General features: G+C 39.1%; 1 protein-coding gene across 5 annotated transcripts; it reads left to right on the top strand.

Annotated features, from left to right (window-relative positions):
• The first annotated feature begins 59,706 nt into the window (after positions 1–59,706).
• Positions 59,707–218,293, top strand: SCHIP1 (schwannomin interacting protein 1). Of its 5 annotated transcripts, XM_070945489.1 has the most exons (9): positions 59,707–59,812; positions 111,272–112,000; positions 193,180–193,298; positions 201,232–201,349; positions 202,715–202,912; positions 205,968–206,091; positions 208,039–208,132; positions 211,309–211,359; positions 217,589–218,293. In XM_070945489.1, exons 1-9 carry the CDS (start codon positions 59,807–59,809, stop codon positions 217,638–217,640), a joined length of 1,491 nt encoding a protein of 496 aa, XP_070801590.1. In that variant the 5' UTR covers positions 59,707–59,806; the 3' UTR covers positions 217,641–218,293. The 5 variants fall into 5 exon arrangements, with proteins under 5 accessions (XP_070801590.1, XP_070801591.1, XP_070801593.1 ...); XM_070945490.1 differs by lacking the exon at positions 211,309–211,359 and having other exon boundaries at positions 59,711–59,812; XM_070945492.1 differs by lacking the exons at positions 59,707–59,812; positions 111,272–112,000 and adding an exon at positions 171,608–171,854.
• Positions 218,294–288,358: the final 70,065 nt, after the last annotated feature.

The raw sequence follows: 288,358 nt of genomic DNA, 5'->3' as shown, positions 1-288,358 counted from the left end.
TTCTATCTACACTTCCACATAAAGGTAAACATTTGGATCCCAATCTATATTGTGTCCCCTAAATTTACTTTGAGGAATAGAATTTACTCTGAAGTTGAGCTTGAGTGAACAAGGTTTTTGTCCCTGAAGGTTTTCAGGATGTGATAATGCTCTTTACTCCAGACCATTCTCATCGGGGATTACAGGATGCACCACTTCTTTCTATTATCTGGTTTCAGCCATGCATATAATTGAGGCAGGTGAGCCAGCCAGCAATTTTATACAGTGGGAGTGACAGCATCACAGTTCTATTTGATTCCAATCTTTGGTTTGCTGGAAGGGAGGATCAAACCCATTTATGTGGGCAGGCATAGAAGTCTTGAAGAAACTAAATTTAACTAGCAAGAAAAATTGCCTTGATATCACTACTCCCTAGGGACTAATTAGTGTACTCTTGGCATGATGGATGATGACTGCTGCTTTTTGTAGTTTTAATGTACTACATCCCCTAAATCCTACCTTGCTCTACTGCTCAGCCCATGAATTAAAGATGTTGTGAATAGAATGAATGATATAGTTTTGAACAAGGGAAGAAGACTATATTCTTAAGTAGACGATTCTGCTCAATGTTACCACACAATATAGAGTTACAGAAGAAATTACATTCTATTACATATTTGTTCAGCTCTGCAATTCTTTGTTTTTTGTATTTTCTGAAATGCATACCTATATGCACCAGATGCATCGGCACATATTTATTCAGTTACATCTGTTTGAATCATTCATTTTCTGACTTAATTTTCTTTGTTTCAAATGACTCAATCTAAGTTTAATTTTACACATGTATTCTATAATCAAAAATCTGTCTCCAGATTTGTAAAATATAGAATGCATACAGTTGAGCTCTATCAACCCTCTCTATGGATCAAGAAAAATGGGTTCAAGACCAGATATTTAAAACAATGTTCCATATTTTAAAGCTTCCTTCCTTATTTTAGGGATTTTGAACCCTCTTCGCTCATTTATTTTTGTAACAAAATTTTGTACTTACCTAATAAAAAGATTGCCTGTCTGTTTGTGTGTGTGTGTGTGTGTGTTGTGTTGTGTATTCTCTCTGTGTGTGTATTGTGTGTGTGTGTTTGTGGTTTTGCTTATGGCCAAACTTGATTACCTTTTTATTTTTAAAGCAAGAATCCTCCTGAATTTGCTCCAAATTTTACAAATTGCAGAGGCAGCCCATCCCTTAAATTTATACATACATCTCTTGCACTTCAAAATTAAATTCACACTGTAGTATGCACATAGGTGCACTCACAATGTGCACGAGCACAATCTTTCCTCATCATGCCAGAAAAATAGGCTGCAGATTGGAGCATTAGATGATATGCTGTGTGGCTTATTTCCAGCAAAGCTGAATGACAACAATGCTAAAAATAATAGTAGAGCTAGCTGGCACTGTATTATGTTGTTTACAGAGCAAACATGAATCTTGCAGAAACAGTATCAGGTACACTAATAGGATTTTTTTTTTTTTACAAACAATTCTACAGTGTAGATACAGCTGTAGTGAACTTGCCAGAAGCCCTCAGAAATGCCTGGAAGGAATGCCAGCTGATTTGATGGATTCCCATCTTTCTTGGCACAAAAAGTAGCCTTAGCAGATTGATTCCACGTCAAAGGTGTTTTACCATACATCTTTAGGGGATTAATGTTCAATTTTTGTAGAACATATTACACAAATGTTGGTATGAGTAATAAAAGTGAAGGATGCAATTAGCTCATTTCACTGTGCATTGTCATAATCTTATAAAAATGTTTTAATAGATAATACTACATCTCTTAGAGGCCAAGCAATTTGAGAGCAAGCAGCAAAAGTTTCCTATACGATTTCCTTTCTCACTGAACTTTTTAAGTGACAATTTTGAAAAATGATCTGTTCTAAAAATACCCAGTAAAAGCAATGACAGCAGAAACTGAGAAGCATGTAGTTAGGAGAGATAGATTGCTTTTAGTAAAAATTGACTTTTTCCTGATTGCTTAAACTTGTAAATTATTATGATTTTGTTCCTATTTTTAACCTATATACACACTGATTCCAAGTTTGTTATTGTGAATAGCCAGATGTCTGTTTTTCAGGTTTCTCCTGTTTACATAGGTAAAGAAAAGTGAGGACACTGAGTGGGGAGATAAAACTAGAATTCTGGATTTTGGAATAGGGATTCAATCTACTTTACATTAGATTGCACTGCCTTAAAAATTAATTTTACAGAGGTGGATGCACCTAAACACAGCATTATGTGTTTACCAGACAACACCTGGTTAGCCAGCTAATAGCTATATCCAAGATTGCTGGCTGAAAGTGGTATATCAGTATTTAGGGGTAAATAAAATGCGGGACGCAGTGGCTCAGTGGCTAAGACACTGAGCTTGTCAATCGAAAGGTCGGCAGTTCAGCTGTTTGAATCCCTAGTGCCGCATAATGGGGTGAGCTCCCGTTACTTGTCCCAGCTTCTGCCAACCTAGCAGTTCGAAAGCATGTAAAAAATGCAAGTAGAAAAATAGGAACCACCTTTGGTGGGAACCTAACAGCGTTCTGTGCACCTTTTGCATTTAGTCATGCAACATGACCACGGAAATGTCTTCAGACAGCACTGGCTCTTCAGCTTTGTAACGGAGATGAGCAGATGAGTTTCCCTAGAGTCGGGAATAACTAGCACATATGTGTGAGGGGAACCTTTACCTAAAATCACTAATAGAATGGAAAAGTGGGGAAAAAGTTTGTACATGTACTGTCAGCATCTAGGATCAGCCACTGATTTGAATGTTGGGAGATTTAGGACTGAGAAAAGGAAATGTTTTAACACTGGTTAAAAAAGACTTACTTACCATCAGATGTAGTGGTGGCCATCAGTATTAAATGATTTTAAAAGACAACTAGGCAAATGTATGGGAAATTATCAACAAGCAATGTATCATCTGTAGAATTCAAGGCAGCATATCCTAAACACCAGTTGTTACAACACAATAGTAGAAGAGATCACTGATCAATATTTTCTTGGATGTATTTAAACTGATCATTGACCAAGGATTCATAACTACCTAGAATAACTGTGGTCTGATTAAGTTGGATCTTCTTGTGTTTCAAATGTGGAATATAATACTAACTCTATTTCATAGCAAAAAAAAAAATTTTTTTTATTTAATGGCTGGTCAGTCTGGAAGACTCTGGGTGGATTACAAACTCTAACAATAAAATTTATTGTTAATCAAACAATAGATGGGAAGGAATAATTTAGTGACATGTGAATTCACTCAATCTGTCCCACTGAGCAGGTTTGGTCACGAAACATAGGAGACACTAAGATACTTTTGCACAGTTTGCAAAGCTAATGAATTCTTTATCTTTTTCTTTTAAATCAGTCTTGGTTAGTTTTATAATTATCTGTGATCAACTGGCACTTTCATCACTGGTGTTCGGTCTTTCCAGATAGTTAGCCATCAACCACAATCTAATTTTGATTTCATTATGTGATAACATTTATAGGTATTACTTTCTTGGTCTATCCTCCATCTATAGAAGTCTGCTCTTTTCCCTTTCCTCTTCTTTTTAACTCACTGAATGAGGCTCACGGTACCACCCAATTTTGTTCAGGAAACAACTTACTTCCTCAAACAAGGATAGGGCTGATTCTAGTTCACTGATGAGGGATGTATGAATGTTTTCAGGAACAAGTATATGCTCATATATAACTACTTACAAATAAATATGCCATAACAACATGAAAATGTTCAGATTGCAGAAGAGCCTTATGGCACTATCAATGTACTGGTCTTGAGCAAGAGGGTTTAAACTGGATGAAACTATTACAAAGCTCATCTGAACTATAATGAGTGTTTAGATTCAATGTATAAATAATTCACAATTTTAACTATCCAAATCTCTGTTCCCATTGCTGAATTTCTCTAGTATTTTATCTAAAACTACTTCATGATGGCGAACCTATGGCACGTGTGCCCAAAGTGGCACACGAAGCCATGTTGCCTGGCATGCATGGCATTGCCTGTTCGTCTTCCGGGTGTCTGGCACGCATGCCCATGCGATGATCAGCTGGACTTTGTGCGTGCGGCAGTGCTGGAAACCAGAAGAGCTTGTCTTCCATTTTCCAGCATGAGCATGCGCACCAGCCAGCTGATCATGGTGTGCACATGCGCAGCAATAACCGGAAGATTTGCTGGTCGGCACATGCATATGCCTGAAACAGAAATACCTTATCCGGCGTGCACATGCCCCCTGGGTCCCGGCCCTGACAAGTCTTCCTGGTCCCGGCCCTGACGAGCACATGTGAAGTGCTCCCTTTTCGGCACTCGGTGCCAAAAAGATTAACCATCACTGGTCTAGATTCTATAAATTCCATCAGAATTTATTTTTCTGATTAGCCACTATTTTATTTTTACCATAGCTTTAAACAGATAATGATTTTAATAGTAAACCTTTATACTCCATCAAACTTTAGGAATATTCAGCTCGAAATCAAGTATATGTAACATTGCTAAATAGCTCATTATCAAGATGAATGAGTATGAAGAGAATCATTGTCTTTCATAATTCATTTTTCTATTTGCTTTTTCTAATGCTTATGTTCAGAAGGAAAATTAAAATGTATTTCTATTGCTTAAAATATGATTAGAATATTCCATTATCTTCTCTTCTGTGTTTCCATGCTAGCATTTATCTTCAAAGGCTATGCTGAGAGGTATTATCATTCATAGATTTTATTCCTGTTAGTGCAATGGGAGTATAACTATAAAATTGCTTTCAAGTGTATGCTGGGAATTTTAGAGTTAGATGAATGAGAAAGATGTCCAATTTTATTGGTTTCCAAATCATTGTGCTATTCAGAGATTGTTAATTCCTTCAATCTGGGTTAGCAGCAACTCTACAACAGGTGATTTAAGTAAGGAAAGGGATGGCAAAGAAACATTGTTAGAAATATGAGGATGTTATGTTATGAATATATGCAGAAAGAAGGTGAAGCCAGATATTTCTGGAATTATGATGAGAGGCATAACTGTCTTGACAAACACATTTTAAATATATACTTCAAGTGATGGGCGTAATATAACATGTCTATATTTCGCCTACATTTTACTATATAGTCCTGCTCAAATAGATGGTGGGCAAATAAAAAACCAAGAAATACTGAGAAGTAACATTCTCTACTATTCCCTGATACTGGTTAAAATAACTATTCAGCCTAGAGGCTGAACTGATCTTAGACAGTTAATTGATTTCCCCATTCTACTTAATATTATTCTACCACTTCATACAGCTGCCACTAGATGCATTAAAGGGCAACTATTATTAGTTAATTTGTAATATCTACAAATTTTAGATCTATACATCTATATAAAGCTGAGATTGCCAGTTGGCTTATGTTCAGGTCCTTTGAGGTTTGGGGGGTTTATAGATTTCTCTCGATTTGCAATTCAACCAGGCTCTAAGATATCTGAAATAAAAGCAGGCAAGATGGTATTTGTAAAATATGACAGAATCTCCCAAGATGTTTCAAATCTATTTTTTCAGTCTGGAAATGTCAAAGTGAGGTTTAGTAATCTATATGAGCAAGACAGATTTTTAAAAATACATATGACATGGTGTTTGCAGATCTTAAAGTGGAATAGCTCAGAAGTAATTTTTAGTATCTCATGAAATGATATGCAACAGATCCAAAATTCTGATCAAAACCAAACTGGATTATTACATATTTAAATCTGAATAAATATGTTTTATATGGCTGTATATTCTGCTTCTAATTACCATGGGCAGTATACTGTAAAACATTTAATTCCCATTGTTTGACAACTGGCACAGTCATGCCTAACTGCCTCCTCCAATTTTTCTCTGCTGTCCATGTGTTCAGGTTTATCTCTGTGCCCACAACAGCTAGAAACTTATTTAAAACCAGCCAATTTTATGCTCGGAGAATCATTTTAACTTCTGTACAGTTACACCATTATTGTACTGACAATTCCATAATAAGCATGTTCAGTGTGAAGACTAGATAATCACTGCTTCCTAGATAGTAGACTAATTGTCCTGCTTGTAGGACTATTTCTATTCCTATTTTTATTCCTTTAACGTGTAATGTAACATTATACCTATAGCAAATGCTATCATGGACGATGCATAAAATCTAAAGAAGCTTTAGTTGTGATAGAAGAGATGAGGAGTAGATACTAGTCAATCTTTCTGTTCCAATCTACAAACCAGTCTTTAGGTAATCAGCTTTTATCTGGTAAACTTGCTGCAGCATGAGAGCAGTAAATAAATAGCTTTGCAGCTGGTTTTTATCAATCAATCAGGCAGAATATAGATGGAAGGGACCTTGGAGGTCTTCTAGTCCAACCACCTGCTAAAGCAAGAGACCCTATACCATTTGAGACAAGTGACTGTCCAATTTCTTCTTAAAAAGCTCCAGTGATGAAGTACCTACAACTTCTGGAGGCAAGCTGTTCCACTAGTTCATTGTTCTCACTGTTAGGAAGTTTCTCCTTAATTCCAGGTGGTTTCTATCCTTGATTAGTTTCCATCCATTGTTTCTTGTCTTGCCTTCTGGTGCTTTGGTAATATCCACTTGTATCATCAGTTCAAACTGAAGCTTATTTTTATTTTTATTTTTTAAATAATTTCATGGACATTTCTTTAGTCATGGAATCCTAATAACCACAGAAAATAAATTAGGTGGGTTCATTGTTAATATACTACTACATAAGAAAATCTGACAGATTAATTTCTGATTTAAATTAAAGCTTGATGCTCGATGTAGAATAAATTGCAAAAAGGAAATATTTCTTTGTTTGAAAAGGAAGATATTGAGAAAGACAGTTACCCTAATAGGATCCTGTTATGTATGCCATACATCTTCCTCTAACCATCTCTTAATGATTTACTATAAGGCTTATTCAAGTTTACTCATTCTCTCTTTTAGACATTTTCAGATTTTCAGAACAACAGAATTGGAAGGGACCTTGGAGCTCTTCTAGTCCAACCCTAGACCATTTCAGACAAATGGGTGTCCAAACTATTCTTAAAACCCTTTAGTGTTGGAGCACCCACAACTTCTAGAGGCAAGTTGTTCTACTGATTAATTATTCTGTCAGAAAATTACTTCTAGGTTAGTTCTCTCCTTGATTAATTTCCATCCATTGCTTCTTGTTCTGCCTTCAAGAGCTTTGGTGAATAGACTAACCCCCTCTTCTTCGTGGCAGCCCCTTAGATATTGCATTGGCATCCTTCAGTCTCAAAAGACTGTGGTATCGTGCTCTGGAAAGAGATCCTAAAACAGCATCTAGTGTGACTAAAAAGGCCAATTTGAGAGTGGCAATCCCTTCCACACTGAGGGCAGATACATTCTGTCCCCTGCCCAGACCCCAGATTTCACTGGTTCCTGGACTGCCTCTTTGCCTCAGCCTGCCGAACAAGTGTCTCTTCGAATTGGAGAAGGCCAAACTGTGTCTTTAGCCTCCAAACTAAACGACTGGAGGTCAAGTTTTCCCAGTTGTTAATGTCCATTCCCAGGGCCTTTAGGTCCCTCTTGCAGATATCCTTATATCACAGCTGTGGATATTGGAACACTGCTATTATGTCACCCCTAATCCTTCTTTTCATTAAACTAGATCAAACTTGTGTCAAACTTGTGACGACAACAATGTATCGCAACTTTTGTTTTCTTATGTTTACAATGATGTATCGCAACGATGTATTGAAAATTTTTTCCCCTTCGCTAAACCAGAGGTGGGCGTGGCCAGCATGTGATGTATCCAGCCTGCGGGCCACGAGTTTGACACCCTTGAACTAGATAAACCAAATTCCGACAATTATTCTTTGTATGTTTTAACTTCCAGTACCTTAATCATCTTCTCTACACTCTTTCTAGAATCTTTTTTCTATCCTAATGACCAAAACTGGATGCAATAGTCCAAGTGTGGTCTTACCAAAGCATTATAAGCTGGTATTCATGTGATGTTGATTCTATCCTTCTGTTAATGCAGCCTAGGACTGTGATGGCTTTTTTGTCAGCTGCAGCACATTGTTGGCTCATAAATTCAAAAATTCAGAATATCTGAAAAGGGACAAATACTTTTTTTAATAAATAATTTTATATATATAGAATTGTATACTGTGCTTTTATTCAATATGACTAAAAGCAAAAAAAAGATATACAAAACATGTAATAAAATAAGGCAGCATGAAAGCATACAAGTACAGCATAGAAATAATGGATGAAATCAAATTAATTACTTTTGGAATAAATTGAGGGAAAAATAATTAGCACATAAATTAAGTTAGATGCTAATGAACCTCTCATTCCTCAGTTGGGATGCTTTCAGTGAAAAGTGCTTTCTCTAGGCATCTTCCACGACAGTAAATGTTACCAAGGAATGGCAACAGGCAAAAACAACAACAGTCAGAATACTTTATTAAGATTCTGGTTAATAGATGTGGTGAGAAGTGTGCTTCATGCCCTCTGAGCTCAAGTAGTAACAGGTGTGTCTCAAATCTGGCAATTTCAATTAAGCCTCAAAAATATGGAAGAATACCAAATTGCATCTAGTTTGGCCCAAAGTTTTAAGCTCTTGATGTATTAGTACAAGAAATGTTGTCGACCTAATAATAACAATGTTTTTCTTTAGCAGCTGCCTCAAGGTTTGTATATTTATGAAGAAATGTCTGTCTCCATGTGAAAATAATAGTGTATGTATTGTAATGCTTTGTACCCCTTAACTGCTAGATTATGTGATTACAACTTCTGATTTAATATTTTCTATTACATACTTTAATCCTCTATGATAAAATCTAAACACATGTACATCTAAGCATTTCATAACACCTACTTAATTAAAAAAGCAGCTATATTTTTGTGTATATTAACGTTGATATGTGAAAAAAAGCTATACTTTTGTAGTCTAAAATGTCTAAAAATTACTTAGATCATTTTACAGTGGTATCTTTTGAGGACGACAACAGCAAAATAGTATTTGGTGCTAATTCTTACAGTGAATTACAGTAAGCTCAGGAAGAAAATATATTTTTGAGTCCAAAGCAGTTCAAAAGAGATACAGATTATGGAGACATACAGTAGTGGCCAAAATTGTGGAAACCTTTTGGGAAAAGTGTATTTTTGAGGTTTGATGGCCAATAACACCACTTTTTTTTTTTTTTTTTTTTTTTTTTTTGAGTTTCAAAATAATCCTATTCCACTGCTGGAATGGCCTGGGAATAGCCCAGACCTTAATCCAGTTGAAAATCTATGGAGTTGACTAAAGAAACTTGTTAGTCAGAAGTGACCCAGCAATAAAACCCAGTTAATAGAAGCAATCATTAAATCTTGGTTTCACATTATTTAGTTCCTGCAGAACTAAAAGACTTGGTTCACTCATTGTAAGGCCATAATTCATGCTAAAGTTTACGCAACTAAGTATTAACTGATGTGATAATTTGTGTATATCTCGTTTTTTCTACATGATTCACTTTTCTTCTTTATACTATAACTGCTATTCTAATAGCAAATCCTTCATAAAAGTTATTGCATTACATTCTTGATTAAATTATCTTTCCACTGATATATAATTTTATGGTACTACTCCCCCCAAAAGTGGTGTTATTAGCTAGTTTTAGAAAATACACTTTTCCCAAAAGGTTCCCACAATTTTGGCCACTACTCTACATATACATTTTAAAAACAGTACGAAAATAAACATGATTATATAATTCAAAACTTCCAAAAATTAACTACATAGCCTTTACAGTATATGTATCCTAACATCCCCCTTCATTAGATAAATATGATCAGCATTCTGTTACAGGATTACATTAATTTTAATATGCAGTATTTCCCTTATCTTCATGTCTATAGCTAAGTTTCCTTTGTCAAAGATGTATGTCATGTTTTATATTTGCCTACTGAATATTCCAGAATAAACATGCACTTTGCAAAGTTTAATTTATAAAATAAGAAGCCTGGATCTCCTGGGACAACAGATCCTCAGGCTTTACCACAAAATGATCTCTCATTGATTCATTTTCTGCCGCATAACATTTGCAAGATTTCTTTGAGTTGGCTCTGAAACATACTGACTATTATCGCCACATTATAAGATGGTAATATTACATTGTAACAATTGCTTTAAAGTGAACACTCAATGCCTCACAGCCTAGCGGTGTTCCCCATTCCCTTTATTTCATCCTTATAAGCACAGGTAACTGCTACAAGCACTTAACTGACATGAATTATGAAATTTGGATCGGTCTTGGCTCAAATGATGTACAGCAAATAATTCATACTATTTGGGTAATGCACTTGATATTACTTGGCTCATGTGCAGAAGGAGGAGGAGAAGGATTGTTAAAATGGGGGCTGTAAAAATTGAATGAATGAATAAATAATGAATTATTGTCTCAAAGGTTGCCCATACAATATTTACACACTATAGTGGTAAGGGAGAGAAACTCCCTACAAGAAACTCCCCGTAGATGACACTAAACTGGCAGGAATAGGCAACACCCCAGAAGATAGGCTCAAAATCCAGATGGATCTTGACAGACTTGAACACTGGGCCCTAGGTAACAAAATGAAATTCAGTGTAGATAAAAGTAAGATTTTACACAAGAAAAATGAACTGTATAAATCGGTGGTGGGTTTCAAAATTTTTTACTACCGGTACTGTGGGTGTGGCTTGGTTGTGTGGCATGGCTTGGTGGGCATGGCTTGATGGGTGTAGCAGGGGAAGGATACTGCAAAATCTCCATTCCCACCCCACTCCAGGGAAAGGATACTGTAAAATCTCCATTCACTCCCCAATCCAGGGGAAGGTTACTGCAAAATCCCAATTTCCTCCCAATTAGCTGGGACTCAGGAGGCAGAGAATAGATGGGGGAAGGGCCAGTCAGAATTTTTACTCCCAGTTCTCCGAACTACTCAAAATGTCCGCTACCGGTTCTCCATTACTGGTCAGAACCTGCTGAAACCCACCTCTGGTACAGATACAGATTAGGTGAAACCTAGCTCAATAGCAGTAACTGTGAGAGAGGGATCTTGGAGACCTAGGGGACAATCTTTTAAATATGAGCCAGCAGTGTGCGGCGGCAGCCAAAAAGTAGAATGCAGTCCTAGGTTGTATTAACAGAGGGATAGAATCAAGATCACGTGAAGTTTTAGTACTGTTTTATAAAGCCTTAGTAAGACCACACTTAGAATACTGTATCCAATTTTGGTCACCATATTATAATTTCCAGACACAGAGACTCTGGAAAGAGTGCAGAAAAGAGCAACAAAAATGGTTAGAGAACTGGAGGCTAAAATATATGAAGCCAATTGAAATGGCTTGCCTTCAGAAGTTGTGGATGCCCCCATCACTGGCGGCTTTTAAGAAGAGTCTTGGACAGCCACTTGTCTGGAATGATATAGGGCAGTGATGGCGAACCTTTTCGGCACCGAGTGCCCAAACTGGAACATGTGTGCATGTGCATGCATGTGTGCACACAGGAGCACCAGAAAGCCGAACAAAAGCTGGCCGGTGCACATGCCTGTTTTTTAGCCATTTTCAGGCCATTTTTCAGGCTGTTTTCGGCCTGAAAACAGCCTGAAAAATGGCCAAAAAACAACACGGGAAAACAGCCTGTTTTTGGCCGTTTTTCAGGCCGTCTTCCGGCGCTCCAGCTCCCCTGAAGAGCAGCTGAAAAGGGCATAAGAGCAGCTGGCGATGGCGTGCGTGCCCATAGAGAAGGCTCTATGTGGCACCTCTGGCACACGTGCCATAGGTTCACCATCACAGATATAGGGTCTCATGCGTCAGTAGGCAGTTGGACTAAACGACCTGCAAGGTCTCTTCCAACTCTGTTATTCCATTAAGACACTTGAAAAAGAAAAAAAATTGTAGTCCAGTTCTAACTCTTAAGAGTTTTGCCACATAATATCTGATACAGGGAATTAGCTAGGTGAAATACTTTTTCACCAAAATAAATGTTTTTCATGGCTGCAGAGGGTGGACAATAGCCTTGCTTTACGAAACACAATCACTTTGAAAGATTGAAAGATTGTCAGAGGACAGCTTTTGACCTGAAACCTTGTCAAAAAGGCCGTCTGGTGATAGAAAGATAAGGAATCATTTAAAAGGAAACCTAAAGGGCCACATGCTGCTATACGATGATAGCAGATAGAGCTGGCCCCTAAAATGCATTGTGTTTATAATTTTGACTTTTTTTTTTTAATCTTTAGCTCAAATGAGTATATGCAAATGTTATGTAAATGAATGTCTTTTGTTATAGAAAGTTACAGAGATGACCTTGGTAAATAAATGAACATAATTCCAGGAAAGGAAAACAATATTAGGAGGGGGGGGAACTGGCTTTGCCACAACTCTCTTTGTTATAAAAGGGAAGGAAAACTTTGTCAGGCTTTTTTTTTTCCAGTATTTTTTGTGGTCTTTTTTTCCTGACCTGGCCTACCTCAAAAGATTGACATTTATCCAGGGTTGAAATATAGCAGGTTCTGGAGAACTGGTAGTGGAAATTTTGACCAGTTCGGAGAAGCAGTAGAGGTTGCATACTTCAGAAAACCAGCAAATACCACCTCTGGCTGGCCCCAGAGTGGGGTGGGAATGGAGATTTTGCAGGATCCTTCCCCTGGAGTGGGGAGGGAATGGAGATTTTGCAGTATCCTTCCCCTGCCATGCTCAAGCCACGCCATGCCCACAGAACTGGTAGTAAAAAAAATTGGATTTCATCACTGCATTTGTCTCTTCTTAGAGATAACTTTTAGTTTGACTTGTATTTTGGTAATGCATAAATTTCCTCAGGGAAAACCCCAAGCTCCCTCTAAAACCCAATAGGACCTATCAGTTGCCTGGAGAAGACAAATCTAACAGGCACTGCTTCATCAGAGATATGTTCCCTTCATTATCTAAACCAGAAAATCTGGTAAGTATATTTCAATGGAATAACAATACCAATTGGTACTCATTTATAATTGTTACGGATGGTTCATATTTAGGAGACATATTGTTAAATTTTCATTTACAACTAGGAAAGCTTTTACAGAAAGCATTGATTCATACTTTTCTTTATTAATTTTAAAATAATAAATTTCAAAGCAAATGCTAAAACACAAATGATCTTTCCAACTCTTATTTTTGTGTGAATTATATCCCAATAATTTAATAAAGTCAATAATTTTCTGTGTATTCGTTTGTGCAAAATAATTAATATCTACACCTATCCCAGAGTTGTGATAATCCTCTTGATGCACTACAGACTATGGGGAATAAGTGCCTGTCCATAATTTGCATTCATAATCACAGAAAAGCCCAAGGAAGATATGTAGAGAAACAACAAGAGGGATCTTGTGGAACAACACTGAAATTGAACAAAGTTGAAATAAGCTTTCTGCACTAATCCATTAAGTGCTATAATTAATATCTCTTTAAGCACCACAAGCTTTTTGTTATTTTAATTACAGCAGACTAACATGTCTATTCCTTTGCAAATAAATGTCAGCAGAACCTGCCTGCCTGCCTGCCTACCTACCTTCCTTCCTTCCACAAGTTGATTAGTTTAAACACAACTGAAATATATTAGAACTGTCAATAATTTGGCAGGAAATATCAATGCATATAGAAACTTACTTTCTAAGAATGAACGTTGAAATCAAATCTTCCTGTAATTTGTTATCTATATCTGCATTAAATAATTCATTAAATAAATAAATGAATTCTTCATTTATTCATTGAAATTTTGGGTTTAAATTCCAGATTAAGGAATGATTTAATTATCATAAGATCTTTATTTGGCAATTCAAATCCTAGGCATATTAGTCAGAAGTGAGGCCTGTTGTGGCTTGTGAGATACCATAAAGTTTGTTTTAATGTTGCATATTAATGTACAATTTTCGTTCCAACATTCTTCTTTCCATTCCCTCTCTCCCTTCATCAAAATGACCTTATGAACTAGGGATTTATCTCACTGGAAGCTAAAGCTTAAAGCCCTATATTTCAAAATATTGTGTCATTTGAACATAATGTTTCTCGAGACTATATGGATTCGCTGTATTTTCTTTTATAAATTTATCTAAGGGATTTTATCCCCAGTCCTTGTAGTTTTTCCCAAATTCTAGAAATTACAGTGCAATAAAAAGTGAAAGACTGCTTTGCTAATTCTTTTTTAAGGATCTTTCCCAATATAAATAGAATAAAATAACAGAGTTGGAAAGGACCTTGGAGGTCTTCTAGTCCAACCCCCTACTCAGGCAGGAAATCCTCAGACAAATGGTTGTCCAACAGTGGTGGGATTCAAAAAATTTTACTACCAGTTCTTTCGGCCTGGCTTGGTGGGCGTGGCCTGGCTTGGTGGGCGTGGCAGGGGAAGGATACTATAAAATCTCCATTCCCTCCCTACTCCAGGGCAAGGTTACTGCAAAATCCCCATTTCCTCCCAATCAGCTGGGACTCAGGAGGCAGAGAATAGATGGGAGCGGGGCCAGTCAGAGGTAGTATTTACCAGTTCTCTGAACTAATCAAGATTTCCATTACCATTCTCCAGAAGTGGTCAGAACCTGCTGAGTACCACCTCTGTTGGCCAATCTCTTCTTAAAAACTTCCAGCGTTGGAATATTCACTATTTCTGGAAGCAAGTTTTTCCACTGGTTAATTGTTCTAACTGTCAGGAAATTTCTTCTTAGTCCTAGATTGCTTCTCTCCTTGATTAGTTTCCATCCATTGCTTCTTGTCCTGCCCTCAGGTCCTTTGGAGAATAGCTTGACTCCAGTGATGGGTTTCAAAAATTTTTACTACCAGTTCTGTGGGTGTGGCTTGGTGGGCGTGGCAGGGGAAGGATACTGTAAAATCTCCATTCCCTCCCCAATCCAGGGGAAGGTTATTGCAAAATCCCCATTTCCTCCCAGTCAACTGGGACTTGAGAGGCAGAGAATAGATGGGGGTGGGGCCTGTCAGAATTTTTATTACCGGTTCTCCGAACTACTCAAAATTTCCACTACCAGTTCTCCAGAACTGGTCAGAATTTGCTGAAACCCACCTCTGCTTGACTCTCTCTCCTCTAATATCTGAGATATTGGAACACTGTTATCATGTCACCCCTAGTCCTTCTTTCATGGTGACCAAAAATATGCAATTGTAATACTTCATAACTATTAACTCAGATAAGACCTTGGTGCTCTCTGAACTTGGTTGTTTGTTTCCAGACATTCTGTTACCCAACCAGATAGGATAGAAGGAATAGGATTTGCCGCAAGAGGTAGATGGGAAGCTATTAGAATCCCTGTTTGGCCTCCAGCATGTTGAGAGTGGCAGATCCAAGTAAGAGGATTGATTGATTGATTGATTGATTGATTGATTTTGTCAAGTACGTATTAGATAATATATATAAGCACAGTATAAGCATGAATTGAATACATAAAATAGATACAAATAGAGGAAACATTTGGACAGGGATGGTAGACACGCTGGTGCTCTTATGCACGCCTCTTACAGGCAGACCTCTTAGGAATGGGGTCAACAGTAGCCAGTCTTAGGTTAAAATTTGGGGGGGTTGGGGATGAAACCATAGAGTCAGGTAGTGCATTCCAGACATTGACCACTCTGTTGCTGAAGTCATATTTTCTGCAATCGAGTTTGAAGCGGTTCACTTTAAGTTTGTATCTATTGTGTGTGCTCGTGTATTGTTGTGGTCGAAGCTGAAGTAGTCATTGACAGGTAGGACATTGTAGCAGATAATTTTATGAGCTATGCTTAGGCCATACTGAAGGCGGTGTAGTTCTAAGTTTACTAAGCCCAGAATTTCAAGTCTGGGGGCATAAGGTATTTTGTTGCGAGCAGAGGAGACTCCTTCATGGAAATCTAATCATTGGGATGCCAGCCAAAATGTAAAGGCTGTAAACTGAAAGAGAGAAATCTTCCTTGCCTTTGGGGATAAGGAGATTTATCCAATTAATTACATAATTTCTCTTTCAAAATTTTACACTAGGTTTTTTTCCTGAAGAAGTTGCTTTTGTCTTCAAGCAAAACTGGCATTTGATTGCAGATGTGCACTGCCAAACCTTAGGGCAGCTTGGAACAGGGCTATAAAAACAACAGGTATCCATCAAATTGATTTGTACGGGCAATTATTAAATACATAAATCAAAAGGTATGCAATTATTCATGGTCCAAAGAACACACTTAGTTTTTGAGTGACATGCTAGAAGCTGCTGTCATATATATGGACATGTCCAGACAAAGAAAGTCTGTTTTAATTTAATATTCATTTAAATGTCATTCTAATTCAATTCAATTCATTAAATGCAATTAATATGATTATATCCTGCATTATTATTTTGCCCTTCAGTCACATTCAACTTTAAAACCTTCAGGAGAGCAGAGGGACTTGTGCATTTTTGATAACTTCCACGACATTTGCTTTCCACTGAGTCTTTGCTAATACATTGATCTCATTCGTATGTTATTCTGTGCCATTATTTGCCAAAGCACAGTTTGCAGAATAAGACACAATTAACAGGGCCTAAAATCTTGTGTCCATAAACCACAATTGTCATCAAATCACATTGTAGTTTAGTGTGTAAACTCAGAAGATGTTTCTCTGTAAAACAAACGCCAGCATTGTGTGAACAATTTTTCCTGAAAAGCAAATCTCCATAATTAGATAGAAATATTGGGAATATGTTCCTTCTATTTTCTCCTTTAACAGTTTCTTTGATGAGAATACTTTATAAGTCTCAAGGTTTTTAATCTTTCTCTCTTGATACATGAACTGATCTACCCGCTCCCTTTAAGTAATGTCTACCTAATTACCTGCTTTATTGAAAGGCTTTTAGCACTCTTTAGCATTATCCTTCAAAGGGCATAGAATGGGAGCAAATAACTCAAATAAGATCCATGAAAAGTTGGATCATAGATTCATAACAGAAATACCTGAAAAATAGAGGTATTTATCTGTTTACAAGTGCATTTAAAGAATCTGTTTAGCTATGCTGCCCAACTCCCAAGAGTCCCTTGGGAGTTGGGCAGCATAAAAATATGATTAATTAAATTAAATTAAATTAAATTAAATTAAATTAAATTAAATTTTATGCTATAGAATACAAAACATAGAATAACAGGGTTGGAAGTGACCTTGGAGCATTTCTAGTCCAACCACCTAATTGAGCAAGAGATTTTATACCATTTCAGGCTGTAGGAAGAAATATCCTTCTGGGTTCAGCTCCAAATGGGGAAAAAGACACTGAAAACATGGAGACTGCTTGGAAAGATGGTTTAATGGTGGACAGGATCACATGGTTTGAGTTCCTGAACAGAAAAGGCAGAAATGCTGAGCGTGCCTTGGTTTTATGCACTCTCTGTGCTTTGAACTTCCTGGAGCGCAGGAAGAGTATCCTGATTGGTTGTCAGACTTTCAGGGGGTGGGGGTTTTAGCTAGCCTTGCTGGCTGATGTAATCTTCCCTGGTACCATGTGGTGAGTTTCTGTTGCTAGATGGGTCCTATTGTGTTAGTTTCTATTGCTAGATGGATCCTATTGTGTTGCAGATGATGGTCCATTGACAAAGATTGAGTTTCTGCCTCTGGCCCATTGACAAAGGGTGGGGGGCAAGAAGGTGGGAGCTGCTTCGTCTTTTAAAATATGCTTCTCCATTTCTCAGCCAGGGAAACATAATATTCTGCCTTTTTAATATTTCCTAAAATATTTCATTCTTCTAGGAAAGGGGTGAGTGCTAACTTTCTACAAGGCAAATGGCTGTCCAATCTCTTCTTGAAAACCTCCAATGATAGAGAACCCACAATTTCTGGAAGCAAGCCATTCCACTGATTGTCTACATTCTCTTTTCAGTGAGAGCCACTCTAGTAGTGGAAAATGGCTATCTGAACCTTCACTTCATTAAGCTAAACATATGTAGTTCCCTTAACTGTTCATTGTGCAGATTAGCCTCTAGACCCTTTATCAATTTTGCTGTTCTTCTCTGTAATCTTTCTAGGGTCTCAGCATCTGTTTTGTATCATAATGACCAGAACTGGACATAGTGTTCCAAGTGTGGTCTCACCACTGCAGTGTAAAGTGACACTATCACTTTATGTGATCTTGATACTATTCCTATATTGATGCACCCTGGAACTGCATTGGCTTTTTTGGCTGCTGCTGCACACTGCTGGCTCATACTTAAGTGATGGTCCATAGGACCCTCTTACAATTACTAATGTTGAGCCAGATATCACTTATTCTATACCTGTTGTGTTTGTTTTTTCTTGCCTAAGTGTTACTTTTCTCACCACTGAATTGTATTTTTTGGATAGAGTCCCGTGATCAAGTTTATCAAGATCTTTCTGTATCTTGAATTTATCTTCTGAAGTATTAACTATTTTGTCTAGCTTGGTGTCATCTCCAAATTTAATGAATTCTCCTTCTATTCTCACATCTAGATCATTTATGAAAATATTGTTGTGGGCCTTACACAGAACCTTGAGGTACGCCAATGCATGTTTCCTTCCATGTACATATAGTTCCATTAAGGACTACATGCTGAATCCCATTGTCATTCAATTGAGAATCCATCTGGTGATGATACTGTCTATCCCACATTGTCCTACCTTACCGGGCTATGGTATCTATGATCAAAGTAGCCATGATCTACTTTGTTAAATACTTCAGAACTACCACTTCATGATGCCAGCCAGTCATAACTCAAAAAGGCACACACACATTCTTTCTCTCTCACATATATGCACATCTAACCATACATCAATCCCAAATACATAGGAAACACACAGTTTACTCTTTTATTACAACAACAATGCTTAGGCTAGCCATTTTTAAAAGAAAAAGTAGCAAACTGTGAAGGTATCACCATATCAGTGCCATGATTATGTAGTTGCATCCTTATATTTAATGCAAATCTAGAAGTTGTAGTATGATTCAGCTAATATAAAATGCTTTTAACAGTATTTTTGTGCACTTCATGTATCCCACACGATTGTCCCTCAAAGCATGTATTCAGAGTATTGTAGCGAGTTTCTCTGATAGTAATTCCAACTTATTGCGAAGGCAAATTTGTTGTGGCTTCATTATTTGCCTTTTCAATTTACCAACCTTTAAAATCCCTACCTTTAAAAATGTCTGCTATTTTTACACTCTTTTTAAGCAGTTATTGTAGTTTTTATTTTATTGTAATAGAATCCTTCCTATACTTGAACCTCTATATTTGCTTAATATCTTGAACATGTATGTGCGAATATGCATTTATACACAGAAAAAGTCAGGCTAAAATCTTTCTAAATAGCTTAGATTTTCCCCCCATTTCTCACTTATAGCAAAATATCCAAGTTTTTCTAGTTCAGTCCATCATTTGGTGACCAAGTATGATGGATGATATGATTAAAAGGTTAATAAGCAGTAGTATTCATGTCTGAAGGTCAAAGACACAGAGTGGGTTGCTTTGCGACTGGGAGGTAACCTTGGCAACCACTTGTCCTATTCATATGAATATTTTTTTTCAGTTTGTAGATCTTGAGGATGCAGACAAGGTATTTGGAAAGATTAGAGTCATCACCTATTTTTTCAGTCCTTTTTCCCCCCTGGCAGATTACTTATGGCAAGACAAGACTTGTGATTCCTTGATTTGCAGATGTTTACTGTAATGCATCCAGATTTCAGGACGGAGACAATTCCAAAGGTTTGAGGCATTCATTGAAGAGGTGTGTCTTCAAAGTCCCACCAGAAAACAGCACATATCCTAACTGACCCGGTGGGAGGGGGAGATATCCCCAGGGAGAGACAGTCCTACAAATAAATTAGAGAAGAATATATAGTCTTGTTGTATTCCTTTCCCAGACAATATGTTTGCCTATGTTCTATCTGAATAATGGCTTCCTGACCTGTATATAGGTTTTACATGAGGGCAATGAGATGTTCTGGAATTCCCAGTTTTCTGAGACTCAATTCCACAAATTGATCAACAGAATCAAAGGCCTTTCTATAATTAATGAAACACATATTGACTTCTTTCTGGTATTCTTACTTTGCTGTTTACATAAAACCACTGGAGCTGTCATTCACACATTGGGCCAATTCTACTGGTTCTTGCAATCTAAATCTAAGGGAAAGTCCTCACCTTTGATTCTGATAATTAGTTGGTTAAGAAAACAAGCTGAAATTAAATTGAGCTAAGAGTCCTATTGGTAAAGAGAAAACTGGAATCAAGGATTGGGGTGAAACCTGTTTTGGACTGAGCTGTACTTTCCTCAAAAGAAGAGATTCATAAACTCTTTGATGTTCAACTGATATAGGAGTCAGATGCAGTGACTATGATGAGGAATGTAATTTATTGCTACTGTACCAGTTGTAACTATCTAAGTTAGTTTGACTTAGTAACTGTTTTCCTGTTCTGACTATTGTAGTAAGGTGACCAACTTTTTTACAATGAGAAGGACACAAATAAATTGAAGAAAAAAAATTGTAAATAAAAAAAACATTTTATTCATTGCAACAATAATACAGAATACACTATAATATGATAAATGCAGAATAAAAAACATTTGTAACAATAACATTTTATATTGTAATTATGCTTACATGCCTATTAATTATTATTTAAATGAGTATTTTTCCATTGAATGAATATTTTTTGTCAATGTATCATCTTCTAACAATATATTGGAAATATCTGAACAAGAAATATTCTTCATATTGAATTTTACGGCAAGTGCTGCAGCTAGAGTATCAACATTCAATCTCAATTTCTCACTTTTCCAAAAATCATTAGCAATTGAAAAAACCCTTTCAACTGCTGCATTAGTTCCAGGGGCAGCACAACGTAAATTGAACAAGAATAAATAAATTTTCACATGGAATATGTTCATTTTTGAAATGTTAGTGCAACAACTTTGAATTTCAAATTGTTTTCATTTATTAGTCTGTATAGATGGTTTGACAAAATTTCAGCAGTTTCGCCCTCAATGGATTCTAAATTTAAATTTTTTACTTGAATGCCCTTGGTAACATTAAAATATCTTATTAGTATTGGATACAATTTAGTTTCATTGTGCTCACCTGTGTATGATTGAATACTCACTGGGAAAGAAGTGAGTCTAATGCGTGCATATGTGCCGTATCATGTTTTGGTAAGAAGTAAACAAAGCAACTTGTGTGTGGCACATTCTTGCATGCAGCGCACTCTCTCAAAACAATTCTCCTGTGCGGAGTGCATGCGTCTCATAATCGCATCTCGCCGCACTGTACTGAGCCTTGATGGATCATCATGTCAAATACAAATACATCACATCACATGCAACAGATCGGATCGGCATCGATCAAATATGGAGATTTACAGATTAGTCTTCAAATATCGAAAAGGAGAACATGTAGGAGGACACTTTTTGAGAGAGGACAGAACTTACAAAAGAAGGACTGTCCTCCCTAAAGGAGGACGACTGGTCACCTTAATTGTAGTCTACTTTATGGTGATTGACTTATTCTTGAAAAGTATCTGTCAAGCTCTTTTTAGTCACTTGCAGCCAAAAAAGCATGAGTCCCAATGAATTTTTTTGTCAAGCAGATTCACTGAATTGAACAAATTCATTGATGGCTGAATGAATAAATAAATAAACCAGATTTATTAAAAGGAAAAGTAACTACATTACAGAAATCATGTCAGCTAAGTATGCTTAGTTTGGCCCTCATTTATCTTAAGTTCCTTATGGCAGAGGTTTCTTGATCCTCTTGCTAACAGCAGTTCATCCACTGCCGTGGTGGCTATTCATTTTCCTGGGGAAAAAAAGGAAATATTTGACACTCAGGACCAGCATGCTAGTCAGAAAAGTCAACATGATGAGCATAATTGTAAAATTTAAGATTTGTTCTTTTTTTACATGCATATTATCAATGAGGTTTTGATCACATGGTTGTGGTTGCCATATTTTTTGACATATTCCTCCCAAATGTGTGTGTGTGTGTGTGTGTGTGTGTGTGCGTGTGTGTGTGTGTGTGTTTGGGAGGGATATGTCAAAAAACCAATATGGCAACCCCAACCATATGATCAAAACCTCATTCATAACATGCATGGCCATCTTTGTTCTTGTGATATTTTGCAAACGATACTTTGCCATTGTTTTTTCCCGCAGTCCTAGGAGTATCCTGATGACGGGCAGAATTTAAGGTGTCGGTGTTATCTTTAAAGCCCTAAAAGTTTTAGGGCCTGACCAAAAGATCTCCTCCCACTGAGTATGAATCTGTTCACTAATTTAAATCAGCAGGGGATGGCCCTTTGAATATGCCCTCTTCTTCCGGAGGTGCTCTAGTTGTATGTGGAGAAAGATCTTCCCTTTGATAGGAATCAGACTATGAAATGTTCTTCCTATGTTTAGCCCCAGTGTCCCAGATACTTAGAAAGATAGCAAATGTCTATTTCACCAAGATTTCTATTGCTCATTTATATCTAATTTCACATGTTTTATTGTTACATTCTAAACTTTGTATTTTTTTTTAAAGAAATATCATGAACTGTCTTGAGGGCTTTTAAAAGTAGAAAGAGAATGTAGATTTAATAATACATTGGCTGATTTACATTGTGCATCTAAAATATATCAGACAGAAGTTGTGCTATCCATTTCTTGAAAATCTGTAGAGTCTTCCAGCTCTGTGAAATGGAATCCTTCAGGTATGACCTACTTGATATCTGAAATGTCAGTTTCAAAACATAGCTGAGCTTGAAACAATTCTGTATATTTGTAAATTGTCAACTGACCTCCTGTACCCCTTCAAGCTCTTTTTAAGCAAATAACCTTGTGTTTCACATGATTGAAAGTCTTTCTGATAAGACCTCTAAAAACAAGCAATGATTAATCTGATCCCTGACATGCTGGCTTTCTCCACTTAATCTGTAATATATTATCCCTTTGAGCTATTGATGATATAGCCCGTGTTTCCCTTATAGGACACGTTTTGTAGGAAACTTAAGGGATCACAACCAAAGTTCAAGAGATAATGTGCAATCATTTGCTGCCTGCTTATTAGAATGCATAGAATGAACTATTGTGTGAAAATCAGTCCCAACCTTGCTCTTAACATTTTTTTTCCAGATTTCCTGCATAAGCACAATATGTATTTTGATAGCATTAAAAGATTTAGAGCTAAGTTCTACAATTCAGCAATGAGACAGTAAATAGTTTGGTTCCTTTGGGTCTCTAAGCCATATTTTCTTTCTGGTTTATCATTTTGACAATTGAACAGATGACAAATGGAGGCAAATCACCTATACATTGAATAAATGATATAATCATATTTTTAGCATTTTATTGAGTGGTCTGAGCAACAAGCAGATATGAATTCAAATCTTGCTTCTGAAGAAACATTATTCAGCTCCCAAGAGTCCTACCAAATTTAATTAAAGGATGTGTTATTTTCAAATTCCACCATTTCTTTCAGAAGGATAGCTAAAATAGATGTTATGTGTATTGCATAAGTTGGTTGGCACTTGTTTATTTGTATTTCTTTATCATATTTATATATTGCCAAGTCCACACAAGCTCCCAACAATGTACCAATTTGACAAAAACAATGCTTATGTTTGTTGGCACTTATTTATTTGCATTTATTTATCATATTTATGCACTGCCAACTCCACATAGGCTGCCAACATTGTACGAAACCAACATAAAACCATGAAAAAAAAGAGTAAATGGCTTTATGTTGATCTCATAACTGAGATCATGCTCAATTCTAATATAATATAATAAATATTTAACATAATGGAAAGTTCTATAAAAAAGCTAAATTTTAACTGGCTTTCTCAATACAGTAAGAAAAGTGCATCCACTTTATACACTTAAGAAACGAGATGTGACTGAATGTATTTAAGGGAACTGAATTCTTGGGGATAGAAAAAGAGACCAGAAGCACCACTTTCTCCAATATCTAATATAATATTCAGTGACTTAATTCACCAAATATGCTAAATGGTCATGTCATTTGTTTGGTTTTGGCTTAGATTGTGATAACAGCCAAAACAGTGGTAGCTTATTCATGTTTTAGCATAATATGGATCTTATCAATGATGGGATACTTATCAATTTGCTTCTGCTGGGCTTTTCTAGATTGTACATCAACATTTTATTTGAACTTTTGCTTTTTCCCTTCTGAGTAGATCTCAACAAAAGGTAGACAGAACAGAATGACATTTTGTAATATTTAGTACTCTTCTAGGTTGTCATCCTGAACTTTCTCAGTTGTATATAGTTTTACAACAGAAAGTAAACAGTGCTGTTTCAGCAGTTTTAGAGGTGACTTGATGAAATGTGTATGCAGATTACTTCAGGGCAAGTAGTCTGAGTTATCAATTTATGACAGGTCAGGCCTGCAAAGACCTTCAGTTTTAAAACTGCTATATATCACATGCTTTATTCTGTGTTGCTTCCTGTGGCATGCATTTTTTATTTGGACTTTTTCTTTATAGATGTTAGTAGAATGAAGGCATGCTACTAAAAATGTGCATACATCGAGAGTAATATCCTCTCAGGTTTAACACAAGCAGTAGTTCTTCCGGGTATTTTGAATTCTTTCTCCTTCTCTTGAATGGTACATATTTGCCTGTCTTAACCTTTCTGCTATTGGTTGGAACTCTGCCAGTCTTTCCCCATGCTGCTTATGAGAAGGATTGACAGCATTGGAGAGATTGAAATGTTCTGGTTAGCTGACAGTCTGCTGAAACGCTTTTTCTACTAGTTTAACTATCCCTTTTAATCCTTTGCTCCAGACATCTGGAGCAAAAATATACTTTTGCATTTTAGATTTGAGTAATGTTTGACTTGTAGCAAATGAATTGTTGTTAACAGATTATCTTTCACCCTGCAAGCCTAATTTCATTATTCCATATCCTGAATTATCACCTAAATTAGTGTATATAGAAACCCTTGGTTTAACGGAACTCTGTTTAGAAGAGTTCAGGTCTGACAGCCAATGTTTGGGTTCAGACTTCACCTCCAGATATAACAGATTGTGTCTGTAAAATCAAAGATTTGTCTATTAAATTGAGATTGCAATTTCAATGGTATCAATGCAAATGGTATCAATGAATGCAAATATATCTATACCTAGATAAGGAAACAGTTTGAGATAAACTATTTACAAACTACTCAAAAGATACAATCAAATGCCTAGGAAGGAAATAAACACCTTAGAACATATTCCCCCTAGCAGGCAAAACGAAGATTAATAGGAGACAACATCATATAAACAGGAAAGAAATAAAATCAAGGAACTGTCAAGGAGGAACACCCACCCACCCATCACCAAGACTGACAGGGCAAGGTAATACACCCACCCACCCTCACACACACACACACACACACACACACACACACACACACACACACAGAGAGAGAGAGAGAGAGAGAGAGAGAGAGAGAGAGAGAGAGAGAGAGAGAGAGAGAGAGAGAGATCCAACAGCTCAACTCTGACTACATATATTATCTTCTACTAGAAGTTAAAACATTAATGACTTCCTTAAAACAAATGTTAGAAAATTGGACTAGGACTAAGGAGATAATTGTAAATCTCTCTAAAGCCTTGAAACTGCTGTGAGGATAAAGGAAAAAAAATAGGGAAACTATATGGAGGAAAGACAGAAGACAAATGCAATAAACAAAGAAACAATACAAAATGCTTCAGATATATTTTTTTAGTGCTGTCATGCACCATGGCTGCTAATGAATTCTAAAATAAAATGTCATGCATAATATTGTTTCCAGTTAAGATCAATTGCTTTTTTTTATTTTCAGCTGAAATAATTTTCTCTAAAAAGATCTTCTTTATGCAAATAATTTTCAGGTTTCTTCTGCATTATCATTTTCCCAGATCCCTGTTAATTTGATCCATTTGCTCCCAACTAGCAATTATTTGTTTTCAATATTTATGCAGATGTTTACACATTGTATTCAGTCATAATTTTGACAATCATAAATCATAAACACACTTATAAACTATTGTGGGTGGGTTTATATGCCATAATAAACCAAAATCAAATAAGTAATAATGTTATAAGGTGATGTATGAATCTAGCTATGATCATACGCGAAGGAGTTTTTGCAGTACTGTGTATAATATGATGATATCACAGAATCAACATCAATAACATTTGACTACATAATGATGTCAGTAAAAGCAATTGGCAATGAGGTGGATGACTTCATTGTATTGTATTGACCTCATTGTATTCAAGCAGAATACAATGTATTCAAGCAGATTCAAGCAGCCCAGAATTGTCTAAACATTTCAGAATTAGTGCTACCATGTCAGGATTGCAAAAATTCAGGCAACCACTAAGCAGCAAAGACACAGATAAAATTCACTGTCCATCTAATGATTGCCCAGATTTTTGCAGGCCATATACATTAACCCTGTTCCAGGTTTCCTTAAAGCATTAAGGAGACTTTTATCTGAAGGGTTCCCAAAAGCCAATAAAAGACAATGAGCAATTGGCAACATAGGAAGTTGCCTTATTTCTTAGTTCAATGCAATACTATCTAATCTCCTCAAAATCTCAGTCATAGGCTAATTTGGTTGTTTCAATTGGATGCGCCAGGGATTTAAACTAGTTGTTCTGCTCTCAAAATACTGTATATGTTCTGCCACTGAACTTTCCAGAGCTCTTGCTCTGCTGTTATTATGCTATCTTTGTTTAGCATGACAATTCAGCACCATCGAGAGATGTCTGTAACATATAAGGATTATTTGGGCACAACGCAGAGGTGAAATCCAACAGGTTCTGACAGGTTCTGGAGAACCGGTAGTGGAAATTTTTTAGTTGTTCAGAGAACCAGCAAATACCACCTCTGGCTGGCCCCAGAGTGGGGTGGGAATGGAGATTTTACAATATCCCTCCCCTGGAGTGGGAAGGGAATGGAGAGTTTGCAGTATCCTTCCCCTGCCACGCCCACCAAGCCACACCCACCAAGTCACACCACGCCCCAAGCCACGCCCACAGAACCAGTAGTAAAAAAAATTGGATTTCACCACTGGCACAATGTATCCATATGCTTTTATTTTGTTTTATCAACTTCTGTCAACCAAACTGAGGAGATTTGTTTTGAATGGTCTCCGATTCTTTGATAAGGTGAGACTTCTGGATAAGTCTAAAATGGATAACTGAATAATTGTATCCTCCACCACCATTGCATTGATAGGAAATGGAATGTATCACAAAATGTTCTCTCATAATTGAACAGCAATTGAACCACATAAATTTTACAACTGGGACCTTTTCTAACAACTTCATTTTCTTCAAATCATTAAATACAGCTTAGAGTTTTAAATAATCAGGTAATAACAAGGCAACCATTATCTTTTCATATGTAGAATTTATATAGAAATGCTTTAAACCTTACAGTCTCACAATCTCCAATTCATGGATAATTAGAATTCAAAGGGCAGCAGATGAATTCACACTGGAAAGGTTAATTTTCTATGTATATTGATCTGATTAATCCTCCTTAGATTGTTTATCCTGTTTTCATTCCTTTCCTTTCTCACCTCCTCCTTCCTCACATATTCCAATCTTTTATTTTCTTTAAATATTTTTTTGGTCCCTCATTCATTTTTTCCTCTTGCAAAGCATGATTTATTATATTAATTTCTAAATGTTAACTTTAATTTATACATATTTACAAGTAGTTTAATTGGAGTGTCTGTCCTTTTCCAGTCTTTTGCTCTTGTAAATAGAATCTGCTTTCCGTCCCATTTTGCTTCAAAGTCTATGTGTCAGACATGGGTTTCAGCAAGTTCTGACCAGTTCTGGAGAACCAGTAGTGGAAATTTTGAGTAGTTCGGAGAACCGGTAGTAAAAATGCTAACTGGCCCCGCCCCCATCTATTCTCTGCCTCCCAAGGGTCAGCTGATCGGGCAAAAATGGGGATTTTGCAGTAACCTTCCCCTGGATTGCGGAGAGAATGGAGATTTTACAATATCCTTCCTCTGCCATGCCCACCAAGCCACACCCACTAAGCCATACCACACCCACTAAGCCATGCCCACAGAACCGGTAGTAAAAAATATTTGAAACTGATGTGTGTGTGTGTTTGTATTAATATATTAGTATATTAGGAGAAACTAAACATTGGTGGGGACAGATGCCTCTGCACTGGCTAAAGGATTACAGAAAATGTTTTACAAATGGACTGAGCAAAGAATTGCTATAGGCAAAGATCATGTAATTGAAAGTCTCTGGAGTGACTTCTATGACCTCTATGAAATCGGACACAGAGCATCCTTGTAAAATATTCACATTTTCCTTCATTTCCATTGGAAAGGATAAATGCAATTGGTATTTTAATAATTAATTTATAACAAATTAATAAAGGAATGGAACTCAACTAACACTTTACACCTAAGGGAATCATCCCTTTGAACTATTTTAACTTTTCTGCTAATTTAGTTCTATTCTGAGGAAAAGAAAACCACAAACACTGTTAGCCACTGTTGGGTTTTCTCAGGAATAATAAAGGCAAAGTTCTTTTTATCAGTTAACAAACAGAATCAAATCAGGATATGATCACCCCCCCAAAATAATACAAGGCTACCTTTTGCATGTTCTGATGGTCCTTGTACAATTGTAGTAAATAGACTTTTCAGGGTTTCTGTTAATCAACAGCAACAAAACTTCATAACTTTCACACGAGGACAAACTGTGTAAGGAGAACCCCCAAATATTATTCAGAAAAATCTCCAGTTAACATTAAAAAAAGAAAACAGAAGTCTTGTGATATTTTAGCTTAGCTTTCTCCAACCTGATATTCTCTTGGCTTCTGATACTCTCTAGAGGGAATTACAGGTCCAAAATTCTGCCTTGTTTGAGTTGTCATATAAAGCTTTGAATGGTAGACCTGGTTATCATTTGTAGCATACAACACATAACATTTTAGCCTCCTCACAGCATGAATAGATGGTTAGTTTAAAACCCTTTGCCATTTCAGACAGCTGGGTGGCTGGACAGACCTTTTTTTAAAAGTCAAGTCTAAAGAGGCAGTTTTCCACATTCCTGTATTTTGAGGAATTTGAATAGATAACAAAGTCTTTCTGGACAGCTGCACATTAGAGAAACATATCTTATCATATCAGGAAAGTGCAAACTATTTGAGAATGTGGATGAAAGAAATGCGGACAGGGAATGAAAGAAAAGGATAACGGAAGGTGAAACGGATAAACCTATTTTCATTCCTGGCAGTGCCACATCTTATAACGAGGCCATGAAATTTCCCACAATATGCAATCTATACTGTATACTTATATACTGTCTTTAACTATATTATAACTAAATAATATAGAGTATTTGGTTATTTATAACTAGAGAAATAGCAGTGTCCCTTGGCTCAGGATGCGGTAGCTCAGTGGCTAAGATGCTGAGCTTGTCGATCAAAAGGTCGGCAGTTGAACGGTTTGAATCCCTAGTGCTGCGTAACGGGTGAGCTTCCGTTACTTGTCCCAGCTTCTGCCAACTAGCAGTTCAAAAGCATGTAAAAAAATGCAAGTAGAGAAATAGGGACCACCTTTGGTGAGAAGGTAACAGCGCGCCTTTGGCATTTAGTCATGCCAGCCATATGACCACAGAGACATCTTTGGACAGCGCTGGCTCTTCAGCTTTGAAATGGAGATGAGCACTACCCCCTAGAGTCGGGAAGCCTAGCATATATGTGCGAGGGGAACCTTTACTTTTACCTTGGCTGTTTGGATTCCACCTGAGGTGTGCAATGAACAGAAACCGATACAGTTGAGGTGCCATCCACCACCATCACTCCCTTCCCACAGTACAGCTTTACCATAGAGACCACAGCCTATCCCTCAGCTGTGGGATCTTGTTGCTTTAGAAAAGATATTGTAAATCCACAAAGGTTAATCTCTGAGAGGTGAGACAACAGTGATTCCTCTTTGTTAAAACCATATGTTATGGAAGATCAGCCCTCTTTGCTGTTTCATGGCAGATGTTATGGTTGTTCCTATTGCAGGAACACAAATAGAGTGTAAATAGCAGGCTTACCTTTTAATTCAAGTCTGATTAAAACCCAGGGGAACTATTAGCAGGTGAAAGTCTCTTCTGAGGAATGCTAGGAATGAAAAGCAGCCATGTTCCTGCTTTTTAGAGGAGAAGGAAAAATGAAAGGGTACCCATCAGATGCTCCCTTGCTGTTTGCATTTCTTTTCTCATAGGAACATTGGAAAAATTTTCTCTTCCATGATTTTTTTTACTTCTGTCTTAACCTTTCTTCTCTTCCTCCCCACTCCCATCTCCTGATCTTCCATAATAATAGCTAGGAAAGGAATTTGTCCTAATTGTGTTGATTTAACAATCTGTCTCTCTTCCGGGAAGTTTGCAAGTAGAAATAGGAATCAGGAATCAGGTTCAAGTAAGTAAATTGAATGCCAATTTACTTAATTTCTTATCTGAATCAACACGGAGAGTGAAACTTAACTCTTTAAAATGAGCAAGGTTATAATTTTGGCAAAAGCAATTATCACCAAACCTACTTCTAGATGGCATCATAGGGCATTATTTAAAAAATGGAAAACAAAACTAGGGGAGGTAACTGAGAGGATAATGTATTCATTCTTAATTGGGATGCCTTTTGCCTAAACATTCCATATGAACTTTTAACAGCATTCAGACAAGCATTTTTTTTTCTTTTGCATGGTTGTATTGCATGCACACTTTAAGATTTGTTTGGAAAAATGACATAATAAAGAGTTTTCTTTTTGTCTCCAAATATCACCTTGGTCCCATCCTCTTGCAGTATTCTATATTAAATTTAGCCATGTTACACATCATGCTGCTGGTGTACATTTTTAGATCTTTCTATAGCAGTTTTTATAATCTGACATTTTAGACCACTTAAATAATAAAAGATAAGCCCGAAAGAAAGGGAAATGTGTGCTTGATTCCCTCAACCCCATTCCTTCCTAAAGATAAACAGCATACATTTTTGATTGGTATATACATGTTAATTTAACTGTGAACAGTATATTTTGAAATAAGAAGCACAGCAACAAAAGAATTGCTGAAGTGTCAAATACTGTATGATTAAATATATGTGAAATCTGAATATAGTTAATAGATGGGATAATGAAAGTTTCAGTGGACAAAGAACTTTAAGGTTATCTTGAACATTACACTCTGAACTAATAGTTTACCAGTGGTATATATCACTCCAGTTTTGATTAATAAAATGAATAATTCCTTTCCCCCCGAAATTCTAGAAATGTAATGTACAGATAGGATCCTTTTTACACATATGGAAACAATGTTGTAATACTACCCATATTGAAAAGATAAATAGTCAAGACTATAGACTGAGGAATTGCCGTACTCTTATGAGTATTTATATATTTATTTCATCTACAGGCTGTGTGAGAACATCTTAGTTTGTAATCCCAGCTAGAGAGAGAAATATGTGATTAGATTTCCATTCTTTTTCATTATTGTTGAATAAGCAATAGGCATAATAACAAATAGCAAATTGCTAGCTTGTTTGAAATTAGGCACTGCCAACCAGGGTGAAATTCAGCAGGTTCTAACAGGTTCTGGAGAACCAGTAGTAGAAATTTTGAGTAGTTCGGAGAACCGACAAATACCACCTCTGGCTGGCCCTAGAGTGAGGAGGGAATGGAGATTTTGCAGTATCCTTCCCCTGCCATACCCACCAAGCTACGCCCACAGAACCGGTAGGGAAACATTTTGAATTTCACCCCTGCTGCCAACTCATTTGTAACATGCTGTACAGTATTGGCTTATAATAATTTGGATCAGAATTACCCTTGCAATTGTCATAATTGTCAAGTACAACCTCATTTATTCTGGTCTTATCTTATCTTGTTCTGTGTTCCTAGTATCCTGAGAAGAACGAAGTGCTATGATGTATATTATTTCCTTGCTTGAGCTCCATCTGCTTCCAGGTCAAGATTCACTCTAAGTTCAGCTTCAGACACATAGCTATTAAGATGATAAGAATCTGTCAGTATCATTTTTTGACCTCAATATCTGCCCTGCTCCCTTTTTCATCTAAAGATATGTTTTCCTCATATGAGACTTCTTGATAATAGAAGGTTGGCAACAGTTATTCCAGTAAGACATGTGGCCAGATCAGCACATTCATGGGAAGAAAGGAAATGTTCCCTTAGTAAAGATAAACTGGGTTGTTTAATCCTATTATGTTACTGCTCCAAAACTACAGCATAAAGAATGAACTGAAGGCCAAATAGACAATAGAATTGAACTGGATTCATTTAATTTCATTTTTGCTTACCCTTCCACAAATGCAGATAGGAATGATACGCATGATATGAATTTCATTCTGGAGTCTCACCCATAGTATTCAGTAAGAGGTAGGGAAAGAAAGCTTATATAAATAACTGGTGGCAAAAGAATATATCGCTATCCATTCAGTAAATATAAACTGTGAAATCCAAGAATCCAGAGCAAAATTCTCATGGCATTCCATAATCGCCTTAGACCTATTCCAATAGAGCTGACAATTTGCATTGGGTTGCACTGTATCACTTTTTGAAAAATGTTGTTTAATATAGAAAAGAAAAAGACACCATTGCATTGAAAGACTAATTCAGCCTAGCATTCAAACACATCTTTTTTTAACCACATGAGGTAATATTGATCAATCTTTTCATTATATCATCACCATTTTTGTTCATAAACAGAAAGAAACCACGTGTCAGTGATCCAAGACAGTAACTCTAGGGTTGCACTGTACTTCCAACATTGAAAATAGTTTTCCAATCTACTGATCTATAATTTTTCATATGATGATAAGTTCGAAGTTTTGGGTATATAATTTTAAAGAGCATATTCTTTATTTCCATGTTTTATTTCGTTATTTATTTATCAAAATTTATTAAAATACAATAGTGAGACAAGCCCATATCATATGAGCGTCACCTCACCCATTTTACTTTTCCATCATAAAGTTAACAGCCAGACTTTCTGTTATAACTTTCTCTGAGATTTTAAACATGAAAAGCAATATTTTGTGAGCTCCAGTCCTCCATTCTGGAGTTTTTGAAATAAGCTAACATTCACATTAGTTATAACATTTAATTGTTTATAAAAATATGGTACACTCATCATCTAGAGCACTTTCCAATCTGAATATTAATTTGAAAGCTTTATAGACTGTTAATGCATCTGGACTAATTTTAGTCGTTCCAAATCCCTCTTGCACTAACACAAATGACTTAAAACTTGATTAGCAATAAAATAACCTACAGTATTAATATGCCTAATTACCCATGATTGATGCAAAATTTTCAGCTTTAAGAGTGCAGTCCACATAGGGTGGTTTATTGTCAGATAAATATTTTACTTTTTATTAAATAATAGTTATTTCAAAATTGGCACCAAATTATTTGCTTTAAAATGGGGAAATGAATAAATGCGTACATTTTCAAATTAACTACTTAATTAAAACTGAATTCGTTAAAGTTTAGCTATTTAAATAGCTAATTTGAAATTTGGGCAGAGTTTTATTGGGTTACTGGGGCAAAGTGTTGTGAGGACAACCAGAACTGTTTTATGCATGTAGAATTTGAGGGAATTTTTTTTTTTTTCGGAAGCATGACTTCTTGTTGTGGGCAATATGCAAATAATGCTTTACATTGTAAACCACCAAAGAGTAAAGCTCTATGGCAGGGGTCCTCAAACTTTTTAAACAGGGGGCTGATTCACAGTCCCTCACACTGTTCGGGGGGGGCAAACTGGCTCCCTGGGCGTGGCTAGGTGGTCATGTGACTGGGTGGGTGTGGCCAATTTGACAGTCCATTTTTTTGCCTTTCTCCTTTCTAAGCTCCTGTTTAAATTGTTTTCAAAGACTTTTAATTTAAAGCAGTACTTTATAAGCCCAGAGCTGCTTTTCAAGGCTGCACCGGCAAGATCACCCCTCAGCTGGCCCTCAGCTGGCCTTCCAGTTGGCTCGGTGGAAGATAAGACCCATGGTGAGGGGCGGGGCTTAATCACACCACTCCGCGGGCCGGATATTTTGCATTGGAGGGCCATATGCGGCCCACGGCCGTAGTTTCAGGATGCCTGCTCTATGGGGTGGAATATAAATCCAAATGCTATTGTTATAATACTATGTTTCTAAACATTGGCCAATAGCTGCCTCTAGTTGCATGCATTTCTTAGGACACCTGCCATTTATATGTCTCTGTGTGTCTATAAATAATATACAGATGTGCAGGCATACAGGATTATGTATTAGGTGTTCTACCATTCATAACTCTCTCTTCTTTAGAGTATCATTTATTAGGAAATTAATGCTACTAGATTGCTTGGAATGAAATGGTTCTTCTGGTTGAAAGGTTCATCTGCAGCACCCTTGTTAACCACTGAAAAGCCACATCCTATCAACCACTTGCTGACAATGTGGTTTCAAAATGGGCCTTCTGTCTCATGGCCTTTCTCTTACTGAGGCAGGGTGAAGCTGGGTTAAAAACACTTTCCTCAGGAGGTGGAAATATGGTTATTTTACTGGAGGACTAACTAGTAAAGAGAAGCATTCACTTGCTCCTGCCTTCTCTCTCCGCATTCTCCAAATAGATCTGAAAGTGCTTTTGATTTTAAAAAAATAAAATAAAAACTCATGGGAAAGTGACACATTTAACCACATGTCATCTCTATTTAACTCAAAATAGGAAGCCGGCATGAAACAAGATAAGCCATATATGCAGGATTATGACAGTTGTGGGAATCTTTCTTCAAAAAATTAAATGTTATTTGAGGCATGATTTACAAAGAAAGCCTGCAGCAATGGTCTGAAAACATAACAAAACACACTTATGACAGAATTAAGGAGTAATTGGGAGTTTTCAGTTATTCTACAAACAGACTTATATCTGTCAAAATAAAAGTTATGTTTACTTGTACAATAAAGTATAGGTATTTCTGATATGCGCTGCCTTTCTTTTTACATCTCTGTATACATTATAAGAGATTCACATTTTTTTCCCCACACAGCTAGATTACTCAAATATTTTTAGCATTAGTTTTAAAGAAACTAATTCCTACTTTATTTGCTTTGACATAGTCTTGCCTTTTGACATTCTTTACTTTTAGCAAGCATATCTATTAGGAGCATAACTTCAGTACAAGAAAGTGTCCTCATGTCATCATGACCATCTGAGAAATAATTATAATTGTTTGACTCCCACAGGCTTGGTTGTTCTGACGTCATAGAAGTTTTGTCTAAGGGAGAATGAAAGATAATTTTTACAGTTTGTGAGGAACTGTTGGTAAGAAATTTTTTTTTAAAAAAATTGTGGTACACCATAAAATAGGTCAGGGGTCTGCAACCTTAAACTCTCAAAGAGCCATTTGGACCCATTTCCCACAGAAAAGAAGCCACAAAACACTTCCCATGCCTGACTATTTCTTGAGCGGCCACAAAACTAGCTTAAGTAGTTGAATTAAACTTTCTGTTTTCTTCTGAAACTTTTCTTTCCTTGGATTTATCCATGGTTGGCCTACCAGGGGTTGAAAAGCTCAATAAATCACGTGCTGGTGGGTGTCGCACAATGGTGGTTGTGACACATATTTTGAGTGACAGGGAGCCGCAGCAGAGGGGTGAAAGAGCCACATGTGGCTCCAGAGCCGCAGGTTGCTGACCCCTGGGATAGACAATGACTGTCCTATTTGGTTGCAAATAGGTTAGGTGAACACAAATTATGTGTTGCTTATAGTTGCTTACACAAGAAGAAATCCATTTTGTCTATGCTATTTGCTGTTGGATGGTGAATACCTGCATGTTTCTGAATCCCAGTTACTGAAAAATTTGACATTTGTGGGCTTTATAAGCATCAAGACGACCACTATGAGAAAGAAAATACTGGCTTGCATAGAATCTTGGCTTGACCTTATAGAATTCTTATGTTTTTATGTTCTTAATCTATTCGGACATTTAAAAAGTTACATGAACCTGTAAATTCCTGCATAGTGCACATTTTCATTAATGACCAAAAGTAGTAAGATATCACCTTATTCATAATTCTCTAATAAAATGCATGGGAGCATTTTAGCTCCATCACTTATTTCTTGTCTGAGCTTCTAGGAAACTCTTTACATTCACCATATATTTCTTCTTAACTTTCTCTAATAATGGCATAGGAGAAGTAATTTCCCAGAACATCGAGGTTATGTCAAGAATAAATTGTCTTGCATTTTGTCTGATCTAAAAGAGGGCAGAGGCATGGTACTCAATAAAGCTTTTTAAATAGAGTCACCCAATCATTCCTGTTGCATTCTCTGATTCAGAAGAACAAATATCAGTGACCCTTTTTTTATTAGATGTCAGGTTTTCTATACACAGGGAAATGTGACAGCTGCCATAATATTTGCCACAAGTGGGGTTGCAAAGATTAATGTATCTCTGATCCAGTGTTTTTGGTTTTGTGTTCATTTGTAATTTGGTGCTCCACTTATCTATCCTTTCTTATGCTGGAATCAGATCTGTAGGCATCTTATTTTATTTTTTTATGGTCCATAGTTTTTAGAGTAACACTTTACATGCAAAACGAACTAGTCAATTCTGGAATACTATTTCCACAAGGTGTTTTTCCCCCATCTTTTTTATTGGTATTTCTTTTGATAGAAACTGATCATTTGGGATTAAAAATTAGTAAAATGTATTTATTTCAGTAGAAGATTATATATATTTTTTATCTTTTGCAATGAATGTAGTAGGATATACAGCCTGATCCCATGCAAACCTAGGTGTGGTATTTATAAGATCGCAGCAATGATTTGCTTTGCTTTGGGATTGTAAAATATGCAATTCACTGATTCCTTTGAGACAGTGGTGAAATCCATATATTTTTTTTACTACCGGTTCTGTGGGCGTGGCTTGGTGGGCATGGTGTGGCTTGGTGGGTGTGGCAAGGGAAGGATACTGCAAAATCCCCATTCCCTCCCCACTCCTGGGGGAAGGATATTGCAAAATCTCCATTCCCATCCCACTCTGGGGCAAGTCAGAGGTGGTATTTTCCGGTTTTCCACTACCGGTTCTCCAGAACCTGCTGGATTTCACCCCTGCTTTGAGATACTTTTGATCACTTTAGGTCAGATTCTGCAATAATAGATGAACTGTTAGCCTGCCTAAAGTCTGCTTAAATAAATCTCTGGTGGAAGAAATGCCACCATCTTCCAAGCCAGTTTCTTATACTCTCAAATAGTTATATAGTTTCAAAATTATTTTCAAATTTCCTCCTGGGAAATCATATGCTGGGTTTTTTACTGAGACAAAGTAAAACCTGCTTTTAACTGTATCTAACATGAATACCTAAAACTAAGGAATAAACTATGTATATTCTGTTTCGGAACATATAATCCTCCATTTAAGAGATGTAAAATTAGACTATAGAAGGATGCTCTACTTAAACTAACACATTGGTTGTTGACAGAAATCTTTATGGAACTTCTTGTAATAGTTACTTGTAAAATGTGTTTTAAAATTTAATTCCTCAATAACAAGACACGAACCTCATATGTATATCATATTTAACTCAGTAGATTTTGGCTTTGCATATTTATTCATTTAACTGTGTTGAAAACTACTTTTATACTTTTAAAAAAATGAAGTATACCCAATATTAAAAACCATATGTGAAATACAATAAATTAAAGATAAAAATCAAATGCAGAGCCAAAAGCTAAATGCAGCCCTAAGCAATAAATAAAATAAAAGCAATAAATAAACTAAGGTTATCCCAAAGGCCAGAATAAATAAAACTAAAATCACAGTTCATCAAAAGCTTGGCAAATAAAAAGCTTTTAAGCTAGCATCTAAAGCTCAAGAGAAAAATGGCAGGCATATCTTATTGTGGTGGGTATTCCATAGTAGGACATTTGCATTAGAAAAAAAACCTCTTTCTTAAATTTTGGGTATTTCTATCATGCCAGCTGAATACCTAGATCTGTGTTTCTGAACCTTAGGAACTTTAAGATACATGAACTTCAACTCACAGAATTCCCCAAACAGCTACGCTGAAGTCCATACATCTTAAAGTTACTAAGTACTAAACACTGACCTAGTATATCTGTAGAAATAATTGTGCGATGAGCCATTCTCATTCTTGGAGTGGCACATAGAAATGCAATACAAAAATTGGATCAACCAAGACCAAACTAAATCAGGCATAATTTAAATTTAATCAAACTTACATTAATGAAATAATCTAATATGATTATTCCCCATGTATTTCATAATTTCCCCCTTCTGCCTCATTAAAAATGATAAAGCTGCAGATTTTGGAGGGCCTATGCTTTTTCTCCAAATTTTATGAATATATATCCCAAGCTATAACAGATTAGAGGGAAACTAGAATCAAGAGACTGTGAGTTCTAATCCTGTCGTAGACACAAACCTAGCTGAGTAACCTTTGGCCAGTCACTCTCCCTCAGCCCTAGGAAGGAGACAATGATAAAATGATTTGAAAATACTGCCAAGAAAACTCTGGGGACTAAAACAAGAGTCTTCGGAAATCAAAGGTGCTACACACCTGTGCGTGCATGCAACAGGTTAAGACCACCTTTGTTAATCGTGCTCAGAAATGTTCAGAAGTCAAGGAACTGTTTAATATGATTGATATATGTCCCACCATCAACCAGAGAAAATGGCATTGCAGAGTCCAGAGAACCAAAAGAAGGGGGCAGTTCCACAGCAGATGCCCGCCCAGTTGTAACCAATCAGATAAGGTACTCATGACTCAAGTTCCCTCCTCAAGATTCAAGGGACTGTCTGGATGGAAAGTCTCCTTCCATTTTCTCGGAGAGAACTTCTTTCATGGTTTTATTTGACAGAATTGGAGGCTACTTTATTTACCTTGGACCAAATTCACCCTGCCTCAGCCGTAAGCAGGCAGTATGGATAAGCCCTAATGGTCTCCAAATACAATTTCCCCACACCACATGCAATAATGGATTAAGGTGTTTATAGAGCTGCTTGGTATTGCGTGGTGACCATGGATATCTTCTTGAGAAAAGACACCTTTGTTTCCATGTTTTCTATCCTTGTTTCTATTTTCATTGACAGGAGGATCAAAAGAATATCAGCAACAGGCTTTGAATCATCCTGTGAATTACTTTCGAACTACCGTAGAGCAGATCTTATCCCAGATGTGTAATGCAGAACTGTGATTGCAAGCACAGAATTGCTCACAGTTTCTTTTATTAAATCTCCATTCATTCTTCACAATTTTGACCCAACCGGTATTCTTAACATGCATTATTCTTCAGTTATTTGACTTTTTTTAGATGTATCTTCCTTTTAATGATATTATTTCATTCTCAGCATGGTTCTGGTTAACACTCTCAGTGACAAACTGAAAGTAGAAAACTTGTTAAGTAATGTTTCAGAAAAGAAGACAATATGTAAGGAAAGTTTCAAAGACCTTTGCTGTACATGTATGCTGCCATTTTTCTTCATAAGACATGCAAAAATGTATGAAAAACTAATACTCAGTCTTCAATAATACAAAAAATGAAGTCATAGAAACCTATGACTGAGATAGAATTGATCGGAAAGCAAAGGCAGACTGATCTTTCAGTCTTTTCCATGTTGACTCTTAGCTGATCAAATACACAGAGGTCTAAATTAATTGTATTGTAGTATCTTAAACAAAATACGGATGGAGAGAGATTTATAATTGACTAATATCTGGTCACTGCTGTCACTGCATATCTTCATAAAACACTAGCTAGTTTCTCCTGCATAAGCACACAGGCATGGATTACTGTAGCAAATCTCCTATATGACAAAGCCATGACTTTGCTCAATGATTTTTCATTAGCAAGGCCCTGAAAATAATTTGTGTTTTACCCTAACTCCAGTAATAATTTAATACATATTATACAATTGTGCAGAAACCCTTCAGTATTCAAAGAAAGATTATTTCTGACATTCTCTTCTCAAAAAGGGAATTCTTATTAACAGGATCTGAGGAAATGGCTAATAGCATTTAATTTCTTCTTTTTAAAAGAGACATAAAATGCTTGAGATGTCAGTTGAGGGCATAGTACAGTTTTTTTTTTTTTTTAACATTTTCACCTGAGTAGGAAATCGCTTTTGTTTGGCATTTTTTTTAACCAAACTTGTAAAATTTAGTCTTCATTTCATTCTTCTCCTTGTATAATCACATGGATATATCTGCCTATCTTATTCAGCATGTCCATTCATTATACCATCCCTATACAATGATAATCATTCAAGTTATTATAAAAGAAGGAAAAATAAAAGTATTAAATGTGATACAAAAAGAGAAGTAAAAGAAAGAAAACAGGAAAATGTAGCATAAAGGGGGTTGGGGTTTGTTTGTTTTTTAAGCTACAGCTATTGGATTCAACATGAAAAAGATGCTTCAAAACATGAAGGGCATGTTGATACCCTGTTTCCCTGAAAATAAGACATCCCCTGATAATAAGCCCAATCAGGCTTTTGAACACATGCACTAAAATAAGCCTCCCCAAAAATATTTAAATGCAGAGCTGGAAATCAGGTAAGATGGCAAGAGGAGCTCCATCTTGCTCCACGCGCCCCAAAATAATAAGACCTCCCTGAAAATAAGCCGAAGCGCTTATTTCAGGGTTCAAAAAAATATAAGACAGGGTCTTATTTTCGGGGAAACATGGTAACATCTATATGCAACTCTTTAAAGTATAGATATCTTTTCCTGGAATCATGTGATAGCTACAGAGGGAAACTGTGTCATCCTAGGAAAAGATGCAGCTGGTTTAAAGAGTTGCAGACAGGTGCCATGTTTGTAATCCCGAGCATCATGAATCCCTTTTTCTGAATTATGTAGCCTGAATTATGTAGATCTAAAACTAAAGGGCAGCCAGCTTTTTCTTAAGAATATAGATCAGAATACTAATGTTTAATTTGGATTTTATTTGTTCAGTACAGCTTATTACAAAGAATAAAATAAAATCATAAGAAGCACAATTAACATACCGTAGAAGTTAAATATTGACTATAAAACATTTAATAAAATTAGACAAACATACTACAAGGGGATTAAAGTACAAACCATGGTTTAGCATGCTGTGCTGTGGAGTTACCATACCTACAAATGGAGTCCCATTGTGATTTACAAAGCTTGTTAGTTTTAACAAGCATAGGACTGAATCAAGAATTATGTGATCAGTAATGAAGCTCACACAGTGCAGGACTTTTTTCCCCCAGGTACCAAGATCATGCAAAAAGCCTTTGGCTATTTCTGTGATTGTGACTTAATTCGCACATCAGATTTATCTACAACAGTGCATATGGAGAGAAGATCAAAGCTGCTTATGTGAAGGGGAAAAAAAGTTAAGAGAAAGCAGCTGGGCTACAGTCAATACCATAGGTAGCCATCTTCATGGGGAGGATTACAAATACCAGCACAATTATTAGACCTTCCTTTTGAAATTCAGGAGCTTGAATGTTTTTGAAACATTCTGGTTGCAAGAGTTTATCTTGTTATTTATATTTGATTATAACCTTTGAAGCTCAGCAAACCTTTCTGATTTATGGCCTTGGGCAGATATAAAAGCAATACTTAGTACTCTGGTAACATTTTCATTCTGATTTGTTAATAGCGCGTATGAGAAATATTAAATTAACCCAATCTTTATGGCATCCCAGTATAAATATATCATTGTAAAACAATAATTTGTGGCAAAATCATAACTGAGAAAAATCATCCAATTTACAATATATAGCTAACAACCTTCTTGCATTCTTTTTCGAGCTTTAGCTTTAATTTCTAAGCTTTAATTTCATAGCTTTAGTTTCTAAGTGTCGTGTGGTTCAAAAAATCACATGGGTCTGCTGACGTGGTGACAGGGTTCTTCTCAATCCAAGAGAACAGGATCCAAACTTTACTTCCTTCTAGAAGCTATCCACCCTTCTTTGAGGCAAGATAGGAATCCAATCTCGACATGAGATTTAACCTGGAGTCAAGGCAGTGGTGAAATCCAAATTTTTTTACTACCAGCTCTGTGGGCGTGGCTTGGTGGGCATGGTGTGGCTTGATGGGCGTGGCTTGGTGACCGTGAAGGGAAGGATACTGCAAAATCTCCATTTCCTCCCCACTCCTGGGGGAAGGATATTGCACAATCTCCATTCCCACCCCACTCCCGGGAAAGGATAATGCAAAATCCCCATTACCTCCACACTCCTGGGGGAAGGATATTGCAAAATCTCCATTCCCTCCCCACTCTGGGCCAGCCATAGGTGGTATTTGTTCGGTTCTCCGAACTACTCAAAATTTCCGCTATCGGTTCTCCAGCACCTGCCACCCCTGAGTCAAGGTTAGCAGGAACAGATGAGCCAGTCACCAACCACACAAGCAAATGAGTAGACTAGATAAACTAGGTTCAGGTTTTGGTACCCGAAAGGCCAATTCCAAAGAAAGGCAATTAGTGTGAGACTTTGACTAATCATGTTGTTCAAAACTAATAAACCCTGGCATATTTAATGTAGAAATATTAAATAACCATAGTACTGCCTGTGCCTGTCTTCAACAGTGAAGGGACACAGGGCAGAAAATATCCTGCAGCCAAGAAGGCTCCACATACAGTACATTTGCACTACTCAGGTGACCCTGAGGACACAGATAAACCTCCAGGTGGTCTCAATGACTCTCATAAAGAATGGGAAAGACCAGCTGTCTGCAAGGAATATAAATCCTTCCATTCCTCACCATCAAGTCAGAGCTGAAGAAGCTTCTTAGATGAGAAGCAAAATGTCTTCAAAGAAAAACAAAAAAAGTCCAGTTGCCTTTTAAAAGAGCACCTTTGGGACAACCATGACCTGGATGACTGAGAATATCTACAGACATCTCACCATTATTTGAACATGATATCATACTAAGGCAATAGGAGTTGCAGATCTGAGTTTAAACTTCCTGCTTACAAAAAAAAAACAAAAAAAACAAACAAACCCTATTTGTTATCCTTGTGCTATCCCAGCCAACTTACCTTCCAGGAGTTTTGTAAAAATGAACATTAGAGATAGTTCTACTAAAGTAAGATAATTTCAGAGCATTTGTTGCCTATTCACACAAAATTACAGAGAGAAATCAATTCAAAAGTCATCCAAATATGCAGCACTCCTCAGATCTTTAAGTATTGGCAATTATTTCACAACTAAATGGAACCAAGGAAACTCAGTTAAATTAGTCATCCCAATCAGTGAAGGAAAGGAAAGAAATCACAAATTGTTCCTGAATATTCCACTTCCCACAGCAGAAAAGGCTTAAACACTTCTAACAAATTACTAACTCCAGATTATTCAATTTGCTCTAATTGAGATAACCAAGCATGTTCTCCGTCTTTGCAGCAAATCAATAAACAAGCAAGTACAGCTATTTGGGACCCAACTAGATGTGATGTAGAAGACCTGTGATTATATCTCTCAATGTATTTTTCTCCTTTGCTTAAAGGCAGCAATGAGAAGAGAGCTTTAGATCAATGCAAGGGAATATTACCTTTTCACCTTGTATTGTTTACCTCTGTTAAATTGTCCTCCCTGTACAACCCTACAGACACACACTTTTATTAGCAGCAGAAGGATATGAAGCAGAGGTGGGTTTCAGCAGGTTCTGACCAGTTCTGAGGAACCAGTAGCGGAAATTTTGAGTAGTTCGGAGAACCGGTAGTAAAAATTCTGACTAGCCCCCATCTATTCTCTGTCTCCCAAGTCCAGCTGATCGGGAGGAAATGGGGATTTTGCAGTAACCTTCCCCTGGAGGGGGGTGGGAATGGAGATTTTACAGTATCCTTCCCCTAGAGGTGGGTGGGAATGGAAATTTTACAGTTTCCTTCCCCTGGAGTGGGGTGGCAATGGAGATTTTACAATATCCTTCCCCTGCCATGCCCACCAAGCCATGCCCAAGAAGCCATGACATGCACACCAAGCCACACCCACAGAACCTGTAATAAAATTTTTTGAAACCCACCACTGAAACAGCTGCAGGGGAAATTAGTAAACATGTAAAAGTGAAAGGGACAATTAGGTTAGTTTTCAATAGGAGAGAAGGTAAGAAGTGAATGCAAATCTTACCAGCATTTGCTGGTACATGGCTCTGCTATGCTAATGTGTCAAAACTCTGTATTCTTCCATTTGGACTAATACATGCCGTTTTAAGCTAGAGGACATCCTTGTGAAAGCAATGGCATATCTCTTGTGCTTGATCATAACAAGGCTTGCTTATTTTTAGCCAAATGCAGTCCATAAACCAAGCCACTGGGTTATGCACACCACATTTTAGAACTTAATGCATTTGTGAATCTAGATAATGACCTTTTCTAAAACGAATCGTGTGCTTAGCACAATCTGCACTCAAAGAATTGGTTAGCTTCCCAGCCATCTCTCCCTGTTTCCCATAATGGGGAACATTTAAAACAGCTTTTTCTGTCTGGCTCCCTCTCCAAACACAGCCAAGGTAATCTACACTTAACATTTAGCTACATTCTCCCTGTTAATGTCCTCCCTTTTGGCCTTAGTTTTGCCCAGGTTTTTCTCACTTCTGTGACACATTGGAGTAGCTAAACGGATCCTTTGACGAAAGAGTCAATTGCTGCTGTTTCTACTTTTAGCAGCTGGCAATTGATTTCAGTTCTTTGAGTTTTGCTTTAAGTGCATCACATCAGACATAATGTATTCATTACCCTCTCTAAATGATGAATGATGAACCAGCATATTGGTTTCTAATGTTAAATTAGGGGATTGTTATGAAAGTATCTGTGTATGTGTATGTGTGTGTGTTTAAAATAACTAAAATAGGCTTCTTTTTATGATTGCATAGGGAGTTTATCATGTGCTGGCCAGCTGTATCAGTCTAAATAATAATGTTAATTGTGTGTCTCTAAAGTCATTAGATTTTTGCCTAGGAAGCTATTATGTTTAAAGTATGACATTTCCAAATATTTCCATCTAGCAACGTAGCTTGCTCCAGCATTCCTGAAATGCCATTTCTTGGAGAATTCCTAGAATTTCAGTTGTGTGCTGCCAACAACCCAAATCATCTATCTGGATATGAATGACTTAGATGAAGCCAGTCTTGGAGAATGCAAAAGGGCTGTCCTTCTTCCATCTATAGGATATACTAAGATAAGGCTCCTATGTTGTAAATGCTCCAACACTTGGAAGTTTTTAAGAAGAGATTGGATAAACATTTGTCTGAAATGCTATAGGGTTTCTTGCCTAAACAGGGGATTGGACTAGAAGACTTCCAAGATCCCTTCCAACTCTGTTATTCTATTCTAGTCCAAAATAAATTATGGTACCCATGATACAATCAGAAATAAAGAAAATTCAGCATCAGAATCAGGGATTATAGTAGTAGCAGGCATAAAGATTATGGGAAATCAAATGGAAACAATATTCATAGGATAAAGATATATGAAATATGATATGATTTATGATAAATGGATAGAGATAGAAAAAGAGATGATAGATACGAAAGAGAGAGAGAGGGAGGGAGGGAGGGAGGGAGATGGATGATTTACAGTAGATTGTTTCTCAAGAAAGTTGGACCATAAGAAAGGCTGAGCGCCAAAGAATTGAGGCCTTTGAACTATGATGCTGGAGAAGACTCCTGTGAGTTCCTTGGACTGCAAAGCGTTCAAACCAGTCAGTCCTAGAGGAGATCAACCCTGACTGCTCTTTAGAAGACAGATCCTGAAGATAAAACTCAAATACTTGGCCACCTAATGAGAAGGAAGGACTCACTGGAGAAGAGCCTAATGCTGGGTAAGATTGAGGATAAAAGAAGAAGGGAACGGCAGAGAATGAGATGGAGTCACTGAAGCAGTCGGCGTGAGCTTAAATAGACCCCAGAGGATGGTAGAGGACAGGAAGGCCTGGAGGAACATTGTCCATGGGGTCGCGATGGGTCAGACACAATTTCGCAATTAACTACAACAACAAGTGTTTCTCAAACTCAGCAATTTTAAGATGTGTGGACTTCAACTTCCATAATTTCCCAGAAGCAAGTTTGAGAAACACCGTAGAAGCTCAACAAGGATATCTGATATAATAATAGCAACAATGAAATTATTTCTTCTCTCAAATATACCCATACATTTGATACAAAGAAGAGCAGAAGCTATAAAGTACTATTATCACTGACTATATGGCCTTTTAACTATCTTCATTATATGCCTTCAAAAACAATGAATTTGCATAGCCATTGATGGGTATAGACTTAGAACTGCAGCTCTTTACTCTCTGAATAGAGGTTAGAGGGTGTTCTAGTTGAGAGAAGTATGTGGAGTCAACTGCAGTGAGGTCCAACAAGTGGTGAAATTCAATTTTTTTTTACTACCGGTTCTGTGGGCATGGCTTGGTGGGTGTGGTGTGGCTTGGTGGGCGTGGCGTGGCATGGCTTGGTGGGCATGGCTTGGTGGGCATGGCAGGGGAAGGATACTGCAAAATCTCCATTCCCACCCCACTCTGGGGCCAGCCAGAGGTGGTATTTGCTGATTCTCTGAACTACTGAAAATTTCCGCTACCGGTTCTCCAGAACCTGTCAGAACCTGCTGGATTTCACCCCTGCTCCAACCCATTGGCCTTTGGGCAGAATGACAACTTTAGGTTATGTAGTTGTTTCATTACTGTACCAATTCACCAAAATCTTTCTAAAATGCCTTTAAGCTGGTACTCTGTTGGTCCACCAATATTAATTGAATGTATTTCTTCGTCATAATGAGACAGTCACAAAGCAGAAACAGGCAGGCGATCTTTTATCTCCCATTGCTAAATCACCATGCAAACGTTTACCTGCTGATAACTTATTTCTATATGATTCTTAAAAGCACAGGAATCCTACTGTGCTAAGGAAAAAAATAGCAATTCTGAAAGTACAATAAAGAGTATCATTGTTTTCTGTGTGTATGAAATGTTGTCAACTTATTTTTTTTTCAATAATTTTCTGCAGAAAGTGGGTGTCCATGTTGGAGGTGACAGAAGAGGCTTTATTTTACACTTTCGTACCATATGCTATGATGCTAAAGTCCTAGCATTATGCTCCCAAAAGCTGGGAATTATTGTGAAGTAGAATTTGACAAAAGTTTAAGGGAAATGTCTTAATCATAAAGATTGTTTAATGATTTATAGGTAATCCTTACTTAAACAAATGCCCTGTTTAAAGTTACACTGGCACTGAAAAAGCAACCTTATGACCAGGTTTTTGAACTTACAACCACTGCAGCATTGTGCCCATCATATGATTTTTCACTTAATGACCATGGCTAATTTGCTTAATGACCACAGTGGAACTGATGTCATTAGTCTTTGCAGTAATGTGATATCTTCCTTAAAAACTGTGTTGCTTAGAGATTGTAAAAGATGCATAGCCGGTCTCTTCTATATGGATGCTAGTGTTAAGGTTTCAAGTAATACACCCATAATAAATAGAACTCCAAGGCAGGTAGATTCCTCAAAGAACTGTTTATTGGATATAACATATTGGCACAAGCTGGTGAAAACCAACTCTGAATATTCCCGTGGTTTTCACCAAGTTAAAACTAAATGTTTTTCCCCTTCCCCAGTCAGTCACATAGTCCATTCATTGTGTCGTCCGGTTGTCTGGCAACATCACTCCACCTCTTTCTCTCCGACCACCTGTGGGAATGTCCTTGGTCCCCAGGAGAAAGTATTTTGTTTTGACTACAACCCCTTCTATCTCCATTCCTCACTCCCTATCCCTCAGCTCCAGTGTGGCAACACTGAAGCCCAGAAAATAGCTTCGCTCAGGCCAGCTTCAGGGTTGACAGCTAGTTTGCAGGAGGAGCCAGTCCCTGGCACCTCTGATGTGAACATTTTAACTGCTGCCTAAGTTTGGTAATTTAACCTGCTCTTCTTGTCATCCTCTCAGAGCCTCCGATGGAATCAGAAGAGGCGGTGAGTTTTTGGCTATTCTAAAACTGCTGGGGACGGAATAATTGGGCATGTGTAGCTCAATAAAGACTTTAACCCACTGCAGTGTGTGCATATGTGAGCAGGACAGCGCAGTGATAGTCACTAGTCCCAATCATGGTTGTTAGGTGAGGACTACCTGTAATGGAGTATCAAGAACTGTTGGATTTGTTGGGAATGTTTAAACAGATAAGATGCAATTACAGGTCTTGATGAATAGCTAAGAGCCAACTATCCAGTCATTCATTTAGAATAGATGGTTTCTGAGAGTTTAGTCATAAAAGTTACCATTAGGTGGAACTTCTACCTGGCCTCTCAATCCCTCAGATTTCTCTCTTCTTTCCTTAGGACAAATAGCACAGGGCTGTCAAACTCATAGCCCACAGGCCGGATGAGCTGACCACACCAATACTCAGTTTAGCGAAGGGGGGAAAGTCCCAATACGTCATGTGATGATGCCGTGAAGACTCAAGTTTGATACCCCTGTCATAGTACAATACCTCCATTCCCTTATTATTTCAGTAATTCCAAATGGCAATTCCATGCACACTGGCTGCTTTCCATTTTATTTTCCTCTCCATAAAAAGCATATGTAGCTACAACAACCACAAAAAAGATGGAGTGACACCCAGGTCCCATCTTTAGCATTCTCCCATTGATCATGGAAAGGAGGGTGGTTCAATTAAAAAAAGAACAGACGCCATGGGGACATCTTAGCAGTAGCATGCAAAAGCATCTGAGAACTTGAAACAAAGAGAGCTTTGCTACACCATTTTCATTTTAAAACCCCAGAAAATATATATAACGAAGATTGAAATCAGGAACCTGCCTTCATGCAATCCTGATTTTTTATAACCACTTCTATGTTTCAAAAATGAACCCAAAACATCATGTCCTTCTCCTCCAACATTTACCTATTTATATTTAGAGGTTGCCTGACTCCAGTGCTTTATGAGCAGCTTTTACTTTAAAAAAAAGAAGAAATTTAAAAAGAAACAAAGATCTAGAGTTTATGGCAAACTCTGCATAACCATAAAATATCCTACAGGGGCTCAACCATCACTATAGGAGCTCAACTACTGCTCCACCAAAAGACCTCGGAAAACACTCAAGTTTTCTCTGATTTTATGATCTTCTGCTCATCAGGTGAGAATCCATACAGGTATCTAGAGATGCTGTTCCAGTCAAGCTCTCTACAGGACAAAAAAACCCCCATCCATTTAAACCCCTGACTACAATACTTGACTGTCCTTGCTGTTAAATTTAGAAAAACAAGACCATTTAGCCAGAATTATTGAGTGTGTGTTCTGAATTTTTTTTTTTTAATTTGATTTATATGCTACCCTTCTCCAGAGACTCAGGGCGGCTTACAGTGCGTTAAGCAATAGCCTTCATAATTTTGTATATTTTATACAAAGTCAGCTTATTGCCCCCACAAACTGGGTCCTCAATTTACCTACCTTAGAAAGGATGGAAGGCTGAGTCAACCTTGAGCCTGGCAAGATTCGAACTTACTTTAATTGCAGACAGCTGGTGTTAAATTACAGTGCCTTGTCTGCAGAGCTATCCAATGCTCTTATGAGCATTTTTGAAGAGTCACAATGACCTATACTGTTAGAAGGCAGAGAACTAACATAATGCAGGATAAATACTGGCTCTTAAAGTGGAAGGCAAAGATAGACAAGGTACTTTAGAGTAGAAAAGGCTGTGAGGAGAAAAAGCTGATAGCATGCATCCCAGAAGAAGATGAAGAATCTATGGACTTTATAGAAGCTATGGACCAAGTCTGTGGAGTATTATTACAGAAAGTAGGAAAGTTTGAGGGTAGGGAGTTTCATCATTTTGGAATTATGAATAGTATATAGTCACAGGGGCCCTATTTTTTTTCTAATTACTGACCCAGTTAATTAACATGACAGCCTAGTTATTGCATGTGTGTGTGTGTGTGTGTATACATATATACATACAAATAAGCGTCCCCAGATTTGCCTACATGGCTAGAAGAATGAACTCTTTAAATGTGCTGAAACAAGGAAGTAAAATAAGATTTATTTCCAGGCACTCAAGCATCATGGTGAGGCTGAAGCAGTGTATGTATACCTGAGAAGGAGAGGTAAAATCAGAAAATCAGGATTGTATAGAGTCAAGGGCATGGAGTGAGAGGAATAGACTGGGGCAGGTGAAGGAGTAGGATCTGTGAGCTGCTTACAGAGATGCTTTGCTTTGAAAAGCTACATGGCAGGTGTTAGCAACACCTGTTCGGCACTTAACAGTGGCTTATATAGCAAACCATACTGATATGTACATACAGCAATTCTCTATTTGTGACCCAAGATCTAGCACAAGTCATGGTATGTACCAGTTTATGTCACCATGCACACTTTGTCATGGACATTATGGCATTCACAACTGTTCTTACATCAGGATGGAGAAGAAGGGACGAAAAAAAACCTTGTCTCTGGAAAGAACATGAGCAAAGTAATAAAATTTCTAAAACTGAGAATTGGGAGTTTGGGATTTTTAAAAAAACTGAAATAAAAATGTCCATAAGAAGTCATGCTTTGCATTTATAAAGTCCCAGCATTGAGACAGCAGGGTTCAGATTGAAAGAATCACTTAATCCATGGACAATTCATTCCAAATTCATAGAATTGGTTTTTCGATTTTGTACACAAATTTGAAGACTAATGCTTCTATCTAGAATATTTGTGTGAGAGTGTGTTGGTTTCCTTCAGGTGTTGGTGTGTTTCTAATAGTTTATTGTCATTGTACGTATATAGACAGTATACCTATACTGTGGGTATACATAACACCCAGAGACCAAGCCCAACACACATAACAATTCCCAGATACACCCCCACCCCACCCACCAAAAATTCCCCACCCCTCAACCACCCACACATCCACATGCATCCACACAGCAGACCAAGTAATGCTGTCCAACAGCTCACTGATGGTGGCCCTTTAATTCATTGTTGAGTGCAATTATAACTCTGGGATAAAAACTATTCAGAAGACGTATGGTCCGAGTTTTAATTGTTCTGTATCTTCTGCCAGAAGGCAACAGTCCAAAAAGATTGTAAGCAGGATGGGAAGAGTCTCTGAGAATGTTGTGCAACTTCCTCAAACAGCAAGATGCAAAGATGTCATCTAGGGCTGGTAGCTGGAGCCCGATGATATTCTGGGCAGTTTTAATAATTCTCTGTAGAACTTTTATGTCCGCTGCAGAGCTGCTCCCATACCATGCAAGAATGCCATATGTCAGGACACTCTCAATGGTGCTGCGATAGTAGGACAGATGAGATAGATTTATCTTCCTGACCATTCTCAAGAAGTACAGCCTCTTCTGTGCCTTCTTCACAAGCATGTTAGCATTCATAGTCCATGAGAGCTCCTCTGAGATGCCCAGAAATTTAAAACTACCAACACTCTCCACCTCCTTACCATTTATGTACAATGGTAAATGTACATCTCTCTTCCTCCTGAAGTCTTTAGTTTTTTTGGTGTTAAGTATAAGATTATTTTCTTTACACCACAATGTCAGCCCTTGTACTTCCTTTCTGTAAGCAGGCTCATTGTTCTTATTAATGAGCCCCACCAGTGTCGTGTCATCCGCAAATTTAATAATTGCGTTGGTGTTACACAATGGGATGCAGTCATGGAATAGAGGAAGGGGCTTAGCACACAACCCTGGGGGGCTCCTGAGTTTAGTATCAGAGTAGAAGAATGGTGAGATCCCATCCTTACTGACTGTGGCCTATCTGCCAGAAAATCCTTTATCCACAAAAAATTCCTCTGATTTATACCCAAATTGGACATTTTAAGAAACAACCTGTTGGGTAGAAAGGTGTTAAAGGCAGAGCTATAATCCACAAATAACAACCTTACATATGTTTGCTGTTGTTCCAAATGATTCAATACAGTATGGACAATAATAGACATAGCATCATCAGTTGTTCTATTATACCTATATGCAAATTGGTATGGGTCCAAAGTAGATGGAAGACTAGCCTTAATATAGTTCAGCACCAGTCTCTCAAAACATTTCATGACAATGGATGTTAAAGCTACCGGTCTATAATCATTAAGAGATACCACTATTGTCTGCTTAGGGACTGGCACTATAATAGATGTCTTCAGGCAGGTAGGGATAGAGCACTGCGACAGGGATAGATTGAAAATATCTGTGAACACTCCAGCTAGCTCTGCAGCACAGTCCCTAATAACTAGTCCCATGATTCCATCAGGCCCAGCTGCCTTCTGGATGTTAACATTCTGGAAAGCACATCTCACATCAGAGATCTGCAGTAGAAGTGGTTGTCTATCGATGGTAGAGTAGATATTAATGGTGTACTATCAGTGGTAGATGCTGGAATGATAGTCATTCCTGTTTCCACCTCAAAGGGACTGAACAATTGATTTAGCTGCTCAGACAAAGAATCACTACTGCTAAACAAACCATTTTTATTGCTCTGCCCCATGATTTGTCGCAGACCTTGTCATACCCAACAAGAGTCCAAGTTCTCAAAAAGATGTTCAATCCTCTGTCTGTACCAGGAGTGGGTTCTAATTACCTTTACTACTGGTTTGCAATGGGTCAGAAGCAGATTGCTTCTGCGCATGCGCAGATTGCCGATGATGACATCTGGGGTGGTGGGCAGGCCTCCCGACGGTTTTACTACCGGTTCTTGCAAACCGGTCCGAACCAGGGGCAACCCACCATTGGTCTGTATGTAGTTTTAGTGTCCCTGATACCCTTTTTCAATTTAGCTCTTGCCTTACTTTACTGTAGCACATCACCAGAATGGAAAGCAGCATTTCTAGCTCTTAATAAAAGACACACTTCTCTATTTATCCAGGGCTTGTTGTTAGAAAACACCCATATTTGTCTGGTGGTAGTGACAACATCAATACAGTTGGTTTCTGAAGGGGGTCTGCAGTGATGCTTGCAATTATTCAACCAAGTTCCTCAAATAAGGACTCTGAAAGTCATGTAAAGTCCATGGTTGATTTTTCAGTATAATTTGACTTCTCTACAGTATCGGTAAGGAGATTTTCAGAACAACATAAGGAAAGGTGAACAAACAAAACTACATTTCTGAACAAGTAACATTGAGAATAAATATACCAACTCTAAGGTTTCTGCTAAGGTTTCCCTTGCCAATATTACTTTATTGAATCATTCTCCCAGATTTTTGGGCAGCAGGTCTGAATCTCAGGTTCTGTAAGGAAACTGGTCCTAACAGTCCTTGCTTGATTTCAGGACCTAAAACCAACACATCAGGGGTGAAATCCAGTAGGTTCTGACAGGTTCTGGAGAACTGGTAACGGAAATTTTGAGCAGTTCGGGGAACCGGAAAATACCACCTCTGGCTGGCCCCAGAGTGGGAATGGAGATTTTGCAATATTCTTCCCCTGCCACACCCACAAGTCACACCCACCAAGCCACACCACACCCATCAAGCCATGCCCACAGAACAGTTAGTAAAAAAATTTGGATTTCACCACTGCAACACATAAATGTTAGCTGAGATCCATCTGAATCTCACCACCAAGCCTCCCCTTTGAAAAATATACCTTAGAGTTGTAAAATAGCTACCAACCAGTCTGTAAGTTATTAAATCCTTGACAGTTAACATTTCTTAGAACCTTTTTGTTTATTCACATAAATTTTAGCTGATTGAATGATTCAATCTATAATCCCAAATCCAATTACAGTACATCTAATATATCCACTATGTAGGATTGTTCCATGCATTTACATTAATAAAATGAAACTTCAAAGGAATTTTTTTCTTTTTTAAAAAAAGATACACATCGAATTGATATATGTTTGCTACGATTATTAAAGAATCATTCTGAGCAAATAGATACTGTATGAAAATGCCTTTTTTTAAAGTAGCTTCTCTACACTTCTTGTACAAAATTAATTAGGAACACATTTTCTTAAAGTTTTAATTCAATCTAATAGATACAGTTCTTACTAACATTGAGGAAACTTGCTGTATATTTATTTTATATTAAAATATATACTATAATTAGAAATCATGTTTAAGGTTCTCTAATACTTAGTGCTCACTGTTTTCAAATTAGTTTCCCAGTAGTTATTTCTGTTTATTTCTAATTAATAATCTCCTATCAGTGAAGACCAATGTCAGAGAACTCTTGTGAAAGATTGGCTGTGAAATTAGCCTTGTGGGCCGCATTCTGCCTGTACAAAAATTTCCCCAAGTGTTACTTCCATTTGCTCTCTGTGCTTCATTTATTTTATGTCCTAAATAAACATGTTTGGTACTTCTGCTGTTTCTTAAATGTGACAGAATCTTTTTAAAAAATCCTTTCTTGTAAACTTTTTTCTAATGATATTGTTATAGCATACTGGGATTATATCAGGATTTTATTTTATTTTTTTAAAAACCCTGATGTTACAAATGTTGGGGGGGAAACCTGCAATAAATCTACATCAAGGACAGGAACATAATATACAGTAATTGATAATAAAAGAAACTGTAATTTTACACTGTTATTTTATTCAAAAGAATTCCCTGCTGATGAAATGTTTAGCAATCCCCCCACCCAAAAAAAGCATGGCCAACATCTCAGTCTAGTGATAAGCTAAGCAGCAGGAATTGGATGAGGCATTAGCCTCCTGTAGGTAAACTGTTAGATTTTGTTTTAAATTAATAAGTGCCATCCATAAATAAACAACTTATAGCCCATTAGAGACATGTTGAGCTTTCGAATGCAGATGCGGTTGCCATGGTGATTGTTCCTATTCTCTAGGAAATATAGGTTAAAAAGATTCTTATGTGGGTGGTTTCAAGGAATTCCTTAGACAAGGAAATTTTGTTTTATGATGATTGACTAGGCCAAATGTCAGGAGGAATCCAGAATCCTACTGTATATGGATACTGTTTTCACTGTATAAATCCAAACTCTAATATTTTTACCAAGTGAAGAAAACTCCCTTCCATTCCATGTCAAAACAATCTGACCCTAAAACTGACTCAGTTGTGTCATTCTCATTAATTTTATTTTATTTTTATTTTATTAGTCATATTTCTATGCCGCCCACTCTCCGAGAACTCTGGCGGTTTATACCAAAGACAGTACACTAAATAGCATATTGCCCCCAACAATCTGGGTCCTCATTTTACCCACCTCGGAAGGATGGAAGGCTGAGTCAACCTTGAGCCAGTGAGATTTGATCTGCTGATCTGCTGAACTAGCAGTCAGCTGAAGTAGCTGCAGTACTGCACTCTAACCACTGCGCCACCTCGCCACCTCTCTCAATACAGACTGCCAGTTGCTAAAAAAAAAAAAAAGTAAAATATTTCAAAAATCTTTAAAAGCAGGTTGGTATCGTTCCCATTGTGGTTCCAAATCTCAACGCAGAAGGGTTCAAGGGTTTAAGATATGGGAGAGAAAAGGGTATGGCCAAAGACAACCCAATATCTATATATGCCTGGCTATTCTGCAGGTCATCATGAGCTGAGCAGAAAGATCTAAAGCAGGGATCTCCAACCTTGGCAACCTTAAGACTTGTGGACTTACTCCCAGAATTCCTCAGACAGCAAAGCTGGCAGAGCAACTCTGGGAGTTGAAGTCCACAAGTCTTAAAGTTGCCAAGGTTGGAGAGCCCTGATCTAAAGGAAGGCTGTAAGCTCATTCAGGTGCATTGTGACAAGGCTGAGCTTTGGCCGTATTGAAATTTATAAATACTGTATACCAATAAGTTACAATCCTATGCAGAGCTTAATACTTGATATTCAAAGGTCTTCAGAAGTATCATAGAGATACTGGAAAAGGAGGTCTTTTGCTGTGTCTCAAACTGTAGTGGAAGGTTTCTATGAAGGGGCAATGAAACTACAGTAATGCATCAGGTGCCCAGAAAGGAGAAAACACATTCTAAGGAGGGGAGTGAGACAAGAGACAACACAATCTGGTACTGGATTGTGTGAAGAGGATACCCACACCCTAGTGATATATATCTCCCAGTGATATATATATGGTTAGAGTAGGACAGTTTAGTCTGGCAAGATTCTGTCTATATGGTGTGAGAACTAAAGAACTGAACTTTGGATTGTTTTATGTCATTCTTGGGATAGGCCTAAACATTCATCTGTGACTGGAGACAAGTATAATAAAAGTTAAGTAAAGAGTGTGTCTAGCTTCTATAAAACTTTAGTTAAAGCTTAATTTCTATCCTCAAGTCCTAGCACCATTAATTCTTCAGAACAATTTTCAATCTATAAAGATCAAGGCTGTTGTCAATGAAGGTTCAATCATCAAGGCCAAAGGGGTCTAAAAGGTTGTATCATGACAACTAGACCAATCTTTGTTAATCTGACATGTTTCATTGCTCATCCAAGCAACTTCATCAGTCAGAGCAAAATTAGTTAGGCAGAGAGTCATAATTTTGCTCTGACTGATGAAGCTGCTTGGATGAGCAACAAAATGTCTCAGATTAATAAAGATTGGTCCAGTTGCCATGAGTCAACCTTTAGATCAAGGCTGTTGAATCTATTTTGCCTCTTCAATTCTTAAGATGGAGTATGATCAGGCAAAGCAAACCCTGAAGCAAAGAATAAAGGATGCAGAGTGGCCAGCATATCTAGGGAAGGCTCTTGCCTTCCTGTCACCTGCACACAACAGATATATTATCACTGCTGCCAGCTACCAAACATAGCTGGCTATCAGAAAGCTTTTTCTTTTGCCTGATTCCATGCTCTCCCCTCTGCAGTATTGGATGCTAAATATAAAAGGTACTACTATTGGCTGAAAGACTTTGCCCCTGTAATTCTGAAGAGGTGGAAACTACAGAACATGTTGTTCTTCATTGCTCCTTTGGGGGAAACATCTGGACCAGATCCATACTACCTCTGATTAGTAGATAACCTGGCTGGCCAGTTTCAGCCTATTCCCAGTTACTACTCAGAGATGAATTACCTTTCATTACAGTATATGTTAGTTAGGTTTTGTGTAGCAGCATAGAAGATCTGATTGGCCAGTCTTTCATAATGCATTCTATGTAACTGTAATTTATTTAAATGTTAGATATATATTGTAGATGTTATATTTAGTATAATTTAGTCTTTACATTGTAAATTAATACAGGCTACATTCTGGACCTCACTTGTAGATGTTAGCAAGGTTGTTTTATAACTATATTTTAACTTTGTTTTAAACTTTATTTTGTTATTTTATTGTCATCTATTGTTAGAATAGAATAACAGAGTTGGAAGGTACCTTGGAGGTCTTCTAGTCCAACCCCCTGCTTAGGCAAGAAACCCTACACCACTTCAGACAAATGGTTATCCAACATCTTCTTAAAAATTTCCAGTGTTGGAGCATTCACAATTTCTGGAGGCAAGTTGTTCCACTGATTAATTGTTCTAACTGTCAGGAAATTTCTCCTTAATTCTAAGTTGCTTCTTTCCTTGATTAGTTTCCACCCATTGCTTCTTGTCCTACCCTCAGGTGCTTTGAAGAATAGTCTGACTCCCTCTTCTTTGTGGCAATTCCTGAGATATTGGAACAGTTCTATCATGTCTCCCCTAGTCCTTCTTTTCATTAAACTAGACATACCCAGTTACTGCAACCGTTCTTCATATGTTTTAGCCTCCAGTCCCCTAATCCTCTTTGTTGCTCTTCTCTGCACTCTTTCTAGAGTCTCAACATCTTTTTTACATCATGGCAACAAAAACTGAATGCAGTATTCCAAGTGTGGCCTTACCAAGGCATTATAAAGTGGTATTAACACTTCACGTGATCTTGATTCTATCCCTCTGTTTATATGCTCTTTATATTAGATTAGTTATCTATGAAGTCACAGTAAAGTTTTTATATTTGTCACCTCATTGTGAGAAATTCTGTCATATAGATAAATAATACTTTTCATGTTTCTTAGCTAAAATGGCAAGGAATTATACTTCTTTTTTTTTTCAGTCATGGTGAAAGAATTCCAAAAACCACAAAAAAGGAAACTTGAGATTGTTTGCAGCCCAACCCCTGCTTTAAACAATCTACAGGCCTGGAAACATGTCTTTCATTTATTTCCATGCTTTCACAATATTTTTACAGGTTAAATGTCTGCAGAGAAGTTATTAAGATCCTGTGAAGCATTTAACCTGTGGTATATTTCATCTCAAGTAACATAACCATAACCAAAAATATGCACTTAATTGCCACTGTTTCTTTCTTTCTTTCAAAGAACAAGTTTTCTCTTGCACTCAAAATGTTTTGTCTTAAAACTTTGGAAGGACTATACACACCGTGAAAAATAAAGTCTTTTTTACTTCACTGATGGTATTTTGAATTTCTTCTTATCTACTGTACCTGCATTCCAGGCTACCATGTAGAATATGAGGTTGTATACAGATCCATACTTAGAAGAGATTTTCCAATACCTGTTGGTTAACTGAACAAGTATACTTTTGCTAAAGATTCTGTAGATGTTCATGAATATGTGACTTTTATTGTAATACATCTCTTCTAGTAGCAATATCCTATGACAGAGTATATAAATATACTATGGAAGGTGGGAATAAGCCACATTACATCTGAAAATCATGATGAATTTCATGTACAATTGTATATGCATTTTTGCTGCCATTGTCCTTTTATTATATTAATAATGAGCCAGAAAGTAAAATCCTCTGAAACTTCATGTTATGTTTCTTTGAAATATTATGGATTTGTCCTTTTTGTTGTGGGAAACTTTGTGAGATCATGAAAAGGATGAAGGATTTCTATTTTTAGTTTGTTTTAAGATTTAGCTTTTTTTTTTTTCTTAAAATAGATTTTGTTATTCTGACATCCCAGTCTTAGGAATGTTTACTCCAAAATAAATATTTCTTTTCCTTATGACGATGATTTATTTATTGATTTATTTATTGGTTCAATTTATATGCCGCCCTTCTCCGAAGACTCAGGGTGGCTTACAATGCGTTAAGCAATAGCCTTCATACTTTTGTATATATCTGCTTAGTAGGGCTTTCGGTCCCCCCAAGCATTGGGGGCTTATTGCCCCCACAATCCGGGTCCTCATTTTACCTACCTCAGAAGGATGGAAGGCTGAGTCAACCCTGAGCCTGATGAGATTTGAACTTGCAGTAATTGCAGGCAGCTGGTGCTACTTAACAGCTCTTTAGTCTGCTGCGTCACCAAGGCTCTTTCTACATAAACATGCATATATTTCACATATACCACAATATGAAACGCACATTTACTTACGTATAAACCTATTTGCGCACATTTAAAAATACACACATATTCCACTGACTTGGAACCCATGTCACCGATTTTTTAATTTTTATAAAAGTGCTGCAGTGCAAAAGTTATGCCACATTAAATCGTTTGAAGCATAGAGTAGCAATAGTGAAAAGGAAGAATTCATGAATAATTCAAAAGAGACTCGGAGTTTGTCTTGCAAGGCTGATGAATGAAAAAGACAAGGCTTTAGGACAGATCAGCTTATATTCTTTTAACGCTGTGAAAAGATCACCATCCATCTGGAGGGTTAAGGCAAGTTCATGCAATGTAATGAACCAGCTCATCACTCCAAGAAAAGATTGCATTGAAATCTATTGGCACAAGGTTGGGTTCAGTGGGAGCCCGACAGCTGCCTAGTCTGCATGTTTGATGCCAAGTGAATTGGAGTCTATTTTTGAACTCAACTTCCATATCCTAAAGGAATGGTTATCAAAAGGAAAGAGATGATGAACAATACTCTAGGCGGCCCTACGGAGAACAGGACTCTATTTATTCTGCTGAAATGACTGGAATTCTTTACAAAATGGCTTGAAAGAAAAGGTCTCTTTATAGAAGATGAATGTGAGTATTGCTAAGAGTGTGAGAGGGAGGGAGGGAGAGGAGAGAGAATGGTGTTTTTTTTTTCACATCATTCTGGGCTATAATAATGGTTTTCTTTAAATTTCCCCTGAAACTGACAATAGCCATAGAAGTAAATTGTTTAAACTGTGTGTGCACTACTCGAGCCCTTTAGAAAGGAACTTTCGCTTGACTTTGTTGTTGTTGTTTTTTTAATGTGTCTTGTGTATATATTAGCTCTGGGTTAGAAGGAAATTTAAGAAATGGCAACAAATAATGCCCCAGTCTGATGAACTGTGGCAGTCCTTAATTGTATCAGTTAGCGGTACCTAATCTACAAGAAAGCAATTTTATTTTGAGAATTTCACATCTCTGAAGTGGCCATTAAAAGAAACATACCCTAGTTTGCTTTCTCAGCTTGCTTTAAAGATAGGGAATAAATAGCAAATCTATGATTTGGTGCAATTCATAATCACTTTTGCAGGCTTTGCAGCTTCGACTGGTTAGGAAAGCAGAATCCTCTGGGTCTGCCTGCTTAGAAGAGCAATTAATAATTACACAGCAAAATGGTGTTAAAATAGGAAAATTAAAAATCAAGCGCAGTTTAAGCAAACAGAATATCTGCAAGATGCATCTGGGGGTAAATCCTAAATGACTCTGGATTGATCTCTTCCCTTACTCATACTGCTTTTAAGTACTGGGTATGCACAATATCTTAAACTCTAAATTTTCCATTTTAGATGGACTTCCTTGTGATCCTGCAGTTTTGGCTAAAAAATAAAATTAGGTAATGCAACTCAGATAAATTTTTACTGGTGCAAAATCAAAACCTTAATGTTCACTTCCTGCTACTTCTGCATCCCACTGTAGCTAGTCAGATATATAATTGATTTATACTTAACTTGCTTTTAAAAATTAGGTGCACAGTTCATGATAGGAATGCTCTTATAGATCGTGTACGTGTTCACATAAATCATTGCCTCCTATTAGGATTATTTGTCCTTTGAAATCCATTAGAGACAGCATTAGCTTTTAGTTCATTCTGTCATTAAGTTCAATTTCCATTGAATCTAATGATTAAATGATAAATCTCGATTCCTTCCCTGCCCCACAAAAGATCTCTTCATTTTATAATCTGTAAATATAAAAATAAATGCCAGTAAAAATAACCTCTGAGTTTGTTGTCTGGCTACTATTTATAACACACTGGGCTGTGGTTGCATAAGACAAAATAAATTTGGGGTCTATAGCCCTCTAAAGTTCACAGTAACACAGTCTTACTATTCAGCATTTTTTTCAATACTACAAATAGGACAGTAGTGGGTTTCAAATCCCGTTGCTACCAGTTTGCTCGTGGGTGCTCGCACATTCACGCTCATGCGCGATGCTTCTGCACATGCACAGAAGCGTCCAGGCAGGTGGGAGGACCTCCCGCCACAGTCGCTACCAGTTCGCTGGATCCAGGGTGAACCAGTAGCAACCCACCACTGAAATAGGAGAATGAGAGTTTACTTACAATCAATTAATTTATGGCAAAGTTGAATCAAGAAGACTTTCTAAGTTCTTAATTTACACTTTTAATTATTGTTTATTTTTATTTTATTATTATTTTTTATTATATTATATTTATTATTATTATTTTATTATATTTATTTTTATTTTAATTATTATTTATTATTCAGTTTATGAGTAGTAAAAGCAGTACTTATTCAAACAAAGCAAGGTCTATGTGAATGAACAATAGTATTTTCTACTTTTCCATGAAAAATGGTAGAAAGACTCTGTGTGTGTTTGTGTGTGTGTGTGTGTGTGTGTGTATCTATATATGTCGTAGATTTTTCTCTATGTTATATATTAAGCAGAGTTACGGCTGAATTAGAATAATAAAATTGGAAAGAACCAATTACGTCAGGTCCAATACCTTATTCATTGAAGATACTCATATTAAAGCATTCCTAAGAACAGTTAACTAGATTTGAACATATTCAATGAAAGGATACATATCCAGTGAAAGGATATGAAAGGATATGAATTGTTCTTACTGGGTAGAGATTTTGTCCTAACATTTAATTGAAATCTGCTTTCCTGTAATCTAATTCTATTATTCTATGTTCCCCACTTAAAACAATAGAAATAGGTCTTGACTTCCTTGTGACGTCCCTCCTAAATATTTGAAGAATGCCATCATATCCCATTTTCGTTTCCTAAGGTTAAAAATACCCAGTTCCTTATTCTTGATAACTTCATTCTCATTGTCCTTTGAACTTGTTTCAATTTCTCTGAATCAATTTCTTAAAGTTAATACCCAGAACAATACTGAGGAGGTTAATCATAGCAGATAACAAATACTATCAATTTTCTGGAAATTCTATTTCTGTTGATGAAGATAAAATCATATTTGCCTTTGTTGCATCCTGTCATTAATGATCCAGAATAATTTTGCAAACAATTGCAATTCTAAGACCTTTTCACAAGTACCATTATGATACAGGCTATATCCCATCCAATTCCTATGGTTTTGATTTTTATCTTCCGAATATGCATATACAGTATAACTTTATATTCAACTTTTTCTTCCAATGCAATATTTATTTATTCATTGGGTGGATGGAGAGAGGTCACATATTGTTTTAGAGCTATAAATTCTTGCTGAAAGAAAATAATTGTTGTATACCTGGCAGCACAATTCTGTGGATTAGAATAATTGCAAGCATGTGATTGGTTTAATTTAACATATTACATGAAGCTATTATGTAGCACACTTGATTTTGGCTTAATATGTTTATGAAGCCAGTGTGGTTTTATAGTGCAAGATAATGTGCAGACCAAAAATAAACTGGATTCCAAAAAAAAAAAAAAAAAATTCAGATGCAAAACACATAACACACTATCTAAATTGACTTCTTCTTTAATCTGTAGTAGGGAAAGAGCACATGCATTGAATCAATGTAATTTACAGACACTTATATTGATTGGATTACACTGTTCCCAGTTTTGTCTGCACATTATAGATTTCAACAACTGAGATTTGAATACCAATCTGTTTCAAAGCCTTGACATTTAATCCCAAAACCAAACCGATAATGCTGCATTATCTTGGTGCATACCATACTTATGTGCCATCATGTCAGGGCAGCTGTGTGGACAAATGCCAAACATTTTGACCTATCTCTGGTGATAATCCACAAATTTTCCAACCATATTCCAGTCCGCTAATGGATCCTATTATCCATCCGCTGCATATGCTAAGTTTTTGCTTGCTCGTCATCTTTTCAGGTAAGCAATTGGGCTTCTTCCACCAGACCTATTGATTGTTTTTCTCTTGCAGTCTGTTGAGACTCGTAGTCCTCTATCTTTGCTCTTGCTCTTTCTCATTCTGTCAGCTTTCACAGCAACAGCACTAGAGGATATTACTTAGCTAGAAACCATTATTGGATGGGAATTGTTTCTACATAGACGATATGATGTATGGGTTGTAGTTACTTCATTGTATGTTTTATAATGTTTATGAGATGTAAACTGCCAATAATCTGTGGATAAGCTAATATACAAACAGGTATATAAATGAATGGTTTTTCCTCTATTAAATCTCTTCCTTGATTCGTCTTGTTTAGCCCTGAGAACTTCATTTCTTAAAGACATCTCTTATTTTTCTTTTCCTGTTACTTTCCCCTCTTTGTTGACATTCTTGACCAAGATACTGTATCTTGCCTTGTCTTTTCTTGTCTGATATTGAACATCTCTTCTTGTTGCTCAAGGCTTTTATTCTCTATCCTACACAGGTTGTGACAGCTTGCTCTGAAAGCCACTTGAATTTTTCCTTTTAGAAATGCTGGCTGTTGTTTTTCTACTTCAGTTTCCAGCTTTCAGTTATGTGAATTCTTTCTTCCTTTAGGATTCTTTTTTGAATAAGTTAAAACATACTGCTTTTTCCCCCCTTGTACTGATTTTATATTGTGAACATATGTCCTTCAGGTCAAATCGGGTTGGCACTCCCACTCTCTTTAATGTTCTGAGTTATGTATTTCACACCAGTAATTCATAATCTTTTCTACAATCTGCATCTGGAAATATCCAGGTTCATAGGATTATCTCTCTCCCTCTTCTGTTTTTCATTTTTAGAATAATTGAATCTAATGTCCATTCAGTAATGTACAAGTGTAAAATTATATTTAGGGTACTTGAAGCAGATGTTTTAAAAATGAACAAAGTAATTCTCTTCACGAACTCTGCAAAGCTATTTCTTGCCTTATTGCATTTGGCCAATTGAAATCTTTCTACAATTCCAGGATTCTCAGTGTTTCCAACTTTTGCAATCCAATCAACCATTAACTTTATTATTTTCTTCTTCTCTGGCATGGCATTTAGCATAGCTTGCAATTTGCCAGAAAGTTCTTCAATGCCTTCTACCACTGAATCTGTGGTATAGGTACTCATAACTCCACTGTTCACTGGATAGTCATTGATTTGAATAGACATGACCTTTTATTCATTGAATTAATGTCAAGCACTTACCTGCTTGAGTATCACTGCCAGCATATTCCCTTATATGATCTCAAGCCTTGAACTGTAAATCTTGTAATCAAGTGGTACCAATAAAGAAGAATATTTGTAGTTTAGAGTTTAAATGAGGGGTCCTTGGTGTTCTCTGAACTTGGTTGCTTTCTTGTTGTTTCATTACCCAAACTAGGTAATATCATCAGTGTTAGTTTAATGTGATTTAAATGAACCCATTCTGGTCTACTAGTGTTATTAATATCCTAAGCCTTCATAAACTTTCAATGATTTCAAGTTTTGTTTGTTCTATGCTTCTCGCATTCCACGACCCAATTGTATCAGTGGTGGGTTGCTCCTGGTTCTGTCCGTTTCTATAGAACCGGTAGTAAAACGGCGGGAGGCTCCGCCCACCCAGCACAATGTCATCATTGGTGATCTGCACATGCACAGAAGCTTCTTCGTGCGATCCCACTGCGAACCGGTAGTAAAGGTAAATGTAATCCACCCCTGAATTGTATATGTCCATATAAAATGTGAAATAATGTTTTCAGTATTCATCAGTAAGGGCTCTGAATTCCTTACAGCTTTGGTCTAAACAAAAGATCACCTCTACGTATATTAATGACATTTTGACATACTTTCTCAGTAACAAAAGTAGCATCTTCCAGTCTCAGGACTTATCATTTGATGCCCAAAATAATTTAAATGTTTGAGTTATGTCACTGTTTTTGACACGACTACAGAAATAATTTCCTAATGCTTTCTTCTAGGTTTGATGGTGGAGTTATTTCTCTTTAGTAGGTTGGTCCATGCATGCCTACAAAGCCTCACCTGCCATTACCTCTTTGCTTTACTCTTTCCTTTTGCCCTTATCAAGATAACACTACCAAGAGCTCTCAGTCCCAGGGGTATTGTTCTCAGGATCAGTGAAGCCACTAAAACTCCCCACCCATGTGAGTGGCAACCCCCTGGGAAGCTTTAGAATAGAGCATCTCCATAAGCTTGGGAACTGTCTTTTTAACTGTGATAATAAAGAGGCGGCATAATAGAATTGCCAAAGGACAACAGAAGGGAATATGAAATCACCCATTCATCTTCTTGCCCAGTTGGAGTCTCACTGGCCCATGCAAAATGTCAAAGGAACAGTTTGTGCAATGACAAAACCTAATGGGAAAGTGAGGGATGAAAATCTGATATTAAAATGGGAAGTAACTGATGCAGAATCTGTCTGTAGGCTAGAAGAACATAATCAAAAGGAGGCAAAAGACAAGCATATACTGAAATTTGCATAGCAGTTTCAGAAGAGATTCACGTTGCAATAATTGTTTAATCCTATCAACAGCAGATTATTAAGTATGATAATTTAATATGGCCATCAGAATGCCATCAACCTTAAGTAAGAGATTTTGTGGCAAGCAACAAGGGATAGTTTTTTCCTTAACACCGCACCACTGAGCTTTCTAAAAGCATCTGTTTGGTCACTGTTCGAAACAGAGCATTAAGGCTGATAAAGTCTGTGATTTGATTCACAATTTGTATTAAGCTATTGTTTGTTGACCATTGTTTATGGAATAAAGCATAATTGGCTGGATTTACACAATATACTTAGCCATAAACCATAGTTTGTAAGTCAAAACGTTAGCCCACTACATTAAGCCAACACACTCTTTATGTTTTAGCCTGTTGTGACAGCTAGAGCCATAAATCATAAATACAATCTCTTACCCTAAAAGAGGGATGTCAAACTCGTGGACCATGGGCCAGATGAGGCACGTGCTGGCCATGCACACCCCGGTTTAACGAAGGGGGGGAAAGATGCTGTACGCCATGTGATGGCGACGTGATGACATGAGTTTGACACCCCTGCCCTAAAATGATTAGAAAGTGAACAGGTCTTTCTCACTGGTTTTTCCCTAGTCTGTATTTTTTACCAGAGTCCATTTCCCTCCATGCACTGGAAGGGAAGATCTAAGCCTACTGGGATCCTGCAAGAAGTTGATGTGAGGCTATTAGAATCCCTGTTTTGCCTCCAGCATGTTGAGAGTGGCAGATCCAAGTTAAAGGAAGGAGTGTTAATTAGCTGATCTCCCTCCTTCATGCAAGTCTAATCATTGGGATGTCAGCTGAAGTCTAAAGCCGACTAATAGCCTGAAAGAGAGAAACCTCCCTTGCTTTCAGGGATAAAGAAAACTTCTCCACCCAGTTAATTACATAATTTCAATTGAATGAACTACAATTGGCTGAGTTTACAAAAGACACTCTACTGTAAACCACAGTTTACAATCAGTAATGGTTGGGGTTACACATAATGCCAAGACGAAATCAGATAAACAGTATTCCTTGGTGTGTTATATGAAGCAGGTTTCAATTTGATTAAGTATTTTTTTTGTTTTACAGCAAAAAATACTTAATCAGTATTTCAGCTGGTTTATGAGTGTTAAAAAGTGTACACAGGGCTCAGATTCAAGCTTTACTCCCAATATCAGGGATGAAATTCAGCAGGTTCTGACAGGTTCTGGAGAACCAGTAGTGGAAATTTTGAGTAGTTCAGAGAACCGGCACATACCACCTCTGGCTGGTCCCAGAGTGGGGAGGGAATGGGAATTTTGCAGTATCCTTCCCCTGCCACGCCCACCAGGCCACGCCATGCCCACCAAGCCACACCCACAGAACCCATAGTAAAAAAAATTGAATTTCACCACTGCCCAGTATCTCCGTTCATTCAGTCCTTAATTTTCTAGATTCTGATCAAGCTCATTGGAAGAGTATGGGAGGTTGAACTGAGTTTTCTGATCATATCAAGGCCTTTCCTTGAGTTCAAGGAAACTCAAAATTAGGGTTTTGTAAAGGCTCCCCATAATAATGTACAATGGGTTTTTATATTTCTGAACAATTCAACAAAGTGTCTGATTTTCTTCAAACCATTAAAGAAATCTCTAATTGCGTCTTATAAAAATCTACAAATTTTCTGCATCCTTTTGCAACCATTCCCCAGATATAAATCCTATAAATCCTAGAATTCCTAACCAGTATTGGCATTACTGATTTATGCTCTTTTTTAAAAAAATAAAAATAAAAATAAAACTAGGACTCCTGCTTTCCTTTTCACTGTGCATTCAGGGTCAGTGATACAATCAGGAGGACATTATTAAATGAGCAAGGAAGGAAAAGGAAACAGACATTTAAAGTGGCCTTTTCTAATTAGATTTATAGGCAGCTATCATTTTCAATTGGTATCTGTCCCTGACAATATAATCTAGGGAAATCAAAGTAGCCAAGCCCTGTGGTGAATATCAGATGCATTTGACTAGTTAGATGGATGTGAAATATATAACATACAGTTTGCAATTTGAGACCTCCCCTCTTTCCAACCTTGAACAAAGCTCCCCTTAGTCTGAAATGTCTGTAATCTTATCTGAAAGATAATCTATATTTCATCATTTGCACAGTTCATATTTGCCTGGATTCTTTTGTAAAGAGAGATCTGCCGATTACTGAAGGGACAATACCAGGAAGTTGATGCATCCTATGCAAGCTAATTGGTAGAACTAATTCTCGAGATTATTAGCTTGTAGCACTAGCTGATTAGATGGCTTAAATGACCCTTCCAGGACTATGATGCTCCCTTTGCAGCAAAGTGATCATGGAGCTTATTAGGATAAGGCTGGTCCTTTATATGTCACTTCAGAAATTCAAATAAGGAAAATTTGCTTTGGGCAATATATATTGATATGTAAGAAACCAAACTAAAACATGGTTTATATTCATCAGACCAGTAAAATCCTTCATGGTAACTGAGCACATATATGTTGAACCATTAGATAAAGATAAAGGTTCCCCTCACGCATATGTGCTAGTTGTTCCTGACTCTAGGGGGTGGTGCTCATCTCCGTTTCAAAGCCAAAGAGCCAGCGCTGTCCGAAGACTTCTCCGTGTTCATGTGGCTGGCATGACTAAATGCCAAAGGTGCACAGAACGCTATTACCTTCCCACCAAAGGTGGTCCCTATTTTTCTATTTATACTTTTTACGTGCTTTCGAACTGCTAGGTTGGCAGAAGCTGGGACAAGTAACTGGGAGCTCACCCCATTACACGGCACTAGGGATTCGAACTGCTGAATTGACGACCTTTCGGTCGACAAGCTCAACATCTTAGCCACTGAGCCACTGTGTCCCAATAATGTTGAACCATTAGATATAGTTTATAATTGATGCCGATTAAAGTTACAGATTATGCGAACTACATTATAGCTTAGTGTGACTGATCCATGTAGCTTAGTGTTCTTTATCAGAAATAGTTGTAGTGGGAAAAGTAAATAATTGCAATAGGAAAGAACTCAGACAGGATCTTTCCCCTTAGCTGTAGGCTAAGGGGAAAGAATAAGATGACAATTACAGCCACACAATTGAAGCCACACAACTGAAGCTCCACCTTTTGTACATGCATGCAACATCTACACACATATGAAAGGGTCAATGCTTTAATTGTGCTGTCCAACCACCATTGTGTCTTTTTTGACACCTCGTAGACATCGCCCAGTAAGTTGGTCTTTTCAAACTGTTAACTATAAGAAATTGAGCCCATGGGCTCTTTGGGGCAGTAGTGGAATTCAACCTTTTTTACTACTGGTTCTGTGGGTGTGGCTTGGTGGGCATGGCATGGCTTGGTGGGCGTGACTTGGTGGGCGTGGCAGGGGAAGGATACTGTAAAATCTCCATTCCCACCCCACTCCAGGGGAAGGTTACTGCAAAATCCCCATTTCCTCCCAATCAGCTGGGACTCAGGAGGCAGAGAATAGATGGGGGCGGGGCCAGTCAGAAGTGGTATTTACCTGTTCTCTGAAATACTCAAAATTTCTGCTACCTCTTCCACCTCTGCTTTGGGGGCTCTGCCTTGTTGAATATAAGTGCCACATTCTAAACATCTGTTTGCTGTATTCCTTTAGCTTTTACAGACAGCAGGTCCCAGAGATGTTCAAGTCATATGTGTGCTAGAGAAAAACACTATGTAATTTAATACCCTTAATATCCTCTAATACTCAGATCTAGTCAAGGCCAAAATGAATCCCATATAAGCAAGTCAGGATTCTCACTTCAGCCAAAGTCACTTTATTTTAACCATATTAACATCCGAAATACTGTTGGAAATTTAGGAAACTTATAGAAGAGCAGAAGCAGCATTAATGTCATTTGCATTCCACAATAATCTCAGATAATAATAAAGCAATATTATGAAACAACCCTTACAGAAACAACCTCTTGATGTGCTTGAATTAACATGCAAAAAATTCCTGCACTCAGATTTTACCTTTGAGGCTGCTGGCACTTGTTTTCATTCATACAGTATGCATGCTACTAATTGTTTGTGTGGAACACAGGGCTGGTACATGTTTCAGGGATAATAATAGCCCTGTATAATTGTAACTATCATTCAGTCATCTGGACTTTCAGTGTGGGTGTACATCAGGGGTAGTATTCAGTTACCTTCGCTATCAGTTCGCAAATGTGAGCACGTGCCTTCTCCACGCATGCCCAGAGGGTCAAAAACGGGACGTGATGACATCCGGGCGAGCCTCCCACCTCCGGCTCTACCAGATTGTGCGATCCGGATAGAGTCGGCTGAATTTCACCACTGGTATGCATGCATGTTTTAAAGGACTCTGACTCTTATAGAGTTCACACATCATACATAGATGCAACTTAACAATGTATGGTTAATTAACTGAATGACATGTAGCTCAGCTGACATAACACAATAGGCCTTCACTAAATGATCTAGTTGAAACAAGCATCCAAATAAGCAAAATCAGAGTAGAAGTTCCCCCAAAACCAAAAAGCTATGTTAACATGAAATCCTTACTTGCGGTACTTCCAGTACACCTAAATATGCTATGTTTATACAAATTGTTAATTTAGCACTAGGTCTTCTATGCATTGGTGCTGTCTTCTTTGTTTCTAAGCAGGAAATAAACTACACTAACATCATTACTGCATTCTGTATCACTCTATTGAAAGACACTTGGGAGGAGGAGAGGATAGGCAGACTTTTCAACCTGCTGGACACTAGCAACCTGTAAATCTACAAAATCTTATATCCCGTGTCAAGTCAATAGCCTGCTGACATGCTGATAGTTCTTCAAGTCCAGCTGTCAGTTATGTTTTAAGATACCCTGCAGAACTTAAACTTCATCCAGCTTTCAAGATATAAATACAGCCAGCTTGTCTTGACAAAGTGGTTTTATTTGCCGTCCAGCAAAACAGAAACAGAGAAAATGAAATTTTATCACTCAACTCTGCTGTTTGTACAATGTAGGTCAGTTTGTATTATAAGAAAAGGTATGAAGCTGATATAATTATGATTCTCATTCTTTTTACCACTCTTTTTATATTAACACTTTCACCCTAACCTGTGACCAGACATTTTCATTATCTAATTAAATGTTGATTTATTGTGCATTTTCATAGGAATGTCTCCAAAGTTGATCCCTGATTGCAGAGTTCTTCTAATGCAGGCAAAACAGTTGCTCTTAACAGATTGTTAGCCCATTAAGTCCAATCAGGCAGTCTAGAGGACAATGTAAACACCAGATAATAAATTAGTTGGTAATAAATGTCCCAAATGATCAATTTATGCACATGTTGCATGTGCTTGGCAGGTAAGTGTTATTTCTTCTATTGAATATTATTAGTATGGGTTTCTTGGAGCAATAGAAGCAGGTTTTTGTGTTGTCTTAACCAGTGTTTGTCAACTTCAGCAGCTTTAAAATATGGACAAGATTTGGCTGGGAATTCTAGGAGTTGACGTCCACACGTCTTAAAGTTGCTAAGGTTGAAAGAGATTGGTCTAAACTAGACTGGGCATTTTATGACCCATGGGCCAAACCTAGCCCTTTGGCTGTTCCTGTCTGGTCCACATGGATTGCTTTTATTTTGAAGGCGTTTAGTCATGCCGGCCACCTGACCACAGAGACGTCTTTGGATGGCGCTGGCTCTTCGGCTTTGAAACAGAGATGAGCACCACCCCCTAGAGTTGGGAGTGACTAGCACATATGTGCGAGGGGAACCTTTACCTTTACCTAGCATCCCTTCTACAAGGACACTACATAGGAAACAAAACTTTCCATCCCCTGAAACTTCACTTTTTCCTTTCTGTCCCTTTAATCCTTTTTATGATCCATTACCAAGAGAAAGTTTGGTTAAATGCTTAAGGTGCTGGATTAGGGATGAAATTCAAAATTTTTCCCTACCGGTTCTGTGGGCGTGGCTTGGTGGGCGTGGCAGGGGAAGGATATTGCAAAATCTCCATTCCCATCCCACTCTGGGGCTAGCCCGAGATGGTATTTGCTGGTTCTCTGAACTACTCAAAATTTCTGTTACCGGTTCTCCAGAATCTATTAGAACTGTTGGATTTCATCCCTGTGCTGGATTGGAAACCAGGAAAGTGTGAGTTCTACTCTTTCGTTATATATGAAAGCCAGCTGGGCGACTTGTGTCACTCACTCTTAGTGCACAATGTATTGAGTTACATTATCCTTAGCCAATAAAATCAATAGCCCTCCTAGTTGGAGACGAAGTGAATTATAATCAAACATTTCTAGGGGGGGACTCAATTACAGAACATTAAACAAAACTAGGTTAAAATACATGACAAAATAATACTCTTTTCATTCATCTAGTTTGTGTTCAAAAGTGAAATTGTATCCTATTTAGCATTTATTATATGATGTAATTAAAGTTATACTTATAGCAGGTCTACATTTGTATGTTTGCTTCATATACTAAATGCAGTTGCATCACACTATTTTTTGCATGAATGCAATACACAATACTGCATCTTCATCTACAAATGAACAGTCAAGAAATCAAAGTTTCTGATTATGTCATGCTTCATTTGAACATGGTTTAGTGACTAATCCATAATCAGTTGGGTTCACATTCTGGTTAAGTTAATTTAGTTAATTGTTGATTGGTATATTTTAACATTTATTTGCTCGAAGGTGAGATTTGTAAACAAGATATTTTCTTTGAAATTTCAAGACCTGTCTTAGCTTTAAATTCACACATTTTTGAGAATCTTTTATTTTTATTTCAAAAATGTAGATATCAGTTTAAAAAATTGAAACAATAATGTAATAATATTATTAATTTAATTTAATTAATTTAATTAATTCAATTTATATGCCGCCCTCTCTGAAGACTCAGGGCGGCTCACAATACATTTTAAAAAATCATTATAAAAAAACATTTAAAAATTAAAAACATTAAAAACATTAAAAACTCATTCACGCCATTCATGGCCGGATCTCGCCAGATCACAAGAGCAAGATCAACGGCCCCAGGCTTGCCAGAAAAGCCAGGTCTTCACTGCTTTTCGGAAGGCCAATAGGGTGGGGATGGTCCGGACCTCAGGAGGTAACTGGTTCCAGAGAGCTAGGGCAGCCACAGAGAAGGCCCTCCCCTGCAGGCCCGCCAGCCAACATTGTTTAGCTGATGGGACCCAGAGGAGACCAACTCTGTGGAATCTTACCGGTCGCTGGGAGCTATGCAACAGAAGGCGGTCTTGAAGATAACCTGGTCTGAGCCATGTAGGGCTTTAAAGGTAATAACCAAAACCTTGAATTGTGACCGGAGACCAATAGGGAGCCAGTGCAGCTCACGGAGAATTGGTGTAATCTAGGTGTACCTAGGTTAAGTTATCTGTCAAAGGTAACATTATTTGTTAAGGAATATTTTAGTCAGAAAAATGTATAGAGGAAAATTTAAGCAAAAGTCATTCCAGGATAACTCATCCTTCCTTGCTAGTGCAAGCAAAAGAAATATAGAAATATGTTAATCTTTTAATTAGAAGAATGTTATGCAATGCAAATCTACTTTTCAATGTTTTTATACAATTAGCCTACTTTAACCCACAATAGGTTTGTGCTTCAGTAAAAATGATTTGTATCCATAAATGATTTAAATATAAATCTTGTAAATCTAAGACAGGTTTTACATATTAGGCTTGTTAATAGTTTGAATATTTTGTTTTGTTGCTCAAGGCATTTCCTTGCAGCCTCTTGGCTGCAGAAATTCTGCATGTGGTGTCTGTGATGCAGACAAATAAACATTTGGCAAATAAGAAATATCAGGGAAAATGTCTGCTATAGAGCAACCTATAACATTTTAAAGCAAAAAATAAAGATTTCATATGGATAACATATGTCAGAAAGCTCATACTGTTAGTATCCATTTCCCTATTTGCACTTTCATTCTAGCTGATTTATAGCATAATTATTTCTGTGTAAAGCCATAACTTTTAAACCTTTTTCTTTATTTTTGTATATTTTTAAGCAATTTCTGTCCCTTGCTTTTGTGTATTACACCACTTTACAGTTGATTATGCAAAAATACTGACAGTGGTTTGCAGAAGTGTAATTACTGGAAACCACTTTGAAATGTTTCGAGTAAGAAATTATATGAGCATGTTCTTTAAATAAAATAGTGCATTGAATTATGCGCTTATTTATCTACAAAAATACGAATTCTTCAAAACAGTCCTTTAAAATGTGAAAATACCAATAACATTGATGTGTTCTTAGTAGCCACCTAGGTAACCTGCTAAAGCCCTGAAAGGGAAGATAAATTGATGATTGAATGGATCACAGCACACTAGGGGAAACGAGAAATAAAAGGCAAACATATCTCTATATAGCTCTTGGTACTCATGAGTTTCCAACCTACAGGCTTACCAGGTTTCATGGCTGGAATTCACTGAATATATTGTTAATTTTACTCTGAAGGGGAGCAGTCAAAAAAGCCAACACAATCCTAGTAGGGGTGGGTTCTACTTACCTTTACTACCGGTTCACAACGAGAGGCTTCTGCGCATGTGCAGATCACCTATGATGACATCCAGGGTGGTGAGCGGAGCCTCCCACCGGTTTTACTACCAGTGTGAACTGGTCCAACCCACAGGGGGTTGGGTTGTTCAGGGGCAACCCACCACTGAATCCTAGGCTGCATTAACAGAGGGATAGAATCAAGATCATGTGAAGTACTAGTACCACTCTACAAAGCCTTGGTAAGACCACATTTAGAATATTGCATCCAGTTTTGGTCCCCCCAATACAAAAAAGATGTTGAGACTTTGGAAAGAGTTCAGAGAAGAGCAATAAAATTGAAAAGAGGCCTAGAAGCTAAAACAATACAAAGAACGATTGAAGGAACTGGGTATACCTAGTCTAGTGAAAACTCCAAACAATACCAAAGAAAAATTAAAATGGGATATAGTTGATGAAACTATCATGGTTGCATCAAGAGCTGTCTGTTGAACTGAAAAAAAAAGGACAACTTTAAAAAATGTAAAGAGAATGTATCAGGGAATACTTTTGTCTCAATCTGTAAGGAAAGGTCAGGAAGGTTAAGTCTTAGAATAAGCCGAAACTTGCAATGAACACCAAAAATAACAAAACAAAAAAACAAAAAACCCAGTCCTTTGGATATGTGCTGCCAAGATAATCCCAGTTAGGAAACAGCCTCCACAAGTTCTTTCTCTTAAAATATTTTTTTTGTTTCAGTAACTACTATTATATACTGTAATTTCTCCAACTTCACCTCTCTGGCTCTCTACACACCACCTCTCCTGTTAGATTATGTCTCTTCTCCTGCACACACACAAAAAACAAACCAGAGTCATGAAAATGAATTATAGAGTCCATCTACCAGTCAACCCACTTCACATTTTTCCACTACACAAGTCCTGTAGCACAGATGTAGTAAAGGGAGGCAGTTCCTCTCTCCCTTTCCTTTGTTATCTGGGATGACTCCCCTTACTCTCATCTGACAGGTCTCCCAGTCTATGCAACCAGAGGTGGATGGAACTGGGGAGTCCCACCTCTTATCTGATTGCAGGTTCCTGAGAGTCGATCATGCTGAGCTTCATGGGTTCTTCTTTATCCTGGGATCCACTGTCACTTCGTAATGGCACTGTCACTTCGTAGATCACATGGATAGGCTTTCTGGGGCACTTTAGATTAAACTGGCATACAAGAGATGTTTATTGTGCTTTCCCGTAATCTCTCTGATTCCAAATAGCTCTTCCGGTATATCAAATATTCTAGCCTGATTGCATTTAGAGTTCAGAATAGCCTTTATATAACACTCGGTAATAGAATGTGTGGATGGCCTTGGGGGGAAAAAAAGAGGAAGAGACGCTGCCTAGGAAACAGACAAGAGAGGGAGGAGCTCCCATGGCTTAACAGTCAGAGAAAGAAACTTAGGAATGATCCACAATCAAGCAGTTAAAAGTGATAGCAGGAAATATGTACTTGCAAAATTCTGTTAATGTTGCTTTGCAATAAAGTGGAATTAGTTCATCTAGTCCTGTTTCCTGCCTGGTTTACTTATTCTCCCTCCCTATTCAAGACAATGGGAGGAGGTGGAACTATTTTAAAAAGTAAGCTGTGAGGGGGGAAAACCTTCTGCAAAAGTAGCAATTGATGGAAAATGTGTCATGGGGTAACACTTCTTCCTTTAAAAATAGGAGAACATATAAATGACTATTGTGAATCAGCTGAAATGAAAGGTGAAGAATCAGTCTGTGGATTCCCCCTGAGGTCATCCTTTCCCCCCTCCTTCCCTGCCTAGAGAATGCATCAGACTGTAACATCTAAGGCATCAGTTTGCACTATAAATTGGAAGCTGGGATCTGGGTGTCTGAGTAGAGTCTGTAGAGGATTAGAGGAGAAAAAGGGTTTTCCTTGAATAGGGCATATAGATTTACATCATTACTTTAGGAGTTTAGATAACAGTCTTCTACAATCTGCAAAATTAGGGATGCATTTTCTTATATAAATTAGCAAAACCTTTTTTAAAATCATGTATATCCTTCACATTTTACATGACTATATAAAAGTATGGACTGTATTTTCCCAGAATCCATCTCTATGAGATCAAGCAGACAGCACATTACTGTGGCTTTCTATATGAGAACAAGAGTAAAATCATGGAAACAGCTGTTTAGTTGGTTAGAGAAGATAGCAAGATGCTGAGGGACAATAGGGAAAGGACTGACCTGCTTAAATCCTAGTTTGAATCTGTCCTTCAAGGAAAGGAAATCTGATCCATCCTGCCAGAAACTGCACCTCAAGAGAAATTCAGGTCAAGATACAGAAGGAAGTGATGAGAAAACACCTAGGTGCCTTAAATGAATTCAAGTTGCTGGGTATTCTATGATGCTATTGGATCTGATGGCTATGATCTCAACACTGAGCCCTGTGGCACCCCACAAAGCAGAGGCCATGAGCTGGACCTCTCCCACCATCAAAAGAGACTGGAACTGATGCCAGAAGAAAGAAGAAAATCAGCAGAAAACAATGCTACCAATCCGCAAATCCCAACCTGGTCCAGGACACCATGATCAATGGTATTGAAAGCCTTTGCGAAGTAAGAAAAGAATGGATGCACCATCCTCACCTTGCTGATACCAAAGTTCATCTAGAAGTGTAGAGATTTTCCACTAAAGTTTGTCTGGGATGACCTAAGGATTCCTTCTCTCTTCTCTTAGGCCGGGAATTGGACCAAAAGACTTCCAAAGTCTCTTCCACCTCTTGATTCTATGATTCCCTGACTGATTCCATTTTATGTCATTTGCAGAACAAACAATTACAAAATTGGCAGAAATGACAGTGTTTGCAAAATGTTTTAATTGCACGAATGACATAAACTGATACACATATTCTTATGTAAATGAGATAGTCATTATTCAAATGATGCAAACTGTAGCCAAAATGTGATCCACTGCCTGCAAAATTGATTGCATGATGTTCCCATAGAATGAGACTTTCTCTTATAAACATCTTATTTTTAGAACATGTGCTTCCATGCAGCCTGTTTCCCACTGCATTAAAGTAAGTGGATAATTAGATACACTTTCACTGTTGTTTTAGTTTTCACTGACTCTAACGGTATTTTAAGATGAACTTAAGGAAGCATGCATTAATGTTTAACACTGCCTCCATGTCCAACAAGAAGCAATGTGGAGGAGGAATATTACAATGAAGTGACAATGTGTGCTTCTCTTAATGATAAGAACGCTGTGATTTCTTACTGGGTGACTCACTTCAGTTACTGAGGCATGCACATTAACAAATTCCTTCAAGCAGAAAAGGGCATGTCTCTTAAAAGTGCTTTCTGAGATGCATCTGATATTTTTCATAAAAGCAATTAAAAATAATTTAGTTTGACATCAGAAACTCTAAATGAGATTATGAAAAATCAAAGGAATTTTTTTAGTTTAATAACATAATTGCACTTGATACCTATTGCATCCTCTTTTCAATACATCAAATTGCAAAATGTTTTTCTAGACACTATCTAAACAAGCTGTGCTATGCTCCTACCATAGTTTTCTTTCCTCTTGATAGCCTAGAACATTGACACCGGATCGCGGTCAAAGACATAGTCAACAAGATAGTGTTAAATCAGGAAAGGAACATTATCATTTAATCATACTGCTTATTAAAGCACCCTGAGTCAATCACTGCATCTCAGATTAACATATCTAATTTTGACATGAGGACAAATTAAAAAAGAGGAACCACATACACTATCCTTGGCTTCTTAGAGAAAAAAATTATATAGGAATATAGCCAACATTGTTGTCATGACAATCCTTTATATCGCATCAGATAGTTCTTACAACAGAACTCCCAAAACATATCAAGCTGGGCTCTGCTAAGAGTTTAATTAAGGAAAAAGGTTATCCTGAATGGAGCAAAATCCCTTTTTCAGCTTCAGGTTTTTTTAAAAAAACCCACACATGGGATTATTTCAACATAAACGGATAGAAGTAGAAAGTTTAAGCTCCTTCAGGCATTCCAGATCAGGTCCCTGTGCTACTATATTACCGTAAAAAAATAATAATGGAATCATTTGCACCCTACAGCTGGAGGTATAATGTACCATATGATTTTATCCTTAAAGTGGCCAAAGCTTTTTATATTTTTCTTGCAAAATAATTGCAAGTCAGAAGCCTTTCCAGAACTGCTGAAAATCACACAAAAGTCTCTCGGTACATCTTAATTAACTTTATGCTTGTCTTTGGTAAAAGATACCATATATTCATGAAAATATGAAGAACTGTCTCGCATTTGGAAAAGTTATTTGATAACTTGTTTCCACATTGGCTTAATGAGCTGAAAGCAGGATATGAAAGCAGTTGACTTCTTCCACTGTTTCACTGAGATGGTACTCATGAAGAAATATCTTTTAAAAATTGTGCAAATGACCCATCAAAATAAAATTTATTACCACACAAACATCATTTCAAACACCATCTATTCTGAACTGTTTAGCTCATAAAAAATTGTGTGCATAAAAGTAAACATCTACGGGGTGGTATTCAATGAAATATAATGGGTTGATTGAAGGACAAATTGGATGGAGGTGCTATCAATAGGTAGTTTTTAGACTCAGGTAAAGAGAAAACTGATGCTCTGGACACAGTTGCATTTCCCCTCAAGACCATATGTGTAGTCTACCACAATACCTGGATGGTCTTATTAATGGAAACAAAGTGGTCATATTAGAAATATCTAAAATGACTCTTCTTTGGATCAGAATAGGTTGTCCAGAGATATATATATACTGTGTTTTCCCCAAAATAAGACCCTGTCTTATATTTTTTGAACCCCAAAATAAGCACTTGGCATTCTTTTCAGGGAGGTCTTCTTATTTTGGGGCACGTGGAGCAAGACGGGGCTCCTCTTGCCATCTTATATGATTTCCAGCTCTGTCTCCCTAATCCTAACCAGAAGAAATGGTGGGGACCGGCTGCATATGTATTTAAATATTTTTGGGGAGGGCTTATATTCAGGGGGGGTTATTTTAGTGCATGCGCTCAAAAGCCCGATTGGGCTTATTATCAGGGGATGTCTTATTTTCGGGGAAACAGGGTACATATATGTATGGAACACTGTAATGTGTTCTACATGGGGCTGGATTTTAAGAGAATTTTGACATTTCAACTGGTACAGAATGTTATCATCCAGTTATTGACATAGATGCCAAGCCAAAGTCATATTCATTTCTATCTGCATTGACTGTCTATTCAATTCTGTTATTTATGTCAACTTGCACAGTCAAAATTCTTGAGCCTTGGCTCTTGGTTTTATTTTTCCCCTTCAGTGTCATTCAGCCCATCCTTTAAGAATTTTTGAAGGGCTTACTCATGGCATTCCAACAGACAAGGGGCAAAGCATGTGGCTTTTTTCCTAATTGACTTGAAATTGTAGGGTTTAAATAGTATTGCCTTTAGTGTTTGTGTTTTGCATTTTATTTTCTTCAACAAAAGTATTTCTATTTGGTGAATAGTAAAATATACATACTTTTAATAATTGCAATAATATAAAGCAGGGAATATTTGGAAAAGTTGCATCCAACAGAAACATAACGAAGTATAGTTATAAAAGAGCTGATGGTAGGAAAAAGGGTACATGTAGATAAGTAAAATGCATATGTTAGGGAATGTTAAGTATGACAACAAATGCAGATTGTGTTGTTGATTTCAAAAAGACACTGAACTGACAGAGGAAACTAATACTGAATGCATGACATATTGAAATAATCCATTTTCAGTATGATTTGCATATTCCTTAGTAGAACACTGCCTCTCAGTATAGCAGTATATTCATAAGAGCTGCCAATAGATACCTGCTGATATGATGGGGATATATAAACTGCATGCATGTGTGTGATATATATAATTTTATATATATCACACACACACACACACACACACACACACATATATATAATTATATATTATATATAAAATAAATATTACCCTGTTTCCCCCAAAATAAGACATCCTCTGATAATAAACCCAATCGGGCTTTTGAGTGCATGGCAATAAGGGTTCAAAAAGAATATAAGACAGGGTCTTGTTTTCAGGGAAACACAGGGTGTGTGTGTGTGTGTATGTGTATGTGTGTGTGTGTGTGTGTGTGTGTGTGTGTGTGTGCGCGCGCGCGTGCGTGTGTGCACGTGTTTTTCTTTTAGCCAGGTTTTTCCTACGTAACCAAGATTTTTCTACAGCCCTAGCTCAGTGGAGTCACATCCACTCGATTCTGGCCTTTTTTCTTTCTGGCAGCCAGCAAGCCCTATGCTGCCCTATGCTGCCCTATGCTGCCCTATGCTGCCCTATGCTGGTTAGTGAGAGACTGGGCAGCATAGGCCCTGCTGGCTGCCAGAAAGAAAAAAGCCCAGAATATATATATATATATATATATATATATATATATATATATATATATATATATATATATATATATATATATATAACAATATATATATTGTTGTTGTTGTTAGTTGCAAAGTCGTGTCTGACCCATCATGACCCTATGGACAACATCTCTATCTGTCTGTGTGTCTGTATACATATATGTGCACTTGTGTATATAAATATATAAATGCAAATATTTTGTTGTACTAAAATTAGTCAACTTTTGATCATAATTGAGCCTGGAATTACGATAATAAGTCATGGTTGTCATTAATTGCATCCTATTTTATAAATTTCTTTGCAATAGTCAGTAAGCAAATGCCACGGGTGGTAAACAAATGCCATGGGCATTCAGTATATGCCACAGATGATAAGTCTATGCCATGAGTATTAAAACAAATCCATTATGCTCAGTGGGAGTTATTTTCTAGAAACAGGAAGTAAATGCCAGAATTGGCAAAAAAAAATACTGAATTCTGAATAAAAAAACAACAAAAAATACACCTGTTTATTTATGTTAGATAAGGGAAGGAAAATGCTCTAGGCTCTCATTTCCAGAGCAAAATTCAGATGAGTCAGGAGAAACTATCACTGCAAGGTAGCAAGAGGCAGATTGAACTATTTTCCAAGTTGCAAATCCAGCCTGGAGACAAGGCAGGCAGGCCAAGCACTGCCTTAGAATAAATATATATATGAGGCTTCCAACGTATTGTTTAAATGTGCACCAAACTGGGGGGGAAAAAAACCCACAAGCAAAATACCCACCAAAAATAGAATGGGAACTGATATAGCTTTCAGGCAAATATAATTTATGCATGGGACTAGCATCAAATGGGCTTTCTATACAGTATTTAAAAATACATTTTTTCCAATCAGGAATAGCATGCATTTTAATCCATCCTGTTATAAATATTTACTTTGTAATTATGTATTTCAATCCCTGACATATTGCAATTATTTTTAAATGTTATCACTTCCGTAGTTTTTGTTTTGCGTTTTTCTTAAACAGTTTGGAAGCAAACCAGAGTCATCTCTGCTTTGACACTAAATAAACATTTGGAAGAAATCTCAGTTTCCCTATTTTGGGGGTTCCTTTAGGAGCTTTCAATTGCTTGTCCACCTGCTTCTGCTCAGCAACACAAGCAAGTGTATTATGGAGACCTTTTATGGAGATTTGTTCTCAGGAAAGGGAACTTGTTACTATCTCAATATTTTTCCTTCCTTTTTCCTGTAAAAGTTGCTGTTAGATGAAGAAATGTTGTCCATGCAGAGATTCAAGAAACTTGGGTTCAAGGCTACAATATCTGAACTTCTTTTCCATCTACAACATCTCAGTATGGCAATCCAGTTTTCCACATATTTTAATTAAGCAGGTTTCTTGCAAAGAAGAAATGGGGATTAGGGTTAGAATCAGAGGTGGGTTTCAGCTGGTTCTGACCAGTTCTGGAGAACCAGTAGTGGAAATTTTGAGTAGTTCGGAGAACCGGTAGTAAAAATTCTGACTGGCCACGCCCCATCTATTCTCTGCCTCCCAAGTCCCAACTGATTGGGAGGAAATGGGGATTTTGCAGTAACCTTCCTCTGGATTAGGGAGGGAATGGAGATTTTACAGTATCCTTCCCCTGAAGTGGGTAAGAATGAAAATTTTACAGTATCCTTTCCCTGCCACGCCCACCAAGCCATGCCACACCCACCAAGCCACACCCACAGAACCGTTAGTAAAAAAAATCTGGAACCCACTACTGGTTAGAATCATGGTAAGTGTTGATCTGTGGCTGGGCCTCGTTTATCTGTAGGTGTGCTAAGAAATGAAACAGTTTTAAGCAATGGTTAAGGCACTGTAGAAAGTTAGCACCCACCCCTCTCCTAGAAGAATGAAATATTTTGGGAAGTATTTTTAAAAAGGCAGAATATTATATTTCTCTAAATGAGAAATAGAGAAACATGTTTTTTTAGAGAGAGAAAGCAGCCCCTTTTCACAGCAGATATCAACATTTAAGAGATAAAGAGCTAGATAGCTCTATTCATAGGCAAAGCAAATACTGCAGGCAGAAATCCATTCAAGACAGGATATTTTGAAATTCCCTGCAGCAAAGTCTGAACAAATGCAGAATGATAGGGTTAGCCCTCACTAAAGATCCAAACCAGGACAAAGCCATTAACCCATAATAGGAATTGCCCAACACCCTGTCAGAACACAAGCCTCTTCATTGCGTCATCTCAGCAGTCCAAACTTCAACCAAACCTGGGAGCTCAGACAACCTATAGAGCCAGCTATGACCCCTACATGGGCCCATGTCAATCTGACAACAACCAATAGAATACTTGTTCTTGCACAGGAAGCCTAAGTGCAAAGCCCAAGAGAAATATATATAAAAAAAAACCCACTCTCAACTCCATGTGGTCAGCTGCCCATTAAACCATCTTTCCAATCAGCCTCCAGCCTTCATTTTCTCTCCAGTGCCTTTCTCCAGGTTTGAAACTGAACCAGATGGATTTTTCTGCCAACAGCACCCAGCTAAAAACTAGGAGACTGGAAGTCCTAGTCCTGCCTTAGGCACAAAGCCAACTAGGCGACCTTAGGTTAGTCACTTTGTATCAGCCCTAGGAAATCACTTCTGAAAAACTTTGCCAAGAAAACATGTAAGGGACTTGTCCAAGCAGTCTCTGAGAATCTAACGCAGTTGAATGAAAGGGGGAAAAAAATTTTAATGAAGACCTCCCTTTTGCCTTTGATCTTTTTTTAAAAGGAATCTTGATAATGTGGGTGGATGCTAATTGCTTTTTTTGATGCCATAAAAGTTCCTACTTCTTCTTCTGCAATATTTTGTAAACATCCATTTTTAATTCCTGGTGTCACAGAATTACATACACCCACAGATTCTCCATTCTGATCTCTACCTACTTACCTATCTACTTATATTAAATCTCTTTACTCAGATACAAGAATAGTTTTTATGGGTTCCAAAAATTTGGGGATCTATTCACTTATCTGGATGGCAAGCTCTCTAAATTGTGATTGAAGTGGTCTGTGTCTCTATTATCATCCATTTTTATTATAATCAGCAAAAGCAGAATTGTCATTTATTAATCATATACCATCATCAAGTCAACTGATTCTTTAACCTTGGCACATCAGTAAATCTGCAAGAGGCGATAGCTACCATTCAGTGCTAAAAGGAAAGGTTAAATCTAATTGGTTCTTGTTCCATATTTCAACCTTTCCCAGCAACCTTCAGAAGTGTTTTACTTCAGCGCCTTTACTTTTCAGCCAATGCATAGTCTTTGAATAGGCTGTCCTACTGCTATGTTTTACCACAATAATAATAAGTTCACACAGACAAAAATCCAACAAGGAGACTTTTAGATTTCAGCCACGTCCTTTAAAATGTGCACACATTGATCAGAGCTGTTTGCCTTACCAATTGATTAACTTGAGGGTTAACAACAGATTCATGCTTTGGAAATAAGTCTTAAATTTAAATCAGGTTTCCTTTGTAGCTGCTAAAAAAGCAACCGTATGTTCTTGTTGGCATGATCCAGCAATGAAGCACTCCTGAATGCATTCTTCTAGTTCGAAAAGAGCACAAAGGAGAATAGAATAGAATAGAATAGAATAGAATAGAATAGAATAGAATAGAATAGAATAGAATAGAATAACAGAGTTGGAAGGGACCTTGGAGGTCTTCTAGTCCAACCCCCTGCTTAGGCAGGAAATCCTACACCACTTCAGACAAATTGGAATAGAATTCAGAATAGAAAATTCAGAATAGAAAAACCCTCTTCTGAGTCTTTCTTTTAAAAAAAATCTGATCTAAATTTCCTACCAGTTCAAAGTAGGATATTTTAGATCTTTCATCCCTTAATTCACATTTGTGACACTTCTGCAGGCTTTCCAAGAATCCTTTCCAAGGAGGACATAAGTTGGGTCTAATGTGTTCTTCTTCAGAACTCAGACCCCTGTTTCCAGCTATGGAGAAAGACGGTGAACAGCATTTATGAATTCTGAGATCTTGTCTCAAGGATTGCAGGATTGTAAACTAAAGCTTGCAATTGGATGTGCAGTATTTAGCCATAGATATATTAACCAACCAATATCATAAACATTGTCTCCGCTCGGTATTGAACCATTTGTTGAGTCATTTGTTCCACAGTAATTTCTATCATATGATTATTACTATACTGGTCTTATAGCATCAGCCATGGTGGCACAGTGGTTAGAATGCAGTACTGCAGGCTACTTCTTCTGACTGCCGGCTGCCAGCAAACAGTTCGGCAGTTCGATTCTCACTGGTTCAAGGTTGACTCAGCCTTCCATCCTTCCGAGGTTGGTAAAATGAGGACCAAGATTGTTGGGGGCAATAGGATGACTCTGTAAACCATTTAGAGAGGGCTGTAAAGCACTGTGAAGCGGTATATAAATCTAAGCGATATTGCTATCACACAACAATCAACTGCAAATTCACAGAGAACATTCCCTAATTCCTGTCTATTCAATTCATCATATGCTTTCTCCAAATCAACAAATGTACAAATAAAAGTGTGGGAAAATTTTAAAAAATATTTCACGATTGGTAAAAAAAATAAGTTTCTACTGTATTTAAATAAATTTCAAATTTATCCTCAAGAACATTCTGTTGCTTTGTCTTCTCTAATATTCAGAAAGCTCAAAAAAACTTATTTCAGTAATGTAATAGTGAATCAAGCTGCCTTAGAGGTAGTCCTCAACTTACAGCAGCAATTGGGACCAGAATTTCTGTTATTAAGTGATGTGCATTGTTCTGGAACTTTTGATGACTAGAGAATAAGATGTGTTACAGAAGCCATATATTTAAAAAAGAGTCAGGATATTTGCAAAGCATGATGAAGGAAATAAAGTATACTAAAAGTGGTTTTGTAAAGTGATTTTATTGTTTAAAAACTTAAATATGAAACTACTTGTAATACAAGTTGTAATGAAGGTAGAAATGCACAGTATGCATTAAGTACAATAATTAATTAATTAATTAAATTAAGAATTAAAGAATTTTGATAGAGCCAAGGCACAAGGCAACACTCACAAAACAGAGGAGTCTGTTACAAGTAGTGATTACATTCAGGACATTTAGAAGAGATACAAACATCTCTTCTGGTGGACAAAGAATATTTGTTTGAGACAATTTGATGAGCTAATAGGAATGACATTCATCAACATATTAGGCAGATGCAATTGTCTCTCCTACACAAAAGAGGCAAGCTTCCAGAAATAAATGTAGAAAAACTGGAGAAAGTGAACAATAGTCTTTATGCTCTTATTTGCCTATATACACATTGTGTCATTTAAAAATAGGCTACTTGCTGGCGTTCTTGGGTTGCAGCTTTAACATTACTTATACTTATGGTCTATTAATCTTCATCGACTATTAACTTTCCTAATAATATTAATCGGAGCCTCTTAGTGTTGCCCTGAACCATGAGATGGGAGGCATATAAATTTAATAAATAAGTAATCATAGCTCTTACACTCTTGTTCTTTGAACTACTTGTTCAAACTAGACTGCGAGGAAAGAGGTCTGACAAGCAAATGCATGGTACATAAGTGACGAATATTCTCTGGTGAGTATTTCAAAGAAGAAGCACTGAATTTATTCAATTATCATTGAAAAAGAGGTCAGATCTTAATTGCAGGACATATTCTATGTTTCAGGAAGTATTAATTTCCTACATAATCTTACCCAGAAGTCTCACTGGGTTCAAAACATATCAGCCCTTCAAGGTAGATTGGACTAGGAATCCAATGGCATGTATGACTTTTATTGTAAAGCTATAGTAACTGAATCTTGCAAGTCTGAGCACTTCCCACTTCTTCCTTGATCATCACAAGAACTAGAAAGGATCTTCTCTGTGATAATTTCCTCAGGCTACATTCCTTTCCCTAACTCAGTCCTCTTTTATTCAACCATGATCTTGGCATCAGCTCTTTCCTCTTCCTATCAGGAAAAATGTCTGTAGTAGTTGATGCTGAACAATCATGGGTTAATACAGGAAATATGTAATCTTCATATTTTTCATCTTCAATATTTTTAAATGCCTGCAAAATGGAAGCCATAGTAAACGATTTACATTTGTTCCCTTTATTTGATAAGCCACCATTCAGAAGCACATCAAAAGATGTTTGCAGTTATCTTTGCACCAACCTTTATTTCAATGTGAATGAAGCAACCTTGAGAGAATTAAGAGGCATACATCTTTTGTATGCGATTGCTGATGTTTTTCTGACAGTTCAACCGATATTGAGCTATGGGAAAATTCATAGCCTGCAACCAATAGTGAAGAAGAAATTACTCCTATAGTCGGAGTCCCTCTGTGATTCTGTTCAAGCTACTACTTTGAAAGACTCCTAGGCTTTCTGGGAAAGGAAAAATTATTATTTTACCTTCCAGATATCCTTCCTTTACACTTTCTTACTATAGTATACCACAAGGTATTCACTGCATGTGCAATGCAAGGAAAATGTACACTGAGCCAGAGTGACTGTCCGATGCATATGCATTCATCTAACAATCAAAAGTGGAGATGTAGAAGATATTCTGCATCAGTAGAACTCAAAACAGTTGTCAGGCTATGATCATTCAGGGTAAATAAAGCAGACACTGCAGAATAGAAAGCAAAACTAAGAAGGCCTAAATTATAGAGAGGCAACAACTGTGCGCTGTAGGAGGTCAAAGGATATAGTGGCCAATAGCTCACTGTTACAATGAGCTGAAACAAAGGTACATAGGTAGTCCTTACTTATCAATGGTAATTGGAACCAGGAACTCTGGTTGCTAAGTGACATGGTCATAAATCATGACTTACATGACTTATGTAAGCTGTTGACCTAGAATAGCAGTTCCAACTGTCCCAGTTGCTGTCATTAGTTAAATCCCATACATTGCCATCCTTCAGTCTCAAAAAAGACTATGGTATTGTGCTCTGGAAAGAGGCCCTAAAAACAGCATCTAGTGTGACTAAAAAGGCGAATTCGAGAGTGGCAATCCCTTCCACACTGAGGGCAGATACATTCTGTCCTCTGCCCATACACAAATCCCATACAGTCGCAGCATTCTGTACTTACGTGATCACAATGTGCAACCTCCCACAGGCTTCCCCACTGACTTTGTTGTCAGAAGCTGGCAGTGAAGATGGCAAGTGATGATCACATGATTGCAGGATGCTCAAACATTCTAATTGCAAGCTGGTTGCCAAGCAGCTGAATCACGATCTCACGACTTCATGGATGCCGCAATGGCTGCCAAATTGTTGTGGCCTGTCAGCCATTGGCCCCTCCAGCAGCCAAATCAGAGGAGTAGGAGGCGTGGGAGTCAGGGTCAGCATCAGGGCAACCTGAGAGCTCCGAGGGGGAAGAGGGAATGGAGCTGGCAGAGAGACAGACAGAGGCAGAGCCTGGGTCGTCCATCAACCCTCAGATGGAGAGTCAAACAGTTCCCAGGTCTGGAGGTGGCTGATGAGGAAGAGGAGGAACAGTTGGGTCCAGATCCTGACACAGATGTGCAGAAGGCAGAGAGGAGAGCAATGGAAATCTGTGGGCTGATCCTTGGGAAGGAAGAGACACTGCTGTTAGCAAAGCTCCACCCTAGCTCTGGGGATAAAAGGCAGGGGGCGGAGATGAATAGATTTGGCAGAAAACTATTCATCTCCCAGACCGACGGATTTGTTAGCCTGTGGTGAGAGAGAAACTTTTTGCTGGGGCTGCTGGCTCCTAATAAATGAATCTTTGAGTTAACTTCAGAGGGTTTGTCGTGTTTGGGGAGCTGGGTCAGAACACAACTGCAGGGATCCATCATAGGATCCTCTTGTTCAGCATTGTTGTATCTTTGAAAGATCCCTGAAGTGGACCAATGGCTAGGACTACCTGTACAGTTTGGATCTACTGGTTCATTAACAGTACGATCTGCAGCAGCATGGAACAACTTCCAAGATTTCTAAATTCCACTGACATTCTAATCCTATTAAAACACATGGGAGTGAAAGAACAGCTTCAACAATATCATCATAGAATTTGAAAAGCTCAGAAGTCCTTGCCGGGGGGGGGGGGGAGGTGTATACAATATTCTTATCCAACCTTCAAGCCCATGAAGTAGGAATAGAAAAAGAAAGAATACGGAAAGCAAACCGTATTGTTGGGACAGCTTCAGTTGCTGAGATTATGCTTAAATTATCCAGATAATAAAGTCTAGCACAAGAGGGAGGGCCAAACTTTACAAGAACCAGTAAAAATGTTTTTATTCTATTTTTAGATTTGAAATGGTTACTCATCTTCTCACATATGTATGTCTGGGTGGCTAACAATATTAAAAATAAAAAAAGCACAGAAAAATATGCTGTTTCCAGCAGCATACCAACTGGGAAAAAATTACAAATTATTTGCTTGATTCTCAAAGCTTTAAATTAAATGTGGGATCAGGTAGAAACAAAAATTAAAAAACCCTACTGAATTAAGGATATGAGATTTTTGCAGTGTAAAAAGTGGAAGCGTTGCTAAAGTGAAATTTCTTAAAACAATCTTTGGAAAACTGGAAAGTATCCTGATTCATATATCTACGTATTAATGTTCTGATTATTGGAAAGAAGCTTTGACATCTTAGTACAGAAATATAAATATGATTTAATAGGTGTAATAGAGACCTGATGGGATGACTGTTATGATTGCAATGTAAGTCAGCATGGCTTTGCCAAGAACAACTCTTGCCAGATGATTCTTATCTCATTTTTGATTGGATAGCTTCCTTAATAGAGCCTGAGAATGCTATAGACATTACATATCTTAATTAAAGCAATGTTTTTGATGAAATACGATAACATGGTGATTAGCTACTTAATTGAGGGCTGAATAGCATGACATTTAAATAAGTACATTTCTGGCTTGAAATGTGTGTTTAAAAGGTATTTATCAATGGTTCGTTATAACATTGGAGAGAGGGTTACCGCAGGAATCAATCCTGGATTCTCTGTGCTTTAATTATTTTTATTAATTACTTGGATGAAGAGATGAGGGGAATGTTTATCAGATTTGTAATTGATACAAAACAGAGTAAGGCATCTAATATTCTAGAAAAGACAGAATAAATGTCAAAAGGGCGGTATAAAAAATAAAATAAATAAATAAATAAAAGTGATGGCGAACTTTTTAGGCTCAGAGTGCCCAAACCAGAAGGCACACACACACCAGAGTGCCAGAAACCCGACGACCAGCTGGCTGGCGCGCATGCGTGCCTCAGAAACCCGACAACCAGCTGGCTGAGCTGGGGTGACAGCACGCATACCCACAGAGAGGGCTCTGTGTGCCACCTCTGGCACGCGTGCCATAGGTATGCCATCACGGGACTAGAAAATGGGCTGAAAGTAACAGAATGAAATTTAACAATGACAATAACCAGGGTCTTCACTGAGGAAACAAAAAAAACACATTGGAAAAATAGTTGACAACTGCAAAAGAAGTGAAATGCTGTTTGAGGCTGAATTAACAGAAGGATAATTTCCAAATCTCAGAAGTAATCATTTTACTTTATTATTAATTAATTAGAACCCCTTTTGAGTACCACCATACTTTAAGAAGGATTCACTGCAGATGAACAGATTTTTTTTAAAAAAATGGAAATGAGGAGGAACTGGGAGACTAGAAACTATGGAGATAACAGTTTGAGGAGCTGCATATGTTTAGCATTGATGGGGAATACGATAACAGTTTTCAAATGCTACACTATAGGACACAAAAGAATAGATTCAAAGTACAGGAAGACAGATTTTGACTGAGTGCTAGAAAAACCTCTTAATTATAAGTGCAATTCAATGGTGGGACTAATTACCCAAAAAAGTGGAACTCTCATTTTCATTGGATAAGTTCAAGCAAAGGACTAGGCAGCCATTTGTCTTTGATTTCTACATTGATCAGTGGAATCAATTTTTGGTTCCTTTGAGTCAGTGTTGATTCCCAGAACTGTCTGGACAAGATCTGCAATTTTCCTGACAAGGTTTTTTGGAAGCAGCTTGCCATTGCTTATATCCTAGGGCCAAGTGAGAATGACTGGCTCAAGGTTACCCATCTAGACTGAGAATTCACAAATCTCTTGATTTTTGCCTGATGCCTTAACCGCTAACTTCTTGGGGGAATGAATACAATGATTAAATGTTCCCTTCCAACTTAATTACTTTACAATTTTTTAATATATCATTTCACTGATATGGAATGTGAAAATCTACAAAAATTGCTATCAATTCCTTTATTTCATTCCATTCAATATTGTTCTTTTTAGATTGATCTATAATTATTTCATATTCATTTTCATTTTATAAAAGTTATTTTCCAAAGTTTGTATTTGTTTTTCATTATTGTGACATTTTATTATTCTGGGAAGGAAATGGGTAGTTTATAAATTTGATAGAAAAAATAAACAAACAGACAAATTTAAATAAATAAATAAATAAAATCTGAGCCTTTCCTCTGCAAAGTTCAAGGCTGTACAAATCAAAGTCACTTTATTCCTATGATTATTCTGTCTGGTAAAGTGATGTGAGTTAATGTGACAAGTCAGTCAAATGAGATCCTCAGCTGAGCTTGAACCTACTGTATATCACCATGATCTGAGTCTAACACATTTTAATGACTACACCATATTGACTATAAAGGCAATAGGCGAAGAAATGTAAGTTCTAACCAGGCATTGGTTTTATTCATTTATCTTCAACCAAGTTGTCTTAAGTGTTTCAGATCATGTCCTCTTCACTTACGATAGTTTCTAGCAAAATTAGCAGAGGCATATTTACCCTTCCCTTTCACCAATAATCTGGAATTCTTTTCTAGAGACTTCTTTTTTGTTGTTATTATAGCATAAATGTATGTCATATACTGAAAGAATACTGTCATCATGATATATTGCTTCATTGAGTCTAAGATCTTAACTGTTCAAAGAAAATGAAATTTCTCTGGACAAATATCAAAAGCTTGGGTTCTTCAAAATATTAATCTTGATAGAAGAAACATATGTGGTAGATGAAGAAAACGAACTAAATATGAAGAGATCTAATCATTTTCATCTTAATAGAAGTTAACAGAAGTAACTTAGAATTAATTGGCTTTTCATTAAAATTAAACTCAATTTATTTTTAAAACTTATAAGAATTTATATTTATATTTTAATGCTATAAAGACAGTGGTCTAAGGCACAAAAAAACCCCAATTCTCCACTATTTGAAGAAGTGTCCAAGAACAGTTTTATGCAGTTCTTAATGCATTGGCCGCTTATTATGGAAAATTTGGGTTTGCTGAAAACTCTTTAATTCAAAACATGTGGAAAAACCACAAGCGCTATGAGCAAGTCGAATGCTCAAAATAATAGCAGCAATATATTTATTACTTTCATTCAGTTTAATGCTAGGCATGTTACAATGCATTTCAAATTGATGTTTTACCCATCTTTAGTAACACTTAAAAATATTCAATTCAAAAAGTACATTTTTCTAGGTATTATTATTTCTTATTAGTATTATGCAATTTAGGTATCATACATTACTCAAAAATTAAGAAAATGAATAGATGTACTGTATCTATTATCAGGGAAGTGGAAATAATTTTGTATTAAAATGTCTTATATAATTCCATTCTTTTTGAAACCACTTATATCAGGGGTGTCACACTCAAGGCCCAGAGGCTAGATCCAAACCGTGGGGTGCTTAGATCTGGCCCGCGGGGCTGACCTGGAAACAGTGAAGGACCGGCCCGTAGGGACACCCTGGAAACAGCAAGGGACTGGCCCGTGGTTCCTCTGCCAGTGAAAACGGAGCTCAGGAGGGCTGCACACAGGTCCTCCCGAGCTCCATTTTTGCTGACAGAGGGTTGCAGGAGGCCGTCGCACCTGAAAACAGAGCTCAGGAACCCGTTTTCTCTGGTAGAGCACTTAGGCTGCCACAGGCAACCTCGACACAAGTGATGTTGAGCTGGCCATGTCCATCTTGGCCATGCCCACTCCGCCCCCCCCCCGAGTTCAAACACAACCCTGATGCAGCCCTCAATGAAATTGAGTTTGACATCCCTGACTTATATGTAAAAAATAACAAGAGATGTTTATTTGAAAACCCAACAATTCCCTACTTACCTGTGGCAGATAAGAATGTGATGCTTTTAAATGTATTTTCAGGTAGTTATCAACTTAGGACCATTCATTTAACAACAGTTTGAAATGATGAGTGTTGAAAAAACTGACTTACCATAGTCCTCGCACTTACAACTGTTGCAATATCCCTGCAATCATGTGATAAAAAGTTGGGCACTTGGCAACAGACATGTACTTAAAACAATTGCAGAGTCCCAGCATCATGTGATTGCTATGGTTGAATGCCCCCTGGGAAGTTTCAATGGGAAAGATGGATTTGCTTAATGACTGTGTGATTCACTTCATGACCATATGATTGACTTAACAATTGTGGTAAAAAAAGTTATAAAATTGGACATGACTCACTTAACTATCAATAGAAGTTCTGGTCCCAACTGTAAGGCAAGCAAATAACAATCTTTAAACCACAGAGTAAAAATTGCAGTCAAATTGCTTCCTACAGCACTTGCATATCTGCTGAAGACTATCAATTGGCTTTATGTTATAAACAGATTCAGAAGATCATGCAATTAATGTTATAGTGTTCCAGAAATGATTTTTAGTATAGTATTTGATTTTATAGTACCATAAAAGAACCATTACCAACTCAGAACCCCTTTATTCCTTTTTTAAAAATCATCATCCTTGGATATTAAAGCTGAGGCAAAGAGAAATAGGAATGCTTAAAAAGTGCCTCACAAGTTTCCACTTCATACAGGAACTCCTTTCCTGTCTGTCAGTAATCAAGGCCATGTTTGGCTGAGTCAGACACTGGGATCTGAGTCAGTGGTGAAATCTAAAATGTATTACTACCAGTTCTGCGGGCGTGGCTTGGTGGTGGTGGGGGTAATGTGGTGGGTGGGCATGGCCAATTTCTTTTTCAGGCAACTCAGCTTGGATCGTCAGAGGCATTTAAAAGAAAAGAAGGGTTTTTTTCTTTTAAAAGCCTTTGACGATCCCAGCTGAGCTGCGCGATCACCAGAGGCTTTTTTTTTTTTTACTTTTAAAAGCATTTTTTGGCCAAAGAGGTTGTAGAAGAAATGGTTTTAAAAGTAAAAAAAAGCCGCTGATGATTGTGTGGCTCAGCTGGGCATGGGGGGGGGCAGGGATTTTTGCTATCGGTTCTCGAAACACCCACCTCCATTGTTACCGGATCGGGCGATCTGGTCCAAACTGGGAGCATTTCACCCCTGATCTGAGTGCTATTGCATTTAAACCCTTCATCAATCAGAATAGAGCTGGAAGGGACCTTGGAGGACTTCTAGTTCAACCCCAGCTCAAGCAGGAGACCTGATACCATTTCAGACAGGTGGCTGTCCAGTGTCTTCTTAAAAACCTCCAGTGATGAAGCACCTACAACTTCTGAAGGCAAACTGTTCCACTAGTTCATTGTCCTCGCCGTTAGGAAGTTTCTTCTTAATCCCAGGTTGCTTCTCTCCTTGATTAATTTCCATCCATTGTTTCTTGTCTTGCCTTCTAGTGCTTTGGAAAATAAGTTGACTCCTTCCTCATAAGTAAGTACAGGAGATCTCTGAAACCAAGGGAAGGTGGACAACCTGAGAAAGCAGTGGATCAACTCAAGTATTACAAAGATAGGAAGCAAACTACCATCAGATGGCGGTTATGATTTATAAAGACTTTCATGGCACAGGTCTAGGTTATTTGAGAGATTGTTTACCTCTTACCACTATTTATTTATTTAATGCAGTTTATATGCCGCCCTATCTCCAAGGACTCAGGGCAGCTCACAACGGTAAAATGCACAGTTCCTCATAAAAGCCAATACAAAATTAAAATTCCAATTTAAAACAATTTAAAATTCATTAAGAAACCCCCCATCAGTCCAGGCTGCGGAACAACCAGGTCTTCAAATTGCGGTGGAACGAGCGAAGGTCAGGGGCCATCCAGAGCTCCAAAGGAAGCTGGTTCCAGAGGGTGGGTGCACCACAGAGAAAGCTCTCCCCCTGGGGGTCACCAGCCGACGCTGTCTGGCCAACAGCACCCTGAGGAGGCCCTGTCTGTGGGAATGCACCGGGCAATTGGGAATTGTCACTGGCTGCAGAGGGTCCAACAAATATCCCGGGCCTAGGCCATGAAGGGCTTTGTAGGTAATAATAATAATAATAATAATAATAATAATAATAATAATAATAATAATAATAATAATAATACACAACAGAAGGGCGGTATAGAAATATTATTATTATTATTATTATTATTATTATTATTATTATTATTATTATTATTATTATTTTATTTCTATACCGCCCTTCTCCCGAAGGACTCAGGGCCGTGTACAGCCTATTTAAAAACACAGACAAAACAACAATATAAAATTTAAAATGATTAAATAAAGTGGCTCAGATTTAAATAACCAGCACCTTGAACTATACCACAAGTTCCAACAGGTGGAATACGCTTTGATTCCTTACTATTTAACTAAGTCATCTGATGTGCCCAGGGAATATGTCTTCTCTGTTGGAGGATGTACTCTGTATAATAGCATATCCCTGAGAGTAGAATGGCATTGTTCTTAAAAACTTGATTTTTCTTTTAGTGAGCTGTCTCTAGGGGTTATTGGATTGTGACTGGCACCAGACATGCTACATTTTTATCTTTGTGGTTTTGAAAGATTTTTAAATTGTCAGTCTGAAAACAATGTTAGCTGCTCGAAGTTTCATCTGCAAGTGGGGTGACCAAATAATTGAATAAATACATACCAATGAATAAAATTTGTTTTTAACTCTAACCCATTTTTCAACCTCTAACTAAAGTTTAAAATAGCTACAGCAATATCTGTATTTCATCAGCTCATTTTTAATGTCAATGATTTTCATCAGCTCCTCTAGCCCAATTAATTAATTAAATTTAATTAATTTGCTTACTGTAATTAAAGTAACCATTCGGCTTGGCACTGAGTTCAGAAAAACAGAGTGGGCTGTCCAATGTCTTTTGACAGGCCATCTTTTTATTTATTCATAATAAACTTTATATTTCCAAGACAAATACAGACAACACATTTAAACCTGATAAATACTGTCTGTTAGAGCACATGGCTTCATTTTTGCAAATGAAGAAACACTGAAAGTGTTTCTGCTGAAACGGAAAGTTTATTAAATATACATTATGGAAAGCCTTCCTTTGTAAGAGTGTTTTTTGAAGACTGCAAATTTGTACGATAGAGCAAGCTTCAGTGAACCAGGACATAATAAAGCAGATTAGCTTTTTAACTGAGATATTTATAGGCTACTAGTAATTAGTTGCAATTTTAAAAATTGGATAAATCACAAAGTTAGTATAAACTTATAATTATGTGGAGGTACCTATATTTACACCCTCTAGTGCAACTGTATGCAAAATGCACAGTTAAAAATTCCTCCAAAGTCTACACATTAAAAGAATAAGAAGCCTAATGATATTTCACAGGAAGCCCACATAAAAACATTAAAATTAATGTGCTTTGGATTGTATTTTGAAGCAGGTGAAATCAGGGTGAGAATATCAGGATTAGCCTTCTTTTATTATCATTTTTTTTCCATGAAGGTTTTTCAGGAGTTGTTACCAGCTAATATATGCCCATTACATAGTATATTTATTTAAATCACTTGTCAGTTTGGTTCTCCAAATGAGATACCTGTTTCCACTCTACCTTTTTCATTCTCTAAAGTGGTTGTAAGAAAAATGGAAATCTTTGCTTCTTCCCTTCCCCCTCCTGTTTACTGCAGTTAATGATTAAACACGACCCAAATATCTATTGACTACCTTTTGTCAATTATGTACTTTCCCATTGGATGTGGTCTAATTGAAGATGCCTCCAATGCCATGCAGTGGTTCTTTGAGCAAGGATCTTTTCACTATGGAATGTCCTGGCTTTGAAGATCAATCAAACAATCCCACTAACTCAGTTTCATAAATTATTCAAGGTATAATGGTGGTAGAGGTGATGTTTATACCATTATAATCTTTCACTATGAGGACTAATACTGATTTCTCCTTCTGGTTATTTAAACAGCTACAACACTTCGTAAAGAGGACCTCTCTTGTTTTCTCAAAGCTGCCAAGAATCTTTGGAGAAGGTTCTTTGTCAAGAAAAGTAAATATATATATGGAGTCATTCCGATGGTGAAAGAGTTCCAAATGACTAGTGAGATAAGGCTAGAAGGAACAGATTCCCTGTACATCATGTTCCATTCTACATACTTAATAATGTCATTAATCATGCAGTCCATATTTCATAGTCAACATTAAGCATATTCTGTGTCAGTATAAGCATAATGACTGAATAAGCTGAAATGTGAGCAAAAACTTCCATTCAGGAGTATATCAGAGGCGGGAAGAAACATGTTTATGGACCTGTGGCTTCCTCACACAACACTAAACCAGTTTAGCATTCTGTCTAAATTCCTGAAGGCAAGATGAGCCAATAATATTAATTCCATATTAAACCTCCAAAAAAACTCCAAACTTGGTGTGAAGTTCAGTGAAAGGTTTCAGATCTTTCAAAGGGAAAGATAGTTGGAATGTCTGTTCATCTTCTCTTTATAGTAATAGCCGAGATCATTCACTGCATATGACTAAATGAAATTGTGAATTTCACAGAGCGAAGGGAATCTGCAAACTGTTTCTGAGAGATTTGAGAGTATAAGGAGTGATAGAGCAAATGTCTATGGAGATTCTCAGTCATGGTAGTCCCAAAGGTGCTTTTTCAAGAGGCAACTGGACTTTCTGGTTTTTCTTTGAAGACATTTTGCTTCTCATCCAAGAAGCTTCTTCAGCTGATGGAATATGGTACCAGCTTCTTATCTTGAGTAGTAAATTGTAAAGTATGTACAATTTTGAAGTTGGGGTCATGCAGCATGCTGGCTATCAGCCTATAAAAGCTGGAATGTGCACGTTGTTTGTAGGACAATCATATACATGTTTTTTTTTAATCCTACGTTTTATTCCGGAGGTGGGTGGGGGAGGCTATGCAGAACATTCCCTTCAGAGGTGGGTTTCAGCAGGTTCTGACCAGTTCTGGAGAACTGGTAGTGGAAATTTTGAGTACCGGTAGTAAAAATTCTGACTTGCCCCGCCCCCCTCTATTCTCTGTCTCCCGAGTCCCAGCTGATTGGGAGGAAATGGGGATTTTGCAGTAACCTTCCCCTGCCATACCCACCAAGTCATGCCCACAAAGCAATGCCACGCCCACCAAGCCACGCCCACAGAACCGTTAGTAAAAAAATATGAAACCCACCACTGATTCCCTAAAGTCCTCCAGTGAAGGTTCAGTGAAGTTCCATGGCCACAGGTGGACAAGCCTGGGTTGCCTTAGTTTCAATCCACAACCTAACTGCTACATAACATTGGCTTTCAAGGTATTACTCAGAGGTTACCTATCACATTTAATTATCACTGGGTGACTGGAGGCTTACTTTTTAGAGGGAAGATCTAGGTTTGTAGCCATAAACCTATCTTACCGTGATTACCTCTTTTTGTAGTCACAATTTTTTTCCTACCAGCTACGTTCAGAGTATTGTATTAGGATTCAGTTGTATAGTTTGAGACTGTTACAAGTGTTCCTGCTTGTTGGGAACAGCTTCTGAGTTATGCAGCTATTTTGCGATCAACAGAGATGTCTTTGGTGCAACTTCACTTGATTTATAAGAAGCCTGAATCTGTTGACCTTCTGGATTTCTTGCAGAGCTCATCTGTTTCCTCAGGTGTTTTTGGGGGAGGAGGGGCCAAGTAGAGTTTCCTAGTGAAAAGTTTCAGGGCTCGGCTTCGTGCTCCTAGAAGCACGAAGCCGAAAACACCAGCCTGAAGATGACGAATGAGACTTCGTCAAAACATCGCCAAGACACTTCCACTTTTACGCGGGAGAAAACCTGAATAACCAAAGACCTACATAAATACATACATACATACATACATACATACATACATACATACATATATATTCTTTTACTACTATTATTTCAGAGGAAGTTGGATTCCCCCCCCCCCAACTGTGACTTGTTTGCAGAATTTATTTTACTTCTATGAGTGTTAATTTTTTATCTGCACGGTTTTGCATATTGCATAGTTGGACATTTTTTAAAAAGCAGGCAGGATGGCTAAAGCTCTGGATGTATATACTAAAAATTGATTTATATAAATCAAAATAATCATTATTAGCTTTTTAAAATTGAAAGCTTAACAATGAAGGATGAATACCTCTGAAAGGGGGCTTGTGTAATCCTAAGATTTTTTTGAAATTAAAGCAAAGGTTACTCATTATTTGAGCCAGTGTATATTATAGTCTTGTATGGCTGATCCTCATCTTGCAATCATTTGTTTAGTGACCATTCAAAATTGTTAAGGAATTCGCAGAGCAACCCTAGAGTAGCATGGGTGTGCACATGAAAACGATTGAGAGCAGATATGAATAAGCACAGCCAACACACAGATACACTGAGTTGTGTTTACTTTTAGGAAATAGTAATAAGGCATAGTCCAATAAACAGTCCAGGTCATACACAGATAAAGCAGTAGATAGTAAAACAATAGTCCAGGGATATTCCAATAACAAAGTCTTCTTACCAGTCGTCGTAGTCATACACAATAAACAGTTGCAAACAGTAGCAAACACAACAAAGAGCAATAATGATCAGCAAAGAGAAACAAACCATGTTTCAAGCAAATGAAAAATGGCACTGAAAAAGTGACTTAAAACTGGTCCTCACACTTACAGCCCTCCAAGCATCCCCATCGTCACATGATCAAAATTCAGGCATCTGGCAACTGGCATGTACAGGCAGTCCTCAACTTACGACCACAACTGAGAACAAAATTTATGTTGCTAAGTGAAACATCTGTTAAGTGAGTTTGCCCCCATTTTATGACTTTTCTTGCCACAGTTGTTAAGTGAATCATTCCAGTTGTTAAGTTAGCAACATGGTTGTTAAGTGAATCCGGATTCCCCCTTGACTTTGCTTCTCAGAAGGTCGCAAAAGGGGATCATGTGACCCTGGGACCCTACAACTGTCATAAATATGAACCGCTTGCCAAGCAGCTGAATTTTGACGTGACTATGGGGATGGTGCAATGGTCATAAGTATGAAAAATAATCATAAATGTTTTCAGTGCCATTGTAACTTTGAACGATCACTAAACTAACTGTTATAAGCCAGTGGTGGGTTCCTCCCGGTTCAGCCCGGTTCGACAGAGCTGGTAGCGGTGACGATATGACATCACCGAACCAGTTCTCTTTGTTCGGGAGCTGGGTCCTCTCACCCCCATCCCACCCCCCGCGTTATTCTTACCTTTTATTTGGCCCCCAATCTATTCGCTGCCTTCCAAGTCCCAGCTGATCGGCTAGAAGGAAAAAAACTGTTTAAACTCTTGTTGCGGGGCTTCAAAGGGCCACCCTACAGCTGATCACTGTTAAAAGGCAATGTGGTGGTAGACCAGTGCATTCAAAAAACAAATGGGTAGACCGGTGCCTTCAAAAACAAATGGGTAGACCGGAATGCTCCAAGAACAAATGCGTAGACTGGTACAGTTCTGCAAGCAGTTAAAAGCCTGGTAGACCAGTACCTCTGCTAAATCCTAAAGAATTGTCACATGACCATCAAACCACGCCCACAAAATAAGCCACACCCACAGAACCGATAGTAAAAAAAATTAGAAACCACCCGTTATGAGCTGAAGACTATCTGTATTTACAGCAACTGCCCATCCCAGGGTCGTGTGATCTTCATCTGCAATCTTCCCAGCCAGTTTCCAACAAGCAAAGTCAATGGGGAGGGGAAGTCCAATTCGCTTAACAACCATTGTAATAAAGATCATAAAATTGGACTTAACTCACTTAACAACCATTGGAATGGAATGGGAATGGAAATTCTGGTCCCTGTTGTAAATTGAGGATTACCTGTCCTTAAAAGTATGGACTACCATACTTTAAAAGCAAGCATGGAACACACTGGCACGTACTTCTGAGTAAACAGGCACAAGATTGTGCTACGTACATTTATCTGAGAAACACATGGAAGGCAGTGGCACAGGTAGTCCTTGACTTACGACCACAACTGAGCCCAAAATTTCTGCTGCTAAGTGAGACATTTGTTTGCCCCATTTTACGACCTTTCCTGCCCCAGTTGTTAAGTGAATCACTGCAGCTGATAAGTTAGTAACCTGGTTGTTAAGTGAATCTGGTCTCCCTATTGGCTTTGCTTCTCACAAAAGAGGATCACATGACCTTGGGGACACTGCAACCATCATAAATATGAACCGGTTGGAAAGCATCTGAATTTTGATCATGTGATCATGGGGATGCTGCAAAGGATGTAACTTTGTGAAAAGTGAAAAGTGGTCATAAGTCACTTTTTTCAGTGTCGTAACTTTGAACGGTCGCTAAATGAACTGTTGTTAAGTCGAGGACTACCTGTATTAGCTGTGTGTCTTTTGAGCCCTTGCCCTCAGCATGTGGCCCTGAAGAGGAGAAAATTCTGATTACAAGGAGACGTAAACAATCTCTCCAACGTCAGTTTAAGATTGGAGAAAGCAGTAGGTAGTTTCTAACCTCGTCGTCCTATAGTCAGGTAATTAGCTAATTTATGGTTCAGTGTGGTACACAAACATAATCATAGGGCTTAAAGGGAGTCCTTGTTCAACTATGGAAAGGTTCTTCATATTTTAAAATTGATGGTAAGGTCAGCTATCCACTTTGCGTGTAGCAGTCTATCTTGCCTATCCTGATGCTCTCCAAATGGATTGAATCAGAAGCCTCAACCAGTATGGCCATACTGCTGCGGAATTCTGCAAGGTGCAGACCAACAAATAGGAAAAACTGCTGGACTGACTTCGGTATAACCGAATTCAAGATGCCAAAATATGACTCATATGTGGCCTTAGGACTCATATATGGAGTTAAGGAGAATTAGTGGAGTTAAGCAGATATAATGGTAGAAATCAGAAGGAATTCTGCAACACTATAGAACAGGGTTGTCAAACTCCCGGCCCGCGGGCTGGATCCGTCATGTGCTGGCCACGCCCAAGCCTGGTTTAACGAAGGGGAAAAAAGTCACGATACAGCATGTGACGATGCCGTGACGTGAGTTTGACACCCCTGCTATAGAATAACAAAATAACAGAGTTGGAAGGGAATAAGTTACAATGAAGTCTAATGATCTGACTTAGCCTATTTGGTATCGAGTTTCCTGCTTGTGTAAGGACTTAGAGATCTTGTAGTCCAGCAGTCAACCAACTAGTGGTCCGTGGACCACTGGTGGTCTGCGAGAAGATTTTGATGGTCCGCAGAAAAATTATTTGCCTTTTTTATATTGCACTAAGTCCTCAAACTACGGCCCCTGGGACAGATTCGTGCAATGAACGCTTGTGTTACTGCAGAGTCTCCCCCTTTGGGGTCTTTTTGTGAGGGTTGGAGCGGGGCAGAACTTCTGACTTGGGGCTCCTTCAGCCTCCTGGTGCGGGGCTTTGGGAAGAAGGCTGGGGGGGAGCACCGCTGGTGGCAAAGAGCCGGAGGGCCTTGTTCCACTGGGACTGTATCATGGCCTGGAACTGGCTGACCATCTCAGCCTGCTGAGCCTCCAGGCACACTGGCCTTGCACTCCCACAGGTCTTCCCTCTGCTCGAAAAGCCTATGCTCATAGTCATCAGTAAGGTGCTTCTGCTGAGCCTCTTTCTCCGTCAGATCCAATTTGAACTGAGCCAGCTGTTTTGCCAACTCTTTCTCATGGTGGCTGCTTAGGTCCAACAATTGCTTCCTGTTGGGGCCCTAAGGAGCCCGGACAGGCAGGCGAGGAGTAGCTGGGATGGGAGGGGCAAGTAGATGCTGGTGAGGCGCCCCTCGACGTGAGTGACATCGAGTTGGGCATGCCCACCCACTTGGTCACATGACCACCTAGCCACACCCGCCCACCCGGTCATTAAGCAAATCATATTAGTGGTCCACGAGATTTAAAATTATGATTTTAGTGGTCCATGAGGTCCAAAAGGTTGGCGACCCCTGTTCTAGTCCAACCCCCTACTCAAGCAGGAAACCCTATCTATTTCAGACACTACCACCAGCCTAAGTCATATCATTTGACATCATTGTAACATTCTTTTCATAAGTAGGGATGTTTCTGTTGTTGCTAAAATTTGTTTGCCATCCAACTCCCAAGGACTTTGGTCAGCTGGCAAGTAAATACATTAAATGCACAAATTTTGACATTAAAAGAATAAAAGATAGCAAAGACCAAAAAAAACTGGAGAGCAATGAAGAAGAAACAAATCTTTATTCACCTTTGCCAAGTCTGGGCAAGGAGCCAGGTCTCCCAATCTTATACTGAATGCCAAGAAGTTAGTTTAAATATACAATATCATAGATTTCCACCCATAGCTAGCCTCTCTTCTGTATACAGCCGAAATGCTTTGAAGGCTAATATTAACCATATTAGTGAGAATCAGGGGAGAAACTTGCTCTTCTGAGTTCAAAATAAAGACCATCTGTAAGAAGCATCTGTCACTTTATGGAAGGGACTCAAAGATTGCCACTTATTTTCTTCTGAGTATGGAGCAAGGAAAAGAGAGACAATTTAATTACAGCCCCTTTTTTGGAGTTGCTTTACAGACCCCTCACATCCTGGACATAAACTGTTTCAACTCCTACCCTCAAAATGATGCTATAGAGCACTGCACACCAGAACAACGAACGCCATCACTCTGCTAAACAAGTAATTCCCTCAACACTGTCAAACTATTTACTAAAAGTCTGCACTAGTAATTTTCTCATGGTTCCCACCACCCATCTCCTTCCACTTATGACTGTATGACTGTAACTTTGTTGCTTGTATCCTTGCGATTTATATTGCTATTGTTTCCTGATTGCTTATTTGTACCCTATGACTATCATTAAGTGTTGTAGCTTATGATTCTTGATGAACGTATCTTTTCTTTTATGTACAGAGAGCATATGCACCAAGACAAATTCCTTATGTGTCCAATCACACTTGGCCAATAAAAAAAAATTCTATTCTATTCTAAAAGCCGAAAAGTTCCCACTTGCTCTTTCAGAGTTTTCCTGTGTTTGAAAGGAAGGTGCAAATATATGCACAACAGGATTTCCTTGTTATCACACTCTTCATCTAGGTCAGAGGTCTTCAAACTTGGCAGCTTTAAGTCTTGTGGACTTCAACTCCCAGAATTCTCCAGCCAGCATAGACTTAAAGTCCACAAGTCTTAAAGCTGCCAAGTTTGAAGACCTCTGACCTAGGTCTTCTTTAACCATGTCAACCTCCAAAGTAATTAAAAGAAAACTACCCTGCTTCAGCTTGGCAGCAGCTCGATGGCCAAGAGAAGAAAGCACTTTGCATATGTTCAGAGGCCGCCTTTCTTTGACTCCAAAGTTTTCAAGGACTTAAAAAATAAAAGAAGTCATAGCTGGACATTTGGCCAGGGGAAGCACATGAAGGGAAGCGAATCAAATACTTTTTCTGTTGGAATGCTCAGGTGGATATTTAACTTTTCATTTTTCAATTTTTCTGTCAGATGTAAATGCCTTATTCTCTAATGTGTAAATAATGTATATATGGATCATCAGGGGTTAACTTATTCTTTGGACTTTAATGTATTCATAATTTACCACTCCCATTCCTGGCTCCACCCCTTGTATATATAAGGAGCCATCCTCCCCATTTTCATTGCTTCTATCTTGAATATTCAGCGAATATAGAATGCCTATTATGATTAAAGAGAAATATATTTAAATCTCTAACTTCTATTATCTTTATTGAGTCTGATCCTGAAAATATTGCAACAAGATGGTAGCAGAGGATGGTTAATTGACTCAATAAGTAATAAAAAATGTCCAAGAAAGATAGGCCCAACACCAGGGCCTACAGCAAAGAAATAGAAACTGACCAAGAGACAATCAACGAATCCACTAATGCGATTTCGAGAGAATCCGAAGAATACACCACTGAAGAAGAAGAACTGATGAGTGAAAATAACGACCAGGAAGAAATCGAGATAGAAAATAACGAACTCAGGTCAGAGATATTAAAGATACTAAAAAGCCAAAAGAATGATGAAAGCCTCATCGCGGACCTCCAGGAGATGCTGAGAAACAGCGGAGCAGCGAGAGAGAAAAACGTCATTAAAGAAAAACCCAAAGATCAAAAAACTGTGAGTGAAATGACTACTGAGAAAATAGTTGTAAAAAAGAGAAGATGCGACATCGCGCGAAATTTTGAATGGCAGCCATCTTGTTTTCAACGAACTTCAAAAGAGAGTGAAGCGGAGCCAATCAAAACGCTCAGTTCAAAATTTCTGGCGCGAAAAACGCTATCAGACGAAGAAAGTGAAAAAGAAGTCTCAAACTCTTCAGATGAACCAAAATCAGAAAGTGAAGACGATTTAACAAAGACTCAAGTAAAGTCAGCAATGAAAACGCTTTTTGCTGCTTTTGGGCCAAGATTGAAAATTTCCAAGACATCAACAAAGAAGCAAGAAATCAAACCGACAACTCAAGACCTGCACGCTTCCATCCTGACTTCGAAAACGACGACACCCGAGCCCAGAGAGCCATGCCGATTCCGTCCTACACCGCAGACAGAATCGAGTGCCAGCGCACACAAGAAAAAGAAAAGAACCGTCGCCATCACCAAAGCCCCAAAAACCGAGCCAGAGACCGACTCATCTGAAGAGGAGCGGATCGAGAGAGCTGAAATGGAGAGAACCTTCCACAACGGCGCCAAAGAAGAAATGAGCAACGCGCATGTGCAAAACTACGTAGACGGCCCCGAAAGACTTGAACTGGCCAGAGAACCGCGCAGACTCGTTACAAGCATCCCAATGCCGTTCTGTAATTTCCTGCACTTGAGAGACCACGGACTGCCTCAGGTTGTAAGTAATGGACAGAATAATGTAGGGAATTTACCCAGTGACTTCCCAAAACTTAGAGTTGATGGCATTAATTTACAAGAGTGGTACCAACAGCTTCAGGTTATTTTTATGAAAGAAAATTTACTATTCTTTATAACTAGTCCTCCAAGAAGACCTTGGACTTTAAAAATAGATTGTTTACATCATAGAGCATTTTTCATAATAATTTCTAGCGTGTCTCCTGCAATGTATCATAGCATCAAACCAAACCTAACTGTATCAGAAATAATTCAATGCATGTTTAATCTATTTCACAGCGATAGCGTAGCCACAACCACAAGAATGTCTAAGGATTTCTTTTCTTCTAGAGTGAAACCAGGGGTTTCTATAAGTGAGCATTTGATAAATCTAAACAAAATAAGAGCAGAGCTGCAATTGAGGGGGGAAGTGATTTCAGATCAAACAATGAAAAGTGTTATTATCAATTCACTTGATCCATCATGGGATAGCTTTATGTCACACTTAGATACCATTAATTTGGGATACTTATCAATAGAAAATTTATCTAACAAATTGATAGCAGAAGACAATTCAAGAAAAAATCGTTTCAGTAACCAAATAGAACACAAATCTTTTAGAAAAGTAGTCTTTCAAGATAAATATAATGAGGCCTTTAGATGCCATAACTGTGGATCCAGGGAACACAGTAGAAGAGACTGTCCCAAAGTCCCAAGGGAAAGACATAGGCCAGAATACAGGAGCAAATACAATTACAGACAATCTTCCACAGATAGACACAAATATAGAAGTCCACCAAATTACAGAGAAAGTAGAGGGGGTAGAGAAAATTCAAAAGAGAGAAAATCTGGGTCACTAAATGGGCTAAATAAACAAGACAGCACCAGAACACAACAAGATGAGAACAATAATTGGCTTATTGATTCTGGTGCAACAAATCACACCACTAACAACAAAAGTATATTATCTTCATTTACAGAAGATAAGTTTGTGATAAAGGTAGCTAATCAAGAAAAGGTTCAAGTATTAGGCAGAGGAAATGTGACCTTGCCTGGTTTAGGGAAAATAGAGGGGGTATTATTAATCCCAGAAATACCTCACAACATACTGAGTGCCATAAAACTAAGCAGAGAATCTGACATCAATATAGTTTTCTCAAAGGGGAAAGCAACTATAGAAAAGAACAAAACAAATGTAGGCACTGTGATGATAAAAGGGGGTCTACCCTATCTGATAACCAAAGAAAGATGGTTACATAACATTGATTCAAATATGGAAGATTGTATTGAAGCAGATGATGAAAATGTCAGTAACAGTGACAATGATGAATGTAAAATAACTCATGATAACAAAAGTACACACAATGAGAAGAAACCAAAAATAGGTAAACCAATTCATGATGAGTGTGCTCACATCTTACATAGGAAGTTAGGACATGCAAGCTTTCCTGTAGTACAAAAAATGACTGAACACGCAGAAGGTGTCAAAATAAAAAATTGTGAAAATTATTTGGAATGCTCAGTATGTAAATCCACCAAACTAAAAACCAGTCCCAGACCAAAAAAATCTAACAGATCAACCAACAATATTTTTGATTTGGTACATATGGACTTAGTTGGTCCATTAACTCCATCAATTACCTATAGAAAACGTTACTTCCTAACAATAGTGGATGATTACAGTCGCTATGGTTTTGTTTACACATTAAAGCACAAGGATGAAACCTTTCAGAAATTTAAGGAATTCTACAAACGCATAGAAACACAACATAATATTAGAATAAAACAAATTATGACAGATAGGGGATGTGAATTCATGTCTAAAGAATTCTCCCAATGGTTAAAGGATAGAGGGATGCTACATTTCACGTCCAATCCATTTTCTGCATTTCAAAATGGGATTGCAGAGAGAAAGAATTCCACACTACAAACCATGATTAGATGCACATTAGAGGATGCTGGTTTAGGCAAACAATTTTGGTCAGAAGCCTTACATTATTCAAATTACACTCAAAATAGGACATGGTCCAGTATTGTGAATAAGACACCATATGAGGTGATGTACAATAGAAAACCCAAATTAGCACACATGCACATATTTGGAGTTACTGCAGACGTACACATACCTAAACAATTGAGGAGAAAGGGTGAAAACGTATCCAGGAGATTAAGATTCATGGGATACGAAACTGGAACCAAAGGGTACAGATTCATTGATAATAATAACAAATTTATAGTATCCAGAACAGCAGTGTTCCATGAGCAGGCCAATTGGTCTAAATTGCACCTTAATGAAATATTTCCTAATAAAAGCAAAGATAATATATCTTGCGAGGAAGGAACAACAGAAATTCAAAGTATTAACAAAAGTAAGAACAAAACCAAAACTTGGACAAACAGTCAGCATAAAATAAAGACAGACACATTAACAAAAAAGGAAGCTAGATTTTTGCATGACAACCATAGCAAACCTGAAAGAAATATTAGAAACAATAGAAACCAAATACCAAATAAATACAAAGATTACATAATGCATATGGATAGAGAACAAATAACACCTAATACATATGAGGAAGTATTGAAACTTCCCCGTGAAGAAAGAGAAAAATGGGAACTAGCTATGGAAAAAGAGATGGAAAGTTTACAAGGATTAAATGTATTCACACCTGCGATCGCACCTAAGGATAAAACAATTATAGGTACCAGGTGGATTTATAAAATTAAGAATTTAGAAGGAGGTAATACCTTATACAAGGCCAGACTAGTTGCACAAGGTTATGCACAAAAATATCCAGAAGACTATACTGACACATATTCACCAACAGTGAGAACAGAGAGTGTCAAAACAGCTCTTGTAGTAGCATCTGCACTCAATCTGAACGTGTTTCAATATGACATACAGACTGCATACTTACATGCAAAATTAGATAAGGAAATATATGTAAGAGCACCACACAGTCAATACACTAATAAGAACGAAATTTGGTTATTAAATAAGAGTCTGTATGGATTGAAGCAATCTGGAAAAAGATGGTACGATTGTTTGGTAAAAGTACTTAAAACCATGAATTTCAACGCCACCACTGCTGATAACTGTTTCTTTGTAAAAAAGAGTAATGATCATATTGAATTTGTATTAATTTATGTGGATGATATTTTATATATTGGAAAGCATAAAGAAAGCAGGGAAATCTTTGTAAATAAGTTAAACGAACACTTCTCATTGAAATCACTAGGTAGAGTGAACAAATACCTTGGTGTACAAATTAACAAAACAAAAAGGGGATTCAAACTTACTCAGAAAGATAAAATCATTGAACTCCTAAACAAATGTAACTTAAATAATGCCAAGACATGTGACACACCCATGCAAACTGATTTTCTCAGAAACATTGATGAATCTTCCCCTGAGTTTAAAGACAACACGTTTTACAGATCAGTTATAGGTTCACTCCTTTATATATCCAATTGGACTAGGCCAGATATTGCATTACCTCTCAATTTATTGTCAAGATATGTTAGCAGACCAACCTTGTATCATTGGGAAGCTGTCAAAAGAATTTTAAGATATCTAAAAAGTACATTAGATTTTTGTTTAATATTGGAACCCAATAATGACAAAGAACCAAAAATTACTTGTTATGCTGATGCAGATTGGGCTGGTGATACATCATGCAGAAAGAGTACCTCTGGTTATGTTTTTCTATTGAACGATTGTCCAGTTTACTGGTATACTGGTAAACAAGAACTGGTAGCCACTTCTACCACAGAAGCGGAATATGTTTGCTTATCTAAAGCTGCAAATAATCTTGTATGGTTCAATGATTTGATCACAGATATTTGGAAGAAACCTACTTTACCATTTATTATGCATGAAGATAATAAAGCGGCCATTGAAATATCTAGATCCGATGCAATTGGACAAAGGTCCAGGCATATTGATATAAAATTTAAGCACGTGAGACAACTATCTCAAGACGGATTCATCAAAGCAATACATTGTGATACTTCTGAACAATTAGCTGACATATTAACAAAACCCTTACCTTCTAAACAACACAAATATTTAACTTCTAAATTATATGTATTATATTGTCCTGAATCTGAATGTAACTGGTGTTGTATAACGAACCGGCATTTAGAGGGGGATTTGTCAGATGTAAATGCCTTATTCTCTAATGTGTAAATAATGTATATATGGATCATCAGGGGTTAACTTATTCTTTGGACTTTAATGTATTCATAATTTACCACTCCCATTCCTGGCTCCACCCCTTGTATATATAAGGAGCCATCCTCCCCATTTTCATTGCTTCTATCTTGAATATTCAGCGAATATAGAATGCCTATTATGATTAAAGAGAAATATATTTAAATCTCTAACTTCTATTATCTTTATTGAGTCTGATCCTGAAAATATTGCAACATTTTCAATCCAGGTGTTCCAACAAAACCAAGTTGAAATATAACCCAAAGATTTGCTCAGGGTTTGTTTATTTCTCGCCACAGACACTTGCTCTTTCCTGGACTATTGATTTTCAGGACGGGAGAAAAACCACAGGGAAAAGGACATTGACCTAGGATACAATGAGGGGGGGGGAAAAGGGGGGGAAAAGGCTTCTTCAATCGTTATTTCATCCTGCAGACTATGAAACTGCCTGCCCTCCGTCCCTCCCGAGACACACAACCCAACACGTTGCTGTGTGTCTACACATGCCGGCACTTGAGACAAGGGTGGGGCCCAGCGGGCGACAACGCGCGGCCTTCTGGAATTTGCAGGGAGGGAGGGGGGGAGAGCAATTAAACCGACCCGCCAAACCCGACGCACCTCCCTCGCTTCCCTGCCTCTGCGTTAAGCCTGCAGTTTCTCCCGGCAGGTCTCTCTCTTTCTCTTTCTCTCTCTCTCTCTCTCAGGCGATACCGCAGGGGGCGATGTTTTCTCATTGACTTTTTTCCCCCCTCTTTTTACGCCGTTTACGTGGGGACGGGCTCTCCGGCTCTTCCACTCTCCTCCCCCCCTCTCCCTCCCTTCTCCGCCCGCTTCCTTTTTCTTTTCAGTGCTACCGGCGTAGCTTTTTTTTTTTTTCTTTTTCTCTCTTTTCCCTTCTTCTGATTCTTCTTCGCAACTGGACGCGAAGGAGCCGGGAAGTTTCCGGTGCCGGTTGCGGGAAACTGTTGGTGGCGTTTGTGTGTCTCGCCGCCTCCACCGTTTCCAACTGCCCCGATGCAACGCCGGGCGATGTTATCAGAAGCATCTGGGCGGCTGTGCCCGTTGAGTGTCTAGGTGGGGTGGGGGGCAGCAAAGCCATCCATCCCTTTCTCCCGTGGGGTGGGGGTGGGTGGGTGGGGGGAGATTTCCCATCTCCTGCCTGGAAAAGTGTCCCCGTGCCTGGGTGGGTGAGGGCTTTGCAGGAAACTTTGGGAAGTGACGGGGGCGCCCCCCCCCCTCCGCCTTTCCTGCCCTTCCCTCTCCTCTCCCCCCCCCCTTCCTTTCCATTAAGACTCCCGGCAGCATCTGGAGCGCCGGGTGCTGAACTGTGCCTGGTGGGGTTGGTTACTTCTGGAGCGGGGGAAGCAGCTGCTGCCGCCGAGCACAAAAAGAAGTCTGTCTTTGCTCTCGTGTCTCTCCATCCCGCTCCCCCCCCCGCTCCCTCCTTCCCTCCCCATCTATCTATAATGCTCTTGGTCTCGCTCTCGTTTTCCTTCTCCAGGATGGCATGGATCTAGGGAGCGACCCCTGCAGCAGCCGCTCCAGCTCCGAGTCCAGTTCCAGCAAAGTGACTCCTTGCTCGGAATGCAAATCTTCCCCGTCGCCGACCAGCCTGGATTTGGCTGCTTTGGAGGACTCAGAGGAGGAGGAGGAAGAGGAGGAAGAAAAAAGAGGAAGAGAGGGGGAGGAGGTCGACGAGGAGGAGGAGGAGGAGGAGGAGGAGGAGGAGGAGGACGACTTCCAGGAGTCCACCGAGAGGAAAGTGATTGATGTGTGGAAGGAGGATGGGGACTCTGCCCGCTGCCATGCCAAAACCACCCCTACCAGGAGGAGTTTAACCCAAGAGCTGGTGGAGGTGAGGAGTACCTGCCTCACCCTCCCCACTGCCACCATGCCCCCCCCAGCTCCCAGCACTATCCCCCCTCCTCATCCTCTCCAGCCTCATCGTCACCTGCTGGACCTTAGGCACAATGCCAACATGGTGCCGTCCAGCCACCGGACTGGACACAAAGGGGGTGGGGGCTACAGCAAAGCCCCCTGCCACCAGAGAGCTCAGCAGGGAGGTCCTTTGCTTTCCTTCCGCCCCGTGGAGAACTCCTTTGGAGGGGATGCCTTGAAAGAGCAGGAGCCTCCGCTGCCCACTATGGACTGGGAAGCACTGGAGAAACATCTGGCGGGGTTGCAGTTCCAAGAACAGGAGCTTCGGAACCAGAAGAGCAACTACACCTCTGTAAGTTGGGCTCTTCCCTTTCTTCCTTGCTTTTTTTTTCTTTTTTTTTTTACATGTTCAGAGTAACAGCGATGAGAATTAAAGTGTTAATGTTAGTGGAATTGCTGCTACTTAAGGAGACCAGAGGGTGAGTCATTTCCCATGCGAGGGAGGGCATTGGATGATTATGTTTTTTTTCCCATAGAAGGTAATTTCCAAAGGGCAGCTGTGATTACTTAGATTGGGATGGCTGGTTGCTTCCTTTTCTCCCTCCAAATATGTCCTGGTATGTGGGCTTGCAAGAAACCGGACCTCATGTGCATTGGTGTGTTCTGTAGAGTGGGAGAATGGCTCCCTTGGATTCAGATTGAGAAAGGAAAGAGTCAAGTGTTATCTCCCTTGTCCCTTTTGTTCTGCGAGAGGGAAGGAGTTGGTTGATTGGCCTGTCTTGGCCTTGAGGATTAGGGGCTTTGGTGGCTGACCTTTTCTGTGGGGAAGGGAAGATAGGGCTGGGAGGGTGGTCCTGAACTACTTCCTGTTCCTTATCAGAAGAACACCTGGCTGCATTCAGAAAAGCCAGACATGTGGGTGGCCTTAAGAGGGGGAGGAGAAGGAGGGGGAAATGTAAGCAGGAATCTTAGCCAGCTGGTGCATGTCTCATTGTGAATTTGCCCTAGTGAAAGGGTTCGTGCTATTTAATGCATGTTTCTCTGCTCTTCCTTTCTAAAGGTACAGCAGAACTTGCAGACTTGGGTAGTTTAGAATGTCTATTTTTTTAAACGTGTGCTTTGTTCTGCAAAAAAAATATGCCTTGTTTAATCTAGTTAATAGCTCTGCTAACATTGCATCACTTTTGCCTTGGGATGTGACTTGAAAATCTAGGGCCTTCAGCTCTTAGAGATTGGGTGTAACACTCTTTGACTTTAGGGCATGATAAGTAACTTCATTTTTCAGCATAATTGGCATTGCTGCTTCCAGCAAGAGAAGGGCAAAGGGAAGGGGACTTTGTATGGTGTCTTCCCTGATGGACAGAGCCAACAAAGATCTGTTCCATATCAGAGTCTGTTTTAATTGCCCTTTTTCCTTTGCATCCAGAACACATTATCTATAAATACTGAATAGAAATGGAAGACACAATCTTCACTAGATTTAAAGGGAGAAAGATTTCTTTCAAGGTTTTTTTTAATTATTATTATTATCTAAAAAAATTTCTGTAAAAACAGATCAGATGCAAAGTCCAATAATAAAGTGCTATTATCCCAGCATTTGTAACTTCAATAATATTAGATTCAACAGAGATGCTGATGACACTGCATTTTAAATAAGCTATACTTTTGGAGACAATATGTGATTTTCAGAAGGAGTATGTTGCCTGTAGATAAGAAATCAAGAGAGATAGCTGAAATGTCCAGCTTTGTCTTGCTGGGACAGAAAAGTCTGACATTGTTCTCTAAAGCAAAGAAGCTTGTTTTAGGCTTCAAAAATCTCTTTAGTGCCTGCTCTGTGGACAGATATCTGGTTTTTTTGTTTTTTCACTTTTGTAGATCTTTCAGCTTAGCAGGTGTTCGGTAATGACTTGTGAGAAGATGCCCAATTCATGTTTCCTAACCTTCTAGTTAAATTATATCTCAGTCAATCTGCTTTGCCTGTCAACAAGCATTAATGCATTTTCATTTTTATAAACAATCTGTAAATATATTTTCTAAAATGTGGCACTCTGAAACTTACTTAAATGATGCAGTAGAACTGCACAATGAATTACAAACACTCGTAATAAAATTAAATTAAATGTGGTAATTTGACTTGAAGACTATAGTTTTACTTCCAAGCTTAAATGATTTCCCAAGGTTTCTTTTAGAAGTTTACAACTTGCTGATGGTCTTCTCATGTGACTTTAATGGATCGATATACTACTAAAACTCTCCTAGTCTATAACCTTAAATTGGATGAAATGGCGCATCATAGGATAACACTTTTTGAATCAAGATACCTCAGATGGGCTAACTTAAAGAATGCCACCCAAAACCAGTACCTGTATGATTGAAATTTCAAGAAACTTCAGACCAGTGATATTGGAAAAGTTGTGGCCTCTGCAGAGTCACCTCATTGCCACAATCAACTGTGGACACATGATTGCCATTTCCAATTATTTCTGCCAGCTTCCCCCAAGCAAGGGAAATGCGGAAACTGGCAGGAAGTTGGAACTAGCTCCCATTCTCATTGCTTTTTTTTCCCTGCACATAGTCATTTGTATTATCAGTTTAGGTAAGGAAAAATTTCTGAAACGGTGACTCAACAGAACATGGATTGTCTAGTTTCCTATTAATATTTCTTCTTTGAAAACTTAACCTTAACCCTAACCCTTAACAGCCTACTTTTCTTTTTTGCAATCCTGTAATCCCTTTTTATCGGGGTGGAGTCTGGGCAACTGACTGGAGTTGAGCATTTACTGACCAGATGCTCTTCCTGATGCCTATGCAGAGTTTGCATATTTTCTCTTTGCGCCCTGATAGAGAAACCTCTTTCACTGTCTAGGATTGAACTCTCAATCTTCCAAGTGGGAAGCGATCGTCTTCACCTCTAGGCCACTGCACCACTCTTAACAATCTGCACTACTTACAACTGTAATTCCAAGCTCAATTAGGGTCCTAAATTGAGAACTAGCTTTATATAGTCCAGGGGTGTCAAACCTGTGATGACTTGTTGTCACGTGACGTATCGTAACCTTTTCTCCCTTTGCTAAAATGGGTGGACGTGGCCAGCATGTGATGCATCCGGCTCACAAACTCTCGGGGGCCGAGAGTTTGACAACCCTGATTTAGTCAAATTGAATTTTTGTGTTAGTATATTTCCAAATAATGTATGCCAAACATTGAGTCAAAACAGAAAATAGGCAGTAAGTAGGCTCCCAGATTTTGCTGAATGCCAATTTCCATCACAGCAGACAGTGTTATTCACAGTGGTATCTACTGAGAATTAATTGCTAGCCTAAGTTCACATGACCATTGTTCTAAGTCAGGAGTGGGCAACCTGAGAATAGTGCTAAACAGTTGGGCCAAATATCCTCCTCTTCATTCATTCTATCTTGCTATGAAACTAAGGCTATATCTGACAGTGTGTGTAATGTATTCACCACCACTCTGATGTTTAACCTAGAGCAGTGATGGTGAACCTTTTAGACACCGAGTGCCCAAACTATGCACACGGGCATGCCCAAACTGAAAGATGCGCACATGCATGAACATGTGCAAACATACGGACATGCATGTGCGCATACACTGACGTGTGCATCAGTGGTGGGTTCTGCCCCGTTCCGCCGAGCCGGTAGCAGTGACTATATGATGTCACCGAACCGGTTCTGCTCTCCGCACCCCCCTGCATTATTCTTACCTTTTATTTGGCCCCACCCCCAATCTATTGCTGGCTCCTGAGTCCCAGCTGATTGGCTAGAGGGGAAAAAAACTATTTAAACTCTTGCGGCGGGGCTTCAAAGGGCCGCCCTACAGCTGATCAGTGTTTAAAGAAAACAAATGAATAGACCGGTGCTTGCAAAAATAAATGTAGACCAGTGCCTGCAAAAATAAATGGGTAGACCAGTGCCTCCAAAAACAAATGAGTAGACCGATACAGCTCTGCAAGCAGTTAAAAGCCTGGTAGACCAGTACCTCTGCTAAATCCTAAAAAATTGTCACATGACCATCAAGCCACACCCACAAAATAAGCCACGCCCACAGTAGTAAAAAATTTTTAGAACCCACCCCTGGTGTGCAGGCGTGGACATGCGCAGCAGAGACCCGAAGACCAGTTGGCCGGTGGGAGGAAGGGCATCCCATCTTCAGCAGCGCGGCAAGAGGTAAGATCTTTTTCTTTCATGAGCTTCCGTTTTGTCATTTTCAGGGAAGCAGAAGCTCACGAAAGAAAAGCCACGGAATTCTGATCTGGGGCAACGGCATGCGTGCCAGAAGAAAGGGCTCTGCGTGCCACCTCTGGCACACGAGTCATAGGTTCGCCATCACGGACCTAGTGTATTTCACGATATATTGGCCAAAATACATCATTTGAGTTCCTGAATGAAATGTGGTATATAAATCTGATAACATTAGCATCCTAGTGTACTTTCAAGGAGCAGCAAAGAGTTTTCAGTTTATCTAGACTCTATTTTAACTATATATTTTTTCTGGAAACTTTAGAGGGTCCAGTATAAAATAAACTTTCATAAATATACTCAGAAATAACTCTGTTTAAAACAGATGCTGATGAAACCATTACCAATGCTGTTGATATGTAACTTCTGATTGTTCTTCAGCTAAATACTTTATGACAGTCCAAATAAGATTTGGTTCTTCCTGTTTATTATCCGTACCTTTTGGTTGCTTGTCAAGCTCCATTATGTTGACTTATTGCTTGATTTTTATATTTCCTATTGGTATTCCCACCCAATAGCATCAATAAAAGACTAATGAATTGTACTGCCATTACTCACTGTACTTAAATGATTAGCCTCTATTTCACACTTCATCTGAAATAACTTATTTATTTGTTTATTCTGGTTCTTTAATAATGTCAAAGCTAAAGAAACTCAGAACTGACTTAACACATTGTGCTAAGGAAAGGCATTCAAACTACATTGCTGGATCCCAGAACATACTAAGCCAAAACTATATAAAGCTACGTATTGCTTAATGTGATGAATGAAGCCAGATAGTGGCTTGTGTATCATCACAATATCTTTTTATGAGCGCTTCTATCTCTCTCCATCATGCATGGGAGTTGAAAGTGGGGAGGTTGGACTGATAGGAAAACTGTTTTCAGAACACTCTGCAGATCAGCATCCAAGGCTGAGAAACATGTGGAAATAAAGTCAATTACTACTTAAAAGTGAGACATAAAGATGCAGATAACCAGGTGATGCTTCCAAGGCTTTGTGTCAGTATCTGGAACTAGTTGGAATAGAAAAGGCTCAGGCCTCTTAAACCATCCAGGGCTGGAGATATTTAATCTTTAATACTAAAGGCAGTTGCTCTTCACTCTTCAGGATGGTGTGTGATTTGGGGGCCACAATTGCTACTCCAAGAACAGGTGGCAGCTGTGGCGGGTCTATGACAACTCGTTACAGCCAACTCACCACAAGACAATTCACCATGGCCAACTTGCCACGGAACAACCCGCCATGGGACAAGAGTTACACCAGGGGTGAAATGTAAAATTTGTTACTACCGGTTCTGTGGGCGTGGCTTGGTGGGGGGGGGGGTAATGTGACTGGGTGGGCGTGGCCAACTTTTAAAAAAAAAACTTTTCAAAGCATTTTTTCTAATGCTTTGAAAAGCCTTTGCCGATCAGGCAACTCAGCTGGGATTGTCGGAGAGGCTTTTTAAAAAATGCCTCTTTGCCGATCAGGCAACTCAGCATGGGCCCCACGCATGCCCCCCACACGTGCTTCACCCCCCATGCATGCGTGCACCCCCCACGCAGCACCCCGCCCCCCCCACACATGCACGGCAGACACCCAAAGACCAGCTGGCTGGTGGGAGGTGCGCACGCATGCGCAGCAGAGCTGAACTAGGGTGACTGCTCACGTGTCATCAGAGAGGGCACTGCATGCCACCTCTGGCATGTGAGCCATAGGTTTGTCATCACAGCCCTATGGCAAGTTGGCCGTGGCAAATTGTCCCATTCCGGGACAATTTGGCCAGGGAGGCTTTTACACAATTTTAAAGGTGTTCAGTGTGCCAATTGCCCCTATACTTGGACAAGGAGGACCTTAAAATGGTTACTTACCTTTGGTCATTTGGACTATTGCAATGTGCAGTAGGCAGATCCAGAATGATCCCAAATGCAGCAGCCCTAATAGTTATTCTTCACTATGCCCATGTGATACCTCTGCTTTGTGAGCTTCTGGGTACAATTCAATGTGCTGGTTATAATTTATAAAGCATTTCATGGTATAGGGTCTGATTATCTAAAGGACTGTCTATCTTTATAGTTTCTGTCCATATCATATGATCCAGCAGAATCAGCATATCTCGGAGCCATCAGTTAAATAGTGAGGGGATAAAGCAGTATCTTATCATAGATCTATTTGGCCCCTATCCTGACCTTATTTAAACAAGCCTTCAAAACCTGAGTCTCCAGACTTTAGGTGCAGCAGTTAAATGCACTTACTTTCACTACCGGTTCGGGAAGGTGAGCGTGTGCACCTTTTCTGCACATGCACAGAGGGTCAAAAAAGGACATAATGACATCCCGGCGTGTGGGCAGAGCATCCCACTGCCGGCACTGCCAGTTCGCAAGAGTCAGATAGATCTGGCTGAATTTCACCGCTGCTTATGCAGACTCCTTGTGGGACAATTGCTTTGCCAGATTTTGTTATTGTGTTTGCACATGTTCATTTTTCACTATTTGCATTTTATTCTTTTCAATTGCTTCATATTGCATCCTACTCATAATCATGAACAAGTCAGGCATCTTATAAATGTAATAAATAAATAATGAGGGTTTTAAACACTGGAGATGATATATAATGTACATATGGTTACATTCCTAGATTCTGAAATAGCAGGTACTCCTTTTGATTAGATTTGTAGTAACAGAGCTTACCTATCTCTCCCTTGTCCTTGAATCCTCTATTGTTAAGCTCAAGAGTGTGTGTTTGCATTTATAGAGGGATCCATTGTCATGCTCAAGGGGAGGCTCTGGCATCACAATGATTTGAATTTTGACAAATTCCTGGTTCAAATTTAAAATGAGACCCTCCCTTCTTTCATTGCAATAATGCTTTTGGAGTATTGGCCAAGAGGAATTAGAAATGAATGGATATATGAATCCATTGAAACACTTAAAATATCCTTCAAAATAATACTTTGATCATTTTGTAGGTGCTGGATTGTAATAAAGTTCTGGACACTTATGTAAGATTTTATATAAGATTTGACCTTTTGCATATATACTAATGTTAAATCATAAAATCATAAATCATAAAAGGAAGCGCCAGCCATGGGCTCAAACAGAAAATCACATCTTCGGTTATGCTTATTATTTTCTTTGGTCCGACACATGTGAATTTGATACTTTTTCCAGCTGTATTGCTTCTGCTGGAAGATTCCTGTCACCACTTAATCTGCTTCTTCTACAACAATGTAGCATCCAGGCTCTAGTCTGGAGGACAAGGGGTTTTTTTTATTTTGTTTTTTGTTCAGCTGCAGCACATAAATCACTTGGAGGAGGAATTTATGAATGGTAGATCTGTCATGATGGAACACTTGTATTTCTCTCCTGTTTTCATTAGTTGGTCTAGCACGGTAGAGAGTTTTTTTCAATGTACTGAAGCTGCTAAATCTATAGACCCTCACATTTGTTCCAACTTCTTTCCACAAACCTTAATTAACAAATGTTATACTGACATTGGAGGGGTAAAAATTGCTTCATTTAAATTTTACACCTTTAATTTTGATTTTGTTATTTGTGCGTGGCTGCTTCATATTTTGGTACCATAATCAGCCACAATAACTGTAATTACTGAGCCTAGGCCTTGTAAACAACTTTTCATAAGAATATTTTTGTAAACAAAATCTGTAAATGCTTCAGTTGCATTTCATCTCTAATTAGCATGCAATGATTGTAGCAATCTGGCTAACTCTCTTTTTAAGCTGAGCTAGAGATGCAGTGCACCAAAGTGCCAGTCACTGGATGCCTGGATATAATTTTTTTTTTCTTTGAGAAAAAGTTATATTGCCTAGCAAATCAGTCTGTAATAAATTTTCTCTCATTGGAATACGTGAACTTGATATAACAATAGTAATTTTAAAATCTTGGAAGAAGGAAAGAGAAAGTGCTTGAATGATGAGCAGACGTAATTGTTCATATATTTATGAGTTTTGTGAACCAACCAAAGTATGTACAGGCAGTCCCTAACTTAGGATCGCAGTGGAGTCTGCTCCTCATGGTCGTAAGTCATGACAGTCTTAAAACCATCACCAACATAGTTTTCCAACTCTTTGTACTGGTTGTTAAGTATCCCCTGCAGTCATGAAGTGGCCACTATGGTCATTAAACAAACCAATGGTCCATTATGAACACAGTTTGGCTGAAAACTGGAAGTAAATGCCAGTTTGAGCAAAATGTCATAAAATGCAATCAGTTGACCACAGGATGCTGCCAACAATTGTAACTGCGGCCTGGTTTCCAAGAGCTCAGAGTGTTGGTGGGGGAGGTGATCATCAGAACTTCAAGTATAGGTCAGGAGTAGATGGAGTGGATCAATGGGTAAGACGCTGAGCTTGTTGATCGAAAGGTTGGCAGTTCAGCAGTTCGAATCCCTAGTGCCACATAACGGGGTGAACTCCCATTACTTGTCCCAGCTTCTGCCAACCTAGCAATTCGAAAGCACGTAAAAAATGCAAATAGAAAAATAGGGACCCCCTTTGGTGGGAAGGTAACAGCATTTCGTGCGCCTTTGGCGTTTAGTCATGCCGGCCACATGACCATGGAGACTTCTCTGGACAGCACTGGCTCTTCGGCTTTGAAACGGAGATGGGCACCGCCCCCTAGAGTTGGGAACGACTAGCACATATGTACAAGGGGAACCTTTACCTTTACCTTACTTTATTGGATACATTTGTACTCATTGTTTACTTAAAAATTCTACTCAAGTTACAAAATCTTACCTTGCTGAAAAATCACACCAGCACTTATAAATTAAATATAATTTCTTAAGTAAAAACATGGCAAGGCATAAAAACATGGCAAGGCATGCTTGGATGAACAGAGAGAAGTGGCTTTCTTGTCAGACTTCCTAAGGAAATGAGTTCTATTTGTGGAATGTGTGTGTGTTTTTTTTTCCTTGAGAAGTATCCAACTTGCTTGTTTCACTTTATAGTAAATTCATTTTTAAACCTGCAAGAGGTTTGGTTTTTTTTCCCCCAGCCTCTGATACATAGAATTAGTTTGGGAATGACATGGCTCACCTCTAATCCAGTGAAGTGCACTGAGGCCTTGTGGCTCTGGTGGCAGCATTTGTCAGGCTCCAAAAACCAACAAAGAACATGTTGAGGCAGTTTTCTTTATTGTTTCTCAGCTACAGATAGAAATTTTGACAAACTAAAGCATACTACGTATACCAGTGGTGCGCTGCTGCTGGTTTAACAACCGGTTCAGTGATCGTGTGTGCGCTCCTAATGCGTGCCTTGCACGTGTGCACAATTTTACAAATACTAACCTTCTGTGTTACTACTTGGGAGTAACACAGCTGAGATGCGGCAATCTGTTCTGCTGCGCCAATAAGCTGAGAAGATAAATATAAGTAAAGCGCAGGGGCGGGTGGGCAGGCCAACCTGATCGTCGGAGCAAACCGGTTCGCTCCCAGCTGATCGGCATTACCGGTATGCCCGAACCGGTCCGAACTAGTAGAATCCCACCCCTGATTTATACCACATAAAACATACTTTGGGAACTATTAAGGAGGAGCTGACTTCCCCCTCTTTCTCTCACACAAACTATCAAAACTGTGATGTCTCTTGCTCCTCTGGAATGCATCCTGTCCCTCCTGGGAATCCAGACAACATTCCATCACAGCTGGATTGCAGCTGGCAAGAAAACTGGGCAGAACTTTGCACTAGAATTGCTGAAAAATGTGTCTCTCTTGAAGACCTACTTAGTGTGCTCCGAATGCTTTGTATTACAGCTCCCATCCATCTCAAATCCATATTGAGGACCAAAAGAGGTTACAGTACTGGACCAGGATTGAGTAGACCCAGATTCAACTTCTCAATCTTGTCATGTTAAAGGCCACACTGAGATTTTCTTTGATTAAGACAAGATGCAATTCACAGTCTTAATACTCAAGTGCAACAGAGATTTTATTTTATTTTCACTGAAACAAACATTTTATTATATTGTGTTATTCCTGTGTAAAGAGAGATTTGATTTCCTTTTGAATGAGATGCTAGTCAGTGAAAGGGCCTCACGGGCTTCCTGCTAATAAGTTTGAATTTTTATAACATTTTTTTTCTGGTGATAAATTTATTCCCTTCGTGTTTTACAGTTATGGCAATAAAAATTATTGTCAGTGGTATTACTGCAATGTTTTAGGTACTTAAATGTGTCATAATCAAAAACCATAATAACAGAATGGATGTAAAGGTATAAATATCTATTTTATCAAAAAAAATTATAGTGTTTATTTCTGTCATGGTAGGAACAGGTTCTATAAAGGTGCAGTTAGCAGGATTATAATCCAAAAATATTGTGCAATATAACTCATAAAGTATTTGATAGAACAGGAATGGCTTTAAATCAACAATGTAAGAATTGAAATGTCTTGCCTTGTGATAACACAGCCAGCTTCAGAAACATCTTGGATATTGAGAAGTTGTCAGAAAACAGGGATTCATGAATGCTGAAGTGGGTATTTTTAAATCCCTGAAGTGTTTCAGAGCAATATGTCTAGACTCATACAGGGCTGAGGTGAGAAGAAATGCTGGAAACTTTCCAAAAATATTTGCAAAAAGGCTTGAGGCAGAGAAGAAGTGGGAGGAAATTCAGGAAAAGAAAACATTAAGAAGGCAAAAGATGGCTGCAAGATTCTTTGTCTGACTTGGAAGATAAAGAAAAGGTGTGATTGGTTGAGAATCTGAGGGGCTTCAGGAGCAAATAGACGGCTCAGAGGAAAAAGTTGCAATCAGTGTGTTATAGACACAAAGATTGCATCTAATTTTTTAGGTTCTGGAAATCAAATTTCATTCTATAGTGCTTTTGTGCAAGCAATGACAACGTTTAAATTTAGGGGTGAAAAGGACAAAGTTGTTGTGTTGATTACACAACACAAGAAGTGTTTATTACAGCAAAACACCGCCCCTCCCCGTGATCATGTGACTGCATCTTGGTCCCTTGGCAACTAGCTCGCCTCTACGGCTGGTTGCAGCATTTCGTAGTCATGTGACATGATTTACAATGTTTTCTGCTGGAAATTGACCTTTTTGGATGGTTCGCAGCAAAAACCACCCATAGTAATGCACTGACTCACTTAACAACCGCAACATTTACTTTACGACTGGGGCATTTGCTTAACGATCCCAGCAAAAAAGGTCAGAAAATTGGGTAGATCCCATGGATGTCCCATCTATTATGAGTAACGATGAAAATTCCAGGTTCCATTAGAGTTGTAGGACTACTGTGTTTCCCCAAAAATATGACCTATCAGAAAGTAAGCCCTAGCTTGATTTTTGATAGCTTGATAGTTGCAGCAAGGCCTTACACACCTTGGCCCATTTTTTCTGCAGCCGGCAAGGCTTTCCTGAAGGCGTCTGTAACCGATAACAGAGCTCCGGATTGACTACAGAGGCCTTGAGGAAAGCCTTGCGGGCTTTACCAGATGAAGAAGTTCCTGAAGTTCCCTGATATTGAAAAAGAGGCTGGGGGCGACGCGCCCTCTCCGAAAATAAGACCTGGTGTCTTATTTTTGGGAAAACACAGGTACCTACATTGTCTTTGCTAATGGCGCAGTGGAAATATGATGTCAGCCCTAACTCAAATATCTAATACTGATTGCAGCACCAGATTGCAATGCTAGATTGCGGTACAGGTATTCCTCGATTTAGGACCTCAATACAACCCCAAATATCTGTTGCTAAGTGAGGCATTTGTTAAGTGAAACTTGCTCCATTTTACAACCTTCCTTGCCACAGTTGTTAAGTGAATCACTGCAGCTGTCAAGCTGGTAACACAGTTGTTAAGTGAATCTGGCTTCGCCATTGACTTTGCTTATGAGAAGGTTGCAAAGGGTGATCACATGACCCCAGGACACTGCAATCATCATAAATATGAGTCAGGTGCCAAGCATCTGAATTTTGATCACGTGACCATGGGGACGCTGCAGCGGTTGCAAATGTGAAAAATAGTCACAGGTCACTTTTTTCAGTGCCGTTGTAACTTTAAACGGTCATTAAATGGACTGTTGCAAGTTGGGGACTTACTGTAGTACATTTCTATTTTATTTATTTATTAATGAGTTAAATACAAAAATAAAATTACACAAAGGAATAAACAAAAGAAACAAAAACATACAGGACATTTAAAAAGAAAAATAAGGCCCTGTGCTGAGGGCATCCTCAAAACTAGAATCGGACATTGTGCTAAACTGTGTCATTTACAGACTAAAATGGATGAATTCAAACAATATACAAAGGAACTATATTATAGGTTAGCTTTGATTTTTGAACCCAAGTACTTTTCTCTGATAGACGAATATATTGGAACAAGCCAACTTACCTTGGTTAATAACTACCTGGTGGCAAGCTTTCATTATGTCCAATTTTCAGAAGTTTCACAGTGAGATTTAAAGGCTGTGCTGACTAGAAAATGTTGCATCTGTCACAGGTCAAATTTCTCGTGAATTTAATAATAGGCCCATGGCTGCCTTTTATTAAATATTTTAAATAATAGGATCTTTGCATCTAGAGGTCCACTGGCTCATCAAAACTAAATCTGAATGAAACAAATCTCTGTACTGACATCTTAATGAACATTAATGCCATATTAATTTAACTTGAGCCCCTACTAGGAAAAAAAAAATCCTAAATGGAGGAGAGTTCTGCATTAATTCAATCAGATACATTTTAAAAATGTGCTTTAGCCCTGGTGCTTGGATCTGTACTTGGTTGCTATGATTTTGGCATGGTCAGGAATGTTTTATTAGGAGATAAATTCTGCTGGATGCAGTAATTGTGCCTGCCAAGAAATTCTGCCTAACATTGCAAGGTAAAGGCCAAAGAAGAGATACTGGGCAACAGTATAAATGCAACTTAGCCCTTCCTATTTGGCTGAACGTCAATGATTTTATACATTTTCCTCTCAGCTTAGGCATGTGGTATTTAATAAGCAGATGTTACAGGAGCTGCTTTGTTTTGCCTCATGACAGGGCTGCATAAAACCTGTTTTGAAATAACAAAACCACTGAACCAAAAGTATAAATGATAGGCAAAAAAGGAAAGGCTACAACTTGAGCCTACATTATTCTTAGTTTTGCTTAAAGTGATAGCAATTCTCTGAATTCTTTATTGCTGCTGCAAAGGTGGGCTGTTTATTTTTATTTAGGTGAAGAATTATTATGTGTCAACCTTTTGTTGGGCAAATACAGGGAGGGCAGATTTCCTCACTTTTACCAAAGTGATACTTGGTACTGAATTTTAAGGAAGCTGCATATCTGCTGGCCACCATTGCAAAGCCTTGTCCTCACTTTTCCCGATGTAACTAAACTCTGGATAACTATAATATTATGGTTAAATGCAGAGATATACAGGTAATCCTCAACTTACGACCACAATTGAGCCCAAAATTTCTGTTGTTAAGTGAGTTTTGCCCCATTTTACCACCTTTCTCGCCACAGTTGTTATCACTGCAGTTGATAAGTAACAAGGTTATTAAGTGAATCCGGCTTCCCCATTAATTTTGCTGGTCAAAGGTTGCAAAAGGGGATCACATGATTTGGTACACAGCAACAGTCATAAGTATGAACCAGTTGCCAAGCATCTGAATTTTGATATTTCAGTAAGAGCCATATAGGTGCTATAGCACGAGTGTCAAACTCGCGACATCACGTTGCCATCACGTGACATATTGCAACATTTTTCCCCTTCGCGGAGCTAGGGTGGCTGTGGCCTGCACATGACACATCCGGCCCGCGGGCTGCCAGTTTGACACCCCTGTCCTATAGTATTTGGTCTCTGTTCTCCCACAAGAGAGTAAATACAGATACCACCACACTTGAGCCTAGAATAATGGTTATAAATCATGCTGGTTGTTAAGTGGTATACTATGTGACTGCGGCCACTTTTATGGCCTCTTTTGCAGCAGCCATTAAGCGAATACGGCATTTATAAAGCAAATGACATGGCTTTAACTGCCCACAATGGGCATTTATTGCTAGAAACCAGCAGAAAATGTTATAAATTATGGCCATGGGATGCTCCAAATGGCTGCAAATGTGGGCCGTGGGGAAGGGGGCAGCAACCAGAACTTAAAATCTGAGTTGTAAGTAGCTTTTGGCAGTCCTGTCAAAACTTCGAACAGTTGCTAAATAACCCGTCATAAGTCAAGAACTTGTTTGTTTATTTAGCGTATGACAAAAATGTTAAAAAGCACATCACAATTACATTCTCAATGAACAAATATTAAACTATTCTATTTACAAATTCAAAGCTAGACTGTTTAATCAATACATGATGGAATTGCATACAGAAAGGACTACCTGTATTAAATCAGATACTTGGGAAAGGCAGAAATGAAACCTGACATTCACAAAAATACTGTTTCTTTGAGTATTTAGTCTCCAGACTAAATAACTGCATTCCAGGATACTGAAATAACTTGTTGGGACTGTGGTTGAATCATTTATGTATTATCCTGTAGAGGTCCTGAAGGACAGGTAGAGGACCAGGTAAGTGGGTAAGGAAAATACTTTTTTTTTTCCAAACGGGGAAACCACCGTCACTGATATTGCTGACAGTTCTAGCAATTGCTATATAAACACCTGAAAATAATGTAATAGATAGCAGGAGTCAGCATGAATTTGGAAAAAACAAGTTATTAGATTGATCTAATTTTTTAATAGGACAATTCCCTTGATAAACTGTGGGAATGCTGTAAACATGAAATAATTTTCATTCAGTATTACGTAATAACCTAGTTAAATGTGACTGGGATAGCTTGACAATTAAATGGATACATAGCTGGCTCAAAGATTGTACTCCACAAGTGTCTTTATCTAATAGGAAGAAAGTATTTTAGTTGAATACCACAAATTTACTTCAGAGCAGTGGTGAAATTCAAACTTTTTTACTATCGGTTCTGTGGGCTTGGCTTAGTGGGCGTGGTGTGGTTTGGTAGGCGTGGCTTGGTGGGCGTGGCAGGGGAAGGATACTGCAAAATCTCCATTCCACCCCACTCCAGCGGAAGGATACTGCAAAATCTCCATTTCTACCCCACTCCAGTGGAAGGATACTGCAAAATCCCCATTCCCACCCCACTCTGGGACCAGCCAGAGGTGGTATTTGCCAGTTCTCTGAATACTCAAAATTTCCGCTACCGATTCTCCAGAACCTGACAGAACCTGCTGCTTTAGAGTCAACTATTTTTCAATATTTTTACTAAAGACTTGAACCAAGAGGTGGGATCCTACCAGATTCACAGATGACAAAATATTGAGTGGGATCACTAACAAAAACAAATTCAAATCAGTCTGGAAAGAAAAAAATGGTCTGAAAATAATGAAATATAATAATTTTTGTGAAAAAATGTGCTAAAGTAGCCGATTGCTAATTCACACTGCTGATTCATTTATTTGTCAAAGAGAGCAAATGTAATTTTAGAATGCATCAGCAAAAATATAGCTACTAAACCACAGGAAGCAATAGTTAAACTTTTATTATTGTGTCTCATTTCAAATATTGTCTCCAGTTCTGGGCATATCTGTGTTTTAGATATACCACAAGAAGGTTCAGTGAAGTACAATGAGGTTGAATAGGGCACTAGAAATAAAGTCTTGTGAACTGTGATTTTAGCAGAGTGTGGGGAATAGGATAACAATTTTCAAATATCTGAAGGGATTTCACATGAAAGTAGGTCAGTTGTTTCTCATCAGCCAGAGTGCAACATACAAAATAATGATTTAAGGCAGAATCCAATTGATTGCTCAGTAAAACAATTCAACAGGTGGATTGCCCTTCCCTGGATGTGCTTAAATAGAAGCTGCATTGGGTTTGGTGAGGGAGGTAGTTGGACTCAGTGACCTAGATGGCTCCAATTCAAAGATTGATAGGGCAGTCACTTCTCACATACAGTATTTATAGCACTTACCTCAACCCTAACCTTTTAAAAGAAATTTTATTTCTAACATTTCCTGGGAACAAAATGTAAACTAATAGCATTCAGTGGCAGAAAACTGCTATCATTATTTCTTTTTTATAGCCAAGTCCAGGTTTTAGCTTATATGACACAGAATAGCAAATGTGTCACTGCATGATTTATTATGCTTAGCAGTGGATATAATAAGATCTTTTTTTTTATGAATAGGAAATACACCCCTTATATTCTCAACATCGATGATATTTCTTACAAAATCAACATTAGCTTTAATAGGTTTAGTTTCAATCTTCTCATCATTTTCCCGTGGAGCACAGTTATCATTTTTCCAGAATATCAAGTCTATTGATTATATGTTGAGTGAATTAAACACTTTTTCCAGGAGGTAGGGAATATAGTTACAAGTAGGCCTCGACTTATAACAGTTCATTTAGTGACTGTTCAAAGTGCTGAAAAAAGTGACAACCCTTTTTCACACTTGCGGCCATTGTAGACACAAATGTCACGTGATCAAAATTCAGATGCTTGGCAACTGAGTCGTATTTATGACAGTTGCAATGTCCAAAGATCATGTGATTACCTTTTGTACCCTTCTGACAAGCAAAGTCAATGGGGAAGCCAGATTCACTTAACAACTGTGCTATTAACTTAACAACTACAGTGATTCACTTAGCAACTGTGACAAGAAACGTTGTAAAAATGGGGCAAAACTTATTTAACAAATGTCACATTTAACAACATAAATTTTGGGCTCAATTGTGGTTGTAAATTGAGGACTACCTGTGGATGTTCTTTCTGGTCACCATATGTTTGTCTGGAAGTGGTAGTTGTCCAGCTCTAGAGGATAGACTGGGCTTCATATTAATTAATAAAGTATATAGAGATGTAAGCCATACGTGGTCCAGTGAGATCTCACAATTTTTTTGCTGAATAGAATAGAATAGAATAGAATAGAATAGAATAGAATAGAATAGAATAGAATAGAATAGAATAGAATAGAATAGAATAGAATTCTTTATTGGCCAAGTGTGATTGAATACACAAGGAATTTGTCTTGGTGCATATGCTCTCAATGTACATAAAAGAAAAGATAAGTTCATCAAGAATCATAAGGTACAACACTTAATGATAGTCATAGGGTACAAATAAGCAATCAGGAAACAATATCAGTATAAACTGTAAGGATACAAGCACCAAAATTACAGACATACAGTCATAAGTGGAAGGAGATGGGAACAATGAGAAGATTAATAGTAGTGCCGACTTAGTAAATAGTTTGACAGTGTTGAGAGAATTATTTGTTTAGCAGAGTGATGGCATTCAGGAAAAGACTGTTCTTGTGTCTAGTTGTTCTGGTATTAGAAGTATTTCTATAGAAAAATTCTTTCTGATTTATTTGTGAAAATTCCATTTAAACTTGAGAACTTCGCAAGGAGACTAATTGGGGAGACACTGGATTTCCTACAAAAATTGAACATTGGATGAAAATAAAAATGCTTGCTTCGTCAGTTGCAATAGCAATAGCACTTTAAATCTAAGTGCTTCCTCACAATGCTTTATAGCACTCTCTGGATGGTTTACAAGATCAAAATATTGCCTCCAACAATCTGGATCCTCATTTTAGTGACCTCAGAAGGAGTCAACCTTGAACTGGTCAGGACTGAACTTCTGGCAGTGGCAGAGTTAGCCTGCAATACGGCATTCTAACCACCATATCTCAGTCATAGTTGCGATAGAGGAAATAAAAATAAAAATAAAATTACCCTTAATCTGATCTTATCTCCCCCCCCCCCCCTTTAAATAAAAGGCCATGAAAATAGTTGCTTCTAATACAAATCCTGGCTCCAGATGCATGCCATTTATTTACTGTCTTTTTCGGAGTATAAGACGCACCTTAGTTTTTGGGGAGGAAAATAGGGGAAAAAAAATCTGCCTACCAGGTATTCATCTGGCTAGCTTCCTTAGCTTGGGCAACTTCAGCACATTAGTTTGCTTGCTGGTTTTGAGGTTGGGGCTGGTTGGGGCTAAAAAACAGCTTCTAAAGCCCAGGGGGAGTAGCAATTAGAAAAGCAGCCAAAGCACGGAAGGAGTAAGAGAAGGCAGCAGCTGTTCTGGGTAGCCATTTTGGGCACGACCCTTCACATTTTCAGCCTCCAAACGCTTCATGTTTTTGGGCAGAGATCAGCAGCAATGTGCTTTGGAGATCCCTGCAGCCTTGAAGGGCTCTCAAATGGAGCGTTTGGAGGCTGACATCGCGATGTGCAAAGCCCAAAAACATTGGGCCATTGTCAGTGGCAATCTCTGCAGCCAAGAAGACGCGCGATGGCCGAACAGTGGGGGCTGGCGGGTGGGCGGGGTTACATTCTTTTAGGAGGGAAAAAAGTGTGTTTTATACTCTGAAAAATACAGTACTTAACTGAACTTTTAATCCACTTTTTTTAACAAACTGAAATGAGCACTAAAAGTAAAATGACTCCTATTTCCACTCCTACTGCAAATAAAGTTTTTTCTCCTGAATGACAGCACAAATGAATGTTGCTATTAATCTAAGAATATAATCGTATTTGATGGGTACTTGTTTATAATATACGTTGGTGTACTTTGGCCAGTTTTCACCCAGTTCAAAGGTTGAATGAGGCTGGCAAAGATTTTAGTTTTCTTAAGGTGCATATTTCTGGAAACTATAGGTTGCATGCCATTTAGAGTTTCATGGAGTAATTTAGGCATTCATCATAGAATTTTAGCTCATATAACTACAGACGGCATTTTATTGTCAGTAACTATGAGGTTCATCAATGTCTAAACATGTACAAATGGGTAAGGATGACTACGTGAGAATACTTTACCAATATCATTCTACTCTGCAGTATGGCAGCAAATCAGTTGCTTGCATTTCATCTTCGTTGGGTAAGTGACAATTTAATATAGTATATAGTGAAACATTATGTATAGACAAATGACAAGATTTGTCATTTAGTGTATCTACACTAAAAATCTTAAATATGCTTTCATAGAGAGAAATCGTTGTTAAAATAACTGATGGAAAGGTAGCTTTGTATTACATTAAACTAAATATAAGTAAGTGAATCTATTCAAGCATGAATTTAAGCATGATTTAAACTCCTATTTATTTATTTATTCAAATTGTATTCTGTTTTTGTACTCTGTATAAGGAGTCAAAATTTATGATACAGCAGAATCAGTATATTTTACAATGTAAGATAATAGAAACTTCATCTACTTCTTCAGTCTGGATAAATAAGCATTAATTGTATTGCTGAAAGAATTTGCTAACGTATTTACAGAATAGAGTTTTGAGATGTACCGCTTGGTCAGTCATTATTACTAAGATCTACCTGATACTAGTTAAGTATATTCTTAACATCTGTTGGGAATAAACCTTGGAATCGTAGGTTGCTTTCTGAACAAACACATCATTAAAGTCCTCCTATATCCACATTGATTAAAAAATATAGACCACTTTCTAATGAATGTCACCATCACTCCAGAAATTCTTAGATGAAATTGGTTTTCTAAAACTGTATTTTTGTACTGTTTACTATATTATGAGTTGCCAAAAGTTGTTCTGGAGTTAGTGATACTAGATCAGGGGGTCAAACTCGTGGCATCAGTTGTCACGTGACACATCGTGACTTTTTCCCCCTTCGCTAAACTGAGGTGGGCGTGGCCAGCACATGATGCATATGGCCCATGGGCTGCAGGTTTGACCCCCCTGTACTAGATCAAATCTATAAATAATAACAGATTGTCTTGGTCTGTGATCTTTATCCATAAAAAGCTGATAATGTGTAATGTTTATCTTCCTAATTTTTGTCATACTTCGCTTAGTGTCTTGTTTCTACTTTTGGTTTTCTACTCCTCTGTCCGCCATTCACAGTTGTTATGAGCAATCTCACAGGCAGCCTGTGTGCACAATTTGAGTGAATGGGTGGATAGATGAAGCTGAGGTTCCAGAAATTTGCATCACAGTGCAATATGAACATGAGTGTTCAGTTGTGGGAGAAGTTGAAGGAGTTACTGAAGGAGAAGCCACCTCTCCGTCCACACTATTAAAACACAAGTTGCTTCTTTGTCTCTTTCTGAGGATTGTCTTCAGTCATTTACAAAAATAAATGAAAGGGAGATAAAATATTGCCCATTAATGAAACAAAAGTTGTCATCTGAAGGCTCCGTAAACTTGTCACAATTAACCATCTGCTTTGCGCATTAAAAGTCCAAGTGGACAAAGCCTAACATGATTAGGATTTATAGTGTTTTCAACCAGCATCTGCAGTATAAAACTATGGTTTTTATGGTGATACGAAACATTTGGTGCAAAAGCAAAGTAGTAACTTTTAATCTTGTGGCAGTGTTATAATGTGCTCAACACCTGCCATCATATAAAACCCTCAGCCCTTTAAACAATCATTTGTAAACTGGGGAAAGTTTAATGAAAATGTAGGCTCAGCAAAGCATGAAGCTTTTTCTGTGTGTAGCAATCAACATTGAAATGCCAGGCTGCTCTTGTACTGGGAGTAATTGCATATCCAGAGCATACAGGTTAACTGCTGCTGACAAAGCTCATAAATAATAAATACCATTTACCATGCCCCATGTCCATAAGGTGCCTAACACAGAGTGATAAAATAAATATTACAGGTTGAAAAGCAGCATGGCCCACCTACAGCTACAGAAGTTTTTTTTCCCCCTTCTGAGGAGTTTCAGTGTACATCAAGAGTTGAATACTTAATACATTTAAATGTATGAATGAACCACTCTAGCCTGGCAACATGCTTCTGTTTTCTTTCTGCTAGTGTGAGTCTTGGAAAAAAATCAGCCTATAGGGCAAGGGTCCCTAAACCCTGGTCTGCGGCTCATTACCGGGCCGTGGCCCATTCAGAACCAGCCTGCATGAGGGACGGGCCAGTTAATGCACATGCAGCTCAACTTGCACAAGTGGTGGGCCTGTTCCCTTCTTCCCATCCGCTGGGCCACCAAGCTATAATGGTTGGGGACTATAGGGGGTTTTGGGGGGAGGGGTCAATTTAGGTGGCCGGGAGGTGAATACAGATTTTGTTGGCTAGAGCTGGTGTTCAGACCTAAATGAATAGTTCTCAAATTATTTTTAATATATAGTATTTATATCTTCATAGTGGATGGGGTATAAAAGTTTGTTGTTCAGGAAGAACACATTGTCATACACAATTGTTTCACAAAATAAACATTAAAAAAATAAGTGGGCAGACGTAAGTGGCACATTGTCCTTCTCGGTTAATTTGTCATTATCTTAATGTCTAATTACAGCAAGGAAGAAAAAAAGGAAGAGACAAGCTTTGTTAGTGCAATAAGGCTAAGATACTTTAAGCCAAGTCAGTTGTTTCAATCAATGGATTTTTTTTTCATTTTCTGGATTGGGGGTTGTAGTCTAGACTATAGTAAATTGTTCTGATGTTGCATCCCAATGCCATAATTACCACTGCCAAATTGTCAACAACAATTACTGATAAAAATGTAGGAAAGGCTTATTATCAAAGAATAGGATAATTAGATGTATCCTGAAAAAAAATATAAAGACTATATATAAAAATGTTTGTGTTGGGTTGACTGTTATAGTTCTCTTCTGAAGCCAAAGCAGATTGTCCACTTTAGGACAAAAACTATCTTCCACACTGATCCTACTAATGACCCTGATAAAGAGTTTCTAAAGAATTGCACAAAGGCCTTAAAAGCTTTTGAATTGGTCAGCCTAAATATTAACTCCTAACAATAGCATTCCATATTATACCTGTATTGTCCATTTCCAGTGAGTTTTTTCCATGCTGGTTACATGAAAGGAGATGGCCCAGGCAGTTGTTGGAATATTCAAAGCAATGTTGTTGTTCTATTTAAGGCTATCTCTTGCTTGCTGCTGAATTTAACACCTGGGTTGTAAGAAGGTTATTCTAGCTAAAAACCAAAAATGTTCTCCCACCTAGGAAAACAATGTATTGATCTAGCTTTGCTTCTGACCTGCTTGAATTTATTAGTCTGTCAATTCCTTTTTGTGAAACAGCATTGATTCTTATCAATCCCCATTTGCTGTCTGAATTGGAAAGACCCATGCACAGTGAAAACCATATTTCTATCTCAGTGAAAGCCACATTTCTTGGAACGTTTCTTTGTGCTTTTTTCTGCTAATTTAAGAAATCTATAGAATTGGATGTAGAGAAGAAATGATCAAAATAGATGGGGCACCATCAATATTAAGCCTGCCATATGGTCATATTTCTCACTTGTTTCATTTCTTCTGATAGCACTTCCTTCACCCATATGTTAATGCTACTTGGTTTATGAACTTAAGAATCAAATAAACTTTGTGTATGCTTACAAAATATATTGTCTCTGAAGGCAAATTCTCATCCTTTTTTGCAAATATTAAGCAATATATAGAGATATATTTAGGTTTGTTAAAATAATTAGGGGCCTCTAGTTAAAGGTATTTGAAGATTGAGACATTATCAAGAAGCCTCCCCCCCACCGTACGTCTTTCCTTCATCTACTTTCTGTAACTATACCTGATAAAAAGATCAGTTCCTGAAAAAGAGTCATTTTTTTAACTGGACTATTAAAGACAGTGCTCTGATGCGTGACTCTCACCACCAGGTTGCAGTGTCATCAAAATAGTTTAGATAGGGATGGCACCATTCAGTTGGGGAGATAGTATATAACCTTTTTGCCATCACGTGCCAAAAGTGTGGGAGCGTGGGGGGGTCACACGTGCATGTGCCCATACCCATAAATATGCCCCTCCATGTGTGCGTGACCCCCCCGCGCGACCTCCGCTTTTGGCATGTGATGACACGATGGGCCCAGTAGGGCCGTTTTTCACTCTCCCCAGGCTCCAGAGGCTTTCTAGGAGCCTGGGGAGGCGAAAACGACCTTCCCCATTCCCTCGGAGGCCCTCCAGAAGCCAGAAATAGCCTGTTTCCCGATCTCCGGTGGGCCTGGAAGGCCTGAAAATCAGCTGGCCGGCGCACACATGCATGCTGCAGCTGAGGTAGGGCAACGCTCGCGTGCCCACCAATATGGCTCCGTGTGCCATTTGTGGCACACATGCCATAGGATCACCATCACGGGTATAGTAGTATCATACCTAGCTTGTTCCTGCTGCCCAGTTTCACCTATAGGACCTCACATTTTCTGGCAAAACAATTCCAAATATTGATATCTTAAAAACATACACCTATAATAATTAATTTTTGAAATTTGGAGCAATTTATACTACATTTTTAAAAAATTATTATGTACCATCAAGTTGGTGTCAACCTTTAGCCAACCACACAGAAAGGCCTTTTTCAGGATGATCTGTTCCCAGTCTGGCCTTTCAGAACTTCCAACTACACCCATAGTATGCAGAAATCTACTTCATGTATCTTGCTGCTGGTTTGTCTTTCTTCTCTGCTTTCCCATCTTTATAGACTTCTCAGGAGATCTAGGTCTCCATGTAATGCAGCAGTCTCCAAACTTTTGGGCACCAGGGACTGGTTCCGTGGAAAGAGGTTTTTCTACGGACTGGAGGGAGTGTGATTTCACAAGCTGGCTGCATCCCACAGATGGGGCTTCGCTTGTTTGCATTGCCCGGTTTCTGGCATGCCGCGCCCGAGTGCCAGTCCAATGGACCAGGGGTTGGAGACCCCTGATGTAATGTATCCAAAATATGATAATTTAAGTCTCATCATCTGTGCTTCGAGTGTCTTGTCTGGCTTTATTTTTTTTTTTTTTTTTGATGATCCATTTGTTTGTTTTCTTGGCTATCATAGTATTATTGAGAGTCTTTTCCAAGATTCAAAAGTATCAATTTCTATCCTGCTTCTATCCTGCTTCTTGCAAAAAAACAAAAAACAATCCAAGGGGTATTCTTGTGGTATTTTTGTGGTATTATTGGCAATTTAAGCAGCTTTTATCTTTTTTGGGATAATGTGGGAAGAGAATTGCGACAATCTTTTAGGATTGCTATTTTTAAGTGATTATAATGAGAGCATTGCAAGCTTTTATTTTAACAACAGTTGTGCATGTATATTAATAGACTGATTTTCTTATATAACTAGGACATGTACATTCTCAGTTTTAAATATTAAATTATAAACAAAACATTTCCAAGTAGCAATATTTGGAGCAGAGAAGAGGGTAGTTAAATAACTTTCATGGATCACATCACTTTAATATTGTTCTCTGGCAATATATTTAAATATAGTATGTTTTAAGTATATATTATACTCCATAACATTTGGAATCGTAGACATGGAGTTGCTGTACTTAATTGAACCTATTGCAAACTGTTCTTCCTAGAAACTGGAATAGTGTAGAGATTAGTAACGTTGTATGCCATTAACCTTATATGTGAACTGTTCTAATAATTGCATTTAAAACTTTGATCTCTAACTTGTAGTGTGGCAAACATTTTACTTCCGCTGCTATTTTATTCCAATATCAATCTCACAAATATGTAAAAATTTCCAATCACTGGAGATTGTGAATGTAACACTGGACAAAGTCCATAATAAACATGGCCTAGTAAAGATTCAGCTTTTCTTAACTGCCAAGCGAACTGTCATAAGCTTGGGAAGCCAGCAAGTAACTGAAATAACATGTTCTCTTATCTATTTATTTATTGCAAAGGAACAAATATATAAATTGCTTGTAATCGTTAGTTTGCTTTTCCTAATAGACTACATCAGCAAATTCCTGCTCTTGTTTTTTTTCCTGCTGAGGTTACTGTTGCCATATAATGTTTTAGTTCTTCATAGAATTACATAGAATTAATTCATAGATTACGGTCACATTTGTTACATGCATTAAGGCAATGGTTCTCAAATATTTTGGTCTCAGGACCCATTTACATTCTTACAAATGATTGAGGATCTTTGATTTATATGGGTTATATCTATCAATATTTGCTGTATTAGAAATTACAATTGAGATATTTAATAATATTTATTTATTTGACTATGTGGATTCACTGAAAGAATACCATGGACCACCAGGTCCTTAGACCACAGTTTGGGAATCACTGCAATGGGGAGTTAATTGTCAATTAAATCTAAAGGCCAGTGAGGGAATTTGAGTTACTATAAAGAGGTGGAGGAGAAGGGTAAACCAGTTGCCTACAGAAAGAGAACTATACAGTCTATGGCGGGGAAAAACTCAGAAGGAGTCCGTTGCATCTTTTTAAGCTAACAAAATTTATTAAAAGGCATAAGCTATCATGCCTCTTGAGGAATTGAGCTGCAGCTTCTACACACTTGTTTGTATAAAGAATGTGTGGTTAGAAAATCAGTATCCTTATTCACACAGTGTATTGTGTGAGCCGAGATATTGTATAGTGCGACTCTAATCTTTATCTGCCCATTGAGATAAATGCATCTGATCTGGAAGCTGTATTCCTTTAGAGTGTTTGGGGAGTATTTGGAATTGGCAATTTTTCTTGTGTCTTGAATAAGTATCTCTAAACATTCCCTTAAGGGTGGTTGTATACACCATAAATGTATCTACTTAAGGACTCACTTCTGACTTCCCCGATAAATGCCAATTAATAATCAGATTAGAATTATTTCATTTGTAGTGAATTGCCTGTAGTACAAATATGACTCCTCCAAGACTACCTTCCTAAACACAGTATCTTCATGCCTAATTTAAATCAGTAGATGGACACAGGTTCATCTCATCTCTCCACAGAAGTAAGAGCAAGACTGAATTTCTGTTGTAAATTTAAAATGATCCGAACATCTAGTCAGTTTGCATGTGATTGTTGCATGTAATTAATACCCATATTGCTGTCAGCAAGATGGTGGGTGCTGAAAATCAAGCCTTAAATTATTCTGCAACATTTTTTATCTGGATAGCTTATGTACTTATTTGAAATATTCTTTACTAGCCGTCAGTGAAAGATATGATTAGCCTTAGCCCTTGGCAAAAGAAATATAATATATAGATGCAAGCTTTAAAAAGTAGAGTTTTTCTTGAGACGTTTTCGGCTCTCAGTATAATAATTGTAGTGGTAATAATAAACTCTGATTGCTTTGTTGAATTGTAATGTCTGAGAGCTATCTATATTTGGGTGTACAATTCAAAGAACATTTCTGCTGGATAACACTAAGAGTCTCTTTAGCTAGTGGTTCCTATGGTTGGAAGCCCAGCTGATGTTGGACTAAAATGCCCATCAACCTATTAGTGGTACTGATTGGCAATAAGACCAAGAAATGATGGGGTCTTCTAAGTCAGCGGTCTCCAACCTTGGCAACTTTTAAGATTTGTGGATTTCAACTTCCAGAGCTCAACTCTGGGAGTTGAAGTCCACAAGTCTTAAAGTTGCCAAAGTTGGAGACCCTGTTCTAAGCAACAACACCCAGCCAGAATAGATGATTCAGTAGAAATGTTAAAACTGTATCGGAAACAAAACAGAAACTTGAGGGATCACAGCAAAGATGTCCCCAACATCTCTTACAAAAATAGATTCTTCAGAAAAGAGTGTGACTCCGCAGACTGCAGTCCTCCAAATCATATTAAGATTTGACAGCAATCATAACTCTCCAGACTTTTAACCTCTTACACAGGATTTGACTTGTCCTGGCAGAAAATTTTCAGATACAGGTTGGCTAGAGTAAAAAACATTTCAGGCCAGAATAAAACCTGTAATACAAGAACCAATTGCCCATAGTAGAGCAAGGTATTCAAAATCTTAGATATTGATGCTGCAGTGTTTAAACTCTCTTTTGCCTTACACTATCTCGTGTTTGACTGGTCTTTTGATGGGAGACAACTGGAATATGTGTCCAGTTCTCTCCAGCTTATTAATCAGTTTTAGCTTCTACAACAACAGGAATACTCCTTCTGGCCTAGCTGATCTGCCATGACTAATGTTCTCTTCACCTTAGATCTAGACCAGAAGAGTGTCTGAAAGGATCCAAATGATCCACCACATCTGGGAATATTGCCTCTGGCATCTTACTCAAGAAAGTAATTTGGGTTATTTTTTGCAAAACGGGTCTTGGTACTTACTTTTCTCCATAGTGTAGAAATGGGAGGTGCCAGTCTGGGTATTCCTTGCTCTAGCTCTATGTCCTGAGCTGAAAACTTCTGAAGATCCGCCTCCCTGGTGACGTCTCTTCAGTTTTTTTCAGCTCAGCACAGCTCTGGCTGCAATTTTTAGCTCCTGAGCTTTGAGCTAGCTAAATAGTGATTTTAGTTCCCTGGATTTTCTTTGTTTTTTCTTTAATTTGGAATTGGTTTCTGTTTCTTCTCAGACTTCTCTTTTCCTGGATTTACAGGTATTGGTAATGGGGCGCTCTCCGGTTCTGGATCGAGCGTGGGGGGGGGTGGCTGTTGTTCTTCCCCAACCCCCCCTATCTTGTGGGCGGCTGTGAGGGGCTAGCCGGCTGGCTTTCGCCCCGGTCCCTCCAAATCCTCTTCGGAAGCCTCCCAGGCTTCCCAAACAGCCGCGGGAGCCGCGCGCGCCATTTTGGCTGCCGCGGCGTCCCTTTTGATCACCGCTCGTCAGCTGTGAAGCGGAGCGGCGTTTTTCTTGCTTCTTTGCCTTGGGAAGCTTGCTGCAGCCTTGCAAACCAGAACTGGCTATTTGAATGTAAAAAAAGGCAGTTTCAATGAAAGATGGTGATGGCTGAAGAGTCTGGGCATGGCCATAGGGCCACGCTGCGCCCTTGTTTGTAATGGCGGTTTGTAAGTCGCGGCGGCTTTCGTTCCCGCGCATTCTTGGCGCCACTTAGTCCAGGCGGCTTTGATCCCCTGGCAACCTTTGGGCACAGCGTTGCTGCTTTTACTCTTGTGAAGCAGTGAAGAGCGTGAATCTCTAACCAGTGTAATTTATATCTGCGGGTTTGCTGGCTGGCCTGACCTGATATTGATTCTAATTTTTAAAGAGGGCCTTTATACTGTGGCAGTTGAAGAGCGGCCATTTTGAGACCTGGGAGCCATTTTGTTTTGCATTCAAGGCCTGTATAACTATATATATACCTATATATATTTTCTCTCTTTTGTTATCTATTACAGAGTCTTTGGATTTTGGTTTCCCTGTGATTGACAACTGACTTAATATCATGGGGGATGCTGACAGGCAATCTTCCTTCTCTGCTGAGGGCTCCTGGTCTCCTCTTCCTGACAGGGGCAGGGCTTCTAGGCCTCGAACTGCCAGCATTGCTGCAGCTAATAAAATTAAGGCCAAGGCTAGAGCTCGCCCCGGGCGTTCCAAGGCTGAGGAAAAGACAGCTCAAGTTAGACAACGTGCCTTGGACAGAGAGTTTGCAAGGGCTGCTGCCATTAATCTGGCTGCTGACACCCCTCAAGATACTGTGCCTGCGCTTCAGACTTCAGTCCAGACTGTGGAAGTTCCTGTCCCTCTGACTGTCCATTCTCCTACCTTGGCTGGGCCATCCAGGGCATGGTCTCCAGAGATGCAGGACGAGTCCCATCAGCGTCCTGGGCCTTCTGGGGCCATTAATCGTCCTGAAGCCACATTTACCCCCACGGCGGCTGGCCTTCGTCAGGAAGGGGGGGGGGAACTGGATGCCCAGAATTCCATGAAGTCCTGGATGGAGCAGGCAATTAGGCAGGGTATCGCAGAAGGGATGCAGCTTCAGTCACAGATGTTTGCTCAAATGTATGCCCTTAGACCCGAGGTGGAGTCCCAGGGCCTTATTGCCCCTTCTGAGGATTTCCATGGGCAGGTTTCCCCTTCTTCATCTGAACTAGTTGACTATGCAGAAGACTGTTTGGAAGAGGGAGAGATTTCGGATGGGGATCAGGTGCAACCACCCAGGCCAGCCTTCAAGGGCTTATTTAACCCTGCCCTTTTGAAGCCACTTCTGACTAAGGCCAGGGCCACTGCTCGATTGGGCCCTGACCCAGCACTCTCTGGTACCTCGGGTACTGGGGAGCAGGATGATTATCTTTTCACAGAGCAGGCGGTGGAGGCAGATACCATTCCCATTCCGGGAATGTTTCTGGACATGATCCGTAGACAGTGGGCGGCCCCAGCTCTACCCTCCCGGGCCTCAGGGCTGGACAACCAGTTGTTTACGGTAGATGCGGACATGCTTGCCTTGTTGGAGGTTCCAAAGGTGGACGCTCCGGTAGCGGCTCTCACATCTTCTTCTGTTTTACCACCTGATGCAGAGGACGCCTTAAAGGCAGAGGATAGGCGAGAGGAGACGGCACTTCGTCGCGCGCACCAGGCGGATGCCTGGGCTGTAAGAGCCTCTTCGGCAGCATCCTTCCTCACCAGAGCGTCGGTCAGATGGCTCCGCCAGCTACAAGGCCATTTAGCACCGGATGATGTTCGAGCACACCAGGACCTTTCTAAGATTTTAGCTGCAGCGGAATACACGGCAGATGCTACCTTGGCCGCTGCCAGGTTCTCCGCCAGAGCCATGGCCTCGTCAGTCACCGCTAGACGTATGCTTTGGCTGCGTCATTGGCGTATGGACGGGAAGAATAAGTGGAAGTTAGCTTCAGCTCCCTTTGAGGGGGGGTTTCTCTTTGGCCGAGCCTTAGATCCTCTACTCATAGAAACGAGGGATAAGAGGAAGGTCCTCCCGTCCCAGAGCAGGCGATCGGATTTCCGTTCCTCCCCTTACTATAGGCGGCCCTCCTTCCGTCAGGGGGGAGCCGGGCCAAGCTTTCCCCGTCAGCAACGGCCCTTTCACTTCTCTAGACCTACTTACCAGACAGATAGATCAGCCTTCCCCCGGGGCCGCCAACAGGCGTCCAACAAGCCCTTCAGGGGCTCTGGGGGCAGAGGGGCCAGGAGATCTAAGTGACTGTCCGTCTTCGGACCCTCTTGGAGGCAGGCTCAGCCTGTTTGCAGACCGCTGGGACGACCTAACAACAGACAATTGGGTGAGGGAGACAGTAAGAGCAGGGCTCTCCCTCGAATTCCTTTCCCCTCCTCCGAGGCGTTTCCTCTCCTGCCCCGTTTCTGGAGACCCGGTCAGGCGGGGACTCATGGAATCGGCTATCCAGCATTTGCTGGATATTCGGGCCATTCAGCCAGTTCCACTGGGGCAGAGGGGGTGCGGGTTCTATTCCATCCTATTTGTCATCCCAAAGGCCTCGGGGGGGTGGAGGGCAATTCTAAATTTAAGAGGTTTGAACGGGTTCCTCGTCTACCGGAGGTTCAAAATGCACTCCCTGCATTCCATCTTGGCGGGAATCAGGGAGGGAGACTTTCTAGCCTCCATCGATTTGACCGAAGCATACCTCCACATACCAATTCGGCCGGAGCATCGTCAATACCTGAGGTTTTGCTATTCAGGCCGTCACTACCAATACCTTGCCCTGCCGTTCGGGCTGGCTTCCGCCCCCCGGACGTTTACCAAGGTTCTTTCTGTTTTGGCGGCGTATCTCAGGTCTCTTCCCATCAGAATTCAATGCTACCTCGACGATCTGCTCCTACAAGCGTCCTCCCAGCAGCGAGCGGAGCAGGATTTGGCCACTACTATACAGGTATTGAGGGACCACGGGTTCTCGGTGAATCTGGCAAAGTGTCATTTGATACCTTCCACAAGGTTAGTGCACCTAGGAGCCCTGATAGACACGCAAGCGGGGCAGGTTTTCCTGTCCCCGGACAGACAGGACAGTATAAGGGCACTAATTCTATCACTTCAAGGGTCCCAGACAATTCGAGTAGACCAACTATCCCACCTGCTGGGGAAAATGATATCTTGTCTGAACATTGTTCCCTGGGCCAGGTTCCACGCAAGACCACTACAGTGGTTCTTGCTTCCCTTTCAGAAGGCAGGGACGAGCTCGTCCAAGATCAGAGTTCAAGTTCCGTTACGGGTTCTGCGTTCCCTGACCTGGTGGACGTCCGAGGCCATCCAGAAGGGGTGTTACTTCAGGGAGCCTCACAGGGTGGTAGTAACGTCAGATGCCAGTCTTCTGGGCTGGGGGGGTCATTGCGGAGCCCAGGTGGCCCAGGGCCGATGGTCACACCTCGAGATGTCTCACCAGATCAATTGGCTGGAACTCCGAGCTGCCCGTCTGTCTCTCCAGAACTTTCTGCCGCAGGTGAGGGGGCAGCATGTGCTCCTTCTCACGGACAATACAACAACGAAAGCCCATATCAACAGGCAAGGGGGAACTCGCTCCCAGACTCTCATGCGGGAGGCGGAGGCCCTTTGCCTTTGGGCAGAGACTCACCTTTTGTCCCTGTCAGCGGACCACATCGCCGGGACGGACAACGTCGAGGCCGACTGGCTGAGCCGAGCTACTGTGGACCCCTCGGAGTGGAGGCTCCATCCCAACCTCTTTGCGGAGATAGTCGACCGGTTCAGTCGCCCGGTGGTGGACCTCTTCGCCTCTCCAGCGAACTCGCAACTTCCTCTTTTCTTCTCCCGCTTTCCAGCCCTGGGGGCGGCGGGGGTGGACGCTCTGCGGACCCCGTGGCCCAGGGGCCTCCTTTATGCCTTTCCTCCCCTACCCTTGATCCCAGCCGTCATTCGGAAGTTGTTGTTGGAGGGGGCAGAGATGGTGTTAGTGGCCCCGCACTGGCCCAGGCGGCCTTGGTTCGCCGACCTCGTCGACCTGTCAGTCGCCAGGCCCTGGCGGATTCCCCCGGACAGAGTCATCCTCAGCCAAGGTCCGGTGCAGCACCCGGACCCACAGAGACTACAGTTAGCCGTGTGGAGGTTGAGCGGGGGCTCTTGAGGAGGGAGAACTTTCCGACCAGGGTCATCAGGACGATGCAGGCGGCCAGGCGGCCCTCCACCACGCGCATTTACGAGGCCACATGGAACAGGTTTGCGGTGTGGTGTGCCTCTAGACATTTGAGTCCAACTTCGGCTTCCGTGGTGGAGGTGCTCGAGTTCCTTCAGGACGGGTTGGACATGGGACTTTCCACTAACACTCTACGGCGACAGGTGGCTGCGCTAGGCACTGTCTTGACACTTGGGAAGTGGGGTTCCCTCGCTAACCATCCAAGGGTGAAGATTTTTCTGCGTGGGGCGGCTAATTTAAAACCACCGCCTATTCACCGTTTTCCCACTTGGGACCTCGCTAAGGTCCTTCAGGCATTAACAAAGGCACCTTTCGAACCCTTGAGGGAGGCTAGTCTCCGTCTCCTATCGTGTAAGGTAGCTTTCCTTGTGGCCGTCACGTCTGCCCGACGGATCTCGGAGTTGGCGGCTTTATCGGTGCGGAAAGACCTGTGTATTTTTCACTCCAACAGGGTGGTTCTGCGGCTGGACCCTGCCTTCCTTCCTAAGGTCAACTCCTTGTTTCACCGAGCACAGGAGTTGGTCCTGCCAGACTTCTGTCCTCGGCCTAGGCATGCCTTGGAGCAGACCTGGCACACCTTGGATGTGAGGAGGGCCCTCCGTATTTACATTTTTAGGACCTCTTCTTTCCGAAAGACGGAGGCTCTTTTTGTCTCTTTTCAGCCGTCGACTCTTGGCCACAGGGTGACCTCTTCCACGGTGGGGCGCTGGCTTAGGACGTGCATCTCATCGGCCTATGAGCTTCAGGCTCTCCCGGTGCCTCAGGGGATAACGGCCCACTCCACCCGCAGTGCTGCCACAACTGCGGCCTGGTCTACTCAGGCGTCAGTGGAGGACATCTGTAGAGCGGCCACGTGGACTACTCCCACTCCCTTCATCCGTCACTATAGACTTGACTCCTTCGCTTCGGCGGAGGCAGCATTTGGGAGAAGAGTACTGCAGCGGGTTCATGAAGATCCGGGGTCGTCGGCCCAGGACAGTTCCCACCCTTAGGGCTGACCAGTCTTTGGTATATCCCAGACTGGCACCTCCCATTTCTACACTATGGAGAAGGGACGTTGGTCTTACCGTGATACGTTCCTTCTCGTAGTGTGAAATGGGAGGTGCCAGCCCCACCCTGTCTGTGGCTGCCTGGCCCGGCTCCCTTGGTGGAGCATGTTGTTTCTATCTTTCAGACTGTGTACCATTCGCTTTGGCTTCGCTGGCAAAAACTGAAGAGACGTCACCAGGGAGGCGGATCTTCAGAAGTTTTCAGCTCAGGACATAGAGCTAGAGCAAGGAATACCCAGACTGGCACCTCCCATTTCACACTACGAGAAGGAACGTATCACGGTAAGACCAACGTCCCTTCTAAGCATTCTTGGCTTGTAGAAATTGGACATCCACATGTTTGCGGTTAAAGGCTTCACAACCTCTTCCTTTTAATTATGCTGGCTAACAGTATCTGTAGGACGTCAGAGTGATATAAGCAATTTTGCCATCTCCATCTCTTTTCTACATGCATCCCAACCAAGAAAGGGCAGAGCTTATGGCACAACATTGATGCTTGTTAGGGCTAACCAAAATTGAAGTTTGTTTGATGGGCAACAAACCACCAGTGCAGGTACAGACGGTTGCACAATCTCAAGAGTGGTTGAAAAAAAGAATTCTTGCATGAAGAAAAGTAATCTGTGCAAAATGGGATAAGTGCTGCTTATTTTAGTAAATAACCTTAGTAGCCACAATAGCTTTTATGGATGGAAATCTTTACATAATGTGCAAAAGCAGCAACAGAATGCTTGCAACTCAGAGCAGTGCCAGAGCTGAGTGACGAAAAAGGTGTAACTAGTAACTTAACTATAAAGGAAACACCATTGAAATCCCCCTCCATTTCTGCATATAAAATGTCTTGTTTCGGCTGTGCTTCTGGTCTACCGAGAGTAAAAGTGCTTTTAGTGCATTATTAAAAATTCAGTTGAAATATGTTTTTTATTTAATGAGAATTCTATGTTGAATGTATTAAATTGAGACTTGGAGAGTAACCGGTATGAAATGTGTAAATGTAAAATCTAAAATAAGACCATTTAGGGCTGTTGGTTTGTTTTGATCTTTATAGTCAAATCATTACATTTCCTGTCCTATTAGAGTTTTATTTTGTTAATTTTCTATATTCGAAATATAGATACATCTCTAGCCCACGCTTTCTAGAGGCAAACACACACACACACACACACACTTACTCACCTATCCTAAGCTTTATAGAGGCAAAGTTTAGGACATATCCAATATATTGAATAGATTTTCTTTCTTGCTCTGCTTCCCAAATTCTTGACATTTCCATATCTGTTCTCCTTGGAGTTTGTAATGTTGTAAAAGCAATATCGACTGTTCCCTTTTCCAAATCCCAAGATACAGAGAACCTTTTCATAAAATGAAGTTGTCCGGGCCCCTTAATTTCTTCATTGCTTAAAATTTTATATACAAACCTAATCATTTTTATTTTAATGTTATTTGTCCAACATGGGGATGTGATTAGGTCACCTCTCTTAGTCAAATACATTAAAAGTTGACAATATGATTAAACAGAAGAGATTAGAAAAACAGATGGCTGCTGAACTTTAAATACAATTTAGTATAGAGTTTGACTTTAATAGGTCTGTTGGCTGCTAAATGTTAAAACGAAGCTTTTCAGCTGGAAGACAAAGGTTTATTTTTGAAGTATATACAAGCCTTCTAGGTTTATAATCCTCCACATTTCAGGCTGCAATCCTACATATGTGCATGTCAGAGTAAATTTTATTGATCAACATAGCCATTTAAAAATACCGTATTTTTAAAGCGCACCAGAGTATAAGACACAGCTTAGTTTTTGGGGAGGAAAATAGGGGGGGAAATCTGCCTACCAGGTATTCTTCCGGCTAGCGTCCTTAATCTGGTCAGCTTCAGCACATTAGTTTGCTGGTTGGGGATAAAAAAACAGCTTCTAAAGCACAACTGATCTTTGGAGAGAGAAGCAATGAGAAAAGCAGGCAAACCACAAAGATTGCTTCACTCGCTAGCGCCTCTTTAGGGCTTAAAAAAAAATTCACAGCTGAGAGTAGGGGGAGCAGGCAAAGCACAGATCACTTCACTGAAAAACGCTTAGCACGGAGATCGCTTCACTCGCTAGCGCCTCGTTAGGGCAGAAAAACTTTGAAAAAGCTACATTCGGAGCAGGGGTCGATTCTACTTACCTTTACTACCAGTTCGCAACAGGAGCGTGCACGCATGTGCAGAAGCTTCTGCGCATGCACAGATCATACCTTATGATGTCCGGGCAGGTGGGCGGAGCCTTCCACCACTTTTACTACCGGTTCTCAAGAACCGGACAGAACTGGGAACAACCGACCACTGATTCGGAGTATCAGACACACCCAAATTTTCAGCCTCTTTTAGGAGGGAAAAAAGTGTGTCTTATACTCCGAAAAATACAGTAATATGTTATTAAATGTTTAGAGGAGCAGTGAAGACCTGGTTCTTCACCCAGGCCTTTGACGTGAGAAAGTGAGATCCCTTGCTTGGCGACCTTGCCATCTTTTATCTTTGCCTTTCAAGTTTTACTAACTCTATTATGATTTCTTAGATTATTGTGAACTCCCCAGAATTTTGAGTCTGGAGGCATACAAGTTTATTAAATTGTTATAGTTGGGCACACTGTCAGCTGGCATTTTCAGTTTCCTACTGAGTTCTTCCTAAGGACCTGCCACAGGCAGATGCTGTTTCATGGTGTTAAAGGTATTGTTTCAGGATGTAAACTGTTCTAACTAAAGCTGCCTTTTGCAATTGACTGGGGATGGTTTTGTCAATACCAATGGTGTTCAATGGCTTTGTATGCATTTGTTCTTAAGGCTTGGCCTTAGGCAGCCAGAATTAATGCCTCTGTCTCCTTCGGCAACTTTCCTACTCTTAGCCATTGCTGGTCTTGTTATCATCTGCTTTGTCGTGTTGTGTGAGTGTGTACTGGCCATGTCATATTTTAACCTTACCATGACTTTTCTGTTCTTTCTTTGGTCTTTTAGGCCTGTTTGGCCTCTTTCAGTATTGAGTAAGCCTTCATGGTATACTAGCTTCAGTGTATCCTTTTCACTGTCCTTTAGATATTCTTCCAATGCCTTTTTTTCCCTTCTTCAGCTGTCTGGTATACTTGCAGCATTCCACACCCACCTATATTCCTTGATAAATAGAGTCTGTCAACGTTACTGTGTGGATGAAGTGCATGATTCATTGCCATTATTTTTCTGGTCTTCCTATCCAGGGCTTTTAATTCTACTTGAGTCCAGTCCACTCTTCCAGTGATATATCTAATGACTGGAATTGCCTTGGTATTAATTGCCTTGATGGTATTTCCACCCCTGAGTTTGGACTTTAAATTTAAAATCTTCTTCACTCTCATGATGTATTCACTTCTAATCCTCTTCTTGACATCAGTGTGCTTAATGTTGTCAGCTTGAAGGATGTCCAGGCATTTGTAGTGATTTTCTTTATCCAGACTCTTGATGTTATTTCCATAGAGCATCGAGATTCCCTCAGTTTTCACTATCTTTCCCCTGTTGATGGTGAGACTGGCACATTTGTCAGTCTAACAACTTCGACAACTCCATTGCGGTATCTTGGCTGCATATATGGACAGTGTAGAGCAGTGATTCTGTTTCAGATGGTGGTTTTCCATATAGCTTTTAGGTGAAGGAGATGCAAGGGTGAAATCCAGCAGGTTCTGACAGGTTCTGGAGAACCGGTAGTGGAAATTTTGAGCAGTTCGGAGAACTGGTAGCGGAAATTTTGAGTAGTTTGGAGAACCGGCAAATACCACCTCTAGCTGGCCCCAGAGTGGGGTGGGAATGGGGATTTTGGAGTATCCTTCCCCTGGAGAGGGGTGGGAATAGAAATTTTGCAGTATCCTTCCCCTGCCACGGCCACCAAGCCACATCCACCATGCCCACCAAGCCACGCCCACAGAACTGGTAGTAAAAAAAATTGGATTTCACCACTGAGGAGATGTGATAGCCTGGCACACATTTTTGATATTTGATAGCCAGGATCTAACTTGTTCAGTATATTGTTGATAGAGAAATCAGTGCAATGACAAACTGTAGTGGTGATATTGAGTCTCATTGAAAATTTCCTCTTTTGAGATTATAGCCTCTTAAAGTCTATTACCAGCAGTTGTGTCTTCCATGGTGCCACTGATATTTACACAAAGCTTCTGATGTTTCTGCTGACTTCTGTTATTTCTTGACATTTAATTGTTCAACCATGTGGCAGAGAGTCGAATGCCTTCTAGTAATACTTTTATCCTTATATAAGGATGCATCAGTATCTGGCTTATGTAATAGATTTTCTTTGGGGAACCTAGCAGTTTAAAATCTGTTTGTTTCTTTCCTGCTGTTTAAGCACTGTTTTCTAACACTGTGTCATAGGGACCTCTAGTGATTAAAACTGCATTACATCCTTTGATCTTATAGGTGATACTGGCTATGTTTGGCTTCATTTTGGCAGACATGTGAGCCTGTCCTATATAGCAACATGAATATGACTGCAAAAGCCATTTCACACTACATAATTATGCCATATTGTGAAGATGTTCTTTTAGATTTCATAATTTGCATATATTCTCTAATCTAATTTGTTTTCATTATTTTTCCATTCAGTGACTGAAAACTGTCTTTATTAGACAATATCAGTGTTTCTCTATAGCTAAAGGTTTGGAGAAATACAGAGTTGATAAACTGGGGAAAGGGATTCTGTTGTTGTCTGTGAATACATGCAAGTTAGTTAGTACATACATGTTTTACCTGCTTAGTCTGCCCACCTCCCCAAAAGAAGAAAAGCCATTCTCTAATTTATCACTTTTCTTTCTTTCTCTGCTTTGTAGATTTGATATGTAAAAGGAAAATTGGGTGAGGAAAGGGTGGGATTCCATCTTAATTTCTTTCTGGATCATGACTAATCAAACTTTTTGCAGCTAGGAGTATGTAATCACAAGCCAATAGACAGTATCATGGGAATATAGAGGTAGTCCTTGATTGAACTGGTTGCTTAGCAACTGAAGTTGTAACAGATTCAAAAAAGGTTCCTGTGACCTGGATTCAGAATTTCAATGGTCACCACTCCCCAATGATCACATAATCATATTTTGAACGCTTAGCAACCAATCCACATTTACGACCATTTACAGTATCCCATGGTCAGATGGACATGAATTATGGTGATTTTTGCCAGAAACGGGCATTTACTTCCAAGTTACTGGCAAAAAAAACCTTCCATTACGAACAATGATTTTGCTTAGCAACTGCAGCTTTCACTTAATAACTGTGGAATTCCCTTTATGACCAGCATACTGTTAAGTATGCATTCACTTAACAATTGCATCAAAAAAGGTTGGAAAGTCAGACACAGCCACATGATGATCCCCTTAGTGGCTAGCACAGCTCACAAAAGTAACTCTGGGTTCAATTACTTCTAAGAAAGGACAACAGCGACAATGATGTCATTGGAAGGATAGGGACCAGAATTGTCAGGTTTTGTTGAAAATAAAAAATTAAGCAGGGAACAATCAATGGAAACTTAAGACTATTTTATCTGTCTATCTATCTATCCATCCATCCATCCATCCATCCATCATCCATCCATCCATCCCCATCCATCCATTCATCCATCTATCCAAGACAATAAATGAGTTGGAAGCAAGTCTGAATGTGCAGTTATAAATACTACCTCTGAAGGATCAAAAAAGTGCTATCTGTTTACCAAAAGGATTTTAAACAATGATCTCTATTCACCAAAAGAGATTTTAGCATATAGCAAACATTGTCTTGCGTACAAGAACTTTAATATGAGGAAATAGCATCCTCAGTGGAACTATTTGGACGGTAAGCAAACTGAAGTGAGTCAAATGCTGGAGGGAGGCTGGGTACAATAAAGTCCTTTATCAGCCTTTCAAGACATTTCATAATGATGGACATAAGTGCAACCAGACGATAATCATTAAGACCCGTGAGTGAAGACTTTTTTGGCACTGTCAAAATAATGGCAGTTTTAAAACAAGATGGAACCACTGCCTGCTGCAATGAAAGATTGAAAATAACTGTAAGAACACAAGCCAATTCATTGCACACTCCCTAAGAACACGCCCAGGGATATTCTCTAGGGCTGCTGCTTTCCGAATGTTAATTTTCTGCAATATCCTCCAGACCAGGGTCAGCAACCTTAAACACTCAAAAGAGCCACAAAGGTCCTATCTGGAAGCCCCTGTTCAATTCTGGAGCCGACTGGAAGTCCGGTCCCCCATCATAGTCTCCTCCTAGTGCGGCATCCTTTTTCCTCCACCTGTCCTAACCGAAAGCCTTATCAATTGTGGAGCAGACCAGCAACAGGGAGCCGCAGCAGAGGGATGAAAGAGCCACATGCGGCTCCAGAGCCGTGGGTTGCTGACCCCTACTCCAGACAGATTTAACATCAAAGCTAAGCACTTTCTCATCAGGATGGGGCATAGCTTTCTTTGCAGGGATATCATTTGATGCCTCGAATCTTCCCAAAAATGTGTTCAACTAATTTTAAAAGACCGGGTCGTCCTTACAGCACGATGGAGTCTGTAATGGCCTGGATGCCTTGCCACATATGCCTGGTGTTCATAGGATCCTGATAGAAGTTCTGAACTATATGAATCTAGGGGGGGAAAAATCAATATTTTCTTTGCAGTCAATTCCAAAGATTCCACTTGCTCATGTGCTGAACTAAAGTTAGGATTTGATCCTAAATTGAAGAAGTTCAAAATCTCACCATAGTGGAATTAGTTTTCTATACTGTATGAAAACAAAGCCTCACAGAATATGTGGTTCTAATATGTATCCTGACTTTGCAAATAATGTCAAATATACAATAAAATTTGCTCGCTCGACGGCAGATTCAAAAATCATAAATTATTTCTATGAAATAGACCCTATAGACGGATGACTTTATCTTTATTTACTGTCAACATTGTTTCAGTTTCTTGGAGCACTTCGTTTGTAAGAATATTTTTCATGTGAATAAATCACTAAGGTTTTTCACTCCCCCATTTTCTGAGACAAAGATCCCAATGCCATTCCATCTCCAAAAAGGTCTGTCTTTCTTCAGCAAATGCAATTTACATCTGCATGAATTCAGTCATTCTAAAAGACTATAAATCATATGAAAGACCTTTAAAGTGTTAAGCAATTTCACACACCTTTATTTCTCTATTTTTCTCTGCTACGTGCTTATGTAGGTCATGAATAAAAGTACATTTTAGTTCTTTAGCACAAGCCACGGCTCACCCTCAAGTTGATAGGGGGGGATCCTTGCTTGTGCTGTATTCTTAATTTAAGACTCATAATTTATTAATACCAAAGCAGTAACATAAACAAAATGGAATAATATTTTACCTTTTAACAATAATATAGTCAAAAAATTAGCAAGGTGGAGAACAATTATCTTAAGTTCAGGACATCAGAGTTGCTTTTTGTATGATGAGCAGCCATTTGATGGACGGGTGGATGGATAAATATCACAGTTCGAATCAAATATTGTATTCAGTCCTACATTTATACATAAGGAAAACAAAGCACTATTGAAAAACCTCTTCATGCATCATTGTGAGAAGGCTTTGTGGAGAAATGGGCACCATGCCCAAAGTTGCTTGTCAGTGCCCAGTATATGCAAACAAAATTCTGATCTTTTCTCAGCTCATCAGTTTGCTCAAAACTATTGCTTAATCGGTGAAAGCAGTTTAATTGAAATTAATTAGAATTTTTCAGTATAGTGGAAAAGGGTCCATTCTGTGAATTTGTGATGCTTCTGTGATCAATTACAAATTAACAGTGTATTCTGCCAATGTAATGACTGGGTACATAATAAAATTTGCTCTGAATAAATTCAAATACATACATACTTTCACTATGCGACTGCCCCTGATATTGGGCTCCTGTGATAGAATGTTTACCTGGAGAAGCAAAGAAAAGGGGGTGGGCTCTCCCAGGGCGGAAGCAGCGCATTCCAGAGAGAAGCCTAAAATAAAGAGATTGTGGAATCCTGAGCTGGATGGCAGAGGAGGAAAGTGATTCAACATAGCCACACCCTAGAATCTCTCAGGATATACCTATCGGGTTAGAAGATTATAGCTTAAGTCTGGCAAGATTTTCTCCATTAGGTGTAAACAAATAAAGGATTTAACTCAATTGGATTTGTGTGCTCTTTAGACTTAGCCTGCCACTTTACCTTTATTTTGCTCATAGTATGATAGTCTGCAGTTTCTTTACACTTCTTCGTGCTTGCTTGAATATGATCTGGAGCAGTGGTGGGTTGCCCCCGGTTCGGACCGGTTCTATAGAACCGGTAGTAAAACTGGTGGGAGGCTCCGCCCACTGACCCTGATGTCATCAGAAGCGATCTGCACATGCAATCTGCGGGATCCCGTTGCGAACCGGTAGTAAAGGTAAGTAGAACCCACCCCTGATCTGGAGCCTTCAGCCTGAAAGTCTGCCCCCCTCCCCACAATTCCTGTCTTAAGATCAAAACTCATATAAATGCTGATGGTATATATAATGTTAAACAGGAAAGCTTTCAGCAACAAAGCTTTCCTTTGTTGCTGAAAGGCAATATAAAAATGTAATCAATAAAATAAATTTTGGAACAATTTGTGCCAATCCATATATAGGTCTATCCATGGATTTACATATGAATAGGGCTTGGGTTTATTGTAAAGGTAAAGGTTTTTCCTGTTCAGTCCTACCCTGGTCTTGGGGCAGTGCTCATCTGCATTTCTTAGCCGAGAGACCAAGCATTGTCCGAAAAACTTTCTGTGGTCAATTGGGCAGCATGACTATACGCCAAGGCGCACAGAATGCTGTTACCTTCCCACCAAAATGGTACTTATTTATCTACTTGCATTCTCGTGCTTTCAAACTACTAGGTTGGCAGGAGCTGGGGCGAGTAATGGAAGCTCACCACGTCGCACGGTGCTTAGAATAGCACTGAAAAAAGTGACTTATGACTGTTTTCCCCACTTACAATCCTTGGAGCATCCCCACAGTCAGATGATCAAAATTTGGATGCTTGGCAACTGGCATGCCCCAGGATCATGTGATCACTTTTGCGACTTTCTGACAAGCAAAGTCAATGGGGAAACCAGATTGCTTAACAACCAAGTTACTAATTTAACAACTGCAGTGATTCACTTGACAACTGTGGCAAGAAAGGTCATAAAATGGAGGACGACAATGGAGCCCCAAAGAGAAATTTTGGGCTCCATTGTGATCATCAGTCAAGGATTACCTGTAGTGCTATTTTCATATTTTAAAAATACAGCTTTATATATTACGATATAACTTTCTAAAATTCAGGCGAAAAAAAGATAATCACAGCTCCAATTGTACCCTGTATTTTGGTTTTCCACTCTAGAGAGAGAAAATGAGACTGAGAGACAATGATTTGTTTAAGCATCTAATTTCCCGCTGTAGCTGATACAATTCAGACGGAGACTTCTGCCAGGAATTAGAAAACGCCATTCAGCCTTGGACAGCCTGATTCAACTGTTTTTTTCACTTTTCTATTCAACTGTAACAATAAGAATAAGAAACATAGCAAGTCTTGGGGCAGTTTTTTTTTCAACACAAGATGGAAGGGCCCAGTCTCTAAGTGCCATTTTGCTGAGAAATCTAGTTCCCCATCAAATCTTTTCTGAATGTTGGTAAAGAAAGTATTGATACAGTGTGGGAAAAATTTCTGCACTGCAGCAAAAGATCATGAAGCAGTCTTTATCTGAAGGCTTTGAATCATCTATACCACTACCTACTCTTTTATAGGTAGTTCTCGACTTACAACCACAATGGAACCCGAAATTTCTGTTGTTAGGTGAGACGTTTGTTAAGTGAGTTTTGCCCCCTTTTACGATGTTTCTTGCCACAGTTAAGTGAATCACTGCAGTTGATAATAGCAATAGCGCTTAGCTTTACAGTGCTTTTACAGCCCTCTCTAAGCAGTTTACAGAGTCAGCATATTGCCCCCAACAATCTGGGTCCTCGTTTTACCAACCTTAGAAGGATGGAAGGCTGAGTCAACTTTGAGCCTGCAAATTGCAGGCAGCCAGCAATCATAAGAAGTAGCCTGCAATATTGCACTCTAACCACTATGCCACCACGGCTCAAGTTAGTAACCCAAATGCTAACTAAATCTAGTTTTCCCATTGACTTTGCTTCTCAGAAGGTCGCAAAAGCTGACAACAAAGGTGACCTTGGCACACAACAATGGTCATAAATTGCCAAGAATTTGAATTTTGATTATGCTATGGGGATGCTGCGAAGGTCATAGCTGTGACAAATCATCATAAGTTTTTTTTTTTCAGTGCCATTGTAACTTTGAACGGTCACTAAATGAACTGTTGTAAGTCAAGGACTACACGTATTGCATTTTTTCCCTTTATCCAGCAAATAGAAGCAAACGCAGTAGAATAATAAAGAGACCAGCTTATTTTAAAAAGAGCACAGAGTATTGACCTAAAGAGAGCTTGTCAGGGGAAATCTTTATTTTTAGAAGCATGCAATTTTGGTAGCAGGGGAATAAAGCAAATAAGAAAACATGTTGTCTTCCACACTGGAATATCACTTGTTGCAGGTTCATGATTTGGTACAGACTTGAAACAATCTTTTTTTTCCCTATAAAGCATGATAGTGACTAAACAATGCATTCAAAGCAACATTTACGTTGATTAGAATAAACTATGCATAAGTATGGATTGCTTAATGGCTCATATAAATTTAGTTGGGAGGCAACAAATACTCAGCAAAATTCATCTTTGTGATTTTAATGAAATCTATATGGACAAGAGATGGCTTGTTGATTTTATTTGTTTGTTTATTCAATTTCTGTGGCTGCCCATCTCACATTCTTGATTCCATTCCAGGGAATATGTGCATTTTAATACATATAACATCACGTCATTTTTCTAATCTTCACTGTGACTCAGAAACTGACTTGAATATATATTGGCACAAATAATATTCCAAAAACAGGTCATTCCAAAAGTATGACTAATAACAGACAAGAGTGCACAATGTAGGAATGCATAAGAATGTGTTGTGTCATTCTTGTAAGTAAGAGACAGGTGTTTTCAGGCCCCTGTAAATAACCAGCCATGACTAATATATTACTATGTCTCATGTGCATACAATAAATAAGAAAGGAACTTAGATTTTACTTGTAGAATAAATTGTGGATTAAGTTAAAAGTCCATCAAGTAGATATTTTTATAATAAGATCTAGTGCGGAGCCCTTGGAGAAATACCATTATTGTCAGATCTTTATGAGCTCAAATATTAGGAGTTATATGCCTGAAAAAGATCTGTAAAACAGTAATGCTTACTCTTGGATTAAAAAGTATCTGGAGCCTCTGATTAATAATATTCTTGTGGTGCCTTATCAGTTTTAAACCTGGGTCACATTTATATACATATTGTACATTTATATATATATATATCCTGCACCATCCATGCCCTTCAGCCATTTGTAATCGCATCTCCCAGAATTTCTATCCTGATTAGAAATATTTTGAATTGAACATCAGGTACATTTGGGGAGATTGTACATGTTCATACTGTAATGTGCATTTCAATCTAAACCCTTAAGGCAGTTAATAATGGCAAAAAAGTGAAATTTAAATGGAAAGGAATAGAAAAGAAAAAAAAATCAGCAAATTTAACTTGCAGATGCACTAATTAAGTTATATAATTGTATAGCTAGAGGCCATTTGGAGTGTGAAATACCCCATGCTGTCCATTCTTTGTTAAGGCAATAGAACAGGGGTGTCAAACTCGATTTTATTGACGGCTGCATCAGGGTTGTGTTTGACCTGAGGGGCTGGGGTGGGCATGGCCAGGATGCATGTGGCCAGCTCGATGTCACTCGTGTCAGGGGCAGCTGTGGTGGCCCAAGCACTCTGCCAGCAAAAATAGGCTTCTGAGCTCCGTTTCTGGCTGCAATGGCGTCCTGAAACCCTCTGCCAATGAAAATGGAGCTCACGAGAACCGCATGCAGCCCTCCCAAGGTTTGTTTTCGCTGGCAGAGGCCACGGGCCAGTCCTTCATTGTTTCCAGGGCAGCCTCACGGGCCAGATCTGAGCACGCAAGCCCTGAGTTTGACACCCCTGCTATAGTAAGACTCTTGTCTTATTTCTGCTCTGGTGTTTCAGAGATCACCCCAGCTGGGAAAAACTAACCCTAACTCCCACTATCTCAAAAATGGCAAAATTAGCTTCCTCCAGTTGAAGAGAGGAATGTTCCACAGTTCCTTGGAATGTTTTATTTTACAAAGGCAGAACATTTTGCACATGCCTATTTAAAATTTATCTTGGGAGCAGGTGAGGCCACATGGCAGATTTTAGCTTAAATTGGAAATTGAACAGAATCCAATTTGAGGGAATTCCAAAGGATTGGAAAACACCTAGAATACTAAGGCTGTAGTATAGACTGAACACAATGGAAAATCTCTTGTCATTGCTGCCAAATAAATTGCATGGAGGTTTCCATGAGCGCATCAGAAATCAAACTCAGTCAAAGAAAGCTTTGTGATTGATTGATTGGTTGGTTGGTTGGTTGGTTGGTTTGCTTATTATTTCTTTTATTATTATTTGAAACTACAATAATTGACCAATATTTTTTATACCAAATGGATGTACCCATTCAGACATTTTTTCTTATTAGACATTTTTCCAGTTATTCATATGATGATATTTTTAAAAGCCAGAAAGTCAGCCTTTTTAGAAATAAATCATTGTAATAAATTACTGCTTATGCCAGGCCTTGGGCTTTAGCATCTGTCTCATCTTGTCTTTTATTCCATAGTTATGGAAGATAATTTCTCATACGTGGCACATGCTCTACTATTTCTACCTGGAAAATATTTAAAGGGAACTAATTTCACTTAAGATTGACTTTGTGTAAAAAATGTTTCCAAAGGCATTTAATAGTAGATGCATGTTAGTCACATACATTCAAGCTGCAGCCTTCTTTTTTCCTTTCAGTAGCTTAAAGGATTAGAGTTAAAAGTCATAGAAATTCCTGAAATACCAAAATAGGGTGTAACAATGAGCCTGCAGACAGTGGAACATTTCAACCAGCTTGTTGAATTCAAAACATGTAGGAATTTAAGCACTGGAAAGGTGTTATTTGTACACATCACAAAAGAAGGAAGAGATAAGAATATTTTGACCTCTTTTTAAGGAAGGCTGACTTCCTAAGCACTTTATCATGCAGTTATATTTGACAGTTTCCTATTTTACACACAAATACACACACACATACATGTATTTATATAGAGATTCTTCTATATGTACATATGCTCATCTGTATGCTCCTTAATTCAATTCAGGTAATCACTATGGCATGGGGAACATTACCTCATGCTTGGGAGATCTATCAACTGCAATCATTTTTGGAGTACCCTGAAATGTCCCAGGGGATCCACATGCCTTGCCACCTATTATAATACTGACTGCAAAAACTGCTGTTGGAGATCCTTTAATTAATCCAAAAGGTGGCACTGGGGATTTAATTGAGTCTGAAAGATCAAAGGTGTAGTTCAAGGTGCTGGCGGTGGATTAAATGCTAAGTATATAAAGCAGCAATAGCACTTAGACTTATATACCACTTCATAGTGCTTTACAGCCCTCTAAGCGGTTTACAGAGTTATCACATTACCCCCAACAATCTGAGGCCCCATTTTACCCACCTCGGAAAGATGGAAGGCTGACTCAAGAAGAGAATCGAACTCCTGGCAGTCAGCAGAATTATCCTGCAATACTGCATTCTAACTGCTGCGCCACCTTGGCTCTTAAAAGTACATAAAAGGCTACAGGAATCCAGCTATACTTTACAATCTGAAGCCAGTCTGGCATCAATAAACAAGACTTTCTCAGCGATCATCTTTGTTTTGGAAATAAATCATCGGAAATTCATTTGCCTATAAGGTAAAGGTTTGACTTTTTTGCATTTTTTTTGACTAGGCTTATTTAGTAAGTTTTCTACAGTATTTGGCTCTCAATTATCTGCATAGTTCTACTGAGGGGAAGAAAGAGGTAAGGGCATGATTTATGATTGACAGTTCTAACTTTTAACTGGAGCATGCTGTCCAAACTGGACAGATGCTAAAATAATAGAGTACAGCAGCATCTGTTATTTATTATACTTTGCTACTTTGCATTATCTGCGCTTAAAACCGTCATCTCAAAGAAAGGAAAATGCTATAAATAATGGTATGTTCAGATTGACCACTAGATGGTGGCCTGTAGCATTTAGATAAATGAAGATAGTTACTTGTTGAAATCTTGTTTTAGCCATGATTTTATTCGCTATCTTTCTATGAACTATTAAGTATGGAGGGACAATTATATCAATGAATCAGATAGTCATTATCAAAACAATGTGTCAGCATTTCAAGGTAGTTGAGATTAGGAATCTAATGCCACGTAGGTCAGTACTATTATTGTAAAGCTATGGTAACAAAACCTTACAAGTTTGAATGCACTTCCCCTCCTTCTTTTATCTTCATAAGGACTAGGAAGGGTCTTGTCTGGGATGTTTCTTCAGGTTATATTCCTACCCAAAATTCAGTCCTCTTTTATCTGAACATTTTCTTGGTACTGTCCCTTAAGGTAATTCCCTCTGTCCCCTGGAGTAAGAATATGTTGTCACAGCAAGTGTAGCAACAATATGTTGTCACAGCAGGTGGAAACATCTACCCTGTTTCCCCCAAAATAAGACATCCCCTGATAATAAGCCCAATTGGGCTTTTGAGCGCACGGCAATAGGGCCAAACACTTATTTCAGGGTTCAAAAAAATATAAGACAGAGTCTTAATTTTGGGGAAACACGGTAGTTGCCTTTTTTTTTTTTTTAATTTGATTTATATGCCGCCCTTCTCCGGAGACTCAGGGCGGCTTACAATGAGTTAAGCAATAGCCTTCATTCTTTTGTATATTTTATACAAAGTCAGCTTATTGCCCCCACAAACTGGGTTCTCATTTCACCTACCTTAGAAAGGATGGAAGGCTGAGTCAACCTTGAGCCTTGGAGAGATTCGAACCAGCAGAAATTGCAGGCAGCTGTGTTAATAACAGGGTGCACTAAACCCCTGTACTATCAAGGCTCATTAGCCTTTGGCTAATTTGAAAATTAAGCAGAGATTTAGGTAGTGATATTTGGATGAGAGACCACCAGAAAATCCCTGAGACTAGATTGGAAAGTTGAAAACAATCTTCCAGAAGAAGGCTTCTTGCATTTTCTTAGCAATATGGATGTGTGTCCTTGTTGCAACCAGGAATGAAGTTTAAATCCAGGGAGACTTTCCTTAACACAGGATTATTTTCCCAGTTGTCAGTGTCTCACCCCGTTTTTTAAGCATCTGTGTTCTGCTTTATGTACAAGAAATTGTCCAGTTACACCAGAAAGTTGGAAATAGCTTGTGTTTCCCTATCTGGTTTTTAAAAAGCTTTTTTTTTAATTAAATGGAAGGCAGGGGAGATGTTAGCTTCTCAGAGATCACTTAGGAATTACTGAACACATGCTTATTCTTTTTCTACTCAGTTTGTACAATAAATAATTGCAGTACTTTTAAAACTGTTCAAAGTCCAGAACAGTTTTAATGCCTGTGAGCTATATTATCCAATTAGGCAAAAGGTTTAAACCAAAATAACATCTGTCTGAAATGTATACCTTCCTGTCAATCTTTTATTGAATATTTCCAAGGTAGCAATTTGTCTCCCTTCATTAGTACTAAGATTGGATCTTCCATCCGGAATATTTATTCAGTCATTATATATTTTTCTTTGTAAAGGCCAAAGAGGAGAAGCTCTCAGAATGTACCCTTGAATCTTGGGGAACACAATATGAAAGGATGAGAAAGATTGACACAGAGATATAGGTACTGTAGAAATGGACAGAAATAAGAACAAATGTTTTAGTGTTGCATGAAAACTGCTAATTCTAATGAAATTGTTTATTTTCTGGGTTCATCATAGGCTAATGTTTATTGAATAGCGATCGCACAGTTTTATTCATAGCAGGGTTGGGTTCTACTTACCTTTACTACCGGTTCACATCGCACCCCCGCGTGATTCCTTTGCTCGTGCCGCACTCTTCCTATGATGACGTCCAGATCAGTGGGCAGAGCCTCCCACTAGTTTTATTATTGGCTCTTTTGAACCGGTCTGAACCGGGTGCAACCCACCACTGATTCATAGCCATTTACCGTATTTTTCGGACTCTAAGATGCTTTGGAATATAAGAGGCACCTAGCTTTTGGGGAGGAAAACAAAGGAAAAAAATCTGCCTCTGCTTCCCAGCAATTTGCCTCCTGACATCAAACAGCCTATCAGCTTTAGCATGAGCAGCTGATTGGCACTTGGATCTGTGTCCCGGAATACCGCCTACCAGATGTAACAGGCTGCGGGGATTGCCACCACCTATCACCACTGTTGCCTCCATGTGCCCCATTTTTGGCCATTCCAAGCAGTGAGGATAGGCGGTGGCGATCCCTGCCACCTGGAACGGGCTAAAAATGGGGCACGTGGAGGCTAAAAACGACATGCATGGAGGCCAAAAATCGGGCACGTGAAGGCAGCGATGGGCAGCAACAGCAATCCCCGCAGCCTGGAACAGTTGATAGGCGGTATTCCAGGAGGCAGATACAATCACCAATCAGGTGCTCGTCCTAAATCAGGCTGTGTTGAAGCTGACCAGGCTGTTTGCTGCAAGGAGGCAAATTGTTGGGAGGCAGAGGCCGAAGGGTAGGGGCCGGCGGGTGAGCAGGGCTTCAGCAACGTTCGCTGTATAGGACCACAGACATTTTCACTAACTTGGGGGGGAGGGGAAGTGCGCCTTATACACCGAAAAATACGGTAATCTGTTTTTTAATATTTACAAGGATGGGAGAGTTTTTCCTAATAAGGATGCTACATTTCATTGACAATTATAGGTTCTATACGCAAGTAGGTTATGACATCACAATTTTATGATCCTTGCAAAAACATCTACAGAAAGGAAACCAGTTAGCCCATCTTAAAAAGAATCAGATTTTATATGAGCTATTTGTTTGTTGTTTTACACCAAAGGTGTACCTGGCAAAAGTCAGGCCACAGCCCTGAGAATTTGTGCAGTGTGAAATAGCTCTGAGTCATTTTGGCTATTAATATAACAGTAATTTGTGAAGAAAGGAGTTGTTTTATTTGAATTGTTTATGAGATATGTGACATGAAGATACAAATTAATATGATTATACATAAAAAGAATTTGTATAGGAGAATAACATAGACAAAGTCACAGAAATATTTATAATCCTAATAAAAGTCATAATCATACATCTTTTTATTTATTTAGATTAAATATTTATTTTATTTAGATTAAATGTATTCCTTTAGTTGGAAAATATTCAAGTTACAATCTTGGTTGGGTTAATTTAAAAAAATCATTGAAATAATTAAAGCAATATAATTTGTTTAAACAAATGAAGAATGAATGGGTTGAGAAGAAGAGAAAAATGAGAAAGATATATTTGAATGCAGATGATGAGAAACTGAAAAAAAGAGAGTTCCAAAGAGATGTTTAAAGAACAATAGTCAGTACTTGAAATAGTCTATGGGCCTGGTGGAAGCAAGTTTGATTTGCAATGATAAAAAGAGACCATTTATGATATTAGTACAAACAACTTTTCACAGTGCTTCCTTTTTTAAAACCAGTCTTTACCTTCTTAGGTTTACCGTCACTTATTCCTTCTTCACTCTGTAAAATGATGCTTACTCTGAAGGGGAATAGGGTGAGTTATGTATATGTCGAACATTTTTATCAATTCCAAAGATAAAATCCCAACCTGGATTACCTGTGCTGTAGTTTAACGACTTTTCTATCCCTTTCTGGAGGTCTGCCTACCTATCTAAGAATCAAGCAAAGAATTTATGACACTAAACCCATTCATGTGACAGTGCTTCCAGGATCTTGAGTCCAACTGATAAGGTGTTCAGTAACCTTATACCGGTATGACAGGACAGAGAATACGAATTGATTTCTATCACTTGAACATGTTTTTTCTTCCAGAATTTGATATTTGTTTCTATAATCGATTTAATGTCCCATAGCCAAGTGCTTTTCCTTGCAAATTTTTTAATAATTTATTCACAAATACTATTATCCAAATCATTAAGTTGCACAGGTGGCCCTTCTCTTATAATATGTGTATGCATCCCAAAACTACACTTGTCTTTTTAACAGTCAAGTCATACTTTCACCTCGTATACAGCTTGTGATTAACTATTGCTCCGAAATCTTTCTCACAGATACTATTATCATATAAAATATTCCCTATCCTATACTTTATTCTTTCAGTGTAGTTTTTCTAAATATGTAACTTAGCATTTTTATGTTCCTCTCTTTATTTTCAGCTTGCTTCTTAATCTTTTAATATAATTTTGAATGTTTTGTCTTATATAACATTAGCTAATACAGTTGTCTTATCTGCAGATTTAATTAATGTTCCTTCCATCCCTTTCCCAGTCATTGTAACTGGGAGTTCCAAGACCATTTTCAGCTGCCATTTCAGCCACTTTAATGATGAATCATTGATGGGCACTCTTGGTGTTTGTTTGTTTATTATCTGTTCCATGCAGCTGTCAGATGTTTGCTCAAATCATTTGTGACTTCAGTATTCCCACAATGTATTACCCGGTAATTCTTAAAAAAAAAAAAAAAAAAATGACATAATATTAGTTTGAAAAGACTTATTTTTAATAAATCCATGCTGATATTACAAGATGCAGAATTGCATCACACCTGACCCATCACAAGACCCATCAAAAGACCCTCACTTGATACATCCATACCTTGAAACCCTTATAAACAGAAGAACATGGACACTGACATCCCCTAAACTCTGCTGAAGTTGTTACTTAGCCTGGTTACAGAAACCAACCCACAAGCTCAGAGAACAAGCCTTCACCTTCAGAAACAAATATATATCTACAACACTAAAACATGTTAGAAGTTGGATTTTGTAAGTCCATTTTACCAGCACCACAAAATTCCTAAATTCCTAATCGTTGTTTTTTTTTATTTTGTTTTTTTGCACGTTTTAAAGCTTACAGAAATCATGCTGCAAATATCAGAAGTAGAATTTCCTTTGAGTTTTGGCAGGACAAAAAGAAAAAAGAAACATACACAATCAACTGGAAAATTCTTATTTCTCATGCCATGCCATTTTTCCTGGCTCTTTACAGTCCTTGATTTAGCAATCAACAAAATAACCTTTAAAAAGTTCAAGATATGATGGATGTCAATTCTCGACCCCCACCCCTCAGCCAGAATGTGTATGTAGGAAATTGTGAAAAACTGTTTTGATTTTATATTAAAACAATAATACTTCACACTGAGATAGTTCACAAAGTTTGTTAGCATATGTCAAAGCATTATAACAACCTTTGGAAGGCTGCCACATAGCTGTTCCCAGCTATGTCTACATACACAGGCAATACTTGCACTAGATGCCATCGTTGTGCATGCATATAACTTTCACATCAGCTGTTCATCAAATCAGCTGCCCATGCCTCACTCAGGTATCTGCCTAAAGTTGTCTTTGGCTGTTCTAAAGCAGTGATTTCGCCTTAAGCAGCCAGCAAGTCACAGTAGAATTTAGTACAATTCAGTATACTCAACCATTCATTGTGTTGAAGATGCTGTCAGTAGACTGCTAGGGAACTGCTTCATACTAGCACCTTTTGGCTCTTTTAGGCTGGTGATGGCCTGCTTCTTTCTCTCTGGGTTATCCAAGACAGTATTGAGATTTCTTTGGAGCAGAGATTGGCTAGTTCTTTCAAACCAGGCTCTTCTTGCATACTAGCATGTATCTAATCAATCTTCAGCTTGGTTAGTAAAGCTGGTGGGCTTTCCCTCTGTTTCTTCATGAAATACCCCTCTTCCCCATTGACAGGATTTGTTGGACTGCTTTTTAACTATTGTTGTGCTGTTTTTGAAGCTTAACACTCATCTTAACTAAAGAACATATAGTACCCTGGCCTATCTAGTCCCGCGGTCTGTTGTCACAGTGGCTAGCCAATAACATAAGGACGGCCACTAGTCTATGAGCATATGGCCTTCAGAGGCAATCATGCCGTCATCAAGGTTAATTAGCCATTGATTACCATGACGTCCATGAATTGATCCTATTGATTTTTGAAAACAGCCAAGCCGGTAGCCAGCACCATATGTTATGGTAGCAAATTCCAAAGTTTGATTATATACCGTATTTTCCGGCGTATAAGACGACCGGGCGTATAAGACGACCCCCTACTTTTCCTGTTAAAATATAGGGTTTGGGCTATACTCGCCGTATAAGACTACCCCTCTTCCAACGCACACCAAATAAAAATTAAAAAAACATCAACTGGCTCACCCACAATGTAAAAGCAGCTGTGCTAGACCCAAAATGGCCCCTGAAACAAGCAGGAACCTCACACAGCCACAAAAAGCCCCAAAAAACAACTTTCACGCTTTACACACACAACACAACACAACACAACACAACTGGCTCATCCACAATGTAAAAGTAGCTGTGCTAGACCCAAAATGGCCCCTGCAACAAGCAGGAACTTCACACAGCCACAAAAAGCCCAAAAACCCAACTTTCACACTTTACACACACAAAATTCCACATACAGCTTTGTGAGATTTTGTGTGTTTGTGTAGTTAGAGTGAAACACTACAGAAACACACTAAATCTCAGAAAGCTGCACAAATATTATTTTATTTTATTTTTATTTTTATATGAAAGCTAAATTTAAACTTCCTAAACTTTAAATGGCTAGGTCTAAAAAAGAACTAAAAAAAACCCCAATTAACTATTTTTTTTTTAAAGATCCCAAAGGGGAAAAAAACTTACGGTACCCAATAGAACAGGGGTCTCCAACCTTGGCAACTTTATGACTTGTAGACTTCAACTCCCAAAATTCCTCTGCCAGCTTTGTTTCTGGGAGTTGAAGTCGCTTGCTGATGGAATGGATTCAGGCAAGCGAAGCAAGGCAAGCAACTAAGGCAGTGGTTCTCAACCTTCCTAATGCTGCGACCCTTTAATACAGTTCCTCATGTTGTGGTGACCCCCAACGATAAAGTTATTCCTAAAACCATCAAAAATATGTGTTTTCCGATGGTCTTAGGCCAGGGGTCCCCAACCTTTTGGACCTCAGGGACCACCAACTTCATAATTTTAAATTTCGCAGACCACTAATACGAATCCAGTGCCCCGCTTGCTGAAGCACCTGGACTCCCAGTACGGGATGGGGTCCTTCAGGCACTCTCCATCCTCTCTGTCTCTCTGTCTCCCACTCTTTCTCTCTCATTCTCTCTTTCTCTCTCTCTCATTTTCGCTTTCTCTCTCTCTCCCTCTCTTTCTTTCTCTCCCACTCTTTCTCATTCTCTCTTTCTCTCTCCCCCCTCTCTCATTCTCTTTCTCTCTCCCACTCTTTCTCATTCTTTCTTTCCCCCACTCTTTCCCTTTCTCTCCCCTCTTTCTCATTCTTTCTCTCTCTCCCACTCTTTCTCTCTCATTCTCTTTCTCCCCCCTTTCTCTTTCTCCCACTCTCTTTCTCTCTTTCTCCCCCCCACTCTCTCTCATTCTCTCTTTCTCTCTGTCCCCCTTTCTCTCCCCCCCACTTTCTCTTTCTCCCTCCCCCTCTTTCTCTTTCTCTCTCTCCCACTCTTTCTCTCTCATTCTCTTTCTCTCTCCCCCTCTTTCTCTCTCTCCCCACTCTCTCCCTCTCATTCTGATTCTCTCATTCTGATTCTCTTTCATTTTCTCTCCCTCTCTCTCATTCTCTCTCTGATTCTTTGGTTCTCTTTGATTCTGTCTCTTTCTCTGTCTCTCATTCTCTCTCTCTCACTCTCTCTCTCTGATTCTCTCTGTCTCTTTCTCTCATTCTCTTTCATTCTGTCTTTCTCTCTCTTTCATTCTTTGTCTCTTTCTGTCTCATTCTGATTCTCTCTCTCTCATTCTCTCTTTCATTCTTTGTCTCTTTCTCTCTCTGTCTCATTCTGATTCTCTCTCTCATTCTCTCTTTCATTCTTTGTCTCTTTCTCTCTCTGTCTCATTCTGATTCTCTCTCTTTCTCTCTCTTTCTCTCTCTCTCTCATCTCATGGGCCAGCCAGTGTCTTGGGGCTGAGAGGAAGTCAAGCATCTCCCTGAGAGACTGAGGGCCGGAAGAAGTGTGGGAGCGAAGCACTACTTGAACTTGTGCGGCATGAGCATTCGCCTTGGTATATTTGCGCCAGCCGATGGCCAAGGCAGCCCTCATCTGTCTGCTGAAAGTGCAGCATCAGGATTCTGCCTTGCTATATTTGCGGCGCAAGGCAGCCTTTGTTTCCTGCTGCTTGGGACTCAGAGCGGTAAATAGCGTCTGATCCGGAGAGCAGCTGGATTTTGCTCTCTAATCCGGATGCCAGATCGGCCCCCTGCAAACTCTCGTCTCTCAAGGAGCGCTCCCTGAAGCGGGGCTGGAAACTTTGGTTGGACTGCTTGAGAGAGGAGAGCTTGCAGGGGGGCGATCTGGTGTCTGCAACAGAGAGCGGCATCCGGCTTTTTCTCTCCGCTGTAAGAGCGCTGTAAGAGCGGCAGCCCTCATCTCCTAATGCTTGGGACTGCAAAATCCAGCTGCTCCCCGGACCAGTCACCATTTACCGCTCCGAGTCCCAAACATTAGGAGATGAGGGCTGCCGCTCTTACAGCGCTCTTATAGCGGAGAGAAAAAGCTGGATGCCGCTCTCCGTTGCAGACACCAGATCGCCCCCCTGCAAGCTCTCCTCTCTCAAGCAGTCCAACCAAAGTTTCCAGCCCCGCTTCAGGGAGCGCTCCTCGAGAGACGAGAGTTTGCAGGGGGCCGATTTGGCATCCGGATTAGAGAGCAAAATCCAGCAGCTCTCCGGATCAGACGCCATTTACCACTCTGAGTCCCAGGCAGCAGGAAACAAAGGCTGCCTTGCGCCACTCCTGACACAAATATACCAAGGCGGAATGCTGTTGCCGTACAAATGAAAGTAGTGCTTCACTCCCACAGCTTCCAGCCATTGCAAACGCCGCTTCTTCCCGCTTCTGCCGCCCCCTCCCCCACCGCCACAACAGCACCATTCATTCCGGATGGCGAGGGTTGCGCTCGTTTTTCTGTATTGCACCACCATCAAAACCCCTGTGAAAGGGTTGTTTGACCCCCAACCACTGAGCTAAGGTAAGCAAGCCAGGAAAATGCGCTGCGCACTCCCACCCTTTGCCTGCGAGCCCGGACGCTGATCCGGATGGCTGCAGAAGGAACTGGGCACCGGCTGTCATGTCTTTTCTGCTGTGCGGGGTTCGGCACCTGGGCTCCCGGGGTTTAAGCCCCTGGGCCAGCCCGTGCTGCTCCAGGATGTTAGCTTCGGGCTCCTTGGAATCGCTGCCGGGTGGTTCTTCCCGTTGGGGCGATGGTGGGTGGCTGCGAGCCTGGAAGAGGTGGTGAAATGCAGAGCAATACCTCGTGGGGAAGGAGTCCGCCGTGGCTCCCGCAATCCAAGCGACGCTGATCGCTGCCGAACCCCGCACAGCAGAAAAGACATGACAGCCGGTGCCCAGTTCCTTCTGCAGCCATCCGGATCAGCGTCCGGGCTCGCAGGCAAAGGGTGGGAGTGCGCAGCGCATTTTCCTGGCTTGGCGCCGATCCGGACGACTGCAGAACGAACTGGGCACCGGCTGTCATGTCTTTTCTGCTGTGCGGGGTTCGGCACCTGGGCTCCCGGGGTTTAAGCCTCTGGGCCAGCCCGTGCTGCTCCAGGATGTTCGCTTCGGGCTCCTTGGAATCGCTGCCGGGCGGTTCTTCCCGTTGGGGCGATGGTGGGTGGCAGCGATCGGCGTCGATCGCTGCGCACTCCCACCCTTCGCCTGCGAGCCCAGGTGCCGATCCGCTTGGACTGCGGGAGCCACGGCGGTGCTGGCCAGGCTGGGTCTGGTGCGGTGGGCGGAGATGAAGGAGCAGCCTCGGCGGCAGCAGCAGCAGCAATTACAACGGGAAAAGCCATGGGGAAAGGAGGACGAGGAAGATCTGGCAAGGCGGTGCGAGCACTTCATGGCTCCTCCGGTGAGCGGATTGCGAGAGCTGTGCGACTGGGGCGGAGACATGCGAAGTCGCATGGAGCTTCTCATAATGGAGACTCAGAGCCAGGTGTGCAAGGCGCTGGCCCAGGTCGACCGCGCCGCCGTTTTCACCGTGGACTGCTGGGAAAGGAAGGAAGGTGACCCGAATTCCGGGGTTGAGTGGGGACGCGTTCCTTTCTCGTGGGCCGCGCACTGCCTGGCACCTCTTGTAGGTTGGAACTAATTCGGAGTACAGCTTCCCCTCAATGTTGCCGGTGCTCCCAAAGTGTCATTGGTCAGCGCCAGCAACTCAGATTCGGGTACCCGGCGTATAAGACGACCCCCGACTTTTGAGATGATTTTCCTGGGTTAAAAAGTCGTCTTATACGCCGGAAAATACGGTAGTAAGTAAAAGAATATTTCCTGATTCTTCAGTTCATTTGGTTCTGGTATTTAGGAAAACAGCTTCTCCTTGTCCAGTTTATTCAGAGCACCCAATGTTGCAACCTTTTCTCATAGGTTCAGCCTCTTGATCATCTTAGTTGCCCTACCCCAAACCTTCTCTAGCTCCACTATATCCCTTTTCAGATGTTGCGACTAAACTACACACACTATTCTTGATGTAACTTGTGTTCAGACCACAGCTCATGGGGAAGAACTGTCCAGTGGACCAGCAGAATGAAATGATGGCTTATGCAACTCCCTTTAAGGCACTTATCAGCTGCCATTTGGGCTGTCACATCTATGAATTAATCCAGATCTCTGAGCCAAGGACTGTTCTCTTGTCCTCCCTCATTTGCTACCTCTCCCAGGCCAAGCAGCTGATCTCACAGCAACGCTGCCACTGTGGGATTGTTTTGCCAGTTGATGACACAAAGGTGTCATCTCTGCACATGAAATGAATACACTGTCTCTGATGAAAAGAAGCCATTGAGTAACAAAACCTCTGGCAGTTTAGTTTTCTGCTAGTTAACTGGTGGGAGGACAGATGTGAAGAAGATGCCTGGTTAATCAAGAAATGGAAACCAGGACTTTCAGTCTCTGCTTATATTAGAGGAGTGTGCCAACCAGCGAGGAGTTGTGTTAATGTCCGTAGTGCTTAAATTTAACTTAAATCTCCAGTTTCATGACTCTGTAAAAGCCAATTCCTGCTTCTCTTTCTAGTCCATTCTAGGGGCCTGAGAATGCTGCCATTGCTGTTTTGTCTTAAAAATAAGTAATGCAGAAAAATAAACTGTAGCTTAGTAAATTGAAATATTTTTAAATCTTTCTTTTTTCCACCTAATACTTTACATTTTGTAAAGTTCATCTTTTTTTAAAAAAAAAATCCTTAAAAAAAGCAAGTAAAAGACAAACCTAAAGGATATTTCCATTTGCAGAAAATAAGCTCTCACAAGTTCCAAAGTAGACCTGGAAAACTCTGGATGGCAAGCTATTCCATTGGTTGATTGCTCTCAACATTAGGAAATTTCTCCTTCGTTCTAATCTGCTTCTTTCTTTGGTTAGTTTCCATCTATTGTTTCTTGTCTTGTCTTTTGGTGCTTTGGAAAATAGTTTGACCCCCGTTTTATTTAGGGATCATATTATTTAGGGAAACGATCTATTTCTTTTCCTCTTAGAATAATTGGATGGACATGGATGTGTGTGAAGCTCCTTTGAATGTATATTAATCTTACCAAAGAAACAATTTAACAATTTAATTTGTTTACCCCAAGAAAGATGCATTCAGGGCTAAAGAAAAAAATACTAGAGAATATTCTAGTAAAGAGCAGGTTTGCCCATGTTCACCACCATTCTCATCCATAGTCAGTCATTGAATGACTTTGGACCAGTCACTCATTCTCAGTTCAATCTACCAGAGACAGGATGTTGTGTGGGAAAAATAGCAGGATGGCACACTATGTATGGAGTCTTGAGCTCCTTTATAAAAGCAGGGATATAAAGAACATTAATAAATAAGAGCTGATTTGAGGATGGCAATATTACTTAATTGATGCCATGAAGCATAAATTAGAACGAATTCTAATTTGTTTTACTGAGATAAACTGTTTTTTCCTTTTAGGTTTCTTTTAGAGGAACCTCTAAAGTAGGAAAGTTGTCTTCAAATTCAGTGATGTAAGCCAATGAGTTCTCCTTTTTTTTAATCTAATCTTTGCATGTGGGAGGTGATCTGACATTCCATGCATCTCTCTTTTGGGTAAACACAGCTCAACAGTACACAGACGTAGATCAATAGCAATTCATCCTGAGGTGGCTTCAAGCCATTTTTGAAAAGGGTTTAACCAAGTCTAATGGTTTATTAGAAAATGTTACTTTGCATTGTTTTAGAAATTAGTAATTAACAATCTCCCAACTGTTGAATCTGATTTTAGTGATTTGTGTGGTTGTTCTGCTGAAGGAAAAAGATCGCATCTCTTTTTTCCACCTGATTTTTTAACATTTCATTTTTAGTATATTAAAAAAAAAAGTCATCAAAGCAACATTTTGGAATTTTCTTAAGATGGCTGACTTTGAAAAAGTTCTTAGGATGTAGAAGTTATTACGCCTTCACGTTTGATTTAAAGTCTACTTATCAAGAAAAATGACTGCAGGAAAGATAGGATTAGACCTTTGTGGCAGTGCTTAAGTTCGCCTTTTTTCCTTTCCTTTTCCTTTTTAATGAGGACTAGAATATTTCCACTGTGAACTGCCTTCATAGAGCACCAAAAGATCACACTTGCGTCACGCCAATCTTTTTCTTTGTGCCTATAATATAATTGGCTGATTGTGCTAGCAACGCGTGAGCTGCTCTCCCCCCTTCCTTTCCCCTAAGAACAGCCTTGGCTACCTATTATTAAGCCTTGTTGCTGGTTCCCTGAGAGGAACTGCTCTGCTCTACTGCTTCTTGCTAGCAAAGGCAGTGCCATTGCGCAGGTTGAAACAGCAGAAGCAGCATCCATTTTAATCTGCAGGAAGCCTCTCTCTCTCTGTAGAACGCCGTCCTCTTCTTCAGACCCAGCAGTTTGCAGCTTCGGTAAACAGTCTCGGCTCTTCAGTTTGCTTTTCTGGATGATGCACTGAGATGGTACACCAGGAAAACTGTTCTTATCAGGTAAGAAAAGGGATCTCTTTTACCCTAATCTTCCATCGGAAGAGATAGAGAAAAGGCCTCCCCTCTTTTTTTCAATGCAGCAAGTTGCTTCTTTTCAGCTTCTGCAAAACTGGGTAGCTCTTTTTTTTTTTAAGCTTGTATTTTCTTCTCTTATTTTTCTTTCCTGCTCATCATACCCCCTAGCAGCTGCACTATGATGAGCAGGGAAGAAAAATAATCCATATATTTCTTTAAGGTAGTCGGTTGTTAAGTATCTGTTGCTAAATCTGTATCTATGTGCCTGCTTAGAGTGAATGAAAACAACTCTGGACAAAATAATAATTAGTTCTGCTTCCTAATTGCATTTCATTAGGATTGAAAAACTGATAGATTTCAGTTTATAGAAGAGAGGATGTTATTGGCTGCCTTGAGGATATTTTGAGAAAATGGTTAACTGGTGAAAAATAAATATTGTTAAAGTATATCTGTTATAGGAGTTATGCATTCCAGCTCTCCTTAGCTTGTCAGCAGCATCAGTATACGTCGGTTTTAAACTAGCAAGAAATATGCCAATCAGCTGCATCAAACATTTATTGTCATTTATCTTTAAAATCAAGATGCTGTGTTTTGATTATAGTGCTTACATTTACTTCTTAGTTACTACTGACCTCAGGAGAAAGAAGTCACTTCTTTTCTAAAGAACATTACTACTGGTTTTCCTATGAGCATTATAATACTTCAAAAACAAAACATATAAAATGTAGATAGCATGCAGTTTTGACAAATAATATTCTACCATTTAATATCTTTTTGTACAGGGACCTTTCAAGACTCCAGTAGGAGTTATTGAGCTGTATTGTGTTTAGACTGTGTGTAATTGGAAGGTGGTATCAAGAATCAGTGATGTGAGAAATTTTATCATCGAAGCAATATAAAACACTAAACCAAACTCGGATGTGTTTTCATTTGTAATCAGCATTTTCCTATATTTTCTTTATAGTGGAATATTTCAGTGGGTCTACTACATGTTAGTTTATATAGTGCTACTCCCTCTTTTTTAAAATGTATTTTATGTTTTCAGTTTGTTTAGACAAATCGGCAACTACAGAAGAAAAGTTGATATAGGACAAATAAATCCCCATATATAATAATTTAGATGAAAATCCAAGAAGGTAATGCTATCTAAGGACGGTGTAGGGGATAAACAACAACTGGCTTTTTAATTTTTAATAAATGCCCCAGCTGTGTCACAAAGAATTCTTCTAAAGCCATATTTTGAATTCTTGTTGGTGTTAAAGGTCATCTTTTATCTCTTTTGAAAAAGAACTCAGTTCTTTAGCAAGTTTAAGTAGTCTGAGCAGCATCAGAGATACTAGAGTGAGCAGATTTTTACGTAGTTTGGTATTTAAACTCTGGATGCCTGGCATAATGAAATCGGTATGGATTATAAATTGCAGGTTAATAGATAAAATCTTTGTAATAAACAAATTACTTTAAAAACAAAAAGAGGGTATCACACCATTGTTAAGCAAAGGAAAAAAACAGAAATTATATGTTAATTCATATTTTTAACCCAATCGGGATACAGAATCTAGATTCTAGAGTCCAGTCGAAAAATAACATGATTAGATTCCCACAATGCAAGCAGTAAAAAGCTCCTTCTTTCATGGAGGGAAGGAAAATCTTAAAATCACTGCCATCTGTGGGTAGATAATAAATGCCTTGTTTGCATCATCTTTCTAGGTGCATTGAGTCACCTAGCTATTAAAATATGGTGCTCCATCCTTTTTAAAGACAAGGTATTCAAACATTAGAATCTTCACTTATTTTGAAGTAGAACCAAAAATCACTAAGGACATTTTCACACTTTGGTTTCCCTCCCTTTATCATCATAATCCATGAATTGTGGCTTAATAGTCACAAGTGAGCAAACTAATATATCACCTATTTTCTTCAGTTTTGCCCTTTTCTATGTGTCAAATGGACAAACAATCCAGAAATGAGAGAATTCTGTATGAGGTCCAAAGCTGAGATGACACTGTATGCTGTTTAAACAAGCCAGGATTAGTAAGCCAGCTTTGAACCTGCATCTTGCTATCGGCTTGTAAACCATTAGCCTAGATTATTTTTACCCCACTCTTCAGACAGAGAGGTAAAAAAAAAGTCTACCAATGAATTGCTTATACAAATTCTGATTTATAAGCAAGGATTTATGGCTTTCTTTGGGGTTATTTTTTTTTTAAAAGAATGGGAAATTAAATACAGAAAAACAAAGCCATCTCCACTTTGTTTACAATATTGTTCTCGTTGCACAGGAGCCCCTTCAGCATTCTTGGAATGAAAATAAAATAAAAAATGGTAGATGGCTGCAACCCCCAGTGTTTTTTTTCGATGTCTGCTTTTCTAGAAAAGAAAAAAAAAAGATAAGGGAAGCACAGGGCTACAATGGATATTGGAGAACAGAACTCAGCCATTTTACTTCTGTCTTACGTCAGTCTGATTACCAGGGCACTCCTTCTGCAAACAACCACCTCCACCCTAGGGAAGCCATTTTGTATGAGCATCTATGAAATACTTGCAATGTTCAAAATGCCTTCACAGACCCCATACAGTTTCTCTAACCAGAGATTCATACAACCATGAAGAGAGGAAATACTAGTACTAGGCTAAACCAACAGAAGGCAATGCTTCAAACATACCGTACCTAGTACGTGTAGAAGAATGGATTTGAGTTATTCTTTTGAACATTAGAACCAGTTGTGTAGGTACAGTAGCTCCAAGATGTATTTGCTGGAAATGAACATTTCAAAGTCAACTGTTGAATTTTTGTTTCAGTTTGTCTGCTTCTGGCAAGCAGAGATGAGAGAGGAGATCAATATCAGTGCATAAATAAATAAATAGGAGGAGAAAGGACCATTAGATATGTTCGCTGCTTTGAGTTATTTATAAAAACTAATAAAGGCAGGATAAAAAAATCTTTAAAATGGATAAATAAAATGAGGATTCTTATGTGCTTTCAAATTTAAAATATAATCTTTTCTTTGTTTAGAATGTGTGTTTTAGCAGAACTAGATATTTAGAGGCTCTGTGCATGATACATCACTTCTAGTACAGATTTCTCTACCAATAAAGAATCTAGATTTCTGGACCAAAGTCAGTTTGCAAAATCACTATACTATTGGTGGTTTTATTATGGCCTATGGATGATGGCTAATGAATGTATGATAATTACATTATAACAAAGCTGGAAGGAAGCAAATTGAATAAGGCTGGACATATATGAGCAAATTAGGTGAGTTCATTCAGAGCTAGGCAACAAGTACATTGCAAGTAATCTCTGACCTCTGTCCAATTTCAACAGGAAACAGCCAAACACTGGAAGATAAGACCTACATAACCTATACATTGTTTATAAACATACAGTCCTTTCCTAAAATCAAACTCTACAAGGAGAAGGGTGGCTGAAAGTTGTGGTTCTCATACTCATTACGATTCTGCTCCCAACCATGAAAGTACTCCAAAAGATTTCTAATGCCCACTCCACTACTTAACTCTAATCCCGATCTCCTGTAAGATAGAAAGCCTAGATTGAATTTCTGCACATCCACAGCCAACTGCATGTCAGCTTGCCCAATGTGTAAACCCATGGCCAAAGTTTCAAAATTATCTTGTAGGGCTAGAAAAAAAATGGGTTAAATTGAGCCACTAGTTTTATATGACCCTAAAATCAACATTTAATTTTAGACTGTATCAACAAAAATATAACTCTAGTTTCAGTCTATCTCAGTTGGGTGCCCAGTCTGGATTCACGCATTAAGAAGGACTCAGAGAAATTGGATTAGATTCAAAGAAGCACAGTGATGATGATCAAGGTATCAAAAATTAAATTTTCTAAGAAGTTGCTATTGCACTGGATATTTTCTTAGAACAGTGCTTTCTAACAATTGCTAAGATGAATTTTTACCATCCTTATCTCCTCTGACATTTTCATGGCCATTCTCCAATCTCTTACATTGTCACAACACATCCAGAAACCATTAGTGTATGACTGATGATATGTAGGAATGCCCCAGTGTTACACTGGAGATAATTTTGAAATTTATCAGTTTACTTGGGTTTTCACACACATAAACATTCACAGGATTATTCTCAAATATAGATATCTTGGTATTTTAAGCTGACTCCAGATCATTTATGGCCTTGTTGCCAATGCAGTATTTTGTTTTCATTTATTTTAAACTCTGGATGTTTAAATATTTTAACATTACGTCATGGAGGGAAGGAGGGAGGGAGGGAGGAAGGAAAAGGAAGGAAGGAATTTAATTCTCTCCATTTTCAAGGTAGACTATATATTCCTAGTCTTCATTCTCTTATAAATTAACCAAATTTATTGAAAAAACTTTGGTGAGATCTGGTTTTTTTTATGAACAAATGATGCACCAATTCTCACTATTGAAATACGTTTATAAGCGTTAAATAAAAATTAATAAAGCCAACAGAAGGCAAAAGCTGTGATATGTTCTTTAACACCTGTTTGTTGTGTCCCACCTCAGAGTTTCCTGTGCCTGTATAAAAAATGTATCATGATTGGTTTCAGACTCCCAGGGGACGGGAGTCTTAGCTAACTTTGAAGGTTGTCTCCCAAGCTTGAGCCTTGCTTGGTGAGTTTCTGTTGCTAGATGGGTCCTATTGTGTTGCAGATGATGGTCAATTGACAAAGGTGGGGAGGGATGACAAAGGTGGGGAGTAAGCTTGGCTGAGGCCTTAATGGCCCATTGACAAAGGTGGGGAAATGAGTTTCTGCCTCTGGCCCATTGACAAAAGTGGGGGGGGATGCAGGAAGCTGCTTTGTCTTTAAAACATGTTTCTCCATTTCTCATCCAGGGAAATATAATATTCTGCCTTTTTAATATTTCCTAAAATATTTCATTCTTCTAGGAGAGGGATGAGTGCTAACTTCCTAGACCATACTGTCCAGATTTGATGTCCTGCAAATCCCATCCTTTCCCAAAATCAAAGAAATACTTTCATAGCCATGAAATGCCAGTACTTTTATGGCAGAACTGCAAGGACCTTTTTGAAAAGGCAAAGTGTGAGGTGTTGATTGATTGATTAGTTTTTCCTTGGTTCTGAATGTGCCTTGTCCTTACAATACTCAATTTCCAAAATAAGTAGGTCATAGCAGTCTAGAAAGCTATTGGGTTGGAACAGAATGATATTGAGATATAATTTGGAATCAAAAGGTTTTGTGAGATGGAAGATTGGACATCTTAAAGCATCTTGGAAAAGGATAAAATTCATTGGAAAATATTTCTAAAGAATTGTGTTTAAGGTTATATTTTTAAATTTTACTATCTATGTTGTTTGTGGGCATAGAAGTTCATTTGTGATGCAAGGATATTCAATTACCACGCATTGTTCTCACAAAAAAATACACAATTTTCTACTATTGTTACATTGATTAAATGCAAAAAAGCATATGATATTTTTTAAAAAGTTGTCAGCAGTACCTTAGGAAGATTTCATCATAACGGTATTTTAACATTCTTAGCTAATAAAACTTTAAAATCTCCACCTTCGTAAATGAATAGATTTTTCACAAAATGAGTAGATTTATCTTTAGTTTGCCTGGTAATTGAACAGGAAAAGGGAAGAATTAATTTTACTAACACTAGGAAATGACTGAGTCAGCTGTGAAGATGGGAGCCATAAAAAAAAGTAAAGCATATTAACATAATTCCTATGTGCAAAAAAGTAATTACACAGAAGCCTTTAAGAAAAATAATTGAATTTAGCTTGCCCGGCATACTAATGCATGTCGTCTTCTTTTAAACTTTTGAATCGTACATACTAGAGGTTTTAAGTCTCTTACAATTGATGTAAATGTATTGTAGGATTAAATATTTTCTGTGTATTTAATAGATTTGAAAGGGAAATATTAATAGCAGTTTTACTGATATTCTTGTACATAGATAGAATTCATAGCACAATTAATTTTATTTTACTAAGAGGGTCATCCACATTTTTTTCTTAAGTTTTATATATATATAAATATGTACATATATATATATATATATTTTCTGAGGTTTTCGCGGGTGTTTGTATGTAGGTCTTTGGTTATTCGGGTTTTCTCCCACATAAAATTGAAAGTGTCTTGGCGACGTTTTGACGAAGTCTCATTCGTCATCTTCAGGCTGGTGTTTTCAGCTTCGTGAAGCCGAAAACACCAGCCTAAAGATGATGAATGAGACTTCGTCAAAACGTCACCAAGACACTTCCAATTTTACGCAGGAGAAAACCCGAATAACCAAAGACCTATATATACATACATACATACATACATACATACATACATACATACATATGTAGATATCTAAAGCAATATTTGCATATTTGAAATCTCAATTGCACTGGAACTTTTTTATTCCTCTGTATATTTTCTTTTGTGGTTTATTAGGTCTAGCAGATTTAAATACCAGGAACATTATATTCAAATTTTCTAAAAATCATGACTAACCAGTACAGACATATGCCTTGGTAATTATTTGACTTGATCATTTCATTTGTTCCTTTAAGTGTAACAGAAGGACAAGTTGGAAGGTTTTGAACAAATGTAACATAGCATTTTGTTGATCCTAATTTTCTGTCACTAATCTTAACTATGTTTTCTTTGGAAAAGGTAGGCTTTAAACTATGGGCAATAGAAATAGCTTCTTTAAAAAACAAGTTTGGGTTGACTTCAAGCAAAATATCAGTCTACAGTTAATCCAAAATGGATGGAAACTTTTCTGAATTTCAATTCAGTCATGCCAGAAACTAAGTTGGCCTTGAGCTAAATCCAGTAATATATTAAATGCAGCTTACTGTATATCCAATTGCAATCATAATTATTCAATGACAGTAAAAACCTTAATGGAACAGGGAGGATGTCTAAACATCCATCATTGAAATTACATTTGCCAACTGATACCATATTGTAGATGTGTTTGGACTATAATTTCCAGCTAGAAGTTCTGCCAACACATCTGAAGAATAGTAACTTGGAAAAGAACTAATGTCTTTTTGTGTAAACTGTCTAAGGAAACATCTTACAGCAAATGTTGAAGAATAATGTTCTTCAGAATAATGTTCTTCAGAAGTAGCTGAATTTTCACTGCTGAAAATTCTGGATATGGTGGCTTTGCAAGATCTGGAATCCCATTCCCAACCGTGGTCTGAAGCAAAACACTCTTATAGTATCTCATGTGTAAGCTGGTGATAAGTCTTCCTACCCTTCCAATAAAAGATAACAGCATGAAAGGGCCTTCCTCAATTAAATAGTTGTCAAGGTTGTTGAGACATCTCTCAAACATTAGGTCACAAAAGTGTAATTTGAATCATAAATGAAGAGCACCCTTGAAGAGCACCCGGAGGCTCCAACTGGTCCAGAATGCAGCCGCGCGGGTGATTATGGAAGCGTCATGGTGCTCCCATGTAACACCTCTCCTGCGCGAGCTGCACTGGCTTCCGGTGGTCTTTCGGGTGCTATTCAAGGTGTTGGTTACCACCTTTAGAGCGCTCCATGGCTTAGGACCTGGATATCTACGAGACCGCCTTCTGCTGCCAAGAGCCTCCCACCGGCCAGTGCGCTCCCACAGAGAGGGGCTCCTCAGAGTGCCGTCGGTCAAACAATGTCGACTGGCAGCCCCCAGGGGGATAGCTTTCTCTGTGGGAGCACCTGCTCTCTGGAACGAGCTCCCCCCCTGAGATACGGACGATCCCGGACTTACGAACTTTTCGCCAGGCCCTAAAGACTTTCTTATTTCACCAAGCCGGGCTGGCCTAATTTTTAAATTTTTAAAAAAAATTTAAATTGTTTAATTTTAATCTGAATTTTAATGGGGTATTTAAACGGTTGGGCCAAATTATTTAATTTATTTTAAATTGCTTTTAAATTTTGTATTTTGTGTTTTTACCTTTGGCTGTTCACCACCCTGAGTCCTTCGGGAGAAGAGCGGTATATAAATTTTAAAAATAAAAATAAAATAATAAATAAATAAATGGCACTTGTTTATTGTTAGGTGTAAGATACCTTTTTGAGTAAATCTTACTGCTTATTTTAACAGAAAAGCATTGAAAATTCTTGTGCTTTTTGGCAGTTGCCTCAATCAAAAAGTAATTCTTTTGGAGTAATTGATTTTGATTGATTTATTGAAATGAAAGAGAGAGGGTTACAAGAATTCGGCAAATGGGTGATTTCCCAGTTAGAGCAGTGACTCTTTTTTTAACCTTCTTTCTAACAATTTCCTGTAATCCATCAACAAAACAGGTATTTTCACTGATAATGGATAAGCTTGCAGCTGTTAATATGACCATCTCCTGAATTTTTACCAGCATGAGAACTCACAATTATAATTGTGCCTCTCAATTTGCAGTGAATTTGACAGTGCAGTGTTGTTGGCAATTGTTTTAGCACCCTTAAAAAAGGGTGCTAATAGATCCCATGTGGCCTCTACCAAAGGGCTGCCCAAAGTCTATAAAATGATAAAAAATAAATAGCTAATAACTAAATTTGTCTCAAGGTGACTTAACCCACATCACTTTACCCAGATTCTTCATGCTGGTGTAATGTAATTGACTAACATTTTGAGAATGATGCTTAATTTGAAACAGTTTCTCTCACAGGCAGTTCTGCTTTGGTTATCTTCAGTTTTGGAATCTTAAGGGTAATTTAAAGTTAAGTTTGCACAAGATCAAAAGGGAAATAAAGAGCTACTATTATGAAATTAACCAACAGCAGTACATCAAAGTGGGATGCCTCGAAGTTTTGTGGGAAAGCCAAACCAACTCCAGATGTCCAGTCGGAGAGGCTGTGAAGAATGTCAAAACATATCCAAAATGTTTGCTCAAGCAGACTAACGAAAATCCCAAGCACTGCAGGAACTGGCACCTGTTCATTCCAGAGGACTTTTGTCTCTGTGAATTGATTTTTCTTTGCGATCAAACAGTACTGTTTCCAAGGTGCAGCTGAATTTCAGAAATGTCTCTTTTACTACTACTTTAGGGGGGGAAAATATTTTGAACAATTCCCTGAACCAAGGACTTATACTCTAGATCTAGAGGAAAGTTTGTCTAAGAAATATAGGTATTGCAGCATCCCCATGGTCACATGATCCAAATTCAGACACTTGTCAACTGACTCATATTTATGACGCTTGCAGTGTCCAGAGGTCATGTGACCTTTTGATCAGCAAAGTCAATCGGAAAGCCAGATTCACTTAACAACTGTGTTGCTAGCTCAACAACTGCAGTGATTCACTTAACAACTGTGGCAAGAAGGGTCTTAAAATGGGGCAGAAAAATCACTTAGCAACAGAAATTCTAGGCTCAATTGTGGTTGCAAGTTGAGGACTACCGTCTGTAGTAGAAAATTTTCTGTTAGTCGGAGAGACGAATTTAATAGTTCTTTTATGTTATTAATTATCTAAGATTATCAGTCACAGCTACCCATCAAAAGTGGGCTTTCAAAAAAGGGGAAAAGAAAAAGAATCAAAGGAGAACAAAGAAGCAACTTCATTACTGCAGAAAACTTGCCTCAGGCATGGAAGCTGACTGAGTGACTTCAGACCAATTGCTCTCCCTCTGCCCACTCTACCTCACAAAGTTGTGGACAGGGTGGATTTGATTTAAATCAACTCGATTTAAATCATAATTTTTAAAGAGCAACTGTCATCTCTGCTACTCCTTTGACCCACTGTTGACTCACCGATAGTCCCAGTGTTGCAGAATATACAGCCTCATGCTACATAACTAAGCTCCATTTCATGCTGAATAAATTAAATTATTTATGTATCTTAAATAGAAAACTATCTTACGATAGATTTTTACCCCAAAAGTTTTTTATTAAAATAAATTTGATAAAAATCAAAGAAATCCGATTTAAATAAAAAAATCCGATTTAAATCAAAAAAATCCGATTTTTTTTATTTTTTTTAAAAAAAATCATTGATTTTTATCCACCCTGGTTGTGGAAACATTGGAGGAGAGAGTATTACATACGTCACCTTGAGATCTAAAAAATAAAGGCAGGATCTAATAACTAACCACAGTCTGAGGAGATAAATCAAACAAGAATTTTTTTTCTAGATAAGAAAATTTCAGGCAACTGAGTATTTTTTTTAAAAAAAAACCAAAAAACATGGGCGATAAGCGTCAGCACTCCTGAATATAAAGCAACTACAGTACTCTGCTTCTGAATTATTGTCCTATGCTTCAGAACATGAATAACAGCAAGCTGATTTTCCACAGTAGAGGGGACAGTTCCTTAAGCTGTTTCTGATACGTAGGTGTATTTTTAGGACAGGGATGGGCAGTGTTTTTACACACTTAATATGGGTGAGTCACTAGTAGGGCTGTGCCAAACCTGTGGGTAGGACCACAGTTTTGTGTACTTCTGAAGTTAATCTGGTCTAAAACTATTTTTTGCAGTTACTACACTATTTATTTATTTCAGAAATGGCAGTAAACAATACCACTAATTTTAAGAAATGATGATTGGTGGGGGGAAAAGATTTAGGACCCCTATGCAGGTCTGAACGCGCAATCTGTTTTATGATTTTTGTAATTCTATTACAAATGCGTGCATCCTTTGGTTATGACTAAGCTCCCTGTATCTTTGATTTTTATACCTTTTTAAAATAGGAGGTTATGATTTGGGCTTTTGTTTCTCTCTCCCTCCCCTTCCTCCCTCTGCTCTGGTGTAGTCTGCTAGGCAGGCCTCCATCTATTTTTATCCTGAACTACCAGGGACTGGAGGAAGACTGTTGCTTTCCGTGTTCCAAGAGCAGAGAAGCCGGTTGCTGTTTAAAAGAAGCAGCCTTGCCTTTATTAGGCAAAAGGAAGGCTGCTTTGGAGTGGATTCTAACAGCATAGTTCAGAGGTGTGCGTGATAGCAACAACTAAGACTGCTTCAAGCATCATTAACGATGAGAACTACTTTTGGAGAATGGGAGCTGTTCTTCCATCGAGGTGAAAAGAAATAGATCAGGAAGTCCTTCTCATGAAGAAGACATCTGAAATTCCTGGTCTTTTTTTTTTTAAAATATGCCATTTACTTAGGACAGTTTGAAGAGCAAGCTGTGAAAAAAGGGAGATTTGGATCCAGATTATGGTGCAGGAGAATGTTATTTTCTGTTTAACTCTTTTGGTCTTCAAGCAGTAAGGAATGCATTTTGACAGTGATGGAATGGATGACATTGTCACTGAAATATCCAGATTGGATATGGAGGAGAATTATAAAAAGGTAAGAAAGGGAAAGGGTTCTTTTGTCTTGGCACAATGGTTCCATTTTTGCAAGAAAGAAACAAATGAAAGCCCTGTGCCAAAAGGCTGGGGCAAGCGAGCCATTTGTATAGCATCCTTGAAGGCTGCAAAACACAGATATTTTTCTTCACAGTGTCTCTTTATTTTGCCACAGAATGCCTTTTATTGTCGGGATCGATGTTTACTGAGTTCAGAATCTTGGTTAAACTACATAATACCTAGTTGTATGCAGCCTGGATTAAGATTAGCTGTTAAGAATATGTTCCTGTAGATTTCAGCCTGCTAAAAAAAAATTTCGACAGCACATTTGAAAATAGCTTTGATGCGTGTTTAAGATTTGCAAAAGGAACTTATCTTCTTTCCTTTACCCTCCCTACTTTTAAGATAATATAACTTTTTGAAACTGAATGGGACTGAGTTTGCTAGAGTACAAGAGATTTCTATAAACTGATATAATGGCATGTCTTGGGGAAAAAACCATGCCAGCTGTGATATGTAACTTTAAATATAGTAATTTTCTATGCCTGGTAATAACAGGCACACTTAAAAATAACTTTACTTACATGGTTGTGGTCTTGACATCAAACTACAGATACAAGCTTATCCTCCTTATGGTTAGAGGGCAAAAAGTTACTTTTTGTTGTTATCAGCAATTGTTTCTTGCCTATCTGCTCTAAGTTTTTAAACATATTTACTGTCTGCATATACTATATTTGTAGGCTTGAAAAGTTGATTTCCAGGGAATTCATTTTGTTATTCTTGAAGTAACTAAAAAAACATTTAAAACTGTAAAGAGTGCTTGATGATGTTGTGCCATCAAGGTTTTTTTTTTTACTCTTAGAAACCACCTAAATTTGATTGGTTTAATGGAAAACTAACTCAAAGCAAACATAGAAAATAACTTGATGAGTGACTCTTTAAGAAAGTTGATTCAATTTCCATGTATTATGTCTTTATTAAGCCATATAAAATGGCACAAAAGTAGGTGCAAGCTTTTGTGTATTCACAAAAGTAAATAGATAACAGTAAATAGATAACAAAAGTAAATATATAACAAAAGACAAAACTGTGCAAGTAGAAAATGCAATCCAAATGTTTCAGGCAATAGAACTATAATTTAAAATTGGACTGAGCATATTGTCCATCCTTAGAAAGGGTATAGCTTCAGTTGGTGCACATAATTAGAATTCAGGAAGTCTGGAGGTCCTAACATATTCTATTACAGCACTGGCAACACCCTACGATCCAAGAAGACTGATAATGAGAATGATATGAAATTCTTGGCTAGGTAAATTTCTGGTTTCATGAACTGTAAGACAATTTCATGCCTCTGGACAGAAAATCTAAATCTGCTATTGTTCATTTATAATATTAGGACCACTTTTTCCCATATATAAATCAGTTGTGGTGTATTCTAATTGTGATACCGGAAAGGGTTGCTTACTTTTTAAAAAAATATCCAAACTGATATGGTTGGAGTCTAGACTTTGACAGATTTCCCAGTTTGTTAAGTGGATTCTATATTCCCAAAGGTCTAAAAAGGCACTCTAATTGTTTGCTTTGTTCATTTGTTTTTAAATAAAGAACATGTTGTAAATGCTATTGAATTACAGATTATGTACAATAGATTCCGTGTAATTTTTCTTGTTCTAAATTCTGTGGACTGATAATATTACAGCCATATGCTGTAAATGCTAGACTGATGTAGAACATTTGGAGATGTGACTATGCAAACGTTCCCAAAATGCCAAAACCACTTGGGGGTGGGGGGTGGGGGGGGTGAGAGATCCCAATAAGGATCAGGTTCATATAAATATTGACATATTTCCATGGTTTGCATAAAAATTGTATATAACTCACTAGGAATATTCGCTAGTAATACATAAGACTTATTACTTATAAGTAATAAGTAATTACATTACTTATTGGTAATGTATGAAATAAAGCATACTTTAAAAGCCTTGTTAAAATTATCTTCTCATCTATTATTGCTGCTGAGTGAACTATCAATAAATGAACCTGCTAGCTTTTGTGGAAATCAGGCTTTTCTTGACAGCTCAGACAAAATGATAGGAATGAGTCAGCAGCATTTCTGAAACATGGCAAAAAGCAGCAATAAAACTTAGCCAGTAAATTTTGTTTGAAGCGTATCAAGAAACATTATTGGAAATAATAGCCATAAATGTTTGGAGTTTTCCTCATCTGTTAGTCATGTTATTTTGACTTCATATTCTGTCAAATCTGTAAAAATTAGATTACCAAAACTACTGAGAGTTCAAAAAGTCAGAATAGATTGATAGAAAATGATATAATTAGAGGACAGACAAGATACACTGCTGGGATATGGGGAATTTCTGTTTACTTCTTGATCTGAGGCAGGGTCTGCCTAAAATTATATTTTTCATAAATATGAAGCAGCTATTTTATTTCTTGAAATATGATAAAATGATTAGTATTCCTGGCAGCTTCCAGGAAACCTGAGAAACTATTTCTTGGATGCGATGGCAGGAGCTGTTCTTCATCTCTGATTCAGGAGGAAAGAACTAATACAAAAGTATATTTTTGATTCTGATCATATATTTTTAAGATATCCTAAGGATATTGAGGACATTATGAAACATATTCTAATATTCCTGCAAACAAGAAACAAGAGTCATGGATAGCGACGATTACAATAGACGTTATTTAATAAATACATTATTAGCAAAAATTCTTATTCATACAAACTTTCTGGAAACTAGAAGCTACATATAAAATATGCTGCATGTGAGTTCTGAAAGAGGAGAGAAGAAATGGAACCAAGCGAAGATGCCTTATTAGTTGTTTCTGAGGGACATGTCTACAAGATGTCTCCATCTCATTTCCAGCCTATATAAGAGGTAGCTTAGACACATATTCAGCTTTCATATTTGGGAAAAGTGTTTTTTCCTCCTTCAAATAGAACTTCATGGCCAATTTAAATCCAATAGCAAGGAACTGTTAGTTGGACAAAGAATAGTTGTTTGTCTATGGAGATTCTCAGTCATCCTGGTCATGATTGTCCCAAAGGTGCTTTTTCAAGAGGCAACTGGACTTTTTTTGTTTTTCCTTGAAGATGTTTCACTTCTCATCCAAGAAGCTTCTTCAATTCTGAGCTGTTCTATCTTTCATTACAAGTATTTCAGGAGTCATCATTCATGTTCATATTCTTTGTGCATAAATATTGCCTTTTAAAAAAAAAATGGAGAGAAAGGATTACAGGAGGTCTATCAGCATTGTCTCTGAAGAACCCTGAATATTTTATCTTCTTTGTTTTCCAGGAGATCTAGATTGATGTTCTGGCACAAAAATAGTTTAAAAATTTAGGTTGAACTTTTAAAAAACATTCTGAAAGAGTCCCAGAGGAAACATCTAAGCTGCCCCAAGCCTTCTTTACCACATTTCAGGAGAATGATTTGTGGCTATTTTTCTTGCCAGTGGGTGATGTTGAATAGGAGGGGAAAGGATGGCAGAGAATCCACCAATCATTGAAACTGCCCTGAAAATAGAATCTGTAAGGAGGAAAAACTCACATATAGGGGAAAACTCACATATATTTTCTTGGCAACTTAAGAAAAGAAGGAACATCAGACTAAAGCAGTTTATATGTGGTTTAAATGGTACTTTAAACCTTTTGGTGGCACAGTGGTTAGAATGCAGTATTGCAGGCTAATTCTGCTGACTGCCAGCAGTTCAATTCTCATCAGCTCAAGATTGACTCAGGCTTCCATCCTTCCAAGGTCGCTAAAATGAGGACCCAAATTGTTGGTGGCAATATGCTCATTAAGCCACTTAATGAGCATACAGCATGAGGGCTGTAAAGCACCGTGAAGCAGTATATAAGTCTGAAGTGCTATTGCTAAGTGCTATTCTGTCTCTCTCAATTCATAGAACTCTATATCACTTTTTCTTTAAACTATTGCATTACGTTTTTATTTATTTATCAAATTAACTAAAAGAAATTAAAAGGTACACAAAAATAGGAAGAGTTACAGGTCTAGTAGAAATCTCTATAGTTCCCGTCGGGATGCTTTCAGATCTGTTCACTTTCTCTCAACTCCATAACATCAATATTCCTGATAAAAATACAATCAGTCTATCAAATGGGATAAATTCAGTCCCATAAATGAAATGGCTATATTTATATTATAGAGAAACATGCAAGGATGTTAATAATGTGTAGCCTTTGAAAGATGGATGTCTTAAGGCTACATGAAACTTCTACAGAAGCTTCCCTTGCCCTCTTAGTTGATCTGATGTGACTGAGCAGTTATTGTTTTTACAGATCTGGTACTGGAAGCTGTCCAAAGTGAATGACCATGTAGGCATTAAATAATGAATGACTTTATAGATAGATTCAGATCTGACTCATAAACAACCAGGTTGCTATGGGCAAGCCCTTGGTCCAATGAAAATGTAATTCCATGCTCAGTTGACATTTTTCCTTCTCCCTTAGCTTCTTGCCTTTCACAGCAAAGCAGTTTGCACTTCCACTAAATCAGTAATCTGTGGTTTGTGTTTGATATGCAATTTTGATTAAAGAAATGTTAAAACTTTATCTGGTTGGTTCCAGAACTTGAAATGTAATGACAACCTATAAATGAAAGAAAAGAAATGGACCTGTAGCAGATTACGATAAAACAGATAATACTGCTATTGTATCATGAGAAAGATCCCAGCTGATTAGGGTCTCTTCAACTTAAGTTCTATTATATTGACCATGGACCATGTTAAAAACCCTTTTAATTCCATCATGAGCTCCTATGTTTATAGGAAAACCGCCTTCACACATACAACTGTCCTTTCTTGACTTCTATGTTGGCCAAAGTCTAATATCATGGAAAAGGTCTTAAGGATCCCATGTATGCAAATATTGAATTTGTAAATAGAATACATTGGCCATAAATAGAATGTATTGGTGACAGTTCTTCGTTAGTTATTACATTAGCATTATCTTTGAGTCTAAAAATTTAACTATGATTATTTGGCATCTGATTAGTCCATTATAGCAAAGGAGCCATTGAGCCTTTTGAAGGTTAAAATCTGTTCTCAAACTTCTAGGAATTAAAATATCTACACTTTAAAAAGTAAATAAATGACCCATGAAACAACTTTACAATGTATAAATAATTACCAGCAGACTTGTAATTGTGATATAATAGGTGGCATTTAGATTGTTTGAAGTGATTTGGCCTGGGTTACTGAACTGTGATCTTACTGCCAAAATCCCTACTATAATTACCAAACATATGATATGCACATATAACATTTGCTTTATACTGTACAGTATTGGAAAAACACAGTACTTTTCAGTACTAAAACTAACAATTGTTGAACCATAAATGCATATGCATTTCTTTTTAAAATTATATGTAAAATTATTTGCTAATAGCTCTTTCATCTTCTGCTTGTGGGTATTTGTTACAGCCAAAAATCTTTTATGTCTGGTCCTCACATTTAATTGCCTCCCATTTTATAAATATGTTAATGATCCTAATTTCTTCTGTCTTGTTAGATACCATTTTGAATGTGTGGTTGTTGTTCTGTTTGCATTTACTGTACATTGCTTTAATATTTAATTTGTCCCTTTATATTTTAAAAGCATTCATGCCACTCTTCATCATCATCAAATCCAAGAACAGTAGAATATAAAATATATTACAGCAAGATAAAAAATACATTAAGCAGCTTTTAAACCAACCAATAATCATTTTAAAGGAACCAGATTAATAAAAAGAAATTATCTTAATTATTTTCTGAAATGCCAAGAAAATTTATATGTCCTTGTCTGGCATTTTTAAGAAGGCAGACAAATATTTTGAAGGACACAAACATGCTAGCAATAATTTTAATAATAAATGTATAATAATAAGAAATTGATGTTATATTTAGATATATTTTTGCTAATAGCCTGTAGAGATTCTCAGTCATCCAGGTTATGGTTGTTCCAAAAGTGTTATTTTAGGAGACAACTTGGACTTCCTTGTGTTATCTTGTGAAGATGTTTCGCTTCTCATCCAAGAAGCTTCTTCAGCTCTGACAGGATAGTGGGGAATGGAAGGATTTATATTCCTTGCAGACAGCTGGTAATCTGCATCCTTTTAGCAGGTCGTTGAAGCACTTGGAGGTTTACCTGTGTCCTCAGGGTCACCTGTGTAGTGCTAATGATTCCTGTGGTCTGCAATTTTTTCTCTGGAAATCCATTCCTCCTCCCACACCGTTCAAAGGGTATTCATTTCAAATTGTATAGCTAAACATCTAAAGTCTTGCACAGCTAAAAATCCTTCCATTCCACACTCTTGTCAAAGCTGAAGAAGCTTCTTGGATGAGAAGTGAAACTTCTTCAAAAGAAAAAAACAAGAAAGTCCAGTTGCCTCCTGAAAAAGCAGCTTTGGGATATTTTTGCTAATGATGTAGATTCTTACAGCATGAAAAATCTTCCCGTCTTCATAAATTCTGTTTACCATAAAAAACATGGTAGAATATTGGATGGGGGGGGGAGGGAATATCAAATGAAAGAGACCTCTGAGGTTTCTTTTACCTTTGTAGCAGCACTTGTGGTGAAGTGAAAATGAATACACCAGCTTATTAAGTTCAGCAAATGTGCTTTTAAAACCATTGATTTTTCCCTCATGTTGCAATTTGTTTGCCTCTACACCTTTTGAGACAGAAAAGCTATGTGCCAGATGTATGATGTTCTCTGCAGATATTTCTTAGAAGTGACGAGGAATAGATTTCAGTTAATCGTGTACTCTACTGTAGCAACATGACTAATGAGTGTTGCTAAGGGTTTGCTGCTCAGAGCTTGCTGTAATTGCTTGAGATATGATGCAGAGGTGTGGTGTACGCCTCCAACTATAATAAACAAGGCTAAGAATCTAAATGTTGATGAAAGAAGAGATTCAAACTCGGCTCCCTGCCAGAGATCTTGCCCATCTGTGATACTTATCATCTTTTCATTTGAGATGATAAACCACACATTACAGGACCGTTTTGGTCCATGTTTGCATTTTGGCTCCTATCAACAATGGGAGAGGTATGGTTTCCAGTTCATTCATCACCAGTTTGACAGAAGGAGGAAGAGGAGGCTACTTTCAGTAGGGTTTTTTAAAATAATAATTTTATTTAGCTTCTTAATTTCTTTATACTTTGTGCATTGGTTTAGATACCACACTTTGACCATTGCTAAACTATTATCAGAGGTTTGAAAGTGATGCCATTCTGGCCATTTTTACTCACAATGGTCTAAAAGCTTGCCATTTTATTATTGATGTATGATTGCAGTCATTCTATTCTATCTCTGAGCTATATCTCTAAGTATAAATCAAAGTTCCTGCACCTTTTCAGCTGTTTAGAATGCTGTGTGTGGACCAACAGCTCCCCTTTGCTTTCTGTTCAAAGATAATTTTTGTCTCTTTCTGTTCAAATAATACTTAGGTTCATTTGTTTTATAATGAAAATGTATACCAAATATTGATTTGGCAATGAGAATATGAGTGGTTTTGTGAGTCCTGCAGTCACAGCATTTCTCTGAAGGCTAAATAGGGAAGTACATTGGGATATATATTCTATACTAGAGATGTAATCTATTACTAATGTCACAAAGAAGAGGGGGACAACGTATTCTCCAAAGCATCCGACAAGAAATGACGGATGGAAATTTACCAAAGAGAAATCCAACTTAAACTAAGAAGAAATTTCCTGACAGCGAAAACAATTAATTAAGGGAATGGCTTGCCTTCAGAAGTTATGGGTGCTCCAACACTGGAGGAGGTTTTAAAGAAGAGATTGGACAGCCATTTATTTGGAATGATGTAGGTCTGCTCTTTGGGCAGGAGTTTAGATTAGAAAACGTCCAGGGTCCCTTCCAACTCTGTTATTTCTATACTCTGTATTCTTCTCTGGAATAGGATCCTGAACTGATTTTTTATTTTTATTTTATTTATTTACTTATTTGTTCAACTTGTATGCCGCCTTTCTCTGAAGACTCAAGGCGGCTTACAGTGCATTTAAAAAACATATATAAAACATTAAAAGTTAAACCATTAAAAACAATTAAAACCCATTCACACCATTCATGGACGAGCTCGCCAGATCGCAAGAGCAAGATCAACGGCCCCAGGCCTGCCGGAAAAGCCAGATCTTCACTGCTTTTCGGAAGGCCAATAGGGTGGGGATGGTCTGGACCTCAGGAGGTAACTGGTTCCAGAGAGCTGGGGCAGCCACAGAGAAGGCCCTCCCCCGCGGGCCCGCCAGCCAGCATTGTTTAGCTGACGGGACACTGAGGAGACCAACTCTGTGGGATCTTACCGGTCGCTGGGAGCTATGCGATAGAAGGCGGTCTCGAAGATACCCTGGCCCTGAGCCATGTAGGGCTTCAAAGGTAATAACCAACACCTTGAATTGTGACCGGAGACCAATAGGGAGCCAGTGCAGCTCACGGAGAATTGGTGTGATGTGGGTGAACCTAGGTGCACCCACGACAACTCTCGCGGTTGCGTTCTGGACCAACTGTAGTCTCCGAACACTTTTTAAGGGTAGCCCCAAGTAGAGCACGTTGCAATAATCTAACCATCAGGTGACAAGGGCATTTATTTGCTGAAAATTCCCCATATGTCCTCCAAAATGTTCCTCCAAAAATGCACTTAAAACACTTGCAGAAAAACCAAAAGCGAAGAAGCAGTTTTAAGAGAAATGAGAGGGAGGGAGGAGGGCTCTCTTATTTTGCAATGGCCAGATTAAACTCAGTTTCAATAGAGTAGCATATATGTATCTCAGGGTTGAACTGTTTAGTGCTTGGGGCTCTCTGAGCCTGGCTTTTTGCTTACAGACATTCATTACTCAACTAGGGAACGTCATCAGTGCTTTAAACTGAGTGTTTAAGAAGGTTTTTGTTAACTATAATGATAATGGTATATATATAATCAAACATAATTTAGGAGTAAATTAATATATTTTTATAATGTAGCTTTACTTGAAATTATGCATAATTGTTCCCCGTATAACTGCACTTTTATCTCATGAAGAAATCATAGATGCTATGACATCAATGTAAATTGGGAAAGCTCTTAGTCCAGATTATTATCCCATTGAGCATTATAAAACATATGTTGAATTATTTTCTGAAGATCTATAATAAAACCTTTTTAAATGTGCTTTTTCCATTTTTTTCAGTGAAACATAATAGTAATTTTCAAAGCTGGCAAAGTTATTTCTTAGTATGCAAGCATATTGTGACGGTGATGTCAGCATGTAGATTACATATGGTATAATCCATCCTCACCAAGGTCATTTTACAAAGGGATGAGGAGTATATTTTTATATTAGATTGTTAATTAATATTCTGCCTATATGTTTTTTAAAAAAATAAAGTCACTGGTGGTTTTGTTGAATGCAGAAAAGGCTTTTGATACAGTGCAAGGGAAATTTTTGAAATAAATCCTGCCTTGTATATAACAATCAGTGGAGTTGGACATGAATTGTTAATGTACATTGTTAATGTATGCCAATGGTATACAGCTAGTTCTTGACTTTTGACCAATTGCTTATTGATACGATGAACTCGGACACAAAAAGATGTCCAGTGAGTTGTAGAATAGATACAAATACCATTACTATTACAAGTAATGATAAACATTTTGGGACAATAAAAGAGAGTGAAATCTGAACACCGTCTTTTACTGCTTTCATTATTCTAAAATAAAATATTTACTTCAAGGATTTTTTTCTACTCTTTCCTAACTTTTTTTCATTTTGAAAAAAATAGGGGCTGAAAAACAAAAAGGGAATATTTTTTCTCTTTTTTTTGTCCCTTTGCATCTCTAGCCGTAGAGCACTTAGACATACTTTTACATTTATTCAGTATTTGCTAAATGCAGTGGGAGTAAGTACGCTCTGTGTCTAACAGTTCTGGTGTCTCTCATTTTAAATTATAAATTATGACTTCTGATGTTTATACAACTTAAAAAATGTTTATGAGGAATGTGGTTTGTTATCAGTAGCTTGATTACCTTTTTTTCCCCCTTAGGCGCAAAAAAATGAAAGAGAATCTATCAGGCAAAAACTGGCACTTGGAAGTTTCTTTGATGATGGCCCAGGAATTTATACAAGTTGTAGTAAAAGTGGCAAGCCAAGCCTTTCTTCTCGGTGAGTACTTGGCACATTTCCCATTTTAACACATTTCAGCAGGTAAGAGTTTAAAGCGTGGTAGAGTTCATACCATAAAGCTTCAGCTTGTGCTATGAGAAATCCATAATGTTGGCTTGGCAAAGAGATCCGTCTCAGGTATCTGAGCTCCATTTTGTGAGCATTTCAACTTCTTTCATTTCTAGTGGTATTTGTGGAACTGTGCAAATGTCATCTACATTTTCACTTTGATAAATGTGAAGGTTTTCCAGACATTGGGTCTGACTTTCTTTAATATGTGATGAAAAATATGTGCCTTTCTATTCTTTTCCAGAAGCCATTTTGAGGTTGAGAGACAAGATATAAATATTTTAAAAATAATGCCAGTAGCATATTTTATTAATCATGCAATATTTAAAGCTCTAAAAATATTCAGAACATTAAGTCCTGATATAAATTGAACTCCCAATGTAGGTCACAAGGCTTTTGACATTGTATTATTATATTGTATATTTGCTTTGCTGTATAGTCAGTGATATTTGGATTGCAACATAATAATTCAGGACGTGAAGAATTTACAGGGGTTTTCTACTGTGGTGGATTTAATTCAATCTAATCCCATAAATAGCAATCTTGAGTCTTGATATCATTCTTGGGTTTTTTTCTGTTACCACAAAATGTTGCAAGAAATCTTCCCCAGACACTGCTATCCAAGAGCTGTGTTCTCATCATCTGAATCTAAGTAGGTTGCATCTGCTTGAGAAGGATTCAAAGGATCAGTCAAGACAAGATGGTAACTTGCCTTTGACCTTCACAACAGCATTACATGAGTAATATGATCTCTCCTACAGTAACATCTGAATGCAATAAACATAGCATTGGCTACCTCTATGTAGCCATACACGCACACAAATTCTTACTTTAGATTGAATAACTTCTAGGCTCTTACTATTCCAGGAAAACTGGAATATTTTTAGAGTTAAAACTAGATTTCCCCAAGTTTCAGGGATTCCTCTAGAGCAGGGATGTCAAACTCTATTTCATTGAGGGCCGCATCAGGGTTGTGTTTAACCTCGGGAGACCGGAATATTCTGCCCCAGCTCCGGATCCCAAGGAGTGTGACACACACCAAGCTCCAAAAACTCCGTTTATTACAAACAGACTCCTTTCAAAATAGGCTTTCAGTGCAAATGTCCTTATCAGCCTGCTATAAAGTACAAAGAATAAACAAAGTCTGACAAAGGTTGGCAACCAGTCCAGAAACCAAGATGTGATAAGAAACTCATTCTCCAAAATGTGCTGCGTAATAATTAAATGTTGTTTCCAGCAACAATTGCTAACTGCGTGCAACTTAAATAGGCTAAGGGAGTGGCCAATTAGCCCCAAGCCTTACTTTTGAGGAGACCTCCTCCTCCTGAGTAGCCACTCCTGCCTTTTGGCAGCCCTGTGTGCTCGAGCACTTCACTCTCTGCATTTGAAGGAACCTCTGGAGGTTCTGAAGGCCCTGGCTGAGTCTCTGCCTCTGGCACCACATCCTCTTCAGCCTCCTAGCTGTCCGACGCGAGCGCCAGCTGCACAGGCTGCTGGCACGACACCACACCACACCAGCCTCTTCCTCATCGGGATCAGCCACAAGCTGCGCAGGCCACTGGCGGGCCACAATACGGGGTGGGTATGGCCAAGGTGGGCATGGCCAGCTCAATATCACTCTTGTTGGGGGCCCCAGTTGTGGCCAAGCGCTAAGGCAGGACTTTCCTCAGACCCTCACTCACTCTCATCTTCCTTCCTTCCTTCCTTCCTTCCCTCCTTCCCTCCCTCCCTCCTTCCTTCCCTTATTTTTCCTTCTCCTTTCTTCTTCCTTCCCCTCTTTCCTTATTTTTCCTTCCTTGCTCTCTTCCCATATTTTCTTCTTTTTCTTTGTCTTTCCTCTCCTTTCCTGCCCCTTCTTGTATGCTCAAGTGCAAAAGGGGAAACATTTATTCTTTTGTTTTGTTTTTAGTTTGTTTTGCTAGCCCTGTGCCAGCGAAAACAATGATCAGGGAAGGGCGGACGTTTTTGGCCTGGACAGCCTCCTGCAGCCCTCTGCCAGCAAAAATGGAGCTGGGGGACATGCGCAGCCCCCCACCCCCGCCTGAGCTACATTTTCACTGGTAGAGGCACCATGGGCCAGTACTTTGCTAGTTTCAGGACAGCCAGATCTAAGCATCACACAGGTCGGATCCTGCCCATGGGCCTTGAGTTTGACACCCCTGCTCTAGAGCAAGAAACCAACAAGCAATTAAATGATTACATTTTGTTTTAGAATTTTCTGTTACTAAATGTTTACTCGTTATATTTGGCAGCTTAATATAATTAGCAAAAATGGAAAGCATTTTAGATTGCAATTTTATTCATGTAATTGTGCCACAATGTGCTTGTGTTATTTATTTATTTTTTCTTTCAAAATAGATTATTAAAAATAGCTTGGAAGACTATTTTATGACTTTTTTGCTGCTGTCTTTCATTGTCTGCTCTATTTTACAGGCTATTGTTGATTTGTGTTTTAATGATTTTTTTCATAACACAGAGGTTTCAAAGCATGTGAAAAACAAATATTTTAATAAGTAAATTATAAACCAAAGGATGTTAAATACTCAGGTACAATTATTTGGGATGGACATGTCTCCCTGCCTCCGAAACAAGTTTAGGTAGTAAGGTTGTTGGACAATATACAACAGAATCCCAGTTCTGCTTTATGCTATTACAAAAAAACACTTGTATGAAATTGCCAGACAAGATATTCTGTAATATTCTATGATTTCATGTTGTTCTCAATTATTTCTCCCCTTGTCCTTGAATCCCTGACCATTATTGTTCAATCAAATTGACACTTACATTTTTGCCCAGATTTTGATAACATACACCAGGTCAGTTTCTTCAAGATCACATTCTGGATCTCATAAATCTTTCAAGTCACTCTAAAAGTCAATATTTTCTGATCCAGTGAATTTCTCCTGAATATTCAGTAATCTGTTAGCTAAATGGTGAACCAGAAGAACAGCAGCCATAACCATATATCACATTGGTAGTATAATGGAACAATTAATTGAACTGTGAAAGTTAGGTTTGATGATGTCCCCAAGTAAGTTTTAAACGGGGACTAGAAAAATACATGGAGATTAGATCTGCAAATGCTGTTTCTCTTGCTAGTACCTCTAGAAACAAGCTTTTGGGGGGGGGGGGGAACTGTGAGAGAGGACCATGGCTTCATTTCAACATTGTGACTTTGCTGATATTGACTGTGTTACGCAGAATGTCAAACTATATGGGCTTTTAAAGGACTGACCCAAGATGTAGACTTATTCAGAACTAATTTCTATTAAACTTGATGAATTTATTCCCATGTAAATGTAACTAGGACTACAGATAAGTCTTTAAATTGCCTTACTTCATACCTGGAATTAAGAATGTGCTTACACATTTGTCAGGGATATTATGCCTCATGCAAAAAAAGCTACAAATTAGCCTAATGGTATTTCTCTTTGCAAACAATACTAGAACAAAGACACAATCCCTGGGTATCTGTAATTTATGCCCTAAGGCTTAAAATTTAGATCTAATATCCATTGGAAACCTTGTTCAGCAGAAAAGGGCATAGCATAAAAATATGCATATAATTATTCATTATATATTACATATTAATAATGCATCCAAAGAAGCATTAAAGTAAATGGAAAGCAATATTTTACTGTCCTTCTGCATGAAGAGTAATACAAAATTAAATTTTGGGGTGAGGGGGAGCTATCAAGGAATAATATAAATCAAAGCATATGCTTATTATGTCTTTGCTTGGTGATTACTTTCATTGTCTATCGTATTTCAAGTTCTTAATGAAAGAATAAATTTGGAATAATTTTCCTATAAATTATGATTCCTACATGAATATTACATATATGCCTGGAAAAAGCATGAACCTACTATGTATCTGTGGCTATAAATTATACTTAATTGTTTTATGTCTTGACATCACTCAATTCAGGATTTATTGTGAGAAGGCTGAATAGAAGTCCAGATATTCAGAATGATAAGAGCATAAAAAACAGTTTTGTGGAGCAATTGTTTTGTAGTAGGCCAGCACCATGTAGTATTGAAATATGTCTTTTAAAAAATATTGCTTTATTTCTGCCTCACATGCAAGTTAATAATGGTTTAGCAGGTGCCTCTCTATAAACACAAATAGATGTCTGACTGTTGAATTTTAAATGTACATCCTTTAATATGTATGTAGATTCCACTGCAACATAAATCAATGCTGCAAATTGCAGAAAGTACTACAGGCCATCTTGTGGTTGATCTCAGGATTGGTTTAGATAGCAGGAATGGTGGCTAAAGCATTTGTTTATGTGTCTAAGAAGTGATTGTATTTTTTTTTATTATTGCTGCAGGTAAATTGTTTTCAACACCATTGTAATTTCTTCCTTCCTTCTGTCAAAATTAGGACAATATTTAACATTCCAGGTTTAGCTTATCTATGGCCTGGTAATGTATTTCATATGCTCATCTAGTAAATTACTTCATTTTTCTAAGAGGTGCTTAATAGAATGGATAGGATAGGATAGGATAGGATAGGATAGGATAGAATAGAATAGAATAGAATAGAATAGAATAGAATAGAATAGAATAGAATAGAATAGAATAGAATAGAATAGAATAGAATTCTTTATTGGCCAAATGTGATTGGACATGCAAGGAATTTGTCTTGGTACATACACTCTCGGTGTACATAAAAGAAAAGATACATTTGTCAAGAATCTTTGGTACAACACTTAATGATAAGGTCTCTTCATAACAGGCATGAGTTTGCTTTTCTTTTTTTTTTAAGGTTCAATAATTGTAAATCAAACTACAAGCAATTTGTCTTGCAGAAATCCCTTCTACTTAAGATGTAGGAATAGATAAAAAGAGCAGGGAATATAGTTACTCAAACTCACTATAAGGTGATATTACCTTAATTTAGTGTTAGCTAACTTTTTCTCTCTAAATGTGTTGAACTTCAATTTCAGTGCTGGTTATAGTGCTGCAAGTTGAAATCCAACACCTTTAAAAGGAAATGTGCTTTACAGTCAAAAGGAAATTAAAATCAGTTTTAAAATTAACCTGTAAACACACTTAAAAGGTTTAATTCTTAATATTAGAATTACACCACTCAGACCACTAAGTATTATACATGGAATATTAGTTTTTCCCAATTTATAAAATAGATTATAATAATTATATTATTATTGTAGATTATTTTTTTTCCAAATCACTTTTTTTTATTTTAAAACAAAAATAAAACATAAAAACATCATCATTCCAAATAATTACAGACAGTGTATCAATCAGTTAACATCCTATTGTGCTCCCTCTTCTCTTCAAAATATCATAATACATCCAAAGCTTATTTTCATAAAAAATATTCCACTTAATTTATTTCAATATCTACTTGTTATATATTTATCTCCATGTGTCCATCCATTGATAAAATAAGTCCCAAATCAAGTAATATTGTTTATCTTCCTGCTCTCTTATTTCAAATGTCAGTTTACTCATTTCAGCACAATCCATCATTTTCTTAATGATTTCTTCATCAGTAAGTGTCTTTATATTATTATTGTAGATTATTGATGAATAAACATTTAAAATAAAGCCAAACAGAATTCTGTCTGCTGAACTCAAGACTCCAACAATTGTATTTTAGAACTTCCCATTGCTTGTCTCCAAGTAGCTATCTTAATTTGATTATATGACAGCATTTGGTTATATTAAGTTTTTGTTGCCACAATATATATTTTAATTTCAAAATCACATGATTTTGAATCATGTTTAAAATGAATATATAAACCAATTTACAAAGCTTTTTCCGAAGAAAAAGACAAATATTTCATTGGAAATGTAGTATTTTCGTATCTCCCTTGAAACCAAACAGATTAGTCTTCTCATTGTTTGAAATCCCACATTATTTTATATTGCAGCTATGTCTCTGGTATAAAGAACTGTGCAATATATTTTTCTCTTATTTTTATGTCTAAGTATTTAAGTTGGCATTCTTCCCTTTTGATAAACAGACATACTTAATCCTGTAAAACATTAGTGAACCCTGAAGGCCAGATGTGATCTTTTGAAGCACTGATGTAGTCTCTGCAGCAAAATTCATTACTACAGAATTTTATTTTGTAATGTGACATGAAAAAATTATCAACATATGGGAAGCTACTCCTATTTATTTTAATCACTGTCTTGCTCACTTCTTTTTCCTACTTTTTGAAGTATGGATTATTTGGCCTATCTTTTGGTGTGCGGACTTGACGATAAAATTTAAAGTTCAAATGTTGGCTGTTAGATACCCATCTCTATCCAAGATGATAATTTTACAGAGCATAGTGACATTTATTCTAACTTGTTTTCCTGCATTTCAATTGCTGAATTCACTGTATTAAAACTACAGATAGACCTCGACTTAACAACGGTTCACTTAATGCCAGAGGTGAAATACTCCAGGTTCGGACCGGATTGCCCGATTCGGTAGCGATGGAGGCGGGTGGTTCGGAGAACTGGTAGCAAAAATCCGTGCCCCTCCCCCATGCCCAGCTGAGCCGCACAATCATCAGAGAGGTTTTTTTTTACTTTTAAAAGCATTTTTTCTACAACCTCTTCGGCCCAAAAAATGCTTTTAAAAGTAAAAAAAAAAGCCTCTGATGATCATGCAGCTCAGCTGGAATCGTCAAAGGCTTTTAAAAGAAAAAAACCCTGATGATCCAAGTTAGTTGCCTGATTGGCAGAGCCTCTCAGGCAACTCAGCTGGGATTGGCAGAGCCTTTTGAAAGCATTTTTTTACAACCTCTTCGCCAAAGAGGTTGTAGAAAAAATGGTTTTAAAAGTAAAAAAAAAAATTGGCCACGCCCACCCAGTCACATTACCCACCACCACCAAGCCACGCCCACAGAACCGGTAGTAACAAATTTTAGATTTCACCACTGCTTAATGCCCATTCCAAGTTACAACAGCACTAAAAAAGTGATTTATGACCTTTTTTTACGCTTATGACTGTAGCAGCATCCCCATGGTCATGTGATCAAATTTCAGATGGCTTGGCAATTGACTTATATTTATGACTATTGCAGTGTCCCAGGATCTTGTGATCACCTTTTGTGACCTTCCGATAAGCAAAGTCAATGGGGAAGTTAGACTCACTTAACTGTGTTACTACCTTAACAACTGCAGCGATTGACTTAACAACAAAGAAAGGTTGTAAAATGGGGCAAAACTCACTTAACAAATGTCTGACTTAGCAACATAATTTTTGGGTTCCGTTGTGATCATAGGTGGAGGACTACCTGTACTGATTCAGCTAGATATCGGGAAAGGATGTAATAGCTACAACTAAAAATATTCTTCTATAGATTTCAAAGCAGTCTTAATGGGTATTTGATCTGTTAGTTGAATTTTGTATTATGATGAGTAGGTTTAGTTAGACATATATTCATTTTTATGGTTTTTATATTTTTACTTATCCTTTTTATAGTTTTTTTATTTTTGGTTATATAGATATTAATTTATTAACTTGTATAATTAGTAACTGTATTTTTCCTTCCTATGCTGGCCTATGACTGTGATAAAGATTTGATTTGGTTTGGTTTGGTTTAATAACCATTGATAACAAATATCAGGAAAAGCTGTATCTGGAACTAAAAGTCTTCTGTTATAGATTTGTTTCTTAATAATTATTCCAATCTAACCTTTTTAGCAATTTCATATAATTTAATCAGCCTCCAATTGGATTTTATTTAAATGTATGAGCAGTAAAGTATGTAGCTTTTGAGTATAAATATTTAAGATTAGAAATAATCCTGTTTAACTACACTTTACAGTGATTAAATGCATCTAGTATCCCTGCAGAAAATGATAGCTGTCACTCTTTCTCTTTCTTTTCAAGGTTACAGAGTGGGATGAATTTACAAATTTGTTTTGTCAATGACAGTGGAAGTGACAAAGATAGTGATGCTGATGACAGCAAGACTGAAACTAGTCTAGATACCCCTTTATCTCCTATGGTGAGTGCTGCTGTTGATCTAATAAGCACGTGTAGATCCTTCAGAAATGTTGGGAAGGGTAAACCACCTTCTTCCATCATCGTTTCAATATACTTTTAATGCAATACTTTTTTTGGCAAACTAAACACTGACTTTATTCAAGGCATTTGGGTGTATGTAGTTTGAGCATATAAAATCATGTTGCTTGGCTTTAGTGTCTTTAACATGTGTGAGCTTCAACTCCCACAGTTGCTTGCTGGAAAATTCTGGATGTTAAAAGTCTACATATTTTAAAACTTGCTGAGATTGAGAAATGCCAGTATAAAAGATGAGTATCTTTTCTAGTGGCATCAATTTTCATTAGAAATTACATGCATGGCAAGGACAGCTGCTCTTGACTGGCGTGGTTTGTCCATAATCCAGTCCTAATAATGTTTTGAAACAGTAATGGGCAACAGAGAGGCCTTATACAGCCCTCTAAGCCGGCGTCCCCATCCTGTGGGTAGTGGCCCACTAGTGGGCCTTGAGGGGTTTGCAACTGGGCTGTAAAAAAATGCTGTGAGCATGCACATGTACATCGTCACTTGCACAAGCAGCAGATGAGTGTATGCGCGCGCTCCATTTGCGTGAGCAGTAGATGCGCATGCATGCCACTGACACAAATGGAGCTACGCACATGTTTGCCGGCCACTTCCGCAAACCATCCGCTCCCCCCGCAAGTCCACAAAGCCAGAAATGTTGGGGAACTCTATTCTAAGCTCTCTACTTCTAGAATAGAGATGCACAATGTGCTGTCTAAATTTGACAGTGACATTTAAGTATGTTTTAAATAATATTCAATACTTGTCCTTTATGATTAAATTTCTCAATAAAACATGGGACTTTCATTTTGGATGTGACTCCCATGTACTTCCTGGCCCTGTTGATTTTCTCTGATGTGGCCCTACCCACTGCAATCCATCACGAGTTATTGGATGGTGCAAATGCTATGGAAGAATCTAGTTCTATTTATTTATTCATTTATTTATGTGCTGCCTGATCCCCAGCAACTGTAGGCAGCTTACAGATTGTTAAACTTTAAAACACTTTAAAACAACAAGACAAACTATTCTAAAGAAAAATAGAAAAAAGAGGGCAGAGATAACAAACTCAAAGAAGAAAACGAGGCTTCAGTTATCTCTTGCCAAAAATAACTTTGTGCATGTACATGTACATACACACATATATAATTGTGCTGCCCACTTATATTACCTACATCAATGTTTGGCTTTTTTATTTGTATATATATTGCGTAATTACAAAATGAAGTAATCCTTTTTTATATCGGTAGGTGGAATCTTGAAAAAGACATGTCTATGCTTATTTTACATTTACATTTTTTTTTAGAGCAAGCAGAGCTCTTCCTATTCTGACAGAGATACTACTGAGGAGGAATCTGAATCCTTGGATGATATGGATTTTCTCACAAGACAAAAGAAACTTCAAGCTGAAGCCAAAATGGCTCTGGCGATGGCAAAGCCAATGGCCAAAATGCAAGTAGAGGTGGAAAAACAGAATAGGAAAAAATCTCCAGTAGCTGATCTTGTATGTATCACATAAAAATTCATGCCTATCGTTTCCTTACATTTTGGGGTTACCAACTTTCCGTAATGACCTTTGTGGAGGGAAGTATTTATAAATTAAAGTGCATGTGTTATTTTTTGTAGACTTCAAATATGTTTTAAAAAATAATGTACAGTTATTCCTCAAGTTACAGCCATTTGTTCAACGGCCATTCATAGTTACAAAAGCACTGAATGGGAGGGACTTACAAGCAGTCCACAATGTTGCAGCTATTGCAAGTTTCTGTAGTCATGTGATCACATTCTGGGCTCCTGGTGACCAGATTTCATGTACGATGGTTGCCATGCACTGTAGTCACATGATCACAATTTGTAACCTTCCCTGCCAGCTTCCCACAAGCAAAGGCAACGGGGAATCCAGCAAGTCACTCCTGTTAAGTCTTGCCTGCTCTCATAGTAGCCCTCATTTAATGATAGTCGATCCTCACTTAAAAATGGCAATGGGGATTGCCATTGCTAAGCAGTAAGGTCAAATGACGTTGTGCTTTATGACCACATAACTTAGTAAAGGAAATATTGGTTCCAATTGCTGTTATAATCCTAGTACCATCTGCACTTGAACTGTATTTCATATATCAGAATAAAGGCAAACAAATTTTGTGTCATTACAGATTGGGCACTGCAATTCAATCTTATGAACTGCAGTAGCAATCTTGTTTCTGTCTTTTCAGCAATTGCTGAAACTAAGTAAGAAAAGTATCTAGGAACATAGTTTCTGGATCAGTTAGATGTCAGCACGTCAAGATGCATTTGTCCTAGTGCTGACATAGAAGGAGAACACAGGCGTCTGCAACGGGACGGTTGCCTTTCACCTACTTATTTCCTCTGGAGATAATGTCCCCTAGGAGATGGATGGATGGGGGGGAAATTTCTATAATTCATTGAATAGTATTAATTCCTGGATGCAAACAGCACCCTCTCCTGATTTCCTTCCAGACAGACACAATATCCACCTGTAATGTTTCCAGTTGCATATTTTGACAATCATTATGTGAGACATTAGGTAATGTCTAAGACATTATCAGCTTGTGTTACATGTATTCCTCAACTTACAACTGCAATTGAACCCGCAAATACAGTTGTAAAGTAAAGCACCGGTATAGAATCAAGAATTCTGTATATATTCTGTACACCGGTATAGAATCAAGAAACCATTGTTCACTATAGAGTAGTTTTTGTGGGAAGCCAGAAGTCTCTGGCAAAAACGTCAAAAAATCTTACCATGCTCTGGCAAAAAATGTCAGAAATTTTCAGGTGATCATGGGACACTGCACATATCCGCAAATGTGGGCCAGTTGCTGAGTGCTGAAAATGCATTCATGTGACATTCAAATCCAGGTCATTTGAAAAAGACATTCAAATCCAGGTCATAAGTCCCTTTATCAGGGTACATGATAACTTTGAACAATCGCTAAGTGACAGATTGTAAGTCAAGGACTACTTGTAGTAATGCTGGCCTTTTAGGTATTAAACGAAAGTGGTGAGACAAAGGGGATAATGAAGATAACATTTTCCAAGCCTTCAAATTTTTCTTGCCCATGCCAGTTTTGCCATGCTGGATGTTTATGCATTACATTTTCCTGTTTCATAGAACAGATTCTCTTCCCTATCCAGTCTAAAATTGTATGGCTCATTAAGTACAGTACCATAAGATACTGTTGCAAGTGTGAATGGCTTCAATATGTAGTTTTGGTGGATAGGGAGTTTCCCCTATAATTAATCATTATGATTAATGATTGTAACTATGACCTATCACTTTGTTGTAGGTACATTGAGAGCTTATTTTATGTGTACATTGAGAGCAACCTAGAACTAAGGAGAAATTTTCTGACAGAACAATTAATCAGTGGAACAACTTGCCTCCAGAAGTTGTGAATGCTCCAACACTTGAAGTTTTTAAGAAGAGATTGGATAATCATTTGTCTGAAAGCGTATAGGGTTTCCTGCCTAAGCATGGTGTTGGATTAGAACAGGGGTCTGCAACCTTAAACACTGAAAGAGCCATTTGGACCCATTTCCCACAGAAAAGAAAACACCGGGAGCCACAAAACACTTCCCGCGCCTGACTATTTTTTGAGCAGCCACAAAACTAGCCACAAAATGTTGAATTAAATGTTCTATTTTCTTCTGAAACTTTTCTTTTCTTGGATTTATCCATGGTTGGCCTACTGGGATTTGAAAAGCTCAATAAATCGTGTGCTGGCGGGTGTCACACATTGGCGGTTGTGAGGCATATTTTTGAGTGACGGGGAGCCGCAGCAGAGGGTTGAAAGAGCCACATGCAGCTCCAGAGCCACAGGTTGCTGACCCCTGGACTAGAAGATCTCAAAGGTCCCTTCCAATTCTGTTATCCTATTCTATTTTATTATGCACCGGAGACAGATTCTTTGTGTGTCCAATCACAATTGGGCAATAAAGAATTCTATAAGACTGTATATTCTGTACACTGGTAAAGAATTAAGAAATTATACCCGGTAGTCCTTCGACTTATTATCATAATTGAGCCCAAAATTTCTGTGGCTAAACAGAACAGTTGTCAAGTGAGTTTTGCCCCATTTTACAACCTTTCTTGCCACAGTTGCTACAAGTATTTAAATCATTGCAGTTGTTAAATTAGTAACACGATTAATAAGTTAATCTGACTTCCCCATTGATTTGGCTTATTAGAAAGTCAAAAAGGTGATCACATGACCCCAGGACACTTCAATCACCATAAACATATGCCGGTTGCCAAACTCCTGAATTGTGATCATATGGCCATGGAGATGTAATGGTTGTAAGTGTGAAAAATAATCATAAGTCATTTTCTTCAGTGCCATTGTAACTTTGAATGGTCACTAAATGAATGTTGTAAGTCAAGGATACCTGTATGTGCACTATTCAAGACACTTTTAATATAATATTAAAAAATTATCAATGTTACTGCTACTATTTTGATATAGGAAGTTGATTATTGCAAACAAAGAGTGTGCTGCTCAAACTAATGCATGCCTTAAATGTTTTAATGTTATTTTTAGCTGCCACATATGCCTCATATAAGTGAATGCTTGATGAAAAGAAGTTTAAAACCCGCAGACCTGAGAGATATGACAATTGGGCAACTACAAGTGATAGTCAATGATCTACATTCACAGATAGAAAGTAAGTAGAAAATACTTATTCTGCCTTTTTTCTTTGTCTCGCTATTATTCACAGTATTTTAAGGTCAAAGTACTGTACATTAGGTTCCGTTGTCCCCATGGCAAGATTATAATGATATACTAGATAAGAATAAATCTTATGATTGGACACTATGCGTCTACCAGTAGCCTGGGAACCAATTGTTATTTTGTGATTTGCATACAGACTTCCTTAGGGTTCTTCTCATCTCCAGCTGAATAAACTGACAATTACCGTAATAAATTTAGATTAATATTCTCACCTAAAGTGGGAGAATAGATTATACAATTTAATGGGATGATGGGAGAGAGTGCAGGTGTCCCCAAACAAAAAAATGAATTCTAGGCTAGCAATACATCTGGTTTTTTTCCAGTCCTATATGAAAGAACTTGGGTTTTTTTCTGGGAGTAAAAGACAATTTGGGGTCAAATTCAGCTTTTCGGTTGAATTAATGATTTGCCAGTGCATTCTTTCTGTCACTTTTATTTCCCACTCTGATCCCAAAGAATGGAATCAATTTGTCATGGAGACTTTGTGAATTTTTACATAAATACATTATGTTGTGTATGTTTTAATTGTGTATGTTTTAGTGCTATGTGATTTTTTTTTCTTTTATTGTTTGTTTTTATCTGGTATGCTACCCAGAGACACATTGTTTGGGCTGGGCAGCCTTATAAATCTAGCAAATCAATCAATAAAATAAAATAAAATAAATAAATAAGCCAGCAAGGGGTTCAACTTCTGGCGAGGCTGCAACTTATCAACATTAGTTATAATCCTGACACATGGAGCACAGCAGGTTGGGAAACACTGTGAGGCCTTTATCTAATTAGGGAGTGAAGAATCCATTTTAGTTATTTTCTTCTGACGTGAAATCAGTAGCTGTTATGGTAAGAACAATAGCTGCTTTCATGTATCGGTAGAGCCAGGGCTGCATGTTATATCAGTCTTTCCTGTCATGTGGAGCTCCAGATGGGTTGGCATTAAAACACAAGACATTTAGTCCCAATACAATTGGAGGGCATGACCTCTTAGATAATGCAGCTTCTGGCCTTGGCAATCTGCTGGTGGCAAATGCAACTTTAGTCCCTTAGATATCCAGTCATGAGGATTTTCCATCAATTCCTTCAGTTGAAGAAAAGCCAGATGTTCCATTGACTGCCTGACAATTTAACAATTTTAAGATTCTGTGCAGCTTCTAAAATTTGTCCTTGATTATCCCATGAGACCTATAACAGTATTATTTCAGTCTTTTGCTACCCACTATTCTTAAAACATGACTTCACATCCTTCCTAATTTATATGCAAGCCAAAAAAACTAATGGAAACCATTATATTTTTTGGAATGAGATATCAAAAGTCTGCCTCACAGTGGCTAAAAGTATCCAAAATGTTAGGGACAGAAGAGAACTAATTACTGTATTTTTCAGAGTATAAGACGCACCTTTCCCCCCCCCCTAAAATGGGGTGAAAATTTAGGTGCGTCTTATACACCAAATGTAGCCCCGCCCACCCACTGGCCCCCACCCTTTGGCCTCTGCCTCCCAGCAGTTATCTCCTTGCAGCAAACAGCAAGAAAAAACAACTCCTTTCAGCTTCAGCACAGCCTAATTAGCGCAAGTTGATTGGATTGGCCTCCCGACTCTCAGCTGTTTTGCTCTCAGCTGTTTTGCCCTCTGCTGCTTGCTGCAAGGAAGTAAATTGCCACAGCAGATTTTTTTTCCTTATGCTAATCAAGCTATGCTGAAAACAAAACTGAAAGTAAAGCAGGCTGTTTGCTGCAACGTGGCAAAATTGCTCAGAGGCAGGGGCAGATTTCTTTTTTTTCCTTTCCTCATCAAAAAAGATAGGTGTGTCTTATAGTCCGGTGCATCTTATATTCTGAAAAATACGGTAAATTCCTCCCCTCCTCTCCTTTTTCAAAATCAGGTTTAAATGAAGAATTGGTGCAACTGCTGCTTATTCGAGATGAATTGCACACAGAGCAAGATGCAATGCTGGTAGACATTGAAGACTTGACCAGGTTAGTATCAGTATCGATTAAGTTCTGTTGATAAGGCCTGTATGAAAATCATTTGATGGGGCAATGACCTGTCGCTGCTACCTTGTGTGGGAGGAAATGTTCTGAATTCCTCAAACTATTTTCTCATCAATGCAAAGCTTGGATCATATCCCAGAAGCTATAAAAATCTCTAAGACCTATGAGTTCTCAGGTTGAAATGGCTTATGTTTTTTAGGGCTACACAACAGTGGCATTCACAGCAAGCCAAGAGTTCATCAAAATGATGAAACAAGCACCATGATGCTACCACATGCCCCACTTATTTGACTGCTTGCTTCTATTTTATTTTACAAACCAATATCATAAAGTAACATGCAGAGGCTTTATTTCGCCAGAATTCTTACTCAGGGCAGAGGTTGAATAAATACCATGGGAAGGAATAATTTCCAGGGGAGGGGATTTAATTTTTTTTAAAAAAACCTATCCTCTTAACTTACGACACTCTTTAAGCTGCAATGCTTAATCTTCAGTTCGTACCAAACAAATTTGGCTGAAGCACCCAACCAAAAAAAACCTCCTACCATTCCTCCTTGGATAGAAAATGGTGTCTGGGTAAATACCCTCTTTTCTCTTGGAATGAACGTTTAGAACATTGAAAACAAATCAGGTTTGGTAAAGGGTGTCATTATTGCTGGCAAGGTTTCTGATTCTGCGTTTGTTTGCTTGCTTTGCTACTTTATTTTTAACCAGACTAGTACCTGATTTTGTGTTGATTTAGCGGGTGGCTTTGTCCTTTAAAATCAGAAGATGAAGTGCAAATTTTGCCAATCAAACAATTGTCTGGGATTTATATTTCCCTATCTGGCTATTAATGGAGCTTCTTGAATCATTGAATCAATCTGTAATTTAGAATCCAACACTTTGAATTTCCTCTAATTGCTTTTAGTGTAATAGTTCTGTCAGTTTTTGTCTCTCCTTTGCTTTGGGAAGATCTTGTTGCCAGGGAAATAGTAAAAGTTGTCAGAGAATTGCTTGAAGCGCAGGTTCTGTTTTGAGATGTTCATCTCATAGAATGCCAAATGTTGTTGGTTTCTACTTCTGCCACATCCCTTTCTCAATAAACTCGCTATTGTTTTTTTCCCCCTAACTTTGCTATATCTTGCTAAGGGCTCTTTCTCACAGTTGCATTAATATGCATGCTCGAGTTGTTGTTAGAAAAGTGTGTTACTATACTTCGGCTGCCTGGACTGTTAAACTATAACCAGTGCAACTTTGGGGATTGCAAGTTATCAGCTTCTTCCATTTTTATCACTGGACAATTTAAGAGCAGCAATTAGAGAGTTCCCTTAATATTGCATCACCTTCCAACCAGCTTTTCCAGGCTTCCCCAGTCACTCACCTGGAGGTGTGGAAGACAGGCTTGGGCAAGTATAGTGGGTGCCTGGGATGAAGGCTTTACCTGCCTCTTGCTTAGCTGAAGTGATGAGTCAAAGCAGCTTTGCAACAAAGTCATCCAGCGTGACTCAGATTTGCAGAAGCAAGTCTTCCCCTTAACAATCCATGCCCCTAGGAACTGTGTAAACTTCTGAAAAACTACTTTAAAAAGCCAGAACTTGAAACCCAGACTGTTTCTAATCATGGTTTATGAGTGTCATGGCTGCCAGGTCAATAGAGCAAAAGAGGAATGCAGCGTGAAGCAGGTTACACAAGCTATGGTTACACACAAAAAAGAGTTCCATCCACTTTATCCGAGGCTCATCATCTACCTTTTCAGTCAGTCAGCTGTGCTATTTTTGGACAGCTGTTTACTGAGCTTCCTTTTGCTTGGGCCCAAAGAGGAAACTTTTGAGAACTCTTTGTGAATTTCACCCCAGTATATCCCAAATATACCAAAGGAATAAGTGCTGCAAGAGAGAGCAGTGCTATCAGTAAATAGCTGTGATTGATGGCAACCAGAAATATCCTGATAGCCCAACCGGAAAATGGCATTGGAGTAGGCAAAATGGCACCCTTCTCTTTTCACCCGCCCGCATCAAAATAAAAGCAACAGCAAATATAACCCAACAACATCCTTCTGATAAGAGAAAACCTGTAATGAATCCATGAAAAATCAACTGGCAACCCTTTTTTAAGGATTAGTTACAGTCTTTTGATAAGCTGCTGAACACAAATTCAATAATAGCAGTTTCTCACAAGAATAGTATACTAGTATCTATAAGGAGCTCACAAAACACAGGTCATGCATTAGGTAGGTAGTTGCCCCAGCAGAAACCCAGTGTCCAACCTCTCTTTCAGTCCAAGCTAAATTGGCTGTGAAGGGCAGTAGTCACTGAAAGATAAGCAGTGTGCCTTGACAATCCAATGGGAGTCAGCAAACGCTTGTCCTTAACCACATCATCACCATGGTAGTGAATAAAGTATCATAGATCATACAAGCTCTAGGATGAAGCAGATGGAAAACACCACTGAGAACTGGAACTGTAAGGATTAATTTGGATCCTTCTGCATTAAGTTGGGAATAACACGTAAACTATCTTATGAGGACATAACTCTCTAAAAACAGTGGGACATCTATGTCATAGGTAACTTGAGGATGAGCCCTAAATCACCTTTTTAAAAAGATCATGTAGTTCCTTTGTTTCCTACTTCTTGCTTCATGGGATAGTTGACATATATTTACTAATGAATTTTACATCCAACCAGAAGGCTGCTGTTAATTATTTAAAGAATTGAACCATGGCTGGCCATAGAAAATGACTTTGTACTGTTTGACTTGAGGGAGCAAAATCAATCAAAATAACCCCAGAAATGGCTAGAAGATCAATGACGTTAAGTTTCTAAAGATAGCTTTACCTTTTTTCCCCCAATTCTGAGTGATTAAAGAGGAGAGTCATGTAATAGTGCCAAATAATCAAATAGAGGATAGAATTTGCTGGAAAAAGAAGTGGACATGTGATAGGGAAATTCACAAATTACATGATATACATATTGCGTTTCTGTGATTAATTCATAGGTTTTTGCCAATAGATGCATACAATGACTTGAAATTGATTAATTTGGTCTGGCTGAATTTTTCACCTCAATTTTTGATAGATTTTAATCCTAAAAGAGAAGAATTCATCATCTATAAACCAAGACTTAAATGAGCCAAAGCAAACCCAACTATGTTTTTTTTTTCTGTAATATTTCTCTTACAGTGTGGCCCCCTATCAATGCCATGATAATTTAGCACCATTGCTACAGACAAGGTAAAATATAATAAAAAGCTCTGTTTATCCAGATCTCTCTAATCCGTCCCTCCTCGTGCAATATTCACTCTCTTTCCCCTTTGTAAACCCTTTGTTGTCCTTTGCTCCAATTACTTTCATGTTTCCCAGATTGTCTCATTAAGAAAGTCTCTGTAGTAATTTCACAGCAAAATATGCTAGTCTGCATTTCTTTTAACTTTCTTCCATGTAATATTGTGTGCTCCACCACTGATCTAACATCTTCAAAATTCCAGGAACTTAAATTCACACAGTATCTTCAGTGCTTATTTATGATGTCATGCTATTGATTATTCAACCACACGGTCTTTTTGATGGAGCCAATGTTTAGACGGGGTAATTTAGAGATGACTAATTTGATAAATGCATTTAGATTGCCCCTTGTTCTCTCAAACCCCACCCCACCCCCCTTGCCAATACATTTATACATAGTAGCCTGAGAACCTAGGAAGTTTTGAACTCTTAAGTTTCATAAAGATCTGAAGGATTTGGAGTGAAAAATCACTTCAAATTGTGAAGAAAGAGAGTTGTACTTACAACACATCCTATTTTAACCCAAATGCTTTTCAAATATATAATTTCTCTGCATTAAAACTTCGGGCTGCTGTATTTTAATTGTGAATATTGAAAAAAAAGAAGTATAGATTTATCTTGATTCATCAAGACATTCATTTTGAAGTTGAATCCATCTGAACTTAAAGTCAATACTTGCAAGGGCACATTTTATAGGCAATGAAATATCTAAGCTAGTTTTCCCAATTTTCGAAGTGTCCTTCAAAGTTGTTGAAACTGCAGCTCTCCTAATATGCATAGCCAGGATATCTGAAAATCATAATAGAAATATAACCAGAAGAATGCCAGGTTAGAGATGAATGACTGAAGCATGTCTTTCTGAGCCTTATTGGTAAAATATGGTGAGCACACATCATATTCTCTCAGCAATTTTTGAAGCACTTAATGATCAAATGGTTCTTATCTATAGGCCTCTGGAAAGATTAGACTGCACTGTTTCAAAATTGAGTATTTTCATTAATATGTTTATAGTTTTTATAATAATAATAATAATAATGTGGGTTTTCCTGAAGTTGAGGAAAAAGTCAGATACATAGTAAGAAAAGGAATGGGTAATATCTACAGAAATAATTGCATGCCCTCTATGGACAAAATTTGGAAGTGCATTTTTCCAAATGCTATAAAAACACCTGTGGCTACAAAGGACAAAACTGGACAGACATTAAGCATATCACTGAAAATTTCTTAATGGTTTGTAGCAAATATCAATCTCAAAGATTTTACTTTTAAAAGAATAGCTGCATGGAAAGGGTTGTTTAACTATTCGCTTGTTGCAATCTCAATAGAAGTGCCCTTTAATTACTAATAGCTTCTGAAAAAAAGCAACTTCCCATTAGAGAGTTAAAATTTAGAGGGCAGTTGCTACTATCTAAATTAAAACAAAAACAAAAGCTAAAGAGCTTTATAATGACGCCTTTTCCTTTCGTCTTGTTTGGAGCTGAAAGTGTAACCTGTTCAAAGATTTATGCTTAAAAATGATAAAGGAGAATTCATACAAACACTACATCTATACTCTAGTACTGTGATGGCAAACCTATGGCATGTGTGCTGGAAGTGGCACACAGAGCCATCTCTCTGGGCATGTGAGCCATGACCCATTGCTCTTCTGGGTTCCAGTGTGCCGGCCAGCTGGTCTTCACGCGCAAGGGAGCACTGGAAACCAGAAGAGCAGCACCCAACATGCGCATGCCGGGAAGACGATCTGCTGGTTTCTGGCACAAGCATGCACACCAGCTACCATGTCTTCGCATGCGCATGCATGCCAGAAACTGGAACACCAGGTGGCCGGTGCACGTGTGCGCCAGAAACCAGAAAATCATCTTCCTGGCAAGCGCATGCGCACCAGGTGGCTGCTCTTCTGGTTTCTGGTGGACACTCCCATGCCGAAGAGGTTCGCCAACACTGCTCTAGTAGCATCTATTACTCCCTGTTGAATCTGGAAGTCTGCAAGGGAGACATTTATTCACAATTGCTTAAATGGAAATAGGTCTCTTTGAAACTCTGCTCTTATAGAAACTCAGTATAGCGAAACTGGAAGTTTAGAAGCACAGTTCGTGCACATGCTCAATTCTCAATCATCCAGGCCATGGTTATCCCAAAGGTGATTTTTCTAAAAGGCAACTGGACTTTCTTGATGTTTTCTTTGCAAATGTTTTGTTTCTCATCCAAGAAGCTTCTTCAAAACTAAAGAAGCCTCGTCTTCAGTTGAACTGAAGATGCTTCTTTGATGAGAAGTGAAACATTTTCAGAGAAAACACCAAGAAAGTCCACTTATCTTTTGGAAAAAACACCTTTGGGACTTAGAAACACAGGTACTAAGCAGGATGGGAGAGCTAACATTATTAGGCTACAAGTTATTAAAGCATCAGATTCATGAGATGGAACTATATTCCATTGTAAAATAACATAAAATTTACAAGCTACAGTATCTAGCCACTTAATCTAGCCACTTAAAATTATTAGATAATAGGAAGTGGAAGAAACCTTTTCCTGAAGTTTTTGGCAGCTGCAATATTTTAATAAATAAATATGAAAATAATAGTCCAATTTGATATAATCTTGCAAATTGTTTCCTCAAAATTAGTTGTAAAGTGATGTGAAAACATCCAAACTCAACAATATATCAAAATCTTAGATAAAGCCATGAATACAGGTAGTGCTCAACTAACAACTGGTCACTTAGCAGGGTACTTCTGACTTGGATTTGAAGTTCTGATGGTTGTGGGAACCATGGTCCCCTGACTGCATTTTTGGCAACTGGGCTGCATTTATGGCCATTTCCTGCAATCACATGATCACATTTTATGATAGTTTTGCCAAAAAGCAGCATTTACTTCTGGTTTCTAGCAAAATTGTGCCCATAGCAATTCATCCATTTGCACGGCTGCAATGATTCACTTTACCACCACCACAAAAAGGAACATAAAGTCAAGTTGGTGATATGACCAACTCACTTTACAATCAGCACAAGTTATGATTGTGATGGGCAGATTCCATTACTGTTGTAATTAGGGCAGAGGTGTCAAACTCAAGGTCCGTGGTCCGGATCTGACCTGCAGGGTGCTTAAATCTGGCCCATAGGGCCGGCCTGAAAATAGCAAAGGACCGGCCCGCAGTGCTTCTGGCAGCCAAAATGGGGACAGAGGGCACTTTCGGCCCCCTGCGGCCCGTTTTCAGCCTGGATGGCCTCCTGCAGCACTCTGCTGGCCAAAACAGGGCGTGGGCGGTTCCCATGTCCTGTTTTGGCCAGCAAAGTGTTGCAGGAGGCATTCATCCCATCTCCTCCCTCCCCACCCCCGACCAGCAGATGAGAACTACAGTGCAGATCCGGCCCTTGAAGAAATTCAGTTTGACACCCCTGACCTAGAGCACTACCTGTAATGTGTGTTTCTTATCTCTCCTCCCTCCAAAATAATCAAATGAGCAAAATGTGACTGCAATCTGCACAAGTATGTCTAATACTATGCCTCTTGTCACTATTTCCAAATGTTTGGCTACTGTTATGGCTATGACTGTATAACTACAGTCCAGCAGCATAGGAGTGTGAATCCCTGATTCATGGCATTTTTTGAAGTCAAATCGGGATGCGTTATTTCCAGTGCTAGCATCCAAAATGTATATTACTCATGCACTTTTAAGTAATACATACGCAATACAGTTTTACCATTGGTGTCTTTTCATGCATTTCCAGACAGATATCGAAACATTCTGGATTTCCAAAGCATGGAGGTGGGTGGATGTAGACAGATATATACTTTTATAGACAGAAAATACATTTTGGCTAGGGCCAATCTTGAGCGGAGCTACTCCTTTAAAAAGAGTGCAAAATGTAGCCTTTATGCTACAGTTGTATATTTTCCAATATGCTTTAAGGCTTCACGTGCTTTCCAGACAGTTAAAGTTCTAAAGCAATGTTTTTCAAATTTTAAGGAGTGTAGACTTAAACTCCCAGAATTCTCCAGCCAGCATCAAACTTAATAATTTTTTTATAGATTTTTTTTTCTCTTTTTGTGTCTCTTTGTTTCAGTGAATGCATTTTAACATTTGTTCAATCATGAAGGAGAATGATGGGCTAGTAAAGAAAGAAACTATAGTTAGTGCAATAATTCCCATGAATTAAATAATATTTCTTTCATATTCAAAAATGACAATGTGGTCCAAACTTTGAATAATTGTAGAGCACGGGTGTCAAACTCTCCTCGTCATGTTGCAATCACGTGATGTTTTGTGATGTTATTTCCCTTCGCGGAGCTTTCCCTGCGTGTGATGCATCCAGCCCGGAGGCCGTCAGTTTGACACTCTTGGTCTCGAGAAAGCACCTGAAGTTATCTGAGGATAGGTGTGGCCCTGGAGCCATAAGTTGTTCTCCCCTGTTGAGATAAAAGTGCTAATGTTTATGTGCTCTTGGCTCATAAACATCAAAATGTTTGGGAGCCAGGCTGTAAACCCACAATTTCTGTGTATTTCCTGGTATTCGCTTCAACGGCAGCAAAATGTAGCAGGCCTGAGAATATTTCTGCCATAAATGTATTTGTTGGAGGAAAAAAATAGTGAAACAGCACTATTCCAAACTTGCTGGTAATTTTGATAGGTACCATAGTAGGCTATTGTTCATGAGAAGGAAAAGGGTGCAGTATTTACTTTGGATTTTATCATTGCGTGATGAAGAGGGTTGCCTCATAGATGAAATAAAGTATGAAATGGCCCAACATGATCATACAGCACCAAAGCAGCTCTTAAATTGGTTTAGGCAAAAGAAACTGAAAGTAAAAAATGATTTCTACCCTTGTTTCTTTTTGATGACAAAGATTACGCAAGTCTCATGAAAACAACACTTGATCTTAGCCAAAAGGCTGAGAAGTGATTCTTTGTTCTCATCTTCTTGGAAGCGGGGGGGGGGGGGTTGGGATGAGTTTCAATTTGGCAGCAGATATAATGTAGGGTACGTCAAGGCCAGATGAAATCCAAGGCAACACCTTGGTACAAAATGTGTCTTTTATCTCCCCTGTCTACCTCTGTGAAACCTAAGCTGAGACAAGTCAGAAAGATTGAAGAGGAAAGGATTTTAATTGGATTTCCCGAGTTTCTTTCAGGCGCATTATTACTCTGCTACTCTACACTTCTTTCTTTCTCGTGTTCTTCTACATTATTGGTGGTTTTGTTGCATTTTGGTTAGCAGTGGTATTCTTTTAGACCAGGGGTAGGGAACCATGGCCCTTGTATGAGTTGTGAACTTTTAAATCCCAGAATTCCTGAGCCAGCATCATAGTTGGCTCAGTGTCAACACCTAACTAAACCTGGCAGAAGCCATTTTCCTGATTCAACATAACCACATTGTCTGGGAGGGGGGGAGAAGGTTGGAATATATTACGAGATACAACATAGAGCTTTCTCGTGAGAACCAAGGTCATCTCCTGGGCAATGGAGGAAGGAGGAGATGAATACCTGAGAAGCCCACCAACGTGACAACTAATGACACTGGGGCAAAGAGTTCATTACTGGTTTTAATTATACTGTAACCATGGGAAAAGTCAGAGTTGGCTTTCCTTCAAGTGTGCCGATATGATTTACCAAATAAAGAAATTCTTTGAGGAAGTGCTTGGCCTCAGAATTCTGATTTGCTTGGGTTTGTTAGTCGGAACCTTTACACTCAGCATGGCTGGCTTAGGAATTCTGGGAGTTGAAGTTCACAAAGGGCCATGGTTCCTCACTCCTGTTCTAGACTATGAAGGGTTGTTCTAGACTATGAATCTTAACAAGATTAATCTCTGGAAGAAGAAAGCAAAAGCTGTTTTTTCTCTTTAGCCTTCTAAAACAAAATGTGTGTTAACATTAATGCATCAAACACAAACACACACACACACACACACACACACACACACACATTTTAAAGTAATCAGTAATCTTGGGATATGGCCATTTAAAGATAGAGAGAGAGAGAGAGATAGGTAGGTATAGGTATACGTATAGGTATAGGTACGTATGTATTAAATTTATAAATATACAGTGTAAGACTAACTTCTTTGTCTTTCCTATCCCAAGATAATTCTTCTGTACAGTTGTTTTACATTAAAATGGGAAAAAAATGTTTTCTGTTGTGTTTCTATGCAATAATATAGCTTTTTCCATTTCTCTCCAGACATGCTGAAAGTCAGCAGAAGCACATGACTGAGAAAATGCCAACAAAATAAAATGGGAAGCCATCCAACTAAAAAACACAGACTCGAACTTTTTTGCTTCTGTGGTTGTACAAACACTGATGTTCTACACTTGGCACATGAAAAATCCGTGTTAGCCATTGATTCTGGGCACAATCTGCCAAGCACCAGGAACCCTGCACGAACCCCTCCTTAAAACAATGGTGGATGCACAAGAGTGCTTGGTGAATTGCTCCCTACTATCTGAAGCTTTATGTCCGGTGACTGGCCTAATTGCTTTTTTTAATTTATTTGCTGTTGGTTTAGGATTTTTTTTACTTGTGCCACTAAATATTGGACATGTCAATAATCTTACTGTAGAACAAAATGTACAATACTTATAAACATTGCAAACATGAAAAGAAGGAGGATAGTTTAACTTTTATTTTTGTTTATTTAGAGACTTTTAAGTTAAAACAGTATTTTACCATTGACTACTTTTTATCATTTCACCATAGTTTTAAACAAATGAGACTGTAATTTGAAGGTGCTATACAAGTAAAAGAAAAAACATACATGCCTGCCTCGTAGTGAACTTGTAGCTTTCAGTAATATATATATATATATTTTACTCAGTTTTCAACATTTTGTGAATGTTGACTACCGAAAGTTCATTTTTAGATGTGCTATTTAACATGCAGTTGGGTTGAAAGAGTTACCTTGAAAGTTTTATGTATAAATATGTAAAATAAAAACTAAAAATTTCTTTCATACAATGTCTTCTTGGTTTTTTTTTAATTAATACTTTTATTGCATTTTTACAACAAATCTTACTCATCTTATGCAGAACTGCAACCATATATATATCATAACATTCCAATTCAAATACACTCTATACATTTTTACTATACATTTTAATTCTACTTCTATTTTGTCTATTTCTTTTCTTCTTTTTCTGTTCTTACTCCAATTATATCACTTCTCCCATATTGCGTAGTATTCCGAATCTATTTGTCCTTTCAGTTCAATTGTTAATTTACCCATTTCAGCACAGTCAAATACTTTTTCAATTACTAAACCTTCGGAAGGTATGTTTGTATTTCTCTAACATTGCGCGAAAGCTAACCTTTCTGCGGTTATTATATGTAAAATGAAATATATTATTCTTTTATTTGTATTTCCTTTTAAGTTATGCCTAGAAGAAATAGTTCCAGGGTATATTCTATCTACGACGTCTTCATGTTGATTAGTGGGAACAATGTGATGACTTAAATGGTATATATTTCACCATATATGAAATCCTATTATTTTCATTACCAGAAAAAATATCTGTGTACTTGTCGATCATTTTAAACATTTGCATTTTGTTACTCTGCATTCATTGAGCATAGACAATGGGTTTAGTTTAGTTTAGTTTATTGTCATTACACCTCGTACAATGAAATTAAATGCCATCTTCAGTATACGTTATCCATAAAAAATAAATAAAACAAAAACACACATCCTTCACATTCTATACACTTGAATTGAAAACCCCTGATATTGCATTAATATTGCACTATACAGTAGAATTCAATATAGTTACTGCTCTGGGCTAGAAGCTGTTTTTCAGCCTTTTTCTGCAGGAAGAGAGTTAAAATGGCTTAAACCTAGCTATTCCCATAGCTAGATCTGTAGTTATGCAAATAGTTGCTTTAGTCTGGCAAAAGTGAAATCGGCCCCAAGCACCAAAAATGGCACATGGAGTTTCTTATGAGTAGTCTCCTTTATTGTCTTCACTTATATACAACTTGCTAGACTAAAGCAACTATTTGCAAAACTACAGAGGTACTCCGGGAATAGCTAGGGCAGAGCCATTTTAGCCATTTTCCTTTGGTTTAGCTTACCAAACTTTACAAATTCCACTGCCTCTGTATTCTGGAAAGCAACCCATCCTTCTTGGAAATCCAGACTATATTCCATCACACACTTCCCTGCTGCACAGCAACCTCCCTGTCAGAGGCTCCTGACTACATATCTGGGTTGGCAGTAATATATCTCTGACCCTGCCAATTTAAATTAAGTTGTCTTCTAGTGTCTGGAAGCTGTTATGATCTGGATGGGGAACAATAGGTTTCAGCTGAGCACTGTCAAGACAGGCTTTGAGTTTTGGGATCTGCCAGTTCAAGGACTGTGCCAACTTTGGTGCTGGATGGGTTTGGCGCTGCCTCAGACAGACGTCGCGTGCAATCTGGGGATCCTCCTGCTCAAAAAGCGGGTGATAATTATGGTGAGGAAGGCCTTTACACCACTTCATGTGGTACACAAGTTGCATGCATTACTAGTCGGAGCTGGGTGCACCTACTATCTGGAATGAGCTCCCCCTGGAGATACGGAGGATCCCGGATCTATGCACCTTCCGCCGCGCTCTCAAGGCCTTTTTATTCCATCAGGCTGGCCTGACCTAATTTTTCCCTTTTTAAAACGCGAATTTTAATTCGTTCTTAATTTATTGGGGTGTTTTAAATCTGTCTTCGGCCAAATTGTTTAATTCGGTTTTATTCTGTTTTTAAATTTTATATTTATGTTTTTATTTTGTGGCTGTTCACCGCCCTGAGTCCTTCGGGAGTATGGCAGTATATAAATCAAATAAACTAAACTAAACTTCTCAGTGTGCTTTACATGGGGTGTCCTTAAAGAGAATCTAGAAGCTTCAGCCTGTGCAAAATGCAGCAGCGTAAGCAGTTATGCGTGCCTCTAAAAGGATACATGTTATACCTCTGCTCCATGAGCTGCATTGCTTGCCAGTTTGCTTCCAGGTGCAGTTCAAAGGGCTGATTTTGACTTTTAAAACCTTTCATGCCATTATTTCAGATTAACTGAAATAACACCTAATTATATCTGCCATCTCATCAGATCTGACAGACGAGGCATGCTGCAAGTCCCATTTGTAAGGAAGCTACACTTGGCAAGTCTCAGAAGTATCTTGCATAAAAGTCTGATTGAATTAGATCTATAAGATTTTTGGCAGAAAAGTGAAGCGAGAAGAAAGAACTATTCTTTCAAGAACTTCAGATACAGGAAAGAGAGACCCTGGCCGAAGTTAGGATAAACAGAAGGATCAAGTCAGGAGTTTTTAGACAAGGAGCACACATAACATAAGCATGTTGGTAAGACTCAAAACCAATGAAAGAACAGTTTAAAAAAAGATAGATGAAGGGAGAAGAGACAAATAAAGAGGAGAATGCATTGAAAATTTCTGGATTAGAATTATTAAATTCAGGAATGCTAAATTTGAGCTTTGGGACTCGAGCTTGAACCAATTGAACTCGTAATTCAAAATAACATCGAAATGTATCTATTAAATCTGCATTTCCCCCCCCCCCCAACAATTCTGCAGAAAGAAAATAATTATAATTAATCAGGTTTAAGCAAACAGGAGCACTCCTTAGCAGTAGTTGGTAAAGCTGGAGGTAGACATGATTGAAAAGTAAGAATACTTGGGAGATTTTGAATCATTACAATGTTGATAATAATACCGCTTTGTCTCCTGCAAAAAAATTAGAACATGCCTAGAGGGTATGATAGAAAGATTTGCACTTATTATTGGAAGGATGTGATAGAATAACAATTTTTCCAGTGAGTCAGCGTCCACTGCGCAATCTGTAAGGCAATCTGAGTAGCGTAAATAATGCAGTTGTGTTTAAGAGTATGGTGGAATGTAGTAGCAAAGTCTCTCCCTGTATTTGACCACCTTCGTGCCTATCTTGATTTGTTTTGCTCCACTAGTTTGTTGTCACCTAATCATGGCCTGTTGACTCTGAGTGCTAATGTTTTGAGCTTATGTGAGAGCTGCTAACTTATCTGCATCACTTTCCACAGAAATTTCAAAAGCTGTTTTTACAAAGCTCACACTTTGTTTTATAGAGATGTTCAATATTCAGGAGACAGACTTTACTGCTTTTACAGTCAATAAGGATTGCCTAGTCATAAAGTCTGTTTAAATTCTTTTCAGGGTTGCATAACTTGCTCATCCTTTTTTGAAAATAAATTTGCTGAAGAGCAACCAGACTCTTCTGAAGGAGAAGATAGTGAAGGCAGGAAATCATTCCAATGATTTAATTTCTCAAGAAGAGAGAGAAAGGAGTCCAAGATTTATTGCTTTTCAAGTTCTGTTTCTAAATTCCAATTTGGGATTTTAGTAACTGAAGAATAAATAGATAGGATTTTTATTATTATTTTTCTTGATTTTACTTATTATTGTTCAGCATATATATATCGATATTTGACTGCTTTGATTGGTAAAGGAGATTAGATTCAATTCCAAGATATTCAGGACATTATAGCTATTTAATTTTCTTAAGCGGGAATAAAGTAAAGGTAAAGGTTGCCCTCAAACATATGTGCTAGTCATTCCCGACTCTAGGGGGTGGTGCTCATCTTCGTTTCAAAGCCAAAGAGCCAGCGCTGTCTGAAGACATCTCCGTGGTCATGTGGCCGGCATGATTAAACACCAAAGGCACATGGAACGCTGTTACCTTCCCACCGAAGGTGGTCCCTATTTTTCTACTTGCATATTTTGGCAGGAGTTGGGACAAGTAACGTGAGCTCACCTCGTTACACGGCACTAGGGATTCAAACCGCTAAACTGCCGACTTTTCGATTGACAAACTCAGCATCTTAGCCACTGAGCCACCGCATCCCTTTAAGCGGGAATAGGAATGGTCAAAATTGGCTACCAAACAAATAAGTAAAAAAAGAATAAAAGCAATTAAATATTAATTTTAAAAACCCTTAATTTATTTAAGGTATTTAATTTTCTTCAGCGGGAATAGGAATGGTCAAACAAGTAAAAAAGAATAAAAGCAATAAAATATTGTTAGTAAAAAAATAAAACCTTTCCCCCTTGTATAGATACTCGCATGGTCTTTGGGTTGTCCCACTTAAAAATATTAAAATGTTGAATAGTGATGGCTTCTGTGACTTTGGGGCCAGTGTGACAGAAATGTTTTGCTACTGCTTTCTTCCAAAACTCGCTAACAGCTCTAAAATTTCCAATATAAAAATATCTGTAATCCAAGGCTGAACTATGGTGTCTGGTGCTATCTGAGTTTGGTTGTTCCCTTGCAGATGTTCATTATCTAACATCATCAGTGTGAGTGAGTGTTTGAACAGTGTGTAAACCACATTTACACACCAGTCAAATGATAGATTTAAGAAGAAAACAAAACATGCTCTCTAGCAGCCAACACCTAGATATGCAAAGATTAACATTAGACAATCAAGCAAAAAATATAATGTACTAATCTAGAAACTACCAAGAAGAAAACAACATCCCTACCAACATAATCAGGACAAGCCACTATATATAAACAGGCAGCAAATCTCATTATCACTGATTATGTTACCTAGCTGGGTAATGCAAGCAAACAATCAAACTCAGAGTATTGTCCCAGAAAAGTTGGGGGTTCTTAGCCTGGTGTGGTTCACCCAACTGAAATTACACCAGATGTAGAAATTTTTGCAAAGCTTTATTCTATACAGAATAATTGATGCTCAGGAATAGATTCCAAATTAAGTACCATATTTTTCCGAGTATAAGACACACTTTTTCCCCCCTAAAAGAGGGTGAAAAATTGGATGCATCTTATACACCGAATGTAGCCAATAATGCGAGGCATGGAAGCGGCGATGGTCTGTGGCAATCCCTGCAGTCTCGAACAGCTGATTGGGGGTATTTTGGGAGGCTGATCCACCCGCCAGTCAGGTGTTCGTGCTGAATCAGGCTGCAATAATGTGCTGAAGCTGACCTGGCTGTTCGCTATTTGCTGCAAGGACTCAGTTTGCAGCAGCAATCACATCCAGAAAGCACATACAAGTAACTGATTCAGCAGGATTCAATAATTTCTCTTTATATATAACACATGAAATACCAAAAGCAGGTTTTCCAACATGCAAAACACAAGCAGAGGAGAGGAATTTCAGTTTTGAGCAGCAGACTAGTTTACAGCTCTGCACAGTTAAGCCACACCCAGGCTCCTTGCTGTCTCCTTCCTTGTTGCCCACACAGTAAATACTGTTTCAGTTTCCAAACAGCCTCAGCTCTCTCACACACTGACAGGACACTAGCCAGATGAATACCGATGGATACTGGTAGGCAGAGGCAGAATATTTTTTTCTTATTTTCCTGCAATATTGCATTCTGACCACTGCGCCACCACAGGAATCAAGAATATCAGGAATTTGGCACCACAAAACCCAAAGTGCATGTGACAAACCAATTATTGTTCACCGCCCCAAGTCCTTCGGGAGAGGGGGCGGTATAAAAATTAAATAAATAAATAAATAAATAAATAAATAAATAAATAAATAAATAAATAAATAAATAAATAAATTATGAGATAGAATTTTTAAGACTTGTCACCCACACAAGAACTATAGGCATGGATAACCAACCTAGGTGGGGGTTTTTTTTTGTTGTTGCCAGATCATTTTTTGGTTTAGAAAAATACAAATCTTGCTTTAACTACCCAACAAATCCCCAGAGTTGATACAGTTCAGTTCTATTAATTGCTTCAGGGCTTTTCTAAGCAAGTGAAGCTCTTGGTAGTCCTGTGTAACTATGAGCAATTATTAATTGATAAATGTTTTTCTATTCCTGATCAAGGGGAATACCTTCTGATGCCATTCCATTTCTTAATTCTGTTGAAAGATGCCCACATAACCAACAATCAATGTTGTTAGTCATTCTTGCCACTCTCTCAACAATTCTGAAGTAACTATTTTCCCTCCAGGCTCCTAAATCCACAGTCTATACTGAATTGTCTATGCTTGTCAATATTGCCGATTTTATCCAGAAGCTGGTCATAGAACCTTCATATCTTATCAAGAGCACCAAGATCTCCACAGCTGTAGAATTTCAAAGAGTCATCTGGATTAACCTTGTTCAGATTCCAAGAACAGCAACAATTTGTCAGATGCTATCATCTAGTGTGAATCTGTTACAAAGACCTATTATATCTGAAAGAAATTAAACCCAGCAGTCATTATACTGGTGAAGATTTTTTCCCCGCTGTCTGAGAGGAGTTTTTGTTTTTGTTTTTTTGCTTTGTATTCTGTTAATTCTGGCATTCTTTATCAGCCACTATGAAGGAGAGACAGGTAGAAGGTTAGAGAGCATGTTTGCAAACACCAACTGGCAGTCAGAAGACATAATGAAAATTCCTAAAGTTCCCAATGCACTCAGTTTCACTGGGAAACTGTTGATATTTTACATCAAGCCAAATCCCCAAATGCCAAAGAATTCCCCTGGAAGTTAGCATTCAGACAAATCACCATCAATGGACCCCCATCTACACATTATTGAGAAGATACAATTAATAAATCAAGGAAGGAGACATATAGCCCAGAGCTTATCTTCCGTCATAGCCAACACCCAGGTAAGCAGGAGACAGCACCAGATAAAGAATCAAGAAAAGAAAAAAAACCAAGACTCTAATTATGAAGTTAATAAAGAAGAAATTAGGGGAAAGTAGGCTAAAACATATGAAGAATGATTGCAGGAACTGGATATGTCTAGTTTAATGAACAGAAGGACTAGGGGAGACATGATAGCAGTGTTCAAATATCTCAGGGGTTGCCACAAAGAAGAGGGAGTCAAACTATTCTCCAAGGCAGCAGAGGATAGAACAAGAAGCAATGGGTGGAAACTAATCAAGGAGAGAAGCAACTTAGAGCTAAGGAGAAATTTCCTGACAGTTAGAATAATTAATAAGTGGAACAACTTGCCTCCAGAAGTTGTGAATGCTCCAACACTGGAAATTTTTAAGAAGATGTTGGATAACCACTTGTCTGAAGTGGTGTAGGGTTTCCTGCCTGGGCAGGGGGTTGGACTAGAAGATCTCCAAGATCCCTTCAACTCTGTTATTCTATTCTAAATCATGTCCAAACCAAGACTGGCAGCACAGAAACTATATCTAAATCAGCATCAAATTTCACTTTCCCAGGCACTGATGGTGCTACCTAGCATGAAACATCTACAAGAAAACATGCTGAAAAAACATCAAGAACCCAAAATAGTTAAAATCTAAACTACACATATTCTGTATTACTGCTGGACTCTCTTTTTAGCAGTTATTCTACAATTACAAATTATTTTTACTGACATTTTGTAACTATTTCCTTTCCCTTAATGTTTCAGATCATTATTTCGTCTTTAATCCCCAAAGAGAACTGTCTTAATGCAAAGTAAGTGTTTGTATGGCAAATGCAAATTAGGCTTACCAATGTAACACTTCCCTGAAGATCAACAACAGTGGCTAAGAATCTGCAAAATTGGAGGGATACTGTCTGGCACCATAATACCATGTTTCAGAGGTAATAACAGGATGACTTGCCATTCTTGTTTTCAAAATGTTTGACATTCTGATACAAAACTAAAATACACTTAACTTCAAATTTTCATTCATGTTAAGACTTTTATTAATTCCAATGTACTAGCCCCAATTTCTCTATGCAGAAAGTGAAACCGAGATCTTTCAATACTATACTCAAGACATTTTGAAATTAAAATTGGATTAGTGTGCTAAAACAGATAACGTATATAAAAATGCTGATACTGATAACATTCAATATTCAAAGAGAATGGAGAAATTATCATCTGGATGCACTACAAAGGGAAGTCTTCTGATAGAAATAATTGACTTTCACTTTAGAGCAAACAAATAAGCAGTCCTTCATTCACTGCTTAATTTATGAATTTTTACAGAACATTTTGAGCTTAGCAGTGTTTTTGTTTTTAAAAAGCCACTGTGTTTATAGAGTGCTCTTTGAAATTAAATGTGAGACATAAAATTGAAACATCTATATGCACAGCCTGCAGCTGTGTTTGCAGCAAACACTAGCCTACAAAATTTGGCTCACAAGCAACAGCGCTTTGATGATTCAGACAAAATGAGTAAGTTGCAGCATATTCTGCACAGTGGCAAGTGTAATTGCAAATAAAATCCCAGGGCTTCCTTTGCTTTTAGGTGACTGAACAATGTAGTTTGCATTTTGGTCATATTTCCCAATAGTTCCATTGCCATCAAAGGGAGTCCTGTCTGGCTCTTGGCGAAAATGAGTATCTGTGTATTCTTCAGTGTACAAGGAGCAATTAGCACAGGTACTAAATGTCTCAAAGACCTGAGTAACTGATATTCAAACAGTCCTTTTAATGTATAAGTATTTACTTTGCAAACAGTGTTTTCAAGGGAATTATATATGTGATAGAGAACGATGCATGGGTTATGGAAATCTAAGAACTGACACTATATAGATACGACATATATGTGCTTAAGGTATGTGTTCATCATGGTTACTGATCATAAAGGATACTGATTTTTTTAAAACGAATATTAATAGAACACTTTTATTTGGAGGAATGCTTTTTCAGAATGTTAATAAGTTATTTAACTGATGACAGCCCTGAGCAGCAGTATCTTAGCATTAAATAGCAGGTCATGTGAGACTGTATGTATGTATGCACAGCTTCCATGCATAGCCCAGTGTGCAAGGTGAACTTTACAATCTTTTGGTTTAGGAAATAATCTGGTACCCATGTATTTTATTTATTTTATTTTATTTTATTTTATTTTATTTTATTTTATTTTATTATTTTATTTTATTTTATTTTATTTTATTTTATTATTTTATTTTATTTTATTTTATTTTATTTTATTTTATTTTATTTTATTTTATTTTATTTTATTTATTTGATTTGTATACCGCCCTACTCCCGAAGGACTCAGGGCGGTGAACAGCCAACAATAAAATACATAAATACACAAAATTTAAAAACCCGATAAAATCAAATTAAACTTTTTGGCCCAGACAAATTAAAATACCCCAATAATTTAAAAACAGATTAAAATTTACATATTTAAAAAGGGAAGAGATCAGGCCAAGCCCGCTTGATGGAATAAAAAGGTCTTCACAGCCCAACGGAAGGAGCGCAGATCCGGGATCCTCCGTATCTCCGGGGGGAGCTCATTCCAGATGGTAGGTGCCCCCACAGAGAAGGCTCTCCACCTAGGGGCCGCCAGTCGACACTGTTTGGCTGATGGCACCCGGAGGAGTCCCTCTCTATGAGAGCGTACTGGCCGGTGGGAGGCTATTGGTGGTAGTAGGCGGTCCCGTAAATAACCAGGCCCTAAGCCATGGAGCGCTTTAAAGGTGGTAACCAAAACCTTGAAGCGCACCCGGAAGACCACCGGGAGCCAGTGCAGCTCGCGCAGGAGAGGTGTTACATGGGAGCGCCATGTCGCTCCCATTACCACCTGCGCGGCCGCACTCTGCGCCAGCTGGAGCCTCCGGGTGCTCCTCAAGGGGAGCCCCATGTAGAGAGCATTACAATAGTCCAGGCGGGAGGTGACGAGGGCATGAGTGACCGTGCGTAACGAGTCCCGATCCAGAAAGGGACGCAACTGGCGAATCAGGCGGACCTGATAAAAAATCCTCCCGGTCACGGCCGTCAAGTGCTCTTCTAAAGACAGCCGTGAATCCAGGAGGACGCCCAAGTTGCGAGCCCTCTCCGTGGGGGCCAATGATTCGCCCCCAATAGTCAGTGATGGCGTCAACTGGCTATATCGGGACGTCGGAAACCACAGCCACTTGGTCTTGGATGGGTTGAGCCTGAGCCTGTTCCTCCCCATCCAGATCCGTACGGCCTCCAGGCACCGGGACATCACTTCAAGGGCATTGTTGGGGTGATCCGGAGTGGAGATGTACAGCTGGGTGTCATCAGCGTACTGATGGTACTCCACCCCGAAACCACGGATGATCTCACCCAGCGGCTTCACATAAATGTTGAACAGGAGAGGTGAGAGGACCGACCCTTGCGGCACCCCACATATGAGGGGCCTCGGGGTCGACCTCTGTCCCCCTGTCAACACAGACTGCGACCGGTCAGAGAGAAAGGAGGAGAACCACCGCAACACAGTGCCTCCCACCCCTAACTCTTCCAACCGGTGCAGCATGATACCATGGTCGATGGTATCAAAAGCCGCTGAGAGATCTAACAGGACCAGGACAGAGGAGCACCCCCTGTCCCGAGCCCTCCAGAGATCATCAACCAATGCGACCAATGCCGTTTCCGTGCTGTACCCGGGCCTGAAGCCCAACTGGAACGGATCCAGATACGTCGTTTCATCCAGGTGCTGGGGAAGCTGTTGCGCAACCACACTCTCAACAACCTTTGCCACAAAACGAAGGTTGGAGACCGGACGATAATTTACCAACATTGCCGGGTCCAGGGAAGGCTTCTTGAGGAGAGGCCTCACCACCGCCTCTTTCAAGGCGGCAGGAAAGACACCCTCACCCAGCGAAGCATTTATAATCCCCTGGAACCAGCCTCGAGTCACCTCCCGAGAAGCCAGCACTAACCAGGAGGGACACGGGTCCAATAAACAAGTGGTCGCGTTCAGTCTACCCAGAATCCTGTCCACGTCCTCAGGGGTCACAGGATCAAACTCATCCCAGATAACATTCTCAAGACCTGCCCCAGTCCCTCCCCCTGAGACTATCCAGTCGGAGTCCAGATCTTCCCGAATCTGAGCGATTTTGTCATACAGATATTGGACAAAATCCTCGGCTCTACCCTCCAAGGGGTCCTCCCGCGCTTCCTGGTGGAGCAGGGAGCGGGTCACCCTAAACAGGGCGGCCGGGCGATTATCTGATGACGCAATAAGAGCAGCAAAATAGCTACATTTCGCTGCTTTTATCGCCACTAGGTAATTCCTAATATGAGCTCTTACCAGTGTCCGGTCAGATTCAGAAAGACTGGCCCTCCAACTACTCTCTAGGCGTCTTTTCCGGCGCTTCAACTCCCTCAGCTCCTCAGTGAACCAAGGAGCTAAATGAGATCGGCGCCGGGTCAGAGGCCGCAAAGGCACGACCCGATCCAGAGCTCCAGCAGCCGCCCTATCCCAGGCGGCCACTAGGTCTCCAGTCGAGGCATGTGCCAGAGCCTCAGGGAATGGCCCAAGCTCCATCTGGAACCTATCCGGTTCCATCAGGCGCCTGGGGCGGAACCATCTTACCGGCTCCGCCTCCCTGCGGCGGGGTGTAGCGGTTTGAAGGTCGAGACGAAGGAGAGAGTGATCAGACCATGACAAGGGCTCGGTGACTATATCCCCTATCTCGAGATCACTCAACCACTGTCCAGAGACAAAAACTAGATCCAGCGTGTTTCCCCCCGTGTGGGTAGGGCCATGAATTAACTGGGTCAGGTCCATGGCTGTCATGGAAGCCATGAACTCCCGAGCCACCTCAGATGCCTCACCAACGGACGGCAAGTTGAAATCCCCCATGACCATAAGCCTAGGGGTCTCAACCGCCACCGTGGCGATGACACTGAGTAGCTCGGGCAGGGCTGCTGCCACATGGCAGGGAGCCAGGTATGTGATCAGCAAACCTATCTGAACCCCGTGGCCCCATTTCACAAGGAGGGATTCACAGCCGGCCGTCTGAGGAACAGTGGCCTTCCTCGGTCTCAGACCTTCGTTAATAATAACCGCTACCCCCCCCGCCCCTACCCTGCAACCTCAGCTGATGGAATGCGCGGAAACCTGGTGGGCACATTTCAACAAGAGGGACCCCCGTAATACCTGCCAGGTCCGCTCCCCCCTCCTGAACAAGATCACAAATGAGGGGGGCTTTATTTACTACAGACCTGGCATTGCATAACATCAGACGGAGGCCAGGGCCCTGAGGATCTGCGCCACCTGGAAAACGAGTGGAGCTTTGGGGGCCGGAGTGCGCCACCGCTCGAAGACAGTGGGCGCGCGCTCCCCTAACACGATATGGCCCCCTGCTCCCGCCATATCTACCTCTCCCACCCACAGTACTGATGGTAAAAACCTTATCTGGATGAACTTTATCCCCCCTCTTGACCCCGGGCCCCCCACCCCCTATGCCGTGCTTCACAGCCTTACCTGGCCCTCCCCTTAGTGGGTTATCCCCCATACCCACGGCCTTACTTCTGATCCAACCCTCCCCCCCCCCGGAACCCCTTAAGACATTTGCTAAAACTTTATCTAAAAAACCCCTCAACCCCCTCTTCGTGACATGCCACCTCTCTGGGTTCCAAAGCCCTTCATCGAGGTAGGCCTTCGATAACATGGAAGGCCAGGCTTGCGAGAGGGGGGAGTCTCGCAAGGCAAAGAGCTCAGCCGGTGAATACATTCCTGCAAGTTCGCTTGGGGAAATAGAGTCAGGCTAAGGATTCAATGATGGTACATTTAAAAGTCCAGGAGAGACAGTTCACCATTTTGGCGCAGATCAGAACCGGGGCTCCACTGTCCTCTCACGGCAGTGGAGAGGAGTCTCAAGCCGATGCCCTGAAAAGCAATGACCAAGCCACCCTCTCACGGCGGCTGGTATCGACAGGTCTAATTCAGTGGCAATAACAGCAAGGTGACTCCCTCGGTGACCACACCCAGGCTTAAGCCTCTCCTCACAGCAAGGCATTGTAAATGTGACTGGGACTGATGATATAGCCGGAAACCGGGGGTCAATTATAGTCAGGTCAGGTCAGGGGTCCAATAAGTCCAATGCAGTCCAGTGCCGGTGCAGATAAGGTCCAGATCAAATGGCCACGGCCCCGCCCATGCCCATAACCAGGGCGCGGCGGGGAGGAGAAAATGGATACAGGCCAGGGGGAGGCAGGCCAGTCGCCCAACTTTGCCAAACCCCCAGTCTCCATAGGATCTTCTAATCCCCTTTAAGCCCCGGTCTTCAGGGGTCTTCAGAAGTCAGCAACCAGTTAGACTGCATTCTTCCCTTCCTCCCTCCGCAGTAAATAACCGACCCTGGTAAAAAAGTCTAAAGTCGGTCTGAAGTCAGTCTGAAAACAGCCAGGATAGCGCCGTTCCACCCAGCACCGCCCCAGCGGCTGTCGTTTCATCCCCAGCCGCCGCAGCCACCGCTCCAACTGTCGCGGCCGCTGCTGACAGCTGGGAACCATATCGGGGTGCTTTTCCGGGGGGGGGGACGCTCCAACGAGCTGCTGTCTCCCCACACCCCTCCCCGCTCCGGCCAACACTGGGAGGGCGCCGCTGGGGGGGGCGCCGCTGGGGGGGATGCCAAGGCAACCCAGCGCCGCCCCGACCTTGCTCCAGCCTCCCGTTCACCGCCGCCATAGCCTCGCGGCGTTTTTCGGCTCCAGCCGCCCACGCCGATCATCCAGGGGAGCTCAAAAGCTCGCGACAGGCCGCCCACACATTCCTCTTGCTGGGCGGGGGCCAACAGCTGATATTCGGCCCCCGAAAGTCCTCAGTAAGCCCTACTTCTCCTCCGAGGCATCGGAGCTTCACCTACGAGCCGCCATCTTCGCACATGCCTTCTTTTATGTAGATACTCTTCATACTAATAACCTTCCAGGCAGAAGCATCTCCATGGGAGAGAGAGGGGGTGCAAATGAAGAAAGCAGAGTGGTGCTATTACAACATAAGCTCTCTCCCTTTTGTAACTGTGCATATACCAGAGGTGTCAAACTCACGGTGTGTCAGCTTCCAAGCTGCCATAAGGAAGGAAAGGAGAGGCTTGAACTTTCACCTACTTAATTCCCCTGAAGAACTGTCTCTATGGAGATGGGATGGGGGGTGGACATTCCTGTGAACTGACGGAGATGGGATGAGGAGAGTGGCTTGGAAGATGGCCAATGAGACGCAGAAAATTGGGAACCGGAAAGAGAGGTTTTTGGGGGGGGCAAAGTTCAGTGCTAACCGCGCATTGAGTCAGGGTCAGTTCGTTATGCTCAATAAAGAGAAAAATTTCCTCAAAGATCGGGCGTTTGGAAATTCATTTATTTGGAGATAACAACGAAGCTTGACACGGCGTCATGTCATCACGTGACGTATCTTGACTTTTTCCCCATTCACTAAACTGGGGTGGGCGTGGCCAGCGCGTGACACATCTGGCCCACAGGCTGCGAGTTTGAAACCCTAGTGTAGAGAGAGCTTTCACCAGAATAGTATAACACTTCTGTTTTCATGACAAGAAAAAGGAGAAAGGCAGAGTAAGGGAAAAAATAGATAAATAAGCTAATATATATAAAAGCTAATCAGTTTGGTATAGTCAGGTTTGGTATACCTGGCTAGAAACTAAGAGACTGTGAGTTCTAATAAAGGAAAATATTTGTAGCTCAGGGTTGAAATGAGGGCTCTGTTGTGGCATGTCGGCTGCCGGCCCCTCCAGCAGCCGAATCAGAGGAGGAAGAGGAGGTGTGGGAGTCAGGATCAGCATCAGGGCAACCTGGGAGCTCTGAGGGGGAACAGGGAATGGAGCTGGCAGAGAGAGAGACAGAGACAGAGCCTGGGCCATCTGTCAGCCCGCAGTTGGAGAGTAACAGCCCCCAAATTTGGAGGTGGTTGATGAAGAAGAGGAGGAACAGCTGGGTCCAGTGCCTGATGTGTGGCTGAGCAGAAGGCAGAGAAGAAGAGAGCAGTGAAAAGCCATGGGCCTATCCTGGGGAAGGAAGAGCCACTGCTGCTAGTGAGGCCCCACCCTAGCTCTGGGGATAAAAGGCAGCGGGCGGAGATGAATAGGTGTGGCAGACAACTATTAATCTCCCAGCCAGATGAACTTGTTAGCCTGCGAGAGAAACTTTTTGTCAGGGCTGCCGACATTCCTAATCAAGGAATCTTTTGAGTTCACGTCAGAGGGTTTGTCATGTTTGGGGAGCTGGGTCAGAACAGGGTCCTTGGTGCTTTCTGAGCTTGTTTGTTTTCTTGCAGATATTTCATTACCTGAACTAGGTAACATTATCAGAGCACTGTGAGTTCTAATCCTGTTTTAGGCATGAAGCCATTGAGATGAGTTTTGGGCAATTACTGTTTCTCCACCACAGGAAGAAAACACTGGCAATCCACTTCCCAAAATGTTGCCCAAAAAATTGCTCATCCTCACCAGGCAGTTGCCAGGAGTCAACACTGACTTGAAGACACAAATATATATGCATAGATACCAACCCCATTCTGTAGAACTATACAAACATTTCTGCAAACCATTGCAAACCATTGCTATTTACTGAGGGTTTTTAATTTCTCTCCAGTTCCATCAAAACATAATTTCCTCTGGCTTTCCCTTCGATTCAGTCACTTGCTCATGTATGTTTTTTTAATTCTAACTTAAGCCTTATGTCATCAGCAATTATTAATCCCTTAACTTTAATTATATAGATAAAGATAACAAGTACATATATCTGCATTCCCACTTACATATTCTATCCTGTGCTCTGATGTGTCCCCTTCTTAACTCTGTGCCATCTCCAAGAGAAAAACTCTAGACTTCTTATTGATGAATATACCTACCGGTAATTTTCATTTCATTTATTTAAATTGCAGTGAGCTAATGAAATGGATAGCTATGTCACATTTCTTATAGTCAATTCTACAGAACTAAGTTGCCAAAACATGTTTGGAAGACTCATTCACCATCTGCCATCCGAAGTTTCAAAAGGCCAAAAAAGGTATTGGATGAAATTTGGACCGAATTTTAAAAGCTAGTGCAATTGAGCTTTCTTAATCCGAGGGGTTTCGGTACAGGTGAATTGGCATATTTGATTTGATTGGAAGAGCTATAACATTTCTTTCCCAATTTCATGGAACTGATAAAGAACCCAGGCTCCCATATCATTTATTATTGGGCAATTATAGGCAACCTGGCTTTTTTCCCAGAAAAAGGTGGGATTGAAGGTTCTCTCAGGATTGAGGAATAAGAATATTGTATTGGCTGGATTCCTCCTGTTCTCTTGAGGCCATGTCATGTATTTGAGATCTGCAGCAAAATCCATGGGTTTTTCCTCCCATCAGAGAATATTCCACACAGCAGAAGGAACTGCTTTAAGAACATGACTGCTTTTGAAGGAGTTTTCATATGACGGCTGCTTGGGAGCTTTATCTGTCTGCTACTATTATGATTTTTTTATTTTTTCACCCAGTTCCTATTTGATACAATCTAGTATTACAATTTGTTGCACAGTAAGCCAGTTGTTTAGACTGAATTTGGTATTTATATCAACCTGTCAAGTGTTTCCCAAGAACCTGGGGTTGGCAGATAAGATGTTTGATTGTGTTAATAGTACTATTGCAGGATATATGCTTAAAAGGTATTATTGTTGTCATTATGGTTGGTCATACAGCCAGATGTTTAGACTGGATTTGGCATTTTCATCCACCTATCAAGCCCATCCCAAGGACATGAGATATTATTATTTACTTTATTCATTAAGCATGAAACTCAGTCAACTAAACATTCAAAAATGCATCACAAATACCATTGACTGGTGCTAATGGTATTATTATTATTATTATTATTATTATTATTATTATTATTATTATTATTATTATTTATTCTCCATTATTACAAATCTCACAGAAAACGATCATCAGCACAGACATTCTGTGTGTGAGAGAGAGACAGAGAGACAGAGAGAGACAGAGACAGAGAGAGGGAGGGAGAGGCTGTCCAGTCTCTTCCTGAAAACCTCCAGTGTTAGAGCACCCAGAACTTCTGGAGACAAGCAGTTCCACTGGTTAATTGTTCTTACTGTCAGGAAATTTCTCCTAAGTTTTAGGTTGCTTCTCTCTTTGTTCAGTTTCCATCCATTGCTTCTTGTTTTGCCTTGTGGTGCTTTGGAAAATACATTGCCTCCCCACTTCTTTCTGGCAGCCCCTTAAAAGCCTGTTGCCTATCACACTCTTGGGCAAAGCATCTGAGCCATTACCTCCTTTCCGTGGTCCATGAAAGTACATCTATAGTATGTAGATAATAAAGGAGAAAATAGGTGAACAACATTTTTACAGAACTATAGAAATGTTGAGATGGGTGTGACAAGGAATGGCTGGGAGGGGAGGGCCAGGCGAGACACCCCTTGATGTGAGCAATATTGATTTGGCCATGCCCAATCAGTCACATGCCCACCAATCCATGCCCACCAAGCAAGCCACGCCCACAGAACCGGTAGTAAAAAAAATTGAATCCCACCACTGGTATATAGGTGACTTTGGGCCAGTCACTCTCTCATTCCACAGGTTTGTTGTTGTGGGAAAAAATAGGAAGAGGGAGGTATGTTGATATGTTCACCGCCTTGAGTTAATTGTAAAAATAATAAAGATGGGATATGAATGAATGAATGAATGAATGAATGAATGAATGAATGAATGAGCCTGTTATTTTAATCATTCTGTTTTCATCTCCTTTTTTAAAATAAAGATTCATTCTATTTATATCTTGTGATTTGAATCTATCGCTTAAAGGAAGAGCCAGAAGCTGATGCCTGGAATTTATTTCTCTGTTCTGTTATTTATTTCCTTGTTCATTCATACATTCACTCATTCACTTTCTTGCCAATAAGTTTCATAAGCTGTTGGAATCCTATCCTGGTTACATGCTGAGATTAGAGGGAGGTTACACATGGATGGGACATGGTGGCTCAATGGTTAAGACGCTGAGCTTGTCAATTGAAAGGTCGGCAGTTCAGCGGTTAGAATCCCTAGTGCCGCATAACGGGGTGAGTTCCCATTACTTGTCCCAGCTTCTGCCAACCTAGCAGTTCGAAAGCACATAAAAAATGCAAGTAGAAAAATTAAGGACCACCTTGGTGGGAAGGTAACAGTGTTCTGTGCATCTTTGGCATTAATCATGCCAACCACATGACCACGGAGATGTCTTCAGACAGGGCTGGCTCTTTGGCTTTGAAACGGAGATGAGCACCGCCCCCTAGAGTCGAGAACGACTAGCACATATGTGCAAGGGGAACCTTTACCTTTACCTTTATCTTTACCTTACACCATGGATAAGTGGTAGCAGCAGTAATGGTCGGTATACCCAGGTAGGTAGATAAGCTCTGGATATATGCAACAGAGGGCTTATGGAAGAGGAGGTTGGAGGCTAGTCTTCTTCCTTATGACCTCAACCTTGCTGCTACACAAAAGCAGTACAGAACCATCCACAATCTGAGGACATTACTTCTGTTAGTTTTGCAACATTTTGCAACCTTGTTTAGCTACTTTCAATCAGAAAACATGGCTAGAACTCAAAATAAACAACAAAAGTAAGAGTATACGGTCATCAAAAGTTTGGGGAACAATCACTGCTCTGACTCTGAAGGACTTGGTGCTCTCTGAACTTGCTTGCAGAAACTTTACCCACCTAGGTAACATCAGTGGCACTGAATATGGTGTTTGCTCCCAATTTATATAACTTGCTTGCCATGCCTGTTGGTAGGGGTGTAGTTTTCTCCTTGGTAGTTTCTTGGTGATCTGGGTCAGGGGTGAAATGTAAAATTTGTTACTACCGGTTCTATGGGCATGGCTTGGTGGGGGGGTGGTTAATGTGACTTTTAACTTTTCAAAGCATTTTTTCTAATGCTTTGAAAAGCCTCTGCCAATCAGGCAACTCAGCTGGGATCGTCAGAGAGGCATTTTAAAAATACCTCTCTGCCGATCTGGCAACTCATCTGGGAGTTCCCAGAGACTTTTCAAAGCATTTTTTTTACCACCTCTTCGGCCAAGAGGTTGCAGAAAAAAATGCTTTGAAAAGCCTCTGATGATCCCAGCTGAGCCACGCGATCATCAGAGGCTTTTTTTTTTACTTTTAAAAGCATTTTTTCATCGGAAGAGGTTGTAGAAAAAATGCTTTTAAAAGTTTTTTAAAAAGCCTCTGATGATCATGCGGCTCAGCTGGGCATGGGGGGAGACGCAGGGATTTTTGCTACTGGTTCTCCGAACCACCCGCCGCCATCGCCACCGGATCGGGTGATCCAATCTGAACCGGGAGCATTTCACTGCTGATCTGGGTATTGTTTTCTGCTTGATTGTTTATCTAGTGTAAATTCTTTTTTATCTGGGTATTGACTACAGAAGAGGATGTATTCTGCTCTTTTTGTTTCCTTCTTAGCTTCTCTATTTGTGTGCAAATGTGGTTTATCTCTATCTGTTTATTGATGGGTGATGTGTCTAAATGCCAAGCTTCCAGGAATTCCCTCGCCTTTTTGGATATAGCTTGGTCTAGGTTGCTGCAGATTCCCAGTTGAAACTATGGTCAATTCTATCCATGTGTTGTGAGATTAAAGGGTTTTCATTGTGCCTTCAGACTGTTAGTTGATGTTCATGGTTGCGCTCTGCAAGTCTTTTGCCTGTGTGTCTACATATAGGCTGTTACGGTCCTGATTTGTTGTTAGTCAGGCTGTATGTTACTAATCAGGTAATGAAACATGTGCAAGCAAATAACCAAGGGAGCATCAAGTTCTCCACAGTGATTGGAGAATTCTATCACTGCTATGACTCCACAGTCATAACAGTGATTATTTCCCAAACTTTTGAAGCAGTACACTCTTACTTTTGTTTATTGTGAGTTATGTAACTTATGGTAAACCGCGCAAACTTGATTGCAGAAAATACGACTTCAGTATCAGAGTTGTCAACGCCTGGAATGCACTACCTGACTCTGTAGTTTCTTCTCCCAACCTCCAAAACTTTACCCTTAGGCTGTTTACTGTCGACCTTACCCCATTCCTAAGAGGTCTTTAAGGAGCGTGCATAAGTGCACCAACATGCCTAATGTCCCTATCCTAATGTTCCCTTTTATTCGTATCCATTTCATGTATTCATAATTATGTTCATACGTATATCTGTTATCTAATACATGCTTGACGAAACAAATAAATAAAAATAAATAAATGAGTTCTAGCCATGTTTTCTTGTTGAAAGTTCAATCCTAAACTGCAAATATTCTCTTCACACTGCTCTGATGTCTGGTGGAATAAGTTTGGTTTTTTGTCTATTATCCCATCTTATTTAGAGGTGTTCAGGGCACCACACTTGGTGCTCCCTATTTGTCTCTATAAAAGCAACTCTGTGAAGAGGGCTGGACTGAGAGACAGCAGCTACCCAAAACCACTCAGTGAGATTATATTACTTAACCAGAATCCAAGTCTCTCTGCTGTTAGTACAATCCCTTAACCACCACTCTGGTTTTAAAGCATTACTTGAAATGATATTTTTGGTTTTGCTGCTGAAAGAAGAAAAATGAAACTGCAATTTAAAGCTTTTCATTTCTCTTGAAAATGAAAGGAAAGTAGAGGCACATGTTCAGCAATTTACAGGCAATGCAGAGAACATATGAGTCAAAACCACAACAAGTAATTCGTAAGGCCCAGTGAAACTTTCTCACTTCCTCCTAGCAGTTGAAGCAAGCGAGAAGGGAAGAGGTTCCTTTGCTCTCTACACCTACATAAATTAATATTGGGAAAAACATGCCATTGCTATAGACAGACATGTGTAAATGTCAGGGAATTCAAATATTACGTTATTGGGCAACCTCTTTCAAATACCGACAATCTATGAATGTTATGATCCACAACACATTATAAATATATTATCCCTAAATGATGAAATAAATTCTCTTTTGGTTTCTCTTCCCTATACTCTGGTAAAGGCTAGTTCATACAGCTGTCAACCTTTTTTTCTGTATTCAGCTTTTTGATATGTTTCACTTGCTCAGTGAAGGAAGTGCCAGTCCCAATTGCAATTGGCAAGTGAGGAAACCTGTATTTAATTAAGTTCCCAAGCGAGGGCTGTGGGGATTGAAATACTGTAATTTGACTCGCTTTGAGTCACCTGAATCTGACCTTGCAGACTCTATTGGCCATAAATTTTAATATGATTTTTCCAAATATTGAATGTGTCCTACCTTGTGACAAATTTGGCAGAGAGCAGCAGTAAGACTGGGGATCATGATGCATAACTGAATATTGGCTCAGTGTGCCACAACTATAAGAAGGAAAAACATCTATACTAAAACTGAGCACATTGTAAGCACATACTATTGCTGAGCACGTTGTAAGCCGCCCTGAGTCTCCGGAGGAGGGCGGCATATAAATCAAATTAAAAAAAAAAAATTAAAAAAAAACTATGTATACTAAAATCCCCTATAGGTTGTTCGCATCTTATGTCCATTCATTTAGTGATGATCTGAAATTATGGCAGCACTGAGTCTGGCTATCACAGCATCCCTACAGTCACGTGATGGGCATTTTCAACCTTCTTTGCCAGGTTCCCATAAGCAAAGTCAATGAAGAAGTCGGCAAGGAAGGTTTACAATTATGTTGGAACATTGTTCCCGCTGCTTTTTCTTCCAGCTGCTGCACTGCCCCACTCATGCACAGCCTGTACTGGCCCTGTCAAAACCACTCCTCCACCCACCCATGGCACCTCTCACCCACTACGGCACCCCTCATCCAATATGGCACTTCTGTGCTTCTTGCACAGTCCTTACAGTTCTGAGACTCAAACTGGAATTACCAGGATTATTATGGCTAAGTGATGCAATCACATGAAATTGTGCTTTACAAGCCCATCACTTAGTGACAGCAATTCCAGTCCCAATTATCACCATAACTCTAGGATTATTAAATCTATAGACAGTCCTTGCTTAATGATGGTAGTTGAGTACAAGAATTTCCATTGTTAATCAACGTGGTCGTAGAGCATGGTATCATTTGACTGCATTGCTTAGTAATGGCAGTTCCCACCGTCCCCAGTTATCACCATTAATCCACGGACCATGTGGGTCATTAAGTGAGAACCTCATGTGATCGTGACATCTGACTTCCTGCCAGCGCTGCCAATGACTTGGCTCATGGGAAGCCAGCAGGGAAGGTTGCAAATTGTGATGGTGACTGTGGGACACTAAAGTGGTCAGAAAAGCCAGTTGCTTGGTGTCCAGATGTGATTGGGAGGCCCTGCAACAGCTGGAACTTCAAGAACTGATTTTAAGTACAATTTGTTTAGTGCCATAGCCAGTTCAAACAATTACTGAGAGTGGTTATTAAACAAGGATCATATACATACGTGCACAAACATTATAAACCTATTGTTTTAATGCTAAATGCCAATCAATAAATAATATAAATGATGCAACTAAACTCAGAGCAGGAATTTAATTGGCCATGATTTTTCTGTGCCAGCACTGCTGGCTGCCAGCCAGCCAGCCAACAAACAGCAAACTGGAAGTCTGCCACAATCCAGAGATATGCAAACTAGGAAACTGGTTGCCACACTGCTGGAATCACTGTCCTCTAGGGCTACAGGTAGTCCTCAATTTACAACACTTTGTTTAGTGACCGTTCAAAGTTACGACGACACTGAAAAAAAGTGGACTTATGACCTTTTTCACAGTTACGACCTTTCCAGCATACCCATGATCATGTGATCAAAATTCAGATGCTTGGCAACTTGTTCATATTAGGGACCATTGCTGCGTCCCAAGTTCATGTGATCACTTTTTGCGACCTTCTGACAAGCAAAGACAATGGGGAAGGCAGATTAATTTAACAACTGGGTTATTAACTTATCTACTGCAGTGATTCACTTAACAACTGAAGCAAAAAAAGAGGTTTTTGCCTTTTGACTCACTTAACAACATAAATTTTTGGCTCCATTGTGGTCATAAATCGAGGACTACCTGTATTCCCTAGATTACTCTAGCTCTACTTTTTCCTCCTTTTTTCCATAAGACAAACCCAGCATGGACTTTAAGATGTGTAGACATCAACTCTCAGAATTCCCCAGCCAGCCTGGGGAATTCTGGGAGTTGATGTCTACACATCTTTTAAATTGCTGAAGTTGAGAAGCATGCCTCTAAACTGATACTGCATAGCTCATGTTCCTAAACCTAAGCCTAAACTCTTGTGCTGGAATTTCTTGGGATCAAACTGCTTTCTCTCATCACCTTCTAAGTATTCTTTCAAAGATGTGATTCTAAGTGCACATTAGTGGTTTCCAAAGGTTTCAGTATGTAAGCTGCTTAATAAAGTCAAAAGTAACCTTGGTGAAAGCAATCCTGGTTTATAATCACCAGGTCTTTTCCACTACTACCTACTGAAGTTTCTTCTGAAGTTTCTTTCTTCCAAACATTCGTGAACCACAAGAGGAAAACACCAACTGGGGGGGGGAGCACACTTTATAAAATGACAGTTGTCACAATATATTAAGCTAAACTGGCAAAGTTGATACAATAAGTCTAAGCTGACATGAAATCAATTGAATTAGTTGCCTCATCTGATTTTTATCTGGTTTGAAAAAAATAAACATCCATTTACGTCACTAATTTCAATAAAGGCACGCTAGGACCAAGATGAATCTGTCATGAAACTAAAATTAGCACACCTCTGGTGTTTCTGCAGATGCCCAAATTATTCCAATAAATTCTGTCCTCTGGATGCTCTCAATAACTATTTCAGTTTGTTGGATTTCATTTTATGTTGGAAATCTGCTAGTTGCAACCACAGTATAGTTTCTTCTCAGGAAACACATTGTGCGGTTGCTGTGGGCTTCTCTTTCAGAGTTCTTAATGAACATTCAGAACACATGATTTTCAGTAAGTGGCTTGTGCATTGATCCTATAGCACGAGTTTGTCAGACTTTTACATAGCCAGAATCTTATTTCAATACGATTGATTGATTATGTATCATCAAGTTGTTTTGGATTTCTAGCAACAACATAGGTTGAATGCAACAGCTACCTGTCTATCCATCTATTACATCTATCTATCTATCTATCTATCTATCTATCTATCTATCTATCTATCCATCCATCCATCCATCCATCATGTATCTATCTGTCTATATCTATATCTATCTATCTATCTAGGTTTCATCTATTCATCATCTATCTATCTATCATCTATATCTATTTATCTATCCTATCCAGTGGTGAAATCTAAATTTTTTTGCCACCAGTTCTGTGAGCGTAGCTTGGTGGACGTGGCTTGGTAGTGGTCATGTGACTGGATGGGCGTGGCTTCTTCTTTTTTTTACTTTTTAAAGCATTTTTAACTAGTAAAAAATGCTTTAAAAAGTTTTTTAAAAGGTTTCGATAATCAGCACCTGACCAGCCTGACACGCCCCCCCCCCCTCGCCAAGCCAGATCCAACGCCTTCTATCCCCGAAGATTGCAAGCCTTTCCACCTCAGCCCAGTTCAGGAGATGACAGGGGGGGGGAGAGAAACAAAGTGTTTGGCTGCTCCCCCTTTTCACTCACTCCTAACTTCCTGCTGCGGATTTTCACGCCTTGCTTTACACGCCCAGGATTGTTGCCCTCATTTTCTTCTTCCTCCTCCTCTCCATCTTCCAAGTGGAAAAATGCCAGGAGCAAGTGCAAAAAGAAGCGCTTGCTTGCTCCTGGTGTTTTTTCCATTTGTAAGGAAGCTTTCGTACCTGTGAAGGCAAGTCTGGCTTCCTGCGCTGCTCTCTAAAAACCTCATCAAAGGTTTTCAGAGGTTTTATATTAACAAAATCCAATAAATATATTAAAACATTCATTATTAAATATTATAAACAAAAATAGGATCTAAAATAACTAGATCTAATCTGATAAACTAAGTCCCATTTTAAAGTCCATTCCGGATTTCTGTGTGAATGTGCTGATGTACAGACAATTTATAATTGCCATTAAAAATATACATGGTGGACATGCATATTTTGTGCCAAAGTGTTATGGCTTTTAACCAAGGGTCTCTTTTACTAGCCCAATAAAATATTTTTATTGAAAAATATTTATGTTAGTCCTCCTGGCCCACAGTGATATCCTTCAAAAGCTTATTTGTTTTGGTGAGTAAATCAAATAACAATGGGATATAGTCTATGTTTCTTTTTGGAATTGCCATCTCCCATGCCTTTATTTCTTTATCTAACTGCCATCACTCATGCCTACCAATTTGGCATTCACCTACCTGATCTATTGTTGGCAACTCCATAAAATTAGCTAAGCAGAACTGAATGTTCCAGAACCCCCCAAGTTCTTTTTTTTCCTCAGTCTTAGAAAGAAAACCAAAAAAGCTGTAAGTCTAGAGAACGAATTCCCAGATAACTGTTTTCATGGAAAGCCTGGAAGCCCAAATGAAATTTTTCTCTGTACACCCAAAATAACTTTTCCTATTTTTCATAAGAAGGCATACCAGAAAGAACACAGAAAATTCTTGGGGCATTCTACACAGTCCATCGTAGAAACAACTCTATAATTAGCAAGATATGACTGTATGACTGCATGATTATATGGTAGAATTCTAAGAAATTCTTAGAATTTTGAAAACTATATTCAAAGAGTGCTCATCCAAACTTCCTTATCACACTTAAGTAATGTTAAATGGAGTGCCATAACTTCAATGATCCAGCCATCTACTTTTTTATGTTAATAAGGTAGAGGAAGAAGTGAAGCAATGCTAATCATCTGCAAATTAGCTTAGTTAATTTAGGTAATTTAGTTCAGCATTCAATACCATCATACCAGACATTCTTCTAACTAAACTAAATCAGCTAGTGGTACCTGAACACACTTGTAAGTGGATCACAAGCTTCCTAACAGACAGGAAGCAGCAGGTGAAGCTAAGTAGAATCACATCAGATACCTGTACAATTAGCACAGCCCCATCACCCCCCAAAGATGTGTGCTCTCTCCACTTCTCTTCTCTCTATATACCAATGACTGCATCTCAAATGATCCATCTGTTAAACTACTGAAAACTGCAGATGATACAATAGTGATTGGTCTCATTTGAGACAATGATGAATCTGCATATAGTTGAACAACTAGCCTCATGGTGCGACCGGAACAATCTGGAACTGAACACACTCAAAACCGTAGAAATTGTGGTAGACTTTAGGAGAAACCCTCCCATACTATCACCTCGTACAATACTAGACAACACAGTATTAACAGTAGAGACCTTCAAATTTCTAGGTTCTATCATATCTCAAGACTTAAAATGGACACCTAACATCAAAAACATCATCAAAAAAGCACAACAAAGAATGTCCTTTCTGCGCCAACTCAGGAAGCTCAAACTGCCCAAGAAGCTGCTGATACAGTTCTACGGAGGAATTATTGAGTCTGTCATCTGCATCTCTATAACTGTCTGGTTTGGTTCTGCAACCCAACAAGACAGACAAAGACTTCAGAGGATAATTAGAACTGCAGAAAAAACCATTGCTACCAACCTGCCTTCCATTGAGGACCTGTATATTGCCCGAGTCAAAAAGAGGCTGTGAAAATATTTACAGACCCCTCGCATCCTGGACATAAATTGTTTCAACTCCTACCCTCAAAATGATGCTATAGAGCACTGCACATCAAGACAACTAGACACAAGACAACTAGACACAGTTTTTCCCCGAATGCCATCACTCTGCTAAACAAATAATTTCCTCAACACTCAAACTATTCACTAAGGCTGCATTACTATTACTATTAGTCTTCTCATCATTCCTATCACCCATCTCTTCTCACTTATGACTGCATGACTGTAACTTTGTTGCTTGTATCCTTACAATTTATATTGATATTGTTTCCTAGTATGCACTACCTGACTGTAACACTAACATTAGACTGTCTACTGTTGACCTCACCCCATTCCTAAGAGGTCTGTAAGGGGCGTGCATAAGCGCACCTACGTGCCTACCGTCCCTGTTCTACTGTCCCCATTTATTTGTATCCATTTCTTGTATTCATAATCATGTTTATTCTTATATCTGTTATCTTATAAATGCTTGACAAATAAATAAATAAAATAAATAAAAATGATTTGATTGCTTATGTGTACCCTATAACTATCACTAAGTGTTGCACCTTATGATTCTTGACGAATGTATCTTGTCTTTTTATGTACACTGAGAGCACCAAAGACAAATTCCTTGTGTCCAATCATACTTGACTAATAAAGAATTCTATTCTATTCTATTCTATTCTATTCTATTCTATTCTATTCTATTCTATTCTAAACTTATTTGCAGATGATACAAAATTGGGTGAGCTCATTAATATTCTAGAAGGCAGAAGCAAAATATAAAATAATCTTGATAGTTTACAGAAGAAAGCTAAAAATAACAGAATGAATGTTAACAGAAACAAAAGCAAACTTTTTTTTCATAGGTAAAATGTGATAAAGTGCTGAACAATTTGTAACATTTACTCCAATCTATCAATTTAAGAGAAAACTGGTACAAAATCTTTTACTGATGGCATACAACTGCCCCTATAATTGCCAAAACAGATAAACCATACAGTAATAAATATTGGAAATGCTACAAGATAGAAGAAACATTCTATCTCGTGTGATAGACATGCAGAAAGTATTGGAAACACATCACCATTCATAATTTCTTAAAAATTAATTTGAAATGAAACTCAATGCTTTTTACTAGGCTTATTCATAATCATAAAAAAATACTAGAATGTATTAAATGCTCACAATTGTGATGACCAACGTTATACAACAGGTGGGGGGGGGGGAAGCATAGCTCTAATGATTTTTGAATAAAAACTTAAACTTGGAGTTTACACAGCAATGACAAAATTAACAATGTGCATATAGAGTAGAAGTTTTATTAAATTCAAGCAGGAATGACTTTCATATATACTATTTCCATATATACTATTTATATTATGTTTTCAGTAAGTAAATATAAGCAGAACATGGTGTCTAGAATTTATGTTAATAAATATTGTAAATCAATTGGTGCACAAAGTTGGGGAAAGTCAGAAATCTAATACTTTTCTACACTATTTTAATAGGTTTCCTTCCTTCCTTCCTTCCTTCCTTCCTTCCTTCCTTCCTTCCTTCCTTCCTTCCTTCCTTCCTTCTGTGTAACTGTGGCTGGAAGAGGAAGAAGTCTAAAGTTTGATTGGCAGGCCACATTATTAAGTTCACATTTCAAAATCGCTGAATGAATTTAGAACATACAGTGCATTAAACTTTCAAAGAGCTGTGATTAACTGCCAGAGGTAATATTTCATCATATTACCTTTCTACTCTGGAATGCATGACAAAACATTAAAATAAATACCACAGTGGAAGCTCAGCTATAATTTAAGCATCTCCATAAAATATTATTCCGCTTCCCGGATCCACTGAGCAGCAGAGTGGATCCAGAAAGTTGTAGGCCATTGTGAAGGCCATGTCCTTTGCTTGCCAGAACTTCAATACACAAAAAAAATGCTGTACAATGAGACCCACCAGAGGGAAAGCAGAGATGGGTGTAGACCATGCAAAATTTGGCATTAGACCTTAAAAGATGATTAAAGAAAGATGATTAAAAGATGATTAAAGATTAATGAAAATGGGAAGATGCCAAAGGTGCTGCCACGGAGAGTATTCATTAGAAGAAGCTTGTTGCCCTTTGCGCTTTGCATAAAAAGAAATGATGATGATAAAATATTCTTACAGGCTGGTCTTGTATGTACAGGTAGTCCTCAATTTAGGACCACAAATTATGTTGCTAAGTGGGACAGTTGTTAAGTGAATTTTGCCCCACTTTATGACCTTTCTTGCAACAGTTGTAAAGCAAATCACTGCAGTTGTTAAGTTAGTGACACGGTTGTTAATTGAATCTAGTTTTCCCATTGATGAATTTTGATCACATAACCATGGGAATGCTGCAAGGGTTGTAAGGGTAAAAAACTGTCATAAGCCACTTTTTTTTCAGCGCTATTGAAACTTTGAAAGGTCATAAGGGAAGGGAAAAATGGTTGTAAGTCGAGAACTACATACAAAATAGATTCCACAATGTTTAATAGACCTTAAACAAGGTAAGAGGATACATAATTGCAGCCTTCAGTTTCTATCCTATGGTATGCACCCTTATGTTAGAGTTCATTTTGAATACCACCAAGTGCAATTTGTTTGAGCAACAAATCCCAGCAACTGGATTAGGTGTATTTTTCCTTTCCTTGCTAGGCTCTAACTCAGGGTTGTCAAACCCGATTTCATTTAGGGCCGCATCAGGGTTGTGTTTGACCTCACAGGGCTAGGTGGATGTGGCCAGAGGGCCGTGGCCAGCTCGACATCACTCGTGTCAGGGGTGCCTGTGGTGGTCTGAGCACTCTGCCAGTGAAAATGGTTTCCCGAGCTCCATTTTCAGCCACGACAGCCTCCTGCAACCCTCTGCTAGCGAAAATGGAACTCAGGAGGGCAGTCCTTCCTGAGCTCCATTTTCACTGGCAGAGGCACCGTGGGCCAGTGCTTTGTTGTTTCCAGGGTGGCCCCGTGGTCCAGATCTAAGCAATCCCTGGGCTGGATCCGGCCCACGGGCCTTGAGTTTGACACCACTGCTCTAACTCCACCCAGACTCTTCTTCCTGCATAACAGTAGATTGACAGAGACTACAAGTCCTTTTAAGAACTGTGTCCACTAGCTATTCTGGACCTAATTAAAGCCCTGTCCTATTCTTCCCATAATGCCCCATTTTCTTATACCACTGTCTCCCAAGAACCCAACCTGGTCAGCTTAGTCTGTCTTGCACTTGACACTTGCTTTCTGCCACCTGACCTCTTTGGTGGGTCATTGCTGATGGAGGGTCAATTACTATGGATCTTCTTGATGTCCTTACCAGCTGAAGGTCTTAGCAATTCCCACCAAGTCCAACTATGCTACTGTGGCCTCCTCAGCCATATAGTGTAAATCCCATCTGGTGGGCCACAGATCTTTTTCTTCTTCAGCGACCTCTTTCACTGAGCCACTTCTGGCCTTTCTGGCCAATTCCAAGGACAGGCCTTTCTGTTTTGTTTTTTAAACCGACTGTATTGCATTTCAGTGAAATGCAAAGTAACAAAAAAATTAGAAAGAGGAAGGATTCCAAAGAGGAGAAATTTGAAAAGTGACAAGAAAAAGAAAGAAAAGGGATACAAAAAAGCGACTTCTGACATTCTGACTACAAATATCTAATAAAATAACCTCTTATCCTAAATTAAAACAAAAACATATAAATAATATTCAAGATAAATACGGGTAAGTCCTCCACTTACGAGCACAATTGATCCAAGAGGAATTTGTTAAGTGAGTTTTGTCCCATTTGACGACTTTTCTTGCCACAGTTGTAAAGTGAATCACTGCAATTGCTAAATTAGTAACACAGTTAAGTGACTCTGACTTCCCCATTGATTTTGCTTGTGAGAAGGTTGCAAAAGGAGATTACATGACCCTGGGATACTCAAACAGTCATAAATATGGGCCAGTTTTCCAAGTATCTGAATGTAAATCACATGACCGTAGGGATGCTGCAATGGTCATAACTCACTTTTTTCAGTGCCGTTGTAACTTCGAACAGTCACTAAATGAACTGTTGGAAGTTGAAGACTGCCTATAACTCAAAAAACATGAAAACTACATAACAAAATAACCACTTACTCTTATGTTGAAACAATAAACTTTAAATAACATGCAATATACATATCTAGTAATAAAAATTAAAATTACACAATATTTTGTAAATAAGTTAGAATAGAATAGAATTCTTTATTGGCCAAGTGTGATTGAAGACACAAGGAATTTGTCCAAATTGTGTAATAATGATAACAACTCTAACCATCAAACCCTAAAACCAAAACTTTGTTTTTATCTTTTTCAAGCAAGAAATCCAAAATTTCTCTAAGTAGAAAGAAAGCTAAACAAACTTTTTTATCTTTCATCAAAGTAGTCAAATTAGCTATCTCTGCCTGTCCCATTAGTTCCACAATCCACACTTCAGTTGTTGGAATTTGTGTATCTGTGCATAAAATTTTTTGGTTGTCATTACCAGATATATATTTTAAAAATCCGATGTTTTCTTTTAATCTCTCTATCCGTAATAACTAATAGGAAAACTTCTGATTTCAGGCTTACACCCATTTTTAATATATTGTGAATAAAGCCACATATCTGATCCCAATTAGCATCTTCACATATCCACCATAGAGGATAAAAGATCACATTGGATACATTTCCAACACTTATTTGATATTCCCTTGTACATTGTTGACAACTTCTCAGGAGTTATATAACAATAACACATATCTTATAAAAATTTTCTTTCAAATTATACTTCAATGATATTTCAATAATTGATCCACATATGTTCCCATTGTTCCAACATATTACATGCAAAATGTTTGTCCATTTCATCATACAGTCTTTAAGATATTCATCTTCCTGATTTATTCCCAACAGCAGCAGAATATATACTTTTGCAATGTTTGTCATTAGTACATAAATTACTTTCAAAATCTGTTTTTTCGTCTACAAAAACGTATTTCTTTTTATCCAGTTTAAATCTTTTCACCAATTGTGCATTACCAAACCACTGGCAAATATAACCTTCCTTTTCCAACTCTTCCCTTTTTTTCAATTTAGAATCTCTTTCAATTAAAGTCAATAAATTAGCATAAGCTGACAAGTTTGTGTAGCTGTCATTCCACTTCTAAAAAAGGCTTCCGGGGTAACAGTCATAATGACAGGCCTGTTTGAAAGCACTTGGCTGGTGGATCACTAAGCCTTGCTGCTTCTCTGCTGATGCTGGACCTTTTTTGCGGCTAAGATATGTTTCTTTCCTGCTGATGGTTGTTTTTCTCATTCTTCAGCTCTCCCTCTGGTTTTTCAGCTGTTGAGATTTCAGCTCTTCAGGACAGTTTCAGCTCTTCCCAGTTTCCAAAATAAAGGAGCAACAGCTTGCTCACTTCAGTTCCAAAGGAAACAAACAAAGAAGCCAACCAAAGAGATACTCCCCTTCTCTTCAGTATCTGCTGGGCTGAAATTTCTCCTTTTATCTTCTTGTTCTATAATGTTAGTTGGCAGTAGTCAAACAGAAACGTTGGTGTTTCCTTGTAATTGCATTGTTTTTGACTGCATAACTTCCATGATAGCCATGGATACTGTATGTCCTAGGACATCCGTGGCTTGACCCACATTGCTGCCCATACTTTAAAGCAGATGAGACATGATCCAGTTGTGGGGCATATCTCCCTCAGTCTCTTTCCACAGAAAGGTCACTTCATCATAACATTAGATGGAGCCCCTAAGTTTGGCTAGGAAGGCAGGCCAATTAAGGTAGCAAGGAATCTCTTAGTAACCTAAATTACTAACTGTAGTAATCTGAATGCAGTTGCGTGGAAACTCTAGGTCCGTGATGGCGAACCTATGGTAGGCATGCCAGAGCTGTCATGCAGAGCCCTCTCTGTGGGCACATGCCCCGTCGCCAGCTGCTCTTCTGGTTTCCAGCACTCCCGTGTGCGCGAAGACCAACTGGCCGGTGCACATGTGCGCACCAGAGACCCAAAGACTAGGTGGCCACTGCACATGCACACCAACCAGCTGGTTTTTTGTTCTGATCCTCCGGCATGTGTGCGCACACGTTCTGGTTTGGGCACTCGGCACTGTGCGTGTGTGTGTTCCGGTTTGGGCACTCAGTGCCAAAAAGGTTCGCCATCACTGCTCTAGGTGGTCTTTAGACAATGGAGACAAACTGCAGACTTGATGGGATTGTTCCTGGGCAGCTTCTCACCATCTAAAGGCCAAAGAAGTCCTTTGGTTTACCAAAGAGCCTCAAGAAATGAAGACATGCCTAGAATGCTGCTGAAATCAAATGAGAAGCAAATATAAATGGACACAGCTATACGTGCAAATTAGAAGTTATTTTTCTGTCTCCTATTGCATCTATGGAATGCTAACAATATGTACTCTTTAGAGTAATTGAGACTTTGCTGTAAAGAATGGACAGGAATATCCATCAAGTGCAGTCTCCCTAATCCCCAGGTATTCTCTTGTTTCTAAGTTCAAGAATAAATTGGCAATGAGTGCTGGAGATTGTCTAACTTGAATAAAGAAAACAGGCTCAGACTCAACCCAAGTGAGTCAGGATGGCTATTTGTTCTGAAGCCAATGAATCCTGAGGTGACAGCAGAATTGATGGGATTATACGTTGTTCCAGCAATCTCTCAATCAGGGGTTCTTCTGAATTCCTAGCCCCTATGGAAGAAGCAGATGGAAGTTAAGGTTTTGCCCAGCTTTGGCTAGTGTGTCCTTATCTAGAAGAGAATGCATGGAAGATAGTTACTCATGCCTGGAATGCTGCCCTTTACCTTACAAAACAACTAGCTTTGAAGATTACCTGAAAGCTTAAATTGGTACTTACTGGCCAATTCACAATATTGTCATGTAACAGCTGCGTACTATTATGGGTGAAACATTGTTTAATGATCTAAATGTGTTTCAGAATGCTGGTTATTGGCTATAAACCTCTGTATGATTATGGAGTTTGGTATTTTAATGACTTTATAGCTAAAAGTCATTGGGAGTTGGACAGCATGCAAATCTGATTAACTAATAAATATTCGAGGCCACTTACTCCAAGCCTCTAGATGAGATGGGAAGTTAATAAATTTAGCAAATAAGTCAATTCCTCCTGTCCAGCAAACTAACTTAGTCCACTCTTATATGTGCTTCTCCTATGAAGGAATCCAAAGATAAGTATTCTCAGTGACTTTTCCCTTCATTTGAAACAACATATCCCCATTCCTAGGACTTTTTGGAGAATACTTAAAGCCTGGAAATTTTGCAAACCCTATAGTTGTTAAGCATGTAAGTAAAGATCTCTGCCATTATTTTTACTTATTTCACATTATATTCTTTTCTTGAGTTGTGCTTGTTTTTTGTACATTATCTACCGGCTCAGGAGTTGGTAGTTTACACATTTTATAACTAAATAAACGTTATCTTAATTTCTCAACTGTTTTTTGGCAGGAAAAATATTAATGTGCTATGAGAAATACCATAAAGGTGTCAAGTTGGCATTAAACATGAGAAGATGTAATTATTTATTCTTCTTGTTATTAATGTTTATTGCATAGTCAGCTAGGTTTGTAGATCTAGAGGCTAGATTTGGTATTTTTATCCACCCACTGAGTCATTCTACTCCTGTTTGTAGGTCTTTATGTTTTATGATTTTCTCTGGTTCTTTGTCTTCTATCTGCTGTGTCTAAACTCTAGACTTTGGACTATATAGTCATTTGCTTTTCTGTCCAGAACTATCAGGGCCTAAGGGTTCAATGTCAGCAACATCTGCAGGATCATGGCTTCTCCACTCATCCATCTCAATCTATTTCAAGGTCTTTGTCATATCCAAACTCCTTTTAGTCAGCCTCTTTTTGGGGGGGGGCAAACAGTTCAAATCAAAACATCCAAAATCTGAAATTTTCTTGCCTTTACAAAAAGCATGCTGACTCTTGGCTTTATTCATAAGCACAAGAAATGCCTTTTGAAGGCAGATAACTTTCTTCCTCTGTGCAAAAATGTATTGTTGGTGGGCTTAACTTTCGGACAAAGCATAATTATAATTCAATCCAGGGCTAGAGAGAGGACATTTCAAGCGGAGCTGATCTTAAAAATATAATTGTTTTAGCTGCAATGCTCCTTAAAGCAGTACTTTGGAGAAGAAATCCAGGGGTCCACTAAAATAGGAAGTGGGTTGACAATGCGGTTCAACATAGTTCAATGCAGATTAATTCAAACATCTGAAATCTTTTAACTGAATTATTGCCTATTCTAAAAAAAAAATTGTATTTGTTCATATGAAATTCAGCCATCTTAGGCTAGAAGCAAACCATTGGGTTTAAGAGAGAGGAAAGCCAACCCTACTCTTGAAGTTCAGACATACATACAGTATTGTCCTCTTTGATTAGGCAGGTTTTAGTGCACTTTTGAAATCATGTAGAATGGAATGATGATTAGTAAGTATCAAGAACCAGAGTGCCTCAATCATACTTCTCTCACTCCCCTATAGTAAATGCCAGTGACCAGCCTTCCACTGTGGAAAATAAATAAATAATTTTATTTATTTATTTATTTATTTATTTATTTATTTATTTATTTATTTATTTATTTATTTATTTATTTATGAATTTGTATACCGCCCTTCTCCCTAAGGACTCAGGGCGGTGTACAGCCACATAAAAACATAGACTACAAATATTAAAATATCATTAAAAGATATATATAAATTTGGCCCCATAATTAAAAACAGTAACAAACCAATTAAAACATTTAAAAAGTGTGGCTTGCTGGAAAAAGAAAGTTTTAAGGGCACGGCGGAAGGCACCGAGGTCATGGATTCTCCTTATCTCAGGGGGCAACTGATTCTAGAGGGTAGGAGCCCCCACAGAGAAGGCCCTCCCCCTGGGGGTCACCAGCCTACATTGTTTGGCTGACGGCACCCCGAGGAGGCCCTCTCTATGGGAGCGCACAGGTCAATGGGAGGCCATCGGTAGCAGCAGGCGGTCTCGAAAATAACTAGGTCCTATGCCATGGAGCGCTTTAAAGGTGATAACCAACACCTTGAAGCGCACCCGGAAGACCACTGGGAGCCAGTGCAGCTCATGCAGGAGAGACGTTATATGGGAGCGCCAGGTAGCTCCCGTGACTACCTGCGCGGCCGCATTCTGGACCAGTTGGAGCCTCCGGGTGCCCTTCAAGGGGAGCCCCATGTAGAGAGCGTTGCAGTAGTCCAGGCGAGAGGTAACGAGGGCATGAGTGACTGTGCACAGGGAATCCCGATCAAGAAAGGGCCGCAACTGGCGGATCAGGCGAACCTGACAAAAAGTCCCCCTGGCAACAGCCATCAGATGTTCCTCCAAGGACAGCTGCATATCCAGGAGGACTCCCAGATTGCGAGCCCTCTCCGAAGGGGCCAAAGACCCGCCCCCAATAGTCAGTGATGGAGTCAACTGACTATATCGGGATGCCAGGAACCACAGCCACTCAGTCTTGGAAGGGTTGAACTTGAGCCTGTTTCTCCCCATCCAGATCCGCACAGCCTCCAGGCATTGGGACATCACTTCAAGGGCATCGTTGGGGTGGCCTGGGATGGAGATGTACAGCTGGGTGTCATCAGTGTACTGATGGTACTTCACCCCAAAGACACGGATGATCTCACCCAGCGGCTTCACATAAATGTTGAACAGAAGGGGCGAGAGGACCAACCCCTGAGGCACTCCACATATAAGAGGCCTCGAGGTCGATCTCTGCCCCCCGCCAACACAAACTGCCAGTCTGAGAGAAAGGAGGAGAACCACCATAGCACCGTGCCCCCCATTCCCAACTCTTCCAATCGGTGCAGCATGATACCATGGTCGATGGTATCAAAAGCCGCTGAGAGGTCTAACAGGGCCAGAACAGAGGAGTAACCCCTGTCCCGAGCCCTCCAGAGATCATCGACCAACGCAACCAATGCCGTTTCCGTACTGTGCCCGGGCCTGAAACCCGACTGGAACGGATCTAGATAAGACGTTTCCTCCAGGTACTGCGGAAACTGTCGCGCGACCATACTCTCGACAACCTTCGCCACAAAGCAAAGGTTGGAGACAGGACAGTAGTTGGCTAATACTGCCAGGTTCAGGGAAGGCTTCTTGAGGAGAGGCCTCACCACCACCTCTTTCAAGACTTTCAATTTTGACAAAGCACCTCAGTCCAAGCACAATAGCAATAACAATAGCACTTAGATTATATACCGCTTCATAGTGCTTTGCAGTCCTCTATAAACGGTTTACAGAGTGAGCATATTGCCCCCAACAATAGGGGTCCTCATTTTACCCACCTTGGAAGGATGGAAGACTAAGTCAACCTTGAGTCGAACTCCTGGAGTGAGCAATGAGTTAGCCTGCAGTAGCTAGAGCGTGTCAAATTTTTCAACTTTCAATTTCCAAACATTAAAGGTAAAGGTTCCCCTCGCACATATGGGCTAGTCGTTCCAGACTCTAGGGGGCAGTGCTCACCTCCGTTTCAAAGCTGAAGAGCCAGCGCTGTCCAAAGACGTCTCCATGGTCATGTGGCCAGCATGACTAAATGCCAAAAGCACACGGAAGGCTGTTACCTTCCCACCAAAGATGGTCCCTATTTTTCTACTTGCATTTTTCACATGCTTTCGAACTGCTAGGTTGGCAGAAGCTGGGACAAGTAACAGGAGCTCACTCCATTACGAGGCACTAGGGATTCGAACCGCTGAACTGCCGACCTTTCGATCGACAAGCTCAGTGTCTTAGCCACTGAGCCATCACATCCCTTCCAAACATTAGGTGTGCTCAAAAGTTGTGACATGCCTTGGGGATTTTAAAGATATTTCGGTTACTTCAATATAATTTAGATGTGATTGGTAAGTAACTACATAAATATCATAAGTTTTTAACATTTTGTTTGTTTCATTCAGTATTGCATTCTAACCACTGTGCCACCATGGCTCTCTAAACCAAATCACCACAAAATACTCTGCGAAGATGTAAGCATATTGACCCCAACATAAAACAGCTTATTTGAATCTCCACAAATTTTGCTCGCTTGCTCAAAGCTGGTTTGGAGTAAGACCATCCAAAATGCCTCAGCAGATATGTAACCACAGATTTTCTATCAAATTATGGAATTCTGAATGCTTTGCAGCTATTCTCTCTCTTTCATACATCTTCTGCGATAAGAAAAAAGATGAAAGAAAGGTAAGAGTATTCCACCTGGAAGACAGAACAGTGCCTAAATCCCCATTAAATTGTCCAAACAAGATAGAGCAATTGCACAATGAAAGCTCAATCTGGAAGAACCAGGAAAGATTAAATAATTCACTAAATTACTGTGTGTTCTTTTCATTAAGATATCATGGACAGAATTAGCTCTAATTGGCAATTTCCCCAAAGTTATTGTGGACAAATTTGGAAGAGGTAGTGCTTGAGCTGCTTCTTATAAACATAACCAAAAAAATGCTTGCTTTGTCAACCAAAAAGAAGGACTTTGAGTGAAATGTACAAATTAGTCAGAATTACATCATCTATATCTTGATTAGTAGGAAAATTGATGAGGGAATCTAACCAATGAACAGCTATGCTGCTAAGAAACTTTTAAAGGCTAGCAGCCTGTAAAAAGATGGACATAAAGCAATTATAAAATACAAATATAGCTGTAGACACACAAGACATTAAGCTATGTTTGCTTGATCCTAGGTTATTAAAAGCACCATTTTGGAGGTTTATGCAACATATGAAATTACAGTTTAGATGTCATACTGTCTGGGTTCCAGAACACTTTAAGCAAAAGACAAAACAATGCTATGAAGTCAATTAATGGTTCAATGTGAGAGGTAGAAACTGACAAAATATACTTAATTAAGTAAATCATAGGTAATTCAGTAAATAATTAATTGTGGCAAACAGATCATGCAAGTGCAGCTTAAATAAGGCAAACAAGTCATATCTAAGGCAGATCTGGGCATTTTCCTCACAAAATATACTTAAGTAAATCATAGGTAATTCAGTAAATAATTAATTGTGGCAAACGGATCATGCAAGTGCAGCTTAAATAAGGCAAACAACTCAATATCTAAGGCAGATCTGAGTATTTTACTGTCCCTGGGCCACATCCGGCCCTTTGGCTGTTCCTGTCAGGCCTGCATGAGGACAATCAGAAATTAGAAATCAAATGTAAATAGGTGTACTCCAAGCACATAATAAAATTGCATTGCTTTTATTTAGAAGGTCATTGCTTTCTTTTTTCCAGTTCAGATGTTTTGTGCTTGCGCCCATGCCTATGCATCTTCACAAGCCTATTAATTCAGCTCTCCACAACAGTCCCAGTTTCTCATATGGCTTGGGAAAATTAATTGCCCATTCCTAATCTAAGGCCTCCTGCGTTCTGGGGTCAGGGTTCTATATACAGGCTTTTTGGATCTATATATGTATTTTCTGTTCCTGAGTACCTTGCCTAACTTGACTTTTGCATTAATTTGGAACTGTTCCAAACACCCCCAACTTCCCCCAACACACACACACAGAGAGAGAGAGAGAGAGAGAGAGAGAGAGAGAGAGAGAGAGAGAGAGAGAGAGAGAGAGAGCATTAAAATGTTGTACAGTAACCAAAGTGGAATTCTGGTGGTGGATTACATGCACTGGAAAGCCTCTGCTTTGTGGCAGATTCTCCCCACATTATCTTGAAATTTTTAGATGTGGCATTCAAACTTTTGGGTAAAGTGAAGTTTACACAACTCGTATCTTATTTTGGCTGGACTAGCTAAGTAAAACTCAAGCCACAGTTGTATGTGGAGATTCTCAATCATCCAGGTCATGGTTGTCCCAAAGGTGCTTTTTTCAACAGGCAACTGGACTTTCTGGTTTTTCTTTGAAGATATTTCGTTTCTCATCCAAGAAGCATTCCCCACCATCCAGCGAGAGCTGAAGAAGCTTCTTGGATAAGAAGCAAAATGTCTTCAAAGAAAAACCAGAAAGTCCAATTGCCTCTTGAAAAAAGCACCTTTGGATCAAGCCACAGATGTTGCTCAAACGCTGGTCTCCTACCAATTATATGTTTTTATAGTAGAGTCTCAAACTTGCATGGTAGCCATAATTAATTAACTGGCCAGATGGGCTACAAGAGAGCAAGGCTTCCCCTTACAAGAGGACCATTTTACTTTCTTGAGGAGCCATTTCTTGAAGCTTAGTACTCCCATATATGATAGCAATAGCACTTAGACTTATATACTGCTTCACAGTGCTTCACAGCCCTCTCTAAGCAGTTTACAGAGTCAGCATATTGTCCTCAACAATCTGGCTCCTCATTTTATCAACCTCAGAAGGATGGAAGGCTGAGTGAACCTTGAGCCATTCATAATTGAACTCCTGGAGTGAGCAGTACTGCATTCTAACCACTGTGTCACCATGCCATCATGATCTTCAGGTTTTGGAGCTGCCGTCCCTGGGTTCCTATAAAGGAAACTCCAAAATCCTTTCTTCCAATGGCATTGGAATCCCAGGTTCCTGAAGCTCTGACTTGTACCTTATGAGGTTTATGAAAAATAAAATAATTGATAAGAAACTTTTTTTATTTCAATTGTATGAATGTTATTATTATATTTTCCACTTTCTATTATTTAAGCCACTTTAAAATGTATAAAAGAGAGTTGAGCTATATATTTAATAATAAATAATGCTTCATAATGCCCCTAAATATGGTACATTCAAGCCATTTTGATCAGGATACCATCTAAGCCCCAGATGGTTTATCTTGATGATCTGTTTCTTCACTGCTGGCTAGAACCAGTCATGGATATTTTTACTTTCTTCAGCCACCCAAAATTGAAAGGATAGCCTCAAAACTAAGTTTTATAACTCTCAGGTTCATTTTTGTGTTTGTTTGGAAAATGAGTCACATCATGGATTCATGATTCAGGGGAAAAAATCTAAATTATTTTTACATTTTATGTCATGAAAAGAACTGGGATTTCCTCTTTTCAGGAACAGCTACAATGGAGTTTCCTGGACTCTTACCATTAAACACTTAGCAGAGACCAGCAAAGGGAAATGGAAAAGTATAATATACCAATGCTAACATAAGAAAAACTCTTTCAAAGGGGACAAATATGTGTCATGCAGTCCAAAGTTTGAGGTATGAGATTATGCATTCTGGGACTGTCCCCAGACACTCTGTGTATACATGCCTCATCTGACCCTATTCTGACCATGAGGAGACCAAAAGATGGGCCTACTCATCCCCATGTGGAAGCTGTGGTAGTGACCACATCTGTTAAGTCTTAAAGTCCTAAAGAGCCTCTGACAAGGCGAGCCTCACCAACAGTTAATGCTCTAAAAAATAAGGCAAGGAATGATGTTGAGGAATACAGATGCGCAGCTCAGTTAAAATTCTGTCCATCTATCCATACCATTCCATCAAATTTTCTCAGGATTTTATTTGTAAGAAATTGCTTCTCATATCTGTATTTATCTATCTAATTTGTTCTGACATACATAAGTTTACAATATACAGGTGATCCTCAACATATGGCTGGTTGCTGAGTGACCATTCAAAGTTACAACAGACCCCAAAAATGGTATTTACAACCATTTTCGGATTTTGGGCACCAGCCTGCTTTTATAGCCATTTGCAGTGTCCCACAGTTATATGACCACGATTTATGCTGTTTATGCTGAAAAATGGCATTTTATGAAACTTTTATCACAAGCTTCTATACAACAGGAAACATTGTAAAAATAGTTGCAAGCTTCTATACAGCAAGAAACATTGTAAAAATAGTTGCAGTGGTTTTTTTTTTATACTCCAAGTATTGGACATCGACAAAGCATAGAATAGTTCAACATTTGCCTCTTAAGAAGGTAGAGCAAATATAAATGTGGATATTATCTGAAATCTGTAGTTTAATATATTGCAATTTTAGATTTGAAGTCATCTGAAACATACCATGTTGGCACATGAAATTATGCATAGTGCAGAAGAAGGAACAGAGATTTTTTTTCCATATCTTAATATTCCAAAGCCTGACTTCAGTCCAAGAAATTGACTGGCAAGGTAGGAGTAAAAATATGAATCTCCATTGAATGTATAAGTATAAATAAAGGAAGAAATACAATCATCGTAAAGCTTGTCTGATTTTAATCTATGGAGATGTTGGATAATAACAAATTTACCACCTGATGTCACCTTCTCTGCCTTGCTAACATGAAAAGGTTAGTTTCGTTGCTCTAATCTATTTTTGCGCAATGCTTGGAGCAAATGAGTTCTCTCATAGGGTTCTCATTAGCCATGCTATACAACACTACACTGAGCCAAAAAAAACAGACATTATTACATCATAGCCTTACAATAGTAACAGACACATCTGTTAACAGGCAAACGGGGAACATGCAAATGATGTCTTTACACATATGCTATCTTGGTTTATACTTATGAAAAATGTATTCCATTCCTTTACACTCTTTTATCTCAACCTTCTTATTCATCCTACCCTTTTTCTATTCACAGTATCATCTATTCATAGAGCTAGGGAGAAGATTTAATTCCAGCCAAATGTCCTTTTCATTTCTCTGCAATTGTGCTACTGGCTAACTGTACCTACAGGTAGCCCTCAATTTACAACAATTCATTTAGTGACAGTTCAAAATTACAACAGCACTGAAAAAAGTGACTTATGACCATTTTTCACGCTCATGACCATTGCAGCATTCCCATGGTCACGTGATCAAAATTCAGGGGGGTCACCCTTTGTGACCCTCTGACAAGCAATGTTAATTGCTTGTCAGAGTAAGCAGATTCACTTCACACTGTGTTACTAACTTAACAAATAAAGTGATTCACTGAACAACCTGTGGCAAGAAAAGTTATAAAATGGGGTAAAATTCAGTTAACAACTCTCTCGCTTAGCAACAGAACTTTTGGGCTCAATTGTGGTCATAAATCGAGAACTACCTGTATTAAAATTTAGCACTTTTATCTTCAGATGCATACCAACGTATTGCATTGGCACTGTCCAATGTGTCATTACCACCTTACCAACGTTTATTCATAATAATAGAGTTAATAGAGTTAATATCAAATATTAAACTAAGAATCTCAGGAGAAAAAAAAAGCCACCTCCAGTATTCACTACTGACTGGAAAAAAGAACAGCTTCATTCATGTCCTGTCATAAATGGTGATGGTAAACTTGAAAGCTGATTTCTATCAGCAATGTTTTCCTTCCTGGAAAGAAAAGCACTTCGTTCCCAGTTTTCTGTTTTATTACCTTGGAATTTTTCAGCTACCGGTATCTTGGTTTCATTTTCTTCGAGGTTTCTCTGTCCCATTGCTCTCTACCACAATTCTTCATGATCCTAGTTATATTTCTACAGCTGTTACTAGTTGACCATGTTCCTTACTTTCAGGCACATTCGTATCTCACATACCAAACTATAGCCTATGATGCAACAATCCAGAAAATGCACTATAATAAGTTTTTCTAACCTAGTGCTCTCCAGATATTTAGAATACAAATCTAACCTGATGAGTGTAAGGCAGAAGTAACCTTCTCTGCAATAAAGACCATTTTGCTATTATTATTTTTGTTGCTCTTACCAAGCAGAAATGTGAACACTTCTCTAATTCTTCCCAACATGGAGCAGTTATGTACAGGTAGTCATTGATTTACAACCACAATTGAACTCAAAACTTCTGTTGCTAAGCAAAAATTAAATAAATTCTGCCCCATTTTACGACCTTTCTTGCCATGGTTGTTAATCACTGCAGTTGTTAATAACATGGTTGCTAATTGAATCTGGCTTCATAACATGGTTGTTAATTGAATCTGGCTTCTCCATTGACTTTGCTTGTCGGAAGCTCGCAAAAGGGGATCACATGACCCTGGGACATTTCAACCGTTATAAATACGAGTCAGTTGCCAAGCATCTGAATTTTGATCATGGTACCATGGGGATGCTGCAATGGTCGTGTGAAAAACAGTCATAAGTCACTTTTTTCAGTGCCACTGTAACTTTGAATAGTCACTAAATGAATGGGTCTAAGTTAAGGGCTAGCTGTATGGATATGTTTGTGCATACCTACTATGGAATTGTCAATCCAGTCCCTTTTGCCTTATGAAGCTCTTTTTTTATATAATATCTTTATAAGATTTCAATATCAAATATTAAAATACTAACAAACATAAATGGAAAAGAGAAAGTGTTGAGATCTATATAGATATATCTATCTATCTATCATCTATCTATCTATCTATCTATCTATCTATCTATCTATATCTATAGATATATCTATATATCTATATATCTATCCATATCTATCCATATCTATATAAACATCAAATACAGTAAGAGTGGCTTCAACTTTCCTTTATATAGAGATGTTAACAATACAACCACCTACCTCTCTTTAACTTTAAACAAATAATACCATTTTATAAAATATCTTAAAATAGTAATCAACATACTAAAAATCTGAACTCAAAAAATATTCTTCTCTTAATTTCATCCAAGAATACCAAGCTATCAAATGTAAATAACTTTACATTGAAAAAGCTACAATATTTCTCTAGTCAAATCCAACCTAATCTTCAAATCCCATACTCAAAAGTTGATTCTTCTCTTTGTACCATAAGTAATATAACAATGATCTCCAGGTCATATGAAATTTAGTCAAATTATTGTCTCTAAGCAGAGCAATTTCGCCATCTCAGTTATCTCCATTAATTTCACAATCCAATCTTCCATATATATGCCTCTTTCCATCTTTGAGCATATAACAGCCTTGCTGCCTTTGACATATTTAAAAACAATGTCCCAGTTTTGCCACCTATTTATCCGCCATTACTAAAAGAAAAGCTTTAGGTTTCAATATTAACATCCATTTTCAAAATGCCTCATGAAAGTCTTGAGACTAGAAAATGGCCCATATAAAGTCAAGGAAAAGAGAACAAGAAAGATGAATTTGCCTACTTTGAGAGGTGACAAGTGAACTGGAGCAGGGGGGAAAGGCTGCCCCACCGCAAAAGTTAAACTGATTCAACATGTTAGCCTAAAATATACATTTTACATGGGGCTGCCCCTGAAAATTATTCAGAAGCTGTAACTAGTCTAGGATTCAAGGGCCCACACAGTTTTAGGCACATCGTGGTACACTTATGCAACACCTATGCTTTGCAAGCCCATGCTGACTCTCATTAGGTTTTTGAGTGCAATTTAAGATGTGGGTTGTTACCTGCATAGCTCTATGCATGGCATAGGCCAAGTTATTTGTGGGACCACCTTTCTTCAATGTCTCTGTCCATCCATCGGTTTCAGAAGGGCAAGCGTGTTCTTTTCCTCTCTATGAAAGGAAGAAAAAAAAATCTAATGGGACCTATTTACATACTTCCTTTGTTTTGGTACCTGCCCTATGGAACATTATCCCTGAGATTCAGGTGGCCCCAACTGTGTAAACCTTTCAGGAGGTTTTGAAAGTCAGGCTTTACCTTTAGGAACTGGAACCAAAATGCTAGCAAAACCCAATATGCCAATATGAGACAGGATGTGGTTTATTAGGAAACTCAGTTACACTGTATTATTGTTTGTTTATATTGTGTTATGTTATGGTTCTATATATTATTTGTTTGTTTTTTTATTTTATTTTTTTATTTATATGCCGCCCTTCTCCGGAGACTCAGGGCGGTTTACAAGGCGTTAAGCAATAGCCTTCATACTTTTGTATATTTTAGACAAAGTCAGCTTATTGCCCCCACAAACCAGGTCCTCATTTTACCTATCTTAACCATCCAAAGGTCACGAGACTGAGACTGAGACTGAGACTGGAGGGAGGGAGGGAGGGAGGGAGGGAGGGAGGGAGGGAGGGAGGGAAGGAAGGAAGGAAGGAAGGAAGGAAGGAAGGAAGGAAGGAAGGAAGGAAGGAAGGAAGGAAGGAGTAATAATATTTCTTTGCTTAGAGAAAGCATATTATGGGAAAATCACAATTGTATATTGTTAATGATAGGTTAAGATTAGTGAACTGAGCCATAAGATGCCTAAGAGAAGGAGCATTTATCCACTCTACTGGGACACCAAGGCATTGGTACTACCTAAATCGGAATTAGAATCAAATAAGCCCATCAACACCTGGTACCAACACACTCAACTAAACCTCAACTAGATGCATCAGCCTAAAGTGGCTAAGATGTAGGTAGATAAGCCATGAGCAGATGTAGTGAGGAGTACAAAGCCAGACAATATAAGGAATCTCTTCGGGCCATTTCCCAATTTCTGACATAAAAAGCCAGCCTTCCTTCCTTGTATCGGCACAAGCTTTGCTGTCCAAAGGCTATAACAACATTGGACTGAAATCCAATTCCTCCACAAAATTGGCTGTCCAGATAATGAACACCTATACTGCCTTGTACCATCTGTGACTATAGGATGCCAAACTAGGCTGTAATTATTGGCCCCTGTGGCAATATTTTTTGTTGCTGTTTTATTGCTTCTCTCTCAGCTGTGTCACTATCTTCATGCCACATTTCACATTTCACATTTCATTTTTCATTCGATTGTATCCAGTTCTTGGAGACTAGCTGGACAAGTCCCTACAGTTTTCTTAGCAAGATTTTCAAAAGTGATTTGCCATTGCCTCCTTCCTGGGGGCTAGGAGAAAGTGACCGGCCCAAGGTTATCAAACTGACTTTGGGCCTAAGGCAAAACCAGAACTCAGTCTCTAGCCTAGTGCCTTAACCAGGACACCAAACTGGCTCTCACATTTCCTATATATGACTATTAATAAATGCACATCTCCGGCTTGAATTCCCTAGATATGTTTGTATTTCCACCATCTGGTATTGTACTTCAGAGTGGTCATTGCAGAAAGGGGCTGACTTCAAAAACAGGGAAGTGAGGCTGTGAAGTGAAATAAGTCTTATTTCTCTGAACTTCCTCTGTCTTCTCTCTCTTTTCCATGAAACTGGAAAAATAAAGCTATGCTATTCCCCTTGTGTGTTATATGCAACATAAATAAATGAGCACAACACTGGGGTGTATATTCTAACAAAGGTCCTGTCCCCACTTGCAACTATCTACAGTGAAAACATGGGTCTGTTAACTGCCTTTATCTGCCATATCCGGCCTTCACATCACCCCAGTCAGACAGCTTTAAATCATCCTTAGCTGTTTCAGTGGTAATGTTTTCTCCATCACACAGTCAACCACCCAATTCATGTTTTATGTACAAGATGCGCTATTATGTTCATCATGTACATCAGGGGTGTCAAACACGCAGCCTGTGAGCCGGATGCATCACACGCTGGCCACGCCCACCTTGGTTTCGTGAAGAGGGGGGGAGTTGTGATACGTCACGTGACGTGATGCCATGAGTTTAACACCCCTGTACAAGATAGTGCACTTCAGTACCATTCTATTGATGATGCTCTCAAGTTATCCCTGAGAAAGCTTGAAATAGCTCAGCCCCAAATAGCTTTTAACTTTTAGTAAGCCTTTCAGCTATCCTCTAGTCCTTGAACCCTAGAAAGTAGAGTGTATGTGGAAATGACCTTGAGAGACAGGACGGAGAGCTGCAGACTGGACAACTGGCATATCAAACATGTTTCAACCCAGAAAAGAACGGATGTGTGAGAAATGTTCCAAAAGGAATCCTCCCTAGTTTTACAGAGAGTAAAAGGAAAGAAAGAAAGAAAGAAAGAAAGAAAGAAAGAAAGAAAGAAAGAAAGAAAGAAAGAAAGAAAGAAAGAAAGACTGACTATCAGTCTTACAAGTTTCTGTCAATGTAAAATGAAGATAGAATGAGTACTCCTGGTTATGCTTCTTGTCTGGATTACCTTGCATAATTAATACCTTGTCACTCCTGGGCCCTTGTGCTTTGGGCTCTTTTACACTAGGCTTTTCATTTGCACCTCTCAGGGCTGATTCCTGCTCTCCTTCTGTTGTGAACATGGATTTACTACTCTTTCAGAAAAGCACTAAACCTGGATTCAAAGCTGTTGGGTAGTTGACATAGCACCCTGAAGCAGCAGAGAGCTGATCCTACAAACCAAATTGTGCCTGCTGAACACATGCTCAAAACTGTGTTGAAAACAGAGGTGAGATGTAATGGCAGACAGAGACAGCTGGCATACCCTGTCTTACCTCAGTCCAAGTCCTGGTTGATCCAAGTTTCCAGGCATGAGAACCTGGAGTAAAAAGAGGGGGGCAAGTTGTGGCAGATGAATAACCTTTAGGATTACCCATCATCACAATAATGCTGGTGCTGTAGAGAAGGTTGAAAAATGAAGTCAACATCTTCAGGCTAGGAAGAGGCAAATTAGGCAAGAAACAGCAGAGTAATCTTATTAGTTTTCAGCTGACTCATACTTAAGAGGAGAATATTTCAATTGAAGTATTAACTCAAGACTTTAGAATCAAACAAAAGTTCCTTTAGATGGAACTTTATAAAGGAACTTTCTGGACCCTATCTAACAAAATGAAATTTAAAGTAGAGATAAGTGAAGTCTTATACAGGCAAGAAAAACCAAAAGTACACATATAGATTGGATGAAACCAGGCTTAATAGCAGTAACTGTGAGAGGGATCTTGGAGTCTTAGTAGACAACCAATTAAATATGAGCTAACAGTGTGCGGAGACAGCCAAAAAAGCCAATGCAATCCTAAATTGCCTTAACAGAGGGATACAGTCAAGATCAAGTGAGGTACTGATACCACTCTATAACGCCTTAGTAAGACCACACCTAGAATACTGCATCCAGTTTTGGTTACCACACTATAAAAAAGATGTTGAGACTCTAGAAAGAGTGAAGAGATGAGCAACCAGGGTGATTAGGGGACTGGAGGCTAAAACATACTATTAATGGTTGCAGGAACTGGACATGGCTAGTTTAGTGAAGAGAAGAGAGGGACCAAGAGAGACATGATAGCAGTGTTCTAGTATTTGAGGGGCTGCCACAGAGAGGAGGGGGTCCAGATATTTTCCAAGGCACCTGAAGGCCAGATAAGGAATAATGGATGGAAATTGAACAAGGAGATTCAACCTGGAAATGAGACATTTTTTGACAGTGAGATCAATCAACCAGTGGAACAGTTGGCCTTCAGAAGTTGTGGGAGCTTCACATTGGAAACTTTCAAGAAGAGACTGGACTGCCAACTCTCAGAAATGGTGTAGGGTCTCCTGCTGGGGTGATGGGTTGGACTAGATGACCTACAAGGTCCCTTCCAACTCTGTTAATCTGTTATCTGTTATCTTATCTTAGATAGGGGAACTTCATCAACAACAGCTTTGTAGGTTGTACTGAGACAGAGTGACTGGCCCAAACTGATCCAGTGAATTTCTGTGACTGGGAATAAACCAGAATTTGAATCTCCCTGTTCCTAGTCGAAGAGCACAACTGAGGTTGGCCTTTGAGCAGAGGGAAGGGAAGTAAATTTAAGCCTACATGTTCACTGCAGCAGCTGATTTAAGCTTTTGCTGGCTTAATATGACCATATTTCCAACCCCTATTCCACCTTGCTACTTCTGTCTGGACCAAAAATTAGGAGAGGAGAAACCCAAAGTCGGGAAATTTAATTTAGTTACTTATTTTTAATTAGTATTTCCATGCCATCTCTACTTCTAAATTGTAGGTAGATCATAAAAAGAAAAGCCAACATCCTTACGTTGTCCTTCCAGAGCCAGGTTCTCACCTCTTTTCAGAAACACACTTGGAAGGAAGCAGTTTATGTATCAGTGGGTACGTTGTTCCCCAGGAAGGGTAGGGCACCATTGATAAGTCCCTGCCCCAAGCCCCCTGTAGATGGAATTCATTCAGCAATCGTGTTTCTGAATGTTAGGTTGTCAGGTCTCTGATCCAAAGAGTGATCATTCCCTGGGATCAATGAATTGTCGATCAAGAAGCCATGTTCCTTTGCTTCTTTCACTTTAATTTTCTCCTGCCATCTATTTATTTATTAAACAAACTTATATGGCTGCCAACTCACACACCGGTTACTCCAGGTGGCTTACAACTTTAAAAATCTACATGCTAAAAAACTTAAAAACCCTACCCACCCCTCATAATCATAACAAGCCAACATAATCAAACCAACCACTTGATCAGCTTCATCTCCTTTCAGGATCCCCAGGACCACTGACAAAAGTCCAGTCTTCAGGATCTTTTGGAAAAGTAACAAGGAAAGGCAATTGTGCTTATGGGGGCAGTATATTCCTTAGGAATGGGGCCACCACTGGGAAGGTCCTTTTTCATGATCCTACTAGATGTACATACCTAAAAGATGAGACCCACAACATACCCTGCTTACCTGGTCTGAGTAAATATGTAAATCGATACGAAATGCTGTAAAATTACCATTAATGTTACGTAATGTTCAATACGTTATGTCTTGACATGTTTTGTTTTTATAAATGCATATTATTTTTTGTGTTGTTTTTAAAGACAAATGGTTTAATAAAAATTATTTTAAAAAAAGAATAGGGGAGAGGGAATCCTTCAAGCAATCTGGTCCCAAGCCATGTAAAGATTTAAAGGAGATGATCAACACCTTAAATTGTTCCCAGAAGCAGATTGGCAGTCATAGCAGCTCCCACAAGAGGTGATACATGTGCAAGTCTAGGCTTGCACAAAAACATGCGGGCCACTGCATTCTGAACCAACTGAAACTTATATTCTTCAAGGGTAGCCACATTAAAGCACATTACAATAGTACAGATGGGAGGTAACCAGAGCATGAATGATTGTGAGAAGGACACATTGGTCCAAGAATAAGTGTAACTTGCACAAAACTCATAGTTGTACAAAGGACTTCCTGGCTATGACTACCACCTGCTCCTGGAGCAGAAGTCATGAGTCCAGGAGAACTGCCAGATCAAGTTGGATTGGGCAGTGCAACCCCATCCATAACCAAAGATCCATCTTTTAGAGCCACTCCATCATGTCAAGATTCACCTATTGCTTCTCAATGAATCTCAATAGCCTCGAGGAACCGACAGAGGGTAGTTGCAACATCTCTAAATTCACCATGTACAGTGTTGTACAACTGTGTATCATCAGCAGGCTGATGACAGCTCACCCCGTCATGACAGATGATCTCCTTCATCAGTTTCATGTAGATGCTAAACAAGAGAGAAGAAATTGCTGATCCTTGAGGGACCCTGAAACATCTACGTCCAGAGCTATCACTCTGGACATATATGCAATGTCCAGAGTGATAGCTGAAAAGCTGCTTTGTCTGTTTCCCATCCCACAGGGAAAGAGAAGGGGGCTGGACATGGCTCTCTTGTAATAAAGCTACCTACTAAGGTGCAGCAGAATAGCTCTGTTGGTATCTTCATTTATCTTCTGAAGGGTTCCCAGGGAAAATGTCCAGGGGTTTCTCCCAAGGCTGGCAGTAGAACTTCCTTCTGGAGCTATTGATTCAGCTCAATATTTTTTTGCTGGTAGTTCTGTGGGAAGTACCTGGAAAGCAGCTACTGATAGGCGTGTCCACGTTGTAATAGATGTTTGCGTATGTGTCAGGAACAGCCTCGCAGTATGAAAAGCAATGCTACATATTACATAGTTTAGGTACAGCAGCATCAAAGCAATGGAAGGGTGGGCAATGTACCACAGAAGTACCTGTGCAGGCAGCACACCTGCAGTGTAGCAGACTTTCTGTAGAGGAAGTAGGCCTTTCTGTTGCTGAAAGAAATGGTAGCCCCAAAACCCATTTCTCTTCCTTGTCTCCTGCTTCTTCTGCCATCTATGGGTTGGAAAGAGAAACTGGAGCACACTAACTCTCCTAACTCCAAAAGGTAATAATCCTGAAATCCAATTGTTCACAGCAGACTCAGATAGCAAGATGAGGGAGAAAGACCTGCCTCCAGCTCTAAACTTACCTCAGAAGAATTTGTTGGAATGACTAAATTTGAATGAAGAGGTCTGAGGGATTTGTTTAAAGATGAAAATGAAATGTAAATGTAAAAGGAAGGGATACAAGTGTGTTTATTAAATCAAGTTTATAACAGATGTTTATAAAAAATCCCTCTGTTACTGTGTACTGAAGTTTGCATATGATACAACAGTGATTGGTCTCATTCAAGACAATGATGAATCAGCATACAGATGGGAGGTTGAAGAACTAGCCTTGTGATGCAATCAGAAAAATCTTGAACTAAATACACTCAAAACCGTAGAAATTGTGGTAGACTTTAGGAGAAACCCTCCCATACTACCACCTCGTACAATACTAGACAACACAGTATCAACAGCACAGACCTTCAAGCTTCTAGGTTCTATCATATCTCAAAATGGACACCTAACATCAAAAACGTCATCAAAAAAGCACAACAAAGAATGTCCTTTCTGCGCCAGCTCAGGAAGCTCAAACTGCCCAAGGAGCTGCTGATCCAGTTCTATGGAGGAATTATTGAGTCTGTCATCTGCATCTCTATAATTGTCTGGTTTGGCTCTGCAACCAAACAAGACAGACACAGACTTCAATGGATAATTAGAACTGCAGAAAAAACCATTGCTACCAACCTGCCTTCCATTGAGGACCTGTATACTGCACAAGTCAAAAAGAGGGCTGTGAAAATATCTACAGACCCCTCACATCCTGGACATAAATTATTTCAACTTCTATCCTCAAAATGACACTATAGGGCACCGCACACCAGAACAACTAGACACAAGGACAGCTTTTTTCCCGAACGCCATCACTCTGCTAAACAACTAATTCCCACAACACTGTCAAATTATTTGCTAAGATCCAGTGGTGGGTTTCAAAAATTTTTACTACCAGTTCTGTGGGTGTGGCTTGGTGGGCATGGCATGGCTTGGTGGCCGTGGCTTGGTGGGCATGGCAGGGGAAGGATACTGTAAAATCTCCATTCCCACCCCACTCCAGGGGAAGGATACTGCAAAATCCTCATTTCCTCCCAATCAGCTGGGATTCAGGAGGCAGAGAATAGATGGGGACAGGGCCAGTCAGAATTTTTACTACCGGTTCTCCGAACTTCCTGGTTACACCGATAACATCTGAATGGTCTCCGGGGTGGTATAGTAAGTCTAAGTCCGGTAGGAATGAACGGTTTCACCGCTTCCTGGCTGATAGCCCTCCTATCCACAGTTCTACGAAATTGCCCAGTCAATCTCCCTGGGTGCGAAATTCTCGTAGACCAACGTCCAACTCCACGGCCACTTTGTACTACTCAGCTATCTGGTCCTCTGTAAACGCATGCCTGTCTTAATTCCCTATCTAACCTCATATGGAACTGATGGACCAGGAGTCTCTCGGGCCACTCTCTTAGCCTCCCTGCCACTTTCCAGAATTCTTTTACGTATTCCTTGGTTGGTCTCCCCCTTTGCGTCAATGCTACTAATTCCCCCTCAGCCATTTGAGTATGAGTCTCGTCCTCGAAGTGGCTACGGAGGGCCTCCAGAAAAAGACCTAGATCAGTTAGCTACTGGATGTGATCACTATGAAGGTCAGCCACCCAACTGACCACCTCTCCAGTGAGTACTGCCATCACAGCAATGACCATTGCCCATTGAGATGGATAGAATCTACCGCAAACATCCATATGACTGATTACCTGGCTTAAAAACAGAGCCACATGTTCTGAATTGTCAAACGTAGACTGCAAGGGGTGGGGGCATGGTACTTGTTGAGGCCCCATACCAGGGCCCCATACGGGCAGATGATCCATACCCCGACCGGCCTCAGTCCTATCCCCCCTATTGGGCCCTGGTTGCTGTCTAGTTAATGGACCCAGCTCTCGTTCTCTTGGTGAACCTGAATGAGATTGGACTCCACCACACACTGCCACCACCAAGCATGATGCAGGTGCCAGGCAGATGGTGTTCCTCTGACCTGGATCAGATCTGAGCTTCCCCCACCCAAAACATGGGGCTCGCTAAGCGGAATCTACTATCAGAAGATACTCTAGGAGCACCACTACCCCCCTGCCAGGTAACTGAGGGGTCGATGCTGGGCGTCCAGGGTTGCCAGGAAGGGGCGTTTCTAAAGCTTGATTCCCCAAACCTCTCTCTTAATATGTCCATTGTACTTACTCTGGGGCCAGTGGAGTAGCTCCATTCTCCGTCTTCGGCCCACTGCCTCTCCCTCCAGCCCTAAAACTGAGTCCCAGAAGGAGGTGGGGTGGACAGTTGAGGCCCCATCTTCCCTCTCAAGGCTGAACTATGCCACCAATGCCCTGAAGAGTTTGTGTACCGTTGGGTCCCTGAGCCTCTTGGCTCTCCGTCTTCTCCTCTTCATGTTTCTCCTTATGCTTGGGACGAACTACCAGTGGTTCCCTGTTCGCTTTCATCTTCTTCTTTATCTTTATCTTTATCTTTATTTGATTTATATACCACCCTACTCCCGAAGGACTCAGGGCGGTGAACAGCCAAATGATAAAATACATAAATACAAAATTTAAAAAACAGATTAAAACCGAATAAAACAATTTGGCCCAGACAGATTTAAAACACCCCAATCATTTAAAAACGGATTAAAATTTTCATATTAAAAAAGAAAAAGGGAAAAGATTAGGCCAGGCCCGCCTGGTGGAATAAAAAGGTCTTGAGAGCGCGGCGGAAGGTGCACAGATCCGGGATCCTCCGTATCACCGGGGGGAGCTCATTCCAAATAGTAGATGCCCCCACAGAGAAGGCTCTCCCCTTAGGGGCCGCCAGTCGACATTGTTTGGCCGACGGCACCCGGAGGAGCCCCTCTCTATGACAGCGTACCGGCCGGTGGGAGGCTATTGGTGGTAGTAGGCAGTCCCATAGATAACCAGGTCCTAAGCCATGGAGCGCTCTAAAGGTGGTAACCAAAACCTTGAAGCGCACCTGGAAGACCACCGGGAGCCAGTGCAGCTCATGCAGGAGACGTGTTACATGGGAATGCCATGTCACTCCCATTACCACCTGTGCAGCCGCACTCTGTGCCAGTTGGAGCCTCCGGGTGCTCTTCAAGGGGAGCCCCATGTAGAGAGTGTTGAAATAGTCCAGGCGGGAGTCTCTTCCAACTCCTCATCCTCTTCAGTCACCAGTAACTCTGGCATCACGGTTGCCCCCTCCTCCATACCCTCCGCCATAGTCCACTGTTCAGCCACTCACCACCTGATGTAGAACAGGATACAAAAGAGCAGCTCCGATTTTCTCTCGGCTCTCCCTACTTGCCTGTTCTGGCACCGGGCAAGTCAATCAAACCAGAAACAACATAGATGATGCAAACCTGCTTTTAATGCCAGTTACTCGACAGCATTGGGTGAAAGCAGTATCACTAGACCAGAATAAAGTCGGAGCTGAGGGCATTGGCCCCTCAGCCTGCTTTATATCTCCGCTTATGTTCCCAATTGATCCCAGCTGTTCGAATCCACCGCAGAGGTGCTGTGGGTGCCGCATCTTTGCTCCGTCATTAGTCCGCACTGATTCATCATCAATCCGCGCTGTCATCAGTCCGGGCTGTCCCATGCACCACCCATTCGCTCGCAGTTTGCTTCGTCGAGCGCCCTAGCCGACTATCACCAACACCCGAGTGATCTAACGCATGTACTCCAGCCCTATCACTGCCACCGACACCTGGGTTCATTGTTGTTGTCTTCCGGCATCGCCTATCATCGATTTCGGCATTACTGCCCGACATATCTTCTGGCTGCCTCTCGTCCAACTGCCTCTCGTCCGACCGTCTCCTGCCTCCCCCCCATCCGTATGGTGTCGAGGGGTGCTTTGACACTCGACACAAAAACCATGATATCGCAAACTATCTCTTGCACAATTCATATCAATGATATTGCACCTGTGTACAAAAAAATTGGGCTTGGACAGCAATGCTACATCCATCAACTCACCTGTTTATTTTATTTTATTTTAATTTTGCCATGAACTTCCTTCATGGGTGCTGCTGTTCTGGTCACACCACCAATAAATCACCTACTTTCACCTGCCTGGGTAGGTGATGGGTAGCAAATGTAATAGTTGCATACTTTGAAAAACAACTTTTATTCCAGCACAGTAAGCAAGAAAATAAGGCTGTTTATATTATATAATAGTGGCAAGATGTCATCCTGGGAGTTTTCTTAGGGAACCTTATGGCAATTGTGTACCACAAATTGGGTGAGGCTCTCTATCTTTGTACAATTTCTTAATTTTGTTAATGCAGCCACACCCTTGATTCACTAAGGATGCTTATTGGGACTCAAGCAATAAGGTAGGTGAGGTGCTCCTAGAATGAGATGCTAGCATTCTGATGGTTTGTCCTGAATCTCTTACTCTCCTCTGTTCTGCTGTTGGCCAACATTTTAAGGTATAAGGAAGAGAAATGGAAAGGTCTTAAAACATAGCTTGTGACTGACACAAGGCCAGCATCAAAGCAGCAGAAGAACCACACTGGGGCTATCACTCTTACCTCTTGTCAAGCCTTCCTGCTCTCCCTTCCTTTGAAAAAAAAATCTTATAATAATTATCAAAGGTAAGCAGGTTTGTTCCAAGGGAAGTGAATATTGGTTGTAATGTTACCTTGTAGGCTTGATCATGTTGGGTTCATGGAGAGTGTGGTAGAGGGGAGAGAAAGCGAGACATAATTTCACCAGCAGCCATCAGACTGCTACTGGATATTCTGGGAGTTGAAGTGGTTTTTTGAAGACCTCAGGTTGGGGAAGATAGTTGTAAAATATGCAGAGTAGAACTATCCTGGATCTCTAGCCCAAAATTCCATGCTCTGGTGTGACCTGACAAATATTACTCGGGTTTCTGGTAGATGCAGAGTTGGCCTCATTGCCTGGTAGTAACAATCAGCATTATGAGTTATTTTAGGAAAAAATAGATTTTATTTTCCTAGGAACTGATAGCTGTTTGTGATGGGAGGAGATTATTTATTTATTTATTTATTTATTTATTTATTTATTTATTTATTTATTTATTATTTATTTATTTATTTATTTATTTATTTATTTATTTATTTATTTATTTATTTAAATTTCTATACCGCCCTACTCATGAAGGACTCAGGGCGGTGAACAGCCACAGGATAAAACACATAAATACAAAAATTTAAAATAGAATAAAAAATGAATTAAATAATTTGGCTGAATTTAAAATACCCCATAATTTAAAAATGAATTAAAATTTACATTTAAAAAGGGGAGAAGATTTAGGATTGTTGTTATTTCCTTTTTAAAAGAACAAATAGAAGAATAGAACAAGTGCAGTACATTCCAGTTAACCAAGACTGTTTCATTAAAGCGGCAATCTAAGAAACATGACTCAGCCCTGCCTGAGGACTGAGTGAAAATCATACCTGGGTTTTAAAGGGAGGGAGAAAGAGAGAGAGAGAGAGAGAAAGAGAGAGTGAGAATAGTGGGAAATCCTTAGCTCCTCTACAGCTATAAAAGCTGAACCAGGGTCAGAAGAGATAACAAAAGCAAGGCACTCAACACATCATTGCCAAAGCTCTGTCCAGCTCCCTTGGAAGATGTCTCTGCTGACCACCCTGTTCTCCAGTTCCTGCAGGACCAAGAGTGGAACTTTAGGTGAGTAGTTGCTACTTTCCTACATCTATCTCTCCCTAGTCTTATTCTAATCAGCAAGAGAAAGAGACAAAGGTCCTTGATGGTTATGTCTTTTTTAATCATTTGCTTTTAGAGTTGCCTTCTTAGATCTGGATCGGGGACATTTTTAACAAGTACATATATTCCAGAAAAATGATGGCAGGGACTTCACTGACAAGACATTTGTACACTTTCAAATCATGCTGCTTTGGGAAACTCCTTTTTGTTCTTAAATCATTTGCTTCCAAGACCAAACCTTGACAATGAGAACTAAGTACACACCCTTGTCATAAACTAAGCTTTGATTATTTATCAACTTTGTCAGCGTAGTACAGAGACCTGATCTGCATCATAGGAAACACTAATTTATGGCATTTTTTACTGTAAAAATATATATACACGTTGGTCATAACTATAATAAAGCTTTACCTACATACAAAAAAATGCAGTGCCTCTTAAATGTTTTCTATCTTACTTCATTATCTGCTGCTGTGTATAGATCCTAGAAAAGTATATTTTAGATTCACATACATAACTGTTCTGGCTGAGGAATGGTGGAAAGTAGAGTTGACAGAGATGCCTTTCTAAGGATATTTAAAAATTAGCTTGTTAGAAGTAACGCAGAAATTCTTGCCCCGATGAGCCATTTAACAGAGCCTTGATAGTACAGTGGTTTAGTGCACCCTGTTATTAACACAGCTGCCTGCAATTTCTGCTGGTTCGAATCTCTCCAAGGCTCAAGGTTGACTCAGCCTTCCATCCTTTCTAAGGTAGGTGAAATGAGGACCTAGTTTGTGGGGGCAATAAGCTGACTTTGTATAAAATATACAAAAGAATGAAGGCTATTGCTTAACGCATTGTAAGCCGCCCTGAGTCTCCGGAGAAGGGCGGCATATAAATCAAATTAAAAAAAAAAAAACATATTAAATCTGGTTAATTTTGAAAAATGCATGACATCCTGCAATGAATTCCAGGAGAATCAATTTGCAATGAAACAGATCTCCATAACATCTTTTCTCAGTGAAGACTAATTTGCTCGGGGTCTCAAGATTTTATTAAGGATTTGAAATGTTCTCCCAATGATTTTTAGATATGCAATTTCTGATATCAGATTTGTATCCATATCTTTTATTTTACACACATTATGGTAGTTTATCTAAATGTAAAGTATAAGGTGAATTGGCATTGGAAGGTATCCTGAAGTTATGAGTGTTATGTTATCTAAATCTGCCTTAAAATTTAGTTTCTATCTTTATATCATTGTGTTACTTATCTGTAGTCTATATTAATCCGTAGTTCTTTTAGATAGGTAGACAAACTGTTAGCAAGCATAAGATCAACCATTCATAGCCTATTAAAGGAAAGTGTTAGTGTCCAAGATTGTGGATTACTGATGATCACTTGATTTCAACTAAAGGTGAATACAAAAAAACCTTTCAACGTTCTCTAACAAATTTATGGACAATGCAACTGAATAGGCAATTTCTCAACATTTCTCCATAGAAAAGAGAAATATTCTCCAATAGTTTTTAGGGGCAGGGCTCCCTCTTAGAGCATTATTAAAAAATTTCCAGTGGGAGTTGTTGCCTCATGAGGTCTTCTCCTGGGATTTAACTGAACTGTGGGAAATAGGAAATTTCATCAGAAAAAAAAAAAGGCAAGACATACTCACCTTCAGTGACCAACTTACAGTGGAAGGAAAGGTGACAAAAATTTATCTTCATTTTTTTAGCCACTAATTCTCATTCAATTTGATTTTAAAAATTCTTTCAAAAGAAAAGAGACATTCTAAAATCTTTTCTGTTTTGGAATTTTTAAAAATTAAATTGAATGAGAACTAGGAACAAAAAAAAAAACACAGGACAATTTTTCTACCTAGCAGGTTGTATTTGGAAGTATAGAAGGGATGTTCTTTTTTGTTCTTGTAGCATAGCCTATTTCTAGCAACCCAAAACTTCTTTACTTCCATACGCAAACTTTATGGGGAGAATCTTTATCTCATAGTCAGGATCCATGGCAGTAGAGTTGGCAGCCTGGATCCCCTATGAATCTAGGGCAAAACACAAACCTGCCCAGCATCACAGCCCTTGCTCTTCTTTGAACAAAAGCCTCCAACACCAGCACTCATTAAAACAGCACTGTTTCACCATTCTCAAGTGGCTGAAACCATTTCATGACATGGACAACATTCACACAGACCTTATATTTAGAAATCCAAACAGTAATATTGATCAAGTTATCTGATTTTTAAAGGGATTTTGCAGAAATTTAATTATTGTTTCATACATTTCATTAGTATTACTACTAATATTACTACTTATCTAAATGTTTCTTGATGTAACAAAACACTGTTCTACAATACCAACTGAAAGTGGAACTATATTGAAAGAAAATCTATAGGTTCAAGGAAACTCTAAAATATGCATAGTTTCTGATAAAACAGAAAATATTTTGGAAAGGGTCTGGGATTGTGATTGACTGAGTGACTGAACCACAGGGAAATTGTTAGCCATTCCCTATTTATGGTTCTTGATTTTGTTTCAGATTCATGGTTTTGGGTTACTTTCCTCTGCCTAACCGTTTCGAGCTCTTTGGAGGCCTCCATCTGCACTGAAGAAGCCAACACCCTTGGGTGCACAGCCAATCTAAATAACTTGTTGGTTATTTCCAAACGCTTAGTGAACATCTCAAATACTACACTGCAACAATTCAAGGTATGGCATTTTTCCTTGGCAAACCATAAAACCTTGTTCTCAATATATCAGTATCATAGAGCCTTCTAAACTGGTTAAAAAAACACCTGGGCACAAAACAATCCTAACAAGTCTCCAGCCATCAAAAAAAAGTTTTACCTTAATAGTAAAAATATTAAGTAGAGTTAACTCATTTTGAGCTTCTAATTAGATCATTAATAACCATTTCCACAGCAGTCCCTACTAACCTCCCTAACCCATTGCTCTATTTTTCCAAGGAAGTTATGTGAGTTCATGAGTTTTATGCTAGTTGTCATCACTCTTAAATCCATTTTCTATTACACAGCAATATACTTCTTAAACAAAGTTTTAGGCTGCTAAAACTGTTTTGATCAATTGTCATCAAGTAGCTGTTGACTCTTAGCAATCACATAAATTTTGTTCATGATAATCTGTACCAATAGAAGGGAATATTTGGTAGCTCAGGGTTGAACTGTGGGGTCTTTGTATATAAAAATAAGAGCAAATCACATTCCCTTCTAACACTGATGATGTTACCTAATTTCATAATGAAACATCTGCAAGAAAACAACTAAGCCCAAAGATTACTGAGGACTCCACAAGGTAATATGTACCTAAACTGATTTTTCAGGTCTTCCAATGGTTCTAAAAGTGTTATCAAGTTATAATTTTGAATAGGCAGAAAGAGAACATGATGTCCATTAAATACATAACTGCATACTATGTGTATTGTTTCACTTAAATATTCCTGAAATCAAATCACTGCTTTTTACCCTGCTTCATTCACTACTTTTACTCTTAAAAGACATTATGGTCCTTGGTCTCCCAAGGGAAAAAGGATGCTTTGTCCTCAAGCGTTCCTAACTGCATCACTGTTCCCCATGCACTAAACAGGATAAGATAGAGGGAGTAAATCGGATTTCAAGTGCGATCCTAAACCTGAATACTTCGTTTATTTTGCATTAATAGACACAGAGGTCAACATCAAAATTAAGGCTGCAAAGAAACAGTTGCGATTCACAATTCAGACGCAACCGGCCCAGCCTAGAGAGAACAGCGGAGTAAACCGCAAAGTGTGGTCACAAAAACATCGAGATGCTGGCACATTAAAAGAATAGTAATAATAATAAAAACAGACGGATCTTCGCTCGGACTTTTCTGACCACACTTTGCCGCCATCTCTGAAACAGGTGGAAGGCGAGGGAGGGCGACCGAAACGAGGGGGAGCAGGGAGGGAGAAAGTTGAGAGGCGTGGCCCAGCCAAGATCTTCGCTCTCTTGCGTCCGTTAACTTGCCTTTCCGACGCCCATCCCGCGAAGGCCGGAGTGTGGGAACCAGAGAAGGCAAACTTGAGGGAGCGGCGGTCATTTCAGTTCAGGAGGAGCCCGGGAACTGTCCTCCCTCCCTCCCTCCCTCCTCCGCCTTGTCTCCTGGCTCGCGGTCTTTTCGCGCCCGGGAAGCGTGGCGTCCGCCGAGGAGGGCGCGGTTTCTTCAGGGGGCTTCGGGGAAACCTCCTGAGCACCGAGACTGGCCGGGCTTTAGCTACAAGCGAGAGCGAGCAGACGCGCGGCAAAGTTCCCCACCGGGCTTCCAGTCCCACGAGGCTCACCCGTTTCTAAGCAGGGGAAACTCGAGGTTTCTCAAGCCGGTCGAGCCTGCCCGAGTTTAAGAGAACCGAGAAGAAATCTTCAGCCAAGCAGGGTTTCTCAACTTCAGCCACTGTTAAAATGTGTGGGCTGCGGGAGTATCCTGGCAGTTGAAGCCCACATAGTTTAAAGTTCAAGACGTTGGAAAACGCTGCCTTAACTCTCTGACTAAGCATTAATTTTGCTGACAGACACATTCGCCCCTAAGAGAGACAGAGAGAGAGAGAGAATTATTTACAAGTAGTCCTCAACTTATGAGCACAATGGAGCCCAAAATTTAAGTTGCTAAGTGAGAAATTGGTTAAGTGGGTTTTGCTCCATTTTTCTTGCCACTTTTGTTAAGCGAATCACTGCAGCTGTTAAATCAGTAACCCGGTTGTTAAGTGAATCTGGTTTCCCCGTTGGCTTTGCTTGTCAGAAGGTTGCAAAAGGTGATCAGTTGACCCAGGGACACTGAACCCATCATAAATGGGAGGTTATCAAGCATTCGAACGTAAATCGTGGGGATGCAACACTCATAAGTCTGGAAAATGGTCATCAAGTCACTTTTTTCAGTGCTATTGTAACTTCAAGTGGTCACTAAGTGAACTGTTGTAAGTCGAGGACTAACTATTGCCATTCAGGAAAGGAGCCCACCCCAAGAGTCACATTTTTGAGAAGCTAGCTTCTGTCCTCGGTGTGTAAGCACAAGAGGCCAATTTTCGTAATTGTGTGGTAATCAATTAATATTGCGGGCTCTCCCTATCTTACTTGGGGGGATCCAGGCAAGGAAGATTAAAGGCCCTCATCTATGTGGTTGGTTAAACCATTATGAGTTTTTTAGTCAAGGATGGTAAAAAGTAAAACATCACATTTGATCCAGGCACTGCCCAATTCTAGACAGGACTTAGAACAGTGTGTATGCCACTACAGTACTGTGTGTTAAAATGCAGATCTTAATGGATCTGCAGTTTAGCAGCATAAGTGATAAAGTAATGCTGAATGAAATTGGCATTAGCAGGATTACAGCATGCAGGTAACTTAGTTTAATCTCTTTAAAAGTCATTTGGATTATTAACAGATCATACGGCTTATGAAATCATAATTATTCTCTCTCCGTTATTCATGAGTGTCAAATATTCCTTGCTACTCTCTGCCAAGTTATAGGGTGAGATAAAATCAGACAGCAAATCATTTTATTCCTTCCTTTGTCAATGATCTCATAAAACCGGGTTGATACCTGTTGGTTGTTTTGTTTCTAACTTTAACGTACAATAAATGACTTAATGTAGTTTTTATAGAAACCAAAATAATTTAAATTATTTAATTATTTAAAAAAAGATAAAGGAGAGAGGGACAGGGACAGAGGGAGGGGGGAGAGAGAGAGAGATAACTAGGTTTCTTGTAATAGGATTCTTGTAATTCTTTGCTGTCACTGAGCTGAAGCAACTCATAATGATCATTTCTAAAACCCAACATAGAACGTAGGATATTAGGGTTGTAAGGGACTTTGAAGTTCTATCTAGCCCAACCCCTTGCTCAAGCAGGAGACCCTATACCATTCCAGACAAAAGGCTGCTGTCCATCTTTTCTTGAAAACATCCAATGATGAAGCACCCACAACTTCCAGAAGTAAAGCGTTTCACTGAGTAATTGTTCTTACTGCCAAGAAATTTATCCTTAGCTCCACACTTCTCAGCAATTCACAAGAGATCCATCAGAATATCCAATCAGAAGTAGTTTGAAACTTAATATGCCAACAACAAAATCTTGGAGGTACTGTGGTTGATAGATAATAGGTACAGTTATTACAGCTCTGATCTGCTTTCTAAGACACCTGGGGATAGCCCTATCATGGTATCAGCATCAAGATATGATCAGAACTAACTCTATTCAAAGAAAGAATTCTATAGACCCGTGATGGCAAACCTATGGTACGCATACCACAAGTGGCACACGCAGCTATATTGGTAGGCACGTGAGCTCAGCTCCAGTACAAATGTGCATGCTGGCCAGCTGACTTTCGGGCCTTCTGGGCCTACCGGAAGTCAGGAAGCAGGTTGTTTCCAGCCTCCAGAGGGCCTCCGCGGAGATGGGGAAGGCTCATTTTTCGCTCTTCCCAGGCTCCTAGAAAGGCTCTGGAGCCTGGGGAGAGCAAAAAACAGGCCTACAGGGCCCACCGTGCCATCGCGTGCCAAAAGCAGGGGCTTAAGGGCTGTTCTTCCTTCGCTTTTCACCTAGTTTTAGAATAGTAGAAGGCATGTAAGAATAAAATATGCATAATATCTTTAAACTGCAGTCAGTTTTCAAATGTGACTTTAAAAAAATAGATAAGTACAGTAGAGGAAACAATGAGAATAGGGTTCTGTTCTCACCTCCTGATAACTGCTTAGTTTAGAACTAGGTATGCCAAAAAAAGCCCTCTTCCGGGATAGAAAAATGGCAGAAATCATTTCATAGAAAAGAGTATTGTATAAAGTTAGAAGGGGGGGGTCTCTTTATTGCAGGAATCCAAGGAAGATGGCTGTCTCGTCTCTGGTAGAATGTGTCCCAAGGTAGGAAGTCTCCCACTTTTTTGGTCTTAGGGTCAACTGTTAAACTGTTAGAAGATTTTTCCTAATATTCAATCAGAAACTGCCTTTCTGTAACGTAAATCTATTCTGTGTCCTGAATTCCTTTACATTTTTTTCTATATTGTATGCTTTCAGGCATTTGAATAGTGCAATCAAATTCCCCTTCACTCATCATTTCTCAAGGCTTAAGCACACTTAGTTCCTTAAATATTTCTTCATCAAACTGTTTCTAATCTAATGGTTTTCTTTCTTGTCCAGCTCAGAATTTGTCCCAATTTTCTCTGATTCTTTAACTGGAGACAGTACTCAAGGTGTAGTTTAGTATAGTAGAATGCAATAATTCCTTCCATGAATTGAAAATCTTATTTCTGCTGATGTTTCTTTGGCCTTTTCTGAGCTACATACAATTCCAACTTCTTTTTCTCAAGAATATTACCAAAGCAAATATCCCCTGCCTTAACTGTATGCATCTCTGTTTCCCAGATGAAGAAATCTACAGTAATCTCTGCTAAATGCCAATCTATTGTTTTCAGTTCATTTTTTCAAGCTGTGAGAATCATTCTGAATGTTACTTGTTTTCCATCTGGTTTTAAATCTTCAGCAAATTTGATTGCATTTGTTCCACATCTTCTTCCAAATCATGAATGAAATATTGAAGAATATCAGACCCAAGACAGACATTTGGGCTGCCCCCATTAAAAACCTTTCTCCGATGTAAGAGGAATTCTTTTTTACTCTGATTTTTCAAGTCTGCTATATATCAATTTAATTCTTATGCAATCCAGTCCATATGAAGCTTAGTACTTCAATCTAATTCTTTTTAAATACCCCCTGAGTTGCTCAACCGGTAAATATTTTTTTAACTGGCTGAGTAATTTACAACACAGTAAGTAATTTCTATAACTTTCTGGTCAATTAGCAAATCACTATGGGATTTTCTTGATGTTCTGGGTTTTTTTAATTTATTCATGGACAAAAAAAAATCCCTTGGATGCATCTTGCTGTAGACACTGATATCTCACTGATGTAGCAAGTTCAAGCAACAAATTAAATAATTAATTCTTTACTGATACTTTTAATTGCATTTTGAGAGGCTTCTAGCTGCAAAAATGGGGACTTCTTCACTGCATGTGTAACGTTAGTATTATGGTAGCAAGACACAGAAGTATATATCACATCATAGCTCTACAAATTAACTCAATGATATAGAATCCTTGCATTTTTAATGTGTCATGAAATTCAATGTTAACCAGACACAGATATATGCATAGAATGCCCATGTACATTCAAAGTTTTAAAAAAACAGAACAGCCTTTGTGCCTCGTTGACAATATCTATTGTCAATGCACAAATATACCTTTGCACTACTTGGCTGCATTTAAAAAACAAACAAGCAGCCATAAATATATGCTCAAACTACCTAACCAAACTCATTAACCTGAAAGTCTTTGTATTACTGTTTTGAAGTGATAACTTAGGGAGTCTGATGCACTGGGATGCAACTTTCTTTTGTCAGAGTTTACCTCTTTACTAGTTCCATACTACCCACATAATCTAATGCAATTGATGCAGGGACCTCAGTGGTAATAGCCAAGTTTTGTTTTCCAAAACGCACATTTAGTTTCCTGTTTCTAAAATAGGTTAGCTGATTTGAAAAAAATGCCAGTGTTGAATATCTCTCTGCTACCGAAGCTCCATGCCTTTTCTACCCTTTCAAGTCAAAACTCCTGGTAATACATGGACAAGTCCCTGCAGTTTTCCTGGCAGCAGTTTTTACAAGGGATTTCCCGTTGCCAGATCCCTGGGGCTAAGTGACTGACTCAACCCATTCAGCTGGTTCTGTGCCAGGGCACAGGGCAAGAAGTTATAATCTCCAGGTTTCTAGTTTTGAGGTCTTTAACTAGTACAGGTAGTCCTCGACTTATGACCACAATTGAGCCCAAAATTTATGTTGGTAAGTGAGACATTTGTTAAGTGAGTTTGCCCCATTTTACAACCTTTCTTGCCACAGTTGTTAAGTGAATCACTGCAGCTAAATTAGTAACATGGCTGTTAAGTGAGTCTGGTTTTCCCATTGACTTTGCTTGTCAGAAGGTCACAAAAGAGTATCGTATCATCCCAGGATGCTGCAACCGTCATAAATATGAACCAGTTGCCAAGAATCCAGATTTTAATCATATGACCATGGGAATGTTGCAACAGTTGTAAGTGTGAAAAACAGCCATAAGTCACTTTTCTCAGGGATGTTGTAACTTCAAACAGTCACTAAATGAACTGTTATAAATAGAGGACTACCTATATACAAATTGGCTCTTTTCCATGTCCATACCTAATTTTATTCTATTTTATATTTTTTAAATTACTCTGTTTTGTTTTAAACAGCACATTCACATTCCTGATATCTGTTTCTATGAATGCCCCTGGATCTCCACAGCTCCCAGACTCATTCATAGAAATTTTTTTTAAAAGTTGTTGTAGCTCAGTGCTTTGTTTGAAAACATGTCCTTCAGTGGTGGGTTTCAAAAAATTTTACTACCGGTTCTGTGGGCGTGGCTTGGTGGGCGTGGCGTGGCTTGGTCGGCATGGCAGGGGAAGGATACTGTAAAATATCCATTCCCTCCCCACTCCAGGGGAAGGTTACTGCAAAATCCCCATTTCCTTCCGATCAGCTGGGACTCGGGAGGCAGAGAATAGATGGGGGCGGGGCCAATCAGAAGTGGTATTTACCGGTTCTCTGAACTACTCAAAATTTCCACTACCAGTTCTCCAGAACTGGTCAGAACCTGCTGAAACCACCTCTGATGTCCTTGTGCTCAGAGATATATTCCCAGTTTTGCAAATATATTTACTAATCAGAAGATTAGGCAATATGCCAGGAGAAAGAATAACAAGCTAAAGTTCTTTGCTCCTGTTTAAACTCAAGCATACATATCGTAGAAAGTGTGAAAATGGCATTGTATACAGTATTATGAGTGTGAAGAAGTTAATGTAACAATGTAATTGTATTGCCTTAGGCAAAATATTGTGTGACTATACTAGAAGTGACTAATCCCTAAATCCAGAACTTTGTGTTGCTTGAAGCTGTATTCCTTTGACTACCCAATAGCAAAGCACTTATTTTTAGCTGAATTGTTTTTATTAAAAATCAAAATGTTTTGAACAAGTGCATTAACTCTCTGCTCAGCTTGATATTGGCATATTGGCCCTCCACACACCTCCAGAAGATTCTCCCACTCAAGAACAAAAGCACCATAAGAAGCCTGGAAAATGCCACCATTGGTTACAAAAAATATTGTGTCTCTGTTATGAATGGTGATGATGAGCACTATTGACACAGGTGCATTATCAATTTACCTTCTGCAAAGGGTTGAAATACTGCATGATAGGAATACCACACATTTTGACCTTTACATTTCCAAGTATTTATGAAACTAAATAAACTAAATTAAATAAACACTAGATTTATTGCCAGATAAACGTGTATGGGACTGCACTGTGAGAATGGCTAGCTAGCAACATATTTTATCTCATTGTAAGCAGTTTCAAAAATTTGAACAGGTAGAGGAAACACAAACACCCAGTTTCTGCACTGTTTTGTCAAGTTCTAAGTTCCATATTATAGATGGAAATGGATGGGGATAGATACAGGAAAGAGATGTGCTAAATTGCCAAGCAAAAGTTGAAGAAGTAGAACTCTGCCCTTTGTTTAATTTGTTGAAACTTTTAAATGTATAAAAAGATACAGCCAAGCAGCGTATAAATAACCAGCAAATTTTTTTTTGCAATTAATATGGATAGTGCAGATTCATTTAATATGTTCCTCTTCTATACAGAAAGTATTTCATTGTGCCCTGGATCACGGTCTTGCTGAAGATCCTGGAAATGAACCAATGATCAAAAAGGCTTGTATGAAAGAAAGCTGTTATTCTGGGAAAAAGTCAGATCATCAAATAAATCATGACCCTCAAACATTTGTAAGTTTTATTCTTGATTTTTGCTTTAAGGAATCATTTTGGGAATTTCTTCATGCCTTTTAATTGCTGCTCTTTCTTATAGACTTCCTGCAGAGACACTATCTATGCCATTCTAAAGTCCTATCTAACAGATATCCAGGACCTTTTTCCAGACCTTTTGAATGCTGTGAATGACATAATGCGGGTATGCTTTTATAATGTTATCCCAAATATATTGGAGAGTCATCATGTAGGCAGGAGTGTTCTGATAAATTAGTATTTAAGTAACTGTTTTTATACAAAGGAGTGGCTAAAATTATGGCTATGTATACGAGGCTAAATTCTGATAACTAGTATTTATAAGCAGGCTTAAAAACATCCTGATAGGATTCTGGTCTAAGAAACAGTTGGAAGCCAGCATTGGTAGAATTGGGCAAATGAATCCATGGCTGTCAAGCAACTGTCTATGTTCCAGCTGGCATTGAATGGATCTGTCTTTTGGAAGAGTATTGGATTGACTTCATGGAAAAATAATAAAATAACATTGTTATTCCCCTGGCCCTTACCTCATATTTCTGTAGGCAAATACTGAGTTGTTTCAACTTCAGATTCTTGTGATGGCCTATAGAACTGGGAAATGATCCAGATTCAAAGAAGGAAATATGATCCAGGGTTCACGTGACTGCTTCTACATGCTTCAAAAGACCCTTTTCCTTTCAAATTTGGATTGCTGGGCCACCCTAATCTCTTATAACACAGAGACAAGCAACTTCTGGCCAAGGATTTGCATATAAGCCTTAATCTAATTTCAAAATAAATCAGTTGACCTTTTTGGAAAGAGTCATCCCTCACTTTCCCAGGCAGGCAGGAAAAAAGGAAGTGAAAAGAGTGCAGAATATATGCAGCTCAGTGTTGAATTGTTGCAGAAAGCAAGTTCAGAGAAGGATAAGAATTGAACATAAAGAAAAGGGATGGCTGAGAAAAAGAAAGAGAGCATCACTCATGTTTAGTCAGGTTCACCCTTCAGCCCCCAAGAGGGAGCTAGAGAAAAAAAACTAAACAAAAAATTTAAAAAATCTTTCTCCCTAAAGCTTACTTATTTAAACTGAGTGTATTCAACAGTAAAGATGTGAAACCATGGTAATATTGTTTTAAATGGGGCTTCTATAGGTAGTCTTTGACTTACGACTGAGCCTCCATGGTGCAGTGGTTAGAGTGCAGTACTGCAGGCTACTTCTGACTGCCAGCTGCCTGCAATTTGGCAGTTCGAACCTCACCAGGTTCAAGATTGACTCAGCCTTCCATCTTTCCGAAGTGGGTAAAATGAGGACCCAAATTGTTGGGGGCAATAACTGGGTTGACTCTGTAAAACCACTTAGAGAGGGCTGTAAAGCCCTGTAAAGCAGTATATAAAGCTAAGTACTATTGCTATTGCTACAACCACAATTGAGCTCAAAACATTTGTTGCTAAGCAAGACAACAAAAATGAATTTTGTCCCATTTTATAACCTTTCGTGCTACAGTTGTTAAGTGAATCATCCGTTGTTTAGTAACACAGTTCTTAAGTGAATCTGTTGATTTCCCCAATGATTTTGCTTGTCAGATGATTGCAAAAAGTGATCACATGACCCTGGGACACTGAAACCATCATAAATATGCACCAGTTGCCAAACATCTAAATTTTGGTCATGTGACCACAATTGCAATGATCACTGTGAAAAATAGTCAGAAGACATTTTTTCAGAGCCATTATACCATCAAATGGTCAGTAAATAGTTGTAAATCAAGGACTATCTGTAACAGATTAGTTTCAATATTTGCCATTCATCTTTTCTTTCTTTCCTTTTTTTTTTTTGTTATGCATCTTTTTCAGGCTTTGAATGATAGTCACATTCAAGTTCAACCTCTGTCCTCATCTCAGCATTCTTTAAATGAGAAGTATGATGTGCATATGAAAAAATGCAGTAGTTTGCTAATTTTACAACAGCTGTCTCAAACCATCCACAGGAGTTTATCATACCTCATAAGTCTAAAAAAATGATAACTAAACAAAGATAACTTAAATCCTCTTAAAAGAATTATCGATCCTCAAATGCTTTAAATTATCTATGAGAGAGAGAGAAAAATCAAGCACAATCTTTCTCAACTTTATCCCTTGACATAGGATTAGTAATATCTAAAACAGATCATTCCACATGGGGGCATGCTCCAAGCAAACACAGGAGTAAAATTCAGGAAGCCAAGTGACCTACAAGGTGTTCTCGTATTAATTCCAATTGGGCA

The sequence above is a fragment of the Pituophis catenifer genome, unplaced genomic scaffold (assembly GCF_029215685.1).
Source record: "Pituophis catenifer annectens isolate HBS135680 unplaced genomic scaffold, rPitCat1.0.hap2 SCAF_6, whole genome shotgun sequence".
Lineage (NCBI taxonomy): Eukaryota > Metazoa > Chordata > Lepidosauria > Squamata > Colubridae > Pituophis > Pituophis catenifer.
This window is presented reverse-complemented; position numbering and strand designations above follow the sequence as displayed.

Excerpts from the sequence above, each read along its gene's own strand:
- SCHIP1 (XM_070945489.1), top strand. Across the intron at positions 206,092-208,038 it reads TCTACATTCACAGATAGAAA|GTTTAAATGAAGAATTGGTG; the intron begins GTAAGTAGAAAA and ends TTTCAAAATCAG. Across the intron at positions 208,133-211,308 it reads GACATTGAAGACTTGACCAG|TGTGGCCCCCTATCAATGCC; the intron begins GTTAGTATCAGT and ends TTTCTCTTACAG.